The sequence below is a fragment of the Anolis carolinensis genome, chromosome 2 (genome assembly GCF_035594765.1).
Source record: "Anolis carolinensis isolate JA03-04 chromosome 2, rAnoCar3.1.pri, whole genome shotgun sequence".
Lineage (NCBI taxonomy): Eukaryota > Metazoa > Chordata > Lepidosauria > Squamata > Dactyloidae > Anolis > Anolis carolinensis.
The window spans coordinates 116,764,829-117,053,186 of NC_085842.1; the positions used below are offsets into that span (position 1 = coordinate 116,764,829).

Genomic DNA, 288,358 nt, shown 5'->3' on the forward strand with positions numbered 1-288,358 from the left:
TTTTCTGCTGCCCTGCAGACTAGGACGCGGAACAGTGGCTTCAAACTACAGGAAAGGAGATTCCACCTGAACATCAGGAAGAACTTCCTCACAGTGAGGGCTGTTTGGCAGTGGAACTCTCTCCCCCGGACTGTGGTGGAGGATCCTTCTTATATTCTGGACTCTTGCGTGGTGCTGTGATCTTAGGGGTTTCCACACCTGGGGTGCAACACGATACCCCCCAAAACAGGGAACAAACATCTTGTGGATGGCTTTCAGGGGGCAGGAGTGGGATGCCATATCCTCCTAGCTGTCTGCCACGCCACTAAGGCTGGCACTGGCAGCCATCTATGGTACCAGCAAGGTTGGCCTTCTTTAAGAGATTGATTCACTCCTTGAGACAGCTATCAGCAGCAACCACTCTGTTGTACAGTCACCCTGAGTTTCAAGGGAAACTGCTTCCCCCTCACTGCTATGGACAGAGCACGCAGAACTTGGAGAGGAAGAGGACAGGGAGATCCAGATTCAAAGTGTGGGACAGTGGCAGCTGGAGACAGCAGTGATGAGGCAAAGGAAGATCAACTAATTCTCTATGGGATTCCCCCAAGGGCCCAGAAACCAAACTGCAAGTATGAGGGGAGAGGTGGTAGTTTTGTGGAAATCCAGCTAGTCGTTCATGCAAATGTTCAGCAGCATTAATCTATGGCAGGTGAGTAAAGTGTGGCCCTCTGGATACTGTGTGAATGCAACTCCCTGAATGCATCATCATTGACTGTAGTAACCAGGGATTATGAGACTTACAGAATAACAGATGAAGAGCTGCACCTTGCAGACACTGGATTATAGCCATGTGGCCATGTGCATCCTGATGTCCCCAGTTTTTGGCTCCACTAGCTTTCAGCCAGTCAGTTTAATTAAAAGTTGGTAACAATTTTCACTCCGTTTGGATCTTGCATTCAATTTTTCACTGTTGAGAAACAGGGATGCCTGCTCTTTTTCTACTCTTCTCTCCAGAATGAAACCATCTTCATGAGTCTTCTTTTCTGTGTACATACACGCACATGTGCTCATGAGATCATATAGTTGATGGGAAACACATTTTCTACACAGAACTATCTTCCATAATGAATGCGTTAACCTCCAAGGAACATGAGGATTGCTGAATTTTGTTGTTTAGAAATACCACTTTCCAAGCAGTCTGTGGTGGTGTCTGAAAAGACACCACATCAGATTTAAAGGGAACCTTAGCAAAGTGTTGGCAGCCTTGTCATTTCCCGGAATGCATTTCAACCAATCTGACTGTGTTCTGTTAGCAGAAATAGTTGCTAGTGGCTGCCACCACCACATATATTTTGGTTTACAAAATCACAACTCCCGTAGATGCTGCATGAAACAAATGCAAGTTATAGTCCATCTTCTTGAAGATCATATGTTTCCCACTCATATTCCTAACCATGTGAGCAGCCTCTGATCTGTGCTCTTTTTATGATAACAAGTTTTTGAAAGTATAACCATATGCATGCGCTCCAACATTTACAAATGGAAACTGGGATATGTGTGGCCAACCCACCAGAGTGTGGTTAAGATGGCAAAAGATAGTAATGGGGTAGAGCATGCAATCTAGGAGAGGCTACAGTATTTGCGTAGTATGGGATTAAAGCAGGAACACACAGAGGCAAATATGGTGCACTGAGTTGATCAGAAGAAAGTTGGAATAAAAATGTAATCAATAAACAATGCAAGAAACCCTTCAGTTTAGAGACCTTCAAATATACTGTACCAGCTAGTATTCTTCTGTAACTGTTTCAGCTAAGTCAAACACATCTTAAAGATGTAACTTGATACATTCCGTATTGCTAATACCAAAACGGCAAGAAAATAGAATTAGAGACAGAGAGAGAACGAGAATTGATGGAAATTTATTTATTTTATTTATTTTTATTTACAGCATTTATATTCTGCCCTTCTCACCCCGAAGGGGACTCAGGGCGGATCACATTACACATATAGGCAAACATTCAATGCCTTTTAACATAGAACAAAGACAAACAAACATAGGCTCCGAGCGGGGCTCGAACTCATGACCTCCTGGTCAGAGTGATTCATTGCAGTTAATTGCACTGGCTTGCTCTCCCGTCTGCGCCACAGCCCGGGCCCAGACCTTGCAGACCTTTTCTCTGCCAAAAAGTGAAATTCCTTAATTATGTTTAGATATGCAGCAACAGAGAATTAAAACATCTTCAAGTGAGGTTTGCTTCAAAAATTAGTAGTTTATTTCTAACATATTTTAGTACAGATGTGTTCAAATGAGACAATATATATTTTCGAAATATGTTTGGTTAAGAGTCCAAAAGTTGTTGATCAGGATAGTTTAAATTCCAACGAACAGGATTCCATTATTCCCACACCAAGTTTATGCATAAATATAACTCAAGTCAGCTCTGCTGACCCTAAAAACACACACAAGAGTTACACAGAGTTCTGGACAAATATGTGCAGGTTCACTGTGGTTTGGTTTTTATTAGATTATTTACATCATAGTGGCTACCCAATAAAAGAATATCTATTATAGAGAAAAATATCATCCTTATTTAGTCCACCATGTAAAAATATCAGCACTCTGTCCCAACAGGCAAAAAGGTACATTGGTTTTGCAGGATTAGGAGAAGGTTACTTAAAAGAGAGAAAGTGATCTTTCTTGTCTTAAAAAGAGGGAAGATACTTCCTTGAAACTCTGTGTGAGATAAATATACTGTGATGTCTCAGCACCTCTTGCTATCAGTCAAAACCAGAATGACAAGAGAGAAAATATACTGCAACCATGCATTTGTGAAATGTTCAAATTGTCAACCACATTTTGTTTTCCTAGCCTAATGATAAGCAACGTGTGAGTTTGTGTGTCTATGCACACATGTGGATACATTTAAATTATATAAAATTATTTGCAACAGAAAGCTAGCATAGAAATTGCCTGAAAAGGTTTTACTCAATTTAATTCCAAAAGCATTTTTTTAGCTTTTGTTCAGTTTCTCTCTCTCTTACACAAATCCACACACATTAGCTTGATTCTCACACAATAAACCAAGGTTATAGTCTTATTAACAGTTTGACTTATCAGTCTCAATAAGATGTTGCATATTGGTTTAGTGCTCCTGCTTGACTCTTTCAGTAAATAGGGCTGTCTAAACTAGCCATGAACTAGTTCCAACTTTATTGATTATAACTTTCAAACTAGGAACACCGGCTTCTATATCCCCAGGCAAACTGGAATTATGAACCAATGATGTGAGAGACAAATTAGAGTTCCTTCTTCATATATCATAGTGAACCATGGATGGAGAGTCTGCCATTCGTATATGCAAGAGAAGCCAGGTGGGAATGACTTCAGCATTATGCATACTCATACATTGGTTCATTGACTCTGAAGAATTCTGGCTGTCTAAATGTTTATGTACAGAGACATTTTAAAAAATACATTGAGGGATTAAAGTGCTTCTCAGGTGTAGCCCCTTTCGGTCATACACTAGTTCTGGTCGCAACACATTTCATGGATTCTTGCTCCTTACACTCCTACACTGCAGAGACTTCAAACTGCCAGCAGCCTTCAGTTCCACTCTGCATCTCAGCAAGTTAATAGTGAGAAGAGCTACATTATTTCATACAAAGAAATCCCAGAAAAGAAACCAAAAGCATCATTTCCTACATCATTTCCTACATTTCCTATTGTTGGAAAGTTCCTGAGTTGTAGATAATATGGGAAATTGGACCATGTTGCCATTTCAACACATGGTGTTTTTAAGATAGTACAGTAACAAACTATGTAGTCTTTATCTGCATTTATTACTTGAATGGCATAGCAAATTAAACATTTAAGCCAAATGTCTGGCTGATCAGATGAAAGACTATGTGCAACGCAACAAAATAATATATATTTGAAGGGAAATGCAGTTTAACACAATGGACAACACTTTCTGAAATATATTCTTAATAAATCAAAACAAGAATCACACATCTTTGGTTAAAAAAAATTGAAAAAACTGAAATGGTGAACATTTTCACCATCTCAAACATGTCAATATCTTCTGTATGTGGCTTCTTTTACAGAGCCTTCTAACCTGCTGCAGGATCTGAGCAATTGGAAAGATATAGACAATGATTGAAATCATTGCAGAACAGTTCTCAAGCAGATGATAATCACAGCATATCCATTAGTTTAAGACTGGGACTAAAATGACAAAATAACACTGGCCTTTACTGCTCTACAGAAGTCACATCTGTGAGCTGATGCAGAACAAGGCATCTTTACCTTGCTAAAAATCTTGCAGTGGGCACTTGTGCTTTTCTTGCTATTATATATATTTGAAGCCATATGGGAAATAAATGGAACTAGGAAAGAGAACTCTGTATTCAACAGGAAAAAGATGATTGGGACATACTGCCTGAAAACTGAAAAGAATGGCAATCAGCATCAATGGTTGTTGTGAAACAAAGACACTGGTCATTTTGTCTTTTTATAGATAATAATGCCACAAGGGAGTGACAGGAACACTTATGTTTGCAATTCCATCCAACAAATAAGAATGAGAAGCCATTGCTTAACTGTCTGAACTTTTGACAATTTCTCATCACTTATGGATCTGAACTGTGTGAGCCTGTGCCAGATGTGATCATTTAAAAAGAATTGTTTGGTGTGAGCGTATTAATCTAAAACACCTCCAAATTTGGACAGCAATATCCTCCAAACACATGCTTCACAGTAATGAAAATCCGTCCCTTCAAGATGGATTACAAACTTTTGAGTTCCTTATTTGTCAGCTCTGGACTTGAAATACTTCACTTTCTTTGTGTGTATGACACACTTCAGAAAAGGACAGAAACCGGGCCACAAAGAGATTCCAGGAAGAGTGCCAGCTGGCATTCCAGAATGGAGTGAACAGAGTTGTTTCATCAAAGGAGAGGACTAGCATAAGAAGCAGGTGTCTCTTTACTTTCTCAACACCAATAAAGGCCACAATAAAAGCAGGTCATCTTCTATGGCCTTTTTAAATGGTCACAGCCAAGCCCCTAGTGCTTTGATAAGGCCAAGTTCCCATCCATTCAGACAATAATCATGCTGTTAGATGAAGTCAACTGACTCATTATCCGTGAGGAAAATGAAGCCAGCAAGTTTAACAGCAGCACTGAACAGGCACCAAATATCTCTTTATTCTCTAACATTGATCTCTTCAGTAAGAGGTAAAACAAAATATGTCCAGTAATGGGACAAGCTCTAGATCTCCAACCCAAAGCACACTCACAGTACCGAAAGAACAACCAGTCAGTCCCTGCCAGAGAAAATGAAATACAAATCTCTATCTGCTCCCATGAAGCAGATCTTAGGCCACATTGGTTGTTTTCCACAAAAAGCTGAGCAGGAAATGCTGACTTGAGCTGGCACAGAAGAAAAGGGAACCTGGAGATTTCTCTTGCTGGCTCCCTGTCCACACCAGTAGATGAAGGCAGGTATGACAAGCCAACTGTGCCGTCAAATCCAAGGGTTATGAAGCTTCTGCAGAGCTGAATGGCACAAATTTGGCAGGTTTGGTTGGCGATGCTGGAGACTGACTATCAGTCTCTTCACTTAGTTTGAAAAACATTTCTTGCTCTCGCTTCTTCTGATTCAGCTCATCTTCTAGTGCCTGAAAACATAAAAGAGAAGAGCTCAATTAAAAAGATAATGCCCAGTTAAATTAAAGTTAATCCTTCAGCTGTAAAAACTTGGCTTCTCTCAGCCATCTGGATCCCAGCCAGCTTACAGGAAAGAGAGGCTGATGTTAAAGGGAAAATGAAATTGGAAGGTGAACCCCCCCCCCCCCCCCCACAAGCTCTTATATTGTAATTTAAGCTTAATTTGCAAAAAAATCAGATATAAGTCATTCACTTAACCTCATCCAGCCCATTTTATCTTCATATTATCAAAATACACCTTCTGGTATCATATTTTAAAAAATCGATCAGAAATTCCAGAGCTCAAATTACACTCTGAAATTGGGTTTTATTTCAGAGGATGTATTATTTCAGTGTCAACTGTCACCTTTTTTCGTGGCCTCAGCTTATCCCTCCAGTCCTTCAGGTTCAAATTGTGGTTTTCATCCAAGACCTTTAGCTTCTGGGTCTCATGTTCCACCAAAAGATGACATTTTTCATTCTACAAAGATTTAACACAGTGAGGGGAAGAAGAAAGAAACAGAGATGCATGAGAACATATAAAATACTTGGTAGAAACTCCATCATCCATCCTGTCTTGATTGCAATTAAATTCAACATGAGTTCCTAGGTCTAGGAAAGAGTGAGATGGTGACATCTTTTACATAGAAGGATCTTCCCATTCACTGTTTATACCAGATGTCCCATGTATTGATTAATTCAGGTAGCAACTACACTAGTCAGAGACTAATTACAGGGAGAAAATGGATTAGCTGTGATACTGACAATCTCTCCACCTCACCCATTTGATTATTCTCCACTTCTGCTCTAGGCTTTGCTGTCAGACATATGGACCAACTTTTCAGAACAGATGACAAACTTCTGTGTAGCCTAGGCCAGTGGCATTCTAAGCTCTGACCTCAGAGGAACACATCCATCTATACATCTGATTGGTGGTATTAAGTTACCTGTAACTGCTGGAGCTCATTCATGTTGCTCTCACACTGGGCAATCATATCCTTCACCTGCATCTCATGTTTCTGCTGCTGTTGCAGTCGTTCAGCCTTCTGTCTTTTTTCCTCTTGCTGTGCAAACTGCAATAGAAGGCAGCATTTGGAGTCAGAATATCTTCTCCTATTTCTCTGATTTTAAATGGCTCCCTACAACATTTATATACTAAGATCTAGAACACAGTACAGAGATTTTCCTTAACAGGGCCACCAGTGTAACTTCAGAAATGATTTATTCTCAATAGAAATTGTCCTCAATTGTTCTTTTGCAATTGCGGGAGGGCCTTAAAACCCACCCTTGATATCTCTCTGTATGAACGTATGAGATGAACTACAGGCCCAGAATGATGAGAGAAACAGATATATGACCTTATGACCATTTTGCAAAACATTGTTGCAGGAAGGTTGCCTATGTTTTCTACTGTCTGAAATCTTTTACTGGTATAAACTTGCTTTTTATTTAACACTGAAATGTAAATACCAGCATTATGAGATGAATGCCTGTCAAGAGTCTCAGGTTTAGTGGTTTTTGTTTGTGCCAGCATTGAGTATGGAACTTTCCAAGCAGGGCTGGCCCAAGGAAATTTTCAAGTGTAGGCAAACAAAATTTTGGCGCCCCCCCCCCCCCCCCAAACCAATCGGGCATTGAATTGTTGCCAGTTGTGAGCCACCCTGTGTCTTCTTCGGGATGAGAAGGGCGGGACACAAGTATGGGAAATAAATAAATAAATAAAATCAGGACAGTAAAAAAAGAACACTCAATAACAAGGGAAATCCAGACATGAAACAATCAGGGACAGCTAACACCTCCCAACAATGGATCACCACAGGCAGGAAGCAGCCAGGCTTTGAAGCTGGAAGGCCATTCAAAGCTAATCAAGGTGGCCAACTGCAACATCCACACTTGCCTCAGACAGACAAAAGTTCTTTGAGTTCTTTCTCTCAACCTTTACATTCCATAGATAAACAAACCCCACTTACCTAGTTTCCAACAGACCTCTTGCCTAGTTTCCAACGGTCTGCGATGGCAGTGGCAGCAGGAGGAAGAGTGGAGCCACTGCAACAAAACGGTGCTGGCACTGGCAGCCGGGGTGGTGAGGGAATGGCGGGCCTTCCGTCTCCATGGCAATGGTGCGGAGCGGCCTACCCAGGCGGGACCCATGCTCCCGCCTAGATAGGCCGCTCTGCGCCATTGCTGTGGAGACGGAAGGCCTGCCATTCCTGCACCACCCCGGCCGCCAGCACCAGCACCATTTTCACCGGAATAAAACAGTGCTGGAGCTGGCAGCTGGGGTGGTGCGGGAATGGCAGGCCTACGTGGCTGGGCCCAGGCCAAAGTTGGGCCCAGGCCAGGCTGAAGGCCCAAAGGAGGAAGAGGAGGCGGGGTGGGAATGGCGAGCTCAACTGCACCCCCTGGGATTATGGGGCCACAGCCAGTGCCTAAATGGCCTCGTGGTTGAACCGCCTCTGTTTCCAAGTACAATTTGTCACCTTCCCTCGCATAATCTCTTGCAAGAATGTATACAATCAAATCCTTTCCACAAGGTTGTTACCCCCTTCAAAAAAAAGGTTACCTGTTTTATTTTCTCTCTCTGTTCTGATGCACTGCCACTAGAATTAATATGGAGGCTCTTCTTAAACATGGCCATGCGTGTCTTCCCTTCACTCCTTTGGATTTTGGGGAGCCGGGCTTTCTCTTGCTGCTGCCGAATTTTCAACTGCTCCATCATTCTCTGATTGTATCGTTGCATTTGTTCACGCTCCTGGATTCACAATAGTCACCCAGGAGAGTGGGGAGACAAGTCAGTACTTTGATTTCACTGAAATATGACTTTAATTGTCCAACAGACTATTAAAGGTGGGGTGAGATATTTAGAAAAACAAAAGGAACAGAGAAATCCACAAGCATGTGAACAATTTCAACAGAAAGGAGGAAAGCATGAAATTGAACAAAATCTGGCTACCAGTATCAAAAAACTCTAAAACCAGGACAGTAAATAAAGAACAACACTCTGAAAACAGAGGAATTCCAGACATGAATCAATCATGGCCAGCTAACACCTCCCAACAAAGGATTCCCCCAGGCAGTAAACAGCCAGACCTTGAAACTAAAAGACTAATGCTAATCCAAGTGATTAACTGCAACATTCACACTTGCCTCCCAACACACAAGAGTTCTTTCTCCCACACTGGACCTTAAAGAGATATATAAACCTCCCTTGCCTAGTTTCCAATATACCTCACAACCTCTGAGGATGCCTGCCATAGATGTGGGTGAAATGTCAGGAGGAAAAGCTTATGGAACATGGCCATACAGCCCAGAAAAGTCAGAGCAGCCCAGTGATTCCTGCCATAAAAGCCTTCCACAACACATGGAACAGAGAAAGCTAGTAGAGGCTGGCCTGAAGGAAACAAAGTCAACCAGTTCTTACAAGGGTTCCTCACAGCTTACTACAGGGAAAACAAACTTATAGAAGGAACATAAATTAAGAACCAATTTGAATATAGTGACCACTATGGAAAGTTGTCAAATAACACTAAAGCACAGTAGAAGTTCCACATGGGGGTTATCATGTTTAACATACTTATTGACAGAATGATTGATTCAAATGCATAGTGAATTTCTTCACCAGTATGAATGGTATCATGTATGCCACAGAAATAACTTGGGATCATTGCAAATCATGCTACAACACAAGTGTACACTTCAGTGTCTCCAATATTCAAGTTACAACACTTAATTCATCTTGAAAGAAAACAAGTTAGTCCTCATCTATGTAATTAAACCCAACAAAAACCAATAATATCTATAAAGGCACTGTGCTAGTAGAGAATGCTTAGGCCTCATTCTGTGAAGTTTCTGGTCAAAGTTCCTTTTGCCTCAGAGATCATCCTTTAGCAAACTTGCTCACAGTTACCTTCTAAGAGGTTTGAGTCACTAAACAAAGATAGATTTCATACAACAGCAGAACCATGGTTATTTTCTGGAAGTCACTTGTGTACTCACTGTCTTATATAATTGTTCTATTAATATAAGGTATATTCTGTAGAAAATATAGAGTAGGTATGCACATTCACAACTGCCTCAGCCTTACATGCAAAGATGAGAATTTGCATTTAAAGACTGGAAGCATGAGGACTCTGCTTTTTCTTGATCAACCATTCATTCTTTTTCAGCTTGGTTTCACAAAGAGAAAATATTTCATTACCACAGTGACATCTTACACAAATTGCAGAAACATTTAAAGAGAGGGAGAAACCTCTCTTGTCTTGTTATTGTAGAGATAAAGATTTTCCCCTGACATTAAATCAAGTTGTGTCTGACTCTGGGGGTTGGTGCTCATCTCCATTTCTAAGCTGAAGAGCCAGTGTTGTCTGCAGACACCTTCAAGGTCATGCGGCTGGCATTACTACATGGAGCGCCGTGACCTTCCTACCGGAGCGGTACCTATTGATCTACTCACATTTTGCATGTTTTCGAACTGCTAGGTTGGCAGAAACTGGGGCTAACAGCGGGAGCTTATTCCGCTTCTCGGAGTCAAACAGCTGACCTTTTGGTCAGAAAGTTCAGCAGCTCAGCAGTTTAATCCGCTGCACCACTGGGAGTTCCCCGTGTTATTGTATTGAAGGCAAAAAACCCAAAAAATAAATAGTTCCCTTCCTAAAACTAGCTCTCATTTCTCCTATTTCTGCACTCCTTCTAACTATGTAGAGAAGGATTACAGACATAATGAGTGAAAACAACAGGTATATCAATATCTGCACAGATCTTACTGGCATCTGTAGCCTTACTGACTCCTTGCAGTGCTTCAACATAGAGTATTAATCTGTTCTCCTGTAACTGACAGCAATACTCCTGTCAATTCACTCTGACTCACATACTATAAAATTCGGTATTCTTCCACCTAGATTCCCATTTCAGTTTCATATCTTTCACCAGTCAAATTCACATATATTCACACAAGGTAAAAGCAGACAGTTTTGTGTAAAGATGTGTTGAGATAATCTCCTTTACAACCACTTTGTACTCTGCTCCTCTGTAGCAAGAACTAAAAGACAAAAATGTAAGAACTTCTACCTTCTCATGTTTTCGCACCAGCTCATGTCTCTGGAGAAAATATTGATCTTTCAGCTGCTGTTTAAGAAGCTGGTGTTTCTCCTGTAGGTGGTGTTCTTCTAGCTCCCAGATGGTGGCTTCCCGATCTGAGGAACACAAGGGAGACGGGAACTGAAGGCGAGGAGGGAACTTTTCAGGCAAAAACATTCTCAGTATTGAAGAAGAAAAATAAAAGGATGCACAGAACAAATAAAATTTGTCCTATGATTCAGTTTCCTAACCAGGGCTCTTCCTTTTATATATTTTATGTTTATGTAGCCTGAGGATGTGGACATATCAAAGCTGCCACGTGTGTTTCAGACCTCGGCCTTTTCTGGCTCATTAAACAGGCCAGAGGAGGACTGGCTGAATGGGGTAAAGAAGTCACAAATGCCTTTTTACAATAAGGCAACATCCTGACATGCCTTAAGGAGGGTGTGGTCAGAGCTCCTCTGAAACAACCTTACCTGGATCCTACTATATAGGCTAGTTTCAAAACTTTTAATTTAGAGTAAGATACTGGGACATCTCAATTCCATGTGTTCCTGGATGAGGCTAATTATTTTAGATCTATTTCATTCTGGTTATACCTAGTTATGGAAAAGAGACAGCTTTGGTCACCTTGTGGATGGCTGGGAACTAGACATCTAGTGGGCCACTGGTGTTCAATACTATTGTCTATGGTATCCTTCTGAGACATCTTTCTGTGATGGGGCTTGGAGGTACTGTTCCTCGGTGGTTCCATTCTTTCCTGGAAGAAGAGCTTCAGAAGGCCATGCTGGAGGGATTCCTGTTAAACTCCATAGGCAATGGCGTGTGGAGTCCCTTGAGATTTAGTATTGTCCCCTGTGCTATTTAACATTTACATGAAACTGTTGGGAAGGGTCTTCTGGAATTTTGAGGTCAGATGTCACCAGTACACTGATGGTATTAGAGCTCTATTATTCCTTTCCACCTAATTCCAAGGAAGCTATTCCTGTGCTAAACCAGTGGAATGGACTGGATAAGGACAAACTGAAACCTAATCATGACAAAACAGAGATTCTCCTGATCAGTTCAAACACAGCTCTGGGAATAGGGATTCAGCCTGTGTTAGATGTGATTGGTTAAGTTTCCTTGCAAATTGCAGGCTCACGGCTTGGGGTACTCCTGGATTCAGCTGCGCTTGGAGGTCTGGGTTTCAGCAGCGACCAAGAGTGCATTTGCACCACTAAAATTAGCACGCGAACTGCACCCATCCCCCCCCCCCAAGCTAATGTTGGACTCTTAGCTCTAATGGTGGGACCTGGGGTTTGCTGTTTAGCAAGATCTGGAATACAAGAGGTTCCTTACCCAAATTACAACCAACGACTATACTATTTTTGGTACCAAATGTGTTCTGTAGCTGCAAGTTGCTGGAAAATTGTAACTTGAAACTATTTGGCTATACTCCCTAAAATCACGGTCAAAATTAAATATTGCGTTTTTTTAAAGATTAAAACTACTAAACATGGACAGGACATGGCATGCTTTTCATTACTCTTAGGCACTTTGTACCCTATTCCCTTGTAACTATGCCAGTATCCTCTTGGAGGGAAATATTATTTTCCAATGAAAGCTGGCTCTTTCCACATTTGCTTTCTCTGTCCACATCATTCTAGCCCATTAAGTCAAACAAAACAAATTTTCTCACCCCTCATAAGTTGTTGCTTTTTGTTCAAGCACTCCCGCTCTTTGTCACAGATCTCCTTCCGATTTTGAGCTGTAATGTTTTTTATGGCCTGTTCCATATCCTCAGACTGTTTGGCTATAAAGTCTTGTTCCTAGAAGAGACAGTAAAAAACTGAACACTCTTATTGGTATATCATGGACAGCACTTTCTTCAGAGACCACTGGAAGCAAGAAATCTAAACTGCCATCTGGATCTTTACCATATCAAGGACTTGGCCTAAAAGCAATGATTAATCTCACCAAGAGTTAACACATTATATGTATAAGTCAATGCTTGCATGATTTCCATTGTTAACAGGATTACAGTGAGGTCTTGGTATCAACTGGGCTTTGGTTCAGGACCCCAGTGGACACCAAAATTTGCTGATGCTCAAATCCCATGATATTCAAAGTTTTTTTTTTATAATCATGATAGAAGTGGCTTGAGATTATACTGCAAGTTGCTTCTGGTGCGAGAGAATTGGCCGTCAACAAACGTTGCTCAGGGGACGCCCGGATGTGTTAGCTGGGAGGATTCTCTCATGTCCCATATTCAAAGATGTAGTAAAATGATATCCCTTATATAAGATGGCAATATTAAAGCTTGCCTTTTGGAACTTTTAGTATTTTCAAGCAGTGAATGGTTGAATCTGTGAACGCAGAAACTGTGGATAAGAAGAGCCTACTGTTCTTCACTGTTCATATGGATTTACGTTCATTCTTTCTAGAACTTACCATGACTTGCTTCTTTTGTGTAAAATCTTCCATCTTCACCTTCATAGTCCCTTTGCGCTGTTGCCGTGGGAGCTTCTCAATGTCACTCTTGATCTTAAAAATGAGACAAAAGATCTTACTCTTCAGACATTTCGGCTACAGAGATTTCTTGAAATGGCTGAGCAAAAGAGATGTCACATGCTGACTGAACCAGCAGGTTGTTTGGTGAAATTATGCTGGGATTTAGAATGTTGGCCAGGGATCTTTTTTATTATTATTTTGCTCCATCACTCATGGAGAGAGAAAAAATAGGCCCAGAAGTGTCTCAGCATGGCTTTCTGGACACAATGGCATCAGAAGCTATAGTACTGTGTTTTTCAACTCTTAAGATGGTGGTGAATATTAGAGGCTTGAAGATATTACAGAATCAGATAGCAATTGCCTTTTTAATTGTGACGGCGCGAGTGGCGCCATCTATATGTGGATCTGTAAGTTGCAAGATTTGAATTGTGTCATTCCTGATTTTGCCTTTACCCTGTAAATGTAGTTGGATTGGTTATTTATATCTGTCAATCAATGTTGTTTGTACCTGTTATATTGCTCACTCAGCTAAATTGTTTGGCTCCACCTCTTCCTGGAGTAGGACTGTGTTTCCTCCTTTTCATTCCACCAGAAAGCTCTCTACCAGATGGACGTGAGAGAGAGACTTGGCTCTGAAAGCCCTTGAAAAATTACCTCTCAGCACCAATTCTGAGGTTCTTACCCTTGGGACTCACACTTCATGTTCAGGGCCAACCTGAACAACGTTGAGGAGTCTCAAGCGCCTTCACATCAGTCCTTTGGCAACAGAGGAAGACTCTGTCTTCAGATATAGGTCATTGGACTGAGGCTGAGTTTGCTCCGGCATTCACAGCCAGAGAAAGAAGGATCTGGAAAAGCTCCACGGACTTAAACAATCAAAGACTGTAATGTATATTTTCTTTTACCTCCTTTGTGAACAATAAACCCAGTTTTTGAGTTATCTACAGTGTTTTGGTCCTTGGGAGTTCCAGTTTCCCTAAAGGAGGGCAAGAAGCAATCCCCTGGGGAAAGATGTCACGTCCATGCCTCTTTCACTAAGAGTACAGCCCCAGGCGCGACGGCACATTAATATTTTCACAGTGTTTCCATGTGTTACATTATGAAGAAATAATCCTTAATTGGTTCTGTGAGGATTACCTATGGGAGAGTGTTAAGTGTGGTTTAATTAAAGCTACTTAGTGAGTTCACAGCCAAGACAAAATTCCAGCCAGGAACTTAATGATCTGTAGCCCATATTCTCAGACACTACACTACACATTGGATTTCCCCCCATCTCCTGATTTGTGTAGCCCACTACAATCTTCCAGTCCTAGGCCCTCTCCATGTTTCTTGGGGAGTTTGTTCTCCCTTATGGCTGTTCTGTATCCTCTTCATCACCATAAGCCTTCTTGTGCCATTGTTTCTTGTGTGCTCTTCAGCCACCTTACCTTCAAGCTCCCTGTTTTGAGCCTCCCTTTCCTTAAGTTGCCCACCTGTGGCATAAGAGTGACAGAAGAGGAGCCAAGGAATTTTAGAAAGGTCAGCACTCAAAATTAGGGGTGAGAAATAGATGGAACTACAGATATTGTTCAACTGTAAGTCCCATCACTAACAAACAGCATAGCCAATGATGGGGAATGCTGAGAGCCACACTCCAGCAATATCTGGAAGGCCTCATGGATTTCACACCTGCTCTAAGTTTTTTTTTTATAGAATTTCAATGCGAAAAATGTGCTGCATCACCAAGCTTTACCCCTTTCTTCTTCTGCTTCAGCTGCTCTTGAAATCTGACAAGATCCCGTTCCTGCTCAATACGGATACGCTTTGCTTCTTCCCGCCGTCGCAGTGAGTGATCTTGCTCCATCTTCTCAATCTGCTGCTTCTGCTGACGTTCCAGGTTTTCTAATTCTGTATCATAGAATTTCTTTTTTGTCTATATGAGAGGAAACATTCACTCAGACTTAAAGCACTGACACAAGTCTTAAATAAATCAATGTCTCCAAACTCATATACTAGCAGAAACAAACAAAAATGTAGGCCCAAAAAACCTAGCTTTTTGAATATTCAAAACATCTCCCCTTTTCTATCTCTGAGAAACAAGATCCGTTATCCAATTCAAAGTTATTCCACGTTTACTTTAATGTTTAGAAAATAGAAAGGCCAGGCATGCTTTCCTAGGCAGTGAGTTCCAAAGAGAAAAGGCCCCATTTGGGATAACCCTCTCACACATCTTCTCCTTTGCTGTAATGTCATATATCATGAATGTCCTAAGCACATGGGAAGGGGAAATCTGAAGTTACCGAAGGCCAAGTATGTAGGGTCTCAGTATTGAGAACTGTTGGATCTCTCTACAATAATGAAATAGTGTGTTTTATACTAAATTATGTTCCTGAAATAACTGCACATTTCTATCTGGTTAAGGAGCTTCCTTTTCCTTTTCACACTGCATTGTTTCTATTGCTATTTTATTTATCTTTCCTTCAGAACTGTTCACACCTTCATATTGACTTCTTGCCAAGAGAAGTTTACTTATAGAGAGACTAAAAATGGAAATGTTTTTCAAACATTCTGTAAGTCAAATACAATAAGGGTCAGAAAGAAGAATGAAAAAGTATTGCATAGGTTGCACACTGAACTGGAGTAGGTGGTGCTACCGGTATACTGAACTCTACAGTACTTCAAAAGACAGTTGCAGTTCCTTAACTAGAGCACAACAAGCACAGTGATGAGGGATGCTTTTCACTTGTCCTATACTCTCTACATGAGATTGACTGATGATTCCAATACCACAGACCCCTGGACGCTTTGTAACCACTTCTAGCTTTCTAACAATCTGATTTGGAACAGTAATGAAAGAGAGACATGAACTGGTTGAAATTGAAGCTTACAATTAATATATGAAAAAGTCAGACATGATGTATAAAATGGGAGGCCAAGTCCCATGCCTCTCACTCCTTACTGTATATGCTAGCAGAGGCAACCATAAATGAACACAAGTGATAGCTGGCACAAGTTTGAGATATGTGAGAAACATCTGTGTGAAAGTACAGCACTCGTCTTCAATTAGCTATATTGGATGTTTAGTAAGTCTCTACAGACTGAGTATTCCTTATCTAAGATACTTGGGACCAGAAGTGTTTGGGATTTTTAAAAATTTTTCAGGAACATTGTAAAATGGATTTCCATGTTATAAGGTGTGAGGATTTTGGCCCAGCATTAGAAACAACATTGAAGTAACTCAAAAAGAGTGTCACACCTACTCATTCCGTTCAAAAATTCTAGAAGCTGTACATATTTACTTTCTATTTGCCTTATAGCTTTTGCAATACTAGGACCCTTTGCACAGATGAGGGCAGCCTTCCTTACAATATTCCTTCAGGAAAGAAAAGTCGGTTTCAACACCCAGTGCATGCTATGCAATCTGCCCTCTCCAAACTGCCTTCAGCTCCTTTCTTTTAGTGCAATTTGAATAAAAGGGAGGGGAACTAATCCAGCTCCTCTTCTCCTATACATACATTCATTTCCTGTTCAAAGCGCTTCAGCATTTGTTCCAGCTGCAAGTGGTGTTTGCTTGTCAACTGGGTTTGGTTCCGGTGCTCCTCCTTCTGAAGCAGACGTAACTCCCGCAGCTCTTGCCGCCTATGAAGGTGAAAATGCAGGAGAGGTTTGAGAACTGAACCCACCACTTTCCCTGCATGGCCAGGGCTGGGCAAGTGACACCCCAGGCCAGAACAGGGGAAGGGAGACTGCAGGCCATGCTAATAAAAAACTCACTAATATTGCACTCCAATCACCCCTCATGTTCTAAGTGGGAGAAGTTAGCTTTTTAAAGATAATGGCTGATTTCTTGAGTGACAGACACATTTCATGCCACTTAACCCTGTCAGGCAGGATACTGGAAATCCTTTCTGGCTGCTTATCCACTCTAACCTTGACCTGTTCGCCTTCTTTAACAAAGATACTCTGAACAAATGCTAGCTTAACATGAATCCACATTTAATTGCAACCAAGCATACATCACTGACTGAAGTCCAGCAGGCTCAGAGGAATAATAGTCTGTAGATAACGTGCAGATGCATATTTAAGTGGTGATATTTCTGATTATGTGGAGTAGTGATGTTTTTAAACCCAGTTGTAAAATTTGTGGGATAGTGGTAAATTCTGAAGTGCAGGCCTTCAACATGTCAGTTCCCATGAAGGAGAATTCAAACACTGTAGGAAGCTGAACTGATCCAGAACAACATAAGAATTCTCATAGTTTTCATGTCTTTTATAAAACTAATGAGTCTTAATTGCTCGTTCAAGCTACTTTGGATTGCAACAGGGTACGAACTGGTAAAATGTATACACAGTTGGTGAGAATATAAATTTTCTTTCTAGCTACAGTTGGGATTGCATCCAAATTTAAAAGAAGCAGGGCAGCCCAAGAGTGTGGTGGTGGTAGTAATAGATGATGTCACAACCCTATCAATGAACAAGTTTTGGAATAATGGCCCTGTAAGCCCTGGCTCTATTACACCCTTCATTTGTCAAAACGTATTTAGGCTGAATAACTGACAACACAATGGACCATTAACTGGTTGTTGCAGAAGGAACTTTTCATGGGGGTGTCCCTCTTATCTGTTTCAAAGCATTTCACTAAGCTCCTAAAAAACCAGCTTTAGCAAAAACCCCACCCAATCAAAAGGCTTGCCTGAGGAATCTCATCTCTTCATCTTTCTTTTCATCCTCACTGATGATTTTTGAGGTGGTGACACTCACTTCCACTCCATCTACTACAAATCTCCTGGTCCGTTTCAGTGTCATCTTCTGCAGCTTAGCATCCTTTAGTTTCATTAAGAGAAAATTAGTTAAAAGGTCTAAAAAGAGAGGGAACAAATGTGGGGGATGAAATCATCATTTGATTCACATCTAACTATTCCCAGGGCTGTCAGGAAGATGTGAGGGAGAAATGAAGACAGACATTTCTGTACAAGCAAATTCTGAGATGTATGAAAAATACAAAGTGGGTTTTCTTAATATAGTCTTCACTTACATAATTTCTGTATTTCCAATATATGGGGTTTTTTTTTTTTTTGCAAATACAAAATAATTTGGAGTAAGGGGGTGATATTTGGTAAGGAGCAGGCAGGGGCTAACAGTCATTAAAGGCCAGCCAATTCTCTGAGCTTTCAAATGAAGTTTGAAGCTTTTCTCAAAACACAAGTGCTCAAATGCCAACCTTCCCCTACCCAAAACCCCTAAGAATTTAGATTTTTCTGGGAAAATCAATTTCTCCTCTGAATATGACCTTTTCTGATCTGCAGAACATTTGGATCATGACAGATATAGCATCAAGTGAGATCTCCACAGCATATTTTTTGCCACAAGGCTAGCCCAGATTCACAATGACAGTTGAACATATCCAAGGAACAAACACTACATGAAGACTCCATCACATTGACAGCTCTTCCTTTTCCATTAATTGCAGCCAAAACACAATGGTTGGACTGCAGTAGCAACAGAAAGTGCTGTGCCCTCCAGCAATTCTTATGATTGAATTGCTGTGTCTGACCCTCTCCTGCCTCTTCATGCAAGTGCTTGGCAGGGTGGAAGAAGCTGCTTTTTTAAAAGAGATAGAAGTGGCAACTGATGTTCTTCTTTACATCCAATCCTTCTTTAAAACCAATCCTTCTTTATTTTGTAGACCTCCTTCCAGATCTGGTAGGCAAGAAAAAGTTCCAGCAAGCAGTGGAGCTGGAAGGAGCCACCACCCAGAACAACTTTCCACGAATCCCTAGTTCATTTGGCTACCCAAGTGAAAGTCTGATTTTGAGAAAGTAACCAATGTCTCAACTTTCAGCAGCAAAAGAAGAGTTAACTGAGTAAGGTATCTTTCACCCATTGCTGCCAATTAACTTGCATGGTAAGTTGCCAACATTACATTCCCCTTTCCTGGGCAGGTCAGGCAAGGTGGTAGAAGAAGCAGCAACTAGTGTCCAGGAAAGGGAAATGAAATGTTGGTGACTTACCATGCAAATTCATTGGTAGGAGTGGGTGAAAGACACCCTACCCTCCGTTAACTACTCCAAGAGTAGGACACCCAATTCTGCTGCTGGAAGTGGGGACCTTGGTTACCCTGCCAGTCCTTTCCCAGCAACAGGATTCCTATTTTTAATGAGAGGAAGGAGAAAACCCAGAATAGGTTAGCTACCTGTTCTCTGACTGTTACATAGATTACACTGAACAGTGATTGTGGGAAAGAGTTTGTGAATGGAAGATACCTCAGGACAATGGACAATGGAGGAGACTGGCCTTTTACACCATATAAAAAAAGCATGGGCAAACTTCTGCCCTCCAGGTGTTTGGGACTTCAACTACCAGAAATCCCAGCCAGCTTATCGGCTGTTAGTAATTGTGGGAGTTGTCCAAAACACCTGGAGAGCCAAGGTTTGCCCATGCCTGATACAGAACTACTGCAGTAACTTCAGCAGCTACCAAATTTCTAAGGCAGTAGTGGGGAAATGTAGCCCATCCAATACTTTTGGGAAGATTTACTCAGGCCTTACATAAAACTAGCAGTAGCAGGATTATGACAACTGAATCTCAGAATGTGTCTGAAACACTTACCTTCATGGAGATGGACCCACTGCCCCTATTTAAGGACAGGTCAGCGGATAAAGAGATGCTGAGATCCATGCTCTCTGAAGCCGAGGTGCTACCTGAATCAGAGTCTCTCTTTGAACTGCCATTCTCAAATGGAGAGGAATAACTCAAACTCCCATTGGGCAGTTTTTCTTCTGTAGGTATTTCAAGGAGGCTGCTTACTGGCTGTCTTTCTGCACTGGACTCAGCCAGTCCAGTGTCTTTATTCTGTTGGTGGTTGAGGTCCTGGTTCTCTGGTGTGTGGATATTTTCACCGAGTGACAACAAATGGGGAATTTCACTTGGCTTTCCCTTGGTGCTAGAGAGATCTATGTAGCTTTCGTTTTCTGACAAGTTGGAACTACTGATAGTTTTCATTGTTTTTAATTTGTCACCATTCCCGTTATTGCTAAATTTGTCACCATGCTTGTTTGTGGCTTCTTTGACTTTCTCTACACACAGATTGGGCCCATTTGCAACATGAGATAAGTAGTTATCTGGAGACCTCTCTCCTTCCAAGCTTAGATGGCTTGCAACAGAGGAGTCCTTTTTGTTATCATCATGAGGCTAGGGAAAGGGAGAGGGTGGAAGAAATAAAGTTAATTAAACTTAGATTTTTGTTTACATAAGTGGAAGCAAAATGGTAATTTAAAAGTGGAACACTGGGCATTTACATAAAAGAGATCAACGTTAAATGTAACACAAGTAGGTTTTCATCTACAGTAGAATACTGTACAGTACAACCGCTGTATCTGTAGACTACTATTTGCACTTTCATTTATCCACATCTGACAAAATATGCCAACTCTGAGCATTTTCTAAATCTTCAAGTGCAACTATGTGGTACTCTTGGGACAGAGGTCCTTCAGTTCAATAAGGTTCACTATTATCTGCAGTTTTGCATATCAAAGCGAAGTCTGGGAACATATTCCCCGCAAATATGGAAATTGTACTGCACTTGCAATGTAAGAAAACCACCAAAACATAGAACTATGTAGGTCCTTTGTCATGCGAATATTAATCACACTAGAATCTCCAAATTTTTTATATTCCCTATCACCACTCTTACATTTGGGGTGGGGGAGTAGAAGATGGGAACTTTGTAAAAGTACTGAGAATTATACACTTAGAAAGGATACAGCAACTTAGAAAACTTTATGGTTGGACACATACCTGACTGCTTTTCGCTCATGTATCTGATCATTACATAAGAAATACAGTGGTTAGTCCATAAAGCTTTTCTCTGTTTTGCAAATTGGCCCAAAAAGCTATGTGGTTACAGCTGGCCCTTTTCAAAGGAAGAACATGCTCTACTGTAGGAGTCAAAAGCCTTATTTTAGGTCAATTGAGTTCTGACAGCTCTTTGGCAAACACTTTCAGAAGGCAATTCTCTAGCTTGTTTTATTGTTTTGTTTAACAGTACACTGGTTTAAAATAAAACAACAACTCAAATTCATTCAATTTATGTCATCAAACAAAGATCTATTTTCCTACATACCATTTCTGAGAGAGGAAATGGGGATTAAATACATATTGCCTCCTTCCATCACCTGGACATGTATGCTTGGTTCAGGGCAAAGCAGGCAAAAATGTAGATATATGGGAAGCAAAAATAACTGTACCATGGCTCTGCCACATAACTTTATTGGGAACTGCTATTAAGTCACCCATCGACTTATGATGACCCTATGGATTTGATTGCATTTTTTAAGGCAAGGAATACTCAAAGGTGATTTTTTTCAAGTTCCTTCCTCTGAAACATAGCTCACAGCACCTGGCATTTATTGGCAATCTCCCATCTAAGTACTAACCAAGAGTAACTCTGCTTAGCTTCCAAGATGAGATAAAAACAGGTGCTTTTTGGTTTTTAGGCCCTTACTGTCTACTTTAAAGTGATATAAATAATCTATGATCATTATTTTTGTTTTCTTAATGTTCAGCCTTTGAACTTCCTTCACTAATCGTTACAAGTTCTTGCTATTTTCTGCTAGTAGCATGGTGTCATCTGCTTATCTTAAATTGTTGAGGTTCCTTCGTCCAGTTTTCACACCTGCTTCTTCTGAGTCTAATCTTGCTTTACATATGACTACATAGAGTACAGGTCAGATAGGGTGATAAAATGCAGCCTTGTCTGACTCCCTTGCCAATTGGAAACCATTAATTTCTTCCATATTCTATCCTGACAGCAGCCTCTTGTCTGCAGAAAGACAATCAAATATTGTGTGGCACATTCATTTGTTGAAGGGTGACCCACAGTTTTTCATGATCTACACAAAGATTTTTCTGCAAACTGTAAAGAACACATTGTTCTTCTTCTGAAATTTGCAGGTGCACCCCATTGTCCAGTGAACGTTTACAATGTGATCCCTAATGCTTCTTCCTTTCCTTAACCAGCTTGGAAATCTTGCATTTCTTTCTCTGTTTAAGGTGAGCATCACTTTGCTTGTATGGGAGATTAATGTAACAGTCCTGTGGTTACTGCAATCCTTGTTGCCCCCTTTCCTGTGGGCTGGAATGTATATGAAGCATTTCCAATCTGTAAGTCAGATTCTGTCTTCCATATTTGTTGACAGATTTTAGTTAAGACTTACAGTAGATTCTTTCTCTGTAGTTAAAGCAGCTCTATTGGTATGCCATCTGTTCCTGGTGATTTATTTCTCCCTAACATCCTGAGAGCAGCCTCCATTTCATTTTCTGAAGTTGCAGGTTCCTCTTCAAATGCTTTTTCGTTTAATCGATTTGTCATCCTTTCAACTCTTTTATATAGCTTTTCAGTTTATTGTTTCCATTAGCTTTTTATTTCTACTTGATCATGCAATATGTTTCCCTAGTCTTGGTTCAAATATTATTTGATGTCTTAGCTCCTGTGGAAGAATTTTCCTCTTTGTTGTAGAAGAGGTATTTCTTTTTTAAAAATCCACTATGTCTATGCATTGATTATCACAGAAATTCTCTTTGACCCAGAATACAATTTTCTGAAGAGCTGTATTCAAGTTTCTCATCCTATTTCTGTTTCCTTCTACTTTTGCTTCTTGTCTACCTTACTTGTTTGAGGAGTTTCATCTGTCATCAATTGAGACTTCAAATTCTTTTTTTGATTGCAGGTGTCTTTTTGCAACATTTCCTGGCTCCATACAGTCAGGCCGGCCACATGACCTTGGAGGTGTCTACGGACAACGCCGGCTCTTTGGCTTAGAAATGGAGATAAGCACCAAACCCCAGAGTCAGACATGACTGGACTTAACGTCAGGGGAAACCTTTACCTTTTTACCTGGTAATATCTCTTCTGAGTTCTTCTAGCTCCCAGTCAATTAGGTTGAGAGTTCAAATATATATATATTTGCATTAGCTTTAAATTCAATGGGGATGCTATTCAGATTGCATTTTGGTACAATAGTTGATTTGGTGTTCTTCTTCTTGATATTAGTAATTCATGGTATGAGCCACAATCTGCTCTTGGTCGCTCTCTCTCTCTCTCTCTCTTTTAGATAATAGAGCTTTCTCCCCTTCTGCTTCCAGTTATTCAATCTATTTATATATATTTATTTATTACAGTTGATGACCAGCAATAAAAAATCTATTTGATTGGCCAATCATATTGGCCATTAGGTGATGTGCATGTATATAGCAGCTTCTCTTTGGCTGTCTGAAGAATGGGTGGTAAACAAACTCTTGGTCTTGCAAAATGATTAGATTGTTCTGCGCCATTTCTGGATACTAAGCCAAATTCTCCTACAATCTCTGAATCTGCGCTTGTTTCCTACTTTTGCATTCCCATCACAATCAAAACAAATTGTATTTTGGCTTGTGACTAATCTCCTGGATTCCAGCATGTGTTTCTCAATTTCTTCTTCTTCTGCCTCTGTACTTGGAGCATGAACTTTCCCTGAAGTCTTGCTGACATGACTCCATCAGACTTTGCATTATATCCACTGACTGCTTTTGCCACATCTACTCCTTTTGCTCAATGAATACTGCCTTACTAGCAGAATGTGGTCCACAAAGGCATTTTAGTTTGGTTAGCATTTTAGACATTGCTGAAGAAATGCTTTTCTCCAAGCTTTCAACTGTTCTCTGAGTCCCTTTGGGGAGATAGGGCAGTCTATAAATAATAATAATAATAATAATAATAATAATAATAATAATAATAATAATAATAATAATAAGAACATTCCCTTGAATTTTCCTCCCACTGATGTTATGGACAATGCAAGAAATTGGAGAAACCCCCCAAAGTTTGCTTTTTTGAGCTTGCTCACATGTGACAACCTATACAGTTTTCATTCCCTTCACCATATAAATCACATTCCTTGTATGCTTGAGAACCTGAGAAACCTTCACTCCTGCCAAATCTTTGCCTTGGTCTGGTCTGAACACTTTAACCCTGGCATCAACTACTGGCTGCAGATTTTATTTTGCCTGTTGATTCAGTACTGTTTCATGAATGAATAAATTAGTAAACAAATAATATGCTCAAGAGCTTGTCTTTCTAATCTGCCTTAGATGAATCTGAGTTTAGGCAAAAGAATCCAGGGTAGAAGAATTCAAGACACCCTTGTAAAACAGACTCAAGCACACTTTTCTTGTGGCAAAGGAGCCAGTGATTCAAATCATCCCTTGGGGTCACTTTGGCTGCACAGCGAGTTCTGCATGCTGACATTCATGTAAAAGTATTTACTCAGAAGAATATCTTACAAGAGGAAAGGGAGCCCAATTGGGCTTTGTGCCCAATTCATTGTTTGTCGAGTTCTTCACTTGCTGAGCAAAGAGCAACCTCTCCCTGCTCAAGGAGCTGTTTTTCCTGTCCACCTGCACAATATTAACAAAGTAGGTGGTGTGTGGATGAAAGGTCATCCCTGGTTTACCTTTACCTAGCTTTGTTTGCAGAATCCCTTTCAATAAAGCAACCCTTGTCTGTTGCTGGGTGCAGTTACCTTGTATCTTTAAAGAAACAAGACAGAAGGAATTAAACTTACAGATGTTGGTTCTGGTGAGTCATCCTCTTCAGCTTCCTCTCTATTGTCTTCAATTTCCTCCATCACTTCAGCCTTTGCCTCTGCCACAAGCTCACGCAGGGCCCTGTTAGAAGTGACCTTGCTCACAAAGGGATGCTGAAAAGAAACAAAATGGAACTGCCATATAAAAACAAGCAAGTGAGTGTATTGGTTTAAAGTTGGGAATTACTCAGAAACCACTTGCACAGCCACTTCTCCCTTCACACAGCGCATGAAAGCAAATACACGTGCAACCTATCAGCTAATAGCTATATGTAAACCATCCCAACATCATTACAGTGTTTGCACAAGGATGCTGTCACCAATGAGCAACTCAAACAGCTGAAAGCAATGTGTAAAATGGCCCTTATGAGCTATGAAGGAAGCAGAAGTAAGTGCAGTATTGAAACTTAAATTCAAGGGAAGAAGTATACCACCTGGAGTCCTGGTCCCACATCTACCTCATCTTCCTATCACAGAGAAATGGGACAAAGATGCCTCTGATCACAAAACTTAGCCAAGGTTGCAATCCTATACACATCTTACTGAAAGAGAACACAAGTGAACCCAAGAGGACTGATATCAGAGTAGGGCTTCTAAAACATATGCTCTCAATGCCCAATCCAGAAGCTCCACGTGCAAGCCCAATTTCCATAGGCAAATCCTTTGAGAGGGGACATAATATGCAAAATTGATCTGTGTGTAAAGTAGAGGACACACATGTTACATTAATTGCATACGTCATCCTGAGTCAAGCACTACAGGAAGATCATCCCACCAAGTATGCTCTATATTTCACTCAGAAATCACAAGTCTTTCCAGGCCTGACAACGTTGATGGTCTCCTCTGTTAATAACAACACACTTTTTGTTCTTTGCATTCTTTTATAGGGATAGTGTTTTTGCCTCACATAACTTTATGACAAGCTTATCAGTAGCCAAAGATTCAAGTTAGAACATCAACTAAAACAGCAGATAAAAATACATGAATTACATGCAAAGTTTAAGGAAACCCACAAGATGTATGAGGCTACTAAGGATCGAGACTTATCACCTTTGAATTGTTGAAAAATTGCATCTATCTTTTTTCCACTGTAGTTGAGGTGGAGAGGTAGGTTAGGATAGCCAGGGGAGCAGGACAACTGAAACTTACAATGAGTTTTGCCTAGTGGTTGACATGCTGCCTGCAGAGATACAGCCCTGTCTCTAGAAAGCCCAGCCAGTTCTTATCTCCTGCTGAAAGTAGAGGGAACACCATTCCAGATGGGAACTATACCTACAGTACTGAGGCCCAATTGTTCTTTCTATTAACTACCCCAAAACAAATTTGCACAATTTTAAAAATGCACCATTGTTTCTATATTACAATTCTACAAGCAGTCACTTACATGGATCTGGAAGTACTCAGAGAGCATTAGGCATTTATTAACTGGGATTCATTCTCCAAGTGTTGCACTTACCTCCAGCAATTGTGCTGCACTTGGCCTTGTCTCAGGATTCTTGTCAAGGGCAATCTTCAGGAAGTCTTTGAAATGTGGAGACCTTTTATAAATAATAATTTATAATCTTTTATTTTTGTCTTTAAAAAGTATTACAAAGGCAATTAGCAAAATTTGTGAAGAGAAGGAAAGCTCTCATATCCACCCCATAGCCTTATTGCTTACATCTCCAATAGTACAAGCAATGATGCTTAATAGCTTTGAAAAGAAATGTGGAGATAAATGAGAACAGATATGAGAACAGTAAAATTTCTGAGCAGTTAGAAAATATTGGCTAGTTAAGTACAGATTTCACATTTCCTTTTTAACCCAGGAGCTACAGCTGCTCAGAACAACTTACATGCTGTCACTATATTCCCAATCTGAACTAAAGCCCAAAGGTTTGGAAGCTCCCATGAGGACAACTATAAGCTTGAGCTCATGCTAATACAAAGCCTTCTGTCAGGCAAGTGTTAATGCCAACCTTCCACTCCCACCACACCCCCTTTTTAATGCTGCCTCCATGTCATGGAAGGCCATAGCACTTACTAGCAGTTTCTATAGACAATCATAGAAAATGTTTTTCCAGGCACAGTTACTCTGCAATGCTTGCGCTCTTTTTCCTGTTAACAAATAGAATGCTGTCTTGTTTGCTTGTTACACATTTTGGGAAGAGAAAACAGAATAGCTATGCTGCTGTTCACTGCGTTTTTAACAAGCGTTTTTAACAAGCAGTTCCAGCATCAGATACCTATGTTATGGGGGAATGAAGAAAAGAGGAAAAGAAGCTATTTAGGCTGGAGATTCACAAGATGGATTTGTGTTACTGATAACATTACGAATAGACACATTTCAGGTGTCTGTTGGAACAGTGTAAGCTGCCTCATACCACTTAGAATGGGTTGGGTAACAGCAGCTGCCAAGGTGCATTTCAGCATGGACAATGAGGAGCAGGTTTGGGAGCTGCAGTTTGAAAACATCGCTGGAGGACAGTTGTTCACTCATACACTAGAATATTAGTTTATTTTTAATGCAGAAATTAACCAACTATAACTAGCAGTTGTTTTCCAGGGTCTCAGGAGAGAGAGTCTTTTCTATCATTTGTATCCAAATTTGTTTTAACTGGTGATGCCAGGAAGAGAACCTGGGATGTTCCAAATGCAAGATAGACATTTTGTCATTGAGATGTCAAGACTTCCCATGTGATATTCATGCTACCATATTTCATACATGGTGCATAAGTAATGAATACACAGAAAATACTATACTTTGAGAGCAAGAAGATTAAAAGAGCCTGTGTAAGAAACTGATCTTCCAGTCACAAAACCTGAAGATGCTGTAACAAAAAGGGGCCATATACACTTCAATTGACACCTTTACTGCTAAATAAGAATTCCAATGGGGTTTTCCTCCCTTTCTTTGAACCTGCCAGAAAGAGTGAAGAATTAAAATCTGAAATAGAGCAAAATGCAGTGGGAAACAAAATCAATCACTGCTAGTCTTTTGAACCCATGCTAAAAGGAAACACACCAAAAAATGTGAGCAGTCTGGACAGCATCCATATTGCATGTTTGTTTTGAAAAAGGCTTGGCCTATTTTTGTTGGTTTTAGGTGGAAGGGCACACCATGGATTATTTCCTTGCATCCTCCCACATGAACCTGAAAGTAGGCTGGGCTGAGGGAATATCAAATTTTATGGACAAATGGGTGTATATGTAACAACATACCAGCCTTTATAAGAGCAGTCAATATTATGTTCTTGAACAAAATCAGGCTTCCCCAAAGTGGCACTCTATAGGTGCTGGTGGACTGCTGCTTCCACTAATCCTGGCCCACATGTTCAATGAATTTCTCTTCTCAACTTTCTCCAGATTCCCACATTCTAATAGCAACATTTTACAACAAAAGTGAAGCACACACAGTTCTCCACAAGTTGCTGGATTACAACTCATCACCCCAACTATGATCCATGATAATTGGGCTAATTGAAATAGGAGTCCGGCAACATCTAGATGGTAATGGGCTTTCCACATGCATCTTGTAATCACTTATTGTCTTCTCAGTGGTTTTTAATAAAGCTCATTATGGAATGCTGATTTGAATAATTTGGTATAAATTTCACTTTTGACTATCTGTTGTGAGTAATTCTGAAGAAAGAGACCAATTCAATTACTGCACTCCCACATAAACACCTTCAACACAGCAACATATTATCTCACCATTTTGAGGGAAAGCTAAGCGTGGGAGGGTCAGATTTGGCTATTTTCAGCAGGACCCTCATGGGGTTGAGCTCATGATGAGGTGGCTCTATTTGAGCCATTTCAATCAGTGTTATGCCCAAGGACCAGATGTCAGCCTTGTAGTCGTAAGGGGTATCTTTCATAGTTTCACACATCACCACCTCAGGAGCCATCCTTTTAAAAAGAAGAATGTAAAAAAGAATGAGTATTACTAGTAATATATTATTGCTAGCCTTCTCCACTCCAACTCTTCAATTCAATTGGTCATGAGCTGATCAGATGCCTTGAAGATACATTTTACAGCTAGTGGCTGTAATATGTTCTCCTATGACAGCTATGACTCAGCCAAAGTAGAACATTTCTAGAGCCAGCATTACACGGTCCAAAAAAATATTGGGCTAGGATTGGGGCAGAGGCATAACTTAGTGCCTAGAGGCCTGGGACAAGAAGTACAAGTAGATCTTTTGAGTGGAGCTACCACTGCTGTCCTATCTTGTCAGATCAGGCACTGGGGGTAGAACAAATGGCTGCGGAAAATCCAGCCACCACTCCGGTAGTTCAATGGTACCTATGCTTCTTTGTCCGGGGACACTGAGGCATTAATTCTCACATAGCCACAAATCACACTTGGTGAACTTGGACCAGTTACTATCTTAACCATAAGATTGTAACAGGATAAAAAGAGGAAAGAGAATCATGCATCTCTAGGAATTCCTTGAAGGAGAGAAAAGTAGGGTACAAATGTAAAAAGCAATAAAATAAATAAATGATTAATTATGGGGTATGTTAATCCTTTCATTATTTTTTCTTTACATAATTAATGGGAGGTGAAAATGTTTCACTGTCTCTGGTTACAAGCAATCAACAGGTCATCACTTTCCATATAAATTCATTTATCCATTCCCAGTTGGCCATGGAAACAGAAAACCAACTGGCCAATGACATCTGGCCTGGATGCTGCTTTAGACAGAAAATTAATGCTCACTGATCACTTCCCCACAGAGAAGTGGCTGATTTGGAGTTTAAATTCCTGGAGTGAATTGTTTCTTTAATACTCTTGGAACTGCTTCAAATGGACATTCCATGAAAAGGGGGGGGGGGGGAGAGGGAAAGAGGAGAATGGCCTAGATTTCATCAACATCCCATTCCAGTTATGTGACTTGTAGCTTTTTCGTTGTCCCTTCCTATCAGAAAAGTGGTGGCTGAATATGACCAAGAGAACATTGCTACAACAAAGGTTTTTACTCCACCTCTACTTTCCCCTCAACATCTTTTTCTAATAAGAATTATGTTCTCCAGACAAATTGGAATGTGAAGACACTCAAAATATTAACGAAAAGCAGCACTGCTTTTTCAAATGGCAACCCCTCATATATTCTTTATGTTTTAACTTTCTGAAATAACATGGAAACAGATCTTTGCAAAACATCAATATAAGAGGAAAACAAGCAGTATGTGCCAAGCTTACATGAAAAGAACACATGTCCATTTATGTGGACTGCTTAAAATTAATCCAAGCACCAGGCAAGAAATTAGCAATGTGTGGCTCTCCAGGTAGTTTTGGTCTCCTACTTCCATTAACCCTAGCCAATTTAAAGTATGACAGGAACATACTGTTTTGGGCAATTGTTCCATGCTGCAACAAGGTGACACAGACTGATTTCTAGAAAGGGGCTTGCAATTGTGGAGCCATTCACTTACCAATATGGTGTGCCAATGAAGGAATCCCGTTTTTGAAAAGTCTTCATGTTTTTGGCAGAGACTCCAAAATCAGCTGAAAAGAGTTTGAACCACATTAAGTCTTCTAACAGAGTTGCGAAGTGTTTTCCTTCAATAGAGGAAGTTAAAACTTCTCCCACAGCCTACTACTACTTAAAGACACTTCTTCAAAACAAGCAGAAATATCCAAAGGACAAGGATAATGTTCCCCTTACACTGATATCATTGGCTCATGATGCACTGCCTATCCTGTCTGGGGCTGATGGGAAATGGAGTCCAACGACATACAGAGGCAAAGAATCTCCATTCCTGATCAAGCTGAAAGTTCTCAAACATAAGATGATGTGTAATTTACCCACTGATCATCAAAAATGCCCTCAGCGACTGACCATAAAATCATAATTATTGGAAGTTAAACCTACACACGACATAAATCAAAGGTAGATTAAGTATGTGAACTGTGTGCGCTTCCTGGCATCCCAAAGTGTGAAACCTGAAGCCCCTCAAATGTCCCAGGCTATTAAATGATTCCCTCAGTATAAGAAGTTAAAACTTTTCCCACACCCCACTACCACTTTAGCAGTGCAAGATCTTGGCTTAACTGTTTATCTCTCAAGTCCAACTGTTCTTTTCCCACAGTAACAAGGGATAAATTCTCTAAGGTCAGCTCTGTTTACTACTTGGTTGAGACAACACCAGCAAATATCAGGGGCTGTAAGCTATCTTTCGGAGGAAGGAACTTGCAAAACCACACAAGTTTTACTTGCCCAAGAAAACCCTGTGAAATTTATGGGGTCACCATAAGTCGACAGGCAACTTGAAGGCACATACACACATAACAAGGGACAATGATTACAACCCTTTCATTTCCTGTCCTGACAGCAGTGAAATGACCAGGCAGCAGGACTCTCAGAAAAATCCTACTACACCAGCACTTGTTTTGTTGTTTCTCTGCTTCCTGCTGTTGTTTGCACTTCCATTTCATGTAATGGATTGCCCCCCTCCCCAGAAAGTTCCACTAAAAAAGTGACGTAAAGTAGGAAATATCAGTTCTCCCTCCTATCCACCACTGACCAAACAAACTGTACTATCTCCACCTCACAGAGAAAATATGTCTGTTCCTGCCAGGGCTGCAAAAGAATGGTATGCATTGATTTATACAATCCCATGCAGAGCAACAATAAAAATGCTGACTTTTCTTCCAGAACACCCTTATATTCTTGCACTTAACATCTGTGTTTCAGTTAATCTCCTTCATGAATGCTAATTTAATTATTCTTTGTAAAGACTGCCACATGTTTTCTCAAAAAACATGCCATTTGGATCCTCCAACCTGTCCGTGCGCTGGAAAACTTCCATTCTGGAAGGTGGCACTATTAAAAGACATGAAGCCAAATGTTATTTTCAAGCCAGGCCTCACCAGGACTTTTGACTGGTCATGACAAATAATCTTTGAAGATGGTACTGTTTGTTTGGGGGTTTTTTTGTTGTTGTTTTTTACTTTCTCAAAGCAAGGAGAAAAATGGTAAAATTATTCCTTCTTGCCTGTCAAGAACATAATCTTTACAAAGATTTACATCCCAAGTAAAAAAATATATAATCACCAAATCCAATAAGCAATATCAGGTCACCGCAGCCTGCTTGTTTTTTGGCACTCAATAATTTCAGTGAAATGGAAGAAAAGGAGAAACCATGCTGAATCACTTTCTGCAAGACTTATCTTTCCATATATTTAATAATTTTTTAAAAAACATGTTTTCCACAGATTTATCTATAACAGATGTTAAACTAACTGGCCTATGATTTCTGAGATCCCTCTGGACTCCCCCCACTCCCTCACACTTTGAAAAAAAGAAGTGATGTTACATTAGTTATGTTCTAGTCAACGTTGTGATACACAGACTGATATTAGAGAAATGTTACTTTTTTATTAGAAGATCAGTATTTTCACGTTTACATTATTTAAGCATTGTCAAATTGATATCATCTGGACCAGATGATCTGTTGGTTTTCAATTTGTCAATAAGGCCTTAGAACTTTTTTCATCACTGTATGACATGCATTAAGAACAGCCTGTTAAGGTCCATCTATTTGCTTTTGAAACACATAATCTATCTATGCTATCTAAGACCATAAAAGGAGAGATAATTCTGTCACCATTAACAACTTTTCCTTTTCTGGCATCTCTTTTCAAGTTGACCAGACTCACACAGCTTTCCATGATTTGTCCCAAGCTATTCACAACTAATCTCATTTCAGCAACTTATCATAATGAATAAGATTTTAAAAAACAAAGAAGACTCCAAATCCTGTTCAAAATCTCCTGGGAGTAAGCTCCACCAAGCATGCTGAAATAGACTTATGAATAAATATGTACTGGATTGTTCTTGTAAAATCTTCCTGAAAGATGGTTCATATTCCACATCAACTGTGGAACTCCCTCAATGGCATTTAGGAAATTCTTCTATAATCTCATCTGACTTCCCAGAAAAACTGCAAAGAACAATGTAGCTCCAAGAGTCTCAGAGAGAAAGGGTGGAGACATCTCAATCTAACAAAAGTAGTCATATACTCCAGTTAGGCATGCACAATTGTGTTATGCACTAAAAAGAAAAAAAAGGGTGGTTACAGAATAACCCTGACAATTTCTTAAAAATATACTACACCTGCTATTTTCAGTCCTACCATTTGCTGTGCATAGGAAGCTAGTATTCCACCCATCTGCTATTTCTTAAGCCAGAATAAACTACTCACCAAGCTTGATGTCTCCATCGAGGGTCAGCAATACATTGCCTGCCTTGAGGTCTCGATGGATAATCCTTTTGCTGTGGAGGTAGTTCAGGGCCTCTAACATCTGGCGGCAGACCACTTGGATCTGGGGTTCAGTCAAACCTCGATCCAATTCTGCAAAACAAAGACCATGGAAAAGGTGCCTAAATTGAGCTTCACTGGGCTTTTGTTCTGCTACCTAATAGAAGATTTTTAACTGATTAATCTAAAATATATTTGAAGAACAACAAAATCTTATACAGTTGTCTAGCTTAAGTTGGAGAGAACACTGCTCTAGGCAGTTTCCCTATGCTCATGCCACACAAACAAACAAGCAAACCTTCCAACTGGATAGACAATTAAACAACAGCTGGACAGGAGTAAACAACTATTAAACAAGAGCTTCTTTGTCAGAGATCTTGTTGACTGATGTATAATTGTAAAACCTAAGAAATTACGTCCCCCGTTTCTTCACTCATACTTGTCAAATATTTCTATGAGATTCTCAAAAAAGTAGAGCAACCATTCATTCCCTCATAAGTGAAATATTTCAATCAAGGAGTCATTTAAGCATGTGATTTTTCTTTTTCTCACCTACTATTTTTTCTTAGACAGGCTTTTAAAGATCAAGTCAGGGGTGCTGCGGTTTTTAGCACTGAGTACCTTTTAATGAATTTTAGATGAAATTTTAATACTGTTCTGTTTAATTCTGTTTTAATGGTTGCATATTTGTATATTTTAATTTATGTGGTCATACTTTTAATGTAAGCTACTTTGAGTCTCCTGCGGGAGAGGTAAAGCGGGGTATAAATAAGCAACATCTTCATATAATAACAACAACAACAACAACAACAATAGTAATACTAATAATTTATTATTATTGGTAGAGCTTGGGGTTAAAGGGGGTTGTCATTCCCTCCAATCAATTTGTTTCCCAAATCATAAAACATGGTTAAGAGAGAATTTGCATGATCCAAATTACCCTGTTTGCAAAACTCTGCATGAGAAGTTAAATTAAACAGCAATACAAACCGCAGTTAAATTTCACTCACCAAGAGGAGAAAACAGACTTTCTAAATAACTAATCACATATTTCGTATGTGCCCCTTTTTTCCTCCTGGATGCCACAAACTGGGAGTTTAGATCTGTAGCCTCTGAGCAATGTCTTCTTTGGCAGGGTGTGGCAATTGCCATCTGCTGCCTTGCCTTGAGCAAAGGGGTCAAACATTTGGGGCTCAACAAAGATAGCTAGAGTCTTCCTCCATCCTTCCCCTTTCCTCTAAAAGTAAGCCCTCAGTACAAGTCATACAAACCCTGCCAGAACTGTTCACATCAAAACCTCAGCTGCAACAAATGTAGGCAACATATATTACTACAAAACACACTTTCTAAGGAGCTGTCCTTCAGAAGCAATTGCTGCTACAAACCCTCACCCACAAATATGGAGCCACCATTGCTAATCAGGTCTTGGGAGATAAAGTACATAGATTTCTACATGGGTGAACTCAGTCTATCTGTCATGGACAGCTTAGAAAGCATGGATAAGGAGATGCTGGTGGAAGGCTCAGCGATCGAGCTGGAGCCCAGCAATCCTCTCAGCCAAGCTTTGAAGCAGCACCCATGGAAGGAGCTACTCCTTCTTCAGCCTGCAGGACAAGTGCAAGTGAGTTCCCTGAGCAGGCTGAGGAAGAGTTAACTATTCCTGCTTTCATGAACCTGCGAAGAGAGAGGTTTCAGCTATGCAGGTCCTCGAGATTACCAAGAAGAGACTGAGCCAGCAAAAGGTAACACCTGTGGACTTAGAATTTAAGAAACTCAAGTCTGGCAATCTTGTTGCAGGCTGCAACATCCGTTCTAGAAGCTATGACCTTGGACTTTTGTTATCTTGTGTTTCCTGAACCCTGAACTTCAGCTACAGATTCTAATTCAACCTTGTACTCTGGACATTCTGGTATTTGACTTACAACCCTGGACCAGACATTTGATTTCTCTATTGTGTTATCCTTTTAATGATTGCACTGTTGGACTATCTGCTTGACCCTGGACTGTGGATTAATGCTATGCTAGCATTGGGGTCAAGACTTCTGACACTATCCGCTGTTTTGTGTTATAACTAAAGCTATGAAAATCCTTTCCCTAGTGGCAGATACCCTTCACCTCCTTAAACCTCTTTCCATATACATGAAGTTGATATGGGTAAACTTTTGACACAATGTTGTGAAAGGTAGTATGGAGACAAAGGTCAATGGCTTGTTTATCTGACAGCAGACCACAAAAGGATTTATTAGGTGACTTCACTTACCTAACATGGTAGCATCCACAGCTCCACCAGGGCAAAACTCAATCATGATCTATCAGAAAAAGAAACAAGACAAAAATAGATGTTTACATGGGTGAACGGAAGTTATATTTCAAAATATGACTTACATGCTATGAGAAAGAAAAGAAACCAGATTATAAACTGTGGATTAAACTGGTTTGAATGAAGTCACATTTTGTAACTAGCTGCTTGTTTTATAGAGCAGGTAAACTCATTGGAACATTACGCTAAGGCTTTTGTTCGCTAGAACTCAGGTGCTGCTCCTAAGAACAAGTGCATCCCCTTTCTTTCTTTAGATCAGTGGTTCTCAACCTGTGGGTCCCCAGATGTTTTGGCCTTCAACTCCCAGAAATCCTAACAGCTGGTAAACTGGCTGGGATTTCTGGGAGTTGTAGGCCAAACCATCTGGGGACCTACAAGTTGAGAACCACTGCTTTAGATACAGGCCCCTCTACAACAATCATTTAATGCAATTTCACACTGTTATTGAAGAAAGTGTTACTTTCATATATATCTTATACACATACCCTGAAAGTAATTGTATACAATATAGTTAGTATTTTCATTCATGAAATAAAGTTGGATCATCCAAAAACAAAGGTGTAACTTTTGTGGATGACTTTTTTTTTGTATTTTACATTTTACATTCCAGATACGGAATTTCAAAACTTTGTGAATGTATTTGCCCACATCTGCCTGCAAAATCTTTGTGAAAAATATTTCCCCCAGTTATCTTGGTCCTGTTGTCTTTCCCTCATGATGCTCCAAATATCTGGAGATACAGACACAAATACACTAGCATTCAAATGTTTGCCAAGTAGGTGTGTCCCTTCCTTTGCTGACAGAGGCCCCTGCCTTTAACAACCACATGGCAGAAATTCCACATTCCTTCTTGATTGAATGCTGGGGAGATGACCAGGGAACTGCAGAACCACCACTTCCCCCTCCCCACCCCTCCCCACCCTATCCCACGAGAAACTTAAACTCTGGACCTCTACAAATTTTAATTGCCAGGAGCCAAAACAGCAGCAAGGAAGCCCGTAGAAGTATTTTTATTATCATCATACTATTCTGCCCCACCCACCACAAAACTTTACAATGCCTTCTGTAAAGAATAGTACTTTCTACCACCTGACCAGAGAGAAGATGGAGATGTCTGAAACTGTACTTTTCTTTCTTTTGTTGCAAAATGCCCACACTGCAAAAGGGCTGTATATCCTGAAATAGAGGTTAGATATTCTTTGAGTATCACAAGAACTATGACAGCAAGAGCAACATTACTTGTAAATACATAGTCTGCTTCAAACTAAGGTTCTTCTGCAGATGAGGCCTCAGGGCTATCCTTGAAAGAACTTTACAGGCCAATTAAGGAGTGTTGCACTTGCCTGTACTATACTTGTGGCTCCAAATACAAGCAGTCAACAGGGAACACACTGTGTCTGGATAGCCATTGAATTTAAATGTGCACTTTGTATGTTTTGGTAACAAAAGCTGCAATGCTGCCTCTTAGATGCCTCAACTGAATTTTTAGAATAATTATGAGAGCTTAAACATTGTATAAAGAACTAGCTGTGCCCAGCCACGCGTTGCTGTGGTGAAGTATGGTGGTATGGGAAATAAAGTATTGAGGAATTAGTGGTAATTAAGGTAAAGGGTAAAGGTTTTCCCCTGACATTAAGTCCAGTCGTGTCTGACTCTGGGGGTTGGTGGTCATCTCCATTTCTAAGCCGAAGAGCTGGCATTGTCCGTAGACCCCTCCAAGGTCATGTGGCATGACTGCATGGAGCGCCATTACCTTCCCGCCGGAGCGGTACCTATTCATCTACTTTCATTTGCATGTTTTTGAACTTTAGGGTTGGGAGAAGCTGGGGCTAACAGTAGGGGCTCTCTCCTCTCCCCAAATTAAAACCTGCGACCTTTCGGTCCAGAAGTTTAGCAGCTCAGCGCTTTAACACGCTGCGCCATCAGGGGATATTATTTCCTAAAGTTTGTGAATATACAATATTTCTGATTTTTTTGTCTGTTGGAGGCAAGTATGAATGCTGAAATTAGGCAAAATGATTAGCATGTAATGGCCTTGTAGGTTTAAAGCTTGGCTGATTCCTCCGTGAGTGAATTTTTTGTTGGGAGGTGTTAGCTGGCCCTGATTGTTTCCTGTGTGGAATTCCCCTGTTTTCAGAGTGTTGTTCTTTATTTAGTGTTCTGATTTTAGAGATTGTATTGTTCTGTTTTATTATACTACAGTAATTTTTATATATTCTGATTTTAGTGTTTTTGAATACTTGGAGCCAGATTGTATTCATTTTCACGATTCACAGCAACACAATAATAATCATAATCATATTTATTTATTTATTTACAGCATTTATATTCCGCCCTTCTCACCCCGAAGGGGACTCAGGGCGGATCACATTACACATATAGGCAAACATTCAATGCCTTTTAACATAGAACAAAGACAAGACAAACATAGGCTCCGAGCGGGCCTTGAACTCATGACCTCCTGGTTAGAGTGATTCATTGCAGTGATTCATTGCAGCTGCTCTCCAGCCTGCGCCATAGCCCGAGCCCATAATAATCATAATAATACTAATGATAGTAATAATAATGACTTTGATAATACACACTGCTTCACTCCCTTCTCAGCTTCCTTTCTGGAAGAATCCTTTCTTGGGAGGTGTTAGCTGGCCCTGATTGTTTCCTTTGTGGAATTCCCAATTTCCCTGCTTTCAGAGTGTTGCTCTTTATTTACTGTCCTCGTTTTAGAGATTATATTGTTCTGTATTATTGTACCACAGTAATTATTTCATATTACAGTAGAATCTCACTTATCCAATATTCGCTTATCCGATGTTCTGGATTATCCAACGCAGTCTGCCTTTTAGTAGTCAATGTTTTCATAGTCAGTGTTTTCAATTCATTGTGATATTTTTGTGGTAAATTTGTAAATACAGTAATTACTACATAGCATTAGTGCGCATGGAACTACTTTTTCTGTCTAATTTGTTGTATAACATGATGTTTTGGTGCTTAATTTTTATAATCATTACATAATTTGATGTTTAATTGGCTTTTCATGAATCCCTTCTTATTATCCAACATATTCACTTATCCAACGTTCTGCCGGCCTGTTTATGTTGGATGAGTGAGAGTGTACTGTATATTTCTAATCTTATATTATCTGCTTAGAACTGGATTATATGAGGCCCCTTCTACACAGCTGGATAAAATGCACACTGAAATGGATTATATGGCAGTGTGGAGTCAAGATAATCCAGTTCAAAGCAGATAATATAAGATTATAAATGGGTTATATAGCTGTGTGGAAGGGCCTTCAGTCTACACTGCCATATAATCCAGTTAAAATTTGATAATCTGTATTTTATAGGCCTAAATGCGGCCTAACTCTGCCTGTCCCCTGGGCTGAGTGGGTTTCTAGGAGACCAAGTGGGCGAAGCTTAGCCTTCTAACTGGCAGCAATTGGATAAAAACAATTATTCCTCTCCCTCTAATTAGGACTTTATTTTTCTTTTCTTTTTGATGTATCAACCTAGAGGCGTGGATGATGGGTTGTGTTGTCAAATTTCGAGGTTGGGGGGCCTTTAGTTTTGTTGTTTTGTTGGTCACCGGGATTCCATCACTCTTATATCTATAGTAGATAGAAGAAGATAGATAATTCCCAAAATTCCTTAGTAAGCACTTACTAAGCAGAAACAGGAGAGGTTGGCTAAAAGATTCTGCAAGCTCTTACTCCCAAGCTGTATTCTGGTATCCAAACACAGATGATACAGAAAATTGTGGAGAACAAGTTTCTGCTCCCTTTGACTAAGGATTGATTTGAAACAACTGCAATGTCTGGTGAGAAGGAGCTTCCATAAGACTGACAATATAGCTCTTATTTACTGGCCTTCTGATGGCTGCAGGCCCAAATATTTTCACATATTTCAAAATTTCCATTGCTTTTGGTAACTGTCACTGTCACTTTATCATCATAGTCAACATCACCAAATCTGGGTCATTTTGCACAAACTTCAGACAGATTTCAGCTTGGGCCAATTATGAGACACTATTTAATTCAGAACACAGGAATTCCTATGAGCCATGTTCAACTCATTACTTCCAGATGATGCCTTTATTACCTATTTGTATTCTTAAAATGAGCCAACATTCCAAATAATATCCTCAAACATGGAATACACTTATGCCACAGAAAATATTTCAAGCAAACCATTGGCCAAAGTGGATAAGAAAGAATTAACTGTTTTCTTCTGCAATAACAGCCTACTACCATTCCAGTTGATGTGTTTTATGTAATTTAATAGATTGTTTAATGGGTTTATTGCTTTGATTATGTATTTATAATATTTCTATATTCAATTCTATTTTAATGTTTATAAGCTATAGGTTTTAATTCACACATTGTTATAGTTTTTAGTGTTAGTTGTTTTGAATCGCCTTTGAATTATTTCCTGAAACACTTAGTTTTCTTTATATCTCTCCATCCCTCATCACTCTTGACACTCATGTATGTGTGTGTACCTGCATCCACATCTGAAAGTTTGCATTTCAACTTCTAAATGATTTGCTAATGCTCAACGCCATTCCTTCATTGTCCAATTAATTTGTGTTCTCTTCTCTCCATACTGAGAACTAGTTGTCTGTCCTAGAAAGAACATGAGACAAGCTTACATAGAATCTGACAAGATTAACCCAAATTTAGCCTAAATCAGTATTAGCTAACTTAAGATATTTGCACTGCTTTGCTGTAGTTTAAAAGAAGACCAACGGAAAAGAGATTTGAAAGGAGAGAACCAATACCTTTGGTGCAAAGAAAGAAGACGGGTAGAGAAGAGAGGGTAGAGAAGCCACCAAGAGAAGATGTGATAGGAGGCTGTCCCACAGAAAGAACTTTGGAGATTAGAAAATAGTGCATTTGTAATTATGACCAGAACTGTAAAGGAATATGGGTGGAGGTTGGGTGTCTTAAACTGCTGATATACACATTGTCTTCTTGGAGCTCAGAAATCCAGTTTAAGTTGCAATACGCACTCAAATAGTCCCAGATGTATAAAACACAACTTTGAAGTTTGCCTTCTACATGTACTTGTCCCACCCTATGGAACACAGCATTAAGCAGTGATTTGTTTTGTTTGTTAAGATTTTGCTCGCTCAAAAAAGAAAGAAACACAAATGTCAATTAGCAGAAAATAAAACATATTCAAATATAAAAAAGGGACTTGGGAACAAGCACTTTCTAGTGGTTTTGCTTAAACAAGGAACCAAGCAAGAAGATCAGCAAACTATACTCACCTACTATTCTCCTGCAGCTTATGAGACTCTTGGGAAATATTAATCGGACCTTTTCGAACTCAACTTACTTTTTAGTGCTGATTTTGCAGATTATCCTCAAAAGATTACTGTTTTCAACTACAATGGTATAACATTGCAAAAGCTGTAGTAACATTCCCAGGCTCTGATCCCAATTACTGCTCATCAAACCAATCCTTCCATACGCTTGAGTCCTTTCTACCAGGTAAGAAGCCTTTAAATGAGAAACAGTTTTGCAAAGAACAAATGCATTTTGAACCATACCCACATCCAGTGATCAAATAATGGCTTCAGTCCTAACAATGTATACTGTTTTTAATGTTATATTATGCACTAAAGGAAGTTGAATAGGGAGGATGAGCATTAACAATTCATTCTGGCCTACCCCTCTCAGTACATATTGGCACATTACTCACATCTACGCCTTTGTGAGTGCCAGAAAGAACAGTGATTATATCCCTTGATTCCTCGATTCTATCTAACTACCGACCAATTTCAAACCTCCCATTTTTAGGCAAGGTTCTGGAACGAGTAGTGGCCTCTCAACTCCAGGGATTCTTGGATGCCACCAATTATCTTGACCCATTCCAGTCTGGCTTCAGGCCTGGTCATGGCACTGAGATGGCTTTGGTCGCCTTGGTGGATGACCTCCGCAGAGAACTTGACAGGGGGAGTGTGTCCCTGTTGGTTCTCCTGGACATTTCAGCGGCTTTCGATACCATCGACCATGGTATCCTTCTGGGGCGGCTCTCGGGAATGGGCCTTGGGGGCATTGTACTACAGTGGCTCCACTCCTTCCTGGAGGGCCAATCCCAGATGGTGAAGCTGGGGGACACCTGCTCGGATCCCTGGCCTTTGACCTGTGGGGTCCCGCAAGGTTCTATTCTTTCCCCCATGCTTTTAAACATTTACATGAAACCGCTGGGCGAGGTCATCCGGGGTTTTGGAGTTTGGTGCCATCTCTACGCAGATGACATTCAACTCCACTACTCCTTTCCACCTACTTCCAAGGAAGCCCCTCGGATCCTAGACCAGTGCCTGGCCACTGTAATGGGTTGGATGAGGGCCAACAAGCTGAAGCTCAATCCTGACAAGACAGAGGTCCTCCAGGTCAGTCGTAAGGCCAATCAGGGCATAGGGTGGCTACCTGTGCTTGATGGGGTCGCACTCCCCCTGAAGGCACAGGACCGCAGCTTGGGGATCCTCATGGACTCATCGCTGTCACTTGATCATAGACTCATAGAATAGTAGAGTTGGAAGAGACCTCATGGGCCATCCAGTCCAACCCCCCCCCCCCCCCCCCCGCTAAGAAGCAGGAAATCGCATTCAAAGCACCCCCGACATATGGCCATCCAGCCTCTACTTAAAAGCCTCCAAAGAAGGAGCCTCCACCACAGTCCGGGGAAGAGAGTTCCACTGCCGAACAGCCCTCACTGTGAGGAAGTTCTTCCTGATGTTCAGGTGGAATCTCCTTTCCTGTAGTTTGAAGCCATTGTTCCATGTCCTAGTCTGCAGGGCAGCAGAAAACAAGCTTGCTCCCTCCTCCCTATGACTTCCTCTCACATATTTGTACATGGCTATCGTGTCTCCTCTCAACCTTCTCCTCTGCAGGCTAAACATGCCCAGCTCTTTAAGCCGCTCCTCATAGGGCTTGTTCTCCAGACCCTTAATCATTTTAGTTGCCCTCTTCTGGATGCTTTCCAGCTTGTCAACATCTCCCTTCAACTGCGGTGCCCAAAATTGGACACAGTATTCCAGGTGTGGTCTGACCAAGGCAGAATAGAGGGGGAGCATGACTTCCCTGGATCTAGATGCTATACCCCTATTGATGCAGGCCAGAATCCCGTTGGCTTTTTTAGCTGCCGCATCACATTGTTGGCTCATGTTTAACTTGTTGTCCACGAGGACTCCAAGGTCTTTTTTGCACACACTGCTGTCAAGCCAGGCGTCCTCCATTCTGTATCTTTGCATTCCATTTTTTCTGCCAAAGTGATGCTCAAGTGTTGGCGGTGGTTGGGACGGCCTTTGCACAGCTAAAGCTAGTGCGCCAACTGCGACCGTACCTCGAGAAGTCTGACTTGACCATGGTGGTCCATGCTCTGGTTACCTCAAGGATGGATTACTGTAACGCACTCTACGTGGGGCTGCCCTTGAAGACGGTCCGGAAATTGCAGTTGGTACAACGGTCAGAAGCCAGGTTACTAACTGGAGCTGCTTATAGGGAGCGGTCAACCCCCCTGTTCAAGCTGCTCCACTGGCTGCCGATTATATTCCGGGCCCAATTTAAGGTGCAGGTTATTACTTATAAAGCTCTAAACAGTTCGGGACCTGCCTATCTTCGTGACTGCGTCATCCCCTATGAACCCCATCGATCGCTGAGATCTTCCGGGGAGGCCCTTCTCTCACTTCCACCCTTCTCACAACTGCGTTTGGTGGGGACGAGAGAGAGGGCCTTCTCGGCCGTGGCTCCCCGACTCTGGAACTCCCTCCCCAGGGAGATTAGGTTGGCTCCCTCTCTATCTTCCTTCAGGAAACTGAAAACTTGGATGTTTCGGCAGGCCTTTGGAGATACAGTCATTAATTAATCAGCCCCAGAGGGTTTTTAATAATCTATCCTGTATTTATTATGATTTTACCATTTATGTGTTTTAAATGCAATTTTTTATCCTGTATTTTTGTTTTAATTGATATATTGTATTACTATTTTATCTTTTTATAGTGTGATTTGTATTATGTTGCCTATATTTTGTCCTATGTTGTTTGGGCCTCTGCCCCATGTAAGCCACCCCGAGTCTCCGCGGGGAGATGGTGGCGGGGTATAAATAAAGTTTTATTATTATGTGTGACTAGAGTCCATCCACTCACATACCCATTGCTGGTCCCTCCTTCTTGGGAAGAAGAAAATTCAGAATGTGCTCTTCTTATACCCTGTGGCTTTTGCATAGTCAAGCTTTAAAAAGCTCTACCCTCACCACCAGCTGTACAGCAGCAATGATACCAAGACATGTGGTAGCATCCATCACAAGAACAGCATTCTACACATATCAGCACATTGGTTGTACAGTAGCAATGATACCAAGACACATGGTAATGTCAATCATAAGAGCAGTGTTCCATGCACAAATAAGTCTGTTGCAGCAAATTCATATTTATCTGATATATCACCAAATATGCCATCTATCATTTTCCCTGTTGAGCCTCAGAGAACATCTGGAACTATTTTTAGAGGTATGAAAGGATGGACAAATAAGCTCATGTAGTCTTTCTGAAGTGAAAGAGGGAATTTTCCTTAAGTTACAAAGTTGACTAGGTTAGGAGTTGGGGAAATAGAATCAGGAAACATGAACAAACAGGTTCTGTTCAAACCCATCATGCTTGGAAGCCATGCTGGCTGATGGCTTGAAAGTTAAGTTATGCCCATTCCTGGAGGAAAATGACCATTTATATAGTCAAAAACATTCCCTCATGGGATTCTGAAGATCAGCTTTTATTTAAGGAAATATCTGAAGGAAAAAATCCCTGTCATTATTGTGTAATGAAGTGCAAATATGGGACCTAGGAAGATTTTTGTAGCTCACCAGTCAGCAGAATACTTTTGAATGGATGTTTGAATTAACATCTTTTTGAGACAGTTTTGCACCACCTAAGAAGAAAGATAAAAATTCATCCTTTCAACCCTTTTAATAGAATCTCTTCTCCTTTTACCAAAGGGGATTCAAACTCTCTGGCATGGTAATTTAACTGCTGAGAAAGCAAAGATTAGTGTTTCAAACTTGGCACCACCCTTCCTATGCAAAGAATTCATGACCTTTGGTTGCTCCGTTTCACAAACTAGCAATTCATTCAACAATTAATCCTGCACAAGAGAAACACTAAAAGTGGGGTGGTGTGGGTGAGTGTATGTGTGAGAAAGATTGCTGAGTTTGTACCCTTTATTTCTCTGAAACTGTCCCAAAATGTACTAATAAATGCTCCATGTAAACTAATCTGATGTTCTGAAAGTTTTATCCCACATACTACTGATTTCAGAAAACAGAAGAAATTAATGGCTTGAATTTTGTGCAAAACTTGCATGTTATGGGCAAACTGCTATAGAACAGGGGAATCTAAATGTTTGCTTTTGAAAGTGTATAGACATCTGATTTTTGGTAAGCTACAAAAATATGACACTTGTGTTTCACCTGCCTCAACACCCCACAAGTTGCAGAATTAATCCAGCATGGGTTAGGAGTGCCTATCATGCCAACTCTTCTAGGGGATGCAATGATACTCTATCCATAGGGATACAACCATACTCTAGGCCACTGTATGAGATACAGGTCCATCATCTGCTTTTGACAATTTGTGCAGTATCAAGCTACTAACAGCCTTGTAAAGATCATGCAAATGAGAGAGGAAGAGAGGAGAGTGTCATTCTTTCTCACTTTCTCAAATCTGCACACCTTCCCAGACTGAAATGAGCAGACTATTCTCTCTCCTATTATGTATATGTATATATGCATGCTTGTATGTAGCACAGTAGCCATTTTGTCAATGGCAAACATAATAGAACAACATTCAAAATGCGCATGGAACCTATAAATTAGCAATGCCAAAGAAAAAAAGAAATGCAAGGGGAAAAGAAATGAAAAATTCCATAATTGTAGAAGAGTTAATTTTCAGGAGGTCATCCTGTGGACCTTTACATCAAATCTGTCAGGAGTACTTTGATTTTGTATTCTGCATAGCAGGCGGCCAGACTGGACGGCCCTTGCAATCTCTTCCAACTCTATGATTTTATGAATCTTTTGAGTAGTGTCTTGGCTTTTTGATCTGTTTCTTGAACACATAGTAAAGAAATGTAACTTCTGTAATGAACTACAAACTATTTCAATGCCATTTTGTCTTCCCTGAACAGGAATCAAGTCTGACAAGAAAATATACAAACCAGAACAGAAATATCGAGATTAAAAACTTCACCCATACTTCTATGCATATAATTTCACAAAAATGATAGCAGATTTCTGGTGACTTACAGAACACAAAACAATCCTCAATGGGGGAAAAATACATCAAATGTCAACAGCTTGTCTAGCATGCAAGTATTCAGTAGGTGGAATTTCAATGACTAACATTCTGTAAAACAGATTGTGACCATTTTGCCATTATTCCCTTACAACACAACAGCACTATTCATGAGGGCACTTAGGAATAATGCCTGGTTTTTCTTGAACAAAATAGCTAAGTGGGAAAATATTCAGCAAAGTCACCCATCACCCACAACTCCATGTCAAGAGGGAAAAAAAAGAAGAAATGCTTCAGGTAAACAAAAAATATATAGTTCAGAGCACACTTTTGTTACAAACAAGCTGTAAACATTTTGTTAAAAATACACTCATATCCTTCTTTCACATGGTTTTCTGAGATGTTTTTCATTCAATACATTAGTGATTGAACTTCACATCCATCTATTTCACCCAGTGAGTGAGTATTTCCAAATAGTTTACAATGTTTATGTTGTGAACAGTTCCCTTTTGACATAAGGAAAGACAGAATACCAGATAGTAGTTAGCATAAGTCTTGATCATGACAGAAGGAAAACTGGATCCATTTTTCCTAGGTCTAAGTACTATCTACTTGATTTTTCACTTCTTATTTTAAGAGAAGGCAAGGATACAGACACCCTAAAAGGCAAAATAACAATGGATATAGAAAAATCTGCACAAAATCGAAAGTTATGTTAGCAATGCTGAATCTTATGGGTCTTTCATTGTTCTTAATATGTATGTTTATGGATGTGGGGGAACCAACGCACACATATACATACATCCCAATACCAGGATGTCAGCAAAGCACCAAGTGTTTTTTTCTTGTCCACATTTTCCACAATTTGCACAAAAAGTCTCTGCAGAATTAGAATCCTTCTTGTTTTGTAGCTAGGTACATATACATGCATACACATAAAACAGAGCAAGCACTATAGGCCAGAAAAAATGATAAAAATAAGCTATATAAAACAGCTACGTTTTATAGTTCATGCAAAAACCAAGATTTGTAAATTTACAGAAAGTATGACTATCCATCTAGAATATGTGAAAAGAAAATCCAACTGAAATAAGGATACGATCATGGTGCAGTAAGACTTTTTAAAACTGCAAACTTTGTCAGGATTTGCATATGCAAATAACCGCTCTGAGTCCCTCAGGGAGAGAGGGCAGTCTATAAATAGATTTATTATTATTTTATTATTATTATTAATTATGCAATTGGGGTGGCCCATAATTGTGTCTCTTTAAGATCTTCTTGACTGACATCTCTTCAAAATAGGCAACGTGTTAAACCCAGATGTGCTCACATTTTAATCAAGGACAGTTAAGCACTGCTTTCAAAGGATGTCAGGTTTTTTTTTTATTGAAATTGAGTCACTAGTTTAATCAGCTTCCTTGAGAGCATGATTCCATATTAATAAAATAATTCATAGGTGCTTGTTTTCAGAAAAGCCTGCATGCTTGTGCCTGTACTGTAGGCCTGACTGATGATCCATTTTAACTTTAAAAATAATTCTGAGAAGACTGACAAGTTCCAAAGACTTGCTTCCTTTGGGCTTGCCTGCACTCAAGTTCCTAGTCTTAACAATCTACAGACCAAATCCCAATGTAGCTTAAGTAGTAGAAAGAAAATAACTGTAGGTACTGTGCATTTTTTTGCCCAGAGGATTGTACTAACCATATATTTATTTATTTATTTTTCAAACTTATATGCCGCCACTCCCCTAGGGATCAGGGCGGATTACAAGAACCGGCTAAAATCAACAATTTAAAAACATCTTTAAAACATCTTTAAAACACCTTTAAAAAACATCTTAAAAACATCCTAAAAGCACCTTTTAAAACATCAATAACAGAATATATTGTTACAGTTGCCCCGATCAATTGTGATGAATATACCATATTTACCCGAATCTAATGCTTACGTTTTAAGAGTTAGTGACCTTGCCAAAATTGGCAAGGTCTTTGTAGATGGCTGATTTTCTCACATCAGAAGCGACTTGCAGTATGCAACCAACCAACCAAACAAATAAACTGACCTTTTCAGGACCAACTATGCCTATAATCTCAATTAACATCGAAGGCATGTCAACAGCAAAAAACAGTTGCTTTATGAACTGTATAAGAAATGTGACGTGTTGTGTGTCCATGAAACCCACAGGGATAAACAACAGAAACAAACAAAAGTTCCCAGAATTATCTTAATGGCGGAAAGACCACATGCACAGTACGGAAGTGCTGTCTTTGTAAAAACAGGCCTCCAGTTCAGCAGTGCCCATAACACAAAAGAAAACAATATAGAGGTTTTAACAGTAACATCACGATTACCTCTATGTACAAGCCCACAAATGAAGAGTTTTGTTTCGCCTTTACTGAGAATTTTGATAGGCACCAAAGGGTGGTAGTAATTTGTGGATTTAACAGCCATAGCCACAAATGGGACTATGCTCAGGAGGATAAAAATGGAGAGGCTGCCCTTTCCTGGACTGAATTGCATAAACTATCACTTATTCATGATAGTAAGCCCCACTATCGCACAACAATGGGAGATGGCACTAACTACTGAGTTAGTTAGCTACATGTGCATTTTGAATTCAGTTTGCAGCAAGTTTGAAGTAAGCCGAGGTAAAAGGGGGAGATAGGAAATTTTAAAATAAAAAAGTAGGATGATAGAGAATTAATTGGGTCGGTCCCTACCTTCTGTCCCAGTTGGAGGGTATGCATTCATTTTCCACTGGGCATGAGAAGGACCAAACAAAAATATACCAGTAGGCATTCACACATTATCAAATCAACAATATACAGTATGTGGGTAATGGGAAAAGCAGAATATGAAATAATCCAGAGTACTGGAAAATGGAGAAAAGGCCCTATATAAATATCAGAATAGCATATTTTAAAGAATCTTGTGTTCATTTCTCACCACAATGGTTCTGATATAAATAAGAAGAACACTTCACCTTTAAAATGCACATTCAACTTCCACACAGTTTGAAACTTTAAAAATGTCTATTTACAGTTTGCTATGACAATGATAACAACATCATAGATGCAGCAAAAGAGAGACTGGGAAGCATTTTAGGACTGTGTGCAAAGCCAATGAAAGGCTGAAAGAACTAGGAGCACCGAAGACTGCAACAGTTTGTAAGTAGGAGTCAGAGACACAGGCAGTTTCCTCTTCAGAAATGGAGAAAAGTCATTCAGCTGTCAGTATTTTACTTAAAACATGGAAGCCATTATGCTTAAGTTTTCCTGTGTCAAGACTGAGGTAGCATCACAATGGGTGAAAAAGGCAAGGTGTTCTCTGTTCCTCCCTACCCCCACATCTTTTTCTGAATTATTTTTGTGTAATTCTTAAGCCCAGAATGTCTGTCAATTCAAACATATTTTTGGTTTTTAAGAAGTATTCAATAATGACAGTACATGTTCAAACAAACAGGTCTTTGTTTAAACAAAATGTGTTCTAAACCATCATGGTTGGCTACTCTAGACAGTGGTAGGCGTGGCAAGCTTATGAATAATCTCATCAATTTCCCAGTATCCCACTTTAATTCTATTTTTCCAATGCATCCTTCCCCTAAGGACTAACTCCCACTCAAACACTGCAACCTTTTCAACCACAACTTTGTAAAGAAGAATAGTTTCTTTCATGTCCTTCATCTTTTTCTTACTTAAAAAACAAAAGAAATATAAGAAATCATTTAAAATTAACAAACAGACATTCTTATTAGTCAAAACCATCTTTCCCCTTCATATTCTTTGGTTTTATACTGTATTATATCACAGGTATTCTGATCCCAATCTCACTTTTGTTTCAAGAAAAACTTTTAAAAATATTGCTTTGGCAACTCAATGTGAAAAATGCTAGTTGCAAAGAGACAGCTTACTGCAGAATGAGAATAGTGCTAAAGTGTTCCCAAAAATGTCAGCACCTTCTTAAAAGTTTGTATTGGATCCCAAACCAATAAAAATTAGTACTGCTAAATGATGGCTTATGGTTGTACCTAAAATCGGCCACTGACTGAGCCAGCAAAAACATCTCAACTTAATGTTTCTTGAAAAAAGGCCTTCTAAACAACAAACATCAGAAAATATTAGAAAAAATGTTAGCTACTGATAAATACAAAATCTTGTCTGATAAGTAACACTTGATTAATTACTAAGATAATGCTTCATTTTACAATGAAAACATTGCAAGCAGAAAAGAGGGCTCACTGAGATATATTCTGATTACAGTAAGGAAGATGAAGTTCTTCAGCCTAGACAAGCAACTAGGCTGAACAGTTTTTTGGAACAAAGATGGGGAAAACTAGGGTTTTCATCCCCCATTTTTCACAAATTATTATTAGTGCTAGCCAAAGATAAAACACACTAATATGAACTCTAGAAACAAGTATTATTGTAATGATCAAAAAAAAATCACAGAAGCAATTAGCAGCTCTGAAATATCTGAGAAAGTGATATGAAGTTATTCAAAAACAAAACTACTTGAATCCAGCATTGGCTGATTTGCAAGCAATGCCTCATTCTCAAGCCTTCTATTTCCCTGGAGGGCTATTTTAACCTGAAAGGGTGTGAAATAAAAAATAATCTTACCCATAATTTGCTGTCATGATAAAAAGCTCCCAAGAGCTTTACAATATAAGGGTGGTCACAAGTTGCAAGGATCTCAATCTCTACCGTGTAGTCCTCCAGCTCATCTTCACTCTTGGTGTCAATGACTTTAGCAGCAGCTAATGCACCAGTCTCTCTGTTTTTGGCCTGCAAAAACAAAAGCAAAAAGATCACACATGAAACAGTCTCTCTAGCATTCTAGACATGGTAGCCACAAACATGTGCATTTCATTAAACCTAGCAGAATGTGTGTTTGAAGACAGTGTGGTCCAACCTTTAGTTACCCGAGGGCCCATCAAACTTCAGTATAGGAATGTGAGGGCTAGAGACATTCCAGAAAGAAAATGTTCCTTAAAAACTTAAAGCAGTAAGAAGGGTAAACTATTTTTTTCCAAATGTTAAATTAAAATATTTTTTTCCTTTAAGAAGGGCAGGGGCCAAAAAAAATGAATTGCTAGGACGCGGGTTGGAGCACACTGTTTTAAGAGATAGTGCTTATATACTGAGCAATCAACCCTAACACAATTCAGTCAACTGCATATGGTAAACAGGCAATATAAGAAAAATGTCAAACTGAAATTTGTTGTCAAAGGACATACAACAACCAAAATGAAATTTGTTAGTGCCCAAAGAATCTTCCAAACCTCACAAATTCCAGATTTCATCTTTTAAAACTCTCATCACCCACAGGTGACCATTTCTCTTGGACACATTGGTAAAGGTGAAGGAGGCTGTAGTCTAACACATCCAGAAAGCATCAGGTTGAAAACTGAAAGATAAATTATTTCTAAGTGAGCATCAGCGTGAACAGACATAGCAGGCAGGATGCTTAAGTAAAAGGATGTGTCAAGAGTCAGACGCCAGTTAACATACAAAACAAAGTTTATTCCGAAGATAAGCCAAAAAATAACATAAACACAGGAAATATCCTTGAAACACTTCACTTTTCAGTGTTTCGAGAGTAGATTGTACAATAATAACTCAAAAACGAGCCACGCTAATTTCCCATGCTGGCATTCAATAAAAAACTAAATAACGCTTCAATTCAGCTTTGGAAAACAAATAGAGTTAATTGCTGGAAAATAAACAAACAAGGAAAGCAGTAAAGCTGCTTCCACGGTGCAGATAAGCCGAGAGCCTCAAAGGGATGATGAATAGCCGTCATCAGAAGAATCCAAGGTCAGGTCAGGAGACAGCAGAAATTCCGAAAGACAAACCAATAGTCAGAAGCCGGGAGTAGCCGTCAGTCAGAGGGCGTAGACAGAAGCCAGGTCAAATTCAATCAAAAGTCCGAAGAGGGTGCAGTCATCCAAAACAGGTCCACGATAAGACACAGCGAGAGCCAAGCTAGATGATATCAGCAGATTCAAATCATAGTCCAAGTCCAGTCTTCATGGAAACACAGAGATCCCAATGGCGCCTCAGCAACACCTTGCCACACGCAAAGTGCAGTGGCCAAACATTCCCATTTTATTCCCCTTCCTCCTGGGTGACCAAACACTCACACCCAAACACCAGGTGTCCCAAATCTACTCAGAGTCTGAACTCCACACAGCTAGAGCTCGTGGATCTGGAGTACCTAGCAATTCGTCGGAGTCCCAATCATCCTGCCCACACTTAGCCCCATGAACACTTAAAGAACCATCCTCCCTTCTCCAAGCATTCCAATTGGGATCAGCTCCTGCAGAAACCCCAGGTTCAGAAGTATCCATAAGCCCCAAACCCCCAGACATCTCCGGTGGCTGTGCCCATTCAGTGCCCGCTTCCCCAGCCACCACCTGTTCCTCAGCATCCATCTCCCCATCTGAATCTTCCTCAGAAGATCCCCCATATAGCTCTCTAAGTCGCTTCCTGCGCAACTCCTCCAGTGAACCCTCATCACGAGGGTTTTTTCTTCCTCTTCGAATTCCATCCCCATCAACCATAATCCCCGAAGGCGCAATCACAACAGGATGAGACCCAAACTAAGGCCTCCTTGATGTCTTATGTTCTTCACTAGGCGCATTCTGGAAATCCAATAAACTAACTCTATAGATTAGAAAAGTCCTCGAGGTCTTAATATTTATTTACTATATTTATATTCCGCCCTTCTCACCCCGGAGGGGACTCAGAGCGGATCACATTACACATATAAGGCAAACATTCAATGCATTAACATAGAACAAAGACAAGACAAACGTGGTCCGAGCTGGCCTCGAACTCATGACCTCCTGGTCAGAGTGATCCATTGCAGCTGGTTGCTCAACAGCCTGTGCCACAGCCCGGCCCATCTGATTGAAGTCACCTCTCAGAAGTTAACAAAGAATCACCAGCTCTTCCAAAATCCTAACCACTGGAGTAACTCCTTAACTAAGGAGCTAGTCTTCAGAAAAGGTGCCAAAAGTTTGACCTCTCCTGAAAAATAGCCCATCTTGGACCACAACATATACCTTTAGCTTTTTTTTACCTTGGTATGGCTGAGTCAGAAGACACCCCTCAGATTCATCCATCTCTAATAATTGACTGAATTCAACACAATGGCAATTCAAGAGCTCACATCAGGGCTATTCAGAATTCTGCAAGTGGAAATACTTATGCTTAAACTCCCAATCCACTGGAGTTTGGGCCAGTTCACTCATTTGCCCTTTGTATATGACACAAAGACAGTTACTGCCACAAGCAAGAGAGTGACCTTAAACAGGGATTCAAAAATGCATCTGCTAATCCAACTGCAAAAAAGGACACTGGGTTTACCTAGAACAAGAATTCACAAGATGAAAAAAAGGCATGCTCACACATAAACACACAGAACAACTACTAAGAGTACTGCAGGCCTTATTAGGTAACCTTGACCAGTTTGCACAAATATAATGCAATCTTTTCAGATCACTATCTGGCACTCTGGACAAAGTAAACTCTCTGAATGTACCCTATTCTTTTGTCTGTTCACTGAAGTATGCAGATTTATTTTTCAAGAAAATTCTCATATAACACACAGATTAAATGAATTAGTTTTGTAAGGTCTTTTTTCAACTACATTATTGCTTTCTGTTAAGGCCTCTGTTTAGAATCTGTGTAGAGAGTTTATAAAAAGATCCATTCCCAGCATAAACATTCAAGGTGCACTTGAATCAAACACATTTTTATTAATGTAGATACAAACATGCACATGAGAGAGAGAGAGAGAGAGAGAGAGAGAGAGAGAGAGAGAGAGAGAGAGAGAGAGAGAGAGAGAGAGAAGTATGAAAGGGTCTGCTAAAGCCAGCAGAACTCTACTGGATAACATTTAAAAGACTAATGCTGAGTGTGCCTTGTGTCTCAACCAACCTCCTTCCTTCCTTGAGAAAGAGAAAATCAGACTACTTTCCCTTCCTCAATTCTTCTTACAGTAGTTTTCTTGTGGTGCTGATCTCTGCAGACATGGACAGTAGAGTCTCACTTATCCAACATAAACAGGCCGGCAGAATGTTGGATAAGCGAATATGTTGGATAATAAGGAGGGATTAAGGAAAAGCCTATTAAACATCAAATTAGGTTATGATTTTACAAATTAAACACCAAAACATGTTATACAACAAATCTGACAGCAAAAGTAGTTCAATACGCAGTAATGTTATGTTGTAATTACTGTATTTACGAATTTAGCACCAAAATATCATGATATATTGAAAACATTGACTACAAAATGTGTTGGGATAATCCAGAACGTTGGATAAGTGAGTGTTGGATAAGTGAGACTCTACTGTATTAACAAAACAGCAGGTTAAAAGAGAATGTAAAGTACTCCAGCCTGCAATGTGGGGCTAGAAGTAGGACAATCCTGACCTACTATGTTCAGGAAGAAGGTATTGTTGGATTCCCCCCTCCCCCTTTCCCCCAGAGTACAGAGGGGTGAAAGTCTTTACACCCAACAATTGCAAGTGACAGATTGGTGGCCTCTAAACTACTTTACCACTAGGAGATGCATTCTTCATTTTACATCCCTAGTTTGAGGGATACACCCTTCTCAGCCAGCTGTAGGAGCCTCCGGTGGCCTAGGGGATAAAAGCCTTGTGACTTGAAGGTTGGGTTGCTGACCTGAAGGCTGCCAGGTTCGAATCCCACCCGGGGAGAACATTGATGAGCTCCCTCTATCAGCTACAGCTCTATGCGGGGACATGAGAGAAGCCTCCCACAAGGATGGTAAAACATCAAAACATCCGGGCGTCCCTTGGGCAACGTCCTTGCAGACGGCCAATTCTCTCACTCCAGAAGCAACTCCGGTTGCTCCTGACACGAAAAAAATAAAAAGCCAGCTGTAAATGCCAGAGGAAGCAGGAGAATGACTTTTTTGTGATGTATTTCTAAAGCATTATGAAAAATACCTTCAGAGAATACAGTTCTTTCTCTAAAGAGTGTTTCACTTTCTAGCAACACCACAAAGAACCGTACTATGACTGATCTAGTTCCTTCTTCCCATTAACATTTAAATCAGACATGGGTGAACTCATAGGCTGTTAGGAATTGTGGGAGTTCGATTGAACTTGTTATTAGGTTCTGACTGTAATTATATATTAAATTGCAGCCATGGTGAAACTAATGAATGTGACATTATGTTATATGTTGCTGCTCTTTGGTGCATGGATGTGTGTGCTGTCATAAGGAGCTCCTGCAATTCCAAATTTATTATTTACAGCAGAGGAGAGGGTAAGGTAAAGCAAGGGTAGCAGTTAGAAGATGAGATTATAATGGAGGGAGAAAGGGAAAGTGAGAGAAGTGTTTGAGATTGAGTAGGCATTTTTTTCTCCCAATCATAAAACCATGGATTAATTTCTCCAGCTTTAATATTAGACCCCCAAAATGCTTTTAGTGCAGGCATTTAACTTAAATTTAAATTGCAATTTAACATTGCATTAATTTTTAAATCCTCTCATCGCAACATAAATGCAATTGACTTAGTTTTTTGGCTTCTTAATAATTAAGTAAATGCTTTAAAGCTTTTCTGTCTTTGCTCAGATCTCACTGGATCAGGAAAGGATAAACTCCAGTGCTTGAAGACCCACACTGCCCTATTGTTTTCACTGAAGGCCACAACCTGTCATCATGGATGCAATTGTGGGCAGGCCTGTACCCGGGGGGGGGGGGGGGGGTTGTTAGGGGTTCAACCCCCCCCCCCCCCCGGAAATTTTCAAAACTCTCCCCGAAATCTTTTTCTTGCTACGGCCCTGGTACTAACCAGTGACTACCACTGGTGCAGGTGGGATGCAGTGGAAAACAGGATGAGTTACAGGATAGCAGCTCTTTCATAGTGGGAAATGCACATTCCACCTGCAATATGAGGATACCAGCTTCTCCTTTTATTACAGAATAGTATCAAGAGCACAGCTTTTGGAAAGTAACTTTTTTGGAATACAACTTTTTCAAGCTCTGACCAAGAAGGGGAAGTGGAAAAGCAACAGAGAAGAGGAAGAATTAAGTCTCACACCATCTGCTGTCTTCAACCTGACACTCCATTCTGTGGCTTATCTGCTCTTTCCACATACTCAGTCAGTTTTTGCATTCAAGTGTAAGACATTGTCTTATTTTTTAAAAAAATTAATGGAAAGTCAGTATAGGCGGGGGAACAGAAAGCTGAAATCAATTGTGGGAGCAGTCTGTATTTAAACATATACTGAGATGACTAAGATAAGGAGTTTTTATATTACTTTTCAATCATAAAATTTACAACATGGTGAATTCCATTAAATGAATGAGGGGCAATATAAGTCAACAGCTGAGCTGGAAAGTACATCCAATGAGTAATAGAATAGCAATTCTAGAATAGCCAGTCAGGGAAGAAAGGAATAGAGAAAGGAATGTGTGAAGCTAAGCTTATAGCAGGCAGTGGATATTGTCTCAGGGAAGAGCTTTCTGTCATTTTAAATTTAATAGTGATTAAGAATGGTGTTTACATCACAATAGGTTATATTTTGTAAAACAAAGAATGACAAATGGAATGTAGATCACTGAAGAAAATACTGAAATCCTTCCATTGGTTTACTCTCAAGACACAATTCCATTATGCTTTCCCTGTACAAGGTCAATTCTGAGAGGTTTTACAAAAGTGCCAATTATGTCATTTCACTTTCACATTGCAGCGTATCAAATATGAGAGAGAGAAAAGGAAAGCACCGAGTCATCTGAAAACTTTTCTTAAACATTACCTTTAGGAATTATGTGTACACACATGTATATAAACACGCGCACGCGCATGCGCGCGCGCACACACACACATTTCAGTTTTCTGTGTGGTTTAGAAATACTTTCAATAATCAGGCACTGGTGGCACAGCAGATTAAACCACTGAGCTGCTGAACTTGCTGACCGAAAGGTTGGCAGTTCAAATCTGGAGAGTGGACTGAGCTCCCGCTGTTAATCCTAGCTTCTGCCAACCTAGCAGTTTGAAAACATGCAAAGGTAAGGTAATGCCACTCCATGCAGTCATGCCGGCCACATGCCCTTGGAGGCGTGTACAGACAATGCCAGCTCTTCGGCTTAGAAATGGAGATGAGTACCAACCTCCTCAGTTGGACACAACTAGACTTAATGTCAGGGGAAAAAAATACCTTTACCTAATCAGTACCAGGAGACAAGGGGAGCCAGTGTAGTATTCTGGTCCGAGTATTCTAAATCTTCACCCAGCCCTGAAAAACCAAAAAGCAAGCCATAATCTCTCAGCCCCAGAGGAAGGCAATGGAAAACCTCTTCTGAAGAAATCGTGTCAAGAAAACCCTGGAAAAAGGCTGACATAGGTTGGAGTCTACATGAAGACATTTAACAATACAAAATAGGAAACAAAGCCTTTGAGAAAGGCAAGCTCACACTTTAGCATTTTATTTCACATGTGGCTCAGTTTGCCTTTTCTTGTGGAATAAGTTTCCAGGTTTGAGTTGCAACGGGAAAACAGTTGAATCATTCAATTGTCAGAAACTGGAGTACTTTGAACTACACTGATAAGTGATTTGGGAAAAGGTTTCAAAACTTCTACAAGTGTTTCAGTAGTATTATTTCTAAACGAGTGTGACATAAAAAAGGACGCAGTGTGGATTATTTCTACTCAGAATGCTGGTCAGCCTGCCAAACTTGCAATTTCTTAGGTTATGCCATTCCAAACATCCTCCCTCCAGCCCTGAGCATTGTGTGTCCAGTGAACATGCTCAGACATTGTAGGGCTGACTATGTGAACTGGGGGCTGTCTTTTAAGAATTTTCTTCCTTCTATTTCCTCTGTTGAGCCTATAATCAGCCCTCTGAATCCAGATATTCTGTATTAATAGATTTAGCCATTCATAGCTTGAAAATATCCAATTTTTCCATAAAAGCAAACCTTAATTTTGCCATTTTGTAGAAGGGACATTATTTTACTAGGCCATTGTGCATAATGGGCCTTAAGCATCCATGGATTTTGGTATCTATAGGGAGCCCTGGAATCAAAGCCCAGCAGATACCTTCTGTACTTACAGATATAGCTCGGAAGTATCACTATTTTAGACTACAACTCCCAGAATTTTTACAGCATAGCCTCTAGCTTTGCTTGCTTGGTGATATTGGAAATTATAGCAACCTCCTCCCTATCATTAGCTCCTGCAAAAGTAACCATTCCAAACTTTATTTATGCGCTCTATTCACATGCCTTTTCGGTCTGAGTAAGGATCTACACTTGAAGAATGCTATCAATGTATAAGACAAAAACAAAGTTCAGAGTGAGCATGATCAGTCTGTGGACAGGGTGGGGTATTTTACCACAAAATTGCTTAAGGAAAATTCTGCTGCAACGAACCAGGTTACCCTTCCTCCTATAGTTCTGGTTACACTCAGCAGCTGAGAGCTATTAACAACGTTTCACTTGTGAGGAACTGTGAGCCCCTTGCAAGAGCTCTGCCTTTGCTTCCGTGGTTTGCACAGCTAAAAAGATCTCTTTTTTCATTAAGTGTTTTAGAAAGTCAACCACAGCACAGTGATACTTTGTTATACAGTCACACCTCAGAGGCAGGGAAGGAAGCTGGAGCTATGTGTGTTTTGGGGGGTGTAAAGCTCAAGTTTCTTTTGGTTGGGGGTCTTTCATGCAGCAGATGGACTACCATCCACATTTATAATTAAATCAAAATAAGTCTATGATTCATAACTATGATTTTACACCTTGTTGGTGGGAAGCTTCCTACTGATGTGGAGATCATATATTGGATAGATGGCAAGCTCTTTAACCTGTGCAGATTGAAAACGAAAAGTAAGGTCACAACAACTTATGTTATAGAACCCCAATATGCTGATGATAATGTAGTCTGTGCTCATTCAGAGGAAGGCCTATAAGCCACTTTAAACACTTTTCAAGAAGCATGTGAAAAGCTTGTTTTCTCACTTAACATCCAGAAAATTGAAATGCTCTACTAGGAGGCACCAACAAATCCCTCTGCAATGCCAGAAATAAAGATTTATTGTGTAATGCTAGAAAATATTGACCATTTCTGTTATCTGGACCTGCCCTCAAAAAAACACTGCAAATTTCTTGGGAAGCCAGACAGACAAACGTCAGCATTCTGGAAGAAACAAAGATCCCCAGCTTCCACGATGGCGAAATAGATGGGGAGAATAACAGGAAAACAGGGAAAATGGTTTCTTTCTTCAACCCACCCTCCACTCCCATAAAATGGACTGTTCTTCTCTCTCTCAAGCCCCCCTGGTGGCCTCCACCTGGATAATGGAAAAGTACCCAACTTCCTTCCTATGGTTCTTAAGTAACACATTTTTCAGTAAGCTACGTACTAGATTTAACTCAAGATGCTTATTCCTACTCTAATCTCTGCCCCCTGAAGGATTTACCAGGCTTCTGGAAGATACACAATTATAATCCCCACCTACCCTTCTCTCACCCTCCTTTTCAGGAACAGACATTGTTCTTGCAAGTCACACATCTGTTGCTTTTTCCTATTTACAGATCCAAGGTAGGTAATTATCTCAAGCCCATGCTCCTACTTTCTGTTTTGGGGGCCTAAGGTTGGGAGGGGCAAAAAAGATTGCCTGAAACCTAAAACATTAAATAACCAGATGTCCAACTCTCTTACTAAAAAGTTATTCTCTCAGTGTCTTAGAAGAAGGCAATGGCAAGCTCTAAGATATGAATTATTAGAATGGAGAGCTAAAGGCCTGCAAAAACAGTGGGGGTGGGGATGAAGCCCCAGAGTTATGCTTTACTCATAGATATATGAGTTGATATTGGCATGTCAACTTCACAGGCACTAGCAGTGATGCCTTCTTGATACTTTGGGGCCGGAAAAGCTCTGAACCTGCAGGCACACATCTGACATTAGTCAACAGCATAGGCGATTGCATTTTGGACTGTTTTTCCTTTCCAATCTATAACAAGAGCTCTTGGCATGTGTTTAGAGAGCACAGAAATCCAAATTCCAAAAGATCTGAGTAGAGGGGAAACAAGAGGGAAGGAAGCCCAGACCCTACCCATAATGTTTCTCACTGCCTACAAAAAATGCTGCAACAGAGATTATAACACACTGCACACTACTGGAGAGGGTTACAAAAGCACATTTCCTCCCGGAAGCTGGTCTGGAACCAGCCAGCTTTTTGAGCCTACAGCCAGAACAGCCTTTCTGTTCTCATTTCAGAGGAAGTGAAACAATGACTGGGGGAAAACAACCCTTTATTTATAACATTTTGCTGAGTTACTGGATGGCAGAAATGCTTCTTTCATGACCTCCTAGTAGCTAACACAGCCCTCCTGAGCCCAAAGAAATACATATCCCCAAAGAAAATCAATAGCCTGGCAGGGAGAAAAAAAGCAGATGAATAATTAGGGAGCTCGTCTGACTTTATGAAAATATTGAACTCCTGATGTGTGACATATGTGACCTTTGGCATAATCACTGCAGTTATCTCTAGAACGTGTTATCTCATTTAAGTAGGTTGGGATTTCCATAACTTTATAACACACCTATTATAAATAAAGTACCGGAGACACCCAGATACTGCATTAAAAGTGGACATACAATTGCCCACATAACTTTGCATGTCCGTGTGTTAAAAGAGCTTTCCCAAGTGATCTTTCATCAGCATTAACACTTCTGTCAGCCCTGAGCCAATATGTTAGCAACTTCCATCTTTTCAAAGCTGAGCAAGTAGTGGAATTTATGTCACCAAGAGGGAGATTGCCATAGATTTTTTTAAAAATCAGGGAAATCACTTTAGTAGCTTTGAAGGGAAGTATGAAGAAGAGCACTTGGAGAATGACCTCAAATTCTGGGCACTCAAAATTGCTCAGGGAAAGTAGGAGAAGCTTCTAATCAATGCCTGCATTTACACTACAATAGAGTCTCACTTATCCAACACTCGCTTATCCAACGTTCTGGATTATCCAACGCATTTTTGTAGTCAATGTTTTCAATACATCATGATATTTTGGTGCTAAATTCGTAAGTACAGTAATTACTACATAGCATTACTGTGTATTAAACTACTTTTTCTGTCAAATTTGTTGTATAACATGATGTTTTGGTGCTTAATTTGTAAAATCATAACCTAATTTAATGTTTAATAGCCTTTTCCTTAATCTCTCCTTATTATCCAACATATTTGCTTATCCAACATTCTACCAGCCCATTTACGTTGGATAAGCGAGACTCTACTGTATCACATAAGTGTCCATTTTATTTTTATATATATGTGTATACACACACACACACACACACACACATATATATACACACACACACACATCTTTCAGAACTGTTGCTCCAGAAACCAAATGCTGTAATTTCAGCATAGGGAGAATAGGTTTATTATAACAAAAGTACTACATTTTATAAACATATGACAGCTCAGCAAAAAAAAAAAAAAGTATATAGGGTCTTTACTGCAACACAGAACCAAGGCCCTTCTATACTGATCTAGAAAATGGGCCTGATTTGGCATTCAGGATGCCATACTGGGCCTACCTGGCAGCCCACTTGAAACACCTCAAAATATTCAAGAGGTGGCATCGAGCCCCCTTCCCCTTACACAGACCACCCATGAAAAGGGAGGTGGGGTGTCATGACTGTTGACAATCACAACACCTGCAAGCGGGAATGCAAGGAATGCAGAGTGCCAGTCAAAAGATCTGTTGTTGGGTCTGGTTAGGAGCCAGCCCAACTGCCTTGACAGGCCCAATTTTGGGGAAAAGCCCGGGTACTATGCAGGTGATTCATCATCACACCAACTTAAGTAACTTAAGATTTACAACACACATGTCCCGCTGAAATTACCAGCATCTAACTCATTCTGGATAAAACCAAAATGCTTCTTTTATACAGTTTCCATAAATGTTTTCCCTCAGTGCAATCTGACAACATTTTTTGCTTGAAAGATCCTATTAGAACCTCTTGGTATTTTAAATCAGATAGAGAGATGGAACTCCTTACTATTGAGGAGGGGGGTTTGTCTTTATTGTCTTTATCCCATGGGCAATATCCCAGGAGCATGTTTTTATTTGGAGATATGATTAATCTGACAGCTGGGCTCTTGAGTAGCTCATTTCCAATAAACCTCACCTCATTTACATCTATCAAAGCGAGTTTCCAGAATTCTACATTCTCTGCCAGAAATACTGCACATGTTGGCATAACCAACCAACAAAAACTTGGATGGTACTATCCAAAATGGGAGTAGACTTGTTAAAGTCATCAAATGCATAGGACATGTTTCATGTGTCCCCAACTGTCCCCAAATGAACCCATTTGCTTACTCCTATATAAAGGGAGAGTAGCAGTCATTTCTTCATACTGTAAAATTACACATTATATCTGCAAAATGCATTGACCAACCCAGCATTACGTGATATAATCTTGAAGGAGGGGATCCACCATAGTGTGCATGTGAACAAATGCAGAGATATCATGAGCTCTCCTCTCTGGTCCTTACAGTACATATGTTCTCCATACAAATGAACACATAATCATAGAACCGGAAGACAATATAAGAGCCACCCAGTCTAACCCCGTGCCATGCAGGAACACAGAATCAACTCTTCCAACAGATAACTATCAAGTCTCTGCTTAAAACCCATCTGTAAAGGAGTTTTCACCATGTATCGAGGCAGCATATTCCACTGCCGAACAGCACTAATCCTCAGGAAATTCTATCTAATGTTTAGGTGAATTTCTTTTGGGGCAATTTGAATCCATTGCTCCATGTCCTAGTCTCTAGAGCAAGCCTGCACAACTTTTCAGTAGTAAAGGACCAAAATTAGATAGACTAAGCCTCTTGGGTCTGCAAATAGGTTTTTAGTACCTCACTTTCCAAGTAAGGTATAATTAATGATTAATGTGTTGTCGAAGGCTTTCATGGCCAGAATCACAGGGTTGATTTGCCTTTGTCTTCCTCTGAGGCTGAGCAAGTATGACTTGCCTAAAGTCTACCAGAGGGTTCAAACTACTACACCACACTTTCTGAATTCTGAATTCCTTCCCTCTCTTTTTCCTACCTCTCTTTAAAGGGGGGGGGGGGGGAGGCGGTAGCAAAGGAAAGATACATCAGTACTCCTGCGGGCCATACTTATGGGAGCTGTATGTGGTGCAGGCCTGTTCTACAGCAACAGAAAACAAGTCTGACCATTATCAATGTGATAACCTTTCAAATATTTATATATGTTGGTTATCATAATGACAGGGTTGAGAAATTTCATATGCCATTAAATTGTCCTAATAAAAGGGCAACTTCTGTGACTAGCAATACATTTTTTCTTCCAAGACAGGTTTGGGCTCTTGTTATCTAATCATATAGGTATCTAGGTACCATCTTGCGCCCTTTGTCAACACATAAGAACATCAAAAAGAACTACATATACTGGGGTTATTTTAAAACCTATGAAACTATGGCTGCATGTGAGGTTGATTTCTTTGGGCCTAGCCTAAGGTGGCTCCATATTGGTAAGTGAGGAATAGTGAAAAGGAGAGAAATTCAGAACTCATAATGACACTAAAATATAACTATGTAGATATATGCCCTAAACCTACCGGACAGCAGCACACAATGGACAAATACAATGAAATGTGCTTAGTAACGTATTAAATGAATCAGATCTATTGTTGGCCTTTTTTCTTAAGGAATTTTTAATATAAGTAGATAAAACCTGAGGATGGTACTGGTCAGCTTGGACAAAGTTTTGGTTTGAAAAGCAAACCAGGCAGAGGGGCAACACTGCAATTTTTGTTGGTCCAGCGCCAATCTGACACAGTAAAGCACATACAAGTATCAAATACAACTGCTTAAGAATGAAATCACAACACTATTACCTGTTTTGGGTATGGCTATGTTGAGTTCCAGAAGGCAGATTTTATTCTTAAATCTCCCTATTCAACTTGTGATAAATAGGAGTTTACCTACATCTTCCTTTTATACATTATGTGGTGTAAAGGCATTCTAGACTGTTTTGGTATGAAATGGGACAATGTCTGCATGAAAGAGTTGGAATGGATAGGGAATGAAAAGAAGAGGCAAATATAATTAAATTTCTCTTGGTAACATTTGAGGTAATTTAAAACTTCCTCTTGCTATTTTTAAGAGGCAATTTTTATCTGATAGCAGCATTCTCCCACTGTTAAAAATAAAGGAGTGCTTTGTTCAGAAACCCATTCTTTACTTCATGTCTATTGTGAATTGCCAGCCTGGAAAAACGCTGACATTCAGACTGGAAGATTTAAGGCTTTTCTTTCTCAATCTTTCTCTTCCTGCTAGACAGCAAAAGGAACTTTAATGATTCAGCACCAGTTCTGGAGAAGATCCCCCCCCCAGTAATATTCAAAGATCTAAAATCATACTGTGAACTCAGCAGGTGAATGCCCCTGCGCCAGAAATATAAGATACCCAAGGCTGGATGGATTATGAAATGCAGCTGTTCCTTCCTGAGAAAACATTGGAGCAGTCTAACATATGTTTAGCCCTCACATCAGGCAATACTTAAATCTGAAATGCTCAGAGGCAATGGCTAAATACTACAAGATAGCAATGGCATGCACTGTATCACCACTACAGTCGGAGCATCACCTAACCCCTGGCAATCATACTTATCTATACAAGAGTTCATACGTGTTGTCTTTAGGTATTGCATCCACCAGAATCCTGTAGGCAAAAGAACCAGGATCTTCCAAAATGCGACACTCTTCTGTGTGCCTTCTGGGGGAAGTCAAGACTTCACTCCCTTCTCTCCTCTCCCTCTGAGTTACTAGGTGAAGGTTTACCTCTGACATTAAGTCTAGTTGTGTCTTGACTCTGGGGGTTGGTGCTCATCTCCATTTCTAAGTCGAAGAGCTGGCATTGTCCATAAACACCTCCAAGGTCATGTAGCCGGCTTGACTGCATGGAGTGCCGTTACCTTCCTGCCGGAACGGTACCTATTGATCTACTCACATTTGTATGTTTTCAAACTGCTAGCTTAGCAGAAGCTGGGGCCAACAGTGGGAGCTCACCCTGCTCCTCAGGTTCGAACCACTGACCTTTCGGTCAGCAAGTTCAGCAGCTCAGCGGTTTAACCTGTGGCTCCTTCCCTCTGAGTTAGCTGAGTGCAAATAACTTTTATGCTTTGAACTCAGTTTTCAGCCACTGAAATCAACTGAGGCCAAAGGGAGGGAGGGGAGAGAGGGAGGGAGAGAGAGTGGGACATTATAAAAGCAGCTGGAAAGTGGGATGGCAGAAGATTAACGGGGGCTGCCCCTACTAAATTGAAGGATATGGAATTCCCAACTAGCCTCACACATATTGGTATGGGTCAAGTTAAAACATCTGGAAGAACTGAAGACACTGCATCCTTGAGCTAGTGTTTAAGCTCCAAAAGAAATGCCCTTTTGAAATGACAATTGTGGTCTCTGCTCAGCATACAGATAAGGAAAAGAAACTGTCCATTTGTGAAAGGAAAAACTGTAAATCACCACTGAGCCACTGCCTTCAAATTGCTCAAGGTTAAAGTCTCATCTAAATTCCAGTAAAACAAGAATAATTTTGGAAGAATGAAGAAGTACCAATGTCAGATTGCAGAAGGCTCCAGGTGCAAAGTCAACAGATTTTTAGTTCTGAATCATCACATGATTTACTATACAATCCAGAGAGGGACACGTCAATACAAAATAATTGTTTCTCAGATGCAGAAAATTTTCCTGCCCACCCTGCCAAACGATGCATCAATTTAAAAAGACTGAGAAGGGGGGGGGGGGTGGTTCATTATTCATGTATGATTTGCTACATTTCTATCCTTCAGTTAAGGAAAGGCAACATACAGAGATCTTTGCCTCTACTCAGCAACCTGCTTATTTAACTACCACTGCTTAGCCCACACTTGGGGATTCTGCACCAACTCCTTTGCATTTTGCTTGAATTATTTAATAAATTTGTATTTAGATTTAACATTAATAAGTCTGCCAAGCAGACAAAGGGAATTCTACCTTGCTCTCTCTCCATGTTTTTCCCACAATGGAGGCAAGTAAAAAAGTACATTACTGCTTCACTTCTTTCTCAATTGTCAAAATGTTTTTGCACTCATTTGCTTATTACAGGTTAAGTATCTCTCACCCAAAAATGCAAACTGTTCTGTATTTCAGTTTATTTTTTTTAAAAAAAACTTTGGAATACACATAATTAGATATTTTGGAGATGGGACCAAGAAAATGTATGTTTCATACACACCTTATATACAAAACCTGTATACAAAGTATAATTTGAAGCACAATATTTTTAATAATTTTGTACACAAAAAAGTTTGAGTATACAAAAAAAAGTTGGGTACATTGAACCATCAGAATACAAAGGTGACAGTATCAAAGCCACCCATATGGACAGTTTGGATTTTGATGTATTTCAGAATTACAGATAAGATACTTAACCTGTATTCCCCAGAATGTTTTCACACAAAAGTATTTTGTATTTTGAAAAGGTCACAACTCCACTGATGTGTGCATTCAAACTGAAAGAACTAAAAATCAAACACACCAAGAGGCATGCTTACTATTACAATGCATTCATTAAAACTATAGCAAAAAAAATGATAGGGTAATTAATTGCTTTGTAATTAATGCAGTGCTTGACCTGTCTAGATCAATAACATTCTGCACAAATGTGAGGGTGACACTGACATAGCCAGATCACAGAGAGTTTAAATTCAGTTGCATACATAATCAATGTCAATACTTTTAAAATTATACTACATGGAGTAAGTAACAACATTCAACAGAAAATGCTTTTGTTAAATGTGGAGGGAAAGGCTACTCACACATTATAGAATATACAGCAATAAAACTTTATGTATGTGAATAAAGCATGAACACATCAGTGGCCACCACTCCCCATGACAGAACCTGGAGAAGCTCTTTATTTGGACTTCTGATTCTATAAGTCCACTAACCCACAAAGAAAGTCGTTGAGGGGCTCTTGGAATTGTAGTCCAAATAAGGGACTTCTCCAAGCTCTGTTCCTGCAAAACAAACACACTGCATACGCACATTTTAAAGTAGCGCACATCCCTAAATTATAATGTGTGAAGCAATCATTAGAAAGATGTTCTGAAAAATGGGGGACAGAACTTTAATTTTATATCAAATGGCTGACCTACGTTTCCCTCACTGGGACCAAAGAGCAAGCATAGATAAAAACAAAAGCACTGAATCATGGGAACTTTTTTGAATCATGAGAATTTTCCTGAATCATGAGAATTCTTTCTCAACAATGAGAATTAGACCTTTGTTTCTCAGACCTTTTCTTGTTTCATGTTGCTAAACTCATTCATTTTTCTTTTTAAAATGCCATTTTAAAAAGGGGATCAATTTTCACTCTATATATTTAAAAATGAAAATGATAACCTTTAACTAATACAGTAGAGTCTCACTTATCCAACATTCGCTTATCCAATGCAGTCTGCCTTTTAGTAGTCAGTGTTTTTGTAGTCAATGTTTTCAATACATTGTGATGTTTTGGTGCTAAAGTCATAAATACAGTAGTTACTACATAACATTGCTGTGTATTGAACTGCGTTTTCTGTCAAATTTGTTGTCAAACATGATGTTTTGGTGCTTAATTTGTAAAATCATAACCTAATTTGATGTTTAATAGGCTTTCCCTTAATCCCTCCTTATTATCCAACATATTCGCTTATCCAATGTTCTGCCGGCCCGTTTATGTTGGATAAGTGAGACTCTGCTGTAACTAGGTTCATAGCATATAAGCACATCGAACACTAATTATCTTTGTGGCATATAAATATTTTTATTTGGCAGTTCTTAAATTTTAAACATTTATAGCCAAAATAAAACAAGGGTGAGGGTAGGAAAAACAGAGTGAGTAAAAACATATAAACTACACACCAAAACAAGTAGGAAAATATGTCACTTTGCAGCAGTGGTTCCCAACCTTTTCGACTGGGGACCACTTGACCAGGGACCACTCTCCAACATTAGTACCAAAAGGGTTACGGAATCAGTTTTTGGTCAACTTTAGATTCAGTTTGGTTATTTGGGATGCTGATTCAGAGAACTGCATTGGATAGACCACATCAGCTCTAGTTTCTGATACAGAACATATGCCATCCTGTAGTTGCCATCTGCCCATCCACAGAAAACCATATTTAATAATCTAGAGCTGATTTTCCCCACATGTCTCGTGGACCTTATTTTTTGTCTCACAGCCCACAGATTGGAAACCACTACTTTACAGTAACAGACCCAGGACAAGAAATGCATGCCAAAACCCATGGATGTTCAAGTTTCTTTTATACAATGGTAAAATAAAATGGTGTCCCTTATTTAAAATGGCAACATCAAGGTTTACGTTTTGGAGTATTGTGTGGGAGCAAATGTGATTTAAATTGATAACTTAAAATCAGCTTTAGAAACCCTATCATCACTGATTTCTCACTGTTCTACACCCTGATTGGAAGTAATGAGTTCCGATTCATCACATGATTCATACAACCTGGAACGTGGCAACATACCTTTAAACAAAGGAATGATTAGAACAGTTACTGTGCCACATAATAAAAACCTGCTGTTGACAGATCTGAACTGAATCATACATTCACCTGAAGCAAAGAATGCAAAGAATGTTCAGTGCCTGGGAAGGAGTTCAAATACAAGTATCAATACATCTTGTGACAAGAAAACCCCGTGAAGAAGAACTACAAAAGCTTTAAAGGTTAGGTTTCTATCTTTGTGGATGTATAAAACAGTCAAAATCACACATGACATTTATTCTGTGGCTTCTACCTTAAAACACAATAATACTTGATTTCAGGTATTACAAGCTTATCTATCTATCTATATACTCATGCACATATTCGTGCACTAAAGGGTTCTATCCCAGGCTTCCTTCCATGACATTTTAGCACTGAGACCATTAACCCCTTACCACTGATCTGAACCATCCTGGAGGTTTACATTCAAGGTCTTTAGAACCATCTAAAGTTAGCACAGCATGCCCTTGTAGGGCTTCCATTTGCCCAATAGGCATATAATGGATTCATGTATTTTGCACATGTGATACCACTCCAGATCATGTGTGCTCAAAAACCACATCTCTGGGCCCTACTAAAGTGTTACTCCCCAATTTCCAAATTTTGTAGTGAAGAAATTGTGCTGGAGTCAAAGATAGCTACACCTATTACCAAACATAGTCCTCCTTCTATGTCAGTGGTTCTCAACCTGGGGTCCCCAGGTGTTTTGGCCTACAACTCCCAGAGATCCCTGCAGGTTTAGAAGCTGTTGGGATTTCTGGGAGTTGAAGGCCAAAAACATCTGGGTACCCCAGATTGAGAACCACTGCTCTATGGCCTATAGCAGTAGTTTGGGGGGGGGGGCTATGGCTATGAGTAGGGAAAGGTAGGGAGCAAGTTTGATGCTGTAGGGGGAGCCATATACTTGCTAGATATTTCCTAGCAACTTATTGCGGTGGGTTTCTGAGAGAGGAAACACAATGTTCAAGAGCAGGATGAGTCAGAGCAAGGGAACAGTTTTGATATCAGTACTTACAACGTGGCACGTGTGTGAGAGCTTTTGATTTAGGTTGCTTTTTTGTATAACAGGCCAGAAATAAGATATAATAACTAGGTCCTTGTAGCTAGATTAGCGCTTCTACTTTTCCCTGCCATTATCAATCTTTGTTACCACACCAGTGTTTTTCAGCTGTGAATGGGAAGTGCTTCTTGAAAATTGCTGGTGCAGCTGGGATATTTTAGACTCTATACTTGATGGGACTTATAACCACCCTTAGGATTAGGGAATGTGTAGGTTACTTTACAAAATATAGAAAGCCATCCTGGCAGCATTTTGAGCTGCTTCTGATCATCCTGAAGAATGCCAACCTGGCTTTCGGCTATAAAGTCCTGCCCAACAGGACTACTGGCAATGTCAGACCTTCTTTAATAGAATTTATGAAGGAAAGTGTGGCAGTGCCCTAAGTCCTTTTCAGATTGATCTTTGATTAAAAGATAATTAGTTTCAACCAATAACTAAGCCCCATCCACTCTTATCACTTTGATCACCAACTTTTTTTTCGTGTCAGGAGCGACTTAAGAAACTGTAAGTCGCTTCTGGTGTGAGAGAAGAAGCCGTCTGCAAGGACATTGCCCTGGGGATGCCCAGAGGTTTTGATGTTTTACCATCCTTGTGGGAGGCTTCTCACACATCCCTGCATGGAGCTGGAGCTGATAGAGGGAGCTCATCTGCACTCTCCCCAGGTTGGATTCAAACCGGCAACCTTCAGGTCAGCAACCCAACCTTCAAGTCAGCAGTTCTGCTGGCACAAGGGTTTAACCCATTGCACCACTGGGGGCTGATTCAGCAGTACTCTGTGACCATGGGGCTGTTATTTCCTATTCTGAGTTGAATTTATGTAGCAAATGTGGGATGGGGAGGTAGTTTGCTGGTATGAGTTCACCACTGACCGAAAAGCTAAAGTGATAATAGGTATTGGTTACTACTGGAGCTAAATTGGAACATGTTTTAGAAATCAATGCAAGTTGAGGGAGAAAGATAAAATTAAAAAATAAAGTTTTATTATCTAAAACACTAAGAGGAAGACTGGTTAGTCTTTGGCTCTAGAATTATGCAGTTTATAAGACAGGCATTATTTATTTTATTTTATTTACTTTGCTGACTCAAAGATGGAATTGAGTCATTCAGGTGTGAAGCCATTTGAAAATGTTAGCCCGAAGGTGAAGGTGCAAATGGAAGGCAGAGATAAATTGCTCTCTATGAAAATGGAACTGAGACATAAAGAATGGATGAGACACTGCCTAGATGAAGAGTGAGACCAAGGCAAAGAGGACTCAATGGAAAATGCTGGGACCTAATAAATGATGGAAGGCAGAAATAAGCAAGTGATAGAAATGAAAAAGAAACAATCTGGAAGTTTGCTCCAGAATCAAAACCAGTATCCTGGGGAAAGCTTAAGATGTTAAGTTTACACTACAGAAAACTGTGATAACACAAGGCATTAGATTTAAGGTACGACATTAAGAACAATTTTGCAGACCAACAGAGAGGAAAGTCAGTTGAGAAAAGTGGACTTGTGGTATATGTGTGTGTAGGTACGTGTATTCCCAGAAAAGTTGAGTGGTTTCATGCAATACAGTAGAGTCTCATTTATCCAACATAAACGGGCCGGCAGAACGTTGGATAACATTATTGTTATTGTACAATATACAGTAGTTGAAGAATGCACTATTTAGAAAGGCTGTTTTCTTCCTCTAATACAGGGGTCCCCAAACTTTTTAAACAGGGGGCCAGTTCACGATCCTTCGGACCGTTGGAGGGCCGGACTATAGTTGGCCACCAAACAATAATAATAATAACAACAACAACAACAACAAAGAGGGTTGGAAGAGACCCTTTGGGCCATTTTGCACCAAAAGCACAAGCAAAGCACCCCTGACAGATGGCCTCCAGCCTCAATGTGAATAATAATAATAATAATAATTAAAGAGGGTTGGAAGAGACTCTTTGGGCAATTAAATCCAATCCCCTCCTGCCTTTGTGCACCAAAAGCACAAGCAAAGCACCCCTGATAGATGGCCACCCAGCCTCAATGTTAATAATAATAATAATAATAATAATAATGATGATGGTTGCCGTGGGGGCCGGATAAATGGCTTCGATGGGCCGCATCCGGCCCCCGGGCCTTAGTTTGGGGACCCCTGCTCTAATATCTCAAAATCATGCTGCTCAGACTATCTTATCTTAATAGGATGTGGGATGTCACGGAATTATTCACATATTTGAAACCCCCTCCCCCCTTTTTTTGGACTTATTATTCCCAGAATTTTCACCAATCAGCCATGTTGGTTGGGGAGACTCCAGAAACTGGAATGCAAAAAAGGTATTTGCTTCCAATTTGTAGAGCTCCCAGAAGGCTGAAATTGATAGTGAAAAAAAATTCAGGGAATAGAAAGGTTGAGGGAAGGTAATATTGTACAGTGGATAACTGTACAATATCACAGTTAAAACTGATGAACATTTCACCAATGTGATTTCTCTAGACTGATATTTCAAAGTTAGCTAATTTTCAACCTTAGTTTTGCACAGCTCCACTAATGAATTCCTTACATACTGTGCATTTATTTTCATGTAATGTCCATGGTTCTGGTGATTCCACATCTTGAACTGATAAATTCATTAGTTTCTTCATCTAACACAGTGTTTCTCAACCTGTGGGTCCCCAGGAGTTTTGGCCTACAACTCCCAGAAATCCCAGCCAGTTTACCAGCTGTTGGGATTTCTGGGAGTTGAAGGCCAAAACATCTGGGGACCCACAGGTTGAGAACCACTGATATAATAGAATGATGCTGATTTTTCACATATTTTTAAAAAGTAACATTGAACTGAAGTAGCCGAAAATGAATTTGTTTGGTTAATTCAAAAAACACTGTTCCCCAGCCCTCCCTTCCACGACTAACAAAAAACCCTACGTCTCACATTGCTCAGGGTTTAGAAAATTCAAGGACAAGTTATTCTTCTGAAGGTTTTTCTTTCAACATACGCAAACTACCACCTGAAATTAGATGGAAACTGTTTAGGAAACTGCAATATTAACACAACAAAACACTTGGGGGAGGATGATCAGCAGGAAGTTACTTCAGCACCTTGTTTGCTACAGAAACTGGCAGTCTCTGACCGCACTAACAGAAGCACATCCTGTCCCCATCCTGCCACCGCCCACTTGTCAAGGGTGTAGATATCTTCCTGGTAGTCTCTGGAGCACTAAGATAAAACTACACAGGCGGCCCTGAGGCAATGTACTGAGCTCTGGAAGGGGTCCAGGCAACATTTTCATGGGCAACATATAGGATTAACACTCAGGACAAGGGCTACTTTGGAGAGTCGAGGTGGTTTAACCAAATCCTAGAAGCAAGGCCTGTTGGCTTGTAATCCACTTAGCATAACCCTTGCATAGAAGTCCTTTTGCTCCATTGTTTCAAAATGCATAACATTATCAGTACTGTGCACATGTAAGCCATTCTAAAGATTCCTTTGCCTTGAGCCTCAGTGCCTGCAGAAGAGTTCTCTCAATTATTCCAGCTGACCAAGCTTGAAGAGTTTGAGCTGGCTCAATAAAACTATCCACAGCATTGCTCTGCAGTTTACCCCTCAGACAATAGATCTTTCACTTGCTGGTTTTACTGCCCGTAAAACCACGCCTACACAAAGCTGTAGGAGTCATATTCATCTTTCTTGATGCTTCAGGACATTTATTCATTCGTAGAGGAAGGAAAGAACACAATGTTGGCACCAGCAAATAGAATCAACCCCTGGTGAAGGAGACTCAAGACTGCAACTGCAGATGACAAAGAGTAAAAGGGTCACTGTCTCCAAATCTGGCATCTCTGTGTCAAAACTGTCCTTCCTTTGCAACAGCTAATTCAACTGACCTTGACTACTTGATGAGACATTTCTCTAGCTTCACCAGAAACAGTCACTGAAGTGGAATGAGGGCAAGGAAAATTGAACCACAAGGTCTCCTTGAGAAAAAGCAGCAGGAACCAACTTTTAAATTGAGGGCCTCATTCTCTTGCAGAGTTTTTTTTTTAACTACAATTCTCAGAACCCCCAAGACAGCCATCTTACTAGGATATTGAGAGGTTTAACTCAAAAACTAGCACATCTGAACTCTTTTTGCTTAAGAGGAATCTGTCAGGAGCCAAGCCAACAGTGAGCCATTCAGAAGCCAGTGGTGGCCAGGGGTGAGGTGTGGAGTCCACCTCTTTTCTCGTTCTGTTCCTACCACCCTCCGTCTCCTGTTTCTTCCTCTCCACCTACCGTATGTAACAAGTTGAGAAATGTAGGGCTTTTTCACATCACATAATCATAACATTGTGATTTTGCTGTAAGTAGCACAGTTTTATCCTATGGATTCCTGGTATTTGCAATGTGAGGAGCTTCTGAATTCTCAGCCAGAGAGATCCTCTGATACCGTTGAGCCGCAAATTCAATGCTGTTTGGACTAATTGATAGTAGAGGTATAAATAACATAAAATAACTTTAAGAATAGTTCCTAACAACCACTTTCTATTTTAAATAATGTATTCATAACTAAAAAAAGAGATAGGTTTTATATGCAATGATGTAGTAGAAAGCTGTTTCTTATATGAAATTGCAAAATCAAGATTTGCTTCTTGGATTGTTTTTTAAATATTTTCAAACTGTGGATGGTAGAATCCAGAGGACCAATTATATAAGAACTTTTCAAGCTTTCAAGTCAATCTAATTACAGAGAATTTCCCACTGTTAGCTACTAGTTAAGAAGCAAGGATTGCAAGATGTAAACTCCTTCACAGAATTAATAAATTGCTTTGAGTGGATTTTAGGGTGTACCAGCATAAATTCATTGTGAAGCTGACTTTGTTTCCTCATAGGTAATAATAAAAAAATTATTATTTATTACCTGGCTTTTACTGATGAATCTAGGTGGGGTACAACAAACCCAAAAACATATGAACATAAAATATCATACAGTATAAAAACACAAAAATATAAAAGCTTGCACCAAACACAGATACAGAATTGACATATAGTAGCAATAGAATGTAAATCAAAACTCATGATTGAAAGTTGACTGAGTAGGCCTGCTCATTGAGACTGGTCTTAAATTGGGACTTAAATTCCAACAGGTCATTCCACAGTCATGGGGCTGCCAATGAAAACGCCTTCTGGTCGAAAGTCACTAGTTGGATTCTGGCTGGTTGGAGTGAGCATCAGGGCCGGCCGGAGATATTTTTTGACGTGAAGCGGGGGTGCTGAAAAGCGCCCCCGCCACCGGCGCCCTGGCCCCGCCCAGCGTGCCCTGGCCCCGCCTCCCACGCTGCGATTGCGGCCTGGAGGGACCTCCGCTGAACTCTGGCCTGCTGAACTCTGGCCTGCTGCGTGGGAGGCAGGGCCAAGGCACGCTGGGCGGGGGGGGGGAGCGGCGTCAGAGCTGGCCCCGCCTCCCACGCTACTCCCGCTCGCCCGTCTGGCCTTTTCTAGCAGGCCAGACGGGCCAGGGCGCACTGGGCGGGAGGCGGGGCACCGTCAGGGCGGTGCCCCGCCTCCCGCCCAGCCTGACGGCGCCCCCCCGGGCCTGCGCCCGAGGCGGCGGCGTCAGGTGCCTCAATAGTGGGGCCGGCCCTGGTGAGCATCCACCAAAGGACCTAAGTGTCCTGAAGGGCAGATTGTAGAGAAGGCAATCCTGTAGGTAACCAAAACCCAAACCATGTAGACTTTAAAGGTCAAAATCAACACTGTGTACTTTGCCTGGAAACCCTCCCACTGAGTTCCCCCTTTTCTAAGTAATTATTCCAAATTGCTTGAAATAAGATGGAAAGAATTCATATAAGTTTCTACCCAACACATGCAAAAACAGTATTTCAATTTAACATATTGTTCCAATGGTCTGTTGACTACTATAACGTATGTATGTATGTTTCTACAATATTATATTTCTCCAAACAATGTGTTGTCGAAGGCTTTCATGGCCGGGATCACAGGGTTTTGTATGTTTTCTGGGCTGTATGGCCATGTTCCGGGCATGTATGGCTGTAAAGCTTGATCTGGAAAGGAATGGGGTTCTTCTATAGGAATACAATAGGAGGAGGAAAGGGGAACTATGTAGGTATAAAAAAAACTTTATAAAAAGAAGTTTCACCATCAAACACTTTGTTAACTGAGGTCTGCTTTTACTTGAAGAACCACTTTCTATAGAGGGTTGCCCAGCTTTAATACAGTATGTTTTCAGGAATCATCTGGTAAAAATCAGGCTTTCAGAAAAACCTTATTTTACTCGGTCACTTGATTCTGTTGCAGGCTCATATTCACTTTTTATTTCTGTTCCAACACTGTGTCTATAGTTATTTTGTTTATTTGCTTTTTTTTTTTTTTTTTTTTTTACAAAATTCAATTTTTAAAAATCACATAATGCATGTATGTGCATTCACATACACAAATACATAAAATGGATGGTCAGATGACAACTTTACTGCTGGTCAACATCAATTTGGAAGAGACATCTCAATGGCAAGCACTAAATTCTGCCACACACTATAAGCAACCCTAAGTGCTAAAAGAAACAAGACTCCAACTTTCACACAAGGATATTCCTTACAGCCCAGTCCTATGCATATTTATTCAGAAGCCACTCTGCTACTCCACCCAGAATCCCCTAATAGTGGGCAAACCCCACAACTGTTCTACTCTTCTAGAACATGGCCATACAGCCCAGAAAACATACAACAACCCTGTGATCCCGGCCATGAAAGCCTTCGACAACCCACAACTGCTGTTTTCTATTCCAATGCAAAGTAAACATGTAGCTCAATCCTCAGTAAGCAATTATGACCCAATGTCTTTACAAAGGATCAGTTTCAGATGGAGATGAGACAAAAAGTGCTAGAACTGGTTTGCTGATGTGGATAAACCCATTTGCTTGCATTTGAAGAGACCTAAGGGCATGGCTGCCGTTCAAAATTGATAGTTACATTCCCACTTAGAAGTGCTTAACTTTAGATAGATTTCACAAATGGTACCTTCTGAAAGATATAGATCATAAAAAGAAAAAGACACAACAGGGAGGAAATGTTTGATCACATATAATAAAATGATTGGAGGATGGCCTCATTTCTTCATTTCAACTTGAATAACAAAGCCCCGCATTAAAAAAATGGGCATGATAATAAAAATAAGATCTATGCTAGACAAGAAGCAAGCACTGAAGACGGTAATGAGGGAAGATACTAGAGAGCAAAATTACTGGAAAATTCCAGAGGAGCAGGTATGTCCACTGATTTTGCCTATGATAGGCAGCAACATTTACCCATTGAGCAGAGCTTTATCCTCACTGAACTGTTATTTATGTATATTCGCTGCCTAAGGAAGATGCCTGTGACTTCACAAAAGATGCTCTGGGTCCCAAGAAAAATTACTTTCCTGCTGCTAATGTAGTTTAACATTTACTTAATTTTGTCTTGGTCCCCATATGGCCAAACATATGGGCTAGTAACTTTCGCCTGCATTGAAACACTTCCAAACCAACAGAAACAACATTTGATACAAAACATAGGCCTGTTATTCCAACACTATGACTTTTCCTTTCTTTAACATCTTTTGCCTGGTGAAGAAGCCAGTGGAGCTTTGAAAGCTTGAATAAAATGTTTTGTGTATTTTGATTGGCCAAAAAGTTATTGATCATTTGTGGATTTTGGATTTTTTTTTTTTACTGTATGTTACCTGAACTGATATTTATCTCTAAGTAGACATGCATAGCACATACTGTAGTACTGATTTTTGAACATTCTGTAACATCATGAAAGTTAACAAACATTTCATCATAAACTTTCAGTGATCAGAGAACATTCATGTCAGATGAAAACAAAAGTAGGGGAAATGGGCAGAGCTGACAGCAAGAGATATAAATAGATAGCAGTGGGAACAAAGAAGGCCAGGCAATAATAATAATAATACAGATGGGAAATAAAATCTCAGCATGGCCCTTGGGCACATTTGAACATCAATTCTATTTATATGGGCTTATCTTTCCAAACATGACTGTTTAAGGCTAAACTATAGTCTTTGAAGCTTTTGTTTTGGACCATAATTCAAGGTATGGCCACTGGGAATTGTAACAAAAAGATTAAAAATTCTAGCACTACTCAGATTGATATACAGCTAGTTTCAAAGAGGAGCTCAGCTACCTCTCCCCACTCACTCTCCATTATTGAATTTCTTCTTTTATTGCTTAGGGGATTTTCACAAAATAGGAGTAACTTCCTACACCAAATTGCACAAAGAACTCACAAATCTGGAATAATAGAATATTTTTTCTTAGCATGAGAAAGAGCCTTTCCCAGTTTATTGGTTTCATGTATATGACACTTTTCTCCCAGAGACAGTTTAAAAACCTTCATAATAAATTTTAAAATCAGCACATAAAATGGTATGAAATCATTTAAAAACACACACAAAGGTTTAAAGATGAATAAAACTTCCCAATTAGAGGCTGCCCTGCTTGCATATCAAAATGTATTTGCCTGCTAGTGAAAGGAAAGCGGGGAGGGGGGCAGCCCAGCCTCCTGCTGAAGGGAGTTCCAGAAGGTGAGAACAGCCACTGAGAGAGGGGGCTCTCCCTTGTGTCTTCACCAAGCAAGCCCAATGGTTGCAGAACCAGAGGAAGCACCATCCCTCCACCCCCAGGCCTAAAGACTGGTAAGTTTATATGGGAAGATACGGTCTTTCAGAGAGTGTGGACTCAAGCTGTAAAGGGCTTTACGGGAAACCAGCACACTAAATCATTTTTGGAAACAAACCAGTAGCCAGAGAAGCTGCTTTTCAGAAAGTGTTATATGGTCCCTATAACTGACCACACCAACAGTTTGGACCTACTGAAGTTTCCAAATAGTTTCCAAAGGAGGCTCCACGTAAGTTGCATAACATTTGGACTACTGTCAGTTGCAGTTACTAATATTACTTGTTAGAATGACCATTGTTTCCTACCTTGATATACTGGAAGCACCTCCATTTTGCATTTAGAAAGATTTTGTCCAATGTATCCATCTGTCCATAACTGAAACCTTTTACACACTATAAAACTAAAAAATAAAGTTTTCATCTTCATCTTCAATTGTGTTCATTTACAACTGGCCCTCCATATCCATGGGATGTACATCCACAGAGTCAAGCAAATCAAAAATATTTTTTAAACCCAAATGGAAAAAATGTAATTTTGTCATGCATCAAGTACTACATTGATGTTTAGGCATACCCTGTTGTAGCCTCCCACCATTTCACATACTCCCTGGTTCTCTATCATTTGAGTTGTTTGTCATTTCATATAAGGGATGCCATTTTACTATTATATTGTATATAATGGAACTTGAGCATCCATGAATTTAGTACCCGTGAAGGGGACGGGGGTCCTAGAGCCAAACTGCAGTGGATAATGAGGACCCACTGTGTAACCTCTACTAAATATGCAAATTAGTTGTTTTTCTTTGCCACAGAACTCTTCATCTAAAGCAATAGAAAATGCTGCTGATTGCTGCAAGATAATGCAATTCAGCAACACTTCCTTTTGATAGTTCAAGCAGCCATACAAATCCTTGTATTTAAAAGTAGTTGGAACACATATTGATCATATGTCTCCAAAGAGCATACATTTCTAGATTCCTTTGGATCTAACCAATATGGATTAACAAAGGATGGACGACACTTACAAATAAGTATCAGCAATCAGAATGTTACCATCTCCCCCACACGTTTTAGAGTTAGACTAAAATTCCCATCATTCTCTGCCTGCTTGGTCACTGGAACTATTCTGATACATTGGTTAAGGAAGACTTATGTAATGTTTTGGCAAACAAAATCTTGAACTTTGCTTGCCCACTTATTTGGATGTTGTACAGAATGATAATAAATACTCAGGTATAGAACATATTTATAGTTTTGGGAGTGTGATGGGATGTAATAGGATCCAGAAGGAGGTTTTCAGACTACAACTCCCAGTATAGTCATTGAGAACCATAGCCAAAACAAAACAAAGAAAGGAGAGGTGAGAATAACTTCAAGTTGAGTATTCTGAAATAGAGATAATGTCGACTAGTTTCAAAGTCGAGCTCAGCTATCTCTCCACATGCTTTTTGCCATTATTTCATTTCTTTTTTATTGCTTGGGGGCTTTTTAGGGAACATAAGTAGCTGTCTATACCAAAGTGCATAAAGAATTCACATATCAGGAATAATAGAAGCATTTTTATCCATAGGGAAACTTCTAGATACAGCCTTCCACAATTTTTCTTTCTTTCTTTCATGGTATGTATAAAAGCCAATGAAAGGTGTTGCTACATTTCATTTTTCTGCTCCCCCCCCCCCCCCGTTTCTCTTTTTCATGTTGCAAGAGATTAACACAGCTACTTCTACTATATGGGTCTCACAACTACAGATGACCATTATCATTAATTAGATCCAGAGAGGTGCTCCATGTGAGAGAGTCCCGAGATAGCCAAAGTGCAGCCCTCCAAATATGGTTTTGCTATAACTCTCATCCATCTTAACCAGCATAGCAAACAGCAAGGGATGTTGAGGAGCTGTGCTCCAACTGGAAATTCATATCTTGCCCAGCTTTGGTCCAAATGATGAAAACCTGTATCTAGAAATTATGTAATAAAAAGAGCAAGCTTTGCAGCAGCTTATTAAAATGCCAAATAATCTTTCTGAGATAATAGTGTAAAAGGAAGCGCTGTCTGATGTTTGAATGAACCACTAAAAGACTGGGCTCCCCTAAATCTACACTGCTCTTTTAAGAGAAAATAACTCCACACATTCCTTGAAGGAACACACCTACTGCTGGTGTTGTGAGAGGTACAACACTAGCAGTAGGCTCACATGGCAGAAGCTAACTCCGTAACAATGAAGAAAGAAAAGATACTTGATGTCCAATACCATGCAAGAAACATGCTTTTTCAAAACAAGGGAGAGAGAGAGAGACAAAAATTAAAATCCACAAACATAGAGTTTAGGATTTTCTCTTATATACCTATATCAAACACCACTCCAACATAGCATAAAAGCCAATAAATGTTTACTAGTAATCAAAGGCAAGCAGAATATAACTATGACACTTCCCAACTGCCCATGGTTATTTCCTCAGACTTTCCAGGTCAGATTAATTCAAATGTGAGAACTTGAATTTGAAAGTAACAACCATCAATATCTATTAGATGTGGTAGCTAAGTCTCTCCTCCACTATCAGACTCCCAACACCAATTCCAGGGAGATGCACATGAAAACCAGGGCATCACCTTCATTCCTTCCCTATGAACCTTTGAAAGGCATCTGGTAGGCCACTGTGGGAAACAGGTGCTAGATTAGGTAAGTGCTTTAAGAAGAGCCTGCTAGACTGAAGCAATGCTTTCTTTCAATCTCTAATGTTTAGCTGTCCATAATATAGGCAGCCCCCAAATTACAAACATCCAACATATAAATGACTCATAGTTTAAAACACGGGTGAGACAGCAGGAAATGAGAGAAATGTATCCCTAAAAAGAGTTATTGTGGGGAAAAGGTGTCTCCACTGAAGCTTTATCACCAATCTTTGTTTGCACAACAAGCCAATTATTTAAAAAATCCAGTTATCACAGGGTGAGGTGAAATCTTCTGCACAGGGGAACAGACAGCAAAACAAATGGCACAGGGGTGTTGACCCTTCCCTATACTATCCAAAGCTTATATATACAGCTAGAGTTACACTTAAAACATATCTGTTCTGACTTACATACAAATTCAACTTAAGAACAAACCTACAGAGTCTATCTTAGTTCTTGCCTTTAAAGCCCTAAACGGCTTGGGTCTAGATTATTTGATGAACCGCATCTCCCACTATAGATCATTCGAACACTGCGGTCATTGGAGGAGGCCCTGTTTTCAGTCCCATTCCCATCCCAAGTGCGGCTGGTGGAAATGAAAGAGCCTTCTCTGTGGCCACCCCACACCTCTGGAACTCTCTTCCTCAGGAGCTAAAGATGGCCTCCTCCCTCCCCGCCTTCAAGAAACAGCTGAAGATGTACCTGTGCTTACTGGCTTATGAGGAGGAGGAGGGATACCATAATACCTTGGATTAATAGCTACCACCTGTATCCATGCCCTGTTTGCCCCACTTGCTCAATAGACATCTTGAGCAATGATCAATCTATTTGCCCCCAAGAAATGGGAAGGCTTCTATTCGATGTTTGATGTTTTGTTTTATGTCTGAAATAACAGGTTGTGTTTTTAATTTAATTTTAGTTGCTGTCATAATTTGTTTCTATATGTTGGGTTAGTAATTTTTGTTATTATGGGTGTGTTGTTGTTGTGTTTGGACATTGAATGTTTGCCTTTTATGTTTGGAATCCACCCGGAGTCCCTCCAGGGAGATAGGGCAGAAAACAAATAAAGTTTATTATTATTATTATTTTTATCTTGTTCATAACTTGGTGATTGCATGTACACATTTCTAAGCCTCATAATTTGAAAATTTCCCACATGGAAGCTGTATGAGTTTACTATATGTTGAGGCTGTAACCTTTGGCTCTGGTACATATGTATAGATATGGGTGTAGTGTAGGGGTATGCAAAGTATCATTTTGATGTCCTGGATTATGGCAATTTGGGGGATTCATCTGCCAAATGCATGAAAACCAACCTGGTAGCCAAAGGTTTAGCCAAAACGGATCAGAGCAGCCGGATCTTTTTGGCTAATGGGGCCGAGCGGCACTCTACCTGAGGCAACGTGTGAGGAGCTACTCCTCCATGTCTTTCTTTCCAGGCAGGCTCCTCCATCCCTTCCTGAAGGCCTGAGTCCACTTGAGGCAAATGGGAACTTGCTTTCCCAGCAGCACTTTGTGTGGTGAGGGCATTGAAGGCGCCTGTGTTCCCTCCCAGGGCATGATGGGAGTTGAAGTTTCTCTGTGTTTCTCACTTTCTTTCTCAGCTAATCAGAGGCCTGGTTACTGTGTCCATTCTCCTCCCCTCTTGTGATGTGCACTTGGTGCTTCAATTCCCAGAGCCCTCTCTTGTGTTTTTTTAATGTTATGATAAAAAAAATCCTCAAAATTAGTGGATTAGTGAAACATTCTGAAACCTTGCAGGATTACAGTTGTAAATGTGGCCTACAAGTGAGGCAGGTCTTATGCCAATAGGTCTAAAAATGACAGAGAAACAAGCTTCTAAAGTTTCCCCATTGGCAACAATGGGCCAAATCTTTCCGGCACGAAAACAGAAACTCCTTCCAAACTCAGTTCCCTAAAAATGGAACCGGGGGAGGGGGCAGCTGGAAATCGGACACAGAAAACAGCATGGGGATTTGCCGAATTGCAAATTCCTAGTGTAGTGTTGGATTAGGCCTCTGAGAAACCAGGGTTCAAATTCCTGCTCAGTCATGGAAGTCCACCAGGTGACTTTGGGAAAGTCACACTTTTTAGCTTCCAAGAAAGGCAACCCTTTGAAGAAATCGTGCCATGATACCCTGCAAATCACTCACTATGAGACAGAGGCCCCTTTTACTCTCCAATATAATCCAGTTCAAAGCAGATAATCTGGATTTTATATAGCAGTGTAGAAGAGGCTAGAGACCACTTGAAGACCATGACAACAACAGTGCACTGGGCAGCAGGATTGTTGTTGTTGTATGCATTTAAGTTTGTTTCTCACTTATGGTGAGCTTAAGGCAATCCTTTCACAGGTTGTTCTGCAACTCCAGGGACCAAGGTTTGGAAGTGTGTGATGCACCCATGATCACTCAGTAGTTTTCCACTGCCAAATGCGAAGTTGAACCCTGATGTCCAGAGTTGTATTGCAATGCTCAAACCATGATGCCATGGCCCATTGATATTGTTTTAATAGTGTTTAACATCAAGCCATACTGCATGTTCAGATCTCTCCTTCTTTTCAATTCAAACATTACATGAGCTTGGGTTTCACCTGTACAAATAGGCAAATAAATCTTCACAGATATTCAAGGGAGGAAGAAAAAGAGGACTTGATTGAGGACTGTCATTCACTACTCGTTAGAAGCACTGCTGGCACAGTATCTGCCCTTGGGTCCCTTTGTTCCCTATGGATCTCCCAAGGAAAACTACATTCCCCACATCCCATTGAAATGCATCACTTCCATCTAAGATAAATGTTCAACAGGTTCAGCATCCCTTGCCCAAATTTCCCAAATACTCCCAAAATATCCACATGACTGGTTGAGATGACAACACCTTTGCTTTCTGGTGGTTCGATGCACAGACTGTTTCATGCACACAATTATTAAAAAAGAATGTGTGTATACAAGGTGTAAACGAAGCATACATGAATTTTGTCATCACTTTTGGGCTCCTGTCTCCAAGACATCCCAGTAGCAAATGAAAATATTTCAATATCTGAAAGACATCCACCCCAAGCGTTTTGTAGAGGAGATCCCCATCCTGTGCCATCTCATTGGCACCAGAGCCCTTTGCAGGCCCCCTTCAGAAGCTCAGGGCTGCTGGGCTTCAGTTGGACTGAGCCTAGGATTTCCCCAGCTTCCTAACAGCCTACCTAATTGTGGGAGTTGAAGTCCAAAACACCTGGAGGGTTGACGTTTGTCCATGCCTACACTAGAGCATGGATCGCCTTTAAATCCGGTTGCTGCCTCCTGCAGAATTCAGGGATTTGTAGTTTAGCTGAGCAGTTTAAAGGTCCCTCCCTAAACCACAAGCTCCAGAATTCTGCATGAGTCAAAAACTGGATTTAAAGTGGATCCATGCTCTACTGCAGTGTTTCTGAACCTGAAGGTTGGGACCACTGGGGGGGAGGGGAGGTCGTGAGGGAAGTGTCAGAGGAGTCACCAAAGACCAGCATTTTTTGTTGGTTATGGGGGTTCTGTGTGGGAAGTTTGGCCCAATTCTATCGTTGGTGGGGTTCAAGGGGCTCTTTGACTATAAATCCCAGCAACTACAACTCCCAAATGTCAAGGTCTATTTTCCCCAAACTCCACCAGTGTTCAAATTTGGGCATATTGAGTATTTGTGCCAAGTTTGGTCCAGATCCATCATTGCTTGAGTCCACAGTGCTCTCTGGATGTAGGTGAACTATGACTCCAAAACTCAAGGTTAATGCCCACCAAACCCTTCTAGGATTTTCTGTTGGTCATGGGAGTTCTGTGTGCCAAGTTTGGTTCAGTTTCATCGCTGGTAGAGTTCAGAATGCTCTTTGATTGTAGGTAAACTATAAATCCCAGCAACTAACAATTCCGAAATGACAAAATCATTCCCTTCCCAACCCCACCACTATTCAAATTTGTGCATATCGGGTATTTTGGCCAAATTTGGTTCAGAGAATGAAAATACATCCTGACTATCGGATATTTACATTACAATTCATAATAGTACCAAAATTACAGTTATGAAGTAGCAACGAAAATAATTTTATGGTTGGGGGTCACCACAACATGCTGATGATTGTGCCATCACCACCCAAGCAGAGAGCTTTTATGGTTGAACAGAAGCTTTGGTGCTCTTACTGCCTATTACAGGGAAAACCAGCTGATCCCTAATCCATCTAAAACACAGACTTGTGCTTTCCACCTTAAGAACAGACAAGCATCTCAGCTCTGAGGATTACCTGGGAAGGAATCCCACTGGAGCATTGCAGCACACCAAAATACTTGGGAGTTCCCCTGGACCGTGCTCTGACTTACAAGAAGCACTGCTTTACTATCAAGCAAAAAGTGGGTGCTAGAAATAACATTGTACGAAAGCTGACTGGCACAACCTGGGGGTTATAACTAGACAGAGTGAAGACATCTGCCCTTGTGCTTTGCTTTCTGCTGCTGAATATGCGTGCCCAGTGTGGAATAAATCTCACCACGTTAAAACAGTGGGTGTGGCTCTTAATGAGACATGCCGCATTAGCACAGGATGCCTACGTCCCACACCACTACAGAAATTATACTGTTTTGTGCCACCTGACATCTGTCAGGAAGAAGCAGCCAACAATGAAAGGTCCAAGGCAGTGACATCTCCGGCCGACCCTGTTCGGATATCAGCCAGCACGACAACACCTTAAACCAAGAAATAGCTTTCTAGGATCTACAGAGACACTCTCAGACACACCTGCGTAAGCGAGAGTCCAAAAGTGGCAGGCTAAAACCCGGAACCTTAAACCATGGCTGATACTGAATAAGAGACTCCCTCCTGGGCACACAGAAGACTGGGCAACTTGGAAGGCACTGAACAGACAGTGCTCAGGCACCACGAGATGCAGCGCCAACCTTAAGAAATGGGGCCACAAAGTGGAGTCCGCACATGGGAGGTGGAGAAGAGCAAACCACAGGCCACCTACTACAATGCAGTCGGGGCCCTGCCACACACACCATGGAGGACCTTCTTACAGCAACACCAGAATGCACTCCAGAATTGCCAGCTACTGGTCAAAGGACATTTAGTATGATGGCAAGTTTTTACCTTTGTTTGTGTTTCTAAATACATTGCAACTGTAGCCTGGTTTAGCTTCTGATACGATAAATAAAATAAGCTACAAAGTGAGGAACTGTATTAAGGCCTTAGGAAGGTTGAGAACCACTGCTCTAGTGTGGTGAGGTCCTTTTAAGACGCTGAATGGGTTGGCGTCCCGTCTGGGCAACTCCAACTCCTGGGAGTTGTAGTGGGAGGAGGCAGGCCCCGGCGGGCTTAGGCCAAGAAGACGGCGGAGCGTGTGGCCCCCCAAGTGCCCTGTCCGGTCCCCGGGGCTCACCTTGTAGACCTTTCCGAAGGCACCGTCGCCCAGCTCGCCCAGGATCTCCCAGACCTCGTTGGGGTCCAGGTCTCGGCGCACGTGCGGGAACTCCTTGGAGCGGCGCCGGTCCAAGTGCGAGAGGCGCAGGATGCGGCGGAAATTGGCGAAGGCCATCTTGGCCTGGGTGGACGGGGAGGAGACCCTCTGCAGGCCCCGGAGAAGCCCCCAAAGCCAAGCGACGCGGCGGCAGTGGCGCCTGCTCCTCGGCCAAGAAGCGAGAGCAGCGGCGGCGGGGAATCCGAGCCCGGATGTTTCCCCGCGCCTCGCCTCCCTCCAGCGCTTCGCCGGCAGGCCAGCGGGGAAGGCTGCAGGCGGCGTCCGGGCGGAGAGCAAGGCGTCCTGGGAGCCCCGCCGCTTCACCTGCCGCTCGGGACGGGGCCAGCCCCCTCCGCCCTCGGCAGCGCCCCGCCGCCCGGGCCCGCCCCCTCCTGGCTCCGCCTCGGCCGCCTCCGGCTCGCCACGGACCCTTCCTTCCTTCCTTCCCGAACCCCGTCCGGAAAAGCGGGGAGGGGGCTCAATGGGGCGCCTTCGGGGCTCGGTGTTTGGCTTCCAAACGGGCTGCGAGGGACCCGCCTTTCCAACAGGAAGGGAAACGGTGAAGTCCCGTTGACTTCCCAAGTTTGTTGTCCAGGCTGCGAGAGAGCGACTGGGGTCAAGAGGAGAGGGAGAAGGCGGGCCTCCAGAAGGACTGGCTCCTTAGACCAGGCGTGGGCAAGCTTGGGCCCTCCAGGGGTTTCCCACTTCAACTCACACAAGTCCTAACAGCCTCAGCGCCCTTCCTTTCCCCCCTCAGCCGCCTAGACCAGGCATGGGCACACGTGGGCCTCCAGGAGTTTTGGACTTCGCTTAGGCGGCTGAGGGGGAAGGAAGAGGCCTGAGGTGGCCAGGAATGGGGGGAGTTGGAGTCCCGAACCCCTGGAGGAAGGAGGGCCCAACTTGCCCGTGGGTGGCGTCGCGCGCAGGGTGCCTGCACTAGCACCAAAACAACTGTTTAGAAAACTCCTGCAGTATTTCAGTGAAAAGTTATACTGAGGCGGGGGGGGGGGGTTAAGGAACCCCAGGAAATACCATATATGGGCAGAGATGGCGACAGCTAGCGACCCGGGTGCATAAACTCACAGAAACATGTGACTTCTGGGAAATCATGTGTTTCTGAAGAAATGAAAGCTAAAGAAAAACAAACAGAGCATGCGTACGCAGGCGCTCTGAAAGATTTGTGAGCACGGCACAAAAAGGGTGCAGCCGGCCTGCTAGTCAGCACCGATTGGGCAGCGTCACAACTCTAAGCCAATGAATTTGCTTGTGGGCGGGCATAACCCGAACCCTGTAGTGTGTATAAATGTTCACTCAGCATGCCACTGGGCGGTTCCCCTGGAGAAGCACTTACTTTGTGCTAGGGGGACCCCTAGTGGCCATTAGCGAAATAAAACTGCTTTCTGGGAAATTCCTTCAGTTGTCCGTCTTCAAATTCCTCCACTGCGCCAACAAGAACCGTAGCACGAAGGTTCCGCTACATTTTCTGGTGACCCCGACGTGATTTTTTCCTATAAGACGGGCCAGGAGATTTGGAGACGGATCCCGTTGGCGGGACGGCCTCAACTCAGCGGTGGGGGCCTGAGGCAACTACCGTGAGACGAGAAGGGGCCCCTGAATACTACACGACCGGCTGCGGTGCTTGCCTCTGAATGCCAACGCCGACTGACGGTGAGAGCTGCAACATCAGCGAGGTTCCACAGAAACCGGCTAGGAGGAAAAGGATCCAGGGGAAAAAGCCCAGGGGCGAAGGTTGGTCCGACGTCTACAGAAATCTGGCAAGTATAGGGGTTTGCATGAGATATTAAGGGAACGCCAGCGCTGGGAGGGACAAAAAAAAGTTCCCAGGGAGGTAGAAAGGGGTTCTGTCTTGTGTTTCCTGACGCATGCCGTGAGTGGCCGGGTGCCCAGGCCAGGACAGTCCCCTCTATTAGGCAGGATGGGAGGGAAAAATTCAAAGAGCTCCACTCCCTTACAATGCATCTTAGATAATTTTGGCTCTTTTGCTAGCAGAGCCGTAGCAGGGAATCCAAGGGACCTAAGAGATTATAGGCTGAGAAATTTGTGTCAGGGAGAATGGCCAGATTTTGGTTTAGGTTGGCAAGTAGAAGGAACGTGGGATCTGAAACTGATCCGAACAGTGGAAGAATATTGTGCTGTGAATCATCCGAACCAGTGGGTCTATATTGCTACGTGGGAACGGGTAGTTAGAGAAGATCCAGGTTGGGTTCGACAGTGCAGGAATGGCAAATGTATGGTGGTGAAGAAGGAGGGGAAAAAGAAGGAAGTTTTCCAATCCAATGAGGAGGACTACCCAGATTTACAGTTGAGTGTACAGGCTAGACAACAGGAATTATTGCCGCCACCCTTGCCACCGCCCCCCCCACCCCAGGGAACAGCCCCCGGTGCACCTACACTAGGAACGAGACCCCCACCCTACTCTTCGGAGTCAACCGAAGCGGCCAAGAAACACTATCCTAGCCTAGAAAAATATCAGGAGGAAACAAAGGAAAAGAAGAAGTCACAACGGATGCCCAGTGATGCTTCTCCGGCACAAACTCGGAGACATGGAGCTCCGGTGTGGTCTGGTGATTCACCGACCGGACCGGCCCTCCAGATGCCCTTGAGAACGGTGCCTGTGATAAACAACAGGAATGAGATAGTTCAAGCATACCAGGTAGTGCCTTTCAGTAGTAGTGACATTTTGAATTGGAAAAATAATACTCCACCTTATAGTGAAGAACCCCAAGCTATGGCTAGGCTATTGGAAGGGATTATGGCAACCCATAATCCCACCTGGCAAGATTGCAGACAATTGTTGAATATGTTGTTCACATCAGAGGAGAGAAGAGCAGTGTTGAATAATGGGGTAGCCATAGCCCAGGTTGGTGCCCCACAAGATGGTGATGCAGCCGAGTGGGGAGCACAGAGGTTTCCTGTGGAAATAGATCCCCAATGGGACACCGCAGAAGAAGGACATTTGCAGAGACTGAAAGGATTCCAGCGTATATTGGTAGAAGCGGTAAAGAGGGGCCCGCCGCGACCCGTCAACATTGTAAAAATTCAGGGAGTGGTACAGGAAAAATCTGAGTCACCAACAGCCTTTTTGGAAAGGCTGGAGGCAGCATATAGAAAGTATAGCCCGTATAATTTGGAGGATGAAAACGGTAGGAGGGCGATTCAACAGTCTTTTATCAGTCAAGCGGCTCCTGACATCCGGAGAAAGATTCAAAAGCAACCAGGATTTCTAGGAAAGACTATGAATGAATTGTTGGCACTCGCAGATCAAGTTTATATGGCGAGGGACCAGGTAGAAGAAGAGAAGAAGGACAGGAAGAAGAAGCAGGAATACCAAGCATTAGTTACCATGATGGAACAAAGTGCAAGTGGACAGAGAGGAAGAGGAGGATATGCCAGAGGGGGACAAGGAGGAAGAAGGGGCCCCCCTCGGAGGTTAGGTCGAGACCAATGTGCTAAATGTAAGAAGTTTGGACACTGGAAAGGTGAATGCCCAGAAGGAAGAGAAGGAAGTCAGGAAGGACCGAGAGAAAGAGGAAGGCCTGAGAGAGGAAGAAACCCAGGAAGGGGAAGAGGGCGTGGGAACTACGTACCTTTTCCTGCAAGAGAGGTGATAGCTGCAGCAGCTGTGATGGAAGAAGAATGGGAAGATATGGATGGAGGAGAGGAATGAGGAAGCCAGGCTCTTGTTTTGTTGGACCCCGGGGAGCCGATGGTCACACTTGAAATCGGGGACCAACAATTGGACTTTTTAGTGGACACAGGTGCCGAAAAATCAGTAGTAAATACAAAAATTAGTCCACCAACTCGGGAAACTACGAAAGTAATAGGGGTGTCTGGGAAGACCCAGAAGTGCCCCTTCCTTAAGGAACGCACCTGCAATCTGGCCGGACATCAGGTCAAGCATAAGATGTTATATCTCCCAGACTGCCCAGTCCCTTTATTGGGAAGGGACATTTTATCAAAATTACAAGCACAACTCCAGTTCATGAAGAATGGACAAGTGGAGCTATCATTTCCCATGGAAGAGGAATGGAGACTGTTTCAAGTTAGGATTTTTACTGAAGAAATACAATGGCCATGGCATGAGACTCCTTTAGTGTGGGCAGAAGATAATCCTCCAGGATTAGCTAAATATGTTCCACCGGTGGTGGTGGAAGTGAAAAGAGGAATGGGGCCCATATGCAAGCCACAGTATCCCGTCAGTCGAGAGGCAGTGCAGGGGATCAGAAAGCATCTAGAGCGACTTCTGCAGCATGGGATATTGGTACCATGCAGTTCCCCATGGAACACGCCCCTGCTCCCAGTCAAGAAACCAGGAGGACAAGGAGAATATCGCCCAGTCCAAGATTTGCGGGCTGTAAATCAAGTCACCGTTCCCCTAACCCCGGTAGTGCCAAATCCATACATCATGATGAGTCTAGTACCAGCATTTGCCAAATGGTTTACTGTATTGGATTTAAAGGATGCATTCTTTTGCATTCGATTGGCCCCTGTATCCCAACCGATCTTTGCTTTCCAGTGGGAATCTCAGCAGTCAGGGCAAAGGACCCAGTATGTTTGGACACGCCTTCCTCAGGGGTTCCGGGACAGCCCGACCATTTTTGGTCAAGCCCTGGCCAAAGACTTACAGGATTTTGTAATACCTAAGGAAGAGGGAATTTGGCTTCAATATGCAGATGACCTGCTTATCGCTTGCCGGACACTAGGGGGCTGTAAAGAGCATACTTTGAGATTTCTCAAGACATTGGAAGAAAAGGGTTACAAAGTGTCAAAGAAAAAGGCCCAGTTGTGCTGTCCCACGGTGAAATATTTGGGGTTCCATCTGACCGAAGGAAAGAAGATGTTAGGAGCTGAAAGAAAGGAAGTTGTTTGTGCCATCCCCACTCCCAGTACCCGGCGACAGGTGCGGGAATTTTTGGGATCAGCAGGATATTGTAGACAGTGGATCCCCAACTACGCCGTGTTGGCTAAGCCACTGTACCAGGCTACGAGAGGTGGAAGAGAAGATCCATTTGAGTGGACAGAAGAATGTCAACAGGCATTTAAGGCATTAAAAGAAGCATTGATGTCATCTCCAGCATTAGGACTGCCCGATTTGGAAAAACCATTCACTCTGTTCGCTGCAGAGCGGGAAGGAACAGCGGTTGGAGTATTGACCCAACCACTAGGTTCATGGCAAAGGCCGATTGCCTACTTGTCAAAGCAATTGGACACAGTGGCTCGTGGATTGCCACCTTGCCTGAGGGCTGTGGCAGCATCAGTAGATTTAATCAAAGAAGCGAATAAATTGACCCTAGGACAGCCACTGACAGTTAAGGTGCCCCATAGCGTTAAGGCACTGTTAGACATTAAGGGACCGCGCTGGCTCACAAGTGAGAGGTTAATGAAATATGAGGGATTGTTGTGTGACAACCCACTGGTGACCCTGGAGACTTGCTCCACTCTGAATCCGGCCACCTTGCTCCCGACTCCAGGAGACACCACGATCCATCAGTGTGCCCAGGTGATGGATGAGGTATTCTCCAGTCGACCGGATTTGAAGGATGTGCCACTAACTAAGGTGGACGACACTCTGTTCACAGATGGAAGCTCCTTTATGGAAAATAATCAAAGACACTCAGGTTATGCGGTTGTTCGGTGGGGGGGAGAGACGCTGGAAGCAGAGTCACTGCCCCCGGGGACGTCTGCCCAGAAGGCCGAATTGATTGCCCTGACCCGAGCGTTGGAATTGTCAAGCGGAAAGCGGGTTAACGTCTACACAGACTCAAAATATGCCTTCACCACCCTCCACGCACATGGAGCACTGTACAAGGAGCGCGGGCTCCTCACGTCTGGAGGAAAGTGCGTGAAACATGCTGGAGAGATTGTGGATCTCCTGGAGGCGGTTTGGAAGCCAAGGCAGGTGGCTGTGATGCATTGTAAAGGGCACCAACGTGGAGACGATCCCGTAGTGCAAGGAAATAGGCAGGCTGATCTGGCAGCCAAAGAGGCAGCTAGGCTGCCCTATATTGAACATCAGGTAATGGCCCTACAGGTAGAATTAACTGAACATAACATTACATATACACCAGAGGAAGAAGAATGGGCCTTAAAGGAGAAGGGTCAGTGGTCAGGAGAACTCATAGTGATGCCAGACGCCCGTGTCTACGTCCCTAAGGACTTGGCATGGCACTTAGTCCAACACATGCACCAAAACACACATTTAGGAAAAATGGCATTGGCAAATCTGCTAGGACGACAGTTGTATATCGATGGATTACATAGCCTAACGGCAGCAGCAGCCCGAAGATGCTGGACATGTATCAAAAATAACCCCAGAGAAGGACCCCTCAAGCCACCAGGAGTCCAACATGTGGGTGGGGTACCCTTTGAAGCTTTAGTCACTGATTTTACAGAAATGCCCCCATACAAAGGATACAAATATTTACTGGTGTTCGTGGACACATACACAGGATGGGTGGAAGCTTACCCTACAAGAACTGAGAAGGCTGTAGAGGTGTCAAGAGCTCTAATGAAAGATGTTATTCCCAGATTTGGCATACCCTTAGAAATTGGATCAGATAATGGCCCCGCATATATTCAACAGGCTGTGCAAGGATTATGTAGAATTTTGGGCATAAAATGGAAGTTACATTGTGCATATAGACCCCAATCTTCTGGAAAAGTGGAAAGAATGAATAGGACATTAAAGGCTCAGCTTGGGAAACTTTGCCAAGAGACAGGATTGCCGTGGACGGTGGTTTTGCCCATGGCATTATTAGGAATCAGATGTACACCACACAAACGGACAGGACTCTCCCCTTTTGAAAGACTCTATGGACGACCCCCTTTGAACTTGAAGGGAGCTTTAGAGACAGGAGCTGAGCAGCACCTCATAGGAGAGAAACAGACATTGGCCCAGGTTCAGGCTTTGGGCAGACAAATGCAGCAGTTAGAAAAATACATTTCTGAATTGAACCCACCATTCCCTACCACACCTCTACATTGTTTTTCACCAGGTGACGAGGTTCTGGTCAAGGATTGGAAGATTGAGCCATTGGGACCCAAGTGGCGAGGACCCTATGTTGTGCTCCTGTCTACCCCCACTGCAGTGAAGGTGAAGGAGATTAAGCCGTGGATACATTACACCCGTGTAAAACTAGCACCTGAGGAGTGGCGGACGGAGCGAGTTCCTGGTGAGGACCTGAGACTCAGGATCATCCGGCAACTCCCTAAGGGGTCAACAAGGCCATGAAGCTGATCCCTTCGGGTGCAACGGAGCGTCGGTGGTCAAGTATGTCGCAGCATGGCCCAACAAAGGCGCTCTCCGGGAGATGGTGGCTAGACATTTTGAGAGGAAAAAGTGGGAGACAAGCTATGAGGAGGGGAGGAAAGCGCACTGTGCTTGGTATATTATTTGTGCTGAGTTTTATTCTCTCTTTTGGAAAAAGAGCACATGGGAATTGGATAAAAGAACATGCCAATTATATGTTTGAGCAGCACGGGAAAGAGGTAGCATTAATATATGAACACCCCCTCACCGTAGGAGATTTTTCATTTCTTCCCGATTTAATTGATGAACCACAGATTGTGTTGGAGGGATTGTCCAAGGCTCAGGAGGGTCCACCTACCGTGTTTTCTAGCATACCGCAAAGGATAAATAAAACTCGGTTTCGACGGTTTAGATACCATACCTCCACCAGGGGTTTGTGCTTCTGTTGTGGAGGATCGGGAATATGGAATTCTGAGTGGAAACACTGGGGAACTAGGCAGGCGTTCTTTTCCCGATTAGGCAATTATTCCCATTGTCGAGACCGGTTCTATCTACATGGACGATTTAATACATCTTATGTCTCACGATTAAATCTAACCGCAACCGAGTGGGCTAGCATGTATCCAGATTATCCCACATTTAGTGTGAATGATTCTATTGAGGGCCTAAAATCTTATATGAACATACTGCAACAATTAACCCAACTGAGCCTAGGTAAAAGCCTCTGTCCGTTATGGCAAATTAGGGATCCAAATCTATGGTTTTTCTTTGATAAATGGGCCACAAATTATCACCCCGGCAACTACCAGTGTGTCGGTGTGGGTTATTTGACATTCCCAGTTCAGATCTTACACAAAGGGCATCAGCGCCTGAAACGGGACATTGTGCAAACAGGCCCTCTAGGACCAGAATGCTCGGATGAGGTCATTATCAACAAGGCCCTGTCAGGTTCAGAAGCCTCCCGTGTAGGAGGAGGCCTGATCACAGGCTTGTTGACACTGGGTGCTTACCCAGGGATTGTAGCTCAAGCAAACCGTAGAAGTGTTCTAGGCCTGACTTGCCGCCTTGAAAAGTCCATAAATGCCACTGGTAAAATTTTCCGGGAAATCCAGTCTGAAGTAGAAGAAATCAGCCAGATGGCCCTACAGCATAAGTTGGCCCTTGACTACCTATTGGCGGCCAGGGGGGGGTTATGCGCCATGGTTAGAGGACGTTGTGTAGTGAAATTTCATAACTTGAATAATACTATTGAAGATGACATCGAGTCATTACAAAAGTTAATTTACAATAATGTCCAGGAGATAGAAGGTTGGTCTCCCTTCTCCTGGGTGACTAGCTGGTTACCCTCAATAGAATGGTTGAAGAACATATTGTTGGTAGGGATTTTAGGATTGTTCATTGTTCTCATAGTTATGTGTTGCACTCCAATAATGATGCAAATGTGTACTAGGTGTGTCACACAATCTTTACCTGAAAAAAAGATAGCCATACTCCAAGCCAAGCGGGATTGGATGGAACCATAATGCTTTGCTTCAGCTTTTGTACATGCGCTTCGCAAAAAGAAAATGGGGGAGTGAGGCGGGGGGGGGGTTAAGGAACCCCAGGAAATACCATATATGGGCAGAGATGGCGACAGCTAGCGACCCGGGTGCATAAACTCACAGAAACATGTGACTTCTGGGAAATCATGTGTTTCTGAAGAAATGAAAGCTAAAGAAAAACAAACAGAGCATGCGTACGCAGGCGCTCTGAAAGATTTGTGAGCACGGCACAAAAAGGGTGCAGCCGGCCTGCTAGTCAGCACCGATTGGGCAGCGTCACAACTCTAAGCCAATGAATTTGCTTGTGGGCGGGCATAACCCGAACCCTGTAGTGTGTATAAATGTTCACTCAGCATGCCACTGGGCGGTTCCCCTGGAGAAGCACTTACTTTGTGCTAGGGGGACCCCTAGTGGCCATTAGCGAAATAAAACTGCTTTCTGGGAAATTCCTTCAGTTGTCCGTCTTCAAATTCCTCCACTGCGCCAACAAGAACCGTAGCACGAAGGTTCCGCTACAATACTGCATTGTCGAAGGCTTTCATGGTCGGTATCACTGGGTTGCTGTGAGTTTTCCTGGCTGTATGGCCATATTCCAGAAGCATTTTCTCCTGATGTTTTGCCCACGTCTATGGCAGGCATCCGCAAAGGTTGTGAGATCTGTTGTAAAACTAGTCAAGTGGGGTTTATATGTCTGTGGAATGTCGGGGGGGGGGGGGGAGAACTCTTCTCTGTTGGAGGCAGGGGTGAGTGTTGCAATTAATCACCTTGATTAGCATTGCAAAGCATTGCAGCTTCGAGGCCTGGCTGATTCTTGCCTAGGGGAATCCTTTGTTGGGAAGCGTTCAACAGAAAGGAGGAAACCATGGAAATGAACTAAATCTGGTGACCAGTATTAAAAAAAATCTAAAATCAAGACACTAAATAAAGAACAACACTCAGAAAACAGGGGAATTCCAGACATTAAACCATCAGGGCCAGCTAACACTTGCCAACAAAGGATCCTCCAGGCAGGAATCAGCCAGGCCTTGAAGCTGCAAGGCTTTGCAATGCTAATCAAGGTGATTAATTGCAACACTCACACCTGCCTCCAACAGAGAAGAGTTCTTTCTCCCATTCCACAGATATATAAACCCCATTTGACTAGTTTCCAACAGACCTCACAATCTATGACGATGCCTGCCATAGATGTGGGCAGAATGTCAGAAGATAATGCTTCTGGAACATGGCCATGCAGTCTAGAAAACTCACAGCAACCCAGAAAGTTATAGTCTTGTTAACCACACAAACATTGATTCACAAGCCTAGCGACATAGTTCTGTATCAGTTGATCTACAAAGTTAAAACTCGTTTACTTTTTAAACTTTCCACTGCACATGCAACCAGTCAGTGTTGCCATTATTAGTGACACTTTGAATCACTTAGTTTTGTCAGTACAGATTTGAATTGTTGGTAATGTTCTGGTGTTTTAGTTGCAATACTATGATATGATGTGGCAGGGTAGATCCACAGTGATGACCCCAGGAGTTCCCCTAGGGATGCCATGGAGGAGACTCCAGCCCATTGATTCACGCCAAGAATGCCAGTTCTACAGTGGTATAATAACTTCTGGTTCCTCCTGGATATTTTGGATGACAATTACTGTAAGCTTCAGCCACCATGGCCACAGAATGGGAGCTGGTGCTCAAAATATTTACGGCAGTGGTTAACGTGTGGGTCCCCAGGTGTTTTAGCTTTCAACTCCCAGAAATCCTAACAGCTGGTAAACTGGCTGGGATTTCTGGGAGTTGTAGGCCAAACACCTGGGGACCCACAGGTTGAGAACCACTAATTTAGAGGACACCAATTCACATTTCCCTCTCCAACAATACTTTGTGTTTAGATGTGTTCTGTAAGCATTTCTGTTATATATATGTTTGGAGGACAAATGCAAGCTAATAGGGACATCTAGAGGAATGAATGTAGAAGTGCATAATTTGGAGTTAGATGTCTTATGTAGCAAATTGTTATAAACGTTACTAATTGAACTTCTGGGAAGGCATTGTGTTCTCTTCTGTAACTGGGTGTAGTCCTAGGCCTCCCAAAGAGGTTTTTTTTCAAAGCCAGATTTGTTACAAACATTATTATGACATAAACGTCATTGGTGGTAGATGATGCAGCAGAGAAAAATCCAGTATTCCCTCACAGCTAATAGTAGAATTGGGCCCCAAAGGAATTATACCCAGGTTATGCCCATCTCCCTTTCTTTCCCCAGCTTCAAATGCCTAAGCTAATGCAAAAAGTATCAAACAAGGTAACTAATACAAACAAACCTTTTGTCTTCACTGGACAACTATTGATATTAACAAGGATGTCAAAACCCATCAGCAGAGATCCAACTCATCACATCCATCCCTGCTTGCAATTTTTAGGATGTGTTGGGAGGTGAGGGCATTGTCCAAAGTTGGAAAGTCCATCTCTTTTTCCGTGTATCTTCCCTACCTTTCTCTTCCCTCCTCTCGCCTTGCAGGCTACTGCTGAAGGAACACATCACTCTTGCACAGGTATGGGCAAACTTGAGCCCCCCAGGGGTTTTGGACTTCAGCTGTTACAATTCCTAACAGCCGGTAGGAGTTGAAGTCCAAAATCCCTGGAGGGCCCAAGTTTGCCCATGCCTGTTTTTGCTGGTACCTTTTCCACTCAGTTGTAAGGGGAGGGGGATTGAAATTACATTGGGCCTACATGTGACCCTTGAGTTTTAGGGGATCTCTCCTTTAAGAGATTAAATATGCATTCGGAAATTTCACAGTACCTGAATAAATAAATGCTTCTAAAATTAAGCTTGGATACTTAAGGAAACTCCAACACTTGGACTAATATATTTGAAGCATGAAAGGAAACACGAAAAACTTAAAACCTAAGTCACTCTGTCTAGGAGAGGTAAGATGCATTGATCAGTACAGTAGAGTCTCTGTTATGGTTGAGCCTTCTGGCTCTGATACTAGGAGACGAGGTCGTAAGACTCCTCGAGAGTCAGACTCTTTTGAGGAGCGCGAAAGGAAACGGCTCCGGGACTTATTTGCAGAACCAACAGACGAAGACTCCTTTGAGGGTTTTACCGAGGGAATGGAGGAAGAGATGATTAGCTCAGAGGAGGATGATATGGAATGGACTCGTGTGAGGGAGGGTTTGGGTGTCACCGGCAATGATAGCATGGGAGGCGACTGGCGGGTTGCAGGATCGGACCCGTGGACGGGCTGGAGGGATGGAACGGGATCCACAGCTAGGGATGCTGTGGGGCGTAGTCAAAGGTGTTTTAGCTCTGATGAGGATGATGATGAGGAGGCACCTGGAATTAGGATAGCAGCTGACAGCGATGAGGAGTTATGAACTGGCATAAAATGGGGTCTAGACTCATTGGCTAATTGCGTTGGGCAAGGTAATCTGGACGAACGCTTGGGCTCTTGTTGGGGAACTTCCTGAAGACGGGTGTGATTCGTTTGCTGGATACGTAAGTTACCAAGGACACTGGGCATAGATGGCGGGAGGAACTGTGTGGGGTTTTTCTGTGCAACTTGTGTTTAATCTTGATAGCTTGGACCTCCGTCGTCTTTTTGACGGACATTAATTGCCTACTCTGGATTGACGCTGGACTGACTGACTGACTACGACCTCGGACTATCCCTTCTGTGGCTATCGGTGGAACTTGTGAACTAAAGACGTCTGTACCTGGCTTTCGACCTTGGACCAGATTGGGACCCTGCTGACCGTTGCTACCCTGATTGATGTGCCTGGACCCGGATTTCGCTCGTTGCACGGAGGAGTAACAACCTCAACTGTAGCTTTTGAGTAGCAGAGAGGAATCTGCTGCCAGTTATTTGTGTTATATTGAATCTCTGTTTATCAACTTTTGTTTGTTTAAATTGCCAGGCTGAAGTAAGCATTTTTGATTTAACCCGGATTAAACTCCTGTTTAATCCGGTTTATCTTTTGAACCGTTTTTTATACTAGCGGAGTCTTTTCTGTATCTTTTCACATTGAAGGCAAGTGTTTGCCTAGTCCTTTGTTTCTTACGGGCATTTTTTAGTTCTGTAACTTTAATAAACTGTGTTGAACTTTATTTGGTGGCGTTCTGTCTGTGACAGTCTCACTTATCCAACACTCGCTTATCAAACGTTCTGGATTATCCAACGCATTTTTGTAGTCAATGTTTTCAATATATCATGATATTTTGGTGATAAATTTGTAAATACTGTAATTACTATATAGAATTACTGCATATTGAACTACTTTTTCTGTCAAATTTGTTGTATAACATGATGTTTTGGTGCTTAATTTGTAAAATCATAACCTAATTCGATGTTTAATAGAATTTTCCTTAATCCCTCCTTATTATCCAACATATTCACTTATCCAACATTCTGCCGCCCCTTTTATGTTGGATAAGTGGGACTCTACTGTACCTATTTTCAGAAATTGGTTTCAGTGTGACAGTATGTTACAAATATCTTTAGGTGGACTTCACTAATAGTGTACATATTAGGACTATTAAATGTGTTTTGTTTGTATATTATCCACCCCTGCATCATGCTAAACACTTCACGGCAGACAGTTCCATTTTAAAGACATTTGGTAGAGATTGAAGCCAAAGGCTTCCCTAATTCTTCTAATATTCGATAGCTTTAGTACACTCAGGAATTGATGTTAGTCTATAGTTTTTTGTGTATTCTCCTATTTCAATCTCTTTCCTATTATCTTGCTGTTCCAGTTCCAAGGTGGAACTCTTTGACTGTGATGCAGGCATTGTCTGGACTTGAACCAACGTTCCACAAGTGAACAGAACTCATTCTTGGCAAGATGAAACTGAAGCCAAGATGTCTCATGCATTTCTTGTGCTTAGACAGAATGTATTGCTTGTTATCTGTCAGAAATGCTAGAGTCTTGGCATACTACTTTTCTCTCCTTGATGTTCATAATAAGAATTCTTTGAATAGTAAGTACTACAGAACAGGCTGCAAAGATGCAAACTACAGTTTATGTGTAATCTCCCTCAGGCATTGCTGATCAAAACCATTATAACAATGTGTCTTTTTTTAAATCCTAAGTGTAAGGATGCAGCAGGATGGGATGAGAAAGCTAGATAATACCTTTTAATGGCCATAATAGTACTGAAAAGTTTAATATCTTAAGAGAGCTGGATTGATTTAGATACTCATTATTTAATCTCATTTAACTGCTTCCAAAGGTGAGCCGCCAGATTTGTCTAGAACGCCTAAAAGTAGAGCATGAAGGCAGCAGGCTCTTATTTGTTTATCCTTTGCATCTGTTGTTCAGGGGCCCAAATACATGTCAGAACACCACACCCATATGAACCGAAAGACTAAAGTGCATCATGAGGAGGGGATCTGGCCTTTCCTTGTTTGGAGTTCCATTCCTGGAAAATGCTTTTTTTTTCCAACTGGGATGCTCCTAACTTTAAAAAAGCAGTTTGGAATAAGAAAATATGGATGAACAGGGAGTTCAGCTCTCTGGGCCCATTTTTCACTTTAAACAATCTCTCTTTCACCTTAATATGACTCAATAGGGATTTCATCATCACATACCTCTTGGTTTTTAGGCCTGTTCCTGGGACTATTTGGGGTGCTGATTCAGAAAATTGCACTAGATAGACTGTATGAGCTCTATGGTTATGATTTTTTTTTACGGGTGAGCAGATGAAATGGTATATGCCATATGTTCTGTATCTCAAAGACTAGACGTGATGGGGAAAACTGGTGCCATCCTGGACCAAAAGCAGAGGAATGGAAAAGTCTTTTATGTATTCCAAAGGCTTTTATGTGTATGTCTCTCTCTCCTTATTTTACATTTAGTGTTTGTGTACTACTAGTCTTCCTGAAAATCAGTAGGTCTATATCAAGGTATGTCAAATATAGTCTCTTTTTTAAGTAATACAGCCAAATTCAGAATGCTATGGACACTATTATTTTAACAGAAGAGTCTGCGTAATGGAAAAAACTTAGAGACAACATAATATTTTGGTCCTTCTGTCTAATCATATTGAAACAATCATTGTGTTGGCCACCAGTTTATGTAGAAGAAAAAAGCAACAGAAGAGCTGCTTTCAGAAAAACAATTAGAAGATGCTTGTATTTTGCATCTCTTGTCCCTTTTAATAAGAACCATTCACCCTGTCAATCAGTGTTTCTATCTGTACTGTGAATTAGAACATGTTTTATATATACCTATGCAATGGATTCTATTAGTTAAATATTTTGAATGTGCACTGTCTAATACAACATTGTTTTCCAGATCTGCAGTTTTTCCACTTTCTTAATTATATAACTGATCTAACCAAGATGCAGATCATGCTGGTGTTTGACTTGCTGGACTGGAATGGCTCAGGAGAGATCAACTTTGATGAATTCTACATGTTGGTGTGCATCATAATGTCTCATGAGGCAAGTTAACATAGGTTCCTGTAAATGTATATGTATATAAAAAGTGGTCTGTTTCACAGGGACCGAGCAAATTTTCAGGGAGTACAACAAGGCTGCTTCCTGCTTTCCTATCCTTTATGCACACAGCAAGGTTGCTAGACAGAAAACTGGAGAGAGCTCCTGTATCTTTAGTGGGAAATCTTCAGCAGACATTGATTGTGAGACAACTAGGTATCAAGCAACATCTGCAGACATTTCCCTCTCTGCACAATAATTAAAGGCACAAGAGCTATTTCCAGTGTCATGCCTGCATAAATTTAGCCCTTCTGTTTTTATGATACACAGCTCATGTTTCAGCCCCCAAACCTTGTTTTTTAACACCAGAGTTCTTCAGTTCTCTGAAATATATAACTGGTTTTATATCAGCCGCCTAAGCAGTACCAGGTCCCTGCTTAAAATTTTACTTTGCAAATCAACTGACACTATACTAGAAGCTCTTCACTAAAGTCAGGATGTAACCTTGATTTCCATACTCATTTCCTGCTTCATGAACTGGGATTGCTAAAGTTAGGGATATTTCATCAAAGCTTCCAAATTACCTTTGGCCACAGGATTATAAAAAGGAAACCAGAAAGTTTTCTGGCACTTTGGCATTTCTACATCTGATTTCATGCAGTAGTGACAGATACAAATTGCTTTTGCTAACATACCTGCTTTGTAAACTTCACTAGCAAAAGAACCAGTCAACTTCAAAGTGAAACAAAAAGCAAATACTTCGCATGAAAGTGAAATCATGTGAGATGATATTATTTTGAGCATGTTTTCCTAGTAACTTGTTTAAGAGCACTGCTTTTTAAACTGTGTTTCCTCTTAGCTCAATATCACGGTCACAAAAATTGGCAACACTAAAAGGTTTCTGAATGCCAGCCATTTTCACAAATTTGTTAGCAACACCATGCAGTGTTAAGTGGGCTCTGCAGAAAATGCTTCAGCTATACTCTACAAAATGGAAAACCAACCTGTTTAGCAAACCTTGGATCTATTTTTTATACCTATACAGTATATGTGGAGTCACAAAAACTTTCTCTACTGCAAAGGAGTCATGAGTGGGAAATGCTTAAAAAGCCCTGTTCTAGAGGATGTTTCCAGTTGGAAGTAAACACATCTTGCTTTGGGGTTGTCTCTTGAATCCTGTCATTACACCCAGACCTTGCCACAGCTCTCCCAAAACTGATGTTCTCTAGATAATATATTGTACCAGTCATCTTCTGCCAACCCATCCAGTATTCATGTTTGCTGGGTATGATGGAAGCTGTAATCTCACACATCTGGAGAGTACCAGGTTGAAGAATGCTATTGAAATCATGTGGTATTTTGCCACCAAGATAGGAAGATATGTGAAGTATCTAGTTAGAGGTTGTCCTCTGAAATTCCCTTTCTTCACTTCCTTTTTTTGATGTGGAACATTTCCCAATCTCATTAACTGTCCTGAAAGCCTTCAGTGTTGTAGAGCATTCAGGCATATATAGCTGTGTCCTTCATCTTACACAAACAATAGCATGAGGTTAAAACCAAAGATGAAGTACTTTGGCCACATAATGAGAAGACAGGAAAGCTTGGAGAAGAGAATGATGCTGGGGAAAATGGAAGGAAAAAGGAAGAGGGCAAGATGGATGGATGGTATCCTTGAAGTAACTGGCTTGACTTTGAAGGAGCTGGGGGTGGTCATGGCTGACCAGGAGCTCTGGCATGGGCTGGTCCATGAGGTCATGAAGAGTCGGAAGCAACTGAATAAATAAACAACAACAAAACAATTTAAACAATTTGATATGTCAATGGCAAATTAAACATTAGTGCATACAGGCGAGTGAGAGAGGAAATGGAATACCACATAATACCACTAACTTCTCCTTGACTTTGGCTATGCATTACTGGAAGTTTGCCAATCCACTTTTCATAAAATCATAGAATAATAGAGTTGGAACAGACCACAGTCCAACCCCCTGCCATGCAGGAAAAACATAATCAAAACATCCCCGACATATAGCCATCCTGCCACTTTTTAAAAGTCTGAGCTGGAAATTCTTTAAACTGGATAACCAGCACATTCGTGTTTCCATATGACTGATGCAACTCATGGCAGCAGAAGAGCTCAAGGGATCACTGCAGAGGAGAGGGGTTTCCATTCCAAGGCAGGGTGCGGCTAAGGAACTCTGCCTGACCCCACTGTAACTCTTTCCAGATACTCTAAAGGTCACGGCAATTTACCCGTTCCCTTTTCTGAGTAAGGAGACTATTACATTATTACATCTTCTCTGCATTCAGACCATTGGGTAAAATCATAAACTAGAACAGCTTCATATTCAATGGAGCCTGTTGAGAACAAGATTAATTCTGGTGTTGATTTTATCTATAGAAGACAAAATGTGACCCTCCAGCTATGCTGAAAGGTGGCTCCCAGCATCCTTTACTTATTTATTCCATTTATATGCTACCTTTCTCCTGGATTAGGATCCAAGGTGGCTCATCAAAGAATAAACTAAAAATAATACAGTTCTAACATGCAATTAAAATTATCACACTAAATTAACATGTGACAAAAAACCCCCAATTAAAAACATTAAAAAACAGTACCTTTTCCTCAAATGAGAAAACTTCATGCAAGCAGTTCCCATTAAAAGTCTTAAAGAGAAAGTTTTTTGTGAGCTGATGGAAGGAGAGCAGAGAGTGGAAGAGCCTAGCTTTCCATGGAAGGGAATTCCAGAAGAGCAGCCTAACAGTTGATACAGGCTATGGAGCTGGCTGTTGTGATCCTTGTCAAATCTGAAAGATGGAACTTTATGAAGTCTGATCTGTAGGAAGACAAATTTTTTGGTACTTGAAGTGACAAAAATTTGATAAAGGGTCTTAATACTTTTTCCATTAGATGCTGTGATTATTAGACTCCCATCTTGCAATTGATCTGTGTTGTTCTCCAGTTGGATGAATGAACATAAAAAGCTGGAAATACCATGTGTATTGAGTAGTCATGGTATGTGTGCACAAACAGGGTGGCTGAAACTATATGCAAAGTAAGCACCTACGTGTGGCGCCAAACCGCTAGGGGTGCCATTGCCGACAGGACCCACAGAGAATTGAAGGAGGGAGAAGATTTGCCCAGTGGAGGCTTCCCCCTGCCCTACGTGCGAACTTTGCTCCCTTCCAAGCCCCACTGAGAGAGAGCCCTCCCAGAAAGTGGGGGGGGGGGGAGAACCTCATGGGAAAGACGGTGGTGGGGAGAAGATGAGTGGCACCCTTCTCCTTCTTCCCTTTCAGTTTGTGGGGGCTGTTGGGAGAGAGGGAAAAGAAAGTCCAAGAGAGTCAAAGAAGACATTAAGACCATGAAGGGGGAGGGGGAAGGTGTACCCAGATGCTGTTTTTATATTTTTATGTTTTAATATCTTAATGTTAATGGTTTTAAATTATATTTATATGTTGATTGTTACTATTGATTTTTTGTTATGTTTTATTTGCTTTGTATAATGTGGCATTGCATTTTTGTCTAAATATATGTTGTACGCCGCTCTGAGTCCCCTGCAGGGTGAGAAGAGCGGGATACAAATGAAGTAAATAAATAAATAAATAAATAAATAAATAAAAGAAAGAGAGAGACTGGGGGCAGTGTGGGAGAAAAAAAACCTCCTTCCCCTTCCATGCGTGTCTTTTGGGTGCTTTGGCTTGGAAAGTCATTCATGAGAGTGAGAAGGCAAGACGGCCACCTCTTATTTCATTCCTTTTCTTTCTTTCCCTCCCTGGGCTGGGATTATGTTTCTTCGGGAAGAGCCTCGTTGCCTGCCTTGGTCGCCCTCCGTCCCAAACTGGTTTCCCCTTGAATTGCTGACTGGATCTGGAGAGAAAGCTTTGGGGAGAGGGGAGGGGGATCCTCTCCTTCCCAAAGACCAAAACCATTAGCTGGGTTTTCCTCCATTACTTGGTCCTTTGCTCGCTTGCTCTCTTTCTCTCCTCCTCAGATAATCCCTCCCCATCCTTTTCCAGGAAGGGCCTTTGGGGGCAGGCGGTGGGGCCTCTGCTTCTGCAGCCTCTCCCACCCACTTTCGGCCCCACAGTTCCCATGGAAGGCCTTCTGCTGCCTGAGGCTGCTCTTTCCTAGCCCTGCGAGAGGCAGAGGCAGCAAAGTTTGGGAAGGACGCGGCAGGGCGGAAGAGGACTCTCTCACAGAGCCCCCTCCCCCTTTCAGATCCCACTGTTCTCTCTCTCTCTCTTGCCCGAGATTCCGATGCCTGAGGCCGAGCTTTTTCCTCGTGAGGGAGACAGAGGTACTTAAACTGAAACTGGGAAGGCAGCGCCTTCCTCTGACGAAGGAGGAGGCAGGGAAGCTGAGGAGTCTCTCTCATGGTGCCCCCTCCCCTCACCCCTTTCAGGCCCCACTGTGCTCTCTCTCTGTCCTCCAAAATACTCTGCTGCCTGAGGCTGAGGCCAAGGAGGAGGCCTCCAGAGTGCAGGAAGAACCCTCAGCTCCGCTCCTTCCCACGCACAACCAAGGGATCCCACCTGAGGAGTCAGTGGCTCCTCAGTTGTGGGCTGGCGGGGGGGGGCACAGGCTGGAGGGGAACCCAGGCATGGCAGCAGGGCTCCTGGTCGGGGTTGGGAAGGCACAGGCCTGCCTGCCTGCCATTTGATGGATCCTGGATACCGCCTTAAACCTAACTAGGGGCCCAAGTATCTGGAATGGGTAGAAGGTCCTTTGCACGTTTCAGCCCTGTGCACCAACCGCACCCATTGCTTGAGACGCTGGATCTGCCCATGTACCTTAGTTATGTTCTGTTTGCTTTAACCTCATTTATTTATTGTGTCAGAAGTGAACCGAGATTACAGTTGTCATGTATTTGAAAAGACAAACAAAGTTAAAAACTTAGCATTTGACTAAATATCATTTGATCAGTGGCTGGCCACTTAGAGTGCCTCTGGAGTCATTGTGCATGTGACAGGGCTCAGTCCTGTGGTTTGCTGCTCTCCACACTCGCATGTTGTGGACTCCACTGTGTGGCCCCATTTCTTAAGGTTGGCTCTGCATCTCATGGTGCCAGAGCACAGTCTGTTCACCGCCTTCCAAGTCGCCCAATCTTCTGTGTGCCCAGGAGGGAGTCTCTTATTCAGTATCAGCCATGGTTTAAGGTTCTGGGTTTTAGCCTGCAACTTTTGGACTCTCACTTGCTGAGGTGTGCCTGTGAGTATCTCTGTAAATAAGTGGTTCCCAACATTTGGGCCTCCAGGTGTTTTGGATTACAACTCCCAGAAATCCCAGCTAGCTTACCAGTTGTTAGTAACTGTGGGAACTGAAGTCCAAAACAACTGGAGGCCCAAAGGTTGAGAACCACTGCTTTAGATCTTGATTTAAGATGTTGTCATGCTGGCTGATATCTGAACAGGCTGTCTGTGTAAGTGGACACCTCCGCTACATACACATTTTCACTTTTATTAGGTAAATAGACTAGGAGACTTAAAACAGTTTACAACATAATAACAGCAAAATTCAATGCCTAACATACATATAAAACCAAACCATAAAATCTAAACAAAAAAACATAGCTATGCATTAAAATAATTAAATCAGACTAACTTGAGATAAAACAACATTTATACATGAGGACACAGAATTAAAACCACCTAATATAAGGACAGGTTGCTTACCTGTAACCGTGTTTCTTCGAGTGTACTCTGTGAATTCACACTAATGGAGAACGCTGCGCCTGCGCAGGCTCCAACGGATACTCTTCCAAGCTAAAGTTTGAAATTTGGCGGTAACCCCGCCCCTCTCCCCAGAGGGTATAAAGGGCGCCCTCCGCGCCCGCTCTCCAGTTCCTACGCCGCAAAGGCAGCGAGAAAGGGAGAGGTTTGCATGTGGGGAAGGAAGGGCGGGATTGTGTGAATTCACAGAGTACACTCGAAGAAACACGGTTACAGGTAAGCAACCTGTCCTTTTTCTTCGTGTACTCTGTGAATGCACACTAATGGAGACTAGCAAGCTGAGGTGTAGGTAGGTGGGATAGCAAACCCGATAACCAGTCTAGTGTCCAAACAACACATTTATTGAGCACAAGGTGCAAAAACAAGCAAGTGCAACAGTCAAAGAAAACGATGCAACAGCATATAGTGCAAAGAAACCGATCCTTGTTATTAGGACCCAGAACATAATCACAACATTGTATGTGAGCGATAGTCTGTAAGAAAATACAGAGGTAAGTATAGACCCATTTCCTGAAAACAGAGGTAGAGGTATTCATGAAATACATTTCAGTGCAGTGGGTAAGTATAGTACACAAGCACTACGTTAATGAACCCCTGAACACATGAAGTACATAAAGGGTGGATGACAGCGGTCAGCTTGTAAAAAGGATAAGCCAAAAAAACTGGTTTTGAGCAAGGCAACAACATTAGGCAAGGCAGGAGGAAAGGATAGACCTGGCAAAGGCCGAGTCCTTGAGGTTCTTTGAGTCCATCCTGTAGTGTGAAACAAAGGTGGATGGAGTGGACCAGATAGCCGCTCGACAGATGGAGTCGAGAGGGACGCCCCTCAGGAAGGCTGTAGAGGTGGAAAGGCCCCTCGATCTAGGGCGGATCGAAGAGGGGGGTTGGCGTTTAGCCAGCTGGTAAGCGAGTTCGATAGTCTGAGCAATCCAGTGTGAGAGTCTTTGAGAAGAAAGTGGTTCGCCCAGCTTATGGGTAGCGTAAGCCACAAACAATTTAGGTGACTTACGTATGTCCTTAGTCCTGTCCTTGTAGAAAAGGAGGGCTCTCCTGACATCCAGGAGATGAAGTTTTCGTTCCAAAGAAGAAGAAGGATTAGGGAAGAAAGCAGGAAGTATTATGTCCTGGTTCAGGTGAAAAGCAGAGACCACCTTAGGTAGGAAGGTGATGTCCGGGCGAAGAACAGCCCTGTCGTGGTGGAAACGGAGGTAGGGTTCGTCCACCCGAAGAGCAGCCAGTTCCGAAGGCCTGCGCACAGAGGTGATAGCGATTAGGAAGGCCGTCTTCCAAGAGAGAAGGTGAAGGTCTGCCGAGGCCATAGGTTCAAAGGGAGCTGAAGCTAGTTGAGAAAGGACGAGTTCGAGGCTCCATCCGGGAGTTGGAGGTTGAACTGGAGAGTGCAGGTTGTTGTAACCTCGAAGAAAGGTCTTAATGAGATTGTTAGAAAAAAGAGAAGGTTGTCCCTGACGCTGGAAATGCCAGGAGAGAGCAGCGAGATAGGATTTTATCGAGGCCAGAGAGAGTTGACGATCCGCAAGAGAAAGTAGGAAGTCCAGGATCAGCGGGATCGAAGTAGGGGCGGGATCGACGTGTCGGTCCCGAAGGAAAGTTTGGAATTTTGCAAGCTTGTAAGCGTAGGCTCTTGACGTGGCCAGCTTATGGGCGGCACGAAGGATCGCCTGCAGGTCTGGGTGGAGAGAATTTAAGGAAGTATCCTCCAGGCAGTCAGGTGTAGGGACGGGACGTCGGGGTGGAGGACCTGTCCCTTCTGTGAAGATAGTAGATGAGGGAGAGTTGGGAGAGTGCGGGGAGGATCCGCACACATCCGGAGTAGAGTTGGGTACCACGGCTGGCGTGGCCATGCAGGGGCGATCAGGATGGCCGATGTCGGCGTTAGATAGAGTCTCTCTATTACCCTCGAGATGAGAGGGAAGGGAGGAAAAAGATAGACGGGTTCGAGAGTCCAGTCGAGGAGAAACGCGTCTCCGAGACAGCCGGGAGTCGATTTTGGAGGTAGTCTCGCTCCGAAGCGAGGAAGTTGAGCATTCGAGGGGGAGGCAAAAAGGTCCAGAGCTGGCTAGCCCCAATAGTCGAAGACGGATTTCAGGATTTCGGGATCGAGACGCCACTCGTGGGGGGAGGTTGTTATTCTGCTTAGAGAGTCTGCTAGCGTGTTTTGAGCCCCCGGAAGGTGAACTGCTGACAGGGTTATGTGTCTTGCTATGCACCATAGCCAAATGTCCATCGAGAGAGTCATCAGTTTTCTCGAGCCCGTACCCCCTTGTTTGTTGATGTAGTACATAGCTACTACGTTGTCTGTTTGTATCAGAACAGTCTTGTGGGGAAGAAAGCGAGCAAACGCCCGGAGGGCTTTGAAGATTGATAATAGTTCTAGGAAGTTTATGTGGTGAGACTTTTCTTGGATGGACCAAAGGTCCCTGACGGTGAGGTTTGACATGTGGGCTCCCCACGCAAAATTGGAGGCGTCGGTCGTGATGGTGACTGACGGGAGGGAGGGATGGAAGGGAAGTCCCACACAAACGTTCGCTGGGTCCTGCCACCAACGAAGGGAGAGGCGAACGTGGTTCGGTACCGTGAGAAACATTGAGCTCGGATGCCGATGGGGTTTGAAAGAGTCTATAAACCATCTTTGGAGAGGTCTGAGACGTAGTCTGGCGAAAGGAGTAACCATGACCGTGGAGGCCATGTGACCCAGAAGAACTTGGACAGAGTGGGCTCGGATCCTGCGGTTGCGGAGGAGGAGAGAGAGGTGTTGCTGAAGGGCTAGGAACCTGTCCTTCGGTAGGGAGGCGGTTTCCGTGATGGAGTTGAAGAGAGCTCCGATGAAGCGGATCTCTGTGGTTGGGAGGAGTTGAGACTTTGAGACATTCAACTGAAGGCCCAGCCGTTGCAGGAGAGAAAGAGCTTGAGAGACGTGGTTTTGAAGGGATGAGGGGTCGGACGCGACAATCATCCAATCGTCCAGATAAGGAAAGACCATAATGCCCTGTTTTCTGAGGTGCGCTGCCACCACGGCGACCACCTTCGTAAAGACCCTTGGGGCCGTGACGAGGCCGAAAGGGAGAACAGTGAACTGGTAAGACTGTCCCAGGAGCTTGAAGGAAAGGAAGCGTCTGTGGGATCGACGCACCGAGACGTGGAAATACGCGTCGCGTAAGTCTATAGAGGCAAAGTAGTCTCCGTGTCGGAGCATCGGGAGAATGGAGGCCACCGAAACCATTCGAAATTTTGAAGGCAGAATGAAGAGGTTTAGGGCCCGCAGGTCGAGGATAGGCCGAAGACCTCCGCCCCGTTTGGGAACCGTAAAGGATCTCGAGAAGAAACCTCGAGTGTCCTGCTCGGAAGGAGAAGGCTGGATTGCGCCCTTCGCCAGAAGGGAGTCGACCTCGGAGCATATTTCCGGTGAAGGGTCGGTGTGGAGAATGTGACCCGTGGGGGGCAAAGTTTCGAATTCCAAGGCATAGCCGTCTCTGACAATGCGAAGAACCCAGGCATCTGAGGTTATAGACTCCCATTCGCGGTAGAAAGGAGCTAGGCGATCGAGGAAAGAGCCGAGAGGAAGGATCTGGTCGGGGCCTAGGAACGGCATGGCAGTGGCAGTAGTAGTGAAGGTAGAAAAGTCCCCGAGAGATTGGGCGTCAGGCCCGTCGCTGGGGTTGTGGCATAGCTGCAGCACCCTTGCCCCGACCTTTCGGGACCTGGTGCTGGCGGCGAGGTTGTTGCTGATGACTGTGGTGACTTGAGCTGGACGAGCGTCGAAACGGCTGGTGACGAAAAGGCCGAGGGTAGCGACGGTACCGTTGCGGGAACCATCGGGTCCGCTGAGTCTGAGGCTGATCGATCCCGCACTTTGTTGCGAGAATCTTAAAGTCATGATTGGACTTCAGTTTGTCATCAGTACCAGAATTGAAAAGGCCCTGGGTGTCGAAAGGAAGGTCTTCGATCACCTGTCGAGAGGAAGAAGAGAGTCCTGAGGACCGAAGCCATGCATGCCGTCTGATCGCTACTGCGTGGGCAATCATTTTTCCGGCGGTATCACCGGTATGCTTAGCCATTTGAATTTGGTCGTGTGCGAGAGAGTCCACCTCCTGTTGGAGGGTCGAAAGGACTGACCGGTCTTCGTCAGAAAGTTTGGCGAAGAAAGGTTGGGCTTTCTCCCAGAGGATCTGTTGATAAGCGCCCATGCAGGCCCCGTAGTTCACCATACGGCAAAGGAGGAGAGCGCCGGAGTACAGCTTGCGGCCTACCGCATCGAATCGTTTACCCTCCCTGTCGGCAGGGGAGTTGGAGTGTCGACCCGACGATTGGGAAGCCTTTACCACCATGGAGTTTGGGTCAGGGTGATGCTTGAGCCACTCCAAGGCTTCATCATCGGTTCGGTACCAGGCCTCTATTTTCTTAGAGGTTGGAGGTATCGAAGATGGAGTCTTCCAAGATGCCTGGATTACGTCCAGGAGGTATGGAAGAAAAGGCAGCAAGGTGGCTGGCGGGGCTTGGGCTTGAACCCTCTTGAAAACGGGGTCGGTAACAGCCTTTGAGGTTTGTTTAATTTCCATCCCCAGAGCGTCTGCCATTCTGACCATCTGGTCGGAGAAAGCCCGAATATTATCCGTCGGGGAAGGTGGGTCGACCTCGTAGGCGTCGTGAGGCGGGGAGAGGTCGAGACCGAGAGAGACAACGGAGGCGGAGAGTATCGACTCGGGGCGTTCGATATCGGGGTCATCCTCCTCGGGCCCTTGAGGGGACCGGGGAGGAGAAACAAGCACAGAGTCCTGATGAGGTATCACCTCAGGAGCAGCGGGAGCCGGCTGTGGAGGAACGCCCTTGGACGCGGAGGCCTGGGCGGCACGGGCTAAACGCGTCATCTGTCTACCCCTCTCAGGTGTTTGAGCCGGGGGAAAGAGTTCTTGTCGAGCCGGAAGACGAGATGGTGCCGGCTTAATAACTGTCCTGACCGACCGGTCGGGGGAGGCTTGCGCGTCCGCATCCGAGGACTGACCATGAGGAGAGGAAGAGGAGCGGAGGCGTTGTGCTGGTTGGATAGGAGAGGATCTCCTAGAGGAAGGCCCAGAGGAGGGGACGTCCTTCTTCGAAGACGCTGAGGAGGACGACCTCTGGATCATTCGTTTCTTTGCTGGGGGTTGCTTCGACGCGACCCTCAGCGATTTTCCTGGCGTCGGGGGAATCGGGCACACAGCTGCCGAGTCAGATTGAGCCCGTCTGGATTCCTCCTGAGCCCTCTTGAAGGCAATCTTCATGGCGGAAGAAGATGGCGGCGAAGCCAGGCGGGATCGAGTGGAAATGGCCGAAGCCACCGAACTCGAAGTTGATGAAGGGCCCATTTTTCCCGACCGGGTGGATACCGTAGCGGTGGTCACCGTGCAGGGCGGTTTGGTCGGTCGCGGTCTCGAAGTTTTCGAGGTTTTACACGATACCGACGGAGCAGGCCTGGACGCCATCGAGGCCGAGGTGGAAGTAGAAACCTCAGGAGCAAGAGTTTTTTTCGTAAAGAGCTGCGCGGAGTCTCGCAGCTCTATTTCTTCGGGCCTGAGCTGTAAAGGCCAGGCAAAAACGGCAGGTACCGACGACGTGGCTTTCGCCGAGACAGAAAAGGCACTTAGCGTGCCTGTCGGAATCTGGAATCTTAGTGGCACACTGAGTGCACCGCTTAAAATGCGTGGTTGACATAAGAACGAAGAGTCCGAAGTGAGCTTTGCGGCGGAAAAAAAAGGAACTGGAGAGCGGGCGCGGAGGGCGCCCTTTATACCCTCTGAGGAGAGGGGTGGGGTTACCGCCAAATTTCAAACTTTAGCTTGGAAGAGTATCCGTTGGAGCCTGCGCAGGCGCAGCGTTCTCCATTAGTGTGCATTCACAGAGTACACGAAGAAAAAACATTAAAATCACATGATACAAAATCATAGACCCGGGGTCATTCCAGTTGTCGATTGCACATATTCCATGCTTATTTCTTGTACTGCACTACTTTACTGGCCCAAAGCTTGGTCCCATAACTATATCTTGGTATTCTTTCTGAAAGCCAGGAGGGAGGCTGCTGATCTAATCTTACCGGGGAGAGAGTTCTAGACCCGAGGAGCCACCACTGAGAAGGCCTTGATGGCGTTCTTTATCTTTTTGAGAGAATGAGGGTTGCGTTTTTGGAAATGGTGCCCTCAAGGGAAGCCGCAGGGAAGGTGTGCTCCTTTCCTCCTTCCTTCCATTGGGGATCTGTGTAGGGAAGGGCTCGGGTGTCCCCCCAAGGCACAGAGTGTGCTTGGTCTTTGGGAGGAGCCACGGGGGGGGGGGGGGGTTGTGAAGGGAGTCACCATTGGTCTTCGGCTCAGAAGTGCTCAGGCTCCTCCCCTTTGTTGTCAGTCCTTCAGTTGTAAAATGAATAGGAAGGGGAAAAAGGAAAGGGCCTGAGATTGTTAGGAATCATGGGAGTTGAAGTCCAAACACCTGGAGGGCCAAAGTTTGCCCATGCCTGGTCTAACAGGTTTTCCCATCAGGAAGTTCTCCTTTGTGTTTAGGTGGAGTCTCTCTTCTACAGTTTGAATCTATTGCTCCATTGTGTCCCACAGTCTCCAGAGCGGCAGAAAGTGAGCCTGGCCCCCTCCTCAGTGTGATCCCCTTTCAGATGTTTACACATGACTATTGTCCCCTCTCTGTCTTCTTTTCTCCAAGCTAAACAGACCTCCTCCTAGGGTTTGGTTTTCAAACCTTTGATCATTTTGGTCGCCCATTTCTGGACACGTTCTTTTAAGAAATTCCTAACAATGGTTGCACAGGCTAAATAGATCCCTGTGCAGAAACCAGTCCTCTTGTGGGGAGGGGGTGTTCAGATGGCTCTGCCCCTTTCCCTTCCCGGCTGAGCGCACTGAGCCATGCGGAGACAGCCAAGCCTCAGCTCTGAACCGGGACGCGGGGGGGGGGGGGGGGGAGAGAGAGAGAATGTGCAGCTGGTTTGTAAGGTAAGTCTTTTATCTATTCTATTCACCTCTACCTTCTACCTTTATTTTTCAGTGATTTTTTTTTGGGGGGGGGTGGGGGGCAAAATACTGTTTGCTTACACCTGAAAATTACCTAGGGCTGGCCCTGTGCGTGAAGAATAATAGTCAACTGATAGTTATATCGTTCATTAAAGAGATCAGGACAGCTCTAGCACTTAGATATCTGCGGAACAAAAAGCCCATGCTCATTGGTGAAGTTTCCCTATGACAAATTTTCCCATTAGTACATTGTAGTGGTTTGACCTTTGGGCTACAATTGGAGACCAGGGCTTGATTCCCTACTCTGGCATGCATGGAAACCAATTGGGTGACTTGAATGTACATATTGGGAACATTAAAAGCATCTATTCTAATTCACCATCACTACTACTACTAATAAGAAGATAAAATAAAAAGTAGAGGAATATCTCTGCCAATGCTTAGTTTCTTTATCCTGGAATGGAATATAGGAATTGAGATAAGCAGGAAAAGGTAATTTTGTTCTTTAACTTCATTTTTTTGAACTAGAATCACGTTGAAAAGCAGTTCATGTATCGCCATTCTCATGCTGTTTTTGAGTTGCTGGACATCGACGGGGGTCACACTGTGGGCCCTGCAGAATTCCAAGCCACTCGCTTCCTGTTCAATATTAAGAAGGGCGAGCTGAGCCAAATATTCAAGGATTTTGACATCTCTGGTGATGAGGTAACCAATGGGATTGGGTGGGAGAGAAGATGCCCTATCTTACTGTCTCATCTGAATAGGTCTTTGGCAGTCAGCCTGAAAAAAAAAGACTTCTGAGGATGTGGTTGTGTTTCACCATAAGAAAAAGTGTGTTGTGTATACCTATTCTTCTTTTTGTATTGCTCATCTATATCCTTTCTCACCAAGTATGGGGTGGAAGTACCTTGTATTCAGCCTGAAGGTCATTGATAAGAACAATTATTTATTTATTTATTTGCAGTATTTATATTCTGCCCTTTTCACCCCGAAGGGGACTCAGGGCGGATCACAATGTGCACATATAATGGCAAACATTCAATGTCATATAAACATAGAGACAGAGACAGAGACTCGGAGGCGATCTAACATTCTCCAGCTTCCAGCTTCCTGAAGGTATGCTCGATTCTGGTCACAGGGGGAGCAGCTGCTTCGTCTTCCACTGTGGCATCTTGATGGATACTTCCTCATTCCAAACGGGAGCTGGACAAGTTTTATGGTGTCGTAAATTAGTTAAATTTGCCTCCCCGCAGAGCGGTACCTAAATTCCTACTTGATAGATGCAACTACCTTTCGGTTGCTTAGGTCAACAACGACACGGGCTGGCCTTGAACTCACGACCTCTTGGTTAGAGTGATTTATTGCAACTGGCTACTTAACCAGCTGCACCACAGCCTGGCCCCTAACTAAGAAAGACTCTTTAAAATCCTGTTCAATTCTTTGCATGGAAGTGAACTCTGGTTTGTAGATTGGGGTCCCAACTGCACTGGCATATAATGCAATTTCAAACTGCATTTATATGGCAGTGTAGATGGGGCCTGGGATATTGTTGGACTTGGGTTTACTCCTGACTGGACACCAACAGAATTTAGTTGTGCTTTATATTTATGGTGACAAAATGTTCACATTTGCTTTTTTAATTACAAAGTAGCCCACTCACTTTCATTTTACCCCTACACTCTGCAACTACTGAGACCTTTCCTAGATTGGAATTAAATAACAGGACCAAATATAAAGTTCAACCCCTAGGCTAGTTTTGTAGCCACACTCAGAACTATAGAATTTCCAGCAGTAGCAAGAGGTTGGACAAGATGTGTCTGAGGTGCATCTACACTGTAGAATTAATGCACTTTGACATCATTTTAACTGTTGTCACTTAGTGTTATGGAATCCTGGGATATGTAGTTTATGAGGCATCAGCATTCTGGCAGAGGAGACTAAAGACCATGTAAAACTATAGCTCCCATATTTCCATAGCATTGAGCCATGGCAATTAAAAATGGTGTCAAACAGCTTTCTCTGTCAAATAGTGTGGTGCCTCACCAAGCTGCAACTCCTATGATTTCATGACAATTAGTACATTAGATGCACGCTTAGTTACTATAATCGTGAGTGGACTTTCATGAGCAAGGGCACGTAGGGAGCGGGAGAAGGTTGGCAAGAAGAATGATAATGTTTGAAGGGTGGAAGTTAAGTTTTGACAGATCATTTCATAAACTTGCCATTCATATTTCATTAAACCACTCTTTTTTCTTCTCTATTTTAAAAAGCAACTGAACTACAAGGAATTCAGGATGTTTACGATCTTCTGCATTGACCGACAACAAAGGAAGGCAAAGGAAAAGCTGAAGAGGCAGATGTCTAAGGGTGAAACTGAGGATGGTACCCTTAGAGATGAAGAGACTGAAGGTTAATTATATGCAGAAGAAAATAGCACCATCCCTCTTGTAGCCAGAAAATCAAAACATTAAAGAGAAAAATAAAAAAAGGATTTTCATTAAAAACATTCCAACTGAAATTACTGAATGATATCACAAGGGATAAATGACTGTGCTGAACTTTATAAATACTAAAATATTCTTTTAAAATGGTAGTTTGTTTTTCTAGAAAGAAACTGAAGAACTATGCTCAGCTTTCTATCTATGCTTTTTTTTAGTAAAAAGCACACATACATGGTATTTAATGACAGAGTTTCATGTACTAATGTGAGAGGTAGATGTTGAACTTCTTTTAAGTTGTTAAAATTCTACCTCTCACATTGCCTTGTAACACACATAAACATACACATAGATCTCATACACATGGATCTCCCAGCCATGGCCTGTCAGCTGGTGCTTAGGGAGGTCTTCTGAGTCTTGTTCTTTATTTACTGTTCTGATTTTAGAGTGTTTTTTAATACTGGTAGCCAGACTTTGTTCATTTTCATGGTTTCCTCCTTTCTGTTTAAATTGTCCACATGCTTGTGGATTTCAATTGCATCTCTGCGTAGTCTGACATTGATAGTTGTTAAAGTGGTCCAGCATTTCTGACTTTTCAAATAATATGCTGTGTCCAGGTTGGTTCATCAAGTGCTCTGCTATGGCTGCCTTCTCTGATTGAATTAGTCTATGGTGCCTTTCATGTTCCTTGATTTGTGTTTGGGCACTCCGTTTGGTGGTCTTGTGCACAGCTGCATGGTATACGGTAGACTCCTGCAGAGGTGAGAGGATCCCTCTTGTCCTTCGCTGAATGTAGCATTTCTTGGATTTTCTTAGTGGGTCTGTAGATAGTTTGTAGGTTGTGTTTCTTCATCAGCTTCCCTATGTGTCAGTGGTTCCCTTGATGTATGGTAAGGACACTTTTCCTCTGTGTTGGTCTTTGTCTTTACTCTTGTGGTTTGTTCTTGGTCTTGCAGCTCTACTGATGTCTGAGGTGGAGTGTCCATCGGCCTGTAGAGTCCAGTTTAGGTAGTTCAGTTTACCTTGGAGAAGGTGGGGCTTGCAGATTCTTTTTGCACCGTCTGCCAGGGCTTTAGTTGTGCTTTTTTGCTTGGGTGATTGTTGGAGTATTTATGTAGGTATCTGTCAGTGTGTATAGGTTTTCTGTAAACTGTGTGGCCCAATTGTTGATTTGGTTTGCAGATGACTAGGACATCTAGAAATTGCAGTTTTCCTACATTTTCTTTTTCCATTGTGAATTGGATGTTTGGGTGGATGTTGCTGAGGTGGTCCAGGAACTTGTTCAGTTCTACTTCTCAATGGATCCAAATGGTGTCAAAAAAGAAGTTCTGTCTCCCACACTGGACATTCCACAGATATACAAACCTCACTTGTCTAGTTTCCAACAGACTTCAAAACTTCTGAGGATGTCAGCCATAGATGTGGGTGGAATGTCAGGAGAGAATGCTTCTGGAACATGGCCATACAACCTGGAAAACTTACAGCAACCCAGTGATTCTGGCCACAAAAGCCTTTAAGAACACAAAGAGGGGGAGTAGTAGTAATAGTAGTAATAGCAGCAGCACAATATAATAGCTCCTATTCAATTATTTAACTAGTCAGCCCTCCATATTTGTTGGTGTTAGGGGCACAGAAACCCACAAAAGTAAAAAAAAGAATAAAAAATCCTCACAATATATTGTTTTTGCCTGAGATAGTACCTCTCTAGAAATCTGCAGGTCCTCCAGCTTGACTTCAGGGCAAGGGTCCCCAAACTAAGGCCCAGGAGCCGAATGCGGCCCTTCAAGATTATTTATCTGACCCCCACCCTAAACTTTAGACTTAGGGTTGGCCTAAGTCTGAAATGACTTGAAGTCTCACAATAGCAACAATCCTAATTCACATTACTCTCTCGTCAGGCAAAAGGAGCTCTACACTTCCCACTAAAATTCTGGTAAGTTTATGTTGGTTAAAATTGTTCTTCATATTAAATATTGCATTGTTCTTTCATATATTTTTACACAACAAATAACATATGTGCAATGTGCATAGAAATTTGTGCATGTTTTTTTCTCAAACTATAGTCTGGCCCCACAATAGTCTGAGGGACCATGATCTGGCCCTTGGATTAAAAAGTTTGAGGACCCCTGCTCTAAGTGAAACTCTGCTGGTGTGATGACTCATGGGCCATGTAGTCCCGTTCCTAGTATTATTGTGGCAGATGAAGAGGAATACTTGGGTTTCCCACCGTTTCTGCCAGATTTGGAGCCCTTGCACCTGCAAGATGTTTGCCCACAAGAAGTCAGACAAACAAGCCTTGAGCAGAAATCTCCCCCATTTTCTCGCCGGGATTATTATAATCAAGATAGAAGCGCTTGAGAGGCGACTCGCCGGAGCGCTAGGATAGCTGCCAGACAATTAGCTGATTAAGTCTGCTTCCCTTGGGAAACTTTAAGGAGTCAAGCATCTGGACACAGTAGAGGTTTCGTTTCTTGTTCTCCAGAGAAAGTGTTCCTTGGCGGGAAAACAAGATCCTATTTAGGTGTTTGTCCGCAAAGGAATCCTTGCGGAGTCAATTCGTCAGCTGGAGGAGTGAGATCGTGTGTAGACTTCGTACTCCAGTTCCCTGCTTCCCGGATCAAGTTTTCAGCCTTGCCTCATCCCGCGTTTACCACGGACCTTGTTTTTTGCTCTTGTTGCCTCGTCTCAAGCCTTGTTCTAGCCAAGTATCAAGTTTGCCTTCCAGCCTAATTGCCAAGTTTCTATGGACTTAAGGACCTTGTCTTCTCCCCACACTTTGCTTGGCAAAGTGTGTGTTTCGGTTATTGGATTATAACTTTGGACCTTAATATCACATATTGGACATTATTTTCCTGGACTATATTTGACCTTTCCTTAAAGGTCTACTTCTGAACTATATTCTACACTTGTTTTTATTGACTCTATACATTTCCTTAATAAAGATATTAGATAGATTCTGGTCTCTGCGCATGGTTATTGGTGCTCTGCAGCCTGGGTCCTGACAGCTGGGAATTGATTATAAAATTATCATGGATCTAAAGATTCTTAGAGGTGTGATATCTCTAGAATCTTTAGATTTCCCAGCATGACTAGGGTCGATATCTAGGGGAAGAGGACCACAGAGTCACACTGGTGGACCTAGAGATTTCTGAAGAGAAGATTTCAATCAAACCTGTAAGTGTGGACAGCTGACTGTACTGCAGAAAAAGCTCTTACAACACTAAACCTAATATATAACTGATGGCATCTCATGTCACCAGGGATGAATACATATTCCAATTTTGTAAAACTATACTATTGGTTAAACTAGGTTTTTCTGTATCTTTGCTTACTATTGGCTCTGGAGACTTGAGATGGGCGGGTCTTTCCTTTTAAAGATACAATGATCCAAAAATCTCACCATTCTAGTGTAAAGGTTCTGTGCTCCCCCACCTATACAGTGAAGAAGGGCTATTGATTGGAACTATATACTACAGTCCTTTGCTTTTGCTATGTTTTGGCTGTGTTGTATCCTCAGATTAGAAAAAAACCAGCCTTGCAGTAGGAATAAAATGTTGCTTCTCATAGCAGAAATGGATACTGAATGCTCTATGACAGTGGTTCTCAACCTGTGGATCCCCAGGTGTTTTGGCCTTCAACTCCCAGAAATCCTAACAGCTGGTCAACTGGCTGGGATTTCTGGGAGTTGTAGGCCAAAACACTTGGGGACTCACACGTTGAGAACCACTGCTCTATGACAAGGGAAATGTCATCTGTTTGTGCAAAACAATACCAATCAATTTTTACTCTATTTATTCTCTCCCCCCCCCTCCCCCGGTTCAGGCTTTATGTGCACTCAGAGAGATTTATCTTTTTAAAAATGTCCACAGCACTTTTAGAAATGTCAATATAATGATGTTTAAAATGAATAGATCTCGACCCAAGCATTGTATATCATCAATCTCTGTAAAGATATGCAGATATTGTGGTAATTAAAAAAATAGTCAGCTGAAATGTTGCTTTCACTTTTAACCTTCATCTTGAGTAATTCCAAGCTTTTGCTGTTTTCTACTAGTAATGTGGTGTGTCATTGGCATATCTTTAAATTACTGATGGCTCATCCTCCAGTTTTCACATCTCTTATGAGTCTAATATAGTCTAATTTAAGCTGAGGAAAAAAAATGCATGCTCCTTGATCCCCTTGTCAATTGCATGTGATTCTGTTTGTTCATATTCTGTCCTGACAGTGGCCTCTTATTCCACGTATAGGATATACATCAGGACAATAAAATGCTGTGGTACTTCTACGTTTTTGCTCACATAGATTAATTTAGTTGTTGAATGGTTACTACAACCTTTGGTGTAGCCCTTCTTGGGGATTGGTATATATACTGAGCATTTTATGTCTGTGGGTCTTGTTTTGTTTTCTGCATTTGTTCACAGAATTTTGATGAAATAGCTTGACACAGCTCTGTTGGTATATCTGTTCTTGATGCTTTGAATGTTTCTTCCACTTTCTAAATTGTGGGTTCATCTCCAAAATATTCTCTCTCAAAGGAATGTGACTTCCTTTCATCCCTATTGTATAGTTCTTCACTCTGTTGGTTCTATTGTCTTTTCATTTTGTCTTGAATGTATAATGCGCTCTGTTGATAATTCACCATCCCCACTCTTTTAAAAACCTAATTTTTGGATATTGCACAAGAAAAAAGAAAAAAAAAGAATCACTTATTCTACTTTTTTTCTGACTTCTTTGTACAAATTACTATAACTCTTATTTTTCTTCCTGTGTACAAGTTGCTGAACATGGGATTCTGATCTTTTTTCTGTCACCTTTAAAATTGCTTCTTGTTTGACCTTGAAATATTTAATCAATCAGCTAATAAAGCTGTTCTTTCTTTTTGGCTCCAGATAATGTATTTCTTGTATTTTTTCCTGACAGTGTCATGGTTTCAATCTAGAGCTGTTCTGGCTCCTGTTCAGTTGGGTTAAAATAATACAAAACTGTTCTGTACAATATCTTAAGTTTTTACAGGGATGTTCTTCAGTATGTATTTTGACACAATGATTGATTTAGTGGATTTCTTTAGCTTTACAGTCTGAATTTACACCAGCGAACGTTCACAGCTTCCAGTGAAAAAATAAGGAAATTATCAAGATGATAATCAAGATGATAATCAAGATGGTGAGCAGCCAGCTGCAACAAATCACTCTGACCAAGAGGTCATGAGTTCGAGGCCAGCTCGGAGCCTGCGTTTGTCTTCTGTCTTTGTTCTATGTTAAGGCATTGAATGTTTGCCTTATATGTGTAATGTGATCAGCCCTGAGTCCCCTTCAGGGTGAGAAGGGCAGAATATAAATACTGTAAGTAAGTAAATAAATAAATAAATGAGGATTTGAATCTCTGTCTCAGTCTGGCACATCCGGTTGTTGCCTTCAATGTATTTGTTTTTCACCAGGCAACACAAGCCGATCCTCAAAATGATTGCACATATGGTTTGGACTACAGTTTTATATCAGTCATTTACAACCTTTGACTCAATGGCTTGAAAAAAATACACATTCTAAGTTACATTTACAAATTGGTATCCTAATTCAAGATATTTTATGCATAAGAGGAGGAAGGGAAAGGGGAGAATCATAGAGAATATACCATATTTATTCAAATCTAATGCTCACCATGTTTGGCTAAATGACCTTGCCAAAATATGGGTACACATTAGATTAGCATCATATAGTAATCTTAGTGCTGAGCCAAAGCAAAAGGGGAAGCTGTTTCAGGAGTACCTGGAGATCCTATTTGAGGGAACTTCTCTCTAGTTTAATGGCCAGGGCTCAATGCTATGCCATCCTAGAATTTGTAGTTTGATGAGGCACTAGGATTATTTGGCAGAGAAGGTTCAAAACCTTGTCAAACTACAGCCCCAAGATTCCATAGCACTGAACCACGGCAATTAAAGTGAATCATCTGCAAATAAAAATACTTTTGTTTTTCTTGATGGGATAATTTTTTAGGCATCTTTAGGTTCCCCTAGGCAACTCTATGGTCAATGTCCACCGGCTGACTATAAAAACATGCTGGAGGGCCAAGAGATTCCTAGAGAAGATGCTTCAATGTGACTCTGTGTCAATCTAGATTCCTAAGGAGAACATGTGATTATTGGCTGTTTCAATAGGAGCATAGTGTCTAGATCGGGGGTCCTCAATTTTTTTAAGCAGAGGGTCAGTTCTTGATCAATCAGACCATAGGGGGGCAGACAATAATTTGAAAAAGAACATGAACAAATTCCTATGCACACTGCACATATCTTATTTGTAGTTAAAATAAAACACAAAAGAACAAAACAATATTTAAAATGAAGAACAATTTTAACCAACATAAACTTGCCAGTATTTCAGTGGGAAGTGTGGGCCTGCTTTCAGTTAATTATAGTTCCGTTAATTAGGATTGTTGTTGTGTGCCTTCGAGTTGTTTCAGACTTAGGGCGACCCCAAGTCTAAAGTTTAGGGTGGGGGGCTGGGTAAATTACCTTGGAGGGTCACATCTGGCTCCTAGGCCTTAGCTTGGTCTAAATCAAGGGAACTAATGGTTCCCTTCTATTCTGCTTGAGTCAGACCTCATCTGGAGGACTGTGTCTAGTTCTGGCCACTGCAATTAAAGAGAGCTGCAATGTGTCCAGAGAAGGGCAACCAAAATGATCAATGTTTTGGAAACCAAACCCTTTGGGGGAATGGCTGAGAGAGCTGGGTATGTTTAGTCTGGAGAAAGGAAGGCTGAGAGGCCATGTAATAGCCAAGTTTAAAAATCTGAAAGGATGTGACATTGAGGAGGGAACAAGCTTACTGGCGCCAATCACTCTTGTATTATTCTTCATTGAAGGCCCTGATTCCAGACAAAAGTTTTTATCTGGCAACTGAATGTTAGTAGGGAGGGGGCCATTCTGATGTCTTTCATAAGGGAGTTCTAGAGCCACGGAGCAACCACCGAAAAGACCCTCTCTCTTGTTCCCTTGTATTTGCAAAGGTGGTGGGACCGAGAGAAGGGCCTCTCCTGTTGATCTCAAGGCTCATGCAGGTTCATAGTGGGAGATGCAGTCTTTTAAGTAGACTAGTCCTTGGTAGTCTAGGACTTTATAGGTCAAGACTAGCACTTTGAATTGTGCTTGGAAGCTGACTGGTAGCCAGTGCAGTTGTTTTAGCAGATGGGTAATTATTTCCCAGTAACCAGCACCTGTAAGTAATCTGGATGCTGACCTTTGAATCAGTTGGAACTACCAAACGCACTTCTGAGGCAGCCCCACGTAGAGTGTGCTGCAGTAGTCTAAACGGAATGTAAACAAGGTATGTACCAGCATAGCCAGATCAAGCTTTTCAAGGTATGGGCACAGCTGGTGCACAAACTTTAACTGTGCAAAGGCCCTTCCGGCCACTGTCAACACCTGGGCTTCCAGGGTCAGCACTGAGTCCAGGACAACCCCCAAGCTGTGGACCTGCGCCTTCAGGGAGAGTGTTGCACCATCTAACACAGGCTGTCGCCCTATGGAGACAATAAATTCAGGGGAAAAGATTTCACCTAAACTTTAGGAAGAACTTTCTGATTGTCAGAGCTGTTTGGCAATGAAATATGCTGCCGCAGAGCATGGTGGAGTCTCCTTCTCTGGAGGTTTTCATGCAGAGCTTGGATGACCAACCATTGGGGATGCTTTCATTTTGTGTTCCTGAATGGCAGAGAGTTGGACTGAATGGCCCTTGTTGGTCTCTTCCAACTCTATGATTCTACTGCTATATTATTTAAATCTGTGAACAATCAAAACCCACAAAAGTTAAACCTGCAAATGTGGAGAGCCAACTGCATTTGTAAAAATTCTTGTGAATGTTATCTTCTGAAGTAATGGCTGCAGTTATTTCTATTCCAGTCTTCCAGCTTCATGTACTTAATGTGCACAAGCAAGGCTAGCCATTTTGAAGACTAAACATTAGTGATACAAGGGGTGGATGTTTTTCATATGATTTGATGCTAAATGACTACCAATAACTCTTTAGAAAGCCTTGAATATATGCACCAAAGCATTCCTATAATACATTCAAAATCATTCATTGTTCTGAAGTCTTAAATATACTATTATTATATTTAATTAGCTCCAGATTAGAAGAAAAATGACACAAAGCTTGTATTTTAAGGCAAGGCATTTCCAGAACCAATTTTATTTTTAAAAGCAGAAAGGTAACCAGAAGTTTTTTTTTTCCTTTTATGTTTAGTACAAGTTCTATACAACACATTTCTGACTTTCAGGAAACCATGATGATTCAATTATAAAACCCTTATTTCACTTAACTGTTCAAAAAGAACCTGGGTGTGTTTTGCTATAGATTTTTAAATGTGTGTGTATATACTACTGCAACATCAGCATTAACAGAGGTAAAGTATAAATATACAGTGTACCTTCAGAAAGGATAACTCTAACATTCACTGTGTTTCCAGGCAGGGGAACAATTCATCCCTGGACTGAAGGAGCCTGTAAAAAATGGTTCACACAACCTGTGTGCACAACTAGAAGATTCTTTAATTTTATAAAAGTTACGGAAAAGAAAGTATCGCATCACTGTAATTCCCTCATCTCTACAGTCACGGAATCTGTGTTCCTCTGCATCAGTACCAAATTGCCCAGTCGACTATGTCACAAGGTTGCTTCTTTGATACATGGCACAGAACAAACACTTTACAAAAGAAGATTTACCAGAAAAGAGAAGATATTTTATTCAAGAATACAAATTGATGGTACCAGCCATCTTTGGAAGCCACTACCATGAGGCAAATAGGACATCAAGCCTTTGCTCATCACATTAGAGAAGAATGTAATCAAACACTTCCAGCTGCCCAGAGCACTTGGAAGGCGTTCTCCAGTTTCTAGAGGTTCCCAGGACGTGGAGAAGAGAGGCACCAGTAAGGAGACCCTTGAAAGAAGACCCTTTCATTATTTCAGTTAAAGCCCCAGCAAACTCCTGTGTGTCTGTTTGTCAGTGAATAAGTAAGAGAGACGGAGAATGAGAATCTTTGAGCTATCTCTAATTTTTGGCTAAATTAAATTGCCAAAGAAAAGAAACTATAATACTCCGATGGAGTCTCAATATTTCCAGTGAAAATTGACATGTTTGCACTTTCTATTTGACAGCACAATTCTGATCCATACGTCATCCAGAAAAAAACAACAATATATGATTTCACCCAAATAATAGAAACATGTTTCTTCATGGGTTGCCAACTGTTTAAGTCAGTGGGGTTCAAACCATAGTGGAGTCAACTATGTTTAGACAAAAATCAAACTACTAATCTTATTTAAACTATTGGTACTTTTGAAGATTGTTGACATGTATCACACTACATGCCTCTCTCAAAATATGTGTTGCAGTGCTGCAGTTGGATATCTCAAGCTTCCTATGACAAGTACCCAAGTTTACAAGGAAAGGAAAGAGAGATGGGTAGAAAAGCCGGCCAATTTAAATTAAGACTCTTGGAGACTGAATATTTTTAAAAAACCGGATTAGTCTAGGACACTTGTCACCCAGCCAAAAGAAATTGTAAATGTTGTACTTTTATATTCCCAAGTTCTAGAATAATAATAACAATAGAAAGACATTGAAAAGGCAGTTTGTTTCCATCTCAGCTCTGTTCAGTATCTCCCATTGTCAGCATTCCTTTGGACCATTTAACATGCTGTTAGTACAAACAGATTTATAAAAACATACTTAGGAAAAAAATGAGGTACACCAAAAGTGGACTATTATTGCCAGATAGACAAAGAAACCGTACGTCTTCCTAGCTTCATACAAGTTTAACTGAACACCGTCAAGGTAAAAGATTGGCAGAATCATGTAGAGAAAGCCAACATTCTGTGTTACAGAACAGTTTTCCAGCAATCTGATATGCATAACCATAACAGACAAAAATGACAGGTACAAATTAAGATATAATGTCAATGCTTTCAATGTGTTGTTAAACAGCCTGATTTGCATTAACATAGAAGATATGTTTCTATAATGCTATTTTCTCACAAAGGAGTAATGCACTGAATATGCCAGACCATTTCCTCATCTCGCTAGTGACATTTATCATCTTATTTTATCAAATGCTGTGCCAGAGTTGAATATATTAATCATATCTGTCTGACTCCTGATGTTTTTTGAAAAATGAATCCTGAAGTTAGTTAAGAAAATCAAGGGATATTATCTCTGCCCATCAAGATGCTTTTAAAGCCTAATTATGACACTGTAATTTTATATCACCTTGTTTCAGCAAAATGATTTCTTAGAGACAAAAGGATTATAACATGGGCTTTAATAGTAACATTTTAAAATCTCAGTTATCATTTGGATAATAAAATGGCAGCGTTATGTGTGATATTTTTTGTTGTTTCTTTTTCATTAATTCACCTTCTCTTTTTTATTTACATTATTAACAGTGTGGCTGTCCTTTTGCCTTTCAAGCTATTCCAGGACATGCAAATTACAGAATAGTCCATTACTTCTGGGTCATGTACTAGTGACACTTTTGCTGTAACAAGCTTGCAAATAAAAGCTCTTTGCTAAACAGACCTGCCACCGCCATATGTTTGCAGATATAATTCACTAGCAAAAGAGAGAATGTTAATCAGAAGTGACACACAAATCCACTGTAGCTGTAATGGAAACTGCCCTGTTACTGTTTACATGTTTGCTCTAGATAACTCAAAGTCAAATGTTTGGTTTTCGAATACACAACTCTTTACTGATATTTTCACTGAAGGGAAGAGAAGGAGAGAAGGATAGAGAGGTGGCCTAGCTTCTAGACCAGGATGTAGGCGAGCTGCCAATGGACCAGTATCTGGCCTACATAGTCAAAAATTGTGAATTAAAGGTAATAATGGAAACATGTGGTATGTGATGAAGCAACAATATTTCCCCTTAAAACAAGTTTCTTACACTGAAGGGAGGGAGGGAGGAAAATGTAACAAATTTTCACTCTGTTCTGCATGCAGTTTGCCATCAGAAGTAAAAACTATTCATGATACCTGAGGAGATATATTTGTTTAAAGAGCCAGAGAGCTTGAGATGACAAAATGGTCACCTTGCTCATGAAAGAAATCCTTGACTGCCTACCATCAGTGCAAGGAGGAGGTATTTTGTTTATTATGTGTATACATTTATGCCTATGCACAAAAAACAGCCATTACTGATAACTCAATTGTTATCACCATTCTAAATGTAAAGGTAATTAACATTTCCTTCCAAACTATTTCAGTGTAATTGCAAGAGTAGGAGTGGGGATTCTTTTTTTTTCAGGGCAACAAATATCTGGCAATTTGCTCACATTTTAATTTTCTCTCTCAAACAGGAAAATAGAGAGAGAAAAGGAGAGCTCTGTCAGAGAACAGAATATGGCAATTGCATTTTAAAAATGAGCCGAATTCTCTCATACAGCATTTATCAGTGCATTTGTGAAAGCCAATTTGGAACAGGACATGGGGCGAAGGATGAGAGAAACCATTAAAGTATCTTTTGCAACTATTCTGTAAGAACAACATGATCAATGAGCAGCATTTTGCAGCTGGCAAGCCCTTTGAAAAATCATTAAAATCTTTGTTAGGAATCAGAATTCCATACCTTTGGACAGCCACCAAACACACAGTTGTCACCACCACATGGTCAGTTTTTCTAGTCCGTTGGGAAAATTGAACATATCTTCATGTATCATAGTAAGAAGGCAAGCCATCTTAGTGTTTCCTGCTCCCTATCCCTTTGCACAGGTGAGTTAGTGGTAACCATAGCAAGGAGTAGCTACTGCCAGTCATGTTCTTCCTGACAGATGGACATTCGTCAATGACAGAGAGAAGCAGATTATGTCTATACTATTCCTCCTTGTGCCAGAGCTGAGGAGGCCCTCCTCTTCCCAAATATGGAGCTGTCTTTCCTTTTCAGTGTGTGAGGAATGGCTCTGTGAAAATTAGAAAGACACTTTCCCTTAAATACTCTATTTTCAAAATGCACCACTAGTACCAACTGAAGGATCTGCAACACTTTCAACACCACTGATGAAATTCATGCTTCTGATTCTAGTGCAAATGAACATGGTTAGCAGGCAAAGTGGAGAGTTTGAGTAAATACTTACTGAGCAGGTGCTTTTGTGCTGAATGTTGTTGCCAAGACATTGAAATCACCATTTAGGTTCAAACTATACAGAAAGATCAGACAGAAGTAGGCAGTGCCTAGAATAGCACTGTGGTTGTGATGGACAATACATTCATATTAATGTAACAAGTGATTCTAATTTGGTTTCCAAAAATAAAAAGGACTACATCCCAACATGCTTCCCTTTTTACAGCCTTTTAAATCTAGATTATACTGATACTCCTATAAATGCAAACCTTAAGGGCTAAATATCCTGCTAGCCAAACCTGGACTTTCCTCCCCTTACCCCCTTGCAACTTCCCACACTCACTGAGGGCCAGCTCTGGAGGGGCTCCCCAGTTCTCCATAACTTTGTTTTGAGAGTGATTGGGAAGGTGAATTGTAGAAGTCTACTATTTGATCCTGTGCACAAGCTTTCATTGTTCTTTTTCCAAATCGACACAGCAAGATAATTGATCCAAGGCAAGGTGGCAAGCTGTTGGATACCTAATTACTATTGCTCTGCAAAGAGAACACTTCAGGAATCCGCATTCTCAGTGGTCCAGAAGCCACATTCAAACAAAACAGTAGATTTTGTGCCAAAGCAGAAAAATGCTAGTTAAAATTGCAAAAGGGAATGTAGGGGAACCGAATCAGGGACCACAAAAATTAGGGACAAACACATTTTTAGAAACTCAAATGTACATCTCTGATTATCTGATCAGCTTCAGCCATCCACATTATTTTTCATGAAGGATCCTATCAAATCTGTTCAAAGGCTTCTTAAAAAGATATTCTCATCTATGTAAGCTCAAGAACAGCTGATTTTCACATAATCTATATGATATTGCTAAGGTATTATCGAGGCTCCAGAAAACGGAAAAAGACTTCATTTTAGAATGCACAAATTTGAATAATGATTCATGAATTGGATAGAGATGTGCAGTTTACACACTGCAGGATGCACAACTGTAAACAAGCAACTGAACCGTGACAAAGATAAAGAGTGCTTGGAAGATGATCTCCTACAAAAAGGAAAGGTTCTAGAAAGCTGCCTGTGAATTCTACATACTTAGGCAAATCTGACATCTCTATCATAATACCTAGAGATCTGGGGAAGTTGTACACAGGTATATGTGCAATGCAGAGTGCATCCTAATGTTTTGAAAAATCAAATGGAAAGATCACCTGACTGGACTGATCGATCTACATCTTTAACTCATAGGCAGTATTCTGTTTTTTCTCCTTTCTCGACACTGGCAGAGGGGTGTGTATATGTATATGTGTGGATGTACATGCACATAAAAACACACCCCTTAGTTAACCAAATATATATTTGATGTCTAAATATGGTATATAAATTTAATGAACTGAAAAGAAATAATAAAATGTTGTTATGCAAATTGCACAGCTCACTGTAAGTGTGCGATACTGAGAGCTTATTGTGCTTTTCTCCTATAATTTTTCATAGCTGCTATAGAAAAGCAGGATGTAAAACTACTATTTGGAGCTACAGCATACAAGACTAACAAAATAACTGAAAGTGAGCCTTTGTTCTCAGGCTAGGGTTGCTTCAATTATTTGCTTTTCAGCTAGACACAGTGGTATTCAGTAATTTCGTATGCCCATTTGCTGGTGCCAGTAGGTATTAGGACAAGTTCTTTGTAGCCCCATAGCTGTACAGTACACAAGCTATTCTGTACATGTATTTATTAAATTATTGCCTTTTTTCCTCCAGAAGGCGGTGTTTACCACATGCTGAAGACAGCAATGGCAAATCGCTATTTGGTGCTAACATGGAATGTATCAAAACTTCTTTTAAAAACTTGAGTTTCGGAGTAATCATACTATTCTTAGGGTGCACCTCAAAGTTTATCCCATTTCTGCCGAGGCTTCTTCAACAAGCTATTGTTTAGAAGTAGTAGCCTTATTCAACCTGAAAGAGAAACCATTACAGTGACAATCTTTACAAATTTCTCAGCTGTTAACTAGGTATTATTTAGCTGGATTGTAAGTGATGTTGATTTCATTAAATACTTCCAGTTTAAAAAAAGCGCTTTCCCCTTTATGGATCAATACTTCACTCAGGGCCCAAAGCACTACTTTTTCAGTCTCCGCTAAATTACAGATTTACTTTCTCATATTCTTTTTCAGCATGTATCTTTGTAAGAATTTTCTGACTGTGTGCTAAGGAATATTAAATTAGGCAAATTCTCCAGGGATAGTTTAGGAACGTGTTTGTCTGTGTATATGTATGCATATGTATATCCCTAAAGCTCCATCACAGATGGAATTTTATGCTGGTCATTTCCTGGAACCCATCCATTAGCAGAGAAAAAATATATATACTGAAAAAGTCCACACATGATAGAAAGAGCAGAAAAGGAGAGGCATACAGGCCAGGTCAGTTCTCCACTGGGATGGGCTTTGTTAACGGCTGGCTTACAATGACTTGCACCACGTAGTCCCTTGGTATTTTTAGTTCTTCCAGTTTCATTTTGTCTGCTAGTGGCCTGCCTGAGAAAAACCACCGCTGACTGCTGGGCTCCACACCCTCTGCTGTGTGTAGTCTCCTCTTCATGTGATACACAGTGTCCATACTGCGGACTACAAGTTTGAGGTCTTTGCCTGTTGAGAGGCGTAAACGAAGCTGGCATTCATGACCGGAGTTTGGGGGCAGATCTGGAATATCCAGAGTCTCTAGGTCACCCTTTTCTTCTATCATGTTGATGGGGGGAGCAAGGCAGTAGACAGGAAGCTGGTATCTGTTTCCCAGTTCGTCATAGCACTCTGTAAGAGAACCTTCAGGACAGAAGGGAAAAGAAACTCAGGTCAGTGACACAATTCTAATTTGTATAAATGTCTCATTCCTTGATATGGCTGGTCTTTGACTCAGGCACAGCTTATCCTCAGACTCAAAAACAGTTTGTAACGGATATCTGATACTATCCAGCTCCATCTAAAGTATTAATGTGCCTCTAAATCACACCAAATGACTTTCCCTGACGGCTCATACACCGACTCTTTGTTAATACCGGTTGAGCATCCCTTATTCTAAATGTTTGGGACCAGAAATGTTTTGGATTTTTTATTTGTGGTTTTTGTATTCTGGAATACCTATGTTTCAATATATAGAGAGATATCCAAATACCAAATTCATTTATGTTTTATATATACCTTTACACATAGTCTAAAGGTAATTTTATATAACATTTTAAATGATTTTGTGCATGAAACAAATTTAGAGTATATTTAACCACCAGAAAGTCAATGTGTTACTATTTCAGTCATTCATGTGGACATGAGGGGTGCTCAATCTGTACTAAGTTGTTTTTCTATAAAAAGGATAAACACTTTAAACAAAATAAGTTCAACTTGGCAATGACAAGTTATGAGAGATATACAAAGTTAGTGAAACAAAGAAGTTCTAAGAAAATATTATAAGATAAGAACCAAAGTGGTATAGAACAACCCGCAATAATTTTGAAAACAATCTAGCTGAAATTAAACAAGTTGTTGAAGTGTTTTTCCATATGCATTCAACTACCACAAAGTTCAAAGAAATTTGCCAATATGCAATTAAGGGCAATGGAGTTGCTTAATACAAATCGCTTAAAAACAAAGAAAACAGAATTGTTGCATAATATTTCTGAAGTAGGAACAAGACCCTGAAATTGTTTTATACTCATGCAAAATTATATAAAAAAGAAAAAGCAACTCTCAAATAGTAGATATAAAGTTCTCTTTTGGTCTCTTGGGTTTCAGTACTTAAATTTTGAGCAGTTTAAATAGCAATCTGAAATTGAAAAGCTGCTGCAGTGGATTATATCAGAAAAACTGCAAGTGTAGGAATATAAGCTACACAGGTATCTATAGAATATGACCGGAGTAATTTTTTTTTGCAAATACTTTTATCACCTGAAGAGTATTGGCTGGCGATTCCATGCTGCTTTAGTCTTAAAAAAAGATAGCTGTAGAACAGGTCCAATACAACCACCTCTTGAAGATAACATCAGACATAGAGGCTTGCTTTTTTTCTAGATTTTTAGAACAGCATGCATTCAACAGTTACAATCAGTTTTTTTCTGCTTTTAGAAAGGGCAAATGATTCTTATCTCTTCAATCTTGTCTTTTGAACAGTTCTGATCTTTTACTGTCAATATTTTAAGGACTTAATTGCTTGTTTTTAGTGGTGTTTGTGTCTTTTAGTTGAAAAGAGGAATAAAAACTGGTTAATAATAGTAAATATCAATTTAGTCTTTTCAACATTTCTGGAAAACACACTAAAAGATTACCAAGTTGCCTGCATTATGCGAGTAGATCTGAAGAGTTCCAGACCAGAAGCTGGAGATGCCTTGCACCTTAAAAGTATGTCAGACAAATACAATATAGGATTTGTTTAGTGGTAATCAGTCCTTGAAGTAGGAAGTTTGACTGTTTGACCCATAAGTAAAGATGGAAGAACGTGTAGTCTTAACATGGCTATTTTTGAGTAGGAATTCTGGCTGGAGACTGGATGATGACCTAGTCCAGTCCGCCTTTTTACACCTCCATGTTTTTATCATAGTCCTCAGGTGTTCTACATGTAAAAAGAAAAACAACTGAATACTAGTGGCAATTCTGTGTGCCTCAGTAATACTGAGAAGAAAATGCTTTGATGCTAAATGTTAAAACCACTATAAGGTTTCAGAGAGCACATATATGCCCTCCAAAGTTTCATGTTGTATTTTGGAAAGTATTTTAAAAAACCTAACTGTAAATAGCAATGTGTCTTATCACATGTCAAAAGGGCTACAAATTATGGAAACCAGAATTTGTCCTCACATGCATTGTATCATAGATTGCACAAAACCCTAAAAGAGTGCGTCAAATCCGGGGAAAGGGGCATCATCATCATTATTATAATATTTATTTGTATCCCACTTTATCTCCCCTGAAGGGGACTCAAAACGGCTTAAAATTAAAAGGTTTGCACAGCATTTAAAATATACAAACATACAAATATTAAAACAGAATTAAGTATAAACAGTATTAAAAGATTCACAGTTAAAATCATTCAAACATATTTGATGCATATTCAAAGCTAAAACCACAACACCCCCTGAATTGATCTTAAAAATCTTCATCTTTAAAAGCCTGCCTGAATAGAAAGGTTTTAGCCTGCCGCTGGAGGGACAGCAGGGAGGGGGCCATTCTGGCTTCCCTGGCCAGGGAGTTCCAGTATCACAGGGCAGCTTGACGTGGAGGTGGGACCGAGAGAAGGGCCTCTTCTGAAGATCTCAGGGCCCGGGCAGGTTCATACAAGGGGACACAATCATCCAGATAGCCTGGACGTGAACCATCTAGGGCTTTAAAAGATTGGCAGCTGCTGTAGGAGGGGGGTTGTCTGCTCCCTGTAGTCAGCCCCAGTTAGCAACCTGGCTGCAGCTCTTTGGATCAGTTGAAGTTTCCAAGCACTCTTCAGAGGCAGCACCACATATAGCACATTACAGTAATCCAGACAGGATGTAACTATGGCATGGACTACCGTGGCCAGATCTGGCTTCTCAAGGAAAGGGTGCAATTTTAATTGTGCAAAGGTCCTCCTGGCCAACGCAGATATTTGGACCTCATGGTTCAACGCCGAGTCCAGGAGGACCACCAAACTGTGAACCTGTATCTTCAGGGGGAGTGTGACCCCATCCAGCACAGGCTGGATCCCTATCCCTTTATTTGCCTTCCGACTGAACAGAAGTACCTCTGTCTTGTCTGGATTAAGTTTCAATTTGTTTGCCCTCATCCAGTCAATTACTGATGACAGGTACCAGTTTAAGATCAGACAGCTTCTTTGGCTTTAGGTAGAAAGGAGTAGTAGAATTGGACATCATCTGCATATAGGTGGCACCACACTCCAAAACTCCGGATGATCACTCCCAGTGGTTTCATGTATATGTTAAACAGCATGGGGGACAAAATGGAACCCTGAACAACCCACAGGTCAATGGCCAGGGGTTTGAATAGGAGTCCCCAGCACCATATTCTGAGTACAGCCCTGCAGAGCCATTGTAAGACAGTGCCTCCCAGGTCCATCCCAGTGAGACGCCCAGAAGGAGACCATAGTCAATGATATCGAAAGCCACTGAGAAGTCCAGAAAAACTGACAGGGACACACTCCCCCTGTCTAGCTCTCTGTGGAGGTCATCCATCAAGGCAACCAAAGTGAAATCAGATTGAAATGTGTCTAGATCAGGTATGGGCAAACTAAGGCCCGGGGGACAGATGTGGCCCCTGGGGCACTTACTTCAGGCCCTTCTCATGTATTCTGTCCTCTTGGCATAAGAATACAGCAGCCCGAAGCAGCTAGGAGCCATCTGGAGTGCTCTCAGCCACCGCATGTCTTACTCTCCTCCAGGTGTTAAGGATGGTGTGAGCAGTCCCATCCTTATACCGGGAGGACAGCTCAAGGAGGGCGCATGGTGGTTGAGAGCTCTCCAAAGCACTCTCAGCCACTGCCTGTCTCGCCTTCCTCCTGGAATAATGCCAAGAGGACAGCCCAAGGACTGGGGCAGTCGCCACTTGTCCCTCCTTCCTCCCAGCATAAGGATGGGGCAAGCAGCTCCGTCCTTGTGCTGTGAGGACAACCTAAGGATGACCCAGGCCTTGATCTGGCCCTGCCCTCTCCTGGGCCCTACCCCTCGTGGGTCTGTGCCCACCCAGAAATCCCTAGAGTTAGGTCACCACACGCTCCAAAATCTTGCTCAAAAAGGGAAGGTTGGACACTGGCTGATAAATTGTCCATTATGGAGGGGTTCAGGGATGGCTTTTTAAATAGAGGTCTCACAACTGCATCCTTTAGGAAGGTTGGAACTTTGCGTTGTTCTAAGGAGGCACTGAGGCACCTTCACACACTTTGCCAGTCCCTCTCTGGCTTGCTTGATCAGCCAGGAAGGGCAAGGATCTAGAATACATGTGGTAGCTCTCACCTCTCCAAGGATCCTGTCCACATCCTCATGCCGTACAAATTGAAAGGTATCCATCAACACTGGACAAGTAGGAGCTAAAGTTACATCCACTGGCACTGTATCAATAACAGCATCCAAGTCAGAATGGATCTGAGCAACTTTATCTGCATAGTGCCTTGCAAATTCTTCACAGCGGACTGCCAAATGGTTAGGGATTTCTTCTTGAGGACCAGTATGTAATAGCCCTCTGACCACTTGGAATGGCTCAGCTGGATGGTTCCTTGCAGATGCAATGGTGGCAGCAAGGAATGGTTTCTCTGCTGCCTCCATTGCCACAGAGTAGGCTTTTAAATACGCTCTAAGTAAGTCACACTTTCTCAATCTTACAGGAAAGCATTGATAAACCTCATCTGAAGAAATACTGCCAAATCCCCCCAAATTTGATCTGAAGAAGCAGAATTGTCTTGAAGACACATCACCAAAGCAATATGAAAAAGGAAGCTGTCTGGCAAGATTTTGGTTTCTGCAGACAGGAATGACTCAACATTCATCCTACAGGAATAGAGGAGGTTGCTTAGTTTACTATACATTTTTCATAAGAGATAATGGCTGCAATCCAACATCCATAGATACAATAAGTTGCACCAGCACTACACAACCCCCATGCAGAATAGCAAGATAGCATAACAAACACCAATGCCTAGGTGCTATTATTTACCCCACAACGCTGCTGTATGAATAATTCCATTTCTGCCATTGTCAGAAACCCTTTTCTGTTAAACTAAGACGAATAATGTGCCCTCTATTTTCTTTGTATTTTGGTTTTTAGGCTTGTTCTTAGGGTTATTTGGGGTAGTGATTCAGAAAATTGTATTGGATAGAAAGAATCAGCTCTAGTTTCTTAGATATCATGATTCCTTATGGGTGAGCAGATGGCTATTGTATATGACATGTGTTCTGTATCTCAAAACTAGAGCTGATAAGGGAAAACTGGTACATGTTTTGAATCAGCAGATTAAATATACCCAGAAACAGGGCTAACATTTGAGACTTCAAAATGTGTGTTGACTAATGTAATTTGTCCCAAATGGATGGGAATTATGCATGCCTACCTCACTAACAGACTGCCAATAATTAAAACAGCACACATGTAACATGGAGATTAGGATTAATATAAACCAATATTTATGTGCAAAGGTGATGCATGAGAGAAGTATGGGAAAGAAATTACACATAACCATAACTTCATAAACTATAGTTTATGAAACCTTGCACTATCATCTGAATTCAGTTCTTTCTGATACAAACTCTTATATGTTGCATATAAACCTTTTTGAAAAAGTTCTATAACAGACTTGATTTCCTTTAAAATTAGATGTTAGTGATAAAGTGATAGACTATTTGTTGGACCCCATGCACAATGAAATAATGTTTGCATTGTTTTATATTAGCATGATTTTGGAGTGAAAGTAAATCTTTAGCTTAACCTTCCACGATCCTTTTGTAAAAGCTTGGTATGACTGGGTAAGCAAAGTAGATATAATCCTCTCTCTCAAAACACTCGCTCTCCACCCCCCCCCCCCCCCAAACAACAGAAAAGGTGGGGCAAACTAGGACAAAATTAAAGTAATTTGTTCCATTTTACCTGATAGGCAATATGAGTCTGGATACAAATATTTGAGTCCCCGTTCTCAATCTACATGACAAATTAAACCAGGGGTCTAAAAGGGATCTTTTCTGCTTGCAAAAGGATAAGCTAAACCAGCCAAAGATTTGATTCATAGTATGTTCATTAATTTATTTGAATCTAACAAGCAGCTGTCCCTCGGTTTTTCCCCAAACAACTAAAGACAGAAACATAAAACTGTGGACTCTTTATCTGATTTGCTGGAGAGGAGCAAATCAGACTGACAGCTGCAGCGGAGTCTGGCTGACACCACAGAAGAGCCACGGCCTCAAGCTTCATACTCTCACTAGAACTGGGAATTACTGCAACTGATAGTTCAGAGTGTTCACATTTCCCTGACTTATTGAATCATGTGAACAAGGCCACTAACTAAAAGAAAAAATTATGTTGAAAATAAAGAAATATCTAAATGGGGGAAAGGAACATATTTTCTATTCACAATACAAACAAGGTTCTATTAGGTCTTACAAAGTATGAGAAATTTCTTATGTGTTCTGAAGGACAGTGATCTAAACATTATTTGTCAAGGTTGCTTTTGTTTGGTTTTGGTATTTCTAGATGGCTGTTACACCAGAGACAAATCTCTATCCAAATCGTGAATCTGCAGAGAAAGCAGCTTCACACCAACGATTTACCATGTAGCATTTTAAATTACCAATCAGAGTGTACATGTATCCATTAGGCTCTGCTTAACTTGTGTATACAGTAGAGTCTCACTTATCCAAACTAAACGGGCCGGCAGAAGCTTGGATAAGCGAATATCTTGGATAATAAGGAGGGATTAAGGAAAAGCCTATTAAACATCAAATTAGTTTATGATTTTACAAATTAAGCACCAAAACATCATGCTATACAACAAATTTGACAGAAAAAGTAGTTCAATACGCAGTAATGTTATGTTGTAATTACTGTATTTACGAATTTAACACTAAAATGTCATAACATATTGAAAACATTGACTACAAAAATGGCTTGGATAATCCAGAACCTTTGATAAGTGAGATTCTACTGTACATTGTTTTAGGGATTAATTTGAGGGGGGGGGGGGGGGGAAGAGAGATTTTTTATTTATTTTTACTTAAGCATATTACCTAGTAAGGTAAAGGTAAAGGTTTTCCCCTGACGTTAAGTCCAGTCGTGACCGACTCTGGGGGTTGGTGCTCATGTCCATTTCTAAGCCGAAGAGCCGGTGTTGTCCGTAGACACCTCCAAGGTCATGTGGCCGGCATGACTGCATGGAGCGCCGTTAACTTCCCACCAGAGTGGTACCTATTGATCTACTCACATTTGCATGTTTTCGAACTGCTAGGTTGGCAAGAGCTGGGGCTAACAGCGGGCGCTCATTCCGCTCCCGGGATTTGAACCTGGCACCTTTTGGTCCGCAAGTTCAGCAGCTCAGCGCTTTAATGCACTGTGCCGCCAGGGGCCCCAGGTACCTAGTAGGCATGGGTAAATTAATCAGTATCATCGTTAATCACAATAAATTTGTTAATCATAATACATTTGAACGGGGTTCCGAAGTGATTTGGCGCTTCCGAATTAACCTTCCAATTCGAAGCATTGGAGCCCATCCTCTGAATACCTTCGGATATATGAGAAAGCGTTTTCAACCAATCTCCTGCATCAGGCTTAAGAGCCCCATAGAAGCCTGGAGTGTTTTCACTCCTGGATATAGCATTGAAAAGGAGGAAGAAGAGAAGGGGCACGTTTTGCAAGAGTGTGCCTCCCTGTGTGTAAAACGTGGAATAAGGAATGGGTGGAAGGAAAAGAGGGAAGAAAGGTTGCCCTGTTTGCTGCTGCTGCTCCGACCAACCCAGGGCCGACTACCTGCTCCCGGAGGGCCCTCTCCTTGTCCAGCTCCCTCTGTAGCCTCTCTGACTGGGCTTCAGCGGTGTTGGCTTGCTCCTGAAGGCTCCGGGTGTTGCGGCGCACTGCCTCCAAGGATCTCAGCCCCACTGCCATCGAGGAGGCAAAGAAGGAAGGAGGGAAGGAAGGAAGGGAGGGAGGGAGGAAGAGAAAAAGGAGAGGAAGAAAGCCACAGAAGTTTCCCTTGGCTTCCCTTTCTCTCTCCCTCTTTTGTACAAAGTTCTCCAAAGCTTTGCAACCCCCCCCCCCCCAAAAAAACCCAAAACAAAACAAAAAACAACCTGCAACTCCCAATCTGGATTCTCCTCCTCCTCCTCACTCCCGAAGCAGCTCGATCTGAATCAAGCACCAGCTTTCCCTCATTCTCCTTCGCCTTCCTTGGCTGAGGAAGAGGGAGCTGCAGCCCATTTCACTCCTGGAGCATTGGGGTATTAGCCTCCATTTCACTCCTGGATATAGAATGGGGCACTAGCCCCCATTTCACTCCTGGAGCATCGGGGCATTCGAGCCCATTTCACTCCTGGATATAGAATGGGGCATAAGAGCCCATTTCACTCCTGGATATAGAATGGGGCATGAGAGCCTGTTTTGAGACAGCATGGTGTAATGTACTGGTTTGAAAGTTGGACTACAATTGTGGCTTGATTCCCCACTCAGCCATGGAAACCCACTGGGTGATCTTGGGCAAGTCACACACTCTCAGCCCCAGAAAACCCAATGAAACAGAAAATAACATTTTCAAACCAGAAACAGATTTCCTTATTCAGAGGCTGATGGCCATCTGTCAGGAGTGATTTGATGGTGTGCTATGATTTCTGTTTCTGGTTGATAAATGTCATTTCCTAATTGGTTCTGTCATAAAAACATGGCAAAATTTGATTGCACTGCCAAAACTTTGTCTTTGCGCAAGGGACATCGTTCTATAAAAAATAGCACATTATGGTTTGTTGAATCTCTGTCCACCAATTTAACCAAGTTTCAGCCACAAAACAAAGTTTCTGAAGTAGAACAACTACTTTAAAAGTAAAGACAACCCAATGAAACAGGAAATAACTCTTTCAAACCAGCAACAGATGTTTGTTATTATTAAAAATGTTTTTTATAAAAACTTTGAAAATTGCCAAAAATCTGAGGATATGTCAAACATTCTTAGATTTGGTGAGCTAACAGTGGTAAATATGTTCTACCACTTTAGCAAATTTCAGTAGTATAGCTCAAAAAATGAGGAGCTCAAAAAATGAGGGAGAGAGAGACGCCCCTCAATTTTCCCCATTGATGATAATCTTTTCCTTCATGCACATGTGCCATTAATGAGGTTTAAACTCATTAATGAGGTTGGCACCATTCATCCTCTTAAAAGGATCTTTGCTTACATATTTCACCTAAATCTAACACAAATGAAAGAGTCAAAAAGGTTTAAATTGTGTTTTAAAGAGAACTCCATCATTTGCTTTAAACTCTATTGTTTGGCTTGCTTTCTCTCACACACACATATTTGGCTAAGGAGGTGGTGTCAATGGCAATCACCCACTAAACCAAACATTTCCCAGTTAATACGGATTCTCAAGACCTTCTCCATCACTCACCAAAGCACTATGGCTGAAATTTACAACCCCCATGAAACTAGTATATTCCCATCCATTCCTTTCCCCTGGCAGTGGCAAGCCCCTTTCATGGAATGCTTGAAGACAAACATATGGTTGTATGGCCATGTTCTAGCCTGGAAACCACACAGCACTACAATGATTTCGGCCATGAAAGCCTTCAACAATACATCAGACATAGATAGTTTTGCAGAAGCACTTCCTGTCCCTCAAAACTGCCCACTAAGCTTTGGGAGGCTTCAAACTGACACCGAAGCAATTTAGAAGAGGGCTTCTTAAACTTTTCCACTCACAACCCTTTCTGCCCAATTTTTTACATAACCTCAGATTATATAAAATAAGTATAAAATCAAACATGTATTGATAACAAATCAGCATTTACAAAACTTGCTAAACAGGCTGATTTTCCTTTTTATGAAGCATCTTCTGCAAACTCCACTGTAAACACTATACAATAGATCCTTAAACGGCTATGGTCCAACTTACCACTCCGAACGTATCTCCCCCTATGAGCCGTCCCACAGATTAAGATCTTTGAGTGAGGCCCTGCTCTCGGTCCCGCCGCCATCACAGGTGCAGTTGGCGGGGACAAGACAGGGCTTTTTTGGTGGTGGCTCCACTGCTATGGAACTCCTTGCCAAGGGAGATTAGGGAAGCTCCCTCACTCATGTCTTTTAGGAAGCAGCTGAAGACCTGGATGTGGACCCAAGCTTTTGGCCCATTCTAGGAAATGGGTTGATAGGACCTGATGTACTTGTTGGATTAATGTGAAGTTGAATGTGGGCTGGCTCTGACTTTTGGCTTAATTCTACTGGCCCTGCTGTAATGGTCACACGGTGTTTTACTGTTTTAATTGGCTATGATATTGGTTTTTAAGTGTGTTTTACGATTGTTGGTTTTTACTACATTTTGTATTATATGTGGCTTTTAATTTTGCCATTGTGTAAGACTGCTCTGGGTCCCCCTGGGGGAGAAGGGCTCTCTCTCTCTCTCTCTCTCTCTCTCTCTCTCTCTCTCTCTCTCTCTCTCTCTGTGTGTGTGTGTGTGTGTATATATATATATAAATAATAAAAAATAATAAAAGGGGCACAGAATAAAAACATGTAAGACTCTTTGCCCCCACCCCCCTATATATCATGGTTATTATTTGTTATAAACTGTTGCTAATCTATTATTTCAATTAAATATTAACAATAACTTCTATATATATAAATGAGTGATGGCTTCACAGCGACCAACAAAACAACGAAACTACAGGCCCTCCAACCTCGAAATTTGACAACACAACCCATCATCCACGCCTCTAGGTTGATACAACAAAAAGAAAAGAAAAATAAAGTCCTAATTAGAGGGAAAGGAATAATTGTTTTTATCCAATTGCTGCCAGTTAGAGGACTAATCTCTGCCCACTTGATCTCCTAGCAACCAACTCAGCCCAGGGGACAGCAGATTTAGGCCTCAGGCCTCTTCCACAGATTATCTAATTTGCACTGGATTATATGGCAGTGTAGACTCAAGGCCCTTCCACACAGCTATATAACCCATTTATAATCTTATATTATCTGCTTTGCACTGGATTATCTTGACTCCACACTACCATATAATCCACTTCAGTGTGCATTTTATACAGCTGTGAAGGAGCCTCATATAATTCAGTTCTAAGCAGATAATATAAGATTATCAATATACACAAGCAAAGCACCCCTGACAGATGGCCACCCAGCCTCAATGTTAATAATAATAATAATAATAATAATAATAATAATAATAATAATAATAATAATGGTTGTAAGAGAAGAAGAGACCCCTTGGGTCATTTAGCCCAACCCCCTTCTGCCCTTGTGCCGTGGGGGCCAGATAAATGGCTTCGATGGGCCATGTTTAAATTCATAAATACAGTAATTACTACATAGCATTACTGCGTACTGAACTACTTTTTCTGCCAAATTTGTTGTCTAACATGATGCTTTGGTGCTTCACTTGTAAAATCATAACCTAATTTGATGTTTAATAGGCTTTTCCTTAATCCCTCCTTATTATCCAACATATTTGTTTATCCAACATTCTGCCAGCCCGTTTATGTTGGATAAGTGAGACTCTACTGTACTGTATTTACAAATTTACCACTAAAATATCACAATTAATTTAAAATACTGACTACAAAAACATTGATTACGAAAAGGCAGACTGCGTTGGATAATCCAGAACATTGTATAAGCGAATGTTGGATAAGTGAGATTCTACTTTAATATGAAATAATCACTGGGATAGAATAATGCAGAACAATATAATCTCTAAAACCAGGAGAGTAAATAAAGAGCAACACTCTGAAAGCAGGGAAATTGGAAATTCCACAAAGGAAACAATCAGGGCCAGCTAACACCTCCCAAGAAAGAATTCTTCCAGAAAGGAAGCTAAGAAGGGAGTGAAGCACTGTGTATTACCAAAGTCATTATTATTACTATCATTACTATCATTACTATTATTATTATTATTATTATTATTATTATTATTATTATTGTTGTTGTTGTGTTGCGGTCAACCATGAAAATGAAAACAATCTGGCTCCAAGTATTCAAAAACACTAAAATCAGAATATATAAAAATTAATGTGGTATAATAAAACAGAACAATATAATCTCTAAAATCAGAACACTAAATAAAGAACAACACTCTGAAAATGGGAATTCCACACAGGAAACAATCAGGGCCAGCTAACACCTCCCAACAAAGTATTCCCATCATCAAAGTCTGGCAAATCCTCTGTTTTCTCAGGGCCACAGACAGTAGAAGCACATAAAATATCGCAAACAACACCACTCTGAAAACAAGGGAATTCCAGACAGGAAACAATCAGGGCCAGCTAACACCTCCCAACAAAAAATTCACTCAGGGAGGAAACAGCCAGGCTTTAAAGCTGCAAGGCCATTACATACTAATCATTTTCCCTAATTGCAGCATTCATACTTGCCTCCAACAGACAAAAAAAAACAAACAATCAGAAATATTGTATATTCACAACCTTTAGGAAATAATATCCCCTGATGGCACAGCGTGTTAAAGCGCTGAGCTGCTGAACTTCTGGACTGAAAGGCCGCAGGTTTGAATTGGGGGAGCGGAGAGAGCCCCCACTGTTAGCCCCAGCTTCTGCCAACCCAGAAGTTCGAAAACATGCAAATGTGAGTGCATCAATAGGTACTGCTCCGGCGGGAAGGTAACGCCGCTCCATGCAGTCATCCCACATGTCCTTGGAGGAGTCTACGGACAATGCCGGCTCTTCGGCTTAGAAATGGAGATGAGCACCAACCCCCAGAGTCAGACATGACTGGACTTAATGTCAGAGGGAAACGTTTACCCTTTACTTTAACTACCACCAATTCCTCAATACTTTATTTCCCATACCACCATACTTCGCCACAGCAACGCGTGGCCGGGCACAGCTAGTTTGATATATTTTAATCTATGTACAGTAGAGTCTCACTAATCCAAGCTAAACGGGCCGGCAGAAGCTTGGATAAGCAAATATCTTGGATTATAAGGACTGATCAAGGAAAAGCCTATTAAACATCAAATTAGGTTATGATTTTACAAATTAAGCACCAAAACTTCATGTTATACAACAAATTTGACAGAAAAAGTAGTTCAATACGCAGTAATGTTATGTTGTAATTACTGTATTTACGAATTTAGCACCAAAATATCACGATATATTGGAAACATTGACTACAAAAATGGCTTGGATTATCCAGAGGCTTGGATAAGCGAGGCTTGGATTAGTGAGACTCTACTGTATTTGCAAGTGCTTTGACATTTGTTGAGTTTTTCAAGCTGCCTTGAGCACCAGTATTGAGAACAATGTGGGGTATATAAATGAACAGATTGCCTACCTATAACAGTAGTTCTTTGAGTGGTTACTACATATATGTGGATCATTTGGCGCCTGCATAGAGATCTCTGGAAGGTTTTGTGTTTTGGAAGTAAGTCCACCACTCCCTACTGACCTTATGTTGTGTGTCCCTGCCAAAGCCCAGTTCTGAGTCCATCACAGAGATCTGGTGAAATAGATGGCATGAAATGGGGAGCTGGGCAAGTTGTGTGAGTTTACAGATGACCCCTTGGGTTTGAGTAATAAGTTGTCTGTCCATAGGAAGGACAGAAAAAAACCCACTTGGCCAGATAGAAATCCTTTGTCGACAGTTTGAGAGACACTGAAATCACAAAGGATACTGTCTGATAGGCCGAACATAGGTGAAATCTGAGCATAGTGGTTATCCCGAGGGTAACTATGTCTGTGTAGAAAATTCTTTAACACTGCATGGGGAGGACATCTAAGTGGTTCAGGAAATGGTAGAAGTTGAAATCAGACAACCTGAGGAGTCTGGAGAACCATGGTTGATAGGGCCACCATGGAGCAATAAGAATGTCTGCTTTGTCCTCTTTGATATTTTTGATGACTCTTTTGAGAAGAGGAAACAGGGAACAAGCATATAGCCAAAGATCCATCTGAGGAATAAAGAAGTGTGTCTTCTAGACAGCCCAAGTACAGTTGCCAGGGACACCAAGAAATTGATTAAATAAGAGGAAAGGCAATGGAAGAGGCCATCTTCCAATCAGAAGGACATTCTACTGAGATCATTGGTGAAGATGTTTGTTAACACCTAGAAGATGCACCACCAGAAGGAATATGCCCCTGCAAAATGACCAGAAGTGAAAAGTGTGAGAATGCATACCCCTTTGCTTGCTGTGATAAATAGTTACTATTATGTTGTCTATAGCCACCTAAATGGTCCTGAGCCAAAGCAGTGTCTGGAGTACACGAAGCCCTTTTCACATCACAAGCAGTTTAAGGAGGCTGAAAGGACACAATTGATCAATATTGAACCACTGGCTATTGATGGTCATGTCAGGGTATGATCACCTCAAGCTATCTTGGAAGTATCTGTAATGACAGAGTAAGACAGGTGAAAGCCATGCCTCTCATGAGTGTGGGAGAGGTCAGTTCACCAGCATAGGATGCAAAGAAACAAATGAGGTACTACAAGGAATATACTTGGACCGTGCTACTTGGGACCAAAGCGATCCAGAAACTACTTCTGCAGAGGTCTCATCCAGGAAAAGGTAAAAACCATTATAGCTGAAGAAAGGGTAAGCATTAATTCTTGTAAATAACAAGCTAGTCAAAGAGATGAAATGTAATACCCATTCCTGGTTGTGCATTTGCTAACTAATATTACAGGATAAAACTGTACTAGAAACTGTGACCATTTAATCAGTGGTAATTCAAGTTATTGAGACTGTCATACTGCTGTAGAGGGACAGAAGCAGATGGAGGTTTATATTATGCTGAACAGTCATGGGTTGTACTTTTCATTCTAGTAATAACATGTAGAATTCCATTCATCACATTCACCCACTGATATTTATTTATGCAACTGAGGCACTGAAAATGAAGAACCCTGTGACACCTGTTTTTAAAAATAAAATCAAATCAAATCAACTAGTGAAATGGGAACAAAACGAAATTTAAGGCAGCAAGAGCAACAGCCTTCATTGATCAAGTTTCACAGGCATTCTTACCATTGGTCTGCTTCTTCTAGAGACTTTCTTTAGAAGTGTGACAGCTAAAGGAAAGAGCAAAGTGCTGAATCAATTGATACTGGAGTTTCAATCATAACATTATCTGAATTAAAATTTGGACAGATCTCCATACAAACAAAGGGAGTCACCTGTTCTTTGGAAATCACATTACCATTTTAAAAATTGGCTGAGCTTCCAGCTACAGATACTAGGCTTATTCATAGAACTATCTCTGCCAAGCACCTTCACCTCCCTTCCCACTCTGATCATAGATTTTTTTTTTAGATCCTTACCAAGCCTCCATCATTAACTTCTTGTTCTTGCTTTCAAAGCTTTTCATTGCTTTGTCACTGGTCTGTCAGCCCCACCATCGGTAGTTGTCTACAGAACTTTGGTTTATATTAATGACTAGCTAAACCCGGCCATGCTTCACTGTGGCTCGGTATGATATGTAATGAATCTGAAAGTAAATAAAAGTATTGTAGCGAACATAGATTCAGCAAAAAAACACATCATTCAATTTAATAGCTTGCCTTGCGTTTCTGTGTCGATGTGGAATGTATGGAAAGGAAGGAAAAAGAGGATTTTTCCAAAAATTATTTTTATTGTAATGCTCATGGATTGACTACATTTTTGGTTTGTCGTTTTTCTGCATGAACATTAAGGTCAGACAGTTTAGTGACTATGGAGCATAAGACGTAAAATTGCCAATGAGAGAAGCATTTATTTTTTTAATTTCAAACCGCACACTTGGAAAGACTGCCCCTGCGCTTTATTATTATTATTAAAAATATTTTTTACTGTAAAAAATTACAGTAAAACCAAAAGTACACAATAGGTAGTTGTGGGATAAGACAAAACACGGGAAAAGGGAAAAAAAGGAAGGGGGGGCAAGGGGGGGGGGGAGAGAAAAGCACTTGACTTCCGTTCTTCCTTCCATTCAATTGTCTTAATTCCAGCTATATGATAAGATTATTCTGCGCTTTATTGATAGTAATTGTAAATTCAAGGCGTATTGGTAATGGAAGTCATTTCAACTCGAACGCCATGTCGATTGGAATGAGTGGGATTCCCAGGGTAATCACTCGAATTCCTGCATGCATGTAATGTTGGCCATGTTGGGTCTGTGTGCCAAGTTTGGTCCAGATCCATTGTCGGATAGGTTTAGTACACTCTGAATAAGGGTAAACTACAACTCCCATAATCAAGGTCAATTCCAACATACCACAGCAGTATGTTCAATTGGTCATGGGGGCTCTCTGTGCCAAGTTTGGTCCCAGTCTACTGTCGGTGGGGTCACAATTTCTCTGGATGCAGGTGAACTATAACTCCCATAAATCAAGGCTGAAACCCCCCAAACCTTTCCAGTATTTTCTGTTGACCATGGGGAATCTGTGTGCCTAGTTTTGTTCAGGCCTGTCATTTGTGTGGGTCTCTGTAGTCTGTTGAAGTTGGAGCTGAATCGGATAAAGGTACTGCAAATCCCATCATTCATGGTCCATCCTCTTCCTGGCGGCATCATGATGTGAAGTGGGTAATGGGGTGTCTGTGTGCCATATATGGTCCATGTCCATCATTCGTGGGGGTCACAATGGTCTGTGAGAGCCGTTTCAGGTGAACGTACTGCAAATCCCATCACCCGTGGTCTGTCCTCCTCCAACCGCACCAGGACATAAAGTGGGTTATGGGGGTCTGTGTGCCAGGTTTGGTCCTGATCTGTCATTGGTGCAAGTCGCAGTGGTCTGTTGGAACTGAAGTAATTGACTGTACTGCATATCCCATCATCTGTGGCTCTTCCTCCCCCAAACTCATTTTACTGTTGTATGATTACTGTTATTATTATATTGTATCCTGATGATCTCTATAAGTCTATAGAGAGGGATGTACCGTGTTTCCCTGAAAATAAGACAGTGACTTATATTAATTTTTGCTCCCAAAGCTGTGCTAGGTCTTATTCTCAGGGGATGTCTTATTTTTTCATGAAAAAGAATTCACACTTATCGTTGAACATAAAAATGAACATTTATTATATATTGTACAGTAGCGGTCATCACAAACCAGCATAACCAGACAAACTGTAAATCCTATCAATAATTCCTTGTTACTACCATAATTTCCATGTACAACAATCTATGGTACGTATATTTACCAATCCGGCATGCTTTGGTGTTGTTTGGCGGGCATGTTTCCAAACAAAAACTTTGCTAGGCTTTACTTTCAGGTGAGGTCTTATATTTAGCAACTCAGCAAAACCCCTACTAGGTCTTATTTTCAGGGGATGTCTTATTTTCGGGGAAACAGGGTAGTTGCAAGCAGGGTGCGTGGCCTCTTGAAACAGGGCGGGGCCTGATTGGAGTGGGACTACTTTGCCTGGCAGAGGGACACAGCGAAAGAAAAGAAGGTGACGAGATTGAGAGAGAAAAAAACCAATGGTGTGACGAAATGGCAGCACCGGGGAGATAGAACAATAAGGCCCTGGACGGTGCACAATGGGAAGTCAGGATTCCTTAGAGCGGCAGGCATGCTGTCCAATCAGTGGCATCTCCCTCTCCTTGGTCCCCCCCCCCCCTTTGCCTAACCTTGTGAAGCCCTTCTGAGCAAAAGGCTGCTGCCGGCTATGCTTTGGTTTTTTCTAACGTCTCTTGCCAGTGCCGTTTTTTTCCCCTTCTTTTAATCTAACCTCCCTCCCTCATGGGGGCATGGCTTCCGCAGAGGGAATCCCCTTTCTGAGGGGGTGGCGAGGTTTTGCAGCGTCTCAGGTGTTTACCTGTCTCGGGTGTGTCATTTGCATAGTATGAATAGCTTAAAACACTCACCAGTTCATATGCTGCGTTGTTTCAAAATATCGTAGTAATTGGTGAAGTGGTTTGGGAGATATGATGTCTGTTACGAACTGATATTTACATTTTTATTTACAGTAGTCTCTCACTTATCCAACATAAATGGGCTGGCAGAATGTTGGATAAGCTAAAATGCTGGATAATAAGGAGGGATTAAGGAAAAGCCTATTATAAATTACGTTATGATTTTACAAATTAAGCACCAAAACATCATGTTTTACAACAAATCGACAGAAAAAGTAGTCCAAAAGTCAGTAACGCTATGTAGTAATTACTGTATTTATGAATTTAGCACCAAAACATTGCAATATATTGAAAACATTGTTTAAAAAAACACTGACTACTAACAAATTGACTACAAATAAAGATAGAATTGCATAAAATGAACTTACAGTAGCAACATTGTTGGAAATTAAATCCATAAAAAGTTCAGTCCTTGCTGCCTAGAGAAACAGCTGTGGATCCGGGTGGGAGGCAAACTGTGTTGGATAATCCAGAATGTTGGATAAGCGATGTTGGATAAGTGAGACTCTACTGTACTTAGATTTCATCCTGTTTTTTATACTTGCAATTGTCTCTGTGAAACTTCCAAGAAAATCTCTCTTACTTCCTCCATATCCATATTAAAAGCTTTCCCCTTTATTCAACCTTTGGCGTGTTGCCTTGGATCCCATGGCCTATAATTAAGTATCTGAAATAATTGCAAAAGCCTTCTGCTAGGTTGATGCTTTGTGACTTCAAGTTGTTTCTGAATTATGGCAACACTTAGGCAAATCAATCACAAGCTTTTCTTGGCAAAATCTTCTCAGAGGTTTTTGTCTTTGCCTTCCATCCCGAGATAGGAAAAGGAGGGAATGCCAGTATTATTTTTTAAAAACAGAAATTTAAATTTTGTTATCAAAACATATATTTTTCTAAAACATTTCAGTGGCAAAGTAAGTATGGATTTAAGTTCAGACTACCCCTTTGCCACAAGCTACAATGACTCTGCACTGGAAAGAAGTCAGCCCGGTACAAATTCAGCAGTTATGCTTCCCGGTTTAATAAACATTGAGGAATAAAATATTAACTTGGTGAATTGTTGCATAATAGTGAACAATCAACACATACAGCCCTTATTTTCTACCTTAATAACAATTTTTGAACTGTGTATGCTAAACTATATGATAATCGTGAATCACCAAAAATTAATATATAATCAAATACTTTGGACATTATTTTTGAAAATTTAAATGTAATACCTTCAGGTTTTAATGCAGTCTGTGTATGTGTATGTACTGTATATGTAAAATCGAAGGGTCATGGGTAATTCTGTGTTGTCCAAAAGGAAAAGCTAAGTACAGGATAGGCCAAAAGTCATGAAGGGATTCTATAGACACTGTATATGATACTATGGTACTGGATGCCATTAATTAGATTTGATTTTACACATAATGGAAATGTATGTCCTATATATATTGGGCAAGATGACACAGTACTGTAAATGAAAAACAAAAACTAAAGGACCTATTAAATATTGAAACCCCTTCATGACTTTTGGTCCACCTATATAATGTAATAATTACATTACTGGATTATGGAAAGGGAAATTCCACGCCTAAATCATGCGTAACTATGGGTATCACTTTTATCACAAGCTTGATGTCCTTCACAGGCTCCAAGGTTACTGCAAAAATAAAGTAGTATGACCCAAAGTTCCTGGAAAGACAAGCTTCAAATCATAGTAGCTATATACTTGATCATTAGAGGAAAATATGAATTCAGTGATAAATGCAAAAGCCTTCAATCAAATTCACAAAAAGTAATTAAAATGTATTTTGAAATAGTTTAATGATCACTAATATATTCAGGATTATTAACATACATCTGTCAGAGTGGACCCCAAAGTCATCACAACATGTATGTATGTATGTATGTATGTATGTATGTATGTATGTATGTATGTATACACACACACACACACACACATACACCTAAGTTATTTTCAGCACATTTTGTTTTGGGGACATACACTGCACTAAAAATCTTGGTAAAATCAAAATCTTATCACACATTTTGATTACTAAAAAGAATTATGTAGTAGAATTATAACCTTTTGTAGAGTCCTTCCCACTTTAGCTATGAATCACAATAAATATTTAATCTGTTACATCTGAATCATGAAGTGGGCCAGAGAAATGAAATCCACCAAAGCTTACATCAAACAAAAGTCGTTAAAATTTAAGGCACCACAATGTTCCTTGCTATTTTTGCTATAGAGTAATGGTATTCTGTCTCCTATTTATTTTTTAGGTAGTAAAAAAATTGTTCACTATCTAAGTATATATACATATGCATACATGCATATTGGAATAAAAGATATTATCCTTTTACTTTGAGAAAACAATTGAGTTAAAATTGCTAATTATCACAATCATATACAAATAAAGAAAGGTTGTAATGTTTAGTTAAATAATGAATCAAAACCCAATTCCGAGAATTTCTTTTCTATCCTAGAATATTTTTGGCATATGCAAGGGTGTCATTCAAACATACCAGTTGTTGATGTTAACTCTGTACTCTTAAATAAACTCCTGTTTGATACTGTGAATGTAGTCATCGGATCTCTTGGACAAGTCACCTCTTGTTTAGAGAGTATCATCACTATTTGGGGCAATTCTAAATTCCTTATTTGAAAAAAATTATGTGGCTGTTTTATCTGGTTGTTTGGCTTGGAAGAAGGGGATGAATTTCAAAGCAAGTTTGTGGTCACTGAAGATTTGCTGTGGATGGAGATAAAACCAAGGAACATTTCCCAGAAGCAAAACAATTTTAAAAATGGGAATGTATGTGGTGTTTTTAGGGGACATGCACCAACACTGTAGATGAGTTCTTGTAGAACAAACTAGTATTATTAGAATATTTGCCAAAAAGGCTCATAATAACTAAATTGATATCTACTTGATGCTATTAGTAAGATTACCATACCTAACATCTGTGACAAACTGTTGACAAACTGTTAATAGAACTAGTGCAACGTAAAAAGCTTAAAAAAAACCCCTTTAAATTAAAGCATTAAAACAAGATTAAATAAAACAGCATAGTTAGATATCACCACTCTCTGTCAAAGTATGGTCACCTAAAAGTCCCTAAATATATGCTGTTTATTTATTTATTTACAGTATTTATATTCCGCCCTTCTCACCCCAAAGGGGACTCAGGGCGGATCACATTACACATATAAGGCAAACATTCAATGCCTTGGCAGAACAAAGACAAAGACAAACGCAGGCTCCGAGCTGGCCTCGAACTCATGACCTCTTGGTCAGAGTGATTGGTCTCAGCTGGCTGCTCATCAGCTTGCGCCACAGCCCGGGCCTGTTGTCTTTTTAAAATGATTAACACATCTGAAATTAAGTTTGTAAATATTCTGGTAAACATATAAAATTACCTTTGATGATCTCAATTAAGATGTAACAAGCTCTGTTCACTCTTGAGATTCTTAAAATAATTGCATACACAAGGCTCAATGAGATAAAGACAATGAGGTTTGAAATTTTTTAAATATTTATGATGCCCCCAAGCTTTCAGTTGCATGCATGTTAATGCCTAATCTTAAATATCAAGATGTGTGAATACAAGTTGACATCCCCTTATCTAAAATTCTGAAATTTGAACTACTTTAAAATCTGAAATTCCCTGTGTGAATGGCCATGGCTTCTGCCTTTTAAGCACAAACCCCAACCTCCAAAATACTGTAAACATCTAGAAGCTCAAAAGAATCTAAATACCCTCTCAATTTCCTAAGTTATCCTCAAGACACACAAGACACACTCACACACATTTTACATTTCCTTTAATTTCTTGGATCTTGTGGAAGAGGTCTCTTATACCTTTTCCTTTGGTTCGCTTCATCTATTTCATTGAATTGCTGATTATAATATGCCTGTTACTGGACAGTTCCATTCAGCATTCTGATCCTGTTCGTACTACCTTTGAGCTTTGTTTCTTGTCTTTGTGGCTACAGCACATGGCTATTGTGAGGTCTGAGTCAACTAAGGCATTTAAAATAAAGACAATTTTTTTTGTGTTCCTTGCTGCAACAGTTCCCTCTGAATTTTAAGTAAAGAGAACTCTGATGTGTCATGCATTATAACAGATCCTGAAAAGTGGAGCTATTTTGCCAGCTACAGTACAAGAATACTACTTTCATAGCTTTATCTTCAAGGTATTTGTTTAATTGGCTTTTAAGGCTGTCCTAGTTGATGGCCACCACTATATCTTCAAGTAACAAATATCACTCTCTGAAAACTCATGGGAAGAGGTACTTTCTTTTTTCTTCTATGAATTTTCTATAAGTCAATTTAATTGCACAACCTCTTTATCCATCTTGTTCACACCAATATGTCAAGGTATTTCTTCATGTTTCCCCTTATCTGTCTTTTGCCCAACTTTAAAATGCCCCAGCAACCTCTTTTATGTAGGGAATTTTCTCCAGTTTGACAGCATCCCTTTTGGCATCCAATGAACAGAACAATCCAATCTTCATTTATTTAAAGACATTATGAAATTGGCAGTTTACTGGAAAAGAAACTGTTTTACCTCTTTGTGACATATACCCTAAAAGGGAAAGGGACAGATGTTGTAACACTGAATATATAAACGTAATGTGTGTTTTTCCCATGGAGTAAACAACAAAAACACTGAACCAAATCATACCAAATTTGGCCACAAAAGACATAGTCGTCCAATCTATGTCTTTCAATAAAAAAAACCTAGAAAAGTAAAGTCCAAATTACAGAGGATGAGGAAGAGCCGTTCTCCCCCTGGCTGCCAGTCAGAAGGGTAGGCCCTGCCCCCTTTAGGCCCCACCCCCTTTGTCTCCCAGCAACCCATTCAGCCACAATGACAACAGGCAGGGCCCACTTAGGCCTGATCCACACTGCCTATAAAATACAGATTATCTGATTTGAATTGGATTATATGGCAGTGTAGACTCAAGGCCCTTCCACACAGCTATATAACCCAGATTGCCAAGGCAGATAATCCACAATATCTGCTTTGAACTGGATTATTTTCAGTCCACACTGCCATATAATCCACTTCAGTGTGGATTTTATATAGCTGTGTAGAAGGGGTCCCATATAATCCAGTTCAAAGCAAATAATATAAGATTATAAATATAATATATAAAAATTACTGTGGTATAATAAAACAGAACAATATAATCTCTAAAATCAGGACAGTAAATAAAGAACAACACTCTGAAAACAGGGGAATTACAGACAGGAAACAATCAGGGCCACCTAACACCTCCCAAGAAAGAATTCCCCCAGGCAGGTGGCTGAGGAGGGAGAGAAGTAGTGTGTATTATCAGAGTCATTATTATTACTATTATTATTAATATTATTTTTATTGTGTTGCTGTGAACCATGAAGATGAACACAATCTGGCTCCAAGTATTAAAAAACACTAAAATCAGAACACTAAATAAAGAACAACACTCTGAAATAGGAATTCCAGACAGGAAACAATCAGGGCCAGCTAACACCACCCAACAAAGGGAGGAAACAGCCAGGTTTTGAAGCTGAAAGGCCATTACATGCTAATCATTCTGGCTAATTGCAGCATTCATACCTGCCTCCAACAGACAAGATTTCTTTCTCCCACCTTGGACATTATTCCACAGGGATATAAACCCCACTTGCCTGGTTGATTTCTACCTAGGGGAATCCATTTTTGGCCAGCATGAATAGTACTGAATAGCCTTGCATCATCAAAGCCTGGCAAATCCTCTGTTTTCTGAGGGGCCCAGCCTTTCTTTTTGAATGTGTGAGCTCGAGCACTGCATATGGGCACTCCTTCATCTACACAGACAGTAGAAGAACAGAAAATATTGCAAAGAACAACAATCTGAAAACAGGGGAATTCCAGACATGAAAAAATCAGGGCCAGCCAACACTCCAAACAAAATTCCCCCAGGGAGGAAGCAGCCAGGCTTTGAAGCTGAAAGGCCATTACATGCTGATCATTTTGGCTAATTGCAGCATTCATACTTGTCTCCAACAGACAAAAAAAGGAATAAGATAATGCATCTGCATTGGTAATACTATATAAAACAAGTGGAAATTCATAAGAATTTGTGGTGAGGAGGAAAGATAAATGAGGCAGATAAAGTATACACAACAGGAAGCCTGCACCTAGGGCAGTGATGGCGAAACTTTTAGAGATGGAATACCCAAACCGGGGTTGGGAGGGAGGGGCAGGCACTTGGGGGTGGCAAGCAGTTAAAAAAACTGGGTCTGTCGATTGAGTTTCAGCGTATATGGTAATAATTAACGCTGCCAATTATTATTCAAAAGCCTGGCCCCATAACCAAGTTTTAACCTTCCTACGGAAGGATAGGAGGGAGGGAGCCTTCCTGACTTCAATGGGGAGGGCGTTCCATAGGCGGGGAGCCACTACTGAAAAAGCCCTGTCTCTCATACCCCCCAGCCGCACCTGTGAGGCTGACGGGACCGTGAGCAGGGCCTCATCTGATGATCTTAAGCTTCGAGGTGGGTCGTAGAGGGAGACACGTTTGGACAGATAAGCTGGGCCGGAACCGTTTAAACACTGTGTTGAGACTACAAAGAACAGCAGCAAATTACCAGAAAAGAAGATTTCTACGCAAAATACCGTATATACTCGAAGATAAGCCAAGTTTTCAGCCCTTATTTATAAGCTGGAAAAGCCTCCCTCAGCTTATAATCGGGTCATGGTCAAGCCAGGCAGCAGTGCCTGGAGACTACAGTATGTTTTCTTTTCCAAAACCTCCCTTCTCTCTTCTCCTTCCAGGCTGGAGTTATCTTATTTTTTAAGAGCGAGAGAGACAAGAAGAGAAGGTTTTCAAAAGTGAAAGGAAGGATGAGTGAGAGCCTTTTGCAAGCCAGGAAGAAGAAAAAGATTGCATGGTTGCAAGGGGAAGAAAAAGAGAGACTCTTGCAAATTTGCAGGATTTATTATTATTATTACTATTATTGCAAGAACGTTTGAGTCAATAGGGAGGGAAGGAGGGAAAGAAGAGCAACAGAAGATGTGTATTTCTTTTTATTCCTAAGGAAACAAAAATGGGGTGGGTTTTTGGGAGAGGAAGGGAAGTTTTAAAAAAGCCTTTTTTTTGGCTACTTTTAGAGTTTGAAAGAGGGAGAAATAAAAGAGGTGGAAAGGGGAGGAAAAAAGAGGCCAAAGTTGTTTTTAGGGGGGTTTTGCTTGCATTTCTTCCTTGGGCAAATACATGCCCCAAAGCTTGTAAATAATATATAGATTTCCCCCTACAAACACATTAATTTAATATATGAATTTCCCCTCATATGTTTGCAGGTTTTTGCAAATCCTATATACATATAGATATCTAGAGATTTCCATGTACCTGTATATCTGTACCTATATGTATACATTAATTTTATATATGAATTTCCCCTCACATGTTTGCAAGTCTCTGCAAGTCCTATAAAGATATAATTATATATAGAGCAATGTCTAGATAGATAGATATTAATACAGATATAGGCCTTTTAAATATGCACACACACACACACACACACACACAGATGTTAGATAGATGTAAACATAGATAAATGGGACTTGCAAATATTGCAGGAGGGAAATGCACATGTATAGAGAGAGGATTTGCAAACTTTTCAGGGGGGAAATGCAAATGTGAAATTAGTATATATAATTATAGAGCTATATCTAGCTCTGCATTGATTATATAGGCATTGAATGTTTGCCTGTTACTATGTTGGAAGCCGGCCTGAGTCCCCATGGGGAGATAGATAGAGCAGGATACAAAGGAAGTTGTTATTGTTGTTGTTGATGATGATAATAATGATGGTTATTATAAATTTATTGTTGATACCATATTGTTTTTGTTGACCCTACTTATGCACTTACAGAGTTAGCTTACTGTTTTTCTTTGAAATACAGTAAATATTCAAAAAACATTTATCCCACTTATGCCTCAGCTAATGTAATTTTATTGGTATCTGTTTTTATTTTGAAATTTTCAAGTAGCTGCTGGATTTCCCACCCTCGGCTTATACTTGAGTCAATAAGTTTTCCTAGTTTTTTGTGGTAAAATTAGGCGCCTCGGCTTATATTCGGGTCAGCTTATACTCGAGTATATATGGTACCTTTTACTGAAGATATGCTGGATGTAAAGAATGACTTTAAAGCAGCAACAATAATGAAAAAAACAGTCCTGAGTTGTAACTGAGAAAGCATTTAATGAAGGCATTTAGCTTCCTTACTATTTACCAATACTGCCAATTCGTATCAAACTTCATACATTGCCACCAGTGGTTTGGTTACTTATGTCAGAAGGAGAGGAAAATTGGCTGAAGTATTGACCAACACAATGAAGTTTAATTCAGATAACACAGAAGTAGGTTAAGTGGATGATTCATTGGTCCAAGAGAATGGTGTTCTTGCTATACTAGAAATAGTTGAAGTACCTTTTAAGGAACAGATGTGCAACTTCTGAGCACTTCTTAGTCCACCTTTGTCACTGGAAATGTAAGCTGCTTCTCTGGCACATAATATGTACTACCAGCAGAACCAGCAATAAGGAGCCCAAATGGTTAGAGACAGCTTGGGTTCAGTCATCCAGGCTCAGGTATCCTTCACATTAGACTGCTTTAAGACACCAGGCACAGCACTGCCTTAATAATAATAGTAATAATTTATTTTTCTATCCCGCCACCATCTCCCCGAAGGGACTCGGGGCGGCTAACATGGGGCCAAACCCAAAACAGAAACAAAATATAACAGTTACAATGAATATCTAGAGCTAAAAACAATGATACAACAGTCAAATAAAATAAGCAAATAAGACATAGCAAACAATAGAAAAATACAGTTGGTGCAGAAGGCAATGGAGAGGTTATTAACTAGGACAGCATGACAGAACATCACAGTGGTGTTCTACCAACTATACCGGATCCCAATCTCATTTTAGGCTCACTTTTTATCTTTAAATTATTTTGTAACACTTCATACTGGAGAAGAGTCCTGAGCATGTTCAACTGATTTCTGCAGCATTACCTTTAAAGACAGTCATCATGTTAATTTGTATGTGACTTTATCAACAGTTCAATTTTAGGAGAATTAACCAAGTAAAATCTATTTCCATACACACAACTTCATCCGTTTACAGACCAACTTACCATGGGGTAATGTGATGTTTGCACCATCAATGATTGCTTGTGCTAGTTCATGGTCATTGTTCTCAAATGCATGTGCTGCGGCCTTCAAGGCATCCCAGATTTCTTTGCGGCCTTCAAAAGCAGGTGCAGTGTCCCAAAATTCATCTCTCTTGCTGCGCAGCTGTCCATCTGTCATTGGATAATCACTTTTCCATTTTGGTTTCTCCTTTTTCAGGGGCTGATTACGACCTAGTGCAACTGTGGAAAAAGTAAAGGGACTTTGTAGTGAAGCACATTTGCTCATTTTCCTGGCTGATCTATTCAGGTTCCAATCAAACCTTCTGGTAATGTTTTGCTGGAAGCTCAAATGTCTATTCTATGCTTTACATTTCATTCATTCCAACTGCTTCAATTATATTGGATAATTACTGGCTGTTCACGTAAAATTACCCATGTACAAAATATTACACAACTTGTTTTCACTTAGCTATATCGGAAAATTTTGCTCTAAAAGAAGAAAAAATACTTTGATAAAGCTTCTAGATCTGGTCACTTGGAAGTGGTTGTTTATTGCACCTGTCCATATTTCCCTGGTTCTTTGTTTTTGTGCCATCTGTTACAGTCTGATTTATCATTCATTGGCCCAGTTAAAATAATTTCTATTATTACAAAAGGCAAAGAAATAAAATTTCAGTATTCTATTTCTTTCATTGTTAGAAATGACCAGAACAACAAACTGAACAATTAATCAGGAAATGCAGGAGGAAAAACATTTCCACTTACTGTTGTCTTTTATCTTTGGTCTATTTAAATATTTAAAGGTAATGTCTTAGAACAGAAATACAGTAGAGTCTCACTTATCCAAGCCTCGCTTATCCAAGCCTCTGGATAATCCAAGCCATTTCTGCAGTCAATGTTTTCAATATATCGTGATATTTTGGTGCTAAATTCGTAAATACGGTATTTACAACATAACATTACTGCGTATTTAACTACTTTTTCTGTCAAATTTGTTGTATAACATGATGTTTTGGTGCTTAATTTGTAAAATCATAACCTAATTTGATGTTTAATAGGCTTTTCCTTAATCCCTCCTTATTATCCAAGATATTCGCTTATCCAAGCTTCTCCCGGCCCGTTTAGCTTGGATAAGTGAGACTCTACTGTAAAAGTCTCCAAGAAACAGATTTTGAAAATGACTGCATTACAGTAATAATAATTTTATTTTTGTACCCCGCCTCCATTTCCCCAAAGGGACTTGGGGCGGCTAACATGGGGCCAAGCCCAGGTAATTACAATAAAACAAAGTAAAATACATACATGACATGCGTCATCAGCAGGTAAAAATACTAACACAGTAACATAATAAAAATAGTCAAATAGGAACAGTAACAGTAAAGTCTCGGTTATCCGAGATAAAGGGGCGGGCCCAATCTCAGATAACTGAACTTCTGGGATAAGGCGAGGGCCTGGCCAAGGGACGTCTCCCCGGATCTCCCTCGGCCAGGCCATTGCTGGAGGAAAGAGTTTCCTCCAACAAGGGCCTGGCCGAGGGAGATCCAGGGAGATGTCCCTCAGTGAGCCCTCGCCCCTTGGGAAGCAGCCCACGATCGCTGCTGCCTAGCAGCGCTCATGGGGTGCTTCCTCCTCCCTCTCCCTCTCTCGAGCTCCCTTCGCTCAAGAGAAGGAGAGAGAGAGGCGGGGTGCTTCCTCCTCCCTCTCCCTCTGCTTCTCTTGAGCTCCCTTCGCTCGAGAGAAGGAGAGGGAGAGGCGCCTCCGGCGGCGCCTCGGATGATACGGAGGCTCAGATTAGCGGGGCTCGGATTAGCGGGGCTCTACTGTAACAGTATAAAAAACCAGACAAGAATTAAATGAGGGCGAACTAGGCCAGAGTATGAGAAGTGCAAATTATAAACCCCATGGGTGAGTTAGATAGATAAAGTGCTGCGTTTAGTACAAGACTTAGGGTAGGATAGACGGTGAGTTATTCTCAACTGAGGGACGGATAAAGTGCATCAAATAGACAATGGACACTGAAACGGGACCTGTCATGGGGATCAACTATTCATTCTTCAAAAGTGCACTTGAAAAGCCAAGTAAACACATTTTATGTATACGAGATATTTAAAAACCACTTCATTTGAATTAGATTCAAAAAGATAGTACAGAATGAAACAGCCTTTAGAAACACTGTATTTAAAGGTTAGCATTCTGAGGTCTGGGGCTTGCACTCCTCCTTTCATCCCACAGAGCTCTGTGGGCTTGGTGAGATTTCTAAGGGAAACTAGTTATGTTTGCCTCAAGGAAGTTTATGGAAGAAGATTAAAGCAACTTGAGAAACAAAGAGAAGCTATTCCCCCTCTTTCATTCCTATCAACAGATTCCATTAAGCAGTGCAAGTTAAGAACTGTGAAAGTTCCCTTTTCTCCGAAAGCACTGCGTAAATTTGAAGACTTGATACTAAAAAAAGAAGAAAAAATGTCCACCACACTACTATTTCCATGCTGTTTAAGTGTGGGAAAAAGGGATCATATGTCCAAATGACATAAGCATATCCAAGAATACAAGGAAGCATATCTCATGTGTGCCTGAATATACAAATAAGATCTTAAGTTCAATACATGGTCAATTTGAAATTTGCCAAGATAGCCAAGAGGCAAAAAAAACCCTCATCTTGGCATGAGATATACTGGGATTTGTCTGTTTACTGTTGATAACAGGAATGAGGGAAATGTGGTTCTCAGGTGCGAGTTCAACAACTGGGTGGCCACTGATCCTTATTCCTGCTCTAAAATAACCATTGTACACCAGTCCTTTATTTTCAAAAGAAGGGAACAATCCATCTATGAACACAGAAAAAAAGTAGAACAAGCGCAGGACACTAATTATTTCTTCAAACAGTTATGGAAGACCAACTTACAGAGAATTTGATATTTTGATTTGCTTCTTTAAAATAATGTAATCACTTTTAATTGAACCTATGGTGCCTTGTGAACATTTAAAACTGTATCCAGCTTTCATGAAATCAATGCCACGTGAGCCATCTTCACGAAAACAAGGGCTTCCATTGATTTGGAAAGAGCTGAGGTAAAAGGGAGTAGTTAAAAGTTGGCTGAATAATTGTTGTCTGGGAATTTTACAGCCCTTCTAGCTGCAAAGGGCATATATAACAGAGAACAATACTTCATGGTGATTGCCCAATACTCTCATCTTAAATGATAATGTGAGAATTAAAGCAAGAGAAAAATGGTGCATTACTATTACACTCTTCTACCTTCACATGACCCCCCCAACCTGCACAAGGAGACTAAAGGTCCTGGACAACACAGCTATATTGATCCCTCAGAGGTCGAGCAGCAAGATCCCATACAAACTGAAATTCAGAACTTTGGCAAGTCATTTTCTCTCAACCTGCAGACCCTTCCTACAAGCAGTGTTGATAATGTCACACTTTTGTTTTGGAATTTGTATTACCAGTTTTAGGAATTCCAATTTATATAATAATATAATATAATAAGAGTAAGACAAAGCAGGAAACGTTTTCTTGGGGTGGTGTACAGACCTGCCGGAATTCAATTCCCAGCTACATTTACATCCAGAACTTCTCCCATGGGCAGTTTGTAATTTTGTCCCTAGAGACATTTGCCTTCTCATGATGAACACAAACAACAAACGGCTACTTTTTGCTCTCTCTTTACATGTCTTTTCCTCCTTGCTTTCCAGACGCTGCACTGGAATCCTCCACCAGCATCACAATTGGATTTCTGTTTCTCAAATTCTCAGTAGTCTATGCCAATAAATCCTTATAGGCTGTTTATGTAGCCAAAACAGCAGCACACATGAGGAGGAGGTCAACAGTTTGTGGACCTGGATTTATTGGCACAAACTGTTATGAAATAGAGAGATAATAGCTTTCCACAGGAATTTGTAACATTAAGAATTATGATTCGTTGATAACCATAAATGAGAAGCAGAACTGAGTCTGTGAAAAAAGGTTTTACTTAAAGGATCTTTTTGTCTATCCTCCATCTATGAGAGATTGGGCATTACCATTATTAAATTGTTCTTCAATGTGGCTGTTCTAAGCAAAGGTGTTCTATTGCATCTAAACAATTTTCTAAGACTTTATAGCTAAGGAGTCCTATGATTGCTTCCACATTTATTTCACAATTAATCATCAGCTGTGAAAGTTTATATTTTTATTTTTCATTTCACAACTAAAATATTTACTTCCAGGCATTTTATGATTTTTAAAAAATAATACATTACCTTCAATACTTTTTTTTGGTTCAGGAAATTCTCTACATCCTATGATATAGCTACATTTCAGAGGTTTCTACCCCTTTTCCCACGATCACTGTGTTAATCTTTACAATTTCAAGCCCTATGGCAGAATCAAGGATACACCCACAATGGGCATCTTCAAGACTAGTCCTAAGTTTTTTTGTTGCACATTTGTTTTCATATTTAAAACACTAGTCTGGGCCACCTCTATGATTCCACTGCTTATTCAGATTCCAAAGCATTTATAGATGCATTTGGATCTTTGACTGTATTTCTTGGGCTGCTTCCCTTATACTAATTACTATGACCTTTGCTTTCTTAGCATTTATTTCTAGAACATGTCTGTGCTTAAAATACTTTAAAATAGCATAGTATGTGAATGAATCAAATATTTTATAAAACATTTCTTGAAAAGAGAATGTGCCCTTCTTCAGAGTATGCCCCATATTAATTTGCCATTCTGGGTTACATGGTCCCATGCCCTGTGAAATTAAACTTCCAACCTTATGTCAAGAAAACTTTTTTCTCCTTATTTGAATTTTGAACAAATTACATATCATATATAGATCTTTTCTTCAGAAGTCAAGAACACCAAAGATGAACAAATATCCCTTTAGAATTTTTAGACACATGCTATGCTACATAACTCATAAATTACTCCAAACCAGCAAATTGCACAGGTGATTACTCTCAGGTGGGTTGGTAACATGACACATCAGTTCCCCCATATTCCCAAATGCTACGTTCCTGAATGTACTAAAACAACAGAATACTGTGAATTTGGATAAAACAATCACCACTAGAAAGATTTAGACAGAATCTTTTAAAAAAAATGAAGTTGTAGGCAATATATCTGAGCACACAAAAAGGCAGCTAGTATTGTTCAATCTTTAAAATGGGAGAAATTCAGAACTAAGCAATTTCTGAGCTATCAGTTTGATGTCAGACTAGAATTGAGTCTATAGAAGATCACTGAAGTGTTCGTTTGTGAACATTAAAATAATGTCGTGATTATTAACAGCTTGCCATGTCATTCTAATCTTCACTCTCTTTAGTAACAATTTCACATTTGGTAGATGAAGGCAATACTGTGGAAGTAGCATACCTTGATTTCAGTAAGAGCGTTAACAAGTTCAGCATGATATTCTTGCAAACAAACTGATAAAATGTGGGTCCAACCCAATGGCTCTTCTTCAACTTGAACAATGATTAGTGGGATGCCACAGGTTTCTTTATCAATGACTTGCTAATGGAATAGAGTGCATGCTTATCAAATTTGTAGACGACATCAAATTAGAAGGGGTAGATAATAACCCACAGGGTGGGATAAGAAGTGTAAATGACTTTAACTGGTTGGATACCTGGTCCAAAAGCAACAACATGATGTCAAGAGTCAGACGCCAGTTAACATACAAAACAAAGTTTGTTCCGAAGATAAGCCAAAAAATAACAAACACAGGAAATATCCTTGAAACACTTCACTTTTCAGTGTTTCGAGAGTAGATTGGACAATAATAACTCAAAACGAGCCACGCTAATTTCCCATGCTGGCATTCAATAAAAAACTAAATAACGCTTCAATTCAGCTTTGGAAAACAAATAGAGTTAATTGCTGGAAAATAAACAAACTAGAAAAGCAGTAAAGCTGCTTCCACGGTGCAGATAAGCCGAGAGCCTCAAAGGGATGATGAATAGCCGTCGTCAGAAGAATCCAAGGTCAGGTCAGGAGGCAGCAGAAATTCCGAAAGACAAACCAATAGTCAGAAGCTGGGAGTAGCCGTCAGTCAGAGGGCGTAGACAGAAGCCAGGTCAAATTCAATCCAAAGTCTGAAGAGGGTGCAGTCATCCAAAACAGGTCCACGATAAGACATTCCCATTTTATTCCCCTTCCTCCTGGGTGACCAAACACTCACACCCAAACACCAGGTGTCCCAAATCTACTCAGAGTCTGAACTCCACACAGCTAGAGCTCGTGGATCTGGAGTACCTAGCAATTCGTCAGAGTCCCAATCATCCTGCCCACACTTAGCCCCATGAACACTTAAAGAACCATCCTCCCTTCTCCAAGCATCCCAACTGGGATCAGCTCCTGCAGAAACCCCAGGTTCAGAAGTATCCATAAGCCCCAAATCCCCAGACATCTCTGGTGGCTGTGCCCATTCAGTGCCTGCTTCCCCAGCCACCACCTGTTCCTCAGCATCCATCTCCCCATCTGAATCTTCCTCAGAAGATTCCCCATATAGCTCTCTAAGTCGCTTCCTGCGCAACTCCTCCAGTGAACCCTCATCACGAGGGTTTTTTCTTCCTCTCCGAATTCCATCACCATCAACCGTAATCCCCGAAGGCGCAGTCACAACACATGGATTGCAACAGAGATAATATAAGATAAATATTTACCATACATCTTCAATTCTAAGATGCTATCGATTGTAAGATGCAGACTAATTTTAATACCACCAATAAAAAATGGTTTAAATCTTAGAAAAAATAAATTTCTTAGAATAGCTTTTAGAATTTTAAGGATGAAATATCTAAGAATAAATTCTAAGAATAAAATAGAATGCTGAATTATCCAACAAATATTTTTTATTATAATAGAATTCAATTTACTGACAACAACAAGGAAATACACTAAAAACAAAAACACATGAGAATATGGAATTGTGGTAATTTTTCCAATGAACATTTGCCTCACTAAAATCAAAACTTCCATGTTCTTCTGCATACTAAATAACTTTTCATTTCAATGGAGCTTTATAGCAAAAAAAAAACAAACCCCAATAATTCTAAAACAAATCTTCAGTTCTAAACTACACAATTTTTAGAGATTTTATATGGTGAAAATGTGCATCTTAGAATCAAAGAAATATGGTAGGTAGGAGAAAGGAAATGCACAAATGTAGGATGAATGACCCTGGCTGGACATATGCAAAGGATCTAGGGATCATATTAGACCACAAGTTAAGCAAGTAGGATACTGGCCAAAAACGTTCAATGCAATTATAATTTGCATCAACTTAGATATACTGTCCAAATCAAGGGAAGCAGTAGTGCCGCTCTGCTCTGTTTTGGTCAGATCTTACTTGGAATACAGTAAAAACCCGCTAAATCGAGCCCCACTCGTCCGAGCATCCATGTAGACGGAGCCAAATTCCTCCCCTCACTCACCCCGTCAGATCCCGGTGCTGCCGGGACCCAGCCGAGTGAGTGAGTGAGGGACGGAGGGTGGGCTCGCTCTCTCGCTCCTCCGCCAGACCAGGTGCCGGTGCTGCCAGCCCCAGCGTGGTGAAGGAGCCGAGGCATGGGCAGGTGGGTGAAGGAGGAGGGCCCCAAAAGTCCTCCTCACTCACTCACCCACTGGCTGGCTCCTCCGCCATGCTGGGTGCCAGTGCTACCAGCCCCAGCATGGCGAGGGAGCCGAGGCATGGGCGAGCAAGTGAAGGAGGAGGACCCCAAAGTTCCTCCTCGCTCACCCACCCGCTGGCTGGCTAGGTGCCCTGTGCTGGGAGAGTTTTCCTCTCCCTTCGGCTGGTGCTTGGACCTAGAGAAGCGCGAAGCCTGACGTTTCCCACTTCCCTGTGTCCAAGCGCCTGCCAAAAGGGGAGGAAACTTTTCTCTTCGGCAGGTGCCTGGGCCTGGTAATTCGAGTTATCTGGGTAAACCGAGCTGAGGTCCGCCCGTTTAACTCCAATTACAGAGGTTCTACTGTAGTATGTTCAGGTCTGGGCACCATATTCAAGTAGGATACTGACAAGCTGGAATGTGGTCAGAGGAGGATAACCAAAAGGTTTGAAAATGAAGGTCTATGAGGAAAAGTGCTGGGAATATTTAGCATGGAGAAAAGACTGAAAGGTGGTATGACAGCCTCATCTGAGGGGATGTCATGTCACAAAAAGCTATATTCATAGTTACATTTATTGGGAGCCCCTGCATCAGGAATATTACTACATTTGGCATGGTGTTACTTTTTGAAAACAAGTTTGGATGCTCCAGCTAGAACCATGAAAAAATGAGGAATATTAACAACTACACTTATTAACACCTTTGTTATTTGACCTAGCTGCTTATTCACTGCCTAGTCTATTGCATTATACATATGCTGGCCTGCAAAGCCTTAAGGCTCAAGTACCTGTTAGATGAGTGGTTCTCAAACTGTGGGTCCCCAGATGTTTTGGTCTTCAACTCCCAGATAGAAATCCTAACAGCTGGTAAACTGGCTGGGATTTCTGAGAGTTGTAGGCCAAAACACCTGGGGACCCACAGGTTGAGAACCACTGTCTTAGATCTTTAGAGGTAGCCACACTTTGGTCCTTATTAAGATCAATGCTCATGAAGCATCTATTTCAGCAAGGCCTTCTTCATTGTGGCTCTTCATTTAGGAACTTCCTGCTTTTGGAAGGGTATCAGGCGCCTTATTAGCTCAATTCTGTTGGTTACTTCAAATGTACTTTTTCACTCTTTTGTAATGACTGGGTAACATTTCAGAATACTGTTGCTGTTGTTAAATAGTCTGCTATATTTATTAGCCAACAAATAAAACAATTTCATATTTTAAATCATTTTAATCATACTTGATTAGTGTTTGTGTTTTATTTGGATTTCATCTATAATCTGCTTTGTGTTTTGTTATGAAGTGAGCTATATACATTTTAATAAATAAATCTGAGGGGTTTTTTCCTGTTTAGGTATGGTTAAATGTTGCATTTGCATGTATTCAAGTGTGAAATATTATTTGGATGTTTCTTCTGACATGTCTAATCTCTCAATAGGTTTTTTACTAAAAGCACTTTTGAGGATCATGAAATAACTGCGTAATTCTATCTGCTTTCATCTCCCATTCTGACTTAGTAGCCTGTCCCTCCCAGTCTGGCATTACAGAGACCAAATTGTTTGAACCTAAATAAATGTCTGCAGCTATGGTGCTATTAAACCCAGAGAATCACTAGTTACTGAAGTCTAATTGCAAAAGCTATATGTATATTTAGCTACGTAGCAACTTATTTTCTGATCAATAGAATTACTTTTGAAAAAAACAGCAAGATATTTCTTTGTTCCATTCCATAGGTTCTCAATTCATCCTCTGTGTAGAGAATGCTTTACATCTGCAAAAGCTTTATAAAAATCTTACTATTTTTGATCCTCCACTTGCACCATTATAAATCCTATTATCATTACATTTACAAACACAACAAAGTTGGGTTATTAAAAGCAGGGAGGGGAAAGACATGAACACCAACCAGTAAAATAACAGAAAACACGGTATTTCAAAGCCAGGATATAACATGAACACAAACAATAATGAAGACATATTACTGTTCCTACCCATATTGCACAACAGCATCCTCCACTTGCACCATTACAAATCCTATTATCATTACATTTAAAAACACAACAAAGTTGGATTATTAAAAGCAGAGAGGGGAAATACCTGAACACCGACTACTAAAACAACAGAAAACATTATCTGTTTCAAAGCCAGGACATAATATAGGTGCAAACAGTAACTATAGCATATTATTGTTCCTACCCATATTGCACAACACAATGCTGGTGGTATCACAGCCACTTTCAGAGATCTACTGACTTAGATATACAGGAACAATGAGCAAGATATTGAATGTTTTTTACTGCAACAGATGAGTGGCTGGGAGTATTTAAATTTTATTTCAGAGCTATAGATAGCAATCATACATGCTATTGCCACACCGATGTTCCACACAAACTGAAAAATGTGAGGGACATTTGCACATTTCTCAACACGTATTTGCACTTTCCACTATATAGCCAACAGGTCTCCTGGGCATGACTACACTTCTGCTCTTACCACCATGTACCAAGCCCCTATTTTGTAAGTTTGCTATTAGGGAACAGAGTGAACATGGAAAGTACATAAAGAACAAAGAACAAAAGAGATATCAGAAATTTAATTATCATCTCACAGTTTGGAGTGTCTTATTCTGAAGAATGCTTTTATTCACCAGAGATCACTGAAAAACAAGATTAGCTTTTCCATGAAGTCTTCTCCTGATCCTATGACTGTAAAGCGTACATACATGGTTAGATCTCATCCTCAATTACCTCCATGGTGGTACATTTAGTGGCTTTTCATCCTATGTTATCTTCACAACAACCTGGTGAAGCAGGTCAGGCTACAAGTGCATCACTAATCCAAAGTCACCCAGTGATTTTTGTGGCTAAATGAGAACTAGATTCTGAATCTGCCAATATTTTAATCTGTTCCGCATACTGTTTCAGCCATTGTACAGTATTAATCAATGTATAGACAAAATATCTACATTTTTGGTGGAGTTTCAGAGTTTAAGGTTTCAGTATTTCAGTTATTTATTGAAATGAAAAAATATGCTAATAGTAGTTTGAATCTTTGTACAATAAATGTTAAATTATCTGAAAAAAAATTCACAAGAAGATGAGAAAAAAAATCTGCATTCCAGAGAGTTTAAAGTTTTTGGACTGTGATGTTTATTTTCTCATGTGATTAATTATAAATATTCTGTTTCTGAATACCAAGAGCCAGGAACAACTTCAAATACAGACAACACCCTCCCCCCCCCCCCCCCAATCAATGAAAGTGGAAACTTTCCAACACTGGTACTAAGAAGAAACATTGACATGCATTTTCTATCATCAATTGACTGTTATTTCAGTGGTTGTCAGAAACGTACTAGGATATATTCTAGCAAAACAATATGCTTAGTTGAATCCTTAAGTGCCATACATAGAGTTTTTAAATAAATATTTTTCTTTTAGAGATCAAATATTTTAATTTAACTCTGGCAATGAAAAGCATTCAGCAAATTTTAGACTGGAGGGTGACAAGATTAAATACAAACAATAGTTCTAAAGCAAAAGAAGGTGAAATTAAACAAGACAGCAGTTCTGTCAAAAATATAAATAGTCAATCAGACAAAAGTTCAAATTGGTAAAAATGACATTTTGATATTTGTGTTCCTCCTATGGAAAGCCCACATATGATGTGTCGAAGTAGGAGTATTGGATTTATGGCAAGGCACATTTGAGTTCAAATATTTGATTGTCTGCAAAAAAAAATACTCTGTGGTTTTAGTCGATACTGTTTCAGTCAGGGCCTACTTGAGACATATTCCTCATTTACTTGAAAAAAGACAGCATAAATAATTTAGAAATCTGATTATGCACCTCTGCTTTGTGCCTGATATCAAATTAGAATAATTCATTTCTTTAACATGCTGACCCTCCATGTAGCCTAGAATAGCAAATCCAACTGTTTATAAACATCCAATTTATTGGCAAACTCCAGATACTCAAGGCCCAAGTCTGCAGAACACAAAAGGATTGAAAGCTAACTGTTCTCTGGTGAATTCAGGCAAAATTAATGGGTTTAATACAGATCTGGCAGAATTTAGTGTACTGCAGACATGCATGCTGTAACTATTCCTGCCATCAGCAGTTTTGTTTTACCAAATCTTTCTTTTTTAATAAACTGATTGTTTTGAAGCCAACTAGAATCAGATAATGAAATGCAAATTATGCTTACTTTTATAGCACCCGCTCTACTTTTTTTTAAAAGTAAAGTTCAATGAGCATTTGCTTCTGTAATTAGCTACCCTCATCTTTGTTTGAACACAAATCCAATGAATACTAATGCATCCGAGAGAGTATTTTCTTTGCCCTAAACATTCATTATAGAAATGATTAAGAGGAAATTCCAACCTTGTCACTGATTTTCAACACTTGCTTTTTCCCTTCCTCTCTCCAGGTATCTATCCTACTGAGAAGCTTACCCTGCATGCTGTCAGGTTTACAAATTTTATCTCATAGACCATCTTCTGATGAAAGCTTTTTTAATGTTACCTTCTTTCACTCAGTATTTCATTTTTGCCCTATTGATGGTTCAGGGTGGGATACATTATCCAACAGCATGGCTGAAGTACTTCAGGAATAAAGAGGCTTATACATACTCACTATAAGCTAGGGCAGATACTCTAATTCCTTTCAAAGTTTCAAGTTTAAAAATACAATGCACTTCAAATGATAATCTCCGAGTCTTTTCAAGCTGATTAGCCTGACTTGTACAACAATAATATGTTTAATCATATTATTCACTGTGTCCAAAATATGCATAGACCTGTATAGTTTTAACAAGGTCTCACATTAGTTTGAAGAAAGTGTAAATTGTTTCTTGATCTACTGAAATAATGTTATTCAATCCATATAGTATTTGTCATCCATGTTTGTCAAAACTACTCGCCCTTTTCTTCCATCTCTATTCATTCTGTTTGAGACAGCAGGTCCTTTGGGAAGAAACCAACTCCTTCTGTCTTATTCCAAGCTTCTACAAGACTAACTGTACTAAAACACACTGCAGCTGTTAGACATTCTCTCTCACACACACACGCACACATACCCCTATCCATCTACTGTACATAGGAATTGAGAATGGTAAGGTTTCCTCTCTTTGGACATGGATTGTCAGCTCACTATAGTCGCTCCCAAATGAAGACACGAGACGCGCTCTGTTATCACTGGAAACTTTTACTACAGGAAACATTGACATGGAAAAAGCCGAGTGTGTTGGGCAGCGATCAGCACTCCCTTATATACCCTCCCCCTCATTCAAAGATACAATCCCCCCCCCCAAATCCACCCGCCAAACCCAACAGCCGTTTCCTCTCAGGGTCAAGAGTTGCAAGTGCCTTATCAGTTCGGAATGTCAGCGGCCCTGATTTCTGGTGCCATAATCCAGGTTCTGAACGCTGGGTCCTGACACTGATGTTATCAAATTAGCTCACTATAGTATAATGGCCAGAGAGACAATTAGAAAGCCAGGAACTAAATTTTCAATCAACTGATCTAAAAGACAGTGTACAAAACAATAAATCATAACTATTTAACAGTTATACATGAAATGTTTGAGTGCTGTTGTGCATTCCTTTATTTTATTTTTATTTAGAATCAGGTTACTCATACTCTCATATGCAGCAAGAGATTCCAGTTGCTAAATGGAGATAAAACTATTTGAATGAAAAAATATTTCAATGGTATAAGGCTATCATAATTGTAAAGGGTGTTTCACAAATCCCACTCTGGCTAAGTCACCATTAAACCATGTTTTTGCTATGACAAAAGTCTCTCTCCCCCATTGTCAAGTCCTGCTCTATTCCTACATATATCTGAAGTCCTGATCAGCACAGACATAACTTTAACAGGATCAATTGTGAATTGTGCAAATACTAACACACCAATATCTGGTGGAGCATTCCTGCACAATAATAAGAAAGCTCTCTAAGGGACACTTCCTATGTACCTAATAGGGGTGTGCAATTTTTTGTTAGTTGTCATAAGTCGTATAAAATTATTCATACTTATGGCACGATATCTGACGCATGATCGTGGTCCGCACCAAAAACGTAAGAATCAAAATTTACCCAATACTTTTTCTTTTGCACTTTGTAAATCTTTTCAGAAGCCTCTCAAAGTCAGCTTCATTTTCAGCGCAAGGAAGCAAAGCAAAACCAATAAGGCTGCCTTTCCGCTTTAAATTAATGGTCTGTCACCATCAGGGGAGGGAAGCAGCAAGGAAAAAGCAGAGTTCACTGTTAAAGAGACTGAGAAAGCACAGAATTCTGGGAAATGTAGTTTGGGAAGGCGAGGAGCCATATGCCGGAGAATTCAAAAGGCTCTGCCCTAAACTATATTTCCCTGAATTAAGCTCAGCATCAGAAAGCCCCAATCAAGATAGGGGAGAGATTTGCCCCCCCATAGCAGCAGCCAGCCAGAGTTCCAATAAACTGGTGAATCTGCAAAGAGGAGGGCTGACAGATACTTCTAGAAGGTAAATCTCTGTGCTGGGCTGGGACGAAATTTCTAAATGGAAGTTCTGTTGGCTAATATGAGAGACATTCAATGAGATAGCTGTTTTGTCAAAATTTTAAAAATTCCCTAAAATCAGTAGATGTATGAATATTTCTGAAAGTAGGGGGAATGATCTCCTGTTGTCTTGTGTCATTGTATAGAAAATTCAAATTGATAGTTTGTTTAAAGTTGTGTATAAAAACTTTGAGAATATTGGCAAATACTTTAATTCCAGCTCACATTGAAAGGGAAGTGATCTTAAAAGCCTGCAGAACCAACTCTAGTGCCTTGATGGGCCACCTTGGTTGGATTCCCCCCAGTATGCTTGCTAGGTGGTAAGTACAACAGAAGCAAGGACAAGTTCAAATTGCAGGAAACGAGAATTCACCTGAACATTAGGAAGAACTTGACTGTACAAGCTGTTCAACAGGGGAACTCTCTGCCTTGGAGTGTGGTGAAGCTCCTTCCTTGGAAGCTTTTAAACAGAGCCTGGATGGCCATCTGTCAGGAATACTTAGATTGTGCTTTTCCTCTATGGCAGGGGGTTGGACTAGATGGCCCATGTGGTTTCTTCCAACTCTATTATTCTATGATTCTATGATCTCCTTGCAGTGTCAAGCCCTCAATTAAGCAGCAGCAGCGATAAACCACCAGGTCTCGTAGACCCTCTTGCTCCTAACATTTGTCCAACTATGGTGATTTGGCTTTGGGACTGGGTGTTATTCATGTGTGATGGTGTTGCAAAGAGCTTTAACATGTGCATAGAGCAGATACATCATCAGATATCGTGATCAGGAAGGGAAGGTTTGATCCATTGTTTGTTACTCAGGACAGATAAAGGTCATTTTACTTGGGCCAAAAGTAGTAGCCGGTGTGTATAATGGGGGAAAGTGGGCCATAGTAGAGTGAGGGATCCTGATTAGCAGCCTTTCTAAGGCCCCTTCTACATTGCTGTATAATCCAGATTATCAAAGCAGATAATCCACATTATCTGCTTTGAACTGGATTATATGAGTCTACACTGCCATATAATCCAGCTCAAAGGAAATAATCTATATTTTATATGACAGTGTAGAAGGGGTCTAAGAGTGGAAGCAAAAACTTTTAAAATAACTCTTGCATATTTGTCATATCTTAAAGAATACAATGAAGCATGGTATTCAAAGGGTCTGATCTCCTGAAGGATTGTATTTCCTTTCCATTTCATATTAGCTGCCAAAATGGGTTTTAACAGGAAGCACAACTTTTCTGGCCCATGTAACAATTTTAATTTCTGCGAATATATGGTAATGTTTTTGCATTATGTATTTTCCTTCTTGCTTGACAAGAGGTGTAGGAGATCATATTTGAAATACTGAGTTTCACCCAATATTACCAAATCTGATTTCACTGTCTGTATTCAATTGAGTTATCTTTCAAACTGAATGCCCAAAATGGGTAAGTTAAACCAAAGGCTTTACTTCACTTGGCTCTTTAATTGTCAGTAGGACCAGCTGCCGTTGCTTTCTGTTAAATGAACAGCAAATTATGTAGTCACTAATTAGGAGGCAAGTATAAATTAAATTGATGCATAACCAACAGACAATAATCAGTTATGTCTTGACAGTTTTACTATACAGATTCCTTCCATTCCAGCCATAGCATTACCTCTATCAATGGGTGCAAGATCTGACATAATATAACAAATCAATACATCCCTAATTATGTTTCTAAGATCATTGACATTTTGAGAAATTGTAGAAATATATTTTATATTTTGAAAATGATTTTGACATTTTTAGACTAAGCTGCATAATACAAATACTAACAAAATAAAGCCAGCAGAGATGCTACTTATGACCTTAAAGGTATATCTAGACCTGTAAATTTGCTACTTACGGAAGACAAAAATTTTCTCAAAATGCAACAAATGTCATGACTTGGAAAACATTAAACAGTTGGTATAAAGCATAAAAATGCTGAACATTAGGGGTTCTACTATAGTAACATGGTTCATATATGAAACCAGTTGTCATTAAGCCAGGGTGTATCAGGAAAGCTTTTAGAAAAGTAGTAAAAAAATCCATTTTATTTTCACAGTGGTTGTACAGTTTAGGACAGTGTTAAAGTTGGAAAAAAGAAATCAGATATTTAATTTATCCTAACTGTGTAATACTTTACAGAAATTGAGAGCAAGTTATCTACCGTATATACTTGAGTACAAGCCGACCCGAATATAAGCCAAGGCACCTAATTTTACCACAAAAAACTGGGAAAACTTATTGACTTGAGTATAAGACAAGGGTGGGAAATGCAGCAGCTACTGGTGAATTTCAAAAATAGAAATAAAAATAGATAGCAATAAAATTACATTGAGGTATCAGCAGGTTAAATGTTTTTGAATATTTACATAAAACTGTAATTTAAGATAAGACTTTAATAAGATAAGACTGTCCAACTCTGATTACCTATATACTCGAATATAAGCTGACCCGAATATAAGCCGGCCAGGACCCTCACTCGAGTATAAGCTGAGGGGGGCTTTTTCAACTCAAAAATGGGCTTATATTTGAGTATATATAGTATCTGATTACAGGGGAGAATAACTTCCCAAAAGACTCAAGTGTGAGATCTAGAAAGCCTGGCCTCAAGTGGAGACTTCCTTACACTGTAAAATCAGATCTACTAGTATTAGTTATTGCCGCATTCAGTTGGTCCTATTGTGACATTGACTGAAAGTCAGTAATAGCTCTCTTTGGATATTTGAGCTCATCAGTGTTGGGAGTCATCCTGGACTAAACAAGTCTCATTTAATAGATAAGATAGTGGATAGACTGAGGGACACCTCTCTATAATCCCTTGGATGCCCAGACAGGCTTTGCTGTTTTCCCTCTTCCTATCCTGTTTACATCCACTTGTTGTTTTTTAGCAATGTGATCTCTGCAAGGATGAGGTAACTTCCTCAATTTAGATTGGAATTTTTATGGCCCCAAAAAGAGAAGGCACAGCCCATGCTGCTGGTGGCCATTATTTTTCTTCTTCCTTTTGTTTCACCAAGAGGATGCATTTTGCCACTCTCATAGGCAAAATGTAACTATCTAGAAATATTTGTTATTTTTACCTGCCTACCTTCCTTAGACCTAGCTTAGACAGCTAGTTAGCTCCAGAAACTTTTTTCCTATCCACAATGGATTTCTTTTTACCTCAATAAATACTGTTGAACTTTTAAGCTGACTTTGCAATCCTTTGCCATCCTGAAGAACAAAGGCTTTCTCTAAACTCATCTCACGTTAGTTTCCTGCTGTTTTGGGGGCGTGCTTCTGCACTCTGCTATTTTCTTGGGAATCTGCCTCACAAAAGAGGGTCATTTTGAGCTTAACAGCTTGCAGATTCTCAACAATCAGTAAATGAGAAGACTTGCATAAGCTTGAAGAAAGCATATCAGCTGACAAAGCCATTAGCAATGATGAAGTTTTATAGATGTTGAAAATACAAACAACCTGTTTAATAAAACTGCCAAGTGGAAATAAAACTAAATTCCTTTTTTTTTCGTGTCAGGAGCAGCCGGAGTTGCTTCTGGAGTGAGAGAATTGGCCGTCTGCAAGGACGTTGCCCAGGGGACGCCCGGATGTTTTTTGATGTTTTTACCATCCTTGTGGGAGGCTTCTCTCATGTCCCTGCATGGATCTGGAGCTGATAGAGGGAGCTCATCCACACTCTCCCCAGGTGGGATTCGAACCTGGCAGCTTTCAGGTCAGCAACCCAACCTTCAAGTCACTTAGTCCACTACGCCATCTGGGGGCTCCACACCACTAAATTCCTGGAAGAGTAAGACAGTAGCAATAATAATAACAACTTTCTTTGTATTCCGCCCTCTCTCCCCAAGAGGACTCAATCTACTGCAATTGTTCTGCCTTATGTTAGAAAACCACTATTTCAATATAGCCTCCATTTTGAGTTACGTTACCATAGGAACAATCAATTCTTTAGATTAATTCATTTTTTTACGTTTCTGTATCATACACTATCTACTGTTCCAATCTTTGTGAGAATCATGTTTGCGTAGTTTCTTAAAACATCTCTGTCGCTATCAGACCAACATACAGCTGCTTTGCAGCCCTACAATTATGGAACCACTGTACAATGATGATAACATTTTATCTATGCTCCTCAAATGTCAAGCTGCTTTGGGCGAATCTCTCTCCCTCCACATCTGCAAACAGTTGGAAATTCAGTTCTCACATAATCTTCCACCATTCACCTTGACACAGTGATTAAAGGGGGAGACAAATCTAAATGCTTACTTCTCAGGTCAATGGACGACATTAAGAGACTTGTTGCAGGTCTGAATTAATGTCTAAAACTTCAAGTTAAGCTGCTAACTTACTATGAATGAGGGAACAGTCACTCCTTCCAAGCAAAACGTAATGAACCCCAAGATCCAGCTTTTAAATAAGAACTAGGTGGGGAAGGAAATGGAACAAAATATTCCCATCAAAGGCAGGATATTATCTACATTATTTCTTACTTCATCTTACTTTAATTAAAGTGATTTCAAAATAAATTCCATTGATTACCATATTCATACCAGGGCTCCTATATTTTCCTCTCATCTCTCCCATCCCTTCTTTCCCCAACACTTCACACTGGTCAGCACAGACATATTGCAAATGGCAAGACATCGTAGTTAACACTGAAACATCACATAACAGGGTTGTGGATTATCTGAGGAGAAGTATCCTGATGTCTGCTAATTTTGTATGTGTAAATCTTTCCGACACAATGCTTCCAATGTCTATGTAAGAAACAGAAGAAAATAAACACATCTGAAATGTGATGCTGGAAGAGAGTTCTACAGATACACTGGACTCTGAAAAAGACAAATAGTCACGTAGTCATCTAATAGGCATGTGAAAAAGATGTGAGACATGAAGATGGCCTTCTGAGGAATGATGGCTTGCACATCACAGCACTTAGCAGGAATGTTTGTGCTAAGAGGCTCACAAAGCCTGATCAGGAGTGATTTAAACTGAGTTATGTAGAGGAGGGAGTCAGTATTCTTGTGTCCTGGAGATAATAGCCCAAATGTTATAAAGAGATCTGAGCAAAAAGTACAAAAACCCAACAATGGGGGGAAATCTCTTTAAATAAGCATTCAGGGGAATAGGCAAGGGTTCTAGATGTCTATGCAGTAATAATGCACAGACCATGGAAATAGGATGAACTTGAATTCTCATCACAGCAAAGCAAATATAACAAGATATAACAGAAAACTGGTAATATATCAGAGAAATAGATCACATAGGAAAGGAGTAGTGCTGCAATGTGTCAAGGATATATACAACTTTGAAAAGTCGCATGATTTAAATCCGGGAAATAAAGTTGAGAGCATATGAATAAAAATTAAGGGTGAGAGAAACAACATGGATGTCGCTATAATGGTCTATTAGAGATCCTTATGCCAGGTGAAGAGCTTGGATGATGCTTTCCTGGGACAAATGACCACATATTCAAAAAGGAGATGTATAATGGGAAATTTCAGCTATTCTGATATCTGATGCAAGGTAAACACTGCCAACAATATCAGGTCCAACAATTTCCCTACTCTCATTCACGCCAATTTAATTAACAATAGAATCCGCTATTTCAGATCTGATCCTCACTATGATGATCTAGAAAGTTACTTGGGTGGAAATGGCAAATGGTGGGACTGGTCATGTTAATAATAATAAAACAAGGGGACTCAGTGTGGATTCCAACATACAATGGCAAACATTCAATGCCTCTGTGAACAAATACTGACATAAAATCCCAGAGAAACCCCTGTTCTGCTGGAGTATAATGGGGAAACCAAATGTAGTCACATATATATTCTAGACTCTAGAAAGCTCATTTCAGTAAGCTTAAAAAATATTGGGTATGCTACCATGGTCAGGAATACTAAAAAAGAAATAATACATGAAAAAGTAGAGCCAACTTTATAGGACATAATATTTTGACAACATATTATAGCAATATATACACATAATCCATGTTCATATTTAGTAGATTTCCCCTTTCTGTTTTCTTATTTTTTCCTATTTCTCCCTATATAATTATACTCTTAAAATCTGATTTTTAAATAAAAAACACCAAATAATTTCGAGTGCATATTAATTTTACCCTTAGAAAAAAAATGAAGAAACCAGAAACTGAGAGAAGTTCCAGCATTACTCATTTAAGATAATATCAAAAGTGGGAAATAGTTTCTTTGAGATGCAAATACACCTGTCCAGCAAATCTACATAAATAAGACAAATCTTATTATGTTTGAATTGCCAAGGGTTTTCTAGAGTTCTTTGAGTGAGAAAATTGTTTCAGGGAAGAGGGGAATAATGGCTCATCAGGAAGTATCTGGCAAAAGCTAGTGTTTTTGCTGTGTTAAATTGGGCTAGCTACAAATGAATGGTCGAAAAACGACCTTAAGAAAAAATCCTGCCCCAAATGAATAAATTGCCATATACACTGTGTGGTATGTCGTTTTAATTTTTTTTGTACATAATGCTTATCAACCCCAAAGTAAAAAAAAAACCAAAAAACCCAAGGCTGCTAAAAGCAGGACTTTCCCCCACCCTAAGAGGTGGAAAAAGGAAAAGAATGGAGGAGAAAGAAAAAGAGGGAGAAAATGGTATCATAGAACACATTAAATTCTTAGGCATAAAATTATGGTCTAAAATATTATTATCTTAATATAAGTTGGTCACAGATCAAAATAATACCTGGTTAAAGCTGTCATCTACCTAGTCAACTCTGAACACGAGTTTTGGATTTGCATTCTAGTATCACCCTGCACCCTGTATCACACATGCACCATGTGTTTTGATGTATTTTGTTTTATGTATTCTATGTTGATATGTTTTTACTGTGTTGTACCCCGCATGAAGCCGTTAGGAGAGGCAGGTAACAAATTTATTATTATTACTAAACATACATTCATACATATATAGATAAAGCAATAAATGATGGACAGGACTAGGGAATGACGACTTCTTGTAGTAAATAAAAACAGTTCCTCCAAAAATGAAACATGTCAGAAACAAAATGACTCCCAAAACCTAGGTATCATATAATTCTCTTGACTTCAGCTCTAACAGAAACAAATATTTTAAAATATTCTTAAAATAAACACATATTTCAGCCATCATATGCAGCTCATCAGAATATTGAATAACATAATTCATGTTACTTTAGTATTTTTCTGTCACAACATTTAGCTGTCCCTGAAGCAAATATACTTAAGCACTGGCATTTACTATTTCTTACACCCACCTAATACTAAATGCATTTAACTGAATACCAGCTTGGAAGCATGTTTCTTTCATAATGTGTTAGAAAAGTAGGGACAATTATCTACAATGTTGGTTTCAAGTATTTTTTTTAACAAAAGAGTCCTTCAGATAGAAGTATTTTGAAAAGAAAAAGAACCTACTGCTTTCACCAAAAATATTTATACTTCTGTAGTACAGATTGTGTGTCCCTTATCCAAAATACCCACCAACCTTTCAGGATGAAATCTAAGGCTGATGCATGCCTTTTAAGAGTTGAGGCCCTTATTCAAACAGGCCTTCAGAAAGACACGAAATTAAAGTCCCCACAGAAGTTGTTTAAGGGCACCTCCCTTCATGCTAGGACAATTTTCAAATTGCCCTCCAAGTAGACTTCTATAAATATTTAGTATCATGCCATCCAGCCATCCAAATTGTCTGGATGACTAAATCCCCATATTCTTCAGAGATGAAACTGCAACCAGACTGGGTTGGGGTATAACAGACCTCTTTGAAAGAGCAGGTCTTACCTAGATGTTAGAGACTAACTATCCTGAGTATGTTAGGGACCATCTCTTGTAAGTATCTATATAAACCAAGGACTCGGAGACCATTTGGGAACTATCAGAATAATTTCCACACATCCTCCCCCCCGGCCCAATCTTGATTTTCCTCAATACCTGAGGATAACATCACAATGAGAAAAAAAAGAAAAAGATGTAGCATAACCTCTGTCTGACAATTAAGCTGATTCCTCTGGTAATTTTCTCTGATCAACTGAAGGTAATCCTCTCTTAATACAATAGATGAGATGCCTCACATGACAAAATATGACACCATGCTCCTCACTGCCTGTTGTGTGGATTCTGGTGGTCACACTGTCCATTTGAATCAGCACATGTTCACCCTTACTTTCCAGCTACACCAAACACACCACCCATAGTTCCAACCTCAACATAGTTTGACTTAACACATTACTGATTAGAGATTGGTGCGTCATCCTCCAATATAAACACCCCGTAAAGGGATGCATCTATAACGGATCTCAATGCTGGAGACTTTACACAAGCTTCAGATGATTCTTTTTCTTGTTGATTGCCATGCTATGATACTCGGATCCATAAGCCTCACTACGTGGGATTGCCTTTGAAGACAGCCCGGAAGCTTCAACTAGTACAACGAGTGGCAGCCAGATTAATAACTGGGGCAGCTTTTAAGGAGTGCACCACCCCCCTACTAAGCCAGCTCCACTGGCTGCTGATATGCTACTGAGCCCAATTCAAAGTGCTGGTTTTGACCTATAAAGCCCTAAACGGTTCTGGCCCAACTTACTTGTCCGAACGTATCTCCTCCTATGAGCCAGGAAGATCCCTAAGGTCATCTGGTGAGGCCCTGCTCTCGGTCCCGCCTGCCTCGTAAGCATGGCTGGCGGGAACGAGGGACAGGGCCTTTTCGGTGGTGGCTCCCCAGCTGTGGAACGCCCTCCCCAGAGATATACGGCAAGCCCCAACCCTTCTGAGTTTTAGAAAATCCCTGAAAACATGGCTATGTGCCCAGGCTTTTGATGATTAAATGATAAAGACGACCCGGACTGACTTATGGCCACAGTATGAGGATATTGGATGAATGGACTTTAACTATATGTTTTATATTTTTATATTGGTTTAAGTGTTGTAATTGGATTTTATTCATTGCTATGTTTTAAATGTGTGTAGACATCGAATTGTTGCCAATTGTGTATGCCGCCCTGAGTCCCTTCGGGTGAGAAGGGCAGGATATAAATGTTGTAAATAATAAAATACATAAACATTAAAGTTCTGTTCTGAAGTAAAGGGGTGGGAGGGAACCAAGAAGGGTGGAACTGTCTCTCATCCTCAGGGTTTTAAGATCGACAGATGGTGTGCTCTGCCAATGAAGAACAAGGGAGGGGCCAGACCCATTTTAAAAAATTACCTTTCCATATTTCCGGAAAAAGATCTGCTTTCTGCAGCCTTATCCAATGTGCTCAATGCCTTCTTCCAGACAAGTGCTTTTATCTGAACTTCAGTTTCCCTGGTGTAAAAGCCTCAGAGTAGGAGCAATAAGCATGTTGTACCTTTTCCCAAGACAAAAGGGGCACTCTTATCCCCGCAGAAAGAACAATGTTTAAAAGATGCTGAAGGAAGCATAACAGCTTAAGGTTGCAGCAGCTATGCAAGAGCCCAGCTGGAGGAGAAACAAGGTGAATAATTATTTAAGTTCAAGTTTTTAGATGAGAAATCTGCTCAACCAAAGGAAAAAAAACTCAAGAGCATAAATACTAGTCAACAGTTGAAAGAATACATTTTTTTCAGGTGCAAAATTCTGTTTCATTACTGTGAGTTTGGAGCAACAGTCTAACAATAATACAAGTCAGTCCCTTGGTTAAGTCTGTCTGGCCAGGGCCTGCTGGTTCCTTGTTATCTAACCATCTTTCATGGTACTGTATATTTTCTTTATCAGAGCAATATAGATTTTATATGATAAACCAGTGTGCAAAGTGACATTCCATAGGTATTGGAACTGTAAAACATTATCTGCCACAACTTTCTTCCTAAGATTGTCTTTTTCTGGTGCAGATCTCTACTCCATTCTGGACAACTGTGTGTCTGAAGGCTACACTTGGAAGGGACTATAAGAATCATCCACTCCAACTCCCTGCCATGCAGGAATAATCAGTCAAAGCACCCCCAACAAATGGCCATTCAGCTTCTGCTTAAAAATCTCCACAGAAAGAGACTCCACCACATGCTGAGATAGCATACTTCTCTATCGAACAGCAAGCATGCATGCCATTGCAGATAAATGCTGTAGTAGAAACATGATTAAAATTGAACATCTGGCTGAATATGGCAAACTGGGGGATTTACAGACCGGATAATACAGAAAAGTGGCCCAAGAATCGATTTCATGAAGCAAGATTACTAAAGTCCTACCTAACAACAAACCTAAGGAGGGAGGGCAAAAAAAAGAGATGAAAGGAGATGGGTAGATAGAGAAGCTAGAGACAGAAACTTTTCCAGGCCACAGTGTTTTGATTTGACCAATTTCCCTCCCAAGGAACCCTCTCCCAACTATGAATGAAACTTTGCTGGGTGTTTAAAATAGAGTTGTATTTCCATTTGTCTGAGATGCTTCAGCTGTTGTACTCCTGCACTGATCCAAACATTGTGAAACCTACTATGTAGGGGACATTAAGTGGCTGGAGTCATTCCTCACAACAGAAACATTTTATAAACAAACATCTTCAGCTACTACTGAAAGGTAGACTGCAGTCTTTATAGATAATTTGGTTAAAAGACAAGGCAAATCATGTCTACACTTCTCACGAAACAAGCTCTCTGGAGTCTTCCTTGATGGACATCATCATTATATGTGATACATACATCCTAGAAAAAAAAATCTAGAAACCCCAGAAAGAGATTCAGTGTACATCGTTTTCAGGAAATCAGGATGCATCTGCTTTCATAACATTGGCTTTATTCCCATATCAGTATACAGTATAAGTCCAAACATATTTTGAATGTCAGGGAGCATATCGGAGAATATTGGTAAAAAAATGACTTTTACTACTATTCATGTCTCATTAGAAAAGATTAAATTATGTTTCTTTATGTTATAGCTTGGGAGTGGGAGCTAAGCATCCTCCCACATACTTGAAAGTACCGTATTTGCCAAGAAATGTGTAACACACAGGTCTTTGCATATTAAGAAAAGAAATGGCAATATTACTCAATTACTCAAACACATGAATATCTTTTAGTTCACTTGGAAACCTTGTACTAGATCAAAGATCTTAAAGCTTTAAGAGATATACGTTTCTTAAGTATGGGGGATTTGAAGTGAAACAAAACAGCTCTCAAGAGGATATGTACCAGGGCCCTTCCACACAGCCATATAACCCAGAATATCAAGGCAGAAAACCCCACAATATCTGCTTTGAACTGGGATATCTGAGTCCACACTGCCATATATTCCAGTTCAAAGCAGGTATTGTGGTATTTTATTCAGCTGTGTGGAAAGGGCCCTAGTCTGCAGCTCTTAGGTAGAATGGAAAGCTATCCTCAGAAAAAGGCAATGGACATCTCACTGTCTCACCCTTTTAAGAAGACTGCAGTAGACTATTTTGTCCTGCACCAGAACAGGAGGTTGACCAGATCTTCTTACGTTCCCCATGTTCTCTGATTTCTAAATGACACTAACAGCAACAAGGAAAAAGCTATCTCTATGTGTAACAAATCATGTTGATGTCAAAAGATAAAAAGACAAAACCTTTAGATCTATTTATGAAAAAAATCACAATACAACAATCATATGTTCAAAGAAATTGATGTATTAAAATTAGATACACTACTGGAGATACATAGTGTTCAATTTTAGTATCTCCATACGCTGTCACATTTAGTACCTCTTTCTTTTTCTTCCGTAAATGCATTACTGATGCTACTGCTGGAACAGCTGTCTCCACTCCCTCTCTAGCTCGAAGGTGTTTCATTGTGAAGAGAAAGACAGACTTGCTTCCAAAGAATACCTGAGCTGACTGCATTACACATCAAATATATTTGAGGATGCTGTGAAATGGGTTTTTTCTCCATTTCTATTGGGCTTTAAAAAGAGATCTAGAGATGCCTTAGTCTATTAGAGCACACTGTATGTAAGTGTAACTGACTTCAATAACTATTTTAATACTTGTAATGCATTGAATAGTAAAGTCGTAGAATCATATGCGATTTAAAATTTACAGTTTAAAGAATGTATTGGCAGTGATCACAGAATTAAGTTTCTTTGGACACATTTTTGACAATTTCTCAACTGTGTGGAATATTAAACAACCAGCTGCATGTGAACAAAGCTTTTCCTACATTTACATTCTGCTGCCCTTGAAAGGAACAGAAAATGTTATAGGTAAACTGTGGAAACAATTGGTCCTGGTTCAATGAAAGATCTGAAAAATTTCCCCATTTTTTAAAAATGTGTATCCAGTGTGACTACCTTATTCATTTACCTGTGTACATCATTCCCAGACAGAACAAAAGCTTTTTTTGGGCCAGTTTTTAAGGTACAGTTCTTACTGCCAATTTGTTTTTCCCAATATTTGAGATTTTACAAAGGAAAATAAATGCTCTCCAGCTCACAAAGTAAAGTGACCACTTTGTATGCTGTGTTTCATAACCTACAAGCAGCAGTGTGATAGCAGGGGTAAAATGGCCAGAGTCATAGCGGACTGGTCATAGAAAGTCCAGAAAAAAGGATTCTAGCCTGCTCTGTTTGTAAGCACTCCAAAATTATGTACATCTTATTTCTATACAACTGATTCACCGAGATTAGGGCTTTTTTAAATTAAAAAAAAAACAGATCATTGATACCTCTCAATATTGCTTGGCCTTGGCAACTTTCCCCTTATTTTGAGAGCTCATTGGTTAACAAAACCCTATAAAATTCATGAGTTCTCAATAACATGAATTCATATACATAACGTTGACAATATATTTGGGATTGTGACCCAAAGTGATACTTAACTTTTACAAGAACAACTGGTTAGAGAAAGATGAAATTGTAATTGTCAATAATTTGTCAATAAATCTAGCCAATTACACCCCCCCCCCAACTAACATGTTTTTTTTTAATCACCGATAATTCACTTCCAGACATTTTCTGTACAATTTCAATGGGCATATTTCTGTTTCTATGTGCATGCAATTGTTTTAATATTTACTTTTCCTTAGTAGGCATGCAAACATCTCTCTTGTTAGATCACCTGCCAAACTCTAAACTATGTTGATTCCAAACTGTCTCAAGCTGCAATTCTATGCACACTTACCTTGGAGTAATGCCTACTGAACACAATGAGACTTTTTTGGGGTAAACATGCATGGGATTATTGTCAAAAGTCAGACGCCAATTAAAGAGCAAAATAGAGTTTATTAAAGCAACAGTCCAAAAAATAGCTCAACAAACTAAAAAGACTTAAAACACTTAACTTTCAGTGTTATTAAGTAGAACAAGCGGGTAAAAACCCAAAAAACAAGAACTGGCAAAAAATCCGGATTAGCCAGAGATATAATCCGGGTTAAACTTAAAGTTCTAGAACTTGACCCAAAAGTTCACAATGGGCTGAAAAACGGAGGCATGAACTAAAGCAAGCAGTATTGAAGCCCACAAACCTTTCCCAAAAGTACAAAAAGGAGTTCAAAACAAACAAACGCCCAAACTGAGCTAGGGAACTCCCAGTTGAGAGCAGCAAAGCCAGTGAAACAGCGAGACACTGGCGAGCTCGCAGCAACCGCTGCTGGAACATACACCAAACCAAGAGTTAACGGAGCAAAGCGGGAAAGCGTTGTCAAGCCGGTCTGAAGTCAGGATAAACCAGCAGCGCCAAGCTGCTGCAGAAGCAAACGCCAAGCCAGGAGTTTAAGGAGCAGAGCGGGAGAACGTCGTCAAGCCGGTCCGAAGTCGGGATAAGCAGACAGCGTCGGTATCAGGAGTGAAGGTAGTAGTCAGCAACATCAGACAGCCACGGAATAGAGAGTGACGCCAAGCCACGGATTGAGAACGAAGAGCAAAGCCGAGTCAAGTTCCAGTCCAAGGTCCAAGATCCAAGAGGTTGAAGTCATCCAAGAAGGTCACAATACGAAATGGCACAGAGCGCCAAAGCAACGAGGGCGAACAGCAGCTAATACAAAATAGTAATAACAGTGCAGTCCAGGAAAACCCACACAATTCCAGGCCTCCGTTGCAGAATAACCCAGATTAAACTTACATCCATTGCAAAGTCCCAGTCCAGTCTTCAGTAACACACACAGGAAACCCAATGGCGCCCAGCAACACCTTGCCACACACAAGGTATAATGGCCAAACAACCCCAATATATCCAGGTCTCCCTGGACTTCCAAACTATCCATGCCCAAAGAGCAGGTGTCTCAACTTCTTAATCTGAATCAGAACTCCACACAGCCAATGCCCTTGGGTCAGGCGTTCCTAATTCCTCATCAGAGTCCCAATCATCCTGCCCATGCCCAACTCTATCCACACCTGTGGACCCCCTCTCACTCCTCCAAGCAGACCAAGTGGGATCTGCTTCTGAAGACACCCAAGCTTCCCCAGCATCAGCAGTATCCATGGGCCCCGATTCGTCCCCAAGCATCTCCAGTGCCTGTGCCCAATCCGTGCCCAATTCCTCCATTAACACCTGTTCCCCAGCATCCATTTCCACCTCAGGATCCCCACATGAATCCTCCTCAGAAGACTCCCCATCAGTCTCCCTGACCCTTTTCCTAAACAAATCCTCCAACGAGCCCTCCTCGTGAGGGTTTTTCCTTCCTCTCCTGATCCCACCACTATCATCCACAGTCTCTGAAGGCGCATTCACAACAATTATTTTGTCAATGCTCATTGTAGTTTGGCTCTTATATATATACTTATAAAATTTATATATCACATTTCTATATTCTGAGCTTACAAATGAATGTAGTAACCAATAGATATATACACAAACAGAGAATTTGGGATGCCAGGTTTGTAAAGTAATTTGTTAATGCTAGACAACATTAACTGGGAGAGATTAATTCATTGCAATTAACATATAATGTTAAATATACTGAACAGCTCTGCTTTTCAGAAAAATCCATAAGTTTATAGAAAATGGTACAGCACTCTCACTGTCATTAGCGTTGTTTGTCTGTTCTTTATATCCCCTTCTCACCTGAACTGAGACTGAAGGCAATGTACTGAAATTAAAACAGATATAAATAAAATACATATACCTTAAAATATAATTCAATTATGAATACAATTAAGAACAATTTAAAATCTATCCATTAAAAAGTAAAAAATAGCGTACACTTGAAAACTTAGTGACATGGTATTCCTTCTTTCTACTTGCTTTTTTGTCCCTTTAGAGTTAAAGATGGACTACAAATCCCACAGTAAAACTGATGGTTGGGGATGGTGAGAGTCCAACACATCTGGAAATTGTCAGATTAGAAAAGGTTGTCCTAAAGCATATTGTGTTATCTCAAAACATGCTATTTTCTTACTGATTTGCATGCTTATTCCCTTTTTCCCATCTCCTCTCACCAAAATGTACATATCTTCAGTCACATTTCAAACTGTCTGCTGACAACCAAGAAGAAATTATGTGTTTATTTCACTAAAGAACACTGACATCCTGCAAGTGCAGCAGTAAAATGGTTGACCACAAAGACTGGTTAATGAATAGAGCAAGGATTATTCTTAATTAGGTATTACTTGCCTGCCTCTGCTCACAGGCAGGACATTTTTCTCAAGTGAATCATGACATCATCTCTGCTCTACCACTCACAAACATGGAACATGGTCTGAAATCATTACTAGAAGAGCACTTGTTTGGCATGCATGTTCAGCCTGGGGTATGTGCAGTTCAAAATACCAGACACCTAACAAGTCCACTATTCTTTGCACCCACTTCACCTAATATTTATTTGCTTAAATCTCTTAAACAAACATGGTATGGCTAATGAAATAAAGGGATATTTTTACTAATCACTTTGTAGTTTGCCCCTTTCATATTGAAATATGATTTTTGCAGCAAAAGTTGAGCAAAGAATCTCAAGTATTCCAGGGACAAATGCAGTGGTTCTCAACCTGGGGTCCCCAGATGTTTTCGGCCTACAACTCCCAGAAATCCCAGCCAGTTTACCTGTTGTTTGGATTTCTGGGAGTTAAAGGCCAAAAACATCTGGGAATCCCAGATTGAGAACCACTGGACTAATGAATACACAACATTACAGGATTCCAAATATCTACTGTGGAAACCTAGTTTTTCTAGTCTGCTGTGGCTGAGCCCTCACATTTACTGATTCTTAGTTTTTACAAACAAAAAAAATGCACTTATTACAAAGGGATAGAACGAATTAGAAGCCTTAAAAAAGTCAAAAACAGGTTAAATTCAATGTACAAACCCAAGATCAAATAAGAAAGATGAAGGAACAATTAGAAGAATTAGATTTTTATACAATGTGAAAGAGGGACAGACTAGTAAAAAAAACAAATTCCAAAGACTCAATTTGAATTAAATGAAGAGGTTAGCAAAATATTTAAGAGATAGGAAGGACAAATAGAGGATCAAGGTCATCAAAAGGCAAGTTAATAAACGCACATGTAATTCAACACAAATAAGGGAAGCTTTTGCTTCATTCTATCAAGGACTGTACAGGGAAGTCAATAAGGGTCAACTGGACGAAACACTACATTCAGAAATTGGAGAGGAAGAGAAACAATGATTAAACTCTGAGATTTCAATTGAAGAAATAAAGAAAGTAAAAAAAACGAAAGCAAGCCAAATTTCCAGGAATAGATGGATATACAGCGGAATTCTACAAGGAATTCACAGAAATACTGAGCCCTGAGTTGAATATTTTATTCAATAATATATTAGAATGAGGAAAAGCACCTGATACCTGAAGGAAAGCAGAAATCAGTCATCCTGAAGACTCAAGGGAGACAGGATTTTATAGGCCAATTAGCCTATTAAATCAGGACTATAAAATATTTGCTAACATTTTAACCAATAGATTAGAAAAGACATTACCCAAATTAATAAAAACAGATCAATAGGAATTTGTTAAAGGCAGATATATAGGGCATCCAATGAGAAATATACTGAACATAATGGAACATAAACAAAGAAAGAAATCAGCTTTCTTTAAATTAGATATATATAAGGCATTTAACTCAATAAACCCTGAGTTTTCTATGAAGAAATTCAGAGTAGGAGATTTATATATAAATGCAACTAAGGAGTTACACAGTTATACAGGAGTTATAATTTCCAATCCAAAGAGGAGTAAGACAAGGGTCTCCTCTCTCATCATTGCTCTTTTGTGTTAGGTATAGAGGTGTTAGCAGAAAGAATAAAAAACAATTTAAGGATACAGGGAGGTAAATATGGTAGGGGGGCGTGAGAGATTAAAATGAATCTTTTTGCCAATGACCTCTTGGTGATAATAACTAACCCTTTAGAAGGAATAAGAGAACTAAAGATCATACTGAGGTATTATGAAAGAAATACGGGATTTGGGATAAACATAAAGTAATCTGAAATTATACATTTTGAAGTAAATAGACTAGAAAAAAATTAGAAATAAGACAAAATAATGGGAATAGGGTAAAAAAAAACTTGGGAATGATAATATAAAAACACAGAAAAGATGATGAACAGTAACTAAATGAGGCATGGAAGAAAGTCCTTAAGGTAAAGGTTTTCCCCTGACGTTAAGTCCAGTCATGTCTGACTCTGGGGGTTGGTGCTCATCTCCATTTCTAAGCCAAAGAGCCGGCATTGTCCATAGACGCCTCCAAGGTCATGTGGCCGACATGACTGCATGGAGCGCCATTATCTTCCCGCCGGAGCGGTACCTATTGATCTACTCACATTGGCATGTTTTTGAACTGCTAGGTTGGCAGGAGCTGGAGCTAACAGCGGCTGCTCACGCTGCTCCCGGGGTTTGAACCTGAAACCTTTCGGTCTCCAGCTCAGTTCTTTTACACACTCTGCCACCGGGGCTCCAAAAAAAAGTCCTTAAGATCATGAAAGAATGGGGGAAATAGTATTTTCAGTAAAATAAAAGCTGCTAAAAGGTTCTTACTCCCAAAACTAATATACTTATTCCAGGTCCTTCCATTAAGAAATCAATCAAAGACAAATTAGAACCTGGAACAAGACCATTAGAGAGCGGATATTGAGTGAAAAGAAATCTAGAATCAAAATAAAGTACACTATATGCACCAGGAAGAAATAGGGTGGGGGATACTAAACCTGGAATTATATTACAAAGAATTCAATTTAAAGCCACTACTAGAAAGCAGGTTGGGGGGGGGGGGGACATGGTTTAGAACAGAAGATGCAATAAAGAACAGAGAGGGAAAATTTGGAGTATTTACAAGTAATCTAGAGGCAAGCATAAAAAAAAACAAGAGGCGCCAGAAAATTAGAACTAAAAATATGGAAAAAATGGCAACCCATTTGGATGCCTAAAACATCAAAGTGGACAATCTTAGAAACTCTTAGGAGTTTGACCCTAACTGGTGGAAAGACATGGAGGATAAAGAAGGACTGGTTGCTTACCTGTAACCATGTTTCTTCGAGTGTACTCTGTGAATTCACACTAATGGAGAAGCTGCGCCTGCGCAGGTTCCGAAGGAAACTCTTCCAAGCTGAAGTTCAAATTTTGGCGGTAACCACGCCCCCCTTCCCAAGGGGCATATAAGGCAGCCCCAGGCGCCCGCTCTCCAGTTCCTACGCCGCCAAGGCAACGAGAAAGGGAGAGGTTTGCCAGAGGGGAAGGAAGGGCGGGTTTGTATGAATTCACAGAGTACACTCGAAGAAACATGGTTACAGGTAAGCAACCTGTCCTTTTTCTTCGTGTACTCTGTGAATGCACACTAATGGAGACTGACACGCTAAGGTCCCGGATGGTGGGACAAGGCAAACTCGACAACCAGTGAATGTCCAAACATAAGTTTATTAGGACACATTGAGATAACAGTCCCAAGAGACCAGTGCAAAAAGTTGTCCGAAAGGACCAGTGCAATGCAAACATGAGCATAGTAGAAGAGAAAAACATAACATATAGAAAATACTCAATAAACATAATAGAAACACGCAATTGCGTATAGTGCATATAAACACTCTCCCAGGGGGGAGAGGGGAAAAACATCATGCCCTTTGACATACCCGCCAGGGTCAATAAGGCGTTACAAAGCAACAGAGCAACTGCTCAACACAATCAGGGAAAAACATATCCCCAGAGGTAGGTATGGGGAGAAAAACTGGCCCATAACTTGAAGGAGAGGTATAGAGAGTCACCTGCGGGTGAGTATAGCCAGGATAGGCAAGATGAGAGTACTGATCTTGCGAAGGCCGAGTCCTTTAGGGCTTTATTGTCTAGCCTGTAGTGAGAGACAAATGTAAGAGGGTTCGACCAGATTGCCGCTTTACATATGGAGTCAAGCGGAATACCTCTAAGGAAGGCGGTCGAAGCCGAGAGGCCTCTAGTCGACCTCGGACGGATGGATGGAGGAGGAGGGCGCTTGGCTAGTTCGTAGGCCAACTCAATGGCCTGCGCAATCCAATGGGACAACCTTTGGGAAGAGATGGGGTTACCCAACTTGTCCGGGGCATAGGCGACAAAGAGTCTTTGAGTCTTACGGATGTCCTTGGTACGGTCCTTGTAGAAGAGGAGTGCCCTGCGAACGTCGAGAAGGTGCAGTTTTTGCTCGAGAGGAGAGGAGGAGTTAGAGAAGAAAGCTGGTAGGACAATGTCCTGATTGAGGTGGAAAGCTGACACACCTTAGGGAGAAGGGTAATGTCCGGGCGAAGAACAGCGCGGTCATGGTGGAAACGTAGGTAAGGCTCATCGACCCTGAGAGCAGCAAGCTCGGATGGCCGTCATGCCGACGTGATTGCCACTAGAAAGGCCAGCTTCCACGAAAGCAATCGGAGATCGGTCGAGGCAAGCGGTTCGAAGGGAGCAGAAGTGAGTTGAGAAAGTACAAGTTCGAGGTTCCAGCCCGGCGTAGGTGGTAGCGACGGTGGGCAGATGTTGTTGTAGCCTCGGAGAAATGTTTTAATCAAGTGGTGAGAGAAGAGAGATGGCTGACCATGGCGTTGAAAAGACCAGGAAAGAGCTGCGAGATAAGCCTTAATAGAAGCGAGAGAGAGTTTCTTCTCGACGAGGGTCATAAGGAAGTCGAGGACCACCGATACCGAGGTTGGAAAGGTGTCGACGTTATGGGATCGAAGGAAGGCGTGAAAGCGAGAGAGTTTGTAGGTATAAGCCTTGGTAGTAGACGGCTTATGGGCTGCTCGAAGAACATCTTGCAGGTTCTGCGGAAGGGAGGCTAGGTAAGAATCCTCCATGCAGTGAGATGAAGGGAAGGAAGGTCCGGGTGAAGAATTTGGCCGTCCTCTCTCGAGAGAAGGTGCGGCGAAGGAGGTAGAGGGCGAAACGTTCCTCTGGAGAGACGAAGAAGGGCTGGATACCATGGCTGGCGGGGCCAGGCCGGAGCTATGAGAATCGCTGTGACCGAGATCGAGAGGAGTCTTTCGAGAACCTTCGGTATGAGGGGAATCGGTGGAAAAAGATAAAGCATCTCCGCTAGACAGCCGGGGAAGGAGTTCGGGGGAAGTCTCGCTCCGTAGCGGGGTAGCTGAGCGTTCCGGGGAGACGCGAAGAGATCCAGAGTAGGCCGTCCCCAGTGTAGGAACAGATCGTCGAGGATCTCGGGATCGAGCTTCCACTCGTGAGAGGAAGATGTCATCCTGCTGAGGGCATCCGCCAAGTCGTTCTGGGCACCCGGAAGGTGAATCGCGGAGACCTGTACGTCGTGGGCTATGCACCAAAACCAGAGACGGGAGGAGAGGTGCATCAACTTCCTCGAGCCCGTACCGCCCTGTTTGTTGATGTAGAATACTGCTACCAGATTGTCCGATTGAATGAGGATGGACTTGTGACAGATGAGGCGGGAGAAAGCTTTCAGAGCTTTGAGAATGGCGAGATGTGGTTGGTCCTCTCGGATGGGGACCAAAGATCCTGGACCGTTAGACCGCTCATGTGGGCTCCCCAAGCGTAGGTGGAGGAGTCCGTGGTTATGGTTAGCGAGGGCGGGGTTGGATGAAATGGAAGGCCCCTGCACACGTTCCGGTGAGACGTCCACCATGAAAGGGACTGGCGGATGATCGATGGTACCGACAAGTACTTAGAGTTGTGGTGGTAGAACGGCTTGAAAGTGTCTATAAACCACCTTTGTAGGACCCGAAGATGCAGCCTGGCAAAGGGGGTCGTGAGAACCGTGGAGGCCATGTGGCCTAGAAGGACTTGAATGGCACGGGCTCTGACCCTCCGGGCGGATCGACATAGGGCGATCTGGTGGCGGAGAGCTAGGAATCTGTCGAGTGGTAGTGAAACAGTCTCTGCGACGGAGTCGAAGAGGGTTCCGATGAACCGGATTTGGGTCGACGGGGAGAGATTTGACTTCTCGGCGTTGAGTTGGAGGCCGAGAGATTTTAGAAGACGCAGCGTGAAGGAGACGTGGCTTTCGAGAAGAACAGGGTCGGGTCCGACCAGAAGCCAGTCGTCCAGATAAGGAAAGACCGTGATGCCATGTAGCCTGAGGTGGGCCGCTACGGCGGCGACGACCTTGGTAAAGACCCTTGGAGCCGTGACAAGACCGAAGGGTAAAACGGTAAATTGGTAGGTTTGGTCGAGAACTTTGAAACAGAGGAACCATCTGTGAGCCTCCCATATCGCCACGTGGAAGTAGGCGTCTCGTAAGTCTATGGAGGCAAAGTAGTCTCCCCGCTGCAGCATCGGGAGGATAGAGGCAATAGAGACCATCCTGAATTTGGAAGGGCGAATGAATATATTGAGGGCCCTTAGGTCCAGAATGGGGCGTAGCCCGCCCCCCCTCTTCGGGACTGTAAAGTATCTGGAGAAGAAACTTAGAGGATCCAGTTCGGGAGGGGAGGGACGGATGGCCCCTTTGGCCAATAAGGCATCGATTTCGGCCAGTATCTCTGGAGAAGGAGTTGAACAGAGAATGCGACCTGTAGGTGGGAGCTCTGTGAACTCTAAGGCGTAGCCGTCTTGGACAATGCGAAGAACCCATGCATCTGAAGTAATGGATTCCCACCGACTGTAAAAGGGGGCCAGGCGGTCGGCGAAGGCACAGGAGGGTCGAGGTAGCGTGGGCTCTACATCGGTAGCGGACGAGGAGCTTTGGAAGGGGATGGCGTCAGGCACGCCGGTTAGCCTGCGGAGGAGCAGGGGTGGTTCGACCGCGTTGCTTTTGCGGATGAGGTCCCCGACGAGGTTGGTGATGGCTTTGATTGTTCGAGCCCGAGGGCCGCTTGAAAGAATGGTGTCGGAAAGATTGTGGCGGGAAGCGGCGGAAGCGGTGAGGGAACCAGCGGGTGCGCTGTGGTTGCGGTTGGTTGCCACATTTAGACGCAAGAATTTTAAAGTCATGATTAGACTTGAGCTTGTCGTCGGTACCGGAGTTAAATAGTCTGAGTGCATCAAATGGAAGGTCCTCAATGACCTGTCTGGAAGATGAAGAGAGACCCGAAGACCTCAGCCAGGCGTGACGACGGATGGATATCGCGTGAGCAATCATCTTGCCCGCAGTATCGCCTGTATGCTTCGCCATCTGTATTTGGTGGTGGGCAAGCGAGTCAGCTTCCTGTTGGAGGGTAGTAAGGACGGAGCGGTCTTCGTCCGACAGCTTAGTGAAGAAGGGCTGTGCCTTCTCCCAGATAATTTGTTGGTAGGCGCCCATGCAGGCTGCATAGTTTGCCATCCGGCAAAGCAAAAGGGCTCCAGAGTAAAGTTTTCGACCCACGGCGTCAAAGCGCTTGCCTTCTCTGTCGGCCGGAGTGTTCGACTGACGACCTGAGGATTGAGAGGCCTTGACGACCAGGGAGTTGGGGTCGGGGTGGTGTTTGAGCCACTCCAAGGTATCATCGTCGGTACGGTACCAAGTCTCGATCCTCTTCGAGGTCGGAGGAATGGAGGAAGGGGTTTTCCAGGAGGCCTGGATAACATCCAAGAGATAAGGCAGGAAGGGGAGTAGCGTGGCCGGCGGAGCTTGGGCCTGCACCCTTTTGAAAACTGGATCAGACACTGCCTTGGAAGTCTGTTTGATCTCCAAACCCAGGGCGTCGGCCATTCTGACCATTTGATCAGAGAAAGCACGAATATTGTCAGTAGGAGAAGGCGGGTCCGCCTCATACGCATCGTGAGGAGGAGAGAGGTCGAGACCGAGAGAGACTACCGAAGCAGAGAGAACAGAGTCTGGGCGGTCAATGTCAGCATCTTCCTCCTCAGGCCCTTGGGGGGACTGAGGGGGAGAAGAAAACACAGTCTCAGGGGGAGGCATGGCCTCGCGAGAAGAGAGTGCCGGGAGCCGAGAATCCTTAGAGGCTGAGGCCTGGGCCGCCCCAGCCAGGCGAGCCGTTTGTCTACCACGCTCCGGTGTCGAGGTGGGAGGGAAGAGCTGTTGGCGCGAAGAGTGAGGCGGCGCAGGCGGCTCCGGTACCGGCACCCTGACCACCGTTTGGGTAGAGTGGTGGGGTGAGTCCTGCAGCTCCCCGTCGGATAGGGGGTGCAACGGAGATTGAGAAACGTCTCTAGGCCTCTGGGCTGGCACGATAGGAGAAGACCTTCTCGAGGAGGTTGCCGAGGAGGACAGCGGGTCTCTCCTTGAGGAGGCCGAGGAGGAGGAGCGCTGAGTCAGCCGTTTTTTTGTCGGTGGTTGCTTGGATGCAACCCTCAAGGACTTGCCAGGTGTGGGAGGAACCACAGCTGAGTTAGATTGCGCTCGACGAGACTCCTCGTGAGCCCTCTTAAAGGCTATCTTAATGGCAGAGGAGGAAGGCGGGGAGCCGATACGAGAGCGGATCGACGTCACCGAAGCCAGAGAGCTCGACGTCGAGGAAGGCCCCACCTTCCCGGAACGGGTCGATACAGTAGCCGTCGTCACAGTACACGGCGGTTTTGCCGGTTTAGCAGTCCTGGAAGTCCTGGACGCCCTGGACGAGACCGAGGAGGCTTTAGTTGTCGGCGCCGACATCGCTCTCAGAGCTGAAGAAGACGACACACCCGACGTCGACGGAGTCGGTTCTGGCGCGAGAGATCTTTCGTAGAGCGCCGCTCTAAGCCTAGCGGCTCTGTTCTTTCTGGCCTGAGCTGTGAGAGCTAGGCAGAAACGGCAGGTACCGACCACATGAGCCTCGCCAAGACAGAAGAGGCACTTGGCGTGGCCGTCCGAATCAGGAATTTTAGCAGCACACTGCGTGCAGCGCTTGAAACGAGTAGTAGACATGCGAAGAGTCCGAAGTGAACCTTGCGGCGGAAAAAAAGGAACTGGAGAGCGGGCGCCTGGGGCTGCCTTATATGCCCCTTGGGAAGGGGGGCGTGGTTACCGCCAAAATTTGAACTTCAGCTTGGAAGAGTTTCCGTCGGAACCTGCGCAGGCGCAGCTTCTCCATTAGTGTGCATTCACAGAGTACACGAAGAAAAATATTACTGTATTAAATATTTGTATGACATAAATGAACAATTGATTATTATAGATAGGATAATAGAAAATGTGGGAAATAAAAATTGGATAAAAGTATTAGGCTTATACAATAAACTTAAACAGGGGAAATATGGGGAATGTTTAGACAAAGAAAGTAAATTGGAAAGTATACTAACAAAAGGACAGAAAGTAAAGAAAGGATTAGTAGGATAAATATACAAATGATAAAAGATGATCAATATATAGTAAGAACACTACAAAATAAATGGCAGAAGGAAGGGCCCCTCACAAAACAAATTAGAGAGAAAATAAAGAAAGCAATTAAGAAAATTAAATTGGAAAAATACGAATGGGGATAGGGGTAAGCCCAATTAGTTGGCATTGTAGAGAAAGGTTGGTACGCACATATGTAGTGGGAATGTCTAAATGTAGCAAGCTTTGATTTTGTCATCTGTCATACCCCAGCCACCTTTGGCTTCTGAACCTGATCAGGAAATGAACTATGACCAGGATGCAGCTTATTCTGACTTGTTACCTACTCCACAGTCCAATTACAGCTGCCGGCTGTTGATAGCTCAGATGATTCCTTAATTGGGAGAGAAAGTGAAAATATTACTCCCATGGCTGAACCAGATGTTCTTAGTTCCCCAGAGAATGTGTCCTTCAACAGAAGGGAGTTTCTGCATCACCAGAGACCTGAGAAACAAGAACTCCGCAGGAGTAACCGCTTGGCATCTCGAGGGGATAATGGATAGGTTTTTCCCTTGGGATCCTTTAGGGAGTTTGGCTTTCCTTGTTTGTGATCAAATCTAAGTTCCATAAAAGTGTTTTGTACTGTGGACACTTCGTGGTGTCAACTTTGCTATTTCCTGAGAAACGTTCACCGACTCTAGCTCCTGTTTCTTCCAAGCCAAGTTTCGAGATCCTGGCGGCCAAGCCGAGCCACGACTCCCAAGTAGACCCGGATTAATTCTACTTCCTTGCCTTGTTCCTGAACCAAGTTTTGCCTCAGCCTCATCACGTTCCTACCTTGATATCAAAGACTTCCTAGTGACTTTGGACTTTGTTATTCAGTCTTGCTTCCTTGTTTTCCCCCGCTCAAGAACTTTCCAACAGTTTTGAGCGTGTTTCGGTTTCTGGACTTTGGACAATAATATTGGACATTTCCCTTCAATTCTTTGGACTAATTCATACCTTTTCATAAAGGACTATTATCTGCTCAACCTTTCCACCTTTTCATTCCTGGATTTATAAATGTTTTAATAAAGATATTATATGATTATTGGTCTCTGTCTGGTTATCAGTGCTCACGCTGCCTTGGGGTGCAACATCATCTATCTATATATATAAAAGACTGATGGCATCACGGCGATGCACAAAACAGCAAATCTACAGGTCCCCCAACCTCCAAATTTGACCACACAACCCATCATCCACGGCTCCAGTAAGATACAACACATTTATATGACAAACACAATCACAGGGCACAAACGGCCAAAAACTGCAACAGGCGATGTGCGCCTGCGCGCACCCCCCTCATCCCTTCCCACGCGCGCACACACACCTCGCCTCAGAGCTGAAGGAAGGAAGGCAGGAAGGCAGATTCCTTGGTGGGCGCGGGATGGAGGAGGCCGCGCTGGGAGGTGCGGGCCTCACGTCGCTCTCTGCCCTCTCCCCCTCAATCTCCCCCCCCTCAGGGCCCATGGAGGGCCCCGGTCGTCGTTCAGGCCCCCTCCTCCCGCCCCTCTCCCCTCCCCTCAGCGCGAGGAAGGCCCGGCGGAGCCCCCGTCTCACCCTCTCTCCTCCTCCCTTCTTGGTTCTTCTCGGAGGTCTTCAAGCTCTTCAAGGTGAGGGGGGAAGAGGGGGGCATGGCCCTCGAGCAGGCCTGGACCTCCCCTCGAGTTGTTTGGGGCACCAACCCCCGCCCTTCCCGGCCTCAGGACCCTTCCTTTTCCCCCTCACCCGGTTAAACGGCTGACGGGGGGAAAAGTCAAGAGCCTCAGGCCAGGAAGGGTGGAAGTTGGCGCCCAAAACAAGTCAAGGAAAGGCCCCAGTTGGCCCAGGCTGAGCTTCCCCCTTTTCTGTTGTTGTTATTGTTGTTGTTGTTGTTGTTCTCACCTACAAATTAGAACCCCTCCAATGCCTCAGAAGCCCCCTTTTTCCCCTCTCAAACCCTATCGCCCTCACCTTTCCCTTCCCTGTAATAATTATTAATATAATAATAACTGGTCATCAGTTAAGAATGTAATAATCACCAATAATAATACTAATTTATTATTATTATAATACTGATAATCATTCGAGAACATAATAATTCATAATAATAGTCAGTTCTTATTATTATAACACTGACAATCATTCAACAATGTATTAACAAATCGTAATAATAGAAAATTATTATTATTATTATAGTGATAATCATTCACAAATTAATAATTATTATTATAACATTGATAATCATTCAACAATATAATAACTAATAATAAATAGTAAGTTATTATTTTTATCACAATGATAATCATTCAAGACTATAATAATAATAATTATTATAACAGAAGGCGCCTCATATAATCCACTTCTAAACAAATAATATCACATTATAAATATATACTAGAATCTCACTTATCCAACATAAACAAGCCGGCAGAACGTTGCATAAGTAAATATGTTGGATAATAAGAAGGGATTCAGGAAAACCAATTAGGTAATCGAATTAGGTAATCATTATACAAATTAAACACCAAAACATCATGTTATACAACAAATTTGACACAAAAAGTGGTTCCATGCGCAGTAATGCTATGTAGTAATTACTGTATTTACAAATTTACCACCAAAATATCACAATACATTAAAAACACTCACTCCAAAAACATTGACTATTAAAAGGCAGACTCCATTGCATAATCCAGAACATTACATAAACGAATGTTGGATAAGTGAGATTCTACTGTAATATGAAATAATTACTGTGGTACAATAATACACAACAATATCATCTCAGGACAGTAAATAAAGATCAACACTCTAAAAACACAGCTATTCCATCCAGGAAACAACCAGGGCCATCTAACACTTCCCACCAAAGGATTCCCCCCTTCACACAGGAAACCACCCACGCTTTGAACCTACAAGGCCATTCCGTACTCATCACTCTCTCATCTCAGCACAGTAAATAAACAACAACAGTCTGAAAACACACAAATTCCATCCAAGAAACAATCACACCCAGCTAACACCTCCCACCAAACGATTCTCCCCCCCCCCCAGGCATGGAAGCAGCCAGGCTTTGAAGGTACAAGGCCATTCCGTACTCATCACTCTCTCATCTCAGCACAGTAAATAAACAACAACAGTCTGAAAACACACAAATTCCATCCAAGAAACAATCACACCCAGCTAACACCTCCCACCAAACGATTCTCCCCCCCAGGCATGGAAGCAGCCAGGCTTTGAAGGTACAAGGCCATTCCGTACTCATCACTCTCTCATCTCAGCACAGTAAATAAACAACAGTCTGAAAACACATAAATTCCATCCAAGAAACAATCACACCCAGCTAACACCTCCCACCAAACGATTCTCCCCCCCCAGGCATGGAAGCAGCCAGGCTTTGAAGGTACAAGGCCATTCCATACTCATCACTCTCTCATCTCAGCACAGTAAATAAACAACAACAGTCTGAAAACACACAAATTCCATCCAAGAAACAATCACGGCCAGCTAACACCTCCCACCAAACGATTCTCCCCCCCAGGCATGGAAGCAGCCAGGCTTTGAAGGTACAAGGCCATTCCGTACTCATCACTCTCTCATCTCAGGACAGTAAATAAAGAGCAACACTCTGAAAACACTGGAATTCCATCCAGGAAACAATCAGGACCACCTAGCACCTCCCAACAAAGCATTCCCCCCCTCTAACACACGGAACCATCCAGGCTTTGAAACTACAAGGCCATTCCGTACTCTGGGGCCAATTTGCAATATATTAATATATATAATAATACAATACATTGTATATACATATAATACTACTAATAATATTATAATACACTACAATATAATACTAATAACAATACAATATAATTATATATATATATATATATATATATATATATATACACACACTAATATTGTGAAATAGTCGTATACTATTATATGTTATAGCGTAATATCCTATCATATGTCTTTAATATAATAAATGAATAAATAATACTGTATAATTTTTGTTGACGGTCACAACAAAAATAAAACCCAATGTAGATTAACCAACACCACTAAAAAAAAGCCACAGCAACGCGTGGCCGGGCACAGCTAGTATATATATAAAATGTGTTTTTTCCCATGGAGTAAACAATAAAACCACTGGGCCAAATCACACCAGATTTGGCCACAAAAGACATATTCATCCAATCTATGTCTTTCAATAAAAAAACCTAGAAAAATGAAGTTCAAATTACAGAGGACGAGGAAGAGCCGTTCTCCTTCTGGGTGCCAGTCAAAAGGGTAGGCCCGCCCCCTTTAGGCTGCACCCACTTTGTGTCATAGTAACCCCCTCAGCCATAATGGCACCCGGGGGACAGGCTGGGTTCACTTAGGCCTCTTCCACACTGCCTATAAAATACAGATTATCTGATTTAAACTGGATTATATGGCAGTGTAGACTCAAGGCCCTTGCACACAGCTATATAACCCAGATTGACAAGGCAGATAATCCACAGTATCTGCTTTCAACTGGATTATCTTGTGTCCACGCTACCATATAATCCAGTTCAGTGTGGATTTTATACAGTTGTGTAGAAGGGGCCTCATATAAACCAGTTCAAAGAAAACAATACACAATTATAAATATAATATATAAAAATTACTGTGGTATCATAAAACAGAATATAATCTCTAAAATCAGAACAGTAAATAAACAGTAACACTCAGAAAATGGCAATTCCAGATAGGAAACAATCAGGGCCAGCTAAAAACTCCCAACAAAGGATTCCCCCAGGGAGGAAGCAGCCAGGCTTTGAAGCTGAAAGGCCATTACATACCAATCATTCTGGCTAATTGCATCATTCATACTTGCCTTCAATAGACAAAAAAGAAAGAAAGAAAGAAAGAAAGAAAGAAAGAAAGAAAGAAAGAAAGAAAGAAAGAAAACCAGAAATATTGTATGTTCACAAGCTTTAGGAAATAACATATACAAACTACCACTAATTCCTCAATACTTTATTTCCCATACCATCCCACTTTGCCACAGCAATGTGTGGCTGGGCACAGCTAGTATTATATAAGAGACACCATTTTACTATGCCATTGTATAGTGGACTTGAAGAACCATGGATTTTCACCCTAGAGGATACCAGGACGCTTCTCTCTATATATTTTATGCTTCCAACATTACAAAACCTCTTTTAATATATAAACAACTGTAACATTTTTTCAATTGTTCTGAAAATTTCTGGTTTACTTCCTGTATGGCTTCAAAATGTCTATTAGTGTTATTTCTCTACTCAGAAGGAAGTCCCACTGAGTTCTAAATAAGTGGTTACAAAAGATAGACGTGGACATGATAGGGGCAAAGCATAGGTTTATTTTTCCACCAAGCACAAAGCAGGATTAAGAGAAAAGGGCGAGAGGGGGGCAGGGAAATACCAAGAATAGGAGAATGAAGAGTGGGGCTGAAGAAACATTTCTACATAGTTATTTAAGTGCAAAACTGAGCCTGAGCGCATTTTATAAGGAATAAACATATTGGAAACCTATTCACCACATATTTTAATGCCTTTTAGCAGTTAGTTCTATTATGCAGTAAATGTTTGTGATGTGTTACATTTTGTTTATCTAAGTCGTTAATTTTAATTTTTTTTTTCGTGTCAGGAGCAACCGGAGTTGCAATTTTTGGTTACTTTTTGGATTAGTTATTAAAAATTTTATATTGTGATTGTTTTATTTATTGTTTTTATTTGATTTGTTGTTTGTCTGTTTTTGGCATTGAATGTTTGCCACTTTTGTTAGAAACCGCCCCAAGTCCCTCTGGGGAGATAGAACGAGTTACAAATAAAATATTATATTATTATAAACACATTCATGGAACACAAAGGGGTTCATTCCAGTTCACTCCAACAAATACAAAAAAATAAAATCAATATAAATTGCAAAATAATTGAAGAGACTCACAATCTCCTCAGTTATGGTACTTGCCACCCAGAAAGTTTCTAATACAGGCTAATAAGTTCTATTTGAGTGTGAATTCATTTTCAGCCCTAATGTTTAATGACATTCTCAAACGATTATTCCTACTTGATGGTCTCCTGCCAAACAAATAAGGTCTCCCACCATTTCAATCTTCTATCACTGGCAGTGACTAACAATTTAATTTCCTTGCTTATTCTCTTGCTTCTAACATCAACAGCAAAAAAGAAAAGAAAAATAGAATAACAAACCAACTAGCAAAGAGCAATCTGATTATGTGTTGTCCAATTCTAACTTTTCATTTTCTGAGGCCCTCCTATATATCTGATATAGACATTCCCTAATAAATGAAAGAACTGCGGGCGGCGACAGCCAACTGGGAGCTCTGGCGTGGACTGGTCCATGAGGTCACAAAGAGTCAAAAACAACTGTGTGAATGAAGAAGATGAAAATAAATGTATATGAACTGGTTCTTTGCTATGACACTCAAGTAGAAAAATATTCCCCCTTTAGGGTTCTAATTGGTGGCAATATTAGTTTCAGTCCAGTATCAAGTAAAGCATGACTTTTCAACTGACTTAATCCTAATTTGCACATATGAATAGTTTTAAATGAATTCATAGTGGTTTAAAAGTAACTTATCAACTTGTCTAATAGTGCCAGCCTACATAAAATGCTTTAAATTAGTCAAACTAATTTTATTATACATTATCCTGAGATTTCATAATAAATAGCAAAATACTAATATTGTAAAGAAATAAAACTGCAATAAGTCAACAGCTCCTGGATGCGGCGGCCTAGTTATGTTTTTTTTTTCAGTGCAGCAGTCCCAGATCAAAAATACCATAAAGCAATCACACCTTTTTAATTGAAAATGTGTCACTACTTTTAAAACTGTGGTTTGCAAACATCAAAATTACTGTAAAATTAAACCTGAAAATACTGTCTATGTCTACTGATTCTCTTGTTCCAAACAGAAATTTTAACACAGACCAAATGGAGGGAACCTGACTGGGACGGAGTTTCAACTACAGGAAAATAAAGTATTTTAAAGTGTGTAGGCTTCCTCTCAACAGTACAGGGTATTTGAAAAAGAACTCCCTAGTTTTAATGTGTTTATACTTAAAACTAGGGAGTTATTTTTCGAATACCCTGTATAAATCATAGTAGTGTATGTAGGTAGCAGTTTGAAAGAGAGATAATAGAAGCCACGATATCAGGCAACCAGCTGTAAACCAAAAGTTAAAATAACGCCAAAATGTAATGTTAAACTGGAAAGTTTCTTTTACAATAAATAATTCACAATTGCTATTCTAAGACACAGAAATAAACTGTTCAGAAGATGAGTGCTGCTAATTGTAAACAGCAATATGTAAGAAGTGGCCAAAATGAGCCATTTAACAAGTGAGGCAGAGGTCTTAAACACAATTTAAGGTTTTTTATTGTTGTGACTGGAGCAGCTTGAGAAACTGCAAGTTGCTTTTGGTGTGAGAGAACTGGCTGTCTGCAAGGATGTTGCCCAGGGATACCTGGATGTTTTTTTTTATGTTTTACCATCTTTGTGGAAGGCTTTTCTCATGTCCCCACATGAGGAGCTGGTGCTGACAGAGGGATCACACCTGATCTCCCCAAATTCAAACCGGCAACCTTCAAGTCAGCAACCCAACCTTCAATTCAGCAGTCCTGCCAACACAAGGGCTTAGCCCATTGCTCCAAAAGGGGTGCACCCTAAACAACCACATACACCATTGAACTTTTGCTATATCAACTATATCGTCCATCTCCACAGCCTTAGAATTGCAACATCAGAGGCCATTAGAGTCTGTCTGTCATACTTTAATTACTTTAATTCTTCCAATCTTCCAAGGTAAATTTAAAGTAAGGGAACTTTGTCTCAACAACCAACCAATCAACCATTTTGCTTTTATCTCACCTTTTCCCTGAATGTAGGATTTGATGTAAAAGTTAAGACTAAAATAACTTGAAGCTGTTTATAGAGCTCCAACAGGTCCAAATTCCCTATGTGTAAGGCTTAGAAGCCAATGCAGTGTAGTGGTTTGATTGTTGGACTAGGATTCCAGGAGATCAGGGCTCAAAATTTCAATTTAGTTGTGGAAATCTGCTGGATGCCCTTAGACAAGTCACCATTTCCTGGCTTTCATGGAAGGCAAAAGCCTTCATGATTCTATGACTAATTTCACTTTTTTTTCCTTTAGCAGAATTTCAAACACATACACAAACAAAATATACATATATTGAAACAAGAAATCTTGGGAATAGACTCCTAATAATGTTTATAAAATGAATACACAGCAAGAAAAAAAAAACACAACAGAAGGACAATCACAAATCAACTGGCTAACCTAGAGAAAGAAGGGACAAAAAAAAGGAGGGAGAATTGTTTAAGCACATAACACATTCAAACTCAGCATATGTTGCCAGTAGAGTAAGCAGTATTGACCAGGTCAAAGCTGTTTGGCAGAGGAATATGCTGCCTCAATGTGGTGGAGTCTCCTTCTCTGGAGATTTTTAAAAGGCTGAATGGCCATCTGACAGGAGTGTCTTGATTGTGTGTTAATGCATGGCAGAATAGGGTTGGATTGGATGGTTCTTGTGACCTCTTCCAACCCTATGATTCTGTCCATATTACAGTATGAAATACGTGAGGACTTTCTTCCCGACAGCTGACCTAAGTACAGCTCAAGGGCTGTATTTGACCTGGCAATATATTTTGTCTGTAACCATATTAAGCACTGGAAGATGACTTTACAGGCACCATAGTCTTGTTTGACACACTATTTATATGTGCTTGTTTCTCAGTACTAGTTATTGGGTATCAGAATACTCCATGTGGCAGGATGTTAATAAAGAATAAAATAAACCTTATGCAAAGCTTTGTATAATGAATAGGAAACATTTGTGTCAGAAAGAGAACAGCAGCAGGATTAAATACTTTATCTGTAATGACTAAATATACCATAATTCAAGAAGCACCCTTCTCTCTTTTCTGCACAAGTAACAGAAGGTCTTCTTAGCTTCTGAAGGGAAGGAAACTATAAATGTCTGACAAAGTGAATTTGTTGTTGTGTACTTTCAAGTTGTTTCTGACACAGTTACTCTAAGGGAAATCTATCACAGGGGTTTCCTGGCAATATCTGTTCAGAGGAGGTTTGCCTTTACTTTCGTTTGAGTTTGAGAGAATGTGACTCACCCAAGCCCATTCAGTTGGTTTCCATGGTGGAGAGGAATTCAAACCTTGGTCTCCATAGTCATTGTCCAATACTCAAACAACTACACCAGTGGTTCCCAACCTGGGTTCCGCGTGTACTTCTCAGGGGCTATGTGGCCCCTCCAGGAAAATAAAATTAACAATAATAAATATACAGTAGAACCTCGGTAGTCCGAGTTAAACAGGCGGACCTCAGCTCGGTCAACCTGGATCACTCGGATTACCAGGTTCCTTGCTCTCCCTTTAGGGGAGGCCTGGAGCTAGGGAAGCGGGTGTTGCTTCCCTGGCTCCAAGTGGCCACCAAAGAGAGGAAGCCTCTTTGTTCGGCGGGTGCTTCCTCCAAGCACCCACCAAACGAAGGGGCTCTCTCTCCCTTTGGCAGAGGCTTGGAGCCAGGGAAGCGACACACTTCCTGCTTCCCTGGCTCCAAGCGCCCGCCGAACGGAGAGGAAACCTCTCAGTTCGGCGGGCGTTTGGGCCAGCCATTGAGCGGGTGAAGGGGGAGGGCTGCAAAAGCCCTCCCCGTTCACCCACCCGCCCGCCTGTGCCTCGGCTCCTTTGTCACGCCGGGGGCCAGCAACACTGGCACCCGGCGTGGCGAAGGAGCCGGCCGTGCGTGTTGCTAGGTAGATAGCAAGCTACCTAGCAACACGCAGGGGGCACCTCCCAAGGGGCGAGCGCCCTGTGCGTGTTGCTAGGTAGCTTGCTATCTACCTAGCAACATGCACGCCAGCGAGGAGGTGAACGGGGAGGGCCTTTGCGGCCCTCCCCGTTCACCTGCTTGGATTGCACAGAGGCTCGGACGAGCGGGGCTCGAATGAGCGGGGTTTTACTGTATTTATATATTATGGTACATTTCAATGTTTTTAAATACCATTTAATTGCTTGGACATTGCGCAATTGTTTTAGATATCTCTTCACTTTACATTCCCTTACTATCTATCTCCTCTTCCTCCCCCATAACTCTACTACTAAAACCATTAACTTGTAAGACGTAGGATAGGTCTAACAGGCTGTCATAGAAACTGATTCTAAAAAGAGCTCAGCAAGTCAAAAAAGTTGCGCCACAGGCCGGGCTGTGGCGCAGGCTGGTTAACAGCCAGCTGCAACAAATCAATCTGACCAAGAGGTCATGAGTTCAATGCCAGCCGCGTCTGGCATTCAGTGCCTGCGTGGCACTGAACTCATGGCATTCAGTGCCTGCGTCTGTCTCTGTTCTATGTTATGGCATTGAATGTTTGCCTTATATGTGTGCAATGTGATCCACCCTGAGTTCCCTTCGGGGTGAGAAGGGTAGAATATAAATACTGTAAATAAATAAATAAATAAATAAAACTACTGCACTTCACCATTCTGGCTCTTTGTGATACAGACACTAAAGCTATTATCAGCAAGGTTTCAATGGGGAAAAATTTCACAGCAACCCTAATGCCTAGGACACTATCTACGTCAGGAGACAGAATTAATGTATTTAAATTAATGTACTTAAAACAGAATTTAATTTATTTGAACAATGTTGCAGCAAATGTAACTGATACTGGTTTTATCTTTCTTAATGTTTATACTATCATAGTGCAGAAGAGGAAAGACAAAGGAATGTTTTTTAGAATGAGCTAACTTTTGAAATGACCAGGATTTGACTAAATGAACGATTTAGAAATCTGACAAGACTGAAAAAAAGGTTTTTTATATTTGTTCATAAGAATGTAAACCAATAGCAACAGAAGCAGTTTAATTGGGATTGGACCGGAATTCATGCTTGTATCAGTCACAAATCTTAAGTCTCTTTATAAACAGAGTATGTACTTTGCAGACTTGAGTGGCACACTCTTTTTAGTTGACACTCCTTCTCTTGTGAACCAGATGAAGCAGATAATGGCATAATTTCAGAAGTATCACTCAGGCAGTATTTAAGAGTGCTTTTCTGGACATAAGAGAGGTATGTTCCCTGTCGTTCCATTCCTCATTTGAAAAGTATTGCAAAAGAATAGAAGTTCTTGTTATGTGTGCAGACAATAATTTTGAATGAAATCCTAGAACTTTTTAGGGTTGTTGTTTGTATTGAGAGCCATAAGAACTTCTCTTCTTAAAATGGGTCACTTTCTACCCAGGTCTATTTTGGAAAAGTGCATCGACATATCCTGACATCTTTACCTGCATTAATCTATACAGTCAGAGCCCCCAGTGGCGCAATGGGTTAAACCCCTGTGTCAGCAGGACTGTTGACCGACAGGCCAGCGTTTCGAATCTGGGGAGAGCGGGTGAGCTCCCTCTATTAGCTCCAGCTCCCCATGCGGGGACATGAGAGAAGCCTCCCACAACGATGGTAAAATATCACACATCCAGGCGTCCCCTGGGCAACGTCCTTGCAGACGGCAATTCTTTCACACCAGAAGCGACTTGCAGTTTCTCCAGTCGCTCTTAACATGAGGAAAAATCTATACAGTCATCCTTTCATATCTGCAGTTTTCACTGTTGCGGATTTTATTTAAAATGTTCTCTCTTGAAATTTCTATGGCCTCCAGTGTTACTCTGTGGTCATCTACCTTCAATCATACAGCAAGACCTAGAGATTGCTAGAGAGAACACCTCTCTAGGAAGCGCTAAGTTCTCCAGTATGATTCCATGCTCAGATTCCAGTGGATGTTGACCACAGAGTTGTGCTAGAAGACTTAGAAATTCCCCAGGTTTCCCTTCAGGTAAAATAATAGCAATTGTTTTAATCATGGTTTCTCACTTTCACAGGGTTCTGTGCCCAAATCCCAGAAAATGTGGAACAATAGCTATATACCAACATATGTATTATATGACATATTTTAATGTTTTCCAGAATCTGCAATATATTGAGAATTTGAAGGCACTATAACAGAGAAATTGATCATTTCAGGGACATAACTGAACATTAATGGACATTACAACCTTACTTCCTCAAGTACTTGTGCAATTGCATACATAGTCTGTATATGCTTCTGGACCGAGATCTATTTCTAAAACGTTTCTCCCATGCTGAAATGCTTGTTGTAATAATTTTCAGGGACATGTAAACTGATATTCTGTCATCCAGCACAGTGAGTGAAATTAGAGACAGGGGCCACCTACTAGCTAGCAAGTCTGCCATTAAGAGCAGTAAGATGATTCCAAACTTGGGACTCTTTGAAGTTTCAATACTCCTTGGAAGACTTTAGGCAGAGTTTACATTTAGCATGGTCATATACTTTATGAATATTCTGCCTTTTGAGAACAAAAATTGACATACAGACTTCTAGGCTACAATATATGAAAGCTATTTTGGACTAAGAAGCTCAACATTGAGTATTTAAAAAAAATAGGATACTATGCATATACACAGACACAAATATTAGTAACACTCAATACATTTAGAAATCCAGCCTGACAGTCATGTAATTAACCTTGAATTATACAGATCTTATTTCATTGAAGTAGCTTTACAGTATATTTATCCTTTGAGCCTGGAAACTTGCACTGTATTAAAATTTACACAGACAAGCAACCTAGAAATTCTTGTTGGTGTGTCATGCATAGTGTATATTTACACAATGATGCAAAATGTATTTGTAAGATATACACAAGAAATTAATAGGTAAATTCACAACAAGAAGCCTTTCTACTAAAACAGTCGAGCTTGCACATTTCTACTGAGTACAGTGGTATGGCTATACAATGATTATATTTCCCCTTCCTGGAGAAAAAAAATCTGTCTTTCTGATATTCTATTAAGCCCACTAGGTCACGAAGATAAAAGTAAAGAAATTAGCAGTTCAAACTGCTCTTTCTATTACCTCACATATCACCAGGCAGTATGGTAATTTCCTAACAATGGGTCACATTACATAGGCCTGGTGAATTATCTAGGCCTAACTAATGGTTTCAGTGGATGTTAGCTTTCATTTCCTTTTATATAAAGCCAGTTAATTTTATAATATATTCATTGTCCTTGGTTTTGACAACCTATTTAAGCAGGTCTTTTCATATTTTTTTCCAGGTTACTTGGTATACAGATACTGAAATCCAATTATCCACAGTGAATATTCTATTACTGTGTAACATACAACTCTGACAAGTTCAGAATTTACCCCTTCAGACATTATTCTCAAATGCCAATTTTCTTTAAAGTAGCTTTATGAACTGTAACATTCTGATGTTAACAGAATACAAGCTCCAATCATTTTAAAGTCTATAAGTAATACACTGAAATAATCATTAAAAAGAAGAAAAAGAACTGAGAATGCAAAGTTGCCATTGCCACATCATTTGCCCTTTAAAATATAGACAATAGTTAGCAAGGTCGGGTGGACTCCCACAGTATTTCAAATTATTAACACTCAGAAAGATAAGATGTAAGTGTTTGGTAGGACATAACTCTGAAGTGGCATATAAGTGATCTTCATATAACTAAGGAGAAACATTTCAAGAAAGAAAGAATCTCCAAGCCCATCAGCATCATTGCTTTGGCCATTATAGAAATCTATGCAGAGTTGAGAAGCAGGCAAAATACTAAAAGCCTCAACCCACAACTTTTTTTGTTGAATTTAGCCTGCTTTAAGATTAAAATGTACAAGAATACCATCTTCCAGCACAAAATGAGTTTCTCTACTAGGGGTGCATCTACATTGTAGAGTGCTATGAAATCCTGGACCCTTCCACACTACCCTTTATCCCAGGATCTGATCCCAGATTATCTGCTTTAAACTGGAATGTAGGAGTCCCCACTGCCAGATAACATGGTATAAAGATAACCTGGGATCAGATCCTGGGATAAAGTGGTGGTGTGGAAGAACACTGAGTGTGTACTGGCACTGCTAGAGGACAAGGGAGTTTTAAGAAGAGCCGGATTTAGGGGGCACAATGTGCAGACTAGGTCTGGTGTTGCAATAAGCCAAACTGAGAAATTGGGGTGTATGTGTGTGTGTGAAATTAGGTGAAATTTCATTCAACTTCTTTTGGGCTTTCTATGGCCCCTTCCACACCGCTGAGCAAAATCCACATTATCTGCTTTGAACTGGAATATATGTCAGCGTGAACTCAGGGCCCTTCCATACAGCCATATAACCCAGAACATCAAACTGGAAAATTGCACAATATCTGCTTTGAACTGGGTTATCTGAGTCCACACTGCCATATATTCCAGTTCAAAGCAGAAAATGTGGAATTTTATTCAGCTGTGTGGAAAGAGCCTCAGATATCCCTGTTCAAAGCAGATATTATGGAATTTTCTGCTTGATATTCTGGGTTTTATGGCTGTGTGGAAGGGCCCTAAATTGGCTTGCAACGTTTTAAAAAGCCCATTCTATAATTACATGCGCTTAAAAAAAAAAAACACCCACCACACCGCAGTTGAAATGATTTAAAAAGGAAATACAATTGTTAAGTTCCCAAGGGTGGTGATATTTGTTCCATTAGGAAGAAGAATGGAGGGAAGCCATGCCTTGGAAATGGTGAGGAGAGGGGTGGGCGCTGCCTGCTTATCTCCCCCCTCCTCCTCCTCCTTAGGCCGAGGCCTTGGAGGGACTTCAGCCTAATAACCCCTGCCCCGTGCTCCCTTTTGTAGGACCTTCCCCTTCCCTTCAGCGAGCGCTTGGCAACCTTGTGACTCAAGGAAAGTTGAAAGAGGGACCTCTAGAAAGGAAAGGGAGCGGAGGGGGCGGCGGGAGGGGGCGCGGAGGCGGGAAGAGCGAGAGAGAAGAGCGGCGCCCCCTCCGGAGGAGAAAGGGGATGAGGAGAAGGGGGGGCTCCTCTGAGGGGAGAGAGGGATGGATGCAGGGATGGATGCGGGCCCCACTCTTCCCCCGCCTCACCTCCCGTGCCGTCCGAGTTCTCGTTGAGGCTGCCCGAGGAGTCGTGGTGGGAGCCCACACACCCGCCCATGGGGCCCGGCCCGCAGACCCCGCTTTTTCGCCTTCGCCGCCGCCTCCGGTCGGGCAGGCGCGCTGGCTCCGCCGCCCGCCTCCTTCTCCTCCCTCCTCCTCCTCAGCAGGCCCCGCCCCCGACGCGGCCTGGACTCTGACCAATCAGCGCCTCCGCCGAAGCAGCAGCAGCCGCAGCAGCAGCAGCGCGAGGCCGCCTCGGGCCCCAAGGGAAGTTCTTCTCCGCCCCAGGCTGGCCTTTCTCCTTCCGGCAGGGGGCGCCCTGGCGCTCTACCTGTGCACTTTCGCAACGCATCCTCCCCAGGGCAGGAGGGATGGGTCCGCCTCCCTTATTGCGCCCCCTTTTTCTCCTCCTCCTCCTCCTCCTCCTGCCTTTCGTTCCGGCTGCAGTGACTCCCCCTTGTCTCAGTATTACAGAGTGGGAAGGCACCGTCCCCGCCAACCCCTTCATAGAATCATAGAGTTGGAAGAGACCTCGTGGTCCATCCAGTCCTTCTTGCTGCCAAGAAGTAGGAAAATCACATTCAAAGCACCCCGGACAGATGGCCATCCAGCCTCTGTTTAAAAGCCTCCAAAGAAGGAGTCTCCACCACACTCTGGGCAGAGAAAAAGTTCCACTGCTGAACATCTCTCTCTCACAGTGAGGAAGTTCTTCCTAATAGGTAAAGGTAAAGGTTTTCCTCTGACATTAAGTCTAGTGTGTTCGACTCTGAGGGTTGGTTCATATCTCCATTTCTAAGCCGAAGAGCTGGCATTGTCTGTAGACACCTCCAAGGTCCTGTGGCCAGCATGACTGCATAGAGTGCCATTACCTTCCTGTAGAAGCGGAACCTCTTGATCTACTTACATTCACATGTTTTTGAACTGCCAGGTTGTCAGAAGCTGGGGCTAAAAGTGGGAGCTCACTCCGCTCCCAGGATTTGAAGCTCCAACCTTTCAGACAGCAAGTTCAACAGCTCAGCAGTTTAACCCTCTGTGCCACCAGGGGCTCCTTGTTCTTCCTAATGTTCGGGTGGAATCTCCTTTTCTGTAGTTTGAAGACGTTGTTCCACGTCCTAGTCTCCAGGGCAGCAGAAAACAAGCCTGCTCCCTCCTCCCTATGACTTTCCCTCACGTATTTATACATGGCTATCAGAAGACGTTTACTTCTCCGGAGGAGAGCAATGACCAATCTGGATAAAATAGTGAGAGTAGACACATCACACTGGCAACGAAGGACCATAAGGAAGGCTGAGCGAAGGAAGATGGACGCTTTTGAACTGTGGTGCTGGAGAAAAATTACGAGAGTGCCTTGGACCGCAAGAAAATCCAACCAGTCTATACTCCAGGAAATAATGCCCGACCACTCACTGGAGGGAAGGATATTAGAGGCAAAGATGAAGCACATAATGAGAAGACAGGAAAGCTTGGAAAAGATCATGATGCTGGAAGGAAAAAGGAAGAGGGGTCAACCAAGGGCAAGATGGATGGATGGTATCCTTGAAGTGACTGGCTTGACCTTGAAGGAACTAGGGGTGTTGACGGCCGACAGGAACCTCTGGCATGGACTAGTCCATGAGCTCATGAAGAGTCGGAACAAATAAAAAACAAATCATGCCTCTTCTCAGCCTTCTCCTCTGCAAGCTAAACATCACAGCTCTTTAAACCACTTGTTCTTCAGACCCTTGATCATTTTAGTTGCCCTCCTCTGGTCGCTTTCCAGCTTGTCAACATCTCCCTTCAATTGCGGTGCCCAGAGTTGGACACAGTATTGCAAGTGTGACCTGACTAAGGCAGAATAGAGAGGTAGCATGACTTCCCTGGATCTAGATGCTATACTCCTATTTATGCAGGCCAAAATCCCACTGGCTTTTTTGCCGCCGCATCACCATTGTTGGCTCATGCATTGTTGGCCTCTAACAACAAGTTAGAGGACTCCAAGATCATTCTCATATGCACTGCTATTGAGCCAGGTGCCCCCCCCCCCCCATTCTGTACCTTTGAATTTCATTGTTTCTGCCTAAGTGGAGTATCGTGCCTTTGTCCCTGTTGAACTTCATGTTCTTAGTTTTGGCCAATCATCTCTATAATCTGTTAAGATCGTTTTGGATTCTGTACCTGTCTTCTGGAGTATTGGCTCTTGCCATCCAGGAATAGGCAATGAAAGCACTCCCAGCCTCAGCTTACAAATCACCAGAGAAGAAGACTCCATCGCAGCTTGAACAGCTCTTACTGTCAGGCAGTTATTCCTAATGTTTAGATCAGGCATGAGCAAACTCTGGCCCTCCAGGTATTTTGGATTCCAACTCCCACAATTCCTAACAGCTGGTAGGTTGTTAGGAATTGTGGGAGTTGAAGTCCAAAATACCTGGAATTTGCCCATGACTTTTAGATGGAATTCCCCCCCATCACCACCACGATTTGAATCCACTGCTCCATTGTGTCTTAATTTCCAGATCACAAACCTCTTCCTTTTGACATCCTTTCAAATATGTAAACATGCCTCCTCTCAGCCTTCTTTTCTCTAAGCTAAACATAACCAACTCTCTAATGGGCTTGGATAATCATAATACTAATAATACAGCCTGGAAAACTCACAGCAACCCAACACTAATTTATTTATTTATTTATCGCGTCAGAAGCAAATTGAGAATATAGCTATAATGCATTTTAAAAAACCCCACAAACAAAGTTAAAAACTTGGCATTGTGCTAAATTTTCTTTGACCAGAAGCTGGCCACTTGGAGTGCCTCTGGTGTTGCTATAAGAAGGTCCTCCATTGTGCACGTGGCAGGGTGCAGACTGCATTGTAATAAGTGGTCTGTGGTTTCTCCACATTCACGTTGTGGACTCCACTTTGAAGCCTTATTTCCTAAGATTGGTTTTGCATCTCATGGTGCCAGAGCGCAGTCTGTTCAGTGCCTTCCAAGTCGCCCAGTCTTCTGTGTGCCCAGGGGGGAGTTTCCGGTATCAGCCATTAATTGAGATTCCAGGTTTTTGCTTGCCATTTTTGGACTCTCACTTGTTGAGGTGTTCCTGCGAGAATAATAATAGTAATAGTAATAATAGTAATAATGTTATTCGTTACCTGGCTCTTCTCATGGCACAAGGCCATTAAATATACATATTGGAAGAAACATGGAACAAAGAGCAAAACTCCAATACTAATACATTTGAAATTGATTGCTGAAAGAACCCCAAAGAGACCAAATGGTTAAACCCTACTTGTAAAAGTCATTGGGGAACCTCTAGGTAACATGTCACACACCGTAGTATTAATACAATTCCACACCATTTTAGCTTTCATGGTTCAATACCATGAAATCATGTGAGTTGTGGTTTGGTATGGCACCAGCACTGTGGCATAAAAGGAAAAAGATCTTGTGAAATGACAACTCCCACAATTGCATAGTATTGATTTTACAGTGTGGATGCGCCCACAGTCCCATTGCCTTAGCTACTCAGAGGTCTGGAATAAGAAGACTGGTTGAGTATCCCTCAAATGCTTGGAACCAGAAGAGTTTTGGAGTTCAGGTTTTAAAAATATTTTAGATAACCTATGTTTGCATATTTGTATGTAATTCAGTCATGTTTCATCTGTACCTTAAACACATTTGATCATCTGGAGCACAATATTTTAAATAATTATGTGCATGAGACAAAGTTGTATATCTCCAACCATCAGAAAGCAAAGGTTTCACTATCTTAGGTCCCCTAAAGTCACTTAGGTCACTATCTCAGCCTGTGCTCCTAAGATGCACAACTTGCACAAACATCCATGTTTATCCTTTGCCTCACCCTCAACACCACGAGTGGGTTTCTGCCAATTAGTGGGCCGGGCTGTGGCGCAGGTGAGCAGCCTGCTGCAATAAATCACTCTGACCTTGAGGTCATGAGTTTGAGGCCAGCCCGTGGCGGGGTGAGCACCCGTCAATTAAAAAATAAAAAATAGCCCCTGCTCGTTGCTGACCTAGCAACCCGAAAGATAGTTGCATCTATCAAGTAGGAAATAAGATACCACTTATAAAGTGGGGAGGCAAATTTAACTAATTTACGATGGAATGAGGAAGTGCCGTCACAGTGGATGATGAAGCAGCTGCTCCCTCCTGTGGCCAGAAACGAACATCCCTTCAGGTTAAATTGCCTCTGCGTCTGTCTGTTTCTGTCTCGGTTCTATGTGTATATGGGCATTGAATGTTTGCCCTATATGTATATAATGTGATCCGCCCTGAGTCCCCTTCGAGGTGAGAAGGGCAGAATATAAATACTGTAAATAAATAAACAAATTACAACACCAACAAAAGAGTGATGACTTTAATGGCCAACCATCATCGCAAACATGGTTGGTGGGGACCTTCTCAGTAGCCTCACCTGAACTCTGAAACTCCCTTTCCAAGGAGGCCAAAATGGCCCCTTCCCAGACTTTTGAAATAGAAAAGTTTTTAAAGAACATACTTCGTATTGTTTGTGATATTATTTTGCACTATTTTAACTTAACTGTTCAATTGAACAAGTTTTAAACATTTTTTATCATTTTAAATATCGCATTCCTTTAATTTGAATTGTTTTAATATTGTGAACAATTTAATTCTGCTTGATTGCTCAACTTGTGTATGTTTTAATTGAATTGCTCTTTTAAATTGTGAGTTGCTTTTGAGTCTCCATTTTGTGGAATAAACAGGATACAAATACATAGTACAACAACAGCATGGCTTTCAAAGCCATCCTAATGTTAAGGTGAATTCCTGCAAATGAACAAAGCATTTATAGATTTCAAATTGGTTGTGCTTAAATCAGGGCTGGTTCAACAGGGGTGCGAGTGAAGCGCCCGCTGTGAGCGCATATCAAAGGGGGGTGCTGTCGAGGCGCTCCGTGTTGGTATGGTGCTGGTGTGTGGTGGCGGCGCACCACCGCCTCCTCCTCCCAGGCCCGAGGCCTAGCCGGCCTCCAAGGTGCCGTTGCCGCTTCCTCCCCCTCTTCTCTCCTCCTCCCCAGGCACGCGTGGTTACAGCTGAAGCCCAAAGAAAGCCAAGGAGGAGGTAGAGGCGAGCGACCGCTTCTCTCTCCTCCTCCTCCTCCTCTTTCTTGTCTGGTGTAGGAGGCAGTGGCGAAGCTCCTGAGAAGAAGCAGGAGGAAGGGGGAGGAGAGGGGTTCTCTCTCTCTCTCTCTCTCTCTCTCTCTCTCTCTCGCTTTCCCCCCCTTTTTTGCTCATCTCTCCCACCAGTAGCTTGGGGGTTCAAGGCATGGGCTCAAAGGGGTGCCTCCTCCTCCTCCTCTTCCCCGAGGAGAGCCCATGCCCCGGGGGTGCCCCACACATCCGCCGCAGCTTTCACCATAGGGTGCAGTTGAGGCGCTGGGGCCTGGAACGCCCAGGGAGGGCTTCCCTGCATCCTGGTTCAGTTTCCTCCTTTCTCCTCCCAACACCTCCCAAAGGATCCCTCCCCCCCCCCCCCCCGCAGGCAACAGCCAGGCTTTGAAACTGCAAGGCTAATCAAGCTGGCCAGTTGCAACATTCACACTTGCCTCAAACAGACAAGAGTTCTTTCCCCCACCCTGGACATTATTCCACATATATATAAACCCACTTGCCTAGTTTTCAACAGACCTCACGACCTCTGAGAATGCCTGCCACAAATGCAGGCGAAACATCAGGCGAGAATGCTTCTGGAATATGGCCATATAGTCCAAAAAACTCACAACAACCCATGGACTCAAATCTTCTCCAAAACCTTTCTCTTTAAATGTGCCACTCCCCCTTACATGCCTTTCACCAAACATTTAAAGGGTAGGTCAGTGTCCTGGGAAAGAGGAGGAGGAGGAGGAACAGGAGAGGAAAACGGGAAGGAGGGAAACTCAGCCCTGGAGTTAAAATAAACTACAAGCACGCAGATGCCCAGGAAAGTTGAGGTATATCTTATTCAACTGTATCTATCTATATATATAAAAGAGTGATGGCATCAGAGCAGCGGACAAAACAACAAAACTACAGGCCCCCCTACCTCGAAATTTGACAACACAACCCATCATCCACAGCTCTAGGTTGATACAACAAAAAGAAAAGAAAAATAAAGACCTAATTAGAGGGAGAGGAATAATTGCTGCCAGTTACAAGGCTAAGTTCTGCCCACTTGGTCTCCTAGCAACCTACTCAGCCCAGGGGACAGCCCTCTTCCACAGATTATCTAATTTGCACTGGATTATATGGCAGTGTAGACTCAAGGCCCTTCCACACAGCTGTATAACCCATTTATAATCTTAGATTATCTGCTTGGCACTGGATTATCTTGACTCCACACTGCCATATAATCCACTTCAGTGTGCATTTTATACAGCTGTGAAGAAGGGGCCTCATATAATCCAGTTCTAAGCAGATAATATAAGATTATAAATATGCAGTAGAGTCTCACTTATCCAACATAAACAGGCCGGCAGAACGTTGGATAAGTGAATATGTTGGATAATAAGAATTCAGAATAAGGATTCAGAAAAAGCCTATTAAACATCAAATTAGGTAATGATTATACAAATTAAGCACCAAACATCATGTTATACAACAAATTGGACAGAAAAAGTAGTTCCATGCGCAGTAATGCTATGTAGTAATTACTGTATTTACAAATTTAGCACCAAAATATCACAATGAATTTAAAACATTGACTACAAAAACATTGACTACTAAAAGGCAGGCTGCGTTGGATAATCCGGAACACTGGATAAGCGAATGTTGGATAAGTGAGATTCTACTGTAATATGAAATAATTACTGTGGTAATCCAGTCCAACCCAATTCTGCCATGGAGGACACAATTCAAGCACGCCCAACAGATGGCTACCCAGCCTCTCAATAATAATAATAATAATAATAACAACAATAATAATAATAAGAAGAAGAAGAAGAAGAAGAAGAAGGAGAATATCATACAATCATAAGGTTTGAAACTAAGCAGGGAAGGTTTATGTATCTGTGGAAAGTCCAGGGTGAGAGAAGAACTCTTGTCAGTTGGAGGCCAGTGTGAATATTGTACTTAATCACCTTAATTAGCATTGAATAGCTTCATCTCCTGGCTTCTTCCTGCCTGGAGGCATCCTTTGTTCAGAGTCGTTAGCTGCCCCTGGTTGATTCATGTCTGGAACTCCTCTCTTTTCAGAGTGTTGCTTCTTATTTACTGTTCTGATTTTTGAGTTTTTTAATACTGGAAACCAGATTTTGTTCATTTTTATGGTTTCCTCCTTTCTGTTGAAGTTGTCCACATGCTTGTGGATTTCAAAGGCTTCTCTGTGTAGTCTGGCATGATAGTTGTTGGAGTGGTTGAGCATTTCTGTGTTCTCAAATAATATACTGTGTCCAGGTTGGTTCACCAAGTGCTCTGTTATGGCTGATTTCTCTGATTGAGTTAGTCTGCAGTGCCTTTCATGTTCTTTGACTCATGTTTGGGTGCTGTGTGTGGTGGTCCCTATGTAGACTTGTCCACAGCTGCATGGTATACGGTAGACTCCTGCAGAGGTGAGAGGATTCCTCTTGTCCTTTGCTGAACATAGCATTTGTTGGATTTTCTTTGTGGGTCTGTAGATAGTTTGTAGGTTGTGTTTCCTGTCTGAATTTCCCCTGTTTTCAGAGTGTTGTTCTTTATTTAGGCTTTTCCTTAATCCCTCATTATCCAACATTTTTTGCTTATCCAACGCTTTTATTTTTCAATGATTGGTTGTTGGGGGGGGGGGGGGGGAATTCTGTTCGCCTACACTTGAAAATTACCTTGGGCCGGCCCTGGCTTAAATAGACAGCTACAGAGAGGCCACAGCTCTTCAGATAAGTTCTCAGTGCCATAAGTTCTCAATATTTGTCTTATTGATAATTCTCTAGACCACATACAGAAAGGAAGAGTTTTTTAAAAGACAAATATTGCTGATGTCCATATTTATAAATAACAGTATATTATTATTATCCTGCCCTTCTCCCAATAATGGTACAAGGCTGCTAACAGCATTGTTAAAACAATACGAATTAAAAGCAATACCAAGTTAGAATAAAATTATAAAAGTATAATGTAAAAAATAAACAATTTATAGGTCAAAAAGTTAATTTATAATATTAAAAATCTTAGCATTCATTAAAAGACTATTGAAAAATATTTCTAAAAGCTCCACACTGCATTAAAAGCCTAACTCTAATCAGTTTGTAAAATCCTGATGGCACAAAAATGTTTTGGCTTGTCAATGAAAGGAGAGTAAAGAGGAGGCTAATCTGGTCTCTCAGGGATCTCTCAGAGACCACATTAGAGCTTGGATCCACTTTAAATCCATTTTGGGGGAGGGGGGGTTTAAACAGCTCAGCCAGATAGGTCCTGGGCCTCACCAAACTACAAACCCCAGAATTCTACAGAAGGCAGAAACTGGATTTAAAGTGGATCCATACTCTGGTGTGATGAGGCAGCAGGAAATGCATTTCTAAACTATACATAGACATATACATGTTTTTAAAAATAAAATATTTATTTCAAATCAGTTCACCTTAGCAGCAGTATCCATATATAAAAGGATTCCCATTGATCAAATTCATCTAGATCTAAGACAGTGGTTCTCAACCTGTGGGTCCCCAGGTGTTTTGGCCTACAACTCCCAGAAATCCCAGCCAGTTTACCAGTTGTTAGGATTTCTGGGAGTTGAAGGCCAAAACATCTGAGGACCCACAGGTTGAGAACAATGATCTAAGAAAATCTTCCAGACTAAGTGAACATTTATCTTCAACTACATGGTCTAATTGACCTTTAATCCCACAATACATACTATCAATTGTGTTGGGCAGATTAGTATGTAGTTCACAGTCCAGAATGGCCAGCTGATGTATCACCAATGGGAACTAATGATTAGAACGGGCATGGGCAAACTTTGGCCCTCCCGGTGTTTTGGACATTCCAAAATACCTGGAGGGCCAAAGTTAGCCCATGCCTGGATTAGGATATGGTTTCTTGGCTGGTGGGAAATATTTCCATCTTTTAAAATGGGATACCTGTTCAAGGTTTAGAGGAAGATGAGAAGAGACTGGGAGGAGAAAGCTGATGTGAGTGGCAGAAATAACATTTAGCACTTTTAAAGACACAGAAGCAGAGAGCTTTTAATAGGCTGAAAGTGAAGTACCTTGAAGAGTAAGATTCTTGGAAATATCCGGATCAGAGATGGGGATCAGATATAAGGTCACTGTCAAGTGGTGTTGAGTGGGACTAGTGAAATGGAAGGTAATTAGAGATAGAGCAAAGGGTCACGGAGATAAATGCTAATAGCATCTTGTTTACCACCCATCTTCTCTTGTGAACCCTCTTAAGATCACTTAAGCATCTAACTAAACCAAATAATGGTTTCCTATTGTGTGCCTCAGGGAAGGTATGTACTACTACACGCTGTCTGCTGTTTGAAAAATTAGTGTGAAGCCTTTCTATCTCCCATCACTGCTACCTTATCCTCCAGTTAGGCATGTCACTATAAATGAGAAATTTGGCCACAGAGCCTTTCGAACCATTGCCTTGGCTTTAGAGGGATCTGTAGGGGGAGTTCTGAATGCAACTGCTTTTTGCCTTCACTGGATGAATGTTTCTCAAATGAGAATATGGATTTCCCTGGGCTATCGTGATCATCATAGAAGACTAGCCCATATCACTGAATTTTTCAATAGATCAGAGAAATCTAGAATTTTTGAAAGGAGTAGCAGCCAATTCTTCTCAACATGAGCATGGGCATCCCTCAAATAGTCTCTTAGCCACAGGGAGCATTTGCACTTAAAACTGTAGTCTAAATTGACCATCAGTGTCTAACATGACTCCTTATGGGTAATGGATAAATTAACCTCTTTATAGAGATGGTCAGTCTAGATTTTCCCATTCTCAACCAATTTCAGGACAAAGCAATAGATTTTTCTTCCTGTAGAGAGAAGAGAGCTTTGCAGCTTCCAAAAAAGAGCATAGTTTTCTGGAAAGCTGCATAGCTTTCCCATGAATTCTACTTTGCTGAAAAGAAAAGAAAAAATGATTGCAAGGCTGTGGTGACTGGGGGGCTGTTTTTCTTTATGCACAAGTTCTTAAGGGGTCAGAAATTCCAAATTTCAACCCAATTCAGAATATTACTGAATATTCATTCTATCCTTAGATCCTTTGTGAATGAGGATTAATGAAAAGAGACTTTTCTAGTACTGGGCAGTCCTCTGCAATGTCACTTTTTTCTTTCTGGAAGAAAGCTCTCATTGCACTCCAGGAAAGATATTTCCCTCTATGGGCACTATCTGAGACATAAGTACTATCTGGGAAGCCACTTTTCATGTGGATTGATGGGTGGGTGGGTGGTGATGTCAAAGACTTCAGCTGCAATTCACTTCATGGTCTCTTTCACTTTCCCTCTTGGTAGCTGAGATTCTTGTGATAATTCAAAGAACAAGGAGTTGGTGAACTGTCACTTAGCTCTAATGATGTCCACAAAATCTGATGTCAGGTTTTTTTCACTGCTATAGAATCAAAGACGATTCTCTTGAATTGCCTGCACAGGTTACTGGTAAACAACTTTATTCTGCAGAACAGCTACAACAGATACAGGATATTATTGTAGCATCAGAAAAACTCCCTGAGCCTCACAGACTGTGTTGTCAACAGGCATGCATTGATTTCCTGAAAGTATTCACGAAGTTCCTGTCTTTTCTCAAGCCCCATATTCACCATCTGGATGTTGACATTCCAACATTGCTGAGATTGTTTAAGGAGATTTCTTCTTAAGAATTTCTTCCAGGACTACATTCCTCTTTATGATAAAGGAAACGGAGACAAAGACTCCAGAATAGTATAAAAAGAAAGCCCCACTCCCTTGATCAGCCATAAATTAAAGTTTAATCAATGGATGCAGTATGGACACATATTGAGGGGGGGGGGGGAAATACAGCATATAACCCATTCTGTACTATTGAATGCTTGCTACACATCGTTCTAGTTCTAAATGATTTACTTCATGCTTCGCTCCTTTGGGAACAACTAAGGCTCCTTCTACATTGCCATATTATGAACTGGATTACCTGAGTCCCTTTGGGAAGAGAAGGTGGGTTAAAAATAAAGATGATGATGATAATAATAATTATTACTATACTGCCATATAATCTAGTTCAAAGCAGATATGGATTTTATATGGCAGTATAGAAGTGGCCTGAGTCTTCGGCTAAACATTATTTTTCAAATTTGGGATCAGATCCAAGTCTCTTCTAAACCATGTGCAGATATGGCAGTTCACCCTTTTACCATCCAGGAGACATCAACATTTGTTGTTGCGGCTGTTTTATTCCTGAAACAGCAACCAGAAGTAAAGCGATGTCACTTATGGCATGTTGGGACATGCCAGTACAACCTATGTGGTGTGTGCGCATATGTACAGTATGTATATGTGTGTGTGTGTGTGGTCCCACCTCCTGCTTGGTTATCTAGCCATCCTCTAGGTGCTGATATGCCACACTCAGGTGTTATTGTCTTATAGGTCCTGGAGGTAGACAGAATTTGTCCATATATTACAAGAGGATATTATTTCAGATTACCTTCCATCACTCCCTCTCTATACATAGAATCATAAAGTTGGAAAAGATCCCAAGGCCATCCAGTCCAACTGCATTCTGCCATGCAAGAATATAAAAATAAAGCACTCCATATAGGTGGACATCTAGCCTCTACTTAAAAACCTCCAGAGAGGGAAACTTTTCTGTGCTCTGTGGAGGCAACATATTCTACTATTTGGGTGGAATCTTTTTTCCTGTCGTTTGAATCCATTACTCCATGTCCTAGTCTCTTGAGCCACCGGGGGGGGGGGGGGGATCCAAATGCTGAGAATGGCTTTGTTAATGCACATATGGAAAAGTCCACTAGTTGTTTTTAAAGGATTGTATTGGACATATTTAGAACTCTTTGAACACAGTAAGGGTGCTATACACTGATTATGCTTGCCTGTTATGGGGTTGACCAGAAGATGCCGGAAGATGCCACTGGACGTTCCATATTAAAACCAACTTTGTATTATATCTCTTGGCTTGCTTTGCTAGTTCATTTATGCTTTGGCCTTATATTTGTAAGTAATTACTGGTAGGCAAATATAAAAATATGCAATTAATCTTGGAAGATTTCCCATTGAAATGATGCTAAGTCCTGGAGTACTGTCCATGAGATGTTTTACCTTCACCTGGAAGTAGTGAGTGAACTGGGGATCTATTTTTGTGGCATTGTGATTTTGTGCTGTTGTACAGAAGATCCCTAGAACAAGATGAAAAGCTACTAATATATTAAGAGAATATGCATGCAGAACCAGAGAGGACACCAAAATGAAATCAGTATCATTTTATTTCCATCCACTGGAAAACTGCTTCTAGGTGTGAGGCTCTTCAGTGATTTCATTAACTTTAACCAGAAATGATATTTTAGCAGCAAGAGCTATTCTCATCTTACAATTGATTATGCACGCTCTCTTATGCCCAGGATAATCATTCCAAAATTCATTTCAACATTTTAGGTATACCTTCAAGGACTAACAGGATGGAAGTAAATCAAAGAAGTAGCAACAATACATGATAGCAAGGAGCTCCTCACAGCTTTCCTATTGCAACCATGATGAGGAATGGGAATCATACTGTCCACCAGATGTCGTTAAATTGTAGCGCCCAGCATTCCTGGCTGTTGGGTGTTGACTGGGGATGCTCGGTCACAGTTAAACATCTTGAGGGTCAGACAATACTAACTTCTGACCTATATTGAAGACACTATTTCTGATGGTGGAAATCACAAAGTAAATGATTCACGGCAGCAAGCATGAAGTGTAGCTGAACCACTTTGGTTCTGGAGAGATTGGAGCCAAAGTAGCTCTGTTTCTGGATAAACTTACTGTGATTGTGTAAGCAATCTTAATATAAAACCTAAAGCTGTTGCATTGACATGTTGTTTAATAATAAATAATGATTGTATTATGTATCATATAATGCATAATAATAATAATAATAATAATAATAATAATAATAATAATAATAATAATAGATCTTACAACTCTGTCCATAGAATCATGAAAAGATACATCCTTTTATTTTGGCTTCCATTCATGTTGTGTTTCATGACTTGAGTCATTGCAGTTGCTTGAGTAATTGCTTTCCTGACATTTTGAAAAACAGTCCTCAGGTGACCTACGCTGCATTCATCAAGTATTCTATGCTGGAAAAAGAAGCAATTATTAGAAGCATGTCACTAACGCAACAATATATATTTATGGACTGGTAGAGGATAACCTAGAATATGTTTGCCCTTGAATTCAACAATTTTAATAGCATATGTCATTTTTAAAAATCTTAAGAACATGAATTTTAAATATCTTTTCCAACATGAGCTCTAATAGCACTGTTAAATGATGAACTTAGCCTGCTCCCTGCCTTTAAGTCTGGTAGCTTTATTCCTTTTCCACATTCTTTTTGATGGTGATGATGGGGAGTAAAGTTAGTGTTTCTCATTATTGGCTATGCTGCCTTAGGCTGCTGGGCATTGCAGGCCAACAACATCTGGAAGGCGACACTTTGCCTGTTTCTTCTCTATTAAAATGAGCTTCTCTGGTGACAGTTGCTTCAGACAAGAGACTCATTGCCTTCACCCGCTGATGCCCAGTCCTCCCCAAAATTGTTACTGGAAACAGTTCCTCAGGTGATAATTCCTTTTGGTAAGGAACCAAGTATTATCAAGGGTGAAGCTTTCCCAGAAGGCTTCCTGAATCATCTCCCTTCCACGTCATGTACTGTTATTATAAGAGCTGAGCTACTTTCCTCCTCCCTCTCCATCCTTAAAAGTATTGTTAAATTGGAAAGCAGACACATGCATACTAGTCTATCTTTTAAGCCACTTTATGAGCTAGAAGATGGGAGGAACAGGGGCACTTGACATGCGCACAACAGGGAAATTCTTTTAAATCTGGGCAAAATGTGACATTAGATTTTGTTTCATTTTCAGCTTGTTTTCTGCTGTTTGGAGAGAACTAAGATTTTGGGAGGCATAGCATTAAGGAAAATGTTTTTGTACCATTTTGTGCCATTGTAAGGTGAGAAATTAAAAAAAAGGGGGGGGGGGTGTTCGAGGTATCCTGGGAACCACAAAAAGACTGGGAGCCTCAAGTGCTTCATGAGCCACATGAATGTTCCAGTTAGGGTTGGGTATGTTCTAGTGCACATTAAATTCACATGCACTGATGACCACATAAGCAGTATTTTAACTTAACCTACAGGTCACCATGTATCATAACTATAATTTTAGTAAACTGTTAATATTATTTGTCAAATAATAAAACTAGACAATTTGCATCCTTTTCTCCCCTCTCTGTTTCATAGCATGCTCCATATTGAAAAGAGACCCTTATGCATGAACTTCCAGGAGAGCAATTTTGTTCATTGTCCTCCTTTCCCCTACCTTGAAAAGGAGGTGAACATTTCCAAAGTTGAAAAAAAAAACACTATCTGGGCTTAATGTTTTATCACACCCAATCTTCTAATTCTTTACTAGCATACACAAACCCTTCTGTGACACGAAAAAAAACCCCTTCAGGCAGGGAAAATGGCCGAAGAATTCAAGAACAGATAGAAAGCTAATGCAGATGTTGGTTGAATGAAGAGGGGGGGAAAGTTTATTCAGGCTTACATAAAAACAAAGAAAGAATCAGAATTCACATGCATGTGGAGTACCTAGACTAATAATATAAGAAGGACAAATGTCCTCTTTTTTAGAACAATGGTTTTATAGTTCACTTAATCTCTATCAGCTAGACTTAACCTATGGCTAATGAGAGGGTATGGCTTTGCTTGGTCTCATCATATACTACTCTCTAAATATGTGGATGTGGGACATTATCTAATTGGTGTTACCTATTTGTAACACAGTGGAGCTGTCTGTCCCGATTTCATCCTTTCTGTATTTCAAACTCTATTTAAAAACTTTTTTTCTAACGTTGATACTGTTTTATACAACTCTGATAACATTTTGTGAGGAAGCCTAATATTTGACCTAATATTTATCTCAACATCTAAAAGTTTAGAGTGCAAACTGTAGAATTCCCTCCCTAGTGACATCCGGCAGGCCCCATCTCTTTTGGGTTTCAGAAAAAAATGGAAGACCTGGCTGTGCACGCAAGCATTTAAAGAATAAGTTCTGCTGGCTTCGACTCGGTCTGGATTAAGGTTTATGTACAAGATTTTGTGGATGAATGGTTCAAGTACTTTATATTGTTTAAATTTTGTATATTGTTATTTCGTTTAACTGCTTTTAACTGTTTTATTGTGGTGTATTGGCATCAAATTCTGCCAGATCTGTAAGCCACCCTGAGTCCCGTCAGATGAGAAGGGATAGAAATGATGGAAATAAATAAATAAATAAATAAACTATAAAATGATAGCAAATCAGAATTTATTTTGGGAAACGGGAAAAAAATCTGTACACAATATGTTACAAAACTAAGAATGTTAGTAGCAGAGCACATGAAGTGATGCATAGTTGGTGTATAAGCCAACCTTCTGTGCTGAGAAAATAGAAATGTAAAAATCTAACATAGCTGCCAAAATAAAAATGGGAGGGGTTCACTGGGTTGCATTTGACTTTGATGTGCTGGAAAGAAAATGAAGTTGAGCATGAATTACCAGTGTTTGTAGTTGAATAATATAATCATAGAGTTGGAAGAGACAGCATGGACCATCTAGTCCAACCAGAGAAGGTCCAAGGTAATTTTCAAGTACAGGCAAACAGAAATTTTGGCGCCCCCCCCCCCAAAAAAAACCCCTCAATCACTGAAAAATAAAAGCGTTGGATAAGCAAAAATGTTGGATAATAAGGAGGGATTAAGGAAAAGCCTAAATAAAGAACAACACTCAGGGGAAATCCAGACAGGAAGCAATCAGGGACAGCTAACACCTCCCCAAAAAAAGATTCTCCCAGGCAAGAGGAAGCCAGGCCTTGAAGCCACAGAGTCATTAAATGCTAATCAAGGTGATTAATTACAACATCCACACCTGCCTCCCAACAGACAAGAGCTCTTTCTCCCACCCTGGACATTATTCCACAGACAAATAAACTCCACTTGCCTTGCTTCCAACAGACGGCAGCGGGTTCCAGAAGGCCCAGCACGGGCTCCGGAAGGCCCGCCTGGCCCACTGGAAGGGCCGACGAGGGCTCCAGAAGGTCCGCCCGGCCCACTGGAAGGGCCAACACAGGCTTCCGGAGTTTGCGCTGGGCCTTCCGGAGCCAATGTCGGCCCTTCTGGTGGGCCGGGCGGCCCGAATAATAATAATAATAATAATAATAATAATAATAATAATATTATAATAATAATAACTTTATTTTTATACCCCGCCCCATCTCCCCGAAGGGACTCGGGGCGGCTTACATGGGGCCTAGCCCGATAAAACAATCAACATCAATAACATGACTATAAAACAATTATACCAGTAAAACATCAATAGCAATAAAACAATCGTTAAAATCAGCAAGAAGCATATAAAAAACATACAATATTAAAAAGGGAGGCTAATTCATAAAATCCAGAACAGAATGTGCCGGTAGAAATGGACAATAAAGTGCAAAATAGCATTAGATTACTATTAAGTTATTTAGTGTAAATAAGTATTGAATTTGAGGTCCTAAAAGGATGCTCTGTTGCATATCTTATCATCTTATCATCTTGAGAGGTCCAGTTAGGTCAGTATATGACACAGATTTTTCCCTAGAGCACCACCTCAGATATGAAATCCCTCTTCAAGAAATATGAGGTTGGCTCCACCCATTCATCTTGTTTTGTATGGCATTTGGTCCTTTACTGTTTTAATAGTGCTTGTGTTTTAAGATTGGGACTCTAAAAAAGTTTTTTACCTGTGGTATATTGCCTTGGGAACTGAGAGTTGATAAGCAAATACTGGTAATAAACTCTCTGGCTGAGAGTCAGAATTGCCTCTCTCAAAAGTGCAAATCTTAGGATTCCATTAAGAAGTTTATATGGCAATTAAAGGGGAATATAGTGTAGTGTCATAGGGTTCATCAGGAAAGATGTGTACTAGTTCTACTATTGTGTGTTAACATGTATGTATGTATGTATGTATTATTTGTCTTATAAGATGTTAAGATCAAGGAGGCAGCATTCTTCTCCTTGTGAAGAATATATAAATGAACATCCTTCAGGATTTAAATGCAGGTAGTAGGAAAATTAGTCACAAGCTAACAGACCTCCAGTTTTAAACACAGAATCTTCTTTATTTTGTGACCATTATGTCTTAAAACTTGGCGGGCTACTGACTAGGAGTTGATACAGTAGAGTCTCGCTTATCCAACGTAAACGGGCCGGCAGAATGTTGGATAAGCGAATATGTTGGATAATAAGGAGAGATTAAGGAAAAGCCTATTAAACATTAAATTAGGTTATGATTTTACAAATTAAGCACCAAAACATCATGTTATACAACAAATTTGACAGAAAAAGCAGTTCAATACACAGTAATGTTATGTAGTAATTACTGTATTTATGAATTTAGCACCAAAATATCACGTTGTATTGAAAACATTGACTACAAAAATGCGTTGGATAATCCAGAACGTTGGATAAGCGAGTGTTGGATAAGTGAGACTCTACTGTACCTTGAAGGGGCCCACATTTGCCACAAAATAAACTGACGCTCCAATTTTTAAAAAAAATTCACAATACTTAATGCCATTATAGTTACATAGTTTAACCTGGCATAAAGCATAGATCCAGTGGTCTAATCCACTGCTACTTAAACAGTGTGTCCCAACCTCAAATAGGGCCCCATAAGAGAAAGTGAGGGCTCATGAAGAATTTGGTACCAGTAAGAGGTTTCTGAACAACACTCATTTATATGAATCTGTTAGCAACAACATGCTGTGTTTACAGTAGAGTCTGCAGAAAATGCTTCAGAAAAATGGAAAATCAGCCTGTTTTGCAAACCTTACAAATGTGGATTTATTATTAGTAAATGTTTGATTTTTATACCTATTTTATATATCTATATGACTGGGGTTTGATAAAAAATTCTTGATGGAAAGGGTTCACAAACAGAAAAAAGTTTAAGAAGTCTTGCTGTAATCCAACAATCAAATGATCCTGGGTGGTCAGGAAGACCGTTAAAAATCAAGCTGTCTTGAAGAGTGGAGGTTCCTTAAATTTATGCCTCCCAGGTAGATCGGAGTGAACCAGCTTTAACATCAAGTCCCTGGGAACAACTCACTGGCTACTGTTTGGCTGATTCTTCCTGGGTCCATGAAAACTACAATGGAACTTGGAAAGAAGAGGACAAACTGAGGAAAGAAAATGACAATATGGTACAGCTTGCATTGTACCCCTATCACAGCTATCAAATTTCCCCAGGTAAGTCTGAAGGGCCCCTTTTTACAGGAAATTATATGATGTACTAATACGTAACCTCCAACCACTTTTCAATTTGGGAATGTGACCCTCGACCATGAAAAAGTTGTCGACCCTTAATTTATTGGCATATACCAGAGCCCCCCAGTGCCACAGCGGGTCAAACCGCTGAGCTTCTGAACTTGCTGATCAAAAGGTTGGTGGTTTGAATCCAGGAGAGCGAGGTGAACTCCTGCTGTTAGCCCCAGCTTCTGCCAACATAGCAGTTCAAAAACATGTAAATATGAGTAGATCAATAGGTGCCGCTCTGGCGGGAAGGTAACGATGCTCCATGCAGTCATGCTGGCCTCATGACCTTGGAGGTGTCTACGGACAATGCCGGCTCTTTGGCTTAGAAATGGAGATGAACATTGACTCTCAGAGGTGGACACAACTAGACTTAATGTCAAGGGAAAACCTTTATCTACCAGATACCAATGGTGATAAAGTACGTATTTTATAATAAGACAATTGGTTGGAATTCTGTTGGTGCACTATATTAGTGGCTGCTCTTTTTCCAGGATTGTGGAGGGGTAACAAGGGAAGGCAGACAAAACCTGTCCATTCAGAGCACTTCCTTTATGGTTGCAGCACATGTAGTCTTTTTCTTCCACAACCACTGTGTATGCTGATAGTTACACCAGATTCATACACCAACAGGATTCCAGTCAATTATTATTATTATTATTTTAAAAAAAGACATTATGCATAAAGGAAAAAATGATTCTGCTGGGAATTTACGTGTAATTGAATAGTTATTGTTACAGAAATAAGGCATTATAATTCTGTTATTTCTTCCTGATTTTTAAAGTTTGGATATCCTCAGCCATGATATCTTCTTGGAAAATTTCAATGACTTGGGACACTGTTTTAGTGTGAGTGTGGTTCAGCAATCCTAGAAGTTACAAATGGACTGGGGGCCCATATGCAGCTTATACATTCCCCACCTATGCTCTAAAGCAGTATGCTTGAAGTCTAGGTATAGTGCTTCTGGATCAGTCATGGGTAAACTTCAACTCTCCAGGTGTTTTGGACTTCAACTCCCACAGTTCCTAACAGCTGGTAAGCTAGCTGGGATTTCTGGGAATTGAAGTCCAAAACACCTGAAGGGTCGAGGTTTGTCCATGCCTGTTCTAGATCCTTGTAGGCACAGGCGACCTCAGTGGACCCATTGCCATTTTCAGTTGAAGGATAGGGATAGCCTAAACACTGGTTCATGTACTGGCAATGAATCGACTACAGTAATATACTTAGTGTGGGCCTACCCTTCCATCTAACTTGAAAGCTCAGCAAGTATTGAATGGAATAGTGCATGTGCTGACTGGAACACATAAGAGCCAAAGACCTACTCCAGCCTTCTAGTCATACAGGGACCAGTCAGTGGTCTATGGGAAACTGTTGGCTAGAAATGAATGCAATTGAACTGTCCACCTCACATTTTTCAATAAGTGACAGTATACCTCCACTATGTTGTTGTCTTCAAATTATTACCAAATTATTACCAAGCAATTCTAGGGTGGCCCTATCTTGGGGGTTTCTTAGTGAAATTTGTTCAGAGTTGTGTTGTCTTTGCCTTCCTCTGAGAAAGTCTTACTTGGCCATGGCCACTGAGTAGATTTCCATGGCCAAGTGTAGATTTGAAATCTGGTGTCTAAAGTCGTAGTCAAACACTATATTACATTGGTTCTCCAACATGGGAATTATGTTGAGGTAATATGCTAAGAGGATTCAAATCAACTGTTTATAATAAGGCATCTTGCACCAAGGAGTATTAACACTTGTCACCTCCAACATGGGAAACTATATACACATATAGTCATGCTGACTAATAGCTAGTGATGGTCCTAACCTACTGGAATTTATCCAAATGTCTATTAAAGCTGCCCAAGTGGGAAGCCATTACCATTTTTTTTTGGCAAACTAAAGGAGGCTCCATTATTTTAATGATTGTGTAGAAGTGGGAATTCCAGAAGGTGTTGCCAGGCAGGCTGCAAATACCTGCAAGAAGGCCTTGCTGTCAGTCAACACCAGCATAAAAAGATTTGCAAAACTATGTATGGATCGCTGCTTCCCTCTTGTGGTCAATATTTCATCCTGCTACATGCAACCAACCTCACATGGAGATTATTTTGGCACTGGCTTTGATTACATAGAACTTGTTTTACATGAGCAGACCACTTAAAAGTCTGAAATCCCAAATACACATTTCTAAATAAACATGTTTATCTCACCTACAAGTAAGGATTAAGATTTTATTCCTGAAACAGAAGTCAGCCGCAATGACTGTCCAGTAAGGCAGATGTATGTTTGTGTGTTCTGGCATTAATTTCTTGGATGAAGCATTTAGAGTTGTTTGAAGGATTTAAGACAGGGACCAGTGTCTTGTTAGCACAGTCTGTAGGTATAGGCAAAAGAGAAGTATTTGGCTGAAAGAAGTTATAATTGTTAATGGAATAACACTAGTAAAATGGGAACAGAGAAAATTGTCGTCTACTATTTTGATCTGTTTTGTTGTCCAGAATGGCAGTGGTTCTCCAAGTTTGAGACAATAGCCTTTTCTTGGAAATACTACTACTACTACTACTAATAATAATAATAACTTTATTTTTATACCCCGCTTCTATCTCCCCAAAGGGGACTCAGGGCGGCTTACATGGGGCCAACCCGAATAAAAACAGTAGCAGTATAAAACACAGCAATAGACAAAAACATGCACAATTAAAAAAAATTTAAACATTAGCCAATAAAAAACAAGAACTAATAAAAACATGGATTAAAACGGAGAGATTGTAAAAGTAGACTGGGTAAGGTGCACCATATAAATATTGTAAACACGAGGTGACTGATAAAGTGCTGCAAATTCTTGGAAGTGCAAATTGGGATGGGAATAGACCCTGTGTCTATATCGAGTTGACAAAGGTAAAAAGTGCAAACCGGTACAAGAATGGTCACAGATACAGATTGCTTCTGGATGACTGAATGTGGGGCCTTCAGCATACAAAGCACACATTCTACCACTTTTCTATAGCCTTCCTTACAGTCACTGTTTGTTTTAGCCTTTTTAACCTAGTAAGATTTCAACATGTTTTCAAGTCTACTTCACCTTTCACTTTGGCTGCTAACCCTGAGCAGCTTGATCATGAAGTCCCACAAAACTGGATATCCACTTACACCAGTTCAATATGTGCAAAACAGGGTAATCTTATGAACCAGTTGCATTAAATTTAATATAATTTTAAATTACAGAAAATGGGCCAAGAGGTCATCAGATGTCCCACAGGCTCCATATTTTCTGGCATTGCCATCGCTTAGGAAGAATGTTGCAGTGCTCTGGTGGCATCAGAGCAAGGAAATGCTTCTTTTTTTGAATTACCACTTCTCAGATCCTCAGACAGCATGGTTAAAAGAAACATTTGCATGATGGTTGAGCACCTCTGTCAAACTGATCTACCACACTGGGCAAATTGGCAGAAACAATGACAGTATCCCTGTAGCTGTCATAAGCGTGAATTGCTTGGCACAGCCACTGTGAACCCAGCAACTACTACAGATTCTGTAAATGTGGGCTTGAATTCCCAAATGTCACTAACACTAGCAGCCAGCAAACAATGATCCATGCTGACAGAGAAACAGCAGGCATCCACACCAGAGGAATGATGTTTGCTTCTTTTAAGTATCCATCAAAATCCACATGCTTCAGTGTGTTGGGTAGGGTGGCATAATGCTTCTGTGAAGTTGGCAGACCTTTTCCAGGGGTGAGAGATGGTGACTAAGAGAAGCACTAATGAAAATCATCGTTTTAAAGTCCCAGGACATATGCCTACATAGTAGTTCCCTGGGAAATATAATTGACACAGGAAGTGGGATAGGATATTTCAGGTTCAAAAGTGCTCAAGTCATGGAGCATAATATTTCTATGCTGGATCAAAAGGAATATAGGCATTCACAAGCATCAACAGGAATAGGGTCTCTTTTGATAACTGGATGGAGAGGGAAGAGGGATAGTAGTCGTGCTATATTTTGTTGTTGAATTCAACTGTTGATTGAACTTGTATCTGTGTTACCTGGAATATCAGGATCACATCCATCTATCCATCTACCTAAAAGGGACCATTAAGAGTTACTTACTGTCTTTGTCCTCTCCAAAATATTGGGAGAAAGATAAGTTAAAATAAATACATAAAACATAAAATAAAATAGAAATAAAATAATTCACTTTGAGGAGGCATTTGTTGTTGTTTTGTGTCTTCAAGTGATTTTTAACTTCCAGTGACCTTAAAAGGGAGTCTATCATGGATTATCTTAAGGCCCTTCCAGACAGGCCCAAAAGGCGGGACTGGTCTTGCTTTTACCTGAGTCATCCAAATGACACCTCAGGTAAAAGTTAATTAATGTGGAGAAAACTGGGTTTCCCCAGTTTGTTCTGCATTAATTTGACACCTGGAAAGATCTGGACCTTAAACTAGGTGCTGGGCCAATGGGGATTGACTCCCAGAACTGCTTCTGCAATCCTGAGGGTCAATCCCCACAGCGATCCCGGTTTTTTGGGTTCCTGGAGCCCCTCCCCTCCAGCCCCCTATTTCCCTCTAAAAAAACTTACTTTGCACAATATTCCTGACATACAAAAATGGCATGTCAGGAAGTGGGGTAGGGAGGAGAAATTTCCTTCCTTCCACTTCCTGATGTCATTTTTGCACATCACTAGCATTGTACAGAGGGGCCTATCATGGTTTGTTTGCCGACAAGTTTTTTTGTGGGGAAATGGAGGGCTGGAGGAGGGCTGGATGCCACCCCTCAAAGGAAAGCCCGGGGTTTGGGTTGGTGGGAACAGAAGCCCAGAAGGCAGTGGGTTATTTTAACCCACTTCCTTCTGAGTTTCTGCCATGTCAGGAAGGGCCTTCAGTGGATTAGTAGCTCTCTTTCCAGAAACCTACCCAAATTGCCAAATACCTACCTGAATAAAATGTTTTTGTCTGATGGTGGAAGGACAACAGAGAAGGGGCAATGCAGATGTTATGCAACCAACCTACTGGCAGTGTTATCGAGCCAAAAATTAGGGATTCTCCTCTGAATTAGGGAGACCCAATGCCTTCCGGTTGCAGGTTCGAAGATCCTGGCAAGCGGGAGGCGCTTCAGATCAGTTCCCCCGTTCTCCCAGTAATCTCACCCGAGAGCCGTGAAGAGAGATGACCGAGTTGATATTTATTTGAGTCAGCTGACGCGGATGTCAAAACGCAATCATTCACTTGAGATGACATGCCCAATAATACAGTGCAGCGATTTTTATAAGCAAAAAGACAGGCAGAGAGATTCAAATTTACTGTCCTGCCTCCCCCCCCGCCCTGCTCCATGCTGATTGGCTTTTGATTGAGTGGCGCGAAACCCTGCCCAATCAGATGGCTTCCCACGGTCCGGCGTCTCTGCCAATCAGAGGCAAGGAGGCGGGCTGATCTGCGAACAATGAATGCCTGAGGAGATTATGAATGGGCAAATGGTCCGATATGCAAAAAGGAAACACTGAGGACCCTGCTGAGCCCTCAAGGCAGTTTCCGATGGTGCAAATATACATATGTGTCTGACAAGCCTTGTCAGACCCGATGAGTCAGCTGTGCAAACATTGGTGTTATGAATGAGTCCAGTCCATTGACAAAGGAGAGCTGTCACCCAGGATAATCCGGGCTTTCCTGCTCAAAGTGTGAATGAAATGTCAACCAAGCAGCCAGTTCCTTCCTTAATGGTCTGTTCCGAGGTTAAGAATGGGAGAGGCCAAATCTATTATCCATGGTATCTGGTAATGTCCTGGGGTGAGGAATCCATCTCCATCTGGATTGCTGCTGTCTGCACGTACCCTGGGTCAGACCTTGGTCATCTTCATATTTTATAATATAACATATATTTCATAGTGGGAAAGGGGAAAGGGTCATGCAAGGTACATGGGGTATTTCATAGAATCATATCACCAACTCTCCACCATTCATGAGTTTAATTCATACGTCTTATAGAAACATGTTGAGTCCAAAAGGAAAGAAAAAGGTTCCAATAAATGGTCATATGGTCAAAAGGTCAGCAGGAAAGGGTCTCTGAAGGTGGGGAAAGATGGCCCAAGGCACAAGAGGCCTCCTAGATGACCCCTTCTGTGCCCGCATGCAGTCCAATCTTCCGGGAGCTTGCTTTCATTGAGAAAAACATGGCGCAGCGAGAGGGAATCCCCGGTTTGACAATAAGCTGTTTTTGAGTTTTAAACTTAACCAATTTTGGCATGAGTGGTCTCCTCGGGACCAGGAGCTTGGAAAAGTTATTAATATAAGAAATGGGCATGCTTCAAGTAGTTTTAGAGAAGTTATGGCTCAAAGTGTGCTTTCACCATTTAATCCATGGCAGGAGAGACTTGGGCGGCTTCCCAGCCAGAATTTAAATGGCGGTTGTGTTCAGAGGAAAAAGGAGAGAGGCTTTTCATGCAGGAATCGAGGAAGAAGTTACAAAATAAACACTATGAGTAAGAAAGTTAGAAAGAGGTGATATTTTTATTAGGGATTGGATACATAGACAGGGGTGGATAGGGAAAAGGACAGGTCTTAAGCTGCTGCTGGAGCACACATTCCATTCTTTAATCAATTCCAGCATGGTTCCTGTGGATCTGTGGAACTCCCTGCTGCAGGTCAGATTAGGCTGAATGCAGATGGCCACTGCTCGACCACAGGTGTACAGAAAAGCATCCATCTTTGCATTTCAGTTGCGTGTTGTTAAGATGGAGGAGGAGGGCTGGCACTGAGACTGACTTCCTTCTCAAATGTCTTTCATTCCTAGTTCACCTTCCTTTCTCATTCTTCCTCAGTTCTGGTATTGTATCAGAATTGAGAAGGAGGATACAGAGCAAGATTATTTGGGAGGAAGGCAAGAAGGGGATGCACAGAAAGAAGAAGAAAATACCCCAGGTAGATGGTTGGAGAAATTTATAATAGTTTCATCTGAAGGTAGAGACAAATTGACAAATTGAATGGAAAAGTACAGATGAATAAGGTGTGTATGATGCTATAAAGCTAGGATTGTAGTGTTGTCTTTTATTCTTCAGCTGCTTACTCGTAGTAATTGTTTCTGTTTTAATTTTCTCAAGAATTGGGTCAATTTTGGATGGCCGCCCAGTACTATTGTTTCTCCATGTGTTTACATGTGTTTCCACATGTCTCATCTATTTGATTGAAATTTATGTCACTTTTCCCCATCAGGCATTTCCTCCCTTAAAAAACCAGCCAACTAAACAACTCACTATTGCAATTGCACTGTATTCCTTTAACATGCTCCAAGGTGCTCCCATGTTATCATAGCACTATAGATGAAGAGTACAATTTTAAAAAAAAAAATGGAAAGAAATTTTCCATTAGGATTCTTTCCTGGTATGCTGCTATAGAAGCAAGGCTATAAAGGAAATTTTATTGGCATGACTAAAATGTGGGCAAAAACGAATTAAGTTATCCCATTTTTGTCCGCATTGTAGTCCCCATCCCCTCTCACAACCCCAAGATTTCCCTTCTGTAGCGGCTACATGCCATCCTCCAGCCCCCCATTCCCTCCCTCAAATCATACCCTATAGGCTTGCCAGGCATGGAGGGCCTCTTAGGAAACCTGTGGAGTTGCTTCAGAATGATGCTGGAGGAGGGGGGAAATCCCTCATCCCCCCCACTCCTCCAGTGTCATTCAGAAGCAGCTCCACAGCTCTCCAGAGAGGCCCCCCCATGCCTGGCAAGCCTATGGGGTGTGATTTGAGGGAGGGAATGGGGGGCTGGTAGGGGGAGGGGGCTGCCATTCTGCTCCTCCAGGTTTTTGGAAAACCGAAGAAATGAAATGGCTGTATCCCCACAGACCCAATACCCCATTAGACCTGGGCCTTTCTAATGGGGTATCAAATTAATTAGGAACAAACCAGAGGCGTTGTTTAGATGCCTCTGGTAAAAACTGAGACAGGTCCTGCTTTTGGGCCTATCTGGATGGTCCCCATGAAGATTCTGCATAGACATTTATCCCTGATGCAGTATGATAGATCTTGTATTTGCAGCATGCGTTTGCTGGCTGGCCATCCATAGATGGCAGCAAGCTTCTAAAAACAATTTTTTTTTGAGATTTTGCTGAAAAGAGGAAACGGCATGCTTTATATGTGTGGATTATGCAGAATGTGTGGGCAATTACTTGAAAAAAGTAATTGGTTAAATTTTGTTGGGAAATAAACAATATATTAATTATTATTCTTTTGCCAATAATTAGTCTCTTTTCTCCCAAGAATGTGGAATGATAAAACTGAAAAACAGTAATACAGTTTTTCCTCCACATTTACGTTTTTTCCTTTCATGGACTTTATTGAAAATGTTATCCCAAGAAATCACTAGGTCCTCCCCTATGAGACTATGGTCAAATTCCTTCAGTTATGCTGGAAGACCTAGAAATTTTTGGAGAAAACACCTCCGAGAATCTCTAGCTTCTTCAAGGCAATTCTATGTTTAGCTTCCAGTGGAAGTAGTTTATAGAGTCCTGCTGGAGACCTAGAAATTTCTAGAGACATGTTATATCAGGTAAAAATAATAGTTTCTCTATTTGAGTCTTTCACAGCCACAGGGGTGTTGTTCCTCTAAATGGGAATGTGGAAGGCTGATTATAATATATTATTCAGTATTACCTTTCATTTGGTGGTTTTTATTTAATCCAAATTGCAAATTATATTACTTTTGAATACATTTCCACCATTAATGAACATGTTGCTTGTGTAGTTATGTGGATTAAGTTTGTCCTATCAAAAATGTTTTTGTAATCATTTTTATAATAAATATATATATTGGAATATGCTTGCCACTGAACCCCCATCCCATGACTACCTTTTCTGGGTTTAGTTCTGATTGCTTGAAAAATATAGCTTCTAGAATCTACAAGTGGATTAAATTGTTGTAAAAAAGATTAATATTTTACATTTCTACTGAGAGTTCACTACTACTCCAAAGTGTAAAATTTAATATTGAAAGTTGTAGGATATTTTATCCTACAATCATACCTGAATGGGATAGACAGTGTGAAAGTACAGAAGGTTTTACCAACTGAAATTGACAGGGGAAGGAGGGAAAGAATCACTGATTGGTGAAACATTGAACTATTTGTGAGATATGAAAGAAGACTGATTGAAATGGATGTTAGTCTAATTCTTGCTATGGCTGTCTAAGAAAAACGGGAGACAGACACAATAAATATAATATCTGAAACTGTCCCAGGACTGTGCTGTGTGATTTGCTGTCCTTGTGTTAACAAAGCGTTGATGTTTATTTTACTTGCATTGCAATGTGCCTAACCTTTGGCATAGGTTCTGTCAATGGCTTTCCGCATAAGAATACTTCAGTGTGTGTTTGTGGTCAGGGAGAGGCTGCCTCTTTGGAGTTTTTTAAAAAAGTTTTAGATGTTCTTGAAACTGTTTGAAAGAGCAGAGCCACATTCTTAGGTATAATTACTTATTAAATAAACTAACCACCTCCTGTGAAATGCAAATAATTGCCACACACAACTTTCTAGATAAATGGCAACATTTTTTTAAAAAGTATATCTCTTAAAGGCTCCATATCCTGTCTGATCTTGGAAGCTAAGCTGGGTCAGCTCTGGTTAGTACTTGGGTGTAAGAAATCTTATGAATACCAGGGCTCAAGGCTGGATTTTAGTGGAACTGATGTTTCCCATTATTCACACCATTGTTGGAATGGTAATTTCATCAACAAAACTGATGCATACTTGCCTGGCTGCAGAACCAGCCTGAGGTAATTTTAAGTGTTAAGCAAAAAAACAAAAAAACAAAACAAAAAACAAAACAAAAACAAAAACAAAAATTGTGCCCCCTGGCGGGAAAGTCCTTCCAGGCCACGGCGAAGGTCCAGCCAGGCTGGCTGGGCCTTCACCGCGGCCTGGAAGGACTCCCGCTGCAGCCTGGCCGGCTGGGCAAGGCCAGCAGGGCCAGGGTGAGCGGCAGCTCGCCCTGACCCCGCCTCTCGCACAGCATGGGAGGCAGGGCCAGGGTGCGTGGCGCGGGAGGCGGGGCACCGCCCAGATGGGGCCCCGCCTCCCACGCCGTGCGCCCTGGCCTAGCTGACCAGGCCACGGCAGGGAAGTCCTTCCAGGCTGCGGCGAAGGCCCAGCCAGGCTGGCTGGACCTTCACCATGACCTGGAAGGACTCCTGTTGCAGCCTGGCTGGCTGGACAAGGCCAGCCGGACCAGGGCGAGTGGCATGGGAGGCGGGGCCAACCCTGGCCCCGCCTCTTCTGCAGCATGGGAGGCGGGGCCAGGGCGCATGGCATGGGAGGCGGGGCACTGCCCAGACGTGGCCCCACCTCCCGCGCCGCTCACCCTGGCTGGGCTGGCCTTGCCCAGCCAGCCAGGCTGCAGCGGGAGAGCTCGCTCGCCACCGAACAGGCCTTCCTATATACTGCTTTAAAGACTTCAAATAAAGAGTGTTGCAGACATTTAATTGGAATCTTTACTTACAAAATGTCAGTCAAGGAACAAGAGGCCTGGCTTTGTGAACAGGCGTTTATATAACAGAAATGGCTATTCTGGTGGAAGGAGCCAAAATATATACAGACACCGAGTATCAAACAGAAGTTCAAGTCTTTGGGCACTTTGACATGCAATTATCCTACCCTGCACATGTTTTTTTCTGCAGTTCTCTGTGCCCAGACAATACTGTAACCCTCCCACATTTTTCTACTGACTCTTCTCAGTTTCTTTGTAAACATAAAGAAAGGAATATCAGAACAATTTACACAATGCCTTTTGACAAGTAGCTCTGAGATACATATTTTGTTCCTAACAGTGGGTGTCCTTTGTGACAGGTTGTCTAGAGGTATGATAAAAGTATTCTTCCTTGCTTATGTGGTAAGCTTAGCTCCACTACTCAGAGAAGCAAAAATGGCCACAGGAACATGCAGAGGCATTCATCCATATACCTATTATGGTTTGTTTGTTGACAAAGGTCCTCCACTTAACTTGCCATAATGCATGGGAGAGGTAATTTGACTGAGCAGCTTCATAAAGCTGCAGAGTTCACTGAATACAGTGCATGATGTGTTTATAAGTACTCTTAAATGAACAAAACATTGCTGTTTTAGGCACCAACAAAGTGGAACCCTGAGGTCACATGTGACCTGCAAACCTGTGTGCAGCCTTGCCTTCCCAGATTCCTCTTCTTCGGGTTTTTTTTTTGTCAAAAAGTAGAGCTGTGTTAATACTTCTGAAAGTTTCAAAAAGCAGCAGGTGATTTTTTTAGATCATGGGATTTGTAGTTTGGTGAGGCAGAGAAAGCTAATGATCTTGTAAAATAACAACTCCCATGATTCTATCGCATTCAGCCATGACAATTAAAGTGGTGTAAAACTACATTACTTCTATAGTATAGATGCATCTATTGATTTACATTTTAAAAGTTGGGTTTTTCAAAACCAGAAGTCGACTTCTGGCCACTTTCATTTATTATTTTTGAGGCATTTGTGGCGGTTTATGCAGCTCCAAGGTCCAATCTGCCCTATAGAAATACGATGACATGGAAATTAAAGGGTCTAAGATGTTACAGTTGCTTAGATAAGATCTACAAACAATTCAGCAATTGTCATGGGGGATCACATTTTCTCTCTCCCCCTCCCCCCCCCCGGTTATTCCTTCATGTATTCTCCATAGTGCTTCTATTATCCTTTAGGTTAATATATTGGATGTTTTATCCTAAAATACTCAATGTAGCTCAAGCAATCCATGTCCTCAGTATTTTCCAGTTGTTTTTTCAGAACAAAATAGACCATTTTTAACATGCGCTTTAACAAACTTTCATATGTTCAAATCTGTTTCTTACTTGCTTGGCATTTATTAGGCACAACAGTTTTATTTAGATAGGGAAATGAATGCCTGGATCTCATCCTGTCCACAAATACCTATGGTTTTGAAACAGATTGCTTAATCCCATTAGGTGTAAAAAATATATCCACTGTGCAAGAACAGGCCCCATTAGTCAGCCAGTTCGGGCAGCATCAGAGATGTTTTTGGCCCTTTAAACTGTAATGAGTCCTTATTTGCATTCAGACCAAAGAACATGTTTAGGTCAGGGCAACTCATTTTCTGAGCACTGGCTGATCTACAGGCTTTCCTGCCTGTAGGAAAATGTGAAGGCTTCATCACCTCCTCGTTTTAAGGTAGTGTTGTGTATTGAGTACCTAGAAAGACTGCAACATTTGTACAGTTTGCCAAAGCTAATAGGCAGTCCCTCTAGACACATCCTGTGAGTAAACATTGCATGCAGCCAAATAAACAAAGCTTATAAGTGTAAGAGAATCTGTTGACCCCCAGCTATACTGCTACTCTGCTGGAAATGGCAGAAACGTGAGCTTTCTTCAAAGCATTATTTTCTTCCCCACAGATAAATTGAGCATCAACATGTGGTTTGTTTGTCAGGACATTTCCAGATCTTCGTGTAAGGTCCTTAAAGGAGAGGCTAGCTGCAGGAAGAAAGGATAACAAGACCACTTCCAGAATGTAGGAGGGCAGAAAATCATTGAGTGCCATGGTTTTGGAAAATGTGGTCTTAAGATTTAGAATATAAGATAGTTTTCACACTTTGGGATGCAAATCATATTGTTGGGCTACAAGTCCCATCAGTCCTAATTAGCAGAGAGTGAGGAATACTGAGAGTTGGAGTACAATAACATCCAGTGGATAGTACCTTGCTCAGCTCTTGTTGTCATCTTCCAATTGTCATGATTTATCATGGAGTTTCTGAGGTCCTCTTTTCTACTTGAAACTAGCCTCTCTTCCTTCCCAGGTTGCTGGCAGCTGCTGACAACTGGCTAGGTGTGTTCCCTTTAAATTGCAGTTACTGAGATCCCCGGACATCCGTAACCACGAATTAACGGATTGGCACCGGTTTCATATCTTATTTCTCTGAGCTGATTCTAAGCATAACTACTATTTCGCTTTTTGCAGTGAGACCTCTCAGCTCCGGAAAAACCATATTTATTACTACGGCGACAAGTTTAAAGAGACAACAGCTGATTGTCAAATCAAGCCTCTTCACTGGTGCGCCATTTGCCTCATCGCCGTTTTATGCATCATCAAGTTCAGACTGCATGCTGAACACGGAGAGGGTAATCCAGGGGTCTCCTTGTGCCTCCAATCTCCATCTGCCCCTCCTCCCACTGAACCTTGGCTAGCTTGGCCATGCTATGGACATTCAATGAAACCCCCTTTCCTCTCCCTTGGATTCTGTACTTTCCTATGAGACGTATGGATTTACCCTGGACTTTTGGGTGGGTGGGAGTGGGCAATATGATTTCTGATTCTGTGAATGTATTCAGTGTATCCCTATATGTCTCCTTTTTCCCTTATGTCCCAATGTATGAAATATTAAGGATCATCTCTGTTTGACCTGGTTGGCAGAAAAGTCAACTGCATTCCTGAGAAGGGAAATCCTCTCAGAAAGGACACAATCAAATACCTTGCATGAACAATAGACACTGGTCTTCCCTTTTGAGTCTCGGAGCAGGCCGCTCAAAAGAGGAATTGATCACTTGGTTCCTTGTCACATTCAAATCTGGGACAATCTAGCCTTTGGAAAGCCAAGATTGTCCTGCCTGTCATTCCTTTTGTCCATTTACCCAGCCGAACATATTAACAAAGAACTCGCCCATCTGCTCTGCTTCCAGGCTTTGGTAAACCGGAATCTGGCAAGCCACACCAGACCAATATGGATATTTTTCACTCACGGAAATAATCTTTGGACACCTTGAGGGCTTTTGAGCTATTGGTGCCATTATGTACAGATTAGACCCACTGATTCATTCACTAATCCACTCGGCAGCCCTTTGTCAATGGCTCAGACTGCCCTCTCGCTCCTGATTGGTTGAGGAGCCGAAGCGGGGATGGCTCTCTGATTGGGTGAGGCATTCGCGCCTCTCCTCCAGCTGATTATGACAGCCAATCGGCATGAGGCCGGCTAGGGAAGGTGTGGTGGGAAGTTCAAATCTCACCACCCAGTTTCTTTAATATAAAGTGTGCTGTATCCTGTTGTATGTCATGTCTTCTTGACAAATGATTGCTGTTGACATCCTATCCAGCTAGATCGAATAAAATTTGGTGGTCTTCAGCTTATGGTGAGAATTATTTGGGATTGGGGGATCTCTGATTCACAGCAGCTCTCTCCTTCTCTCCAGAAGCACAGACCCTCGGGGAGGTCCCAAGTCTCACTCCTTTATAAGGAGACCTCCAAATTCTAGCTCGATTTAATTTCTATTGGTAAGATTTGACTTCCTCTGAAGTTGAGAGAATGTATGCTGGCCAGAGTCACCCAGTGGGTATCAAACAAAGCTATTATTATGAATTAACCCTTTCTCTACTACCGGACAGCTGCTAATGTTTGGCTATGATGCTAATAAGAACTCCAAGACCCATCTGTATGTGGATGTGCCTTCAAGTCACTCATTGTCTTATGGTAACTCAATACATTTCAGAGTTTTCTTAGGCATACCCACAGTGGGTGGGATGGTGATGGTGGCCAGTTTCTTTCTATGAAACATAACTTACAGCACCTGGTATTCATTGGTGGTCTCCCAAGTACTAACCTCATAGGTACTAACTTCATAGATCAGATGAGACCTATTGCCTTTAGGCTCTTTAGGCCTCCTACTATGTAGCAAAGGTCCAACTCAAAAGAATATTCTATTTGTTTGTCACCAGACTCTAAACTGATGGTTCTCAACCTGGGGTCCCCAGATATTTTTGACCTTCAACTCCCAGACATCTTAACAGCTGGTAAACTGGCTCGGAATTCTGGGAGTTGTAGGCCAAAATCATCTGGGAATCCCAAGTTGAGAACCAATGCTCTAAATTGACATACTTCACTTGTCTTTTAAAAAAATATACAACACCAGACATTTGCTAGTCCATCAACTATACCTATTTACCATGGAAAGCAGTGCAATTTGCATGTTGCATTCTTTCTGATACCTGTAGGAAAGAGCCATTTCTGGGAATTTGGACTTGTCTAGACTAACAAAAACCCCAAATCTACTGCTAGCCTTTTTAATTTTTTTAAATCATGTCAGAAGTGACTTGTGAACATACAGCAAGTCACTTTTGGTGTGAGAGAATTGGCCGTCTACAGAGATGTTGCCCAGGGGATGCCCAGATGTGTTACCATCTTGCTGGAAGGCTTAGCTCATGTCCCCACAAGCTTGAGCTGACAGACAGAAACTCACCCCGTCAACAACCCAACCTTCAGGTCAGCAGTTCTCTGGTGAGCCCGGAGAAGTGAAAAGGAAACCCATTCTCTCCCCAAATCCCCCTCTAAAACCTTTAAAAGAAAAGAAAAACTTATCCTGCCTATCATGGTCATGTTTGCTGAAGTCATTATTTCTAACTGCATGGGTGCCCCATGCTGACATCAGCAGACACGACAGGCAATGTCTAGGTGCTCACAGGGAGCTCCATGGCCAGAAAGTAACTGTGGCAACAACACGGGGACAAGGGGACAAACCACCATGGAGACAGGCTAGACTCTTTAGGCCCTGGCCCCAGTCAGCAGAGTCATGCTAGATATGGGCTGTTCTGAGGTAGAAATACACTGGAGTAACTGCCTGGAGTAAACACGGTCTTTGCCTTTGCCTCACTTATGCAAAGAAGCATTCTCTCCAGAATTTAAAGGATTCTTTTTCCTTTAGGCTAAAACCACCAGGGGGTGACAAAATTGTGCAAAATTGCATTTTCTGTCATATCTAGTAAGGAGTGATAGAAGTCCTGTTATGCTCATCGTGCCATGGAAGATAATATGGAAAAACAGACCTCTATGTCACTGAAGCATAGGAAGCTAAATGTGCCAAACTAGATAAGGCCTTCTTGCAACATTATTGCTCTGAGCAGAGCAAACTATATCTTCTCGGCTTTGCCTTTTTTTCTTTTTCTTTTAAAGCCTGCCTTTATATATTTGCTTAACTAATAGATTCCAGCTGCTCTCATTCTTGCTCTCAACACATCTGCTATATAAATACATACAAATTATGTTTGGTGTCAGCAAATGGAAACCTGACAGGAAATGTCTCCTCTGGTGACAAAGAAGGACGGGCTTGTTGACTTGGGAACAGCAATCTCACCGTGGAACACGTTCTCTCCCTGTCTGATGAGGAAGATGATTTAAGTATTTAGAGAGTGAGCAAGTACTCTGCGAAAGGGGATTTGATAGCTGGCCAGTGGCTATGCACATGGCAACTTTATTTCTGGTGATTACCAGTGAACCTTATGAAAGTTTGTGCATCTACATATACCTTCAAGTTGCCTCTTGATTTATGGCGGCTTTTCTTAAGCAAGTTCTGAGAAGTAGTTTCCCCAGAAATATAGGCGACAACACCTTGCATTCATTAGCAGTCTCCCATCTGATTACTACCTAGAGACTGTAGTTCTCTATATTGCCATTAGTAAGTCTGGCTCTATAACAAAGCAAAGGCAGGTGGTGAACGCAGGCAGCAGATACTGTGGGCAGTATTTAGGATATTCACCTTTGCAAGGGGAAAAAGCTACAGCCTCTTGCTGTATCTTGTACATTATAATCTGCTTGAGGTGTGGTTGAGTATGCAGTTTCATAACTAGTACTGAAAGTATCAGCAAGTTTCCACCACCACTTCATTTGGTTTTTATAGTAATAGATAGGGGCCACCATTCTGTCCTTTGCCTCCTGAAACAATTCAGTTTGTCTCTATCAGACATTTTTGTCTACATTTGGGCCTCCACATTTTGACTGTTGGGGATTTGCTTATTCACAGATTTGATTAAACTGTTATCTCTCAGAATCTCTAGGCCCTTCAGTATGATTTAGTTTCCAGCAGATGCTGGCCATAGATTTGTATCAGAGGATTTAGAAATATCTAGAGAGGTGTTCTCTCAGATTAAAAAAAATATTTAAAATTACATTTATTGAGATTTAGACAACACTAACAGACAACAACAGCACACTAAAATAGCACATTTTCATGTTTTTTAATGGCTGCTAATGCCAGTGAATGTGGAGGGATGACTATATTTAGAATTTAAGTGTGAGAAATAGGTGTTAGCTCCCTTAGAGAAAATATGAAAACTGAATCTGTTGACTGAAGACTGAAAATACAAAGACTGAAACAGCTTCTCTATACAAAGTTTCCATACTTACCTGATTTCAACAAGCTTAAGAAAAAACCAAAACAAACAAGGAGGACCAAGTTTCAAACTAAATAATTTTACTAATTGCTTTCATGGTATGCATACAATTGATCTTAATTAACTAAAGAAAAGAGCTTGAATGAGTTAGACCTTTTAAATTCACTTTGTTGAACCTGAAAAAATAAACAACAAGAATCAAATGAGGTAGAGAAGGGAGGGTATATGCCCAGAGTCCCTAGAAGTTTTCTCAGGGCATATAGTTTAGTTGCTTAGATAAAAAATTATTTATGACAATGTACTGCAACAGATAGATGAGTAAATAGAGAAATTGGAACTAAAGAACTCAGGATGAGCATCGGTATGCATGGGGCACTATGCAATCTAGAATCCCCAATTGATCTAACAGCAATGAAAATGAAGGGAATGAGAAGGCTTGCTTTTCTGACAATAAGCCAAGCTACAGTGACTGACCTAAGTCACAGTGATTCTCTTTACATTGTTCTCATCCTTTACCTGATGCCATTACTTCTTGTCGTTCCAGAAACAACAGTGTTTAAAGTTGGAGGTTGTCATGTAAGGCATTCCACATTTACCTGAATGAGAAAAAGGAAAGGAAAGCAGTGTATTTAGTGTAGCATGTCATGTAATCCTGAGGTGAGCCAGGACTTCAGACTCCAGTTGGGGATTAGCAACAGGTGAAGGTGGGAATGAGGCCATGTATCTGCTGAATTCCATAGGAACTTTGCTCTCCCAGGAAGGTCTGTTTCAGTATCCAAAATTTTAGTGGGTATATAGAGATAGAGTTTAGGTGTCCAAAGCAAAGTGATAGACAAAGCTAAGAAAGGAATGCAAGCACAATATATGTAAGAGTTCTGCATACTTGTAACCAATTTCAATGTCTCATTTTCTCCAATGCAGAAAATTTGGGGAATTAAAGAAAATGTCCTTCTTTTACTTACCCCCTTCAGCTACCCACTTGACCATGGCTAGAATGGGCAGAGCACATTTCACTGAAAACCAGCAATACTCCAGTGATTCTCCATACTGAGAAGGTGTCTACAGATCCTGACACATCAGTAAGTGAAGTGACACAAGAATGGTGGTGCGAGGTGTGGTTGGTGAGCTTGAAGGACACTTGTGCTGATCCAGCAGCTCATCCCCCTTTCAAAAAATGTTTGGTTCAGGATACAAAGAGCAGGGTTACAACTCTAAAAAAATAGGCAGCCTGAAAGGCATAGATTAACAAATGCAGATTTTTCAGCATAGAAATACAATGTTAGGGAGAACTTCAGTTAACTTCTCCTTGCTGTGCATCTGTGGGAGGAAGGTTAGCGCTCTGATCAATTCCCCAAACTGTCAAGTGGCAACCCCAATATGGGCATGGAACAGATGAAAAGACTGAGGAGGGAGGCTGAACTGAAATTTACAACCACTTTTTGAGCTACAAAAAGCCCCAAGAGTTTGAGTGGATGTGGGAGGCACAAAATTGTTAAAGCACAACTTACAATCACCACTTGACCCACCTGGATGTAGCATTTGATTCTATTGTGTTGTGTAAATTTTAGATTCTCAAACAATGCAAAACTGCTTTCCAGCACTGAATCTTTGCCTTGTGCTGTGATATATAAACACCTTGCATGGACATCCTGCACTTGCTTCTAATGATTTGTTCAACAGCATCTCCCCTGTGAGATGTTGCTATAAATCATTTAGGTAAATGTTACAACTTTCTTTCCTTTTATGTGGGCTGAAAATTGACCTGTAAGTAGCTACAGTAGCAATCAATACACTTTTAATCCACTACCGAATTTATTTTTGTGTCTACACAGAGAAGGTAAAAGAACTTTGTTTTCACAGTTAGTTATTTTAGAGAATGGCACATTGTTATATTAACCATTTTTGAAATTCCTTGTGAATTTAGAAACTAGGTTTTTAAAATATAGAATAGGTAGGTATGGCTGCACTTTTTTTGTTAAGGCAACTAAGGCCCCTTTTACACTACTATATACTCCAGATTATCAAAGAAGATAATCCACATTATCTGTTTTGAACTGGATTATATGAGTCTACACTGCCACATAATCCAATTCAAAGCAGATAATCTGGATTTTATATGGCAGTGTAGAAGCAATGGTCCCTCAAATATTGCTGAACAACTGCTGAGCTACTGAACTTGCTGACTGAAAGGTCAGCAGTTCAAATCCGGGAAGCGAGGCGAGCTCCGGCTATTAGCCCCAGCTTCTGCCAACCTAGCAGTTCAAAAAACATGCAAATGTGAGTAAATCAATAGGTGGGAAGGTGATGGTGCTCCATGCAGTCATGCTGGCCACATAATCTTGAAGACGTCTATGGGCAATGCTTAGAAATAGAAATGAGCACCAACCCCCAGTCGGACACGACTAGACATAAAGTCAGGGGAAAACCTTTCCTTTACCTAGTAGTCTGATCAGGTTATTGATCAGGCTGCCTGGGATATACCTCACAACCTCTGAGGATATCTGCCATAGATGTGGGCGGAACGTCAGGAGAAAATACTTCTGGAAAATGGCCATACAGCCCGGAAAACACACAACAACCCTGTGATCCCGGCTATGAAAGCCTTCGACAACACACTGACTGTGATTGACAGGAAATGTTTGAAGGAGCTCTGGTTCTCCAGTCCTACACTAAAGGATAATCATCCACATCAACATATACACAAATATGACATCTTTCATGTTAGTTGTGTGGGAAGGGAGGGGGAAGAGTAAGGGTAAATGGAGACTATCAAATGCCTTCGCTGCAGCTTAGTAAATTTCAGAGTCAAAGGGAATTCTATTTAAAATTGGGAAGAAACTGGAAAATTATCTAATCTTAGTGAGATAATTTTCCAGCAAAGACATGAAATCACCTGGTAGCTTAAAAACAGAGTGAGACCTGCAGAATAGACTCAGCAAACAGCAGAAGCTGTTCTAAATAACAATATTATTTTTCTTTGAGTTACCTAGCAGATAAATAACATTCAATTTCCCCAGCAGTTAGAAGCTGGCCTTGTGATTTTAAATATCAGATCATTTATTGAAACTTCAAACAATGGGATATTCTTTTTAATACATGAAGGGGAAAAATTTTGGGGAAGCCTTTCTGTTCTGTTCCAATCAGGGGTCTTCTTTCCCTAAAAAGTTTTTGAAATGATCACCACATTTTCTCCTTATGTTGCTCACTTGTGTAATTATACACAATCTGATACGTGTATCTAGAGAGAAATGGAACTCATAGTGAATGTGATTCACGACCAATCGACAAAGGGAACAGTTTGTTTTGCCTCTTGCTGGCTTGCAGCATCCACAGAACTCAGCAGGAAATGATTTGACAGGACAGCGTGTTCTCCAACCACCTGCAACCAACTGATTTCCTGATGTTCAAAACCTATAGGAGAAACTAAAACTTACATTTCCGTCTCAGGAGAAGCTGAACATTTTCATTTAGCTCTCATACATTGCTGATGTTACATCATAATATCAGGATGTATCTGCACACTGTGAAGGCAGAGCTGTATGTAACATATATCATGGACATGGCATCTAACTGACTGCAGACATAGGAGCAGTTTTTAGGGCAGAGTCCATAGGAGTGCTTTTGTGTTTGTGTGCACATGCAGGGACAATGGAAAATAATTCTCCCCAAGAGCATAGCTGGCTCTACATGGTAATATATGATATGAAAGACTATGGGTATCATGAAAAGGAGGAGAAGTGTTATTTACTTTAGGTGTTTGTCTCTATTATTACAGAGAGTAGGGAGAGATGATTCTGGGACTTTCTTCTTATACTAAATAACGTGGTTCGAGCTCATGGAGTAGTCAAAGCATCATATCATTCTAGTCTGCTCTGGTTTTCAGTCACATGGTCCATAGCAGACATGGTCCTACGATTACTCTGAACAATGTGGATCACATTTCCATACTCTTACCTGCCCCCCCCCCCCCCCGCAAACTCTGACTGTCTCATGTAGCTGAGCTCCAGCCCCAACAGTAGACAATACAATGGCATGATGATGCAACTTTTTATGCTTCTGAAACAGCAATAGGTCTGAACTTTTGGACTTGTAAGAAGTAAAAGCAAAGCAAAGACCCCAGATTACATTAAAAAAAAAAACATCCCAAGGTCTGGTTATTTATTTCATTGATGGATTGATTTGTTTTTGTTATGTATTTTCAAGCTGATGCTGGCTTTTTGTGATTCCATCATGGAGTTTTCTTGACCAGATTTCTTTAGAGAAATGTTGTTATTGCTTTCCTGTGAGGCTAAGGGAATGTAATTTGCCCAGAGTTACCCAGTAAGTTTCTGTGACTGAACAGGATGCCCTTTTCTCCTGACTTCCTAGTCCAGCACTCATATCAGTACATCATACTATCTCCTATGTTTTGACTTTTGCATTTCTAATATATCAGCAAATTTAAGCAAATGGCAGAATCAGTCAAGAAATCACTTTAATATAATCTAAATTAATAACAAACAATCAAAACATGTGCCCTTTCTTTAAACATTTCAGTACTCATCAAATGGTACACAAAAATGAAGTTGTTGTGGACTTCAGGGTAGAAGCAGAAAATTTGAATCAAGAGTTTGGCAGACACAGAAAAGCCAGACCACTTTTCATTAACATGCTTGATCTGTTTACTCACATTAAGGAGATCAGACAGAAATGGTTGACCTATGTTATTGACAGAGTTCAGATCTGGCGAGGGGCAGAGGAAAAGGAACACTTGAACTTTGGAAAGTCCAGATGGTAATGGCATTCAAGACAGTTATGTTTGCACATATGGAAAACAAGGTTCAGAATTGCTTTTGTCAAAACAAACTCTGTATATAATGTCAACATTATGAAGCTGAGTGACTTGTTTATGGTCAGCTGGTTGATGATGGTTTAAAATGTTCTGCTGAGTGCTGTTTCATGAGTGTTTTATGATATTATGATTATACTGCTGAAATGACAAATTGCTAAACAGCAATAAACAAGTCATAAGGAAGGAATGAAAAGAGGTCCTTTAAACCATTTGCTACACTAAAGATTTGCTACAAGATTGGGGGGGGGGGGAATTTCTGTTAACTATAAATTTCAGAATTTGGTAACTCCTCAAAACCAAATTTAAGGTTCTTTGTTAAAAGAGCTGTCAAAAGGCTTGACTTGGCTAAACACTTTATATATTTTTTTCATGAAAATACAAAACAGAAGTACAACCATTTCTTTGTATCTAAAAATGCTGCACATATTGCTTCAGTAATCCATGGCTTGCAAATATTTTTCAAAAAACACATAACCAAGCATTGATTTTGTCAATTTATATTAGTGACATTATTTTACTGTGAATTGTATAGAATGGGACTTAAGCATCCATGTATGTTGACATCTTTGGAGGGTCATGTAAACAAACCCCAGTGGATACCAAAGCCCCACTGTAAAAACAGGAAAAGAAAATAATCTATCAATTTGTCTTTCTGTTTGATTTCCTTAATGTGAGTACACAAATCAAGTAGGTTTATTTTGTCCATTTGTCTATGAACTTATCTATTTTTCTCCACCTCTTTCTCCAGAAACAGAAACCTCTCTATTAGATCCTAGATCAGTGGTTCTCATCCTGTGGGTCCTCAGATGTTTTGGCCTTCAACTCCCAAAAATCCTAACATCTGGTAAACTGGATTTCTGGGAGTTGTAGGCCAAAACACCTGGGGAACCATAGGTTGAGAACCCCTGTCTTAGATCACTGTGAAAATGGGAGAGCTCATTTTTTAAAATGATTGTGAGGTTGGGAGTATTGTGCTACAGAACTCTGTCATTCTGAATTCAGACATCCCAGAGTAGTTTTATGTGTTCATTTTCTGTAACCTTTTCAGGTTTGTGATCCCACCAGTTCTTTGTCACAGGCAGAAGGTATTTGTGCCACAAATTCCAATGGATCATCTGAGCAACAGTATTATGCCTCTGCTTGTAGTCTGTCTGTGCAATCTTCTTCCAGCGGCTGAGGATGTGATCCATAGTTTCATTTGCTTCCTTGCTATATTTGCTATACTTGCTACACTTGGGATCTGTAGTCAGCTTTTCAATTCTGGCTTTGATGGCATTTATTCTAATTGCTTGTTCTTGGGCTTCAAGAATCAGGCCCTCAGTCTTCTTTTTCGAAGTTCCATTTGTGAGCCACATCTTTTTTTCCTTGTCAGTTTTGCTCTCAATTTTTCCCAGGAACTGTCCATGAAGAGCCTTCTTTTGCCAGTTTTCCTGATTTTCTGGGCAGGTAAGGTCTTTCGACATTACTACATGAGTGTAATGAGTATTAGTTTGTCATCGGTTTTCTTGTTTTTCTGTCCAGATCATCCAGCTCTGCTTGCATCCAGTTCATAATTCCAGCAGTGTATCTGGGATAGCCCAGGTGTTGATAGCCTTGATTGTATTTCCACCATTTAATTTTCTCTTCAAAATTTTTCTGACCTTTTGGACATATTCTTTGCTGCCCACATTTTTCATATGTTCATGCTTGATCTTGTCCAGCTGTAGTGTGCCTAGATATTTATAGTTTCAGGATGACTGCACTTTATGGTTTGTCCATTTGGCATCTCTATGCCCTCACTGTGAGTAATTTTCCCTTTCTTTAATGCCACTGTGGCGCATTTATCTAGGGCCGAACTTCATGGATGTCAGTGCTGAAGATTCTGACACTGTTGGTCAGTGACTGGATTTCAATTTCTGATTTCTGTAAAGCATTATTTTTATTATTATTATTGTTGTAGTTGTTGTTGTTATTATTATTATTCCAGTCATAAATGCTTAACAGAAATCAGATAACACTGATAGTGTGGGACAGGGGAAAAAAGAATGCATTTAAAGGGACCAATCCACTCAGGAGGGCATACTACCAAGACTGGGAAAAAATCCTTCTCCTCCTTTTCAGTGCTGCTACCAGAATAAATGACAGGATGCAGAACATCCAATATGGAATTTAGGATAAGAAAGGAATAGGATTCCACCAGAAGTACAAGTAGCAAGAAAGTCTATTTCTCCATGCAGCCACACTTCTGTTCTTTCTCCAGGAATCTCTGCCACACTAACTCCACTCAAGCCAAGGGATATTCAGCTTACTTGGATTTATAGAGAAAAAAAGACCATACCAGAGGGAGGGAGGAGAAAGAGCAGCAGTCAGAAGGCTTATTGTTCCACCTTTTGTGAGTAGTCAGCTTTTCCCCTCCCAACATCCCTGTTGCCTCAGCACTATAAGAGGGTTTTGCAAGACCAGTCACTCTCGTTGCAACAGTGTAGTAATGGTGAGGCCACAGACCATATTTTAGTTCTTGGGGACTAGTGGTGGTACACAGACTACAGGTTGGTAACCATTGCTCTAGATAGACATGCTTCATTAAAATATAGAAGGTTGGTTGGAGAAAGGTCATACATGAAAATAGGCAATAGCATTTTGGCTTTGTCATTTTTATTTAGGATGTTACATTCTTCTGTCACATGAACCGACTTCTTAGCTGAAGACACCTGCAGTGTCCTTTGCTTCATCTGTTTCTGTTGTATGTTATGTGAGAGAGAAATTTTTGCCTGCTATTCTAAACATCTTGTTCTTTCACTTCAGGGGATGAAAAAGTCTTATAGCTCTGCATGCTTGGTAGAACACACGGCTAGCACGCTTGCTGTCCTGCCACTGAAATGGACTCCTCAGTGGAAGCAGGCAGTGATCTGTAAGAGCTAATGCTTAAGCAAATAGAATGCAAACAATCAAGATGGAACATGATACTGACAGTGCGTCACCAAGCACAACCGATGAATGAGCAAATGAAATACTAAAGCATATTAAAGAAGACGACATGAAAGGAAATGTCTGGTTCTTGATATTTTTACATGTAATTGTATCTATACAGAAGAACAAGAAGAAAAAAGGGGAGTTAGAGTCAAACTGCCATTTCTCCCATTTTGCTTACCTGAAATGTCCTTCGTTAGGAAGAATAAAGAAACAACTTATTTGCTTTTACATGTTATTTTGAATCAGTCAGTGAATATTTGCATTTATCATATTTTAGACAAATGTTTTGGGGTGTACTCAGTAGTGGATTTGCACTAACAGAAATTACTTACCATCACAAAAGGCAGGTCTTTTAGTTCTTTGTTATGCCATCTAACTACTAGAGTACTATGCAATTCTGAATAATGCTATTCTGAAAGATCTGCCACAAATCCATGGAACAACCTGAAAATATATTTTTTATCTCTCATCCCTACTTATAGTTGGATGATGTGTCCCTGAATTCCTCACCATTGATCCTAGTAGCTGGGATTTGTTGGATATGATGTCCAATAACACAATTGTTCTTGCATCTCTAGAACAGGCCTGCACAACCTGTGACCCTCCAGATGTTTGGGCCTCCAGCTCCCAGAAGCCCTGCCAACTTGCCCAATTGCTAGGAATTCTGACCTGCTCTAGAGCCTCCAGTCTTATTGGAGGCGTGGGCGTGACGTGGTGCTGGGCATGGCCGGGCAGCACGTCAGGCTATGGGAACTCGGGGCTTAGGTTGGGCCTACTTGTTTGCCTGCCTTCTTCCCTCCCACCCCTGGGCCTGTGTCCCACCCCTCTTCCCAGCCTGGATTTCCCTAGCTACTCTGCCACCATTTCCCTGCTTTTCTTCTCCCGGTTCTGCTCCAGAGGTAGGCAGAGGTGTGGAAATGAAGGCATGAGGTGTGGGCATGTGGGCATGAGGTGGCCAGGGCATAAGTCTATGGGAGCCTATGGTTTGGGCTGGGCCTACCTCCTTGCCTGCCTCCTTCCCTCCTTCCCCTTGGGCTATGCCCCGCACCTCTCCCTGGCCTGGATTTCCCTACTCCACCTCCCTTTTCCTGCTCTTCTTCTCCTGGTTCTGCTCCAGAGGGAGGCAGGAGGTGCTGGCATGAGGTGATGTCGGGCAAGGCTGGACAGGGCGTGAGGCTAGGATTGCCCGGGGTATTTGCTGGGCCTACCTCCTTGCCTGCCTCTTTCCCTCCCTCCCCTGGGCCCATTCCCCACCCCTCTCCCCAGCCTGGATTTCCCTACCTGCCCTGCCAACCTTTTCCTGCTCTTCTTCTCCCGGGTCTGTTCTGGAGGGAGGCAGGCTTGGTGGGGATCAACCAGGCTGCGGAATCGTAATGACGGCTCCGGCCCTGGCAAGATGGCACCGACACTGGGGAGCCTCATCTCTTGAAAGAAGGGGGGCCGGCAAGACAGGTATCTTGGTCCTGGAGGCAGGGCCAGGATGGAGGGAACCAGGAATGGAGAGTCTGAGGAGGAGAGCCAAGTCTTGAACATGGGAGATTTAAGTTTTAGAACCATAACAGTTGTATGTAGTATAGCGTGTGTTGCTTGCACGTTCAGAAGATGGCGCTGTTTTTGAAGCTAAGCATGTTTTTATCTGTCACAGGAGTGACATCTGTATAATAGTAGGTATGTGAATACATAAAAACACCAATTTGCTGCATTTTGTCAAAATTTCGTAGCAATCGGTGAAGTAGTTTCAGAGATATGATGTCATGAACAGACATTTACATTTTTATTTATATAGATTTTGTTCCCAAACCCTCTCACATGCTCTCTAATACATGTGAGGGCATTTCTTTTTATCTTCCCCAGGAAATTTAATGTTCAATAGAGACTTTAAAAAACCATTAGGGGAACAAGAAGTGACTTTCACTTCATTTTGTTAGGAAGTTTCTCTTGGTTGTTACATGATCCAGGTATCCTTGGAATATGGCAAAAATAGCCTAAAGGGCATCTGGATAAAAGGTTTTATGGTATGAGGAAATGTGCCCCTCCCAAGTTCTCTTTAGAGCAGGCATGGGGAAACTAAGGCCCGGGAGCTGGATGTGGCCAACTGGGCACTTACCTCAGGTCCTCCTCATTTTCCCTGTCCGCTTGGCATAAGGACACGATGGCCCACTGTGTCCTTATGCCAAAACGATGGGGGAGGAAGGCAGGCAGCAGCTGAGAGCCCTCTGGAGCACTCTCAGCCATCGCATGTCTCACCCTCCTCCCAGCATAAGGACGGTGTGGCCCCATCCTTATGCTGGGAGGATCGGTCAAGGAAGGCACATGGCAGCTGAGAGCCCTCTGGAGCATTCTCAGCCACCGTCTGTATCGCCTTTCTCCTGGCATAATGCCAAGAGGACAGCCCAAGGATTGGGGAAGGAGGGTCGAGGAAGTTGCTACATGTCCTGCCTTCCTCCTGGCATAAGGATAGGGCAAGCAGCTCTGTCCTTATGCTGGGAGGACAACCTGAGGATGATCCGGGCCAGGCCCTTCCCTGCCCCCTCCTAGCCCCTCTCTCTCCTGGTCCCTACCTCTTGCGAGTTCACCCCATCCAGCATGTGAACGGCTAGGCTCTCTCGGCGACGCAATACGCCCCCAAGGCAAAAAGGTTTGCCCATGCCTGCTTTAGAGGGTAATGTCCTAGCCTTCTAGTTCTGATCCAGAGTGACTACTCTAGGTAAGTGTGTATCAGAATAAGATATCCTGCTCTCTTCTACTCAACAAATAGAAATCAAGCCAATTTAACTCCAGTAAATTCAACCAAAATAAATCATTCAACATCTTTCAGACTTCTGGAGGGGCAGTTGTCACATTTCAAAGTCTTATAAATGATGCATTTCTTAGGGTTCTTCTACACTGCCATTTAATCCAGAATATCAATTCTGATAATCCACATTATCTGCTTTGATCTGGATTATCTGAGTCTACACTGTCAGATTATCCAGTTCAAAGCAGATAATCTGGATTTTATACAGCTGTGCTGAAGGGGCCCTAGCTATTCTAATATAAGATTTCTATTGTCTGTCTTCAAAACGATGTCTATTTTGCCAAGGCATAAATTAATTTGTTGAACCATTTCTGTAGAACAATCTGCAGAAGCCTCTGTTCTACCTCCATTATTTTGGTTAATGTGACAGAATGTAATAATTATGATTCTACCAAAAACAGAGGGCTGCTCCCTGTAATGATTCACCAGTTCCCTTCTTAGCCTTTATAAAAACAATAAATGTGATTCTTCCCTTTTGGGCACACTGGTAGAAAGCATATCTTTTAACCATTCCAATTTGACAGGGACAGTCCCGATTAATTTTTTATCATGCCAATTTCCAGCTGCTTTTAAAACATTGTTGTTTTTATTAGTCTTCTCATATTCTTTCTTATTCTCAGTTTGGTTCTGTTGGTCCAAACAGATTTTTAAGTATAAATGTGGTTTGCACTTCACTCAGCAAGAGAAAGAGGAGCAGTGATAACAGAATCTTGCCCTTCCCAGTAGGTTCAGGGAAAAGGAAACTGCCACCAACTTGTCTCTTCTTTCTCTTTAATAACTTTTGCCGTATTGGCCATACTTTGATGTTGCTTGGCAATACGTGCCCCAGTTTTCATCTGTAAAATGTTAGTGCATATGAGAAGTCAAATTTTCACAAAACAAGAAGCTGTGCTTTATCAATATCTACAAGAGAAACAGTGTTCTTGTGTCAATAGCAAGTCATGAGCTCTTGGATACTAATGCACCTGACAACAAGTAATGCGACAAGACAGAAAGTTACACTGAGGTGACATGGGGACAGTCACCAATTTTGTGAAGCTCATTAAGTAACTGGATGGTAGCACCTCTCTTGCAAAATCAGAACAAAAAAGTTTAATTAAGCCCCAGAGATTTACCCTTGTTGGTTTTGTATTCATGGAGATAATGTCAATTTTCAAAAGTCAATTAAACTTCACAGCAGAAGTCTACAGGACAGCTAAAAATAATTTGCTACAGGTAAAGTGACCACTTCCTTTATCTTGTTTACAGTACTGCCATGGAAAAAAAACCAGTCATTATCTGAATGAAAGGGATTCATAGGCACCACAAATTAGATTGTTATGTGATCTCAGCTACTGCAAGAACTGCAGATTCAGGGCCTAGCTCCAAAGATTGAATGAGACACAGATGGGTTGAAGGCACTTTGTCTAAAGTGGATGCTAATAGAGTCTGTGCTCCCAAAACTGACTTGCTGCAATGAGAATATACAGTAACATTTATGGAAGTTTGACAGCAATTCAAAACAAAGGATTTTTGTTGCCTTGAGTACTGATTGGCTCAGGCTGGGGTCAGCTACTATCTGCACACCGGTTGGCTGAAGCACACTGGTAGTCACTGTTGCTGATTGGTTCCTGAGTCTGGTGGCAATTGTAATAAATTGTCATTGCCCAGTTTGAAAGTTTTGTAGCTGTTTTTTGGTCTACCTCTGGTGGATGCTTGAGAAACGGAATGTGGATAGGGTTTGTACCTATCTCCCCAGAGTAGGACAATGGGTCTTAACTGGCTAAACAATGGGTGACAAAGAGTGTTGGCATGTTTTGAATGGGTTCCTAGGTCTGGCAGGGGATTGGGTAACTTCCATGATCTTTTAGTCTGAGTCCATTGTTAGGCACATGGAGCTACTGTGAGGAGATTATGTTTCTTGCTTGGAGGAATGATGGGATTTGATCTGATATGTGTATACATGCCTATGCAACTTGCATGCTGAAAGTTGCTTGCTGAGTTTAGCTGAACTGGGTTTGTGGGAGAAAGATCACCCATAGGCTCCTGGGGCCACAAGTGTTGGGGTCCTGGGGTTTCAATAATAAGATTAATTTATGTTATAGACATATCTTATTCTCAGCTTCAATATAGTTGATTTGCACAGATAATGGATGGAACCTTTGTGCCTATATCTTCAATATAAAGGAACACTTTTTAGTCTCCTCTCAGGGTACATCGACATTAGTGCAGTTTGACAACACTTTAACCACCATGGTTCAATGCTACGGGATCCTGGGATTTTGTCACGACCCAGGCTACAGAGCACCAATAACCATACACAGAGGCCAGATTCTATCTAATATCTTTATTAAGGAAATATATAAAGTTAGTAAAAGCAAATGTAAAAGATAGTCCAGAAGTAGACCTTTCAGGAAAGGTCAAAATTAGTCCAAAGAAACAATGTCCAATATGAAATATTAAGGTCCAAAGTTGTAATCCAATAACCGAAACACTCACTTTGCCAGGCAAAGTGAGGGGAGATGACAAGGTCCTTTAGTCCATAAACTTGAGCAAGGCTAGGAAATAACTTGATACCTGAAACAAGGCTTAAAACGTGGAACAAGGTAACTAGGAACAAGAACAAGGTCCGTGGAATAACTTGGTAAAATCCGTGGAACAAGGCAAGGATTGGTCCTGGGAAACAAGGCAAAGTCCGTAGATAAACAAAGGCTGGGAAGCAAGGCGAAGGCTGGATAGCAAGGCAAGGCTTGAGCAGGAGCGAGGCTTGAATCGGAGCGCGCTGTCCAGACACAACTCGCTCCGTAGGCTGACGAATTGACTCCGCGAAGTTACTACGCGGGTAAAACATCTATATAGAGTCTAACTTTCCCACCGAAGCAGTTCTCTGGGAATCAGAAACGAAAGCTAAACTCTGAGACCAGATGTTAAACTCCTTAAAGATTCTCACGAGAAGCAGTCTTAATTGGCTACATTCTTAGCTGCAATCCTCGCACTCCTGCGCGAAGCTGAATCCAAACTTCTCTGTTGTTTACAAAACTCCCGGCGCAAGAACACGGGAGAAGTAGGCTCTGGGCTTGTTTGACATACTTCTGGGAGACAACTTTCTTGCAGGTGCAAGGTTCCCAGATCTGCCTGGGAAAGATCTGGCTGAGAGGAATCCAGTTCCGACTGGGAAGGTAAAAAACCCAAGTTTTCATCTTCATCAGGAATTACAATGTCCTGAGCAGGACTACAAGGCCCATGGATCATCACACTATCCCCCTCCTCAAGGCCCCTCCCAAACTGGGACTCTCTCCCCGAAGCGCGAGGCCGCGGTTTGGTGGGATAGGTCTGATGAAAGCGACGGGTTAGATCAGGAGCGTGAACTGTGGAGGCGTCTTCCCAAGAGCGCTCCTCAGGGCCAAAACCCACCCAGTCAATGAGATATTGCAGGCGGCGGCGGTGAAAGCGAGAATCCAAAATGTCCTCAACCTCGAACTCCTCCTCCCCATTCATCAAAACAGGAGGGGGGGCCGGTTGGTCTGTATCAGGACGCACACCATCCGCCGGAAGGAGCAGGGAACGGTGAAACACTGGGTGAATGCGCATTGAACGCGGAAGTTGGAGTTTGAAAGTCACGGGGTTTAATTGCGCCACCACTGGATAGGGGCCAATGAAACGGGCATCTAACTTCCGGCAAGGGCGGTGGGAGGGCAGAAAGCGAGTGGACAGAAAAACCCGATCTCCTACCTTGATTTCGGGGCCCGGCTGGCGGTGTTTGTCAGCGTGGTGTTTATAGTCCTCCTTGGCTTGGTCCAGTTGCTGGAGCAAAAGTTGTTGCACCGCTGTGAGTTCCTGCAGCCAATCCTCTGCTGCGGGAACTTCTGAAGTTTCAATGACAGGGGGAAAGAAACGTGGATGGAAGCCGTAGTTTGCAAAGAACGGCGTTTCTTTTGTAGAAGCTTGAACTCCATTGTTGTAGGCAAACTCAGACAGTGGTAACAGAGAAGCCCAATTGTCCTGTTGGTAGTTTACATAACAGCGAAGATACTGCTCTAAAGTGGCATTGGTGCGCTCCGTTTGCCCATCTGTTTGGGGATGATGAGCTGAAGATAAGCGAGAGTCTATGCCCAATAGTTTTTGTAGCGCCTTCCAAAAACGAGAGGTGAATTGAGATCCACGGTCTGTGACTAAACTCTTGGGCAATCCATGTAGTCTGAAAACATGTTGAAGGAATAGATCCGCAGTCTCTTTGGCCGTGGGGAGGCCTTCGCAGGGAATGAAATGGGCTAACTTGGTGAAAAGGTCCACCACCACTAAGATCGTGGTGAATCCACAGGAAGGTGGTAGGTCGGTGATGAAATCCGCAGAAATTATTTCCCATGGGCGAGATGGGGTAGGAAGGGGGTGTAAAAGCCCTGAGGGCTTCTCCCTTCTTATCTTGGAGCGCTGGCATACTGGGCAGGTGTTGACATATTTTTCCACATCCTTGCGGATCTTGGGCCACCAAAAATCCCTTAGGATCAGATGCATGGTTTTAAATAGTCCGAAGTGTCCTGCTGGTTTGCAATCATGACACAGACGAAGCGCTTTTTCCCTGCCCGGTCCGGGTGGGATATAAACATGATTTCTATAGCAAAGCAGCCCATCCTTAAGCGAAAAGGGAAAATGCAGACCTTGGCGAAGTTGGTCCTGCGCCCAGGCATCTGCTTGCTGACTAGCCCTGATTTCTTGAGCACAGAGGGGTCCTGGAGTAGAGGAAGTTGAACCAATGGGAATGGATTTGGTGTTCCCCACTGTGAGCGTGGCAAAGTTCCCGGGTTGTAATAGTTGGGATTCAAAGGTCTCCTTGCGTCCTGCAGCGTATTCCGGTTTACGTGACAGGGCGTCTGCTTGCTTGGTCTGGGCTGGGGTCACATAATGAATCTGGAAGTCGAAACGTTCGAAGAATAAAGCCCAACGTTGCTGCCTCTGATTTAGTTTGCGGGCAGTTCTTAGATGTTCTAGATTACGATGATCAGTGTGGACTTCAATGGGAAACTTGGCCCCTTCTAGCCAATGTCTCCAAGTTTCAAAGGCTGCCTTTATGGCCAGTAGTTCTTTTTCCCAAATGGTGTAATTCCTCTCTGGTGTGGTTAGTTGACGAGAGTAAAAGGCACAGGGATGGAGGTGATCTCCCACCGGTTGTAAGAGTACAGCCCCAATTGCCACATCAGAGGCGTCCGCTTGCACAACAAAAGGGGTTCCAGGATTTGGATGCTGTAGAATTGGCTGGGAGGTGAATAGTTTCTTTAGTTGCTGGAACCCTTTCTCTGCATGATCAGTCCAGCGGAAAGGCTGCTTTCCACGGATGCAGCTAGTGATGGGGTCGGACCAGCGGGCAAAATCTGGAATGAACTTGCGGTAATAGTTCGCGAACCCCAAGAAACGCTGCACCTCTTTCTTGTTAGTTGGCGCCCGCCATTCCAATACTGCTGAAACCTTGGCTGGATCCATGGAAAGCCCTAGAGGCGAGATGCGGTAACCAAGGAAATCTACCTCTTGTAGATCAAAGGCGCATTTTTCCAGCTTGGCATAAAGTCCATGTTCCCGCAGTCGTTGTAACACCATTTTGACGTGGTTCTCATGTTCTGATTGTGATCTAGAAAACACCAAAAAATCGTCCAGGTAGATTATCAAGAACCTGTCTAGATAGTCCTGAAAAATGTCATTGACAAAATGCTGGAACGTTGCGGGAGCTCCGCATAAACCGAAATTCATAACTCGGGACTCGAATAATCCGAATTTGGTCTGGAAGGCAGTCTTCCACTCGTCCCCTTCCCTGATGCGAACTAAGTTGTAAGCCCCCCGAAGATCCAGCTTGGTGTAAACCTTGGCTCCTCGAAGCCGATCCAGTAGATCCGAGATTAAGGGCAGGGGATAGCTGTTCCGCTTGGTGATATTGTTCAATGCTCTGTAGTCCACCACCAAGCGTAGTTCCCCTGACTTCTTCTTCACAAACATCACTGGGGAGGCGGCTGGGGATTGAGAGGGTCTGATGAATCCCTTGCGAAGGTTTGTCTCTATGAATTCCCTGAGAGCTTCTTGCTCTGGTTCAGTCAGGGAGTAGAGATGCCCTCGCGGGATCGGGGCCCCCTCCACCAAGTCAATGGCACAGTCATAAGGTCTATGTGGGGGTAATTTTTCGGCTTCTTTCTCATTGAACACATCCCAATACTCGGAGTACTTCTTTGGCAAGGTGATGATGGGCTCGGTGTCTGTGGCATGGCAGACCTTGGCTACGAGGCAATGGTTTTGGCAGTACGGTGAAGCAAACTGCAGTTCTCTGTTGGACCAGGAGATGTTAGGGTCGTGGAGAGTCAGCCATGGAATTCCCAAAATCACAGGGAAATGGGGAACCTCGGTAACAAAGAAGGAAATCTCTTCCATATGTTCCCTTATCCACATCCTGGTGGGTTCCGACCACTGACTTACGGGGCCCGTCTTGAGGGGGCGGCCGTCTATGGCTTGCACCACACGGGCATTCTTGAAATCATGATATTGTAATCCCAGAGAGTCGGCATACTCTCTATCAATGAAATTGTTGGTAGCTCCAGAGTCTATCATGGCGTGGATCATGACGGGTCCCCTTTTAGCTGACCATAATGTGACCACGAGAAGGAACAGGACCCCGGTTGGCGGCTCTTGAATGGATTTTTTGACCGGGTTGGCGAGCCTCTCTACACCCGGTCGTTGGCTTCCCCCGCCGGCTGTGTGCCAGTCGGCTCAGACGCCTTCGTCTCCGTGGAGGACGCCGCCGCAAGACGGGCGGCAGGCTTCCCTTTGGCTGGGCACTCTCTGGCGAAGTGGCCCCCGATCCCGCAGTACCAACAGAGGTTTAAGCGTTGACGACGGGCCTTCTCGGCGGCATCTAGTCTGGGACGCACATTGCCCAACTGCATCGGCACCTCCTCGCCTCCTCTGGGGTATGGGGTTGGCGGTGGGGGTCTCCACACTGGACGTGGCTGAACGCTGGCGGGAGCGGGGGGTTTTGCCCCGGCTCTACTGCCCTGGCCTCGAACCCACTGTTTCCTGTTGGCAATCATGACTTCAGCCCGTAAACATTGATCAATGAGTGCCTCGAGGGTCTGGGGAGGATCCACCTTGGAGATTTCTTCCAGCATTTCAATGTTGAGACCCTCCCGGAATTGTCCTCTGAGGACTACATCGTTCCAGCCGGTGTTGTGGGCCAGCACTCGGAACTCGGCTATATACTGAGACATAGGTCTGTCTCCTTGGAAAAGGCGACGGAGTTTGTGACCGGCTGCCTCCAAATTGTCCTCGATCCCCCAAGTCTCCTTGAGGTGGTCCAAGAAGTGTTGCGCTGATCTTAGGTGTGGAGAGGCTTGGTCGAACAGTGCCGTCGCCCAATTGGCCGCTGGCCCGTCTAGAAGACTGTAAACCCACGCCACTTTGATGTCTTCTTGGGGAAACTCGGCATCACGGGCCTCTAGATAAGCTTGACATTGGCGACGGAAAACATGAACCTTAGAAGCTTCTCCAGTAAACTTGGTAGGCAACGCCATGGCCGGGAGGCGGATTCCGCGCTCCCGCAAGCCCTTTATTTCTCCATCCTGGGCGTTGAGTCTGTCGCGGATGCGATCCACTTCGTCCTTGCTGATGGTGTAGCTCAGTGGCTGCCCACCGGGCACGGTTCCGGTAGACATTCTGGCCGAGGTTAATTGGTGCTTAGGGCGGCGGAGTCAAACTGTCACGACCCAGGCTACAGAGCACCAATAACCATACACAGAGGCCAGATTCTATCTAATATCTTTATTAAGGAAATATATAAAGTTAGTAAAAGCAAATGTAAAAGATAGTCCAGAAGTAGACCTTTCAGGAAAGGTCAAAATTAGTCCAAAGAAACAATGTCCAATATGAAATATTAAGGTCCAAAGTTGTAATCCAATAACCGAAACACTCACTTTGCCAGGCAAAGTGAGGGGAGATGACAAGGTCCTTTAGTCCATAAACTTGAGCAAGGCTAGGAAATAACTTGATACCTGAAACAAGGCTTAAAACGTGGAACAAGGTAACTAGGAACAAGAACAAGGTCCGTGGAATAACTTGGTAAAATCCGTGGAACAAGGCAAGGATTGGTCCTGGGAAACAAGGCAAAGTCCGTAGATAAACAAAGGCTGGGAAGCAAGGCGAAGGCTGGATAGCAAGGCAAGGCTTGAGCAGGAGCGAGGCTTGAATCGGAGCGCGCTGTCCAGACACAACTCGCTCCGTAGGCTGACGAATTGACTCCGCGAAGTTACTACGCGGGTAAAACATCTATATAGAGTCTAACTTTCCCACCGAAGCAGTTCTCTGGGAATCAGAAACGAAAGCTAAACTCTGAGACCAGATGTTAAACTCCTTAAAGATTCTCACGAGAAGCAGTCTTAATTGGCTACATTCTTAGCTGCAATCCTCGCACTCCTGCGCGAAGCTGAATCCAAACTTCTCTGTTGTTTACAAAACTCCCGGCGCAAGAACACGGGAGAAGTAGGCTCTGGGCTTGTTTGACATACTTCTGGGAGACAACTTTCTTGCAGGTGCAAGGTTCCCAGATCTGCCTGGGAAAGATCTGGCTGAGAGGAATCCAGTTCCGACTGGGAAGGTAAAAAACCCAAGTTTTCATCTTCATCAGGAATTACAATGTCCTGAGCAGGACTACAAGGCCCATGGATCATCACAGATTTGTAGTTTTGAAAAGACTTTTGCCTTCTCTGCCAAAGAGTGCTGGTGCCTTACCAAACTACAAATCCCATGATTCCATGGTAATGAGCCATGCCAGTTAAAGTGGGGTCAGACTGAATACAATGTAGATGCACCTTCAGTGTCTTGTCTAGTGAAAAGGCTGAGGTATATATATAGTGGATAGCAACATCCATGAATTCCAAAGTTTCACTATATACAACGGTGTAGGAGTAAAATGGTGTCCCTTATATAAAATTAAAAACAGAATCAAGGTTTTCTTTTTTGAATTACTTTTCAAGCTGTGACTGGTGGAACCCACGAATATAGAATTCATGGATATGGAGGGCCGGCTGTGTTGTATTAACTGCTAATAAATTTATATGCCTTTTACAGCTCTTGGGTAATCTGTCCCACCACCTTCTAAGATGCTTTTGCTGGGAACAAGCAAGATTGCCTTCTCAGTGGCTGCTCTCAGAATTTGGAACTTCCTCCTATTCCATTAACAAGTTAAAACAGTTTTATGCTGTTGGGTTTTTGGATCTTGATTGGGGTAGGACTTTAAAGAGGTGCAGGGTTGCTCTTAAAGTTTGACTATTTCCTTTTAATGTTGTTTTTAATGTTTTAACCTTATCATTTTTTAAAAAAATTCTTTTACATTAATAATTTTTGAGTGAAGTTGATGGGGTACAAAATATAAAAAGGAGAAACATCTATACATAGTCAAATACATCTAATACAGGTATGTTGTTCTCCCAAGCTAATACATTGCCATATTCTATCCATTCTTTTCCCTTCTGTCCCCACCCATGAACCCACCACCCATGACTTCCGACACCACTCACTGTGAGTCCCATATTTCATAAGATATACCCTTATAGCTACTTTAGTAAATTCCCCTTGTGCCTATTTGTCTTCCTTTCCATGTATTCAAATGCGAGTCTCCATTTTTTGACAAACTCTTCACTATTTCCTCCCCAGATACCATTAAATAGCTTGGCCATTTGAATTTATTTCTCTCCAGTCCATTTTAGATAGTTCTTTTTCACCTTTCCATGATTTTGCTATTGTCAGTCTAGCTGCAACAAAACTATATTGACTATATTCAGCTATTGAGAATTCAAATTCACTTTTCCAAAGATGCTCCCAGTTCTTCAGATCAGGAGATCATAGCGGTTATTATTCAGTTGTCCTCTAGATTGTATTCTAGTATATATTTATATAATCTAGAAACTAAGCCCTTATTCCCCTTCTCAAGAATACCTTCCAACGTCGATTTTCTGTTAACAAATTCTATTTTAACATCTTTCTTAAATAAATCATGCAGTTGATGGTAACAGAACCAGTCACTTATCCCTATCTCATCTCTCAATTTTAATTTCCATTGGTCTTTTTCTTAGTTGGATACTCCTTGTAAGTTCTTATTTCCTCACTGGATGTTGGCCTAAGTATTGCTTCTAATGGACCCAGCCATAGAGGGGTTTTTAATTCCATCCCTTCCTTATATGAAGTCAATGTGGTCATTGCTAATAGTCAACTTGGATTTATCAAAAACAAATCATGCCAGACTAATCTGATCTCTTTTTTCGATAGAGTTACGAGCTGGGTAGATGCAGGGAGCGCCATGGATGTAGTGTATCTGGATTTTAGTAAGGCCTTCGACAAGGTTCCCCATGACCTTCTGGCAAACAAGCTAGTCAAATGTGGGCTAGGCAAAACTACGGTTAGGTGGATCTGTAATTGGTTAAGCGAACGAACCCAAAGGGTGCTCACCAATGCGTCTTCTTCATCCTGGAAAGAAGTCACGAGTGGAGTGCCTGGGCCCGGTTCTGTTCAACATCTTTATTAATGACTTAGATGAAGGGTTAGAACAGGGGTCCCCAAACTAAGGCCTGTGGGTCAGATGTGGCCCTCCAAGGTCATTTATCTGGCCCCCACCCTCAGTTTTAGACTTAGGCTCACCCTAAGTCTGAAATGACTTGAAGGCACACAGCAACATCAATCCTAATTAACTTGACTATCTCGTTGGCCAGAAGCAGGCCCACACTTCCCATTGAAATCCTGATAGGTTTATGTTAGTTAAAATTGTTCATATTTTTAAATATTGTATTGTTCTTTCATGGTTTTTTTTTTTGCACTACAATTAAGACATGTGTAGCATGCGTAGGAATTTGTATTTTTTTCAAACTATAGTCCGGCCCCCAACACTCTGAGGGATTGTGTATTGGCCCTCTGCTTAAAACGTTTGAGGACCCCTGGGTTAGAAGGCATGATCATGAATTTTGCCAACAACACCAAATTGGGAGGGATAGCCAATGCTCCAGAAGACAGGCACAAAATTCAAAACGATCTTAACAGATTGGAGAGCTGGGTCAAAACTAACAAAATGAAGTTCAACAGGGACAAATGCAAGATACTTCACTTAGGCAGAAAAAATGAAATTCAAAGATACAGAATGAGAGACGCCTGGCTCAACAGATGTACATGTGAAAAAGATCTTGGAGTCCTTGTGGACAGCAAGTTAAACATGAGCCTACAATGTGATGCGGTGGCAAAAAAAGCCAATGGGCTTTTGGCCTGCATAAATAGGGGTATAGCATCTAGATCCAGGGAAGTCATGTATATTTAGCCTGCAGAAGAGAAGGCTGAGAGGAGACATATAGCCATGTATGAATATGTGAGGGGAAGTCATAGGGAGGAGGGAGCTAACTTGTTTTCTGTTGCCCTGGAGACTAAGATGCAGAACAATGGCTTTAAACTACAGGAAAGGAGATTCCACCTGAACATTAAGAAGAACTTCCTCACTGTGAGGGCTGTTCAGCAGTGGAACTCTCTGCCCTGGAGTGTGGTGGAGGCTCTTTCTTTGGAGGCTTTTAAGCAGAGCCTGGATGGCCATCTGTTGGGGGTGCTTTGAATGTGATTTTTCTGCTTCTTGGCAGGGGGTTGGACTGGATGGCCCATGAGGTCTCTTCCAACTCTATGATTCTATGATTCTATGATATCATTTCCAGATCCTTAGGAGGCTATATCTTACTGGATTTCTGTTAAATTCTTTGTTCACCTTATCTTTTCCATACCATAAGTAAAAAATTTCACCCATAACATAAGTTATATCCCTCCAGGATAAGTAAAGTGTGATCCTCAAGTCTAATCCATTTCTTTAGCCAGCTAAATCCTGCTGTTTCATAGTACAGTAGAGTCTCAGTTATCCAACATAAACGGGCCAGAAGAATGTTGGATAAGCGAATATGTTGGATAATAAGGAGGCATTAAGGAAAAGCCTATTAAACATCAAATTAGGTTAGGATTTTATAAATTAAGCACCAAAACATCATGTTATACAACAAATTTGACAGAAAAAGTAGTTCAATATGCAGTAATGCTATGTAGTAATTACTGTATTTACGAATTTAGCACCAAAATATCATGATGTATTGAAAACATTGACTACAAAAATGCGTTGGATAATGCAGAACGTTGGATAAGCGAGACTCTACTGTAGTATCTAAAGTCCGGAAGAGGTAAATCACCTTTATCTTTTGCATCTATTAAATTCTTATATGCAATTCTGGCTTTTTTGCCAGCCCATATTTTTAAATTTTTTTACAAGTAAACTTTTACTAATGCTTTTGTATTGTATTTAATAAAATACAGTAATCTTGCTTCACAGCATAGCAAACTGAAATGTTTAATCTCTAAATCATAAATCACCCCTTTCGGGACTTCTTCACATGGTCCCTGGGACTGTGCTGTTTTGCCGGCAGGTGCCGGGGAAATGACAGGTGTTAAGCACCTCATGGTGTCCTGCACACCCTCCCCTCCTTCCTCCATCTTATGGTGGGGATTGGACAAGGTGAGGAAAGTGAACTCAAAATACACTTTCCTCTTTGTCATGGCAGAGGAAGCATCTTGCGACGCTTCCCGTCTACTTCAGGAAGAATGTGAGCTGGGCCAAGCCAACGTCGTCTGATGATACTCAGCAGGCCCCATTCAGAAATAGAAAAAGGGGACAAAAAACCCCATGTGAAGAGTTACTAAATGTCATAAACCATCAGACGTTTGAGCAAATCCACCATTTCCTTTCTCCCTTCTTTTCAGCAAACACCATCTAATTTCCACAGCTCATGCTATAGATCCTAAAAGCTCCTAAATAGAGGTCCTTATTAGATCATTTTATTAATTTAAATACTCATGTGCATTTTTATTTCCAGATTGCAAGCTAATATGCTTTTGAATGCCCTGCTTTGCTTCCAAACCAGAAGCCAGGGGATCAATCAACATCATTGTTAGAGGAATGAAAATGAAGAGGATGGTGAGAATGATGACAATCACTCAGACATCATAGAGATTCATTCTTTTCTCTCATCTTATTTTACAGGCACCCAAGAGTTTTCCTAAAACTTTCATTTGAAACTTGGCTTGCTGCTTTAAAATTTTACTACTTTGTAATATAACTTCTAATCCTTGCTGGTGGATATATTAGTGGCACTCATAGTAAATTCCTTCTCTGTGGAGTTATCAGCTGTCAGCGTATCTAACCATTACATTATTCTGGGGATGACAATATTTCATGATCCTATTTTCTCTGGCTGAACAGTCAAGGTGTACCTGGGCAAGAGTTCTCCAAATTAGTTGTTCCAATATAGGTCCCAAAGTAACATAGTTTGAGAACTAAAACTGAAAGTGGCAAGAGATGTTTGATAAGACTAGATTTTGGAGGTAACCTGTGATGTAGCAATTTATTTATTTATTTATTTACAGCATTTATATTCCGCCCTTCTCACCCCAAAGGGGACTCAGGGCGGATCACATTGCACACATAAAGGCAAACATTCAATGCCATGACATAGAACAGAGACAAGACGTAGGCACCGGGCTGGCCTCGAACTCATGACCTCTTGGTCAGAGTGATTTGTTGATTTGTTGCAGCTGACTTGCTTTCCAGCCTGCGCCACAGCCCGGTCCTAATTGGTAGTCTTCCAACACTTGACTGCTTAAAAATGGTTAACACAGAAATTTAATTAAAGGGTATGAAAAGTGTTTAATAAATGACAACAGTTCCCAAGGCATTTTGAGATTATTCTCCCTTCTGTAGTAACTAATGGAGACATTAAAATGCCTTCTTGAACAATGTGGATAATTTGTACCAGGTAATTCCAAAGATAAGCTTTTAGATAACAATATAACGGCTGCTTTTCTAGCCACTGTCTAGAGGATTGGCATATCTGAATTCTTTATTGGATATATGGTATTCTTTAGCTTAGTGTAGGAGCAGTGATTTAGGCTTTCAAACTGAAACTACATTCCCCTGTTCTATGTTGAAACTGCATTTCCCTTGACATGGCTAGTGCCCGAGACACATTTTTAAATTATTCACTAATATATAGTCTGAGCTTTTCTATAGATATTTAAAATGATACAAAGACTGGGCAACAAATCATCACAGAAATAATTGGCTTTGTGAAAGATGTCACAAAAGGCAGGTGTTCAGCATGACTGATAAGAAATCTGTAGCTGTAGATAGAAATTATGTGTGGGAACCAGAGAGTGATATCATTGTACTACCTCTTACACCAGAAGATGTGACTAGAGACAAAGAAAAGATCTTCTAGGACACATCTAATATGAGAGTGAATAAAATGGCAATGGTACAGGTAGACATTGGAGAAGACATAAAGTTGCAATACAATGAAACATTATCATTGTGTGAGCATAAACACAATTGATGACTATATGCTGGACAAATAGGAAACAGATATTATACATTACACTGGATTAGTAACATATACTGATATACTGGTGGAGTCTCCCTTACCTGGAATTCTAAAACCCAAAATACTCTAAAACCCCAAATTGTCCACATTGGGTGGCTGAGATAGTAACACTTTTGCTTTTTGATGGTTCATTGTACACCAGCTTAGTTGCTTGCACAGAATTGGTAAAGATACTATATGAAATTACCTTCAGCTTGCCTCATCACACTAGAGCAGTGGTTCTCAACCTGTGGATCCCCAGATATTTTGGCTTTCAACTCCCGGAAATCCTAACAGCTGGTAAACTGGCTGGGATTTCTGGGAGTTGTAGGCCAAAACACCTGGGGGCCCATAGGTTGAGAACCACTGCACTAGAGTATGGATCCACTTTAATTCCTGTTTCTGTCTCCAGAAGAATTCTGGGGTTTGTAGTTCCATGAGGCCCAGGTCACGTCAGGCTTAACAGTTTAAAGGCTAGATTTGAAGTGGATCTAGTGTGATGAGGTGAACATTATAAGGTATATATGAAACACAAATGAACAGTCTTGTAGCTATAGCTGAAGCACCAGCAATTGCTCTGTTTACATAAATATGCTTATGAAACTTTAACTAGTAAAACAAAAATATTTTGATGCTCTTGAACTCTCAGATTATTTTTTTCCAGATTTCTAATGTTTCTTCAAAGTCAGATCTAAGGACTTCTGAATAAAAATACAGATCAACTGGTTCAAGGTTGAGCTTTCAATCTTTATTAATAGGCGTGGAAGCACCAACCTATTTTACTCTTCTCAGAGGTAGAACATTGCTCTCTTGGACAGCCTCCTAGACTCTCTCAGCCTCCTAGAATTTAGCAACTGAATTTCAAAAATTGATCAATCTCAGACTCTACATCTTCCCTTGGAAAAGCATACTGTATGTCTTTACAGAGACTCTTGTTGCAAACCTCTCTTCCTAGTCCTGTTGAGTATTTGAAAGAAGCTTAAATATGGCTTTAAGTCTTTTAGAGGATATCTAGCTGCTTGCAGAATCAGTAACCCTTGAACAACAAGTCCCCTTTTGTCTTCAGGCAATGAATGAAACTTTCATTTACCCAGAAGGCCAATATGATTGCTTCATCCATTTCTAACTGTGATCCACAAGGTCCTCTCCTTCTTCTGAACCAATTAATCAACCCAAGATTTGTGTCAAAAATCCAGTTTATTTCAGAAATGCAAAGCATTAGTGGGTGATTGTACTCACTTTGTTACAAATTTCCCTGTGATAAGAAGGTCAGGTTTGCTTGGCCGGCTTTCTTGATAAATGCTAAGCTTCTTTTCCCCTTCATTGTGCACAGCCAGGAAACAGCATGCCACCTTCTGACCCCCTGGGCAACTACACATTCCCAGCTAACAGAATATGTCATCAGCTCTACCCCTGGAATTATGCTTCATAGAATATTCCCTTTTAAGTCAATATTTTCCATTCTTCCAGCTTCCTCCCATGGTATGTCTTCCCACTGCCTCTGCTCTCTTCCCTGTCCCCCTTGTTCTGCTGTGCATCCAATCAACTAGGCATCTGAGCCTTATGATACTGACTTTTGAGTAGGCAAATGGTGTGGGGGTGAATAAACTTTCTTGTATTTTTTAATTTAATTTAATTGTAGATATTTTTCTTATAATGAACAGATGTTATGCTTAGTTTGTAGTCATGTTCCATAGGTTTGCCTTTGCTTTACCTATGATAATACACACAGAAATAGAGCCACATACACATGCAAACACATTCATTCTTCTGGCATTTGAGTTTACATTCCAACAGTGCATTGGAACAGCAGAGAAGACAGCTGCCAGACATACATTTACAAATACTTATCTCTGTGGTAATTTACTGTCTGTACCTTTCCTTTTCTTGGACTTGCAAACAGATGAATTTAAAATCATTCTCTCTGGGGATAAACAAATTCTACTAGGATCTGGATTAGAGATTACAAGGGAAAGCCATCTGCACCATGATGTTAAGCTTCTTGTTGAATAACAGAATAAGTAGGTAGATGGGTAGGTAGATAGATTATCATAGCTAGTTATGCATACTATGAATTCTAGTTGGTTAAGCAGATTGATAGACAGAAAAACTGGGCAGAAGTGGTCGCAGGCATTAGGCAATATCCTATTTTTACAGGGCCAGCTCTACTGCTAGGCAGAGTAAATAATACCTCAAGCAGCAGATGTTGAGTGCCATGAAAATGTAGTAAACTGTTAGTAATTTTATTTGTTATTATATTTTACTGCCAGGAATGGGAAATTTTTCTTATGCATGTCCCAACATAATTTGGTTTATTTAGTGTACTTTGTTACTTCTGTGGGATAGGTGCTGTTTGTTTTCTTGGCTCAAGCAGCAAAATCTTGTGAGCCAGATGTGTTCAGAGAGGAAGCACTTCTGCAGAAGTATCATAGAAATCTTAACATAGAGAATAAGTTGATATCACCTTGCTAACCATGCATCACAATAATGTTATCTAAAATAAATATTCTTTTTAAAAGAACATAATCTATAGCTGGGCAATACTTTTTAGTCCAACCAGAATGTACCAAAAGGAAGCAAGCTCTCTTCAGAACTCTTCATCAGCACAAATGTTTTTTTTAAATAGAATAGAAATAACAAAAAGTGACATATTATGCCAGATATAGAGCCTAACTGAAAATTCTTGTTCAAAATATATGATTTTTTTTCCTTTCCTCCACCATTTTTTTTTTTTACAGAACTTCAATATCTGATTAAGAATTTTGGAGAACTCAAAGAACTCACATACTCTTCTGAATATTTTGTTATTCCTGGTAAACGTATTGCCTAGCTGTGTTTTCTGGGTCCCACTATAGATCAGGACATCTCTATCTAGTTCCATATATTGTTCTCTTTAAAGAAAATTAAAAACACAATCTAGGGTTTCAGTATATACTTTGTACTCTGGATGCATCATTTCAAGCTCTGTGATATAAATAAAATATGCAGCATTTTAAGTATATTTTAGCTTCACATCTGATATTTACAAAAGAGACTGCACGAACAGTTACACAATCTTTTCAAATTACCCACATTATGATGACTAGAATTCTTTATCAAATCCTACTTCGAGAATTTGAAGTTTTCTTAACCAAATGCTTTCAAATTGACTATCTTAACAACAAGCCAAACTGTTTTTATTAAAGTGAATGTTGCTATGTTCAGAATGCTGAACTCTTTACTATGGGCAAAAGTTTCCATATCACAGTAGCTTTGACCATATGTTTTGAGTCAGGAAACTCTTGAGTCAACCTACTTCAACAAAATATGGAACTGGTAGCATTAAACAAACCATTCCAGTCTTCAGAGCCAATGTATTTGGTCTTGTAGAGCATATTATATTGATTTCACATTCAGAATTTTGAGTGAATTTTAGCCCTGAGAAAAGATAGTTAAAGAGCTTTGAATATTTTAAATAAGGAACCCCAAATTCCCATGAGAAGTTGCATATGGCATCCAATCAATCAGTAAGAATGTATTAATACCTATCTAGACTCTGGTTTACATTGGTTAACCCTGATAGTTGTTATGAAGACATCCCTGAAGAACAAAATAACGGAATATTTAGTAAGTGCATGTTTGATAGAACAAAATTAGAAACAATTTTTTTTTGGGGGGGGGAGCAGGGGTATTGTATCTCTCATGGTGGCTGTGGGATTCTAAAAGTTATAACCCCCATAGCAACTTTGGTTATTGACAAGAAATTCTTCATGGTTTCTTTGAGGTACTACAAATAGGATGAGCTATTTGAAAATGAAAAGCACCCAGACAGCTATCTACCACAGACTTTAGACATTCTAGATATTAAGAAGTGGACAATATGAAATCTGCCACTTTAACATTACTGACGTCACTTTAGTTCTGTGATGGGCACCAGCAATTTATGAATCAAACAGGATGTCTCATGTCCTCTGTAATTCTCCTTTGGCAGTTCAGAGGCTCCTCTCTCCCTTTGAGCTTATAATATTTTTGCCACAAATGACACACGAGACAGCATAATGTAGGATCCTTCTTCCATTACCCATACTTTGAAAAGGATAACAAGGAGAGAGAAAAAGGCACAACGAGGAAGGGATAAAAGGAGTAGTAGGGAGAGGTGAGGCATAGCATTAATGGTGAGCAAGTGATAAATAGACAAAGGAACCTTTGATTGTGTACATTATCTCATTTTATGCAGTGGCATGATAATAATTTCAGACTGTTTTCTTGACACCATGGAAGATGGAAAAGAAAAAGGAAGGTCATCATGTTCTCAGCCCAATGCATGCATTTTCAGCATCCCCAGGTTTTTTTTTGTTTTTTTTACAATACTGCCAAGAAATGGTACAATTAGACTTTCTGGTTCGTGTTCAAAAAATTTACAGAAAACATATGACAATATATTACAATGTTTTCTGGTGTTGCAGCTCAACTAAGATCAAAGATCATGTCACAAGAAGCATTTTGGGATATGCCGGAAGCAGATAGGCTAGCAGACATAGGCATGCCCAAACTCCCCATTTGAGTCTCAGGAGCTCCCAAGGCAGGCCGGAAAAGTCATCTTTCAATCTCCAGATGGATTCAAGTAGAAAATACAATACTTGGGGATGCTTTGATTATACCCTGCTGCCAGACTACTTTCCACTTGCTAACTGTGAATGCGCAAGTGAAGATGATAACAATCTGACAATATATAGTGTCTCTCTAATATCTGTGTATTTTCAGTCCATGCCTTGTCACAGAGAGCTCCTAGAAGTACCTTGTTTGCAGTTCAAAGCAATCTAAATTGTGTCAAGTGCAATGTATTTCTATCCCCATTGGTACATATAGTAGCAATAATAAACTCTGCTTATTATGACACCCCTCTCCACTCCAATGTCTCTCCTGATTTGTAGGAAAGTGAAGTCCTTGTGATGCATAGCAAATGGGACAGGATGATGTATTGCTAGTGTCAAGGCAGCCATGCTATTTTTCCACTGCTTAGGAATGGCTGTATCTCTGTTTTATAGGATATTAAGTCCATGTGGTTTGCTTACCTTGTTTGAGCTAGCTTGTCAACACACACTATCCAATGGAGGAGGTTTTGATCATGGCTTAATATGGAGCTTCAGCACTCTCAATTGGACTTACTTCTGAGTAACTAGATATGGGGGACCAAATAACATCTTTTCTGTGGGGGCTTCATCATGGAAAGAAAGCGGGAAGCTCTAAATCTATGAAAGGGAAAGACCTTGTGCTTCAAGAGGACACTTCTGTTTTTGATCAGTCACTCCCCATCAGATGTTTATTGGTAAATGGTCTCACCAAGAATAGCCTGTCAGCAGATTCTAAAAAGGATTTTGAAGCTCCGCTGTCTATTGGTATTTTCATGTTGATTTGGTAGACTGGTTTTATTTTGATTTATATTTCTGAAAGATAGTATGAATATTTATTCTTTTGCATCTCAAGTTCAGTACACTCTTTTTATTTCAGTAGAGACCCATCTGTTTGTCTTCAGCCTTCACCAATCTGATACTTCTATATGTTTTGTACTACATCTCCGAGGTATCTTGACCAGCCAACTGTCAATATTAGATCAGAGCATATATTCCAAGGTGGTCTTCTGAAATTTTGATTGCTGTGGATGCAGCCTTTCTTATTCTGTTTGCTGACTTGTGCTCTGTTGCTGTGGCCTTTGCCAGTCACATCTGGCAAGCTGGGATCATATACAATTCTTTCTTTTAACAGAAACCAATGTCCTGGATGATACCTAGATATTTTTCAAGTGTAGGCGAACAGAATTTTGGCGCCCCCCCCCCAAACCAATCACTGAAAAATAAAAGTGTTGGATAAGCGAAAATGTTGGATAATAAGGAAAGATCAAGGAAAAGCCTATTAAACATCAAATTACATTATGATTTTACAAATTAAGCACCAAAACATCATGTTTTACAACAAATCAATAGAAAAAGCAGTTCAATACATGGTAATGTTATGTAGGAATTACTATATTTGCGAATTTAGCACTAAACATTGAACAAGGATATAGGGCAGTGTGGACTTAGATAACCCAGATAGCCCTCAGTATTAAAAAAAACCCTCTAAAATCAGGACAATAAATAAAGAACAACACTCTGAAAACAGAAGAAATCCAGACAGTAAACAATCAGGGACAGCTAACTCCTCCCAAAAAAAGATTCTCCCAGGCAAGAAGAAGCCAGGCCTTGAAGCCACAGGGCCATTAAATGCTAATCAAGGTGATTAATTACAACATTCACACCTGCTTCAAAGAAAAGTTCTTTCTCCCACCCTGGACCTTCTACAGATATATAAACCCCACATACCTAGCTTCCAAGTTCCCACAGACCTCACAATTTCTTTTTTTTAAAATAATTTTATTAAGTATTTTTGCATACAGGTTTAAAATAGTGGGGTTCAAAAATGGGAGAGGGGAGGAGGGGGTAGGGAGGAGGGGGTGGGGCTGGGAGAGAGGTTATAGAAGAGGGGGGAGGAAAAAGGGGAAAGGAGGAGAAACAAAAGCAAAGGGGGTGGGTTTTAGGAGGGTGGGAGGGGGGAGGGGGCTAGAGAGAGGCCCGGGAGAGTCGGTTGAGTCTTTGGATGTCAGAGAGTAGTCCCCTTGTGGTGTCGGCTAGTCCATGGGTAACTGTCCATTTGGGTGGGGGGGGGGGGGGTCCGTTTGCCTCCTGAAGCGACATGTTGTGTTGCTAGATTTGTATATTTCTGTTTGTTCTTATGGAATTTCTTCGAGGTATGTCCGTCTTTTCCTTATGTATTCTTCAAATATTGACCAGTCGGTTTCTTTTATTGGTTGTCCATGGTGTTTCTTCATCAGGAAGGTTAGTCTGTCCATGGTCTTTATTTCCCATACTTTTAATAGCCATTGATTGATTGAAGGGATCTGGTTTGTTCTCCATAGTTTGGCGAAGGCAATCCTGGCTCCTATAACCAGATAGTTTAGAATTTTTTCCTCATCTGTGTTCAATTTCAAATTTTTAAGGCCCAATAGGTATAGTTCTGGTCTCATATGTAGTTTCTTTCCCATTATTTTTACACATTCTTCATGGATTTTTTTCCAGTACCTCTTTGTTTCGGGACAGGACCACCACATGTGGTAGAAACTGCCCTCATTCACCTGGCACTTCCAACATTTTATTTGAATATTTTTGTTGTAATGGCTTATTTTTTTTTGGAGTGATGTACCATCTGAAAATCATTTTGTATTGATTTTCTTTTAAGTCGGTTGCATATGTGTGTTTTATATTTTTCTTCCAGATTGATTCCCATTCCTCATATCTTATAGGCCTTCCTATGTCTTTGGACCATTGCACCATGCTTCCCTTAATTTGTTCTTCCTCGGTATTCCACTCCAAGAGTTTCTTATATATCTTTGTAATTCATTTGTTTTCAGACTCTAGAATTTTGTCCCATTCTGAGTCTTTCTTCATGAAGCCGTCTTGTTTATCCTTAATATATTCTTCCTTTATTTGCCTGTAGTGGATCCATGATAAGTGACCGAATGATTTCAATACTTCTTCTTGTGATTTTAGTACGTATTCATTTTCTTGACTTGTGAGGACATCTCTGTATGTGGGCCAGTTTATGTTGCTTTGGATACTCTTCTGAGTTATTGCTAGTGGCGATAGCCACATTGGAGTTTTGGTGAACATTCTTATTTTATATTTCTCCCATATGTTGTTTAGTGAAGTTCTTATTATATGGTTCCTGAATATTTTCTTATCGTTTTTGTCTGCTTTGTGCCATATATATAAATGCCAGTCGGCTTTTAGGTCGAAACCTTCTAGATTTAAGATTTTCTTGTTCTTTAGAAATAGCCAATCTTTGATCCAAGTTAAGGCACAAGATTCGTAGACCTCACAATTTCTGAAGGCCCCGAAGGTGGGCTCCCGTGGTGCAAAGGTGGGTCTGCGCCGGCCGGAAAGCCCAGCACGGGCACCGGGAGGCCCAGTGTGGCTACAGGAAGGCCCAAAAGAGAAGAAGGTGGAGAGTGGTGCCCTCCTCCCAGGACGATGGCGCCCCTGGGACGATGGCGCCACAGGCAAGTGCCTAGTTCGCCTTATGGTTGGACCGCCTCTGGCTATGAAGCATTACTGTTTTGGGCCACAACTCATAGAATCCCCCAGCCAACATGGAGCTTCAGTCCAAAACAGGAATGTTTCCTAATTCTGGGAAACTATCCTATGGAAAATGTATCCCATGCCATTTACAGTGTGAACTGGCTGGCTCAGCTGACTTATGTCTTCAAAGCACAGAGTAGTAAGAGACTTTTCCCTATTCACTTTTCCTAACAGCATGGTAAAACTGTTTAACCCAGCAACTAGGGCCATAGCCAGAAAATTTTTTCGGAGGGGGTTTTGAAATTTGGGAGGGGGGGGGTTGAACCCCTGCTCCCCCCGGCTACAGACCTGTCAATATCTGCTTGAGATAGTGCCTGGAGGGACTCTTAATTTTTTGCATCTCATAGACTTAGCATGGAGATTTGGTTAACCAGTTAAAATTTATGAGTAAACCAGGTTTTTTTTTTAACCTGAAAAAATTTGGGGGTGGTTTGAACCCCTAACCCCCCCCCCCCCCCCCCGCTACAGGCCTGCCAGCAACTGACAAGTGTGAGGCATGACTTGCAAAGGTGAGCTTATGCCCCATCTACACTGCCATATAAAATCCAGATTATCTGCTTTGAACTGGAATATATGGCAGTACAGACTAATATAATTAAGTTCAAAGAAGATAATCTGGATTTTATATGGCAGTGTAGATGAGGCCTCAGACAGACAATTTGCATCAGTATAGATACCTGGAATATTATTTCAAAACTTCTCTTTTCAAGTGTAAAACATCCAGTTGTTGTACAATCACCAGGAATGGCCCTAGGTTTTTTCAGTATGTACGCAAACCTAGGGCCGCCCCCCCCCCCCGAAAATACGCCCCCCCCAACTTACCGGCAGCGGAGACTATTGGGTTGCTTGCCGTGGAACAAGGAAGTACTTGCTATTTTCGTGAGATTTCATGAGATTTCGCCGAAACCTAGCAAGATCTTGCTGAAACCTCGCGAGATCTCACTGAAATCTTGTGAGATTTTGTGAGATTTCGCGAAATCTCACGAGAATAGCAAGTACTTCCTTGTTCCCCAGCGAGCGACCCAATGGTCGCCGCTGCTGCCGCCGCCACCGCCGCCACTTCGAGAGCGCCCAGCAAGGTCTGCGCCCAAAGTGGCGGCTTCATGGGCCTTCATTAAGAACCGGCCCTGACAATCACCCTGCCTCATTCAAATAATTTGCTATGCAATATTGTCACCTAAACTTGCCTGTGCATTTCTACAGATTTTTAGCACTAGGAGTCCTCCAGCTAGCCACAAATGGCAAACCTGCATTTGAGATTACATAGCAGCATTTCGCTAAGTTAATTCATTTAAAAAGAAGGGGGAAAAAGAAAGGAAAAAAAACCAGCATCAACCAAGTGCCTATGGGAAGACATTGGATGCAGTCTCGTCTAAAGAAGAAATGTTGATAACTCTAGTGATCCTATATCACTCTCCACTTATGAATATAAATGAAAAACACCTTATCTGTGGTGCACAGGAAGCTTATTTTGGCAGCTCCTGGCTAACAGTTAGAATAAAAATTTGCTCTGCAGCACATTGTGCTATTATGACTTAATATGGGAACTTATCAAACATGGGATCTTATCCTTTGCCTATTGGTTCTGACGGATCCCTTCACATGGTCCCATTCATATGTAACCCATGGGAACCCCTATGTGACGGATCTGCATTTTGTAAGATGGGTGGGAATTGACTCCATTTGCATTTAATTTCTCTGTACACATTTGTTGTTGTTTATTCATTCAGTCACTTCCGACTCTTTGTGACCTCATGGACCAGCCCACGTCAGAGCTCCCTGTCGGCCGTCGCTGCCCCCAGTTCCTTCAAGGTCAAGCCAGTCACTCCAAGGATACCATCCATCCATCTTGCCCTTGGTTGGCCCCTCTTCCTTTTCCCTTCCTTTTTCCCCAGCATCACGATCTTTTCCAAGCTTTCCTGTCTACTCATGATGTGGCCAAAGTACTTCATCTTTGCCTCTAATAGCCTTCCCTCCAGTGAGCAGCCGGGCATTATTTCCTGGAGTATGAATAACTTTGAATAACTTAGTCCTCATAGTCTTTGAATAACTTAGTCCTCATGATCGAAATTTAAATTAATACATTTTCCCTCATACTGTTTTCTTCTCCTATAATTAATGTGGACGTTTGTCCCCCTTCCCAACGGTCGAGATATGCTTGCACTTTGTGCTCTTGCCCCGAAGCACTTTATAACCATACTATTGCACTTTAGTTTAAATGGCCCCTCCATGCTATCCCCCTCCACCAAATTGGTGATGCATCTTATTTTATTATATTGTTACTCATTTTATGTTTTAAATGGGCTTTTATGGATTGATGTATTGTTCTGCATAATGTCATTTTATTGTGTTTTTACTCTTTGTGATGTTTTAATAATTGTACTTTGGTTATTGTTCTCGGGCCTTTGTTAGCCGCCCCAAGTCCCAGCTGGGAGATGGTGGCGGGATAGAAAAATAAAGTTACTTACTTAGTTACTTATTTGCAGTCCAAGGGACTCTCAGAATTTTCCTCCAACACCACAGTCCAAAAGCATCTATCTTCCTTCACTCAGCCTTCCTTATTGTAATGCCTCATAGGCCCTGTAGTCCTGCTCCCAGTGCCACCGTGGCTGATGAAGCAAGAGCCGGAATTTTTCCAGATGCCTGATGTTTAAAACCATACATTTGATCTTGCGGGATTCCTGGTGGCCCAGGATTCGTAAGGATGTAGAGAACTATGTCACCACCTGCCCTATATGCCAGCGCTCTAAGACACGAAGGGAGAAGCCGTCAGAACTCTTGCATCCCCTTCCCACACCCTCTTGCCCGTGGGAGATAATTTCAGCGGATTTTATCACAGACCTACCGCCGTCCCTTGGATTCACCACGATCCTAGTGGTGGTGGACCTTTTCACCAAGATGGCCCATTTTATTCCCTGCGAGGGGCTTCCTACAGCCAAGGAGACCGCAGACCTATTCCTTCAGCATGTATTCCGACTGCATGGCCTGTCCAAGAGTTTGGTCACAGACCGAGGATCTCAATTCACCTCTCGCTTTTGGAAGGCCCTTCAAAAACTATTGGGCATTGACTCCCGTTTATCCTCAGCTCACCACCCTCAAACGGATGGACAGACTGAGCGCACCAATGCCACTCTGGAACAATATCTCCGCTGTTACGTCAACTACCAACAGGACAATTGGGCATCCTTGCTACCTCTTTCGGAGTTTGCGTTCAACAAGGGTGTCCAGAATTCAACTAAAGAAGCCCCGTTCTTTGCAAACTACGGTTTTCACCCCCGTTTCTTCCCTCCCGTTGTGGAGACCTCGGAAGTTCCAGCAGCAGAAAATTGGCTACAGGAACTCACAGCAGTGCAAGAACTCTTACACCAGCAACTTGATCAAGCCAAGGAGGACTACAAATGTCACGCTGACAGTCATCGCTAACCTGGCCCCGAGATCAAGGTAGGAGATCGGGTTGGTTGTCCACTCGCTTTTTGCCCTCCCAACGCCCTTGCCGGAAATTAGATGCCCGCTTCATTGGTCCCTACCCAGTGGTGACGCAACTTAACCCCGTGACTTTCAAACTCCAACTTCCACGTTCCATGCACATTCATCCGGTGTTCCACCGTTCCCTCCTCCTTCCGGCGGATGGTGTGCGCCCAGATGTAAGCCGGCCACCCCCTGCCCCTGCGTTGGTGGACGGGGAAGAGGAATTTGAGGTCCAGGACATTTTGGATTCTCGCCTTCATCGCCGCCGCCTCCAGTATCTGATTGATTGGGTGGGTTATGGACCGGAAGAACGCTCCTGGGAAGACGCTTCCACAGTCCATGCCCCTGACTTAGTTCGGCGCTTCCACCGGACTTACCCTTCCAAGCCGCGCCCCTGGGGATCTTGGGGGATGGGCCTGAATGAGGGGGGCCTTGGGAGGGAGGATAGTGTAATGCCTCATGGGCCTTGTAGTCCTGCTCCCAGTGCCACCGTGGCTGATGAAGATGAAAACATGGGGTTTTCGCCGGCTCAACAAGAGCCGGAATTTTTCCAGATGCCTGATGTTGATGTTTTTGCCCAAGAACCCATTAAAACAGACCTTGAGCAGTTCTCACCACCTTTTGCTAGGAGACAGTCCTATGCTGCGGGAAGGGGAGAGAAGGAGCAGGTTCGCAGGAGTTTGAGACTTGCAGCTAAACAAGACACTGATTAGCCATGTTCCCCTGGGAAAATCTAGGGAGTCTCACATCTGGTGAGAGCTGTGTTTCGTTTCCTGTTCCCTAGGGAAAGGGAGCGCTGGACACCTGCTTTGCAGGAAAACGAGACCTAGTTAAATGTGCCTGGCACGGTAGGTTCCGTGCGGAGTCAACAGAGCAGTTTCAGGAGTGATTTCGTGTTTCCAGCCTAGTGTGGACTTCGCAAAGTCCGCAAACCCAGTCTCCTTGCTTTGCCTATCCAAGTATCCAAGAATTGCCTTGCCTTGTTCCTAGTCACGGACCTTGTTCCTAGAATCAAGTTTTGTTTCCAGCCTTGTTGTGGAATTACCTTGGACCTTGAAAGACCCTGGACATTTCCCCACACTATTGCTTGGCAATAGTGTGTGTTTCGGTTTGTTGGATTCTACTTTGAACTCTATATCATTTATTGGACAAAACATTTCTGGACTATATTTGACCTTATTTGATAGGTCTGCTTCTGGACTATATTTTCTACTTGTTTTTATTATTTTTATATATTTCCTTAATAAAGATATTAGATAGTTATTGGCCTCTGTGTTCGGTTCTTAGTGCTCCGTTGCCCAGGGCGTGACAGTTTGACTCCGCCACCCAAAGCACTAAGCAACCTAAGGCCAATATGTCTGATCCAAAAGGAGCCGGAGCAGGCGCACCTGCTGGTCCACAACCGGCCGTTTACACCATTTCCCAGGATGAATTCAACCGAATCCGGGACAAGCTCCGAGAACAAGAGGGAGAGATTCGGGGCTTAAAGGAACGCGGAGCCCATCTTCCCGCTCTGGCATTACCAACCAAGTTCTCGGGAGAGGCCTCTAAGGTTCATGTATTCCGCCGACAATGTATGGCGTACCTAGAAGCTCGCCACACGGAATTTCCTCAAGAGGATGTCAAGGTGGCGTGGATCTACAGCCTCCTAGATGGACCTGCGGCCACATGGGCGACAGCGCTGTACGACGCGGGTTCCGTGTACCTAAACACTGCGCAGCAATTCTTGGCCCACCTTCGGAATACTTGGGGAATTGAAGATGATCAAGAGGCAGCTGGCCACAAGCTCTGACGCTTTTTCCAAGGGGACAGACCATTGTCGCGGTACATAGCCGAGTTCCGGGTGCTGGCTCAAAATACCGGCTGGAATGACGTAGCCCTCAAGGGACAGTTTCGTGAGGGTCTCAACCATGAGATGCAGGAGGAGATCTCCAAAGTAGAACCTCCGGATACTCTTGAAAGACTTATCGCCCATTGCTTACGGGCACAAGTCCTACTCGCCAATAAGAGGCAGTGGGTTCGGGGCCAGAGTGGAAGAGCCGGGGTAAAACCCCCTTCCACTGTCAATGTCCAGCCTCGCCCAGTCTGGAGACCCCCGCAGCCAGCCCCTACTCCCATGGGAAGCGAAGACGAGCCGATGCAACTGGGCAACGTGCGTCCCAGACTGGATGTTGCAGAGAAGGCTCGCCGACAGTGTTTGAACCTGTGTTGGTACTGTGGAAATGGGGGCCACTTCGCCAAGGAGTGCCCAGCAAAAAGGAATCCCCCCACCCATTTGGCGGCGGCGTCCTCCGCGAATGCGGAGGCTGCTGAGGCGGCTGAGACGAAGCCGGTGGGGGAAGACAGCGACCGGGTGTAGAAGGGCTCACTAACCCGGTCAAAGACTCCACTCAAGAGCCGCAAACGGGGGTCCTATTTCTTCCGGTGGTCACACTGTGGTCAACTAAAAAGGGCCCCGTCATGATCCATGCCATGATAGATTCCGGGGCAACCAACAACTTCATTGATAGAGACTATGCGAACTCATTGGGATTACAATATCATGATTTTAAGAATGCCCGGGTGGTGCAAGCCATCGACGGCCCACCCCTGAAGACAGGACCAGTAAGCCAATGGACCGAGCCCACTCGAATGTGGATAAGAGAGCATATGGAAGAAATCTCCTTCGTTACTGAGGTTCCCAATTTTCCCGTGATTTTAGGAATCCCTTGGCTGACACTCCATGACCCAAACATCTCTTGGTCCAGTAGAGAACTCCAGTTTGCTTCAAAATACTGCCAGAACCACTGCCTAGTAGCCAAGGTCTGCCATGCCACGGACACAGAGCCCATCATCACCTTGCCTAAGAAGTATTCAGATGTCTGGGATGTTTTCAACGAGAAGGAAGCCGAAAAACTACCCCCGCATAGACCCTATGACTGCACCATTGACCTGATTGAGGGGGCCCCAATTCCGTGAGGACACCTTTACTCCCTGACTGAACCAGAGCAGGAAGCTCTCAGGGAGTTTTTAGAGACAAACCTCCGTAAGGGGTTCAGCAGACCCTCTCAATCCCCAGCCGCTTCCCCAGTGCTGTTTGTGAAAAAGAAGTCGGGGGACCTACGCCTTTGTGTGGACTATCGGGCTCTGAATAATATCACGAAGCGGAACCGCTACCCATTGCCGCTAATTTCGGACTTATTGGACCAACTCCAGGGGGCAAAAGTTTACACTAAACTGGATCTTCGTGGGGCTTATAATTTGATTCGCGTGAGAGAAGGAGACGAATGGAAAACCGCTTTCCAGACCAAATTCGGATTATTCGAGTCCTTAGTTATGAATTTCGGTTTGTCCAACGCCCCCGCAACATTCCAGCATTTTGTCAACGATATCTTCCAAGACTATCTAGACCGCTTCTTGGTTATATATTTAGACGATTTTTTGGTGTATTCAAAATCGCAAACGGAGCACGACCAGCACGTCAGACTGGTGCTACAACGTTTGCGGGACCATGGACTATATGCCAAGCTAGAAAAATGTGCTTTCGATTTACAAGAAGTGGACTTCCTGGGGTATCGCGTCTCGCCACTGGGGTTATCCATGGACCCGGCAAAAGTTTCAGCCGTATTAGAATGGTGGACGCCAACCAACAAAAAGGAAGTGCAGCGCTTCTTGGGGTTCGCAAACTACTACCGCAAGTTCATTCCAGATTTCGCTTGCTGGTCTGATCCAATTACCAGCTGCATCCGAGGAAAACAGCCTTTCCGCTGGACTGAGCAAGCCGAGAAAGGATTTCAACAGCTAAAGCGGTCATTCACGACCCAGCCAATTCTACAGCATCCTGATCCTAAAAGCCCTTTTGTTGTCCAGGCGGATGCCTCTGATGTGGCAGTGGGAGCTGTGCTGATGCAACCAGTGGGAGAACATCTCCACCCATGTGCTTATTACTCACGTCAACTAACAGCTCTGGAGAGG

At 41.6% G+C, this 288,358-nt stretch overlaps 4 protein-coding genes and 1 long non-coding RNA gene across 8 annotated transcripts; 3 read left to right on the plus strand and 2 right to left on the minus strand.

The window, feature by feature from the left end:
- Positions 1 to 1,887: 1,887 nt before the first annotated feature.
- Positions 1,888 to 86,773, minus strand: stk10 (serine/threonine kinase 10). The gene is made up of 19 exons (XM_003217361.3): positions 86,082 to 86,773; positions 50,328 to 50,492; positions 35,359 to 35,407; positions 33,042 to 33,191; positions 30,270 to 30,342; positions 28,548 to 28,742; positions 26,311 to 26,392; positions 24,834 to 24,968; positions 19,843 to 20,424; positions 17,927 to 18,057; positions 16,749 to 16,872; positions 14,987 to 15,166; positions 13,195 to 13,287; positions 12,443 to 12,572; positions 10,753 to 10,877; positions 8,249 to 8,437; positions 6,633 to 6,758; positions 6,053 to 6,166; positions 1,888 to 5,657 (listed from the first exon to the last, which is right to left on the minus strand). The coding sequence occupies exons 1-19, from the start codon at positions 86,235 to 86,237 to the stop codon at positions 5,517 to 5,519; spliced, it is 2,940 nt and encodes a 979-aa protein (XP_003217409.1). The 5' UTR covers positions 86,238 to 86,773; the 3' UTR covers positions 1,888 to 5,516.
- A 385-nt stretch (positions 86,774 to 87,158) lies between these two features.
- On the plus strand, positions 87,159 to 95,419 carry LOC134296196 (uncharacterized). The gene is given in 1 exon segment (XM_062970441.1): positions 87,159 to 95,419. A coding segment is annotated over 1 exon segment (5,316 nt). The 5' UTR covers positions 87,159 to 88,095; the 3' UTR covers positions 93,412 to 95,419.
- Positions 95,420 to 99,251: 3,832 nt separating this feature from the next.
- On the plus strand, positions 99,252 to 116,644 carry efcab9 (EF-hand calcium binding domain 9). 3 transcript variants are annotated; one of them, XM_062970440.1, is made up of 5 exons: positions 99,805 to 99,939; positions 100,817 to 100,864; positions 101,303 to 101,404; positions 114,667 to 114,843; positions 116,409 to 116,644. In XM_062970440.1, exons 3-5 carry the CDS (start codon positions 101,303 to 101,305, stop codon positions 116,550 to 116,552), a joined length of 423 nt encoding a protein of 140 aa, XP_062826510.1. In that variant the 5' UTR covers positions 99,805 to 99,939; positions 100,817 to 100,864; the 3' UTR covers positions 116,553 to 116,644. The 3 variants fall into 3 exon arrangements, with proteins under 3 accessions (XP_003217408.1, XP_062826510.1, XP_062826509.1); XM_003217360.4 differs by lacking the exon at positions 100,817 to 100,864 and having other exon boundaries at positions 99,252 to 99,939; positions 101,256 to 101,404; XM_062970439.1 differs by lacking the exon at positions 100,817 to 100,864.
- Positions 116,645 to 130,965: 14,321 nt separating this feature from the next.
- ubtd2 (ubiquitin domain containing 2) lies at positions 130,966 to 212,291 on the minus strand. Of its 2 annotated transcripts, none has more exons than XM_003217340.4 (3): positions 212,105 to 212,277; positions 158,400 to 158,636; positions 130,966 to 131,501 (listed from the first exon to the last, which is right to left on the minus strand). In XM_003217340.4, the coding sequence occupies exons 1-3, from the start codon at positions 212,172 to 212,174 to the stop codon at positions 131,104 to 131,106; spliced, it is 705 nt and encodes a 234-aa protein (XP_003217388.1). In that variant the 5' UTR covers positions 212,175 to 212,277; the 3' UTR covers positions 130,966 to 131,103. The 2 variants fall into 2 exon arrangements, with proteins under 2 accessions (XP_003217388.1, XP_062826508.1); XM_062970438.1 differs by lacking the exon at positions 130,966 to 131,501 and adding an exon at positions 150,048 to 155,819 and having other exon boundaries at positions 212,105 to 212,291.
- Positions 212,292 to 242,678: 30,387 nt separating this feature from the next.
- Positions 242,679 to 244,730, plus strand: LOC134296198 (uncharacterized). Its single transcript, XR_010002800.1, has 2 exons — positions 242,679 to 242,784; positions 243,572 to 244,730. It is a non-coding gene; the product is annotated as an uncharacterized LOC134296198 (long non-coding RNA).
- The last annotated feature ends 43,628 nt before the right edge of the window (positions 244,731 to 288,358 follow it).

Bases quoted from the DNA above. Each gene is read 5' to 3' on its own strand.
- stk10 (XM_003217361.3), bottom strand. From the start codon at position 86,237: ATGGCCTTCGCCAATTTCCGCCGCATCCTGCGCCTCTCGCACTTGGAC. The intron at 20,425-24,833 runs GTAAGTTTAATT...CCCTTTCCCTAG, and splicing joins ACTCACCAGAACCAACATCT to CCTCATGATGATAACAAAAA. The intron at 6,167-6,632 runs GTAACTTAATAC...AAATCTTTGTAG, and splicing joins ATGAGCTCCAGCAGTTACAG to AATGAAAAATGTCATCTTTT.
- efcab9 (XM_003217360.4), top strand. From the start codon at position 99,804: ATGAAACTGAAGCCAAGATGTCTCATGCATTTCTTGTGCTTAGACAGA. The intron at 99,940-101,255 runs GTAAGTACTACA...ATTGTTTTCCAG, and splicing joins TAATAAGAATTCTTTGAATA to ATCTGCAGTTTTTCCACTTT. The intron at 101,405-114,666 runs GCAAGTTAACAT...TTTTTGAACTAG, and splicing joins GCATCATAATGTCTCATGAG to AATCACGTTGAAAAGCAGTT.
- ubtd2 (XM_003217340.4), bottom strand. From the start codon at position 212,174: ATGGGCGGGTGTGTGGGCTCCCACCACGACTCCTCGGGCAGCCTCAAC. The intron at 158,637-212,104 runs GTGAGGCGGGGG...CTTTTTCCACAG, and splicing joins GAACTCGGACGGCACGGGAG to TTGCACTAGGTCGTAATCAG. The intron at 131,502-158,399 runs GTAAGTTGGTCT...TCTGTCCTGAAG, and splicing joins AAACATCACATTACCCCATG to GTTCTCTTACAGAGTGCTAT.